This window comes from Caretta caretta, chromosome 1 (assembly GCF_965140235.1).
Source record: "Caretta caretta isolate rCarCar2 chromosome 1, rCarCar1.hap1, whole genome shotgun sequence".
Lineage (NCBI taxonomy): Eukaryota > Metazoa > Chordata > Testudines > Cheloniidae > Caretta > Caretta caretta.
Window position 1 is genome coordinate 185,991,506 of NC_134206.1, and position 254,426 is coordinate 186,245,931.

General features: G+C 45.0%; 1 protein-coding gene across 6 annotated transcripts; it reads left to right on the top strand.

The window, feature by feature from the left end:
- Window positions 1-7,149: 7,149 nt before the first annotated feature.
- Window positions 7,150-233,321, top strand: HTR1F (5-hydroxytryptamine receptor 1F). 6 transcript variants are annotated; one of them, XR_012664343.1, is made up of 6 exons: window positions 7,150-7,482; window positions 107,885-108,018; window positions 207,273-207,435; window positions 219,905-221,179; window positions 228,607-230,938; window positions 231,490-233,321. XR_012664343.1 is itself a non-coding variant. In XM_075117813.1 (4 exons), the coding sequence occupies exon 4, from the start codon at window positions 219,943-219,945 to the stop codon at window positions 221,035-221,037; it is 1,095 nt and encodes a 364-aa protein (XP_074973914.1). In that variant the 5' UTR covers window positions 7,150-7,482; window positions 107,888-108,018; window positions 207,273-207,435; window positions 219,905-219,942; the 3' UTR covers window positions 221,038-222,876. The 6 variants fall into 6 exon arrangements, 1 of the variants encoding a protein (XP_074973914.1); XR_012664342.1 differs by having other exon boundaries at window positions 107,888-108,018; XR_012664348.1 differs by lacking the exon at window positions 228,607-230,938 and having other exon boundaries at window positions 107,888-108,018.
- The last annotated feature ends 21,105 nt before the right edge of the window (window positions 233,322-254,426 follow it).

The following is a 254,426-nucleotide window of genomic DNA, read 5'->3' on the forward strand; positions in this document are numbered from 1 at the left end:
TTTGGTCCCACGTGCAACATAGGTGTTTGCCTGCCTATCTTCCCTCAATTTGTGAATTGCACTAGGATTAGAGAAGAGAAGGGTGTCTAGACACCGACAGTGGGCACATCCAGAGGCAGAAATTTAGGCAGGGGTGGCAAGTTTTATGGGCCCGTGGTGCCTGGGCACCAGGAATATTCCTGGTCCGAGGATGTTTGAGGCTGGGTCTCTTCCTCGGCCACACCTTTCAGCCCCAGGCGATTTAAAATGGTCTGGGGCCCCCACCCACCACCGGCAGCACAGCAGAGCTGAGTGGCTTCCTGCCTGCCTACTCCATGTGGCTGCTGGCCCCTGGGCAGGGTGGGCCTGCGTCTACGTGTGCTGCTCCCATTCCAAGCGCCCCTGCTGCCAATAGGAAGCTGCGGGGGCAGTGCCTGGGGGTAGCAGCGCATGGAGGCCCCCTGGCCTGCCTGGCTTAGGAGCCCCAGGTAAGCGCCGCACCCCTTCCCAGAGTCTGTACCTCCACCCCTTTCCCACACACCCCCTCCCACCTCCAAACTCCCTCCCAGAGCCTGAACCCCCTCCCCCTTCCCACACACACTCTCCTGCCCCAAAACTCCCTCCCAGAGCCTGCACCCCAGCCCTCTGCACTCCCTCCCTGAGCCTGCACCCAAACTCCACCCCAGAGCCTGAAACCCAGACCCTCTCTCCCACCCAAACTCCCTCCCACAGCCTGCACCCCTCCTGCTCTCCAATCCCATACCCCAGGCCAGGGCCTGCACTCCAGACCTCCTCCCCCAACCCAAACTCCCTCCCAGAGCCTTAGGCAGGTTGGGGGCAGAGTTTGAGGGGGTAGGTTCTGGGCACCACCAAAATTTCTACAAATCTGCTGCCCAGAACCTCTTGCCTTGAAAACTTAGTGAGTTTAGCCACCTATAGAGTTTGGCAGGAGCTGTGAGGACCAGAATAGAGACGAAAAGTGGGACTTTAGGCACCTAAAATGAAGATTTAGATGTCAAAGTACCTTTGTGGATCAGCTGTCACTAATTTAGCAGTGAGTATCACAGGAACTATATAAATTTCAGTCTGAAGAACCCAAATTGCTTGATGAATGACATTCTTTGTAAGAGCATTTGATGCTTAATTGCTGCTGAGATGGTCGCTTCTTTCTAAAACATCTCTCATGCAACTACCTATTTGTATAAAGGAGAGTAGCATTGTAGGCAATAACCTTTGAAGAAATTAAGGGAAGTCCCATCTCCTTATTTCAGGAAGGGTGAAGGAGTATGAATTCTATTGGCTTTTGTGGGGATATTTATTAATATATGTGCAATAGGGAGATTTCTAAAAGAATGCTAAGGTTTGAGGTTAGTAAGAAAGCTTAATGGCTTATTGTAGTGTAAAGTACTAAACATGAGGGTGGCAGAATCCGGTCCTCTGCAAGTCAAAATAATTAAAAAACATACACACACCCTGCAAAGCTTTACTCCCCCTCTTATTCAGTTGTAACATTGTCAATCCACTTTCTATTTAATAATTGTAAAGGTAACTTACTCCATCTTATTCTCTTTCTTCCTGGCTTCATACCAAATTTTCTTTGTTAACATAGATAATGGAACTATTTTTCCTGCACGGTTTTCTGTCTGATCCCTCTTTCCTTCTCTGTCTGATGATGTCCTTTCTTTTTTTCCCCCCACTTTTCTCCCCCTTTCCCCTACCACCCACAGATATTCATCTGAGCACAGACTTTTCCCCCTTATTACATAAAGAGTTGCAAATCTATGAACTCTGATCCCTGACTCCCCCTCTCCAAGAAAGTGTCTTGACTAGGCTGGTCACCAGTGAGGAGCAAGTGACTGAAAAGCCCCACCAAGCTCATTCCAAGCGCATTAGCCTTGGGCAAAAGGAGTTTTCCCACCCTTCCTATATCTGCAATGGGCCATGTTAGCTCTTAATCTTTATGCTCCTGGTGAGAAGGGGGTGTGTGTGTGTGGGTGAATATTCATGGAATATAAATAGAAAATAGGTATAAGAAAATTTGCATTGATTTTCCTACTGCAAGACTTCCTTTTTAAACTTAGTACTTCCTCTGTGTAGCCCTACGTACGGAATGCTGACAGTGCAGCTTGCTGAATAATGCTTGAAGCAAATGTTCCATTCATCTCATTAAGCAAAATAATCAGTGGCTTTTCTAAATAGCTGGTTGAATTCTCATGTATTAGTCATAATTAGAGACCTAACAGTGTTTTAATTAAAAAAAATGCAAACAAGTGGTCTGATTTGGAGTAGTGCTGGGCACCTGCTACTCTCCATTACAGCTGGTCTATTACCACCTGTGCTGAATTGCTCTCATGAATTCATTAATTAATTCATTATGAGGAAGGCATGAGAGACTCAGTGAGGCTAAATTCTTCATTAACTTTACAGTTTGTCCAATGCTAGTGAAGTTAATTTGGGGTGTTAGTGGAGAAATTGCTCCCCAATATATAGATATATACAATGATGCAGAAAACACAAAGGCAGGAACTGAAAGGATCACAAAATATATCAGCCCGGGTATTTCCAAACTGTGGACCTGATGCTGAGCATCTGCTAATCCATTAACTGATTCAAGAAAATCTGTTTTCACCCACACAGCCATTCAGTTATGTTTCCTAGCTCTAGGGACCAAAATGTAGTGTTCAACTTTCTTCCTATAGCTGCACCTGCTCCAAATCCCTCTATCATGCTGACTTGGTATTCATTCCCACAGGAGTTGATGGGGAATGAGTTAATGTGCCTAGAACAGGGATATGTTTGCAGGAGGATGGAGATTTCCTATTAAACAAGATGGAGAGGAACTGGTGTTGCTCTCAGCAAGGGCAATCAAAAAGGGAGTGACATCCTTGATCCCTGAGGGCTCATATTGTCACAAGGCTCAGTAGTAAAAAAGCTTCTACTCCCTATGGCACCAGCAGCTGAACAGTAAATATCACACACATTTCATCCTGTCCCTGCTGGGGCCCTCCTGTGGCGGTCTGGCTGACCCAGTTGATATAGTGTCTATTCTCACTCCTTGTTTCAGTAGCCCCACACTGCTGCTGTTTGGCATCTCTGGGTGGAATGAGCAGTGGCTGAGGCGAGAGGAGTAACCACCTGTCAGCTTCTTGCCTAGCCTCAGGTGAGCAGCAGGAATTGGCAGGAGCCTGCTAGCCCACCCAGCGGGAGCAACTAGTCCCTCTTTTATGCCAAAGCACCAGTATTAGCTCTCCCTTCTTAATGCCTAAGTAAGAAGATGGAATGGGATGAAAAAGTAGGAGCCCCACTGGACCAATCCCCATGTCCTGCGTGAAGGGGCATGCTATCAGCCAAGGCACTGGGAGGGGCAGAAGTGACTGAGGAGAACCCTAGACACCAGCTGTCCAAGTGTATGGAGGGGGGATGGCAAACAGCTGAAGCTTGTTAGTCTCCCTGGACCATACAAAAAGAAACGTATCCTAGGAGAAGGCTTTTGTAGCCAGAGTAGTAAAAACCTTCTCCTTCAGGGGGGATATATGCTACTAATGGATTATAACTTGGGTTTTTTTTCTTTCCCAAATAGGTTTTAAATTTGGAAAATAAACCTGCAAAGCCTGCATCCCTGGAGTATGCATATAAGCCTACTGGGCATTATGTTAGAGAAAAGACAGCTTCCAAAGGACTGTAGCTTGCAGACTAGCTGCAACCTCTATTCCACTTTGCTCTCCTTTGCTGTGGGGAGGAAAACAAGTTGCTAGGAGGCAAGTAAGTATGGGATGGGAAAGAGTAAAAGTTGCTACTAACCTTCCTTGGGGTGAGTTGGAATCTCTTTTCAGCCATAATGAGTTCCTCTAAAACATCTACCACACCTGCTGGGAGTAGGGGGCAGAGAGGCTGTGTACTGCTATGCTCAGGAATAACTATTTAAAAGCCTAGTCATAAATTGGTGGCTAATATAGTTAATGAGAGGGGGATCCTCTTATTAATTGTAACCTCTATGGAGCAGAGACCATTACTTCAGTTGTGCTTGGCACTGTACTAAATTCTTATCACGGCTTTTAGCTGCTTCTGTAGTACAATCTACATATAAGATGAGACAATATGTGAGTAAAGCAAAAAGACAGAACGAAAAACAAAGTAACAGTGAGGCAGTTATGACTGGTGTAATAAGCAGTGGTCAATACACACTGCTGTCAAGTAACTTGTAGGCATCGTTCTATGGGTGGAGGTACTCTAGGAAAAGATTTGAAGAAGGAACTGTAGAGATTCCTAGCTTGGACTCTGACTACCATTGCCTATCCTATACCTGTTTTGGGGGGATAACTAGAGAGTTTCTATCACCATCATTGTCAGTCAAGCACTTTTTACCAGCATCAAATTTCTTTGTTTAAAAAAGAACTCAAGGTGTGGCAAAAAAAAAATCATGCTAAATCAACATCTCCAGAGAGGCACTTTCACATTCACAAGTAAAAAGAGTGTAATGGCTTCAATTTGAAGCCAAGAAGAGACCACAAAATTACCACAGTTTAATAATAAATGATTATTTCTGTTTAGCAGCAGGTGTGGACAGGGCAGCAGTGAGCCGCATAAAGTGCGCCATGTAAGGTCATTTGTGTTCATGTCAGAACTAAACCTCCACTCATTCGAGGAAGGGGTGGGGGTTACATTATTAGCATGGATAAAACTGTATTAGCTAATGGCAAAATCTGCAAGACAAAGATTGGATTCAATTTAAATCTGGAATTTAAAATGTGCAATAGTCCTTAGTGACCACCCAAGGAGGTGTCCTTTAACAACGGATTAAAGAACACTTTTCTGGAAACCTGGGAGAACCTACAAAGTGGATGTGGTTGTTAGTGCAGCTTTCAGTGTAGACAGGTGTTTCGTGTAAAACACTTTCTAAGTGAAATTCAACTTTCAGCACCTCTAGCTTTTAAAGCTTGCTTGCTTGCTTGCGATGACAGCTAGTGCTTGGTTTAGTTGGAACAATGGCTTGTTTTGTTTTGTTTTTTTAAATGCAGGCTGTTATAAATACTTATGTGCCTCTGTGAACAACAATTTCAGGCTGAAGTGAAGGGAGAGAAGTATGTGATCTATTTAAATACTTTTAACATGTTCATCATCAGAACACTGGGTGAACCAGATGCTCCTTTATGCAAAGGGAGAGAAGTGAGAGAGGCAGCTGGCAGAGCAGCCTTCACCTTCTAGAGCAAACAGTGCAGAACCCACAGGGTGAATAGCACCATGGGTGAGCGCTATGGGGGTCTACCCAGTCCCACTCACCATACTCAAGATGGGCTCTAATTTGGATGACACCACCCAGGGCCAACCTCCTGTGCACTAGCTGGTTTCCGGAGTCTCCTGCAGGAGGATCAGAGTACCCTCTGCCCAAACATGGGAGAGTACCTGACACTTGAGGCCACTCACCTACAGCTCTCAGTGGGGCATACCTTCTTTGGGGGCATGGAAGCAAGCTCAGCAGGGGCCTCCTCTTGAAAGGAGGGAAGGAGCTGGGCCGTGACTTATGTGTATCACACTTACTTTTTGAGACAAGCACCCAGCCCTCATTGGTGATAACCAAAGGAGGGCTAGCAGGGGAAGGCTTGGCAGGTAAGGATGGCAGGATGGGGGCGAAAGAGAACATGACCAGGGAGAGGGAAGGCCTTCCTCTAAGGGGGAGGAGGGGCTCTCCCTTGCCCATCATCACACATGCACCCCTCAAGGACCCTGCTAGATGGCTATCGAAGGCTGGGTCTGCCTGCTCAGCCAGGCAGGACAAGGATTCCTCCTGATGCCCAAGGGGAGTTGGCAGATGTCAGCTTTAGATGGAGGAGGGGAGCTGGATGGGAAAGGTTGCCAACAGTGGTGGTGCTGCTGCTGTCCTGAGGCCCAGGAAGGCCCAGTGCCCCCTCTTTGCTGGCCCAAGGGGGACTACCTTTGGACATGCCTCGGTGCTTGCTAGGGGAAGCAAAGAGCCTTCCCCGGCAAATAATGTAGAAGACCCCTGATGGGCACCATGAACGACCCCTCCAAGCCGCATCGCTACCATGTGCCATTGCTGGTAGCTGGAGGTATCCTCTCAGCATGAAGATCAGCTGAAGGAGGGCAGGGTCCTCACAGCCCTGTGGCAGTAAGGTGCTATGAGAGACCAGCTTTCCCATGGCAGAGAGAAGAAGCAGAAGAGCAGTGTTAGGAAGGAAGGGTGGGACAGAGAGGAAAACCACCCGTAGGCCCAGATCCTCCAGAGTCTTAAGGGGGGGACAAAGACACCTTCCACTGAGGTGCCTTTCTCCACATCCACCTGGGCAGCAACCTCCACTGCCAGGGGGAAGATGGCCTCCAAGATGTCTGGGCAGGCCATCTCCACAGCTGCGAGCCCCGGTACTTGTGCCAATGCCCCACGTAGGTCTCAGTGTGGGTTAGGGCAGTCATGAAGGAAGAAGCAGTGGTGGGGGGAGGGGCTGTGGCAGATGGTATGGCAGGCCCAGCCATAGGCAGGTAGGTGAATACCCCCGCAGCTGGAGGAGCTGTAACCCCGCAGCTGGTGGAAGGAATGGAAAAGGAGGGGCGTAGCCAGGGCAGCTGTTGTGGAAGGGGGCTTCCAGGCAGGGCCCTATCCAGTCCCTTTTTGCCAGCTGAGGTGGCCGCACAAGTGGTGGCAGCTGTGAAGTTCCCACTTGTACCTGCTATTGGTGTTATGAAGGCACTTGGGACCATGCGGGGGCCAAAACCTGAGGGGTACAGCAATGGTGATTGCCCCCCCTTAATTTGATCCTTCTTACCTCCCCCCCCCCGCCAATAAAAGCAGCAGCCTCAGCCCTGGCTGTGTCAGGGTGTGCTATGGGGGGGGGGTGGGGGGAGCTAAGGCTCTTCCCCCCTGCAGTGGGGGCAAACACAAGCAGACACAGTCAAAAAAATGGGGGAAGGAGAACCCAGGAGAGGAGGGGACCAACTCCTCTGGCTGGACAGGGAGTGGGGAACTCCACAAAGAAAAGGGGGCAGGGAAGATTAGCAGCGGAAGGAAGCAACGCATGGCAAAAGGAGAGGAACAAACTAAAGGGGGAAGAGCTGGGGACCGGCTCGGTGGAAGGGAACTGTGTGTGTGTGAGAGTGAATAATAAAGGGCGGGAAGGGGGAACGGCTCGGAAAGGGCGGGGTGGCCAGGTGGGGGAAAGGGCCCCCCTTCACCGGGGTGGGAGAGCCCGGGTGCTCGGCAGGCAGGGGGCTGCTGTCCCCGCTCCCGCTGGCTGTAAGGAGCGGTGGGCGGATGAAGAGCTCCAGGCCTCCCCCCGACAGCAGCCGATCAGAGCAGCAGCCTCCGCCTCCTTCCTGAGCAGCCGCCGCCGCTTGCAGACTCAGCCCCCGTCCAGACTCAGAGCCGCGGCGGCCGCACTTTGCTCCCCTTGCCATCCAAAGGGGCTCCGCAGCCTAGACGAGCGCCCCGCCCCGCTCCGCTCCCGGGAGCTGGCGGGAAGCAGAGGAGGACGCGGGTGTCCCGCAGCACAGGTGAGAGCCGGTTTGCTTTGAAGTGCAGCCAGCCCTGGCGTGAGAGGGGCTCCTGGTCTGGCTGGGGGGCGGTGGAGCGCGGGCGCTGGGCTCCTGGCTCCTTCTGCGCCCACATGGGCTGGCTTGCATGCCCCTCGGTTATACCGGCAGACGTGCAAGCCACTCGCCTCTGCAAACGGTCGGGTTCTTGTTTCTGCCTGCCTTCCGTTACTCATTGCGTGCCGGGAGATCAGTGCACGAGCAGCGTGGAGGGCGAAGTGCATTTGTGCACCGTTACCTTCGTGTGCCATTTACAACAAGAAATCCATAATGTTTCTAACACCGTTTGAACCCCTCCCCCGTTTATCTAGTAGGAGAGCGAGGGTGAGTGAAGGAGAAGACTCTAATTGAAGAGATTTTCCTTCCCACTTCTTGGTATCGGAGTCTTGCTGGCGAGCCTTTAATCTCCACCAAACCCCCTTGCTCTGAATCTAAACGAAAAGTTGCTGCTGCTTGGGAACGTGGTGGTCTCGAGCCTTCTCCGTCTATGCCGCTTATCTTGCGCTCTGTGTACTCGGAAGCAGGGCAGCCCGCTGTGCCTCCTGCAGGGACAATCCGCATTTCAGCTGTTGCATACAATAGCGGAGCCTGAGTGTGCTGCTGCCTCTCAGGGGCTATAAGAACTAGTTTAATACTGAGTTAATTCATCTCGCCCTTTCTCCCGTCTGTGTTCGGATTTCTGGCTAACTCCTCATGAAATGCAAAGGAAAATAAACTGCATGGGGGAAATTAAAATTTAGTCGTCTGTGTCTCTAATTTCTCTATAGATTGATGCCTGTATATTCGGGGGGAAAATACTTACAAATATAGTATTTGAAACATAGGAACTATCTTAAATTATTAAAACTGTAGCTCTAGTTGGCTTTTCACTGTTTGCTTTGTTGTATACTTGTTCAAACTAAGTGAAGTGTAAAATTTAGCTTAATTTCATTTTGGTCACAGCTTGGTTTTAGTTAGTTTCACGTTTTAATGTGCTCCTGCTCTAGCACAATAAACTAATGTTTAGATCCCAATCACAGCAGGAAAATGTGTGTTTAAAAATATTCTAATAAAAGCTTGTTTTTTAAAAACATGTTTTGGAAACATTATATATAGTTCTTAAGTTTTTGTATAGCTTGTTTTAATGAGTTTAAATTTGGGTCAGATTTGATCTGGTAAGGAAGTTTTGTTTCCCCCCTACATTGTTTTTGTGTTTGCGTGATATACACATACCATAGATATTTGTGTATACAGTGCAGATGGATTTTTGTAGGTCTCAGTGTGTGTGATTTCATATAAAAAATTTCATCTGAAGTGCAAGTAAATTTTGAGTCTTCACAATGGTAAATCATAATCTTTCATCTTAATTCTGTTTGTGAATCCTCCACTGATTTACAAAATCATCCCAAACAAATCAAATTGTTTGCATTATCATAGTGTTAAGAAGCTTCAGTCATGGATCAGACTCCATTGTGTTAGGTACTGTACAAACACAGAATAATGAGAGTCCCTGCCCAAAACAGCTTACAATGTAAATGGTATTCCTCCACACTATAAGTAGCTGGATTCCATTTAAGGTTCAGAATCATAATGAAATCTGCCTCCAACTTCATGTTCCTGTGGAGTTTCCTCTGAGAAAAGGAATTCAGGAATGCAGAAGTTAGGAACTATATGCAATGGCTGTTAGGTGCAAGTTTATAGTGGTCGAGGGCCTTACTGGATTGGGCATAACATGCCTTTCTATAGAGTATGAGTATCCTGTTTTGGGAGATGTTAAATATTCCTTGTATTCTTTCTCGGGTATATCCTTGTCTTGTTACACACTCTGATTTCTTAGAACTTTGAACTCTTCATAGTCTTATCCCGGTCATGCACTGGGAGTGGTAACCTGTTACAAAAAATTACTTTAAAGAACAAGACTATTAGTTTAAAAGCGCTGTATCTCTTCACTTGGGAGGAAAAGAACTACAAGAAAATCTATTTTTGATCTTTGTAACCTGAATGGAGCCCAGGATCATTGGCAGCCTTGTTAAGAGTATGTACTTGGGAGGTTTCCAACCCAATATCCAGACCATGGAGGACTGGAAACATGGACAGCCATCCTTATGCTTATATTGGAACCTATAGCTATTTAAACCAAGTAGGTTCAAATACAAGCATATCTTAAGAAGCTTTTGTTGTTCACCCATCACTTGCCCCCTTATTGTTAAAAATAGAGAATAAGCAATGATGCAGCATGGAATAAGTAGTAGATGTTGAGCTGAATATCCAGATCTATTGACCCAGGTGGTAAAGTCGTTTTGTTCTCCAAAACAAGAATCACCACATATGTCACTGTTACATGTATATTGAGGGCTGAATTATGCGTCCCTCTGCATGGGTGTGTTAGAGAGGGAAGTGTAGGAAGTTGATTCTCCCTCCGTGGAGGTGTGGGGGAAATTGATGTTAACCTTGCTGTTGAAACTGACCCCATCCCATTCTGCGTCAAAATCTATGCACTGTATGCAACATATGCAAGAGCTGTAACGCAAGAGGCCTACAGGCCTGTATCCTGTAAGACCTGGCTTAAGATAAAGCATTTACGTGTGCTAGGCTGTGGCACTTGACCCAGATAATGGACTAGGCCAATCTCTAACTAGAAAAGAACCAAAAGTCCCTAGCTGTCCATTATAGGCACCGTCCACCCCGCAAAAGTCCGTAGTCAAAACACTGCCACAGTAAACCGCAGATCTTGATAAGATCTTAATAATAACACGGTGCGTCAGCACTGTGCTACTTATGAAACTGCCCTTCCATTCATTCCTTTATAAAGCTTTATTAATAATGCTTGAATTTGGACCTATAGAAGTCTGGTATTATAGGGGTAGGGCAGAGAGAGACCAAGGTGGCACCCGCATGTGACCATCTCTGTCTCCTTCTACCTGCATGCTTGTATTCAATAAAGGACCTCAGACTGTTTGGACCAAACCAATGGTGTGACTCATTTTCCACAACATAGGGACTGGGTGTAATCTAGCTCTCCCTTCTGAGGGCTGAAGGACTGAGGTGGGTAGCACTAGTGACTTGAGGTGGGTATTGCTGGATGGGCGAGGTTAGGGCTGTGACTCCTTCACTCGTGGGCAGTGGGTATCCTAGTACAGGAGAGGCTGTGCCTCCTCGAACAGCCTGGTGCGGCCCTGCCCACGCTCCACCCCCAGATCCCCTGCTGCCTGCTTCCAGTTCCCTTCCTGCTCTTCTGTGGCAGAGAGGCTAGGGCAGGCAGGCTGGGGCCAGTGCTCGTAAGGCCCAGGGCAGGAGGTGCTGGGACTGGAGCCAAGTCATGCTGCCCACCCGGTGCTCCAGGGTTGGGGGTGCTGGGACCACTCTGCCTGCCTGGTGCTCCGGGGCTGGGGGCGCATGGGGATCCGGCGGCCATGGGGTGTGTGTGTGTATGTGTGCACGCTTGGCTCCGGTGAGGGATGGGGGCTAGCCTCCCCCAATGGCTCATTCACCTGCTTTCACTGTTTTCCAGGAATAGAAAGGTGCACTTTTCCCAGTAATGCCCTCATGCCCCTTCCAGGCCTCTGGAGTTAAGTCTCCTCATGGGCGAGTGTGCCGCTTTGCGATTCCTCAGCACAGAAAGCTCAGAGCTGCTCAAGATGCTGCTCCTGGCAGCTGAGAAGGCTGTGGGAGAACTCGAGGGGAATCACAGAACCATAGGCAGGCAGGCAGAGCGGGTTGTTTCAGGAGAGACTGCTGTGCTGAGCAGAGCCGGGGGCTGACCCTCCTGCTGCCTCAGGATAGGGTGGTCAGCCTGCTTTCTCCCCCAGACACCACTCTCCTCTCCTTCTCCCCTCCCCAGCCCCTTCAGCTGAAAAAGTGGAATGATGGGATTGAGAAACCTGCATAATGTGATGCTGTACCTGCTCCATGAGGCATTGCAAACCGTTCCCAAAGCACCCTGTGGCCAGTGTTGATGCACTCTGCCAACACAAGGAGTTAGTGTGGATGTGCAACAGCGGTTTTAATTAAAATGCTTTAGTTAAAGCGGCATAACTTTTGTTGACAAAACTTTGTAATGTAGACAAGGCCAAGGTGGGTGAGGTAATATCTTTTATAGGACCAAGTTCTGTTGGTGAGAGAGACAAGCTTTTGAGCTATACTGAGCTCTTCCTCAGGTCTCGGAAACTTAATCAGAGTGACACGGCTCAATACAAGCTGGAACAGATTGTTTAGCATAAGTAGTTAACACATGTTTCAAGGGCCATTTCACCTTGAACAGTCCCATTAACACCCCTCCAGTCATAAGGAGGAAAGGAAGAGGGCTGGGGAAGGAGCTCTGGGGTTTGTTAGTCAGTTACAGATTGTTGTAATAAACCATAAGTCCAGTGTCTCTATTCATAGAAGATTAGGGTTGGATGAGACCTCAGAGGGTCATCTAGTCCAACCCCCTGCTCAAAGCGGGACCAACCCCCAACTAAATCATCCCAGCCAGGGCTTTGTCAAGCTGGGCCTTCAAAACCTCTCAGGATGGAGATTCCACCGCCTCCCTAGGTAACCCACTCCAGTGCTTCACCACCCTCCTAGTGAAAAAGTTTTTCCTAATATCCAACCTAGACCTCCTTCACCCCAACTTGAGACCACTGCTTATTTAGTCCCTGATTTTTAGTATCTAGCAAAGTTATGAATTTAAGCTCCCATGCTCCTCTTTTGGAATGACTGGAGGGGTGTTAATAGGCCACTTCAGCTTATGCTAAACAGTCTGCTCCACTGTGTATTTAGCTGTGACACTCTGATTAAGGGCTTGTCTTCCTGTACAGTGCTACAGCAAAGCAGCTGCAGCGCTTTAGTGAAGATACTAGTATGCAGACTGGAGACCTTCTCCTGTCAGTGGAGTTAGCTACCACCTCTCGGGGAGGTGGATTATGTCGACAGGAGAAGCTCTGCTGTTGACATAGCACTGTCTATGTGGCGGGGGAGGGGCATGCCATATGACACTTTTTCAGCCAGTTATAATCAGCAGTTGTGTCCGCACCAATGTGTGTCATACTACTGTTTGTTTTGTGAAATTTAAAGTTAATTAAATAGAAAACTTCTTTGTAAATTTATTAACATCAGGGCTTAAATTCAGCCGGATCCATCTGGAGCAGAGCTCTGGTAAATATTTTCAAACCTTGGGAAGCTCCGGCAGCCCCATGCGGGGCTGAAACCCCAAGCCCCAGCAGTGCTGGGAAATACTTTGAGAATTCAAGCCCTGATTAACATGCCATTTTTAAAAATGGCAACATCTAAGATTACTATAACTGAAAGAGTAGAAGCCTTTTTTTCAGTTTTGTTGTGTCCATTTTACAACACTTCTCTACAGCTGGTTTCACTATAGTCTATTTAACTGGTTCTTTATGAACCTTTCACCTAGCAACAGGGGAGAGATGAAAACAACATGGTGGCAAAACCAAAAAGAAACCTACTTTTATGGATGGGTGTTGTACCTGAAACTACTTTCAACACTCTTTTTTTTTTTTCTTTTTAAAGGACTAGATCGCCAGTTGTTAGTTATCCCACAGGGCACCATCTAAACTGCCTGAAGTAACTTGTATTATTATCCACCCAAATGACTGACATTAGGTACCAGACTTAACCTTATAAAAATGCAATTTTATTATTTGGTGGGTGGCATCTCATGGCTTCTTGTGCATTAGACTTATTTATTTTAAAATCTTTATTCTTGCCTGCAGGTTGTATGGGTAATTTACTCGGGCAAACAAAGGTTATGGAATCTCTAATTGAAGCTTCAGCAGTTATGGTAATTCTAGAAGAATGCTCATTTATGTCACAGTGGTGCTTAGCAGGAAGGATTCCTCAGCATTATCCTGCAACTACTCTATTAAAGAGAAATTGGTTATGAGCTATTCTACCTAAATATTACATTTCTCTGCCTCCTGGTTCTATTATTTTCAAGCTAATTATATGTATCAGACATAATATTGCTATTTATAATCTGCAAACACAATGTAGAAATAAAACAGTAGAAATCATTATGCAACAATAAAGCAGGGCTGCCCTTCAACTGGCATTTGGTAGGCTTAGTAAGATGGTTGAATAAGGCTGCTGCTCCTGATGTGCCGAGCACTCTTCATTTGTATTATAGTTATAATCCAAAATGAAGACATTCTACAAGTGTTTGCCCTTCAAAATATAAATTTAAGTGTTGCATACGTGAGAGCTGCAAACCTCTATTGGAGGGAATGGATGGCTATTTCTCTTTAATTCCCCTGTTCTTCGTCTCCTTGAAGAAATGCGCACGTGAGCCATGGACCTTCCAAGCTTCATAAGTCTGGCCCCAAAAGGTTGGAAGATAGAGTATCCTGCTCTGACACCTCTGAGTTTTCCATTGCCTATTGTATAGTTATGTCAGATCACCATTTGGGAGTATGGTGCAGTACCCAAGAGGTGATACAAAGCTTAGTTAGAAGTTGACAATGGATGATATTGTTGTCTTTTACAGTTGTGCATCTGTGTGTCTGCACATATGTAGTCTTTCCACCAGCAGATGAAGTATGTGAGCCCACAGGAGGCTAAACAGCTTTTAATATCAAACGTGGCTTTTTCCTATTGCGAAATACCAGAAACTTGGCACTCAAAGGGGAGCTCCCCAAGGACTTCAAGGGCTTGTCCACATGGCAAGTTAATGTGTTGTAACCAGGGGGTGTAAATCTACAGTGCACTAGGTAGCCAGGCACCAACAGGGCATGTGGATCCTGCTATCATGCACCAAAGGTTCCCTAGTGCTCTTTGATGTACTGCTGCTTCAGGTTAGTATGTTGTAGATTTACACCCTAGCTTGCCAAGCACTAAGTCTTCCTGTGGACAAACCCAAAGACACTGGCTTCACTTATGAATGAGAGAATTTTGGCACAACTCTCATTGCAATGCTGCCTTTTTGTAAAATACATCTGCACCACACCTTGCTGAATGTGTTTAAGCACTGTTTTTAATCATCAAAATGCAAGATGAATTTCAAAACTTGTGTTTGAAAGGCAAGCAGCCCAAGTTGCAGATATGACTTATCACAGTGAGAAATGGCTGCCTTGGCAAGCTCCTGGATAATTCCTCCAAAGATGATCTTTGAGTAGTCTGATGCAAATTCACCCCATGTGTAAGAACATGCAGTTCCATTATAATTAGTGGAGTTATGGCTGCTTACACTTAAGGATGGTCTAGATAATACTTAGTCTTGCCACGAGTGCAGGGGACTGGACTAGATGACCTCTTTAGGTCCCTTCCAGTTCTATGATAAATTTGTCCTTCTTTGATAATGGAAACTTGGCAATGATTCATAGATATTTAGGTCAGAAGGGACCATTATGATCATCTAGTCTGACTTCCTGCACAACGCAGGCCACAGAATTTCACCCACCACTCCTGCAAAAAACCTCACACCTATATCTGGGCTATTTGAAGTCCTCAAATCGTAGTTTAAAGACTTCAAGGAGCAGAGAATCCTCCAGCAAGTGACCCGTGCCCCATGCTACAGAGGAAGGCGAAAAACCTCCAGGGCCTCTTCCAATCTGCCCTGGAGGAAAATTCCTTCCCGACCCCAAATATGGTGATCAGCTAAACCCTGAGCATATGGGTAAGATTCATCAGCCAGATACTACAGAAAATTCTTTCCTGGGTAACTCAGATCCCACCCCATCTAATATCCCATCACAGGCCATTGGGCCTATTTACCATGAATATCAATATATAAGAAGCAGGAAACCTACAGGAGACTCAGTGGTTCTGCTGGCTCACCAGAGAGCAAGAAGGATATGGCAAAGGAGCTAAATGGTTAAGAAATTAGTCTTCGCCACAGAGAATGTTGAGAAGATAGCTGTTCTCTTCAGGGAGCAAAGATGAGGCATTATCAGGGTTCAGGGGTCCAAAGAAGTAGTGCTGGAACAAACTGATAAATGAATGAGCAAAAAGTCACCAAAACTTCAGAATTCTTAAGTTTCTTCAGAACAACTAGGGATTAGGAGAGAGCAGGAAGGAAATCAAAGAAGGAAGGAGAGGAAAAAGACAAAGTCCACCCTGCTGGTAATATTCTTCCTGTTAGCCACAGAATAGCCAGATTTGCCACAAGGATTTTTTTCATTAGTTTTCCTAATATAGGGAAACTGCTGCTGGTACTGCAATAACAAAACTGGACACAGGGGAGAAGAGAGAAAAGACTGTGTTTTTAGTGGTTAAATATTTCCAGTCTGCAAAGCACTTCTGAGAGAGCAAACCAACCCCCCCCCGCCACCATCACCACCTTCCCCCAAACTTGATTTGGGATGAAATAAAAATGTAATCAAATCTAGCCTCTTCTTCCCCCTCCTCTGCCAATCCCATTTAACTGTGAATCCACTCCAACAGCAGTGCCTCTGCGTCCTTAAAATTACCCCCAGAGGGAACTAACTATTGGAATCTGTGGGATGCTGTGAAGCCTCTAAAGTCTATTCTCTCTCTTTTTCCTGCATTAACCTCAATTAAGAAAGATCAGCATTTGCCAACAGTTGTGGCACAACATTTAAAATGTTTGGCTTGGCCCTTTATTGCTCCTTTTCTTGAGGGGGGAGAAATATTACGTCTTTACTTCCCTGTTCTTCAGAAGAACTGTGGTGGGTTAGTGACCTCACAATAAGCTGAAACCTGACTGTAGGTGACCTTGCCCCTAACTGAGCAGGGAAATAAGTCAGAACTTTTTTCTCCACTGAAGAAACAACAAGGAGTCCTTGTGGCACCTTAGAGATTAACAAATTTATTTGGGCTTAAGTTTTTGTGGGCTATAACTCACTTCATCAGATGCATGGAGTGGAAAATATAGTAAGCAGGTATAAATATACAGCACATGAAAAGATGGGAGTTGCCCATTCCCACATCCACCGTAACTGAATTGCCCTTGTTAGCACTGACCCCCCAATTGGTAAGGCAACTCCCATCTTTTCATGTGCTGTGTATTTATCCTGCTTACTGTATTTTCCACTCCGTGCATCTGATAAGGTAGGTTATAGCCCGTGAAAGCTTATGCCCAAATAAATTTGTTAGTCTCTAAGGTGCCACAAGGACTCCTCGATGTTTTTACTGATACAGACTAACATGGCTACCTCTCTGAAACCTTTCTCCTCCAAAATGTTTTAAGTTTTTGATGGAAAAATCAAAAACTGAAATATTTCAATTATGAATTGCTGCTACACTGCCTCATGGGAGCTGTAGCTCAGGTGAGATAGAGAGGCCCATTCTCCATAGCGTGGGGTTCCTGCTCAGACTGCATCTCCCATGTTGCACCACTGTCTCCCCATTGGTGAAAAGAAAAGGTATATCGTGGCTACATTGCATCATGGGAGGTGAAGTCACAAAAGCTAGTTGAAAATCTAATTTTCTGTTGAAGAATAGTTTTACATTGAATTTTCAACCAGCCCTACAGGAGGTGTTTCTAAGTGATAGATCCTGCTCCTGTTGGATTGGACCCTTAGACTACATAGGAGTCAAATTCCCCTTCTTGCTCAGTTGGGGGCTGTGAGAACTACAGCTCAAGTTTGTCTGCTTTACAACTACATAATGATTTAGGGAATATACCTAAACCTAGCTGTGGTTGGAATTAAATGTGTGCCTAAGGGATTTATGTTGATAAGAGAATTTGGATGGGTAAGGCAGGTGAATTGAAGCTGCTGTGGATGTATGTGTTTATCTGATTTCCTGGAGTCTTAATGATTGCATTGATAGAGAATGCACTTGAGCTACCTTGACTCTAAAGCAGGGGTTGGCAACCTGTGGCACGCGAGCCGATTTTTACTGGAACGCTGCTGCCAACCAGGGTCCTGGGCGCCGCCGCTGGTCTGGGGTTCTGTCCGCTGGTGTAGTGTATTACATTTCTCCCCGTAGGAATGTGCCACTTGCGGAGCACCAGGACTGGCAGCCGTAAGTGGAAAAGGAGTACTTGTGGCACCTTAGAGACTAACCAGTTTATTTGAGCATGAGCTTTCGTGAGCTACAGCTCACATAAAATGCATCCGATGAAGTGAGCTGTAGCTTAAGTTCAAATAAATTGGTTAGTCTCTAAGGTGCCACAAGTCCTCCTTTTCTTTTTGCAAATACAGACTAACACGGCTGCTACTCTGAAACCAGCCATAAGTAGTACACCATAAGTAGCACATTCCTACAGTGAGAAATGTAATACGCTACACCAGGGTAGGGAAGGCTGTGCATCCCCAAACAGCCGGCCCACTTCCACCCCCTCCCACCTGACTGCCCCCCTCAGAACCCTCCACCCATCCAAACCCCCCCCCCCCGCTCCTTGTCTCCTGACGACCCCCTCCCGGGACCCCACTCCTGTATCCAAGCCCCCCTGACAGGCCCCCTGGGACTCCCATGCCTATCCAACCACCCCTGTTCCCCGTCCCCTTACCATGCCTCTAGGAGCATCAGGACTGGCAGCCATAAGTAGTAAACTGTAAGTAGCACATTCCTATGGGGAGCAATTTAATACACTACACCCAGCCCCACTTAGCTCACTGATGGTCTGGAGTTCTCAAAATATGTTCTCTCACCCCTTATTAAAAATTACACTGCAATTAGCTTGAAAACTTTGTTTATATATTACAGTAATCGTTAAATGTATAATGTTAATAAATACATAGGCTTGATGAAATAAAGTAGTTGTACTTATGTGCCTGTCCTTAATTTGTGTTTTTGATGATTTACCTTCTAAAAAAAATCTCGCATGTCTCGCACCACCGAAAGGGCATCTTGCACCCCCAGAGGATGCGTTCACCCCGGGTTAAGAACCACTGCACTAAACTGATAAGATCTGCATTTTAATTTAATTTTAAATGAAGCTTCTTAAACATTTTTAAAACCTTGTTTACTTTACATACAACAATAGTTTAGTTACATAATATAGACTTAGAGAGAGAGAGACCTTCTAAAACAGTTAAAATGTATTACTGGCACGCAACCTTTAAATTAGAGTGAATAAATGAAGACTCGGCACACCACTTCTGAAAGGTTGCCGACCCCTGCTCTAAAGCCTTCTGTGTGGGCTTAAGTGAGGATTGTATCACTTATATTTAAGCAGTGTTGAAGGCCAGTATACACCATCCCTATAGTAAGTATGCTGTATTATATAACAAATGGAAAATTTTCTTGCTAAAGGAATAGAGGCTGTGTTATAACTGTATACTTTAAACTCCAGAGGCACAGGTTCTGGTTCATGTTGTACTTGTCTTTTCTGTTGAAAAGATGTGGGGAATCCTGTTCATGTAAAGGAAAAATTGCCAAGTTTTGGTCTGTACACTAAATGAATTATTACCGTATGCAAGCCCTATGATAGCACTGAATATAGGGATGTACTCCCTTGAAACTTTTTGAGTTTGTTTATACTAAATTAAATATTCTCTATGTAAGTTTGGCTGGTTGCTAGCTTTTAATATGAAACAAATGATGTGGCATTTACTAAGCAATCTTGTAACTCGTTTGTAGTCCATTATTTTGACAAGCATCTGACATTGTGTTTGACCCTAAAACTTCAGAGTGGCTGGGTTCTTTTGTTGACCAACTGTTAGCTGGTGTTGGAAAGGTGCCAGGAGATGCTGACTGTTGCTAACTTACCCTGGTAGGTGTGGCTCAATAAGACTCTGAAAAGAAGAGAAGTGATGTTGAATCTGAGGATATAGAATCTAGAACTGAGAACTGTCCCTAGAGAAACCTTAGCAACAGTTTAGGGAGACTTTAGGCTGAAATTTATTGGTAACTCAAATGTCATAAAGCCAAACCCCAGGAAGTGGATACGTTTGGATTAAATGCAGGATGGGAACCTGCACTCTAATTGATGACCACGTTATTTCTCTTCAGCTGATGTGACAAATCATAAAATCATAGGACTGGAAGGGACCTCGAGAGGTAATCTAGTCCAGTGGTTCTCAACCAGGGATCTGGGGCCTTCAGTAGGGCTGCGAGCAGGTTTCAGGCGGGCCAGCAAGCAGGGCCAACATTAGACTCTCTGGGTAGTAAGCTGAAGCCCCACTGCATGGGGCTCAAGTCCAGGGCCCTGAGCCCTACCACCTGGGGCTGAAGTTGAAGCCTGAGCAGCTTAGCTTCACAGGGCCCCGTGGCATGGGGTTTGCCTGGCTTGCTACCCCTAATGCCAGCTCTGGCTTCTATTTGCAGAAAACCAGTTCTATTTTGGCACAGGCGGGCCATGGAGTTTTTATGGCATGTTGTGGGGTGGAAGGGAGCCCTCAGAAGGAAAAAAGGTTGAGAACCCTGGATCTTCTTAACCCTTTAGAGGTGAAAGGGTTTTTCCTCTGGCCAGGAAGGATTTAAAGGTGGTTAGCCTTCCCTTTATATTTATGACACCTCCACCCCCAAATCACATATAGGGTGAAACGCTGGCTGTGATTTCTTCCTGGAGCTCTAGGAGAAAACAGAGTTAATAAGACACATGCACCTCTAAATATACTACCAAGTATATAAAGACTAACAATATTTTCCACATCTCAAGGACCAGTTGATTCTGGGAAACTTTCACGGGAGAGTGCATCAGCCACTTTGTTAGAAGCTCCTGAGATGTGTTGTATGTCGAAATCAAAATCTTGGAGAGCTAAACTCCACCAAATTAGTTTTTCATTATTTCTGGTGGCGGTATGAAGCCACTGTAGCACAGCATGATTGGTTTGCAGGTGGAAACGCCGTCCCCAAACGTATGGGCGTAGCTTTTCCAGAGTGTAGACAATGGCGTAATGTTCTTTTTCACTGACTGACCAGTTGTTTTCCCTCTCAGACAGCTTCTTGCTGAGAAACACTACAGGGTGGAGTTTAGAGGGAGGGGGGGAATGCTATGAGATAATTAACAGCTCCCAGGCGCTCCTGGACCGTGAATGGCCCTTCCCACGACGCTTCCATTTTATGGGCCTGGAGCGCCTTTATGACCATGACCTGGTCCCCTACTTTGAAGGAATGCTCTCTGGCATGTTTATCATACCAGGCTTTTTGCTCTTTTTGAGCATTCTATACGTTTTCTTTAGCAAGGGCTAAAGAGGTTCGGAGGGTGTTTTGTAGGTTGGTTACAAAGTCCAGAATGTTAGTTCCTGGGGAAGGAACTAACCCCTCCCATTGCTGCTTCACCAACTGTAATTGCCCCTTAACCTCACGGCCATATACAAGTTCAAATGGTGAAAACCCTAAACTGGGATGTGGTACAGCTCTGTAGGCAAAGAGCAACTGCTGCAACACTAGGTCCCAATCACTGGAGTACTCATTTACGAATTTACGTATCATGGCCCCCAAAGTTCCATTAAACTTCTCCACCATGCCATTTGTTTGATGGTGGTAAGAAGTGGCAACCAAGTGATTTACCCCATGAGCTTCCCAAAGGTTTTCCATAGTTCCTGCCAGAAAATTAGTCCCTGCATCTGTGAGGATGTCGGAGGGCCAACCTACCCTGGCAAAAATGTCTGCTAGTGCCTGGCACACACTTTAAGCAACACCAGGGCTAAGAGCTACTGCTTCCGGCCATTGGGTGGCAAAATCCATGAAAGTCAGTATGTACTGCTTTCCTCTGGGTGTTTTTTTTTTTTTTGGTAAAGGACCCAGAATATCCACAGCTACTCGCTAAAATGGAACTTCATGATGGGGAGTGGCTGGAGAGGGGCTTTGACCTGGTCTTGGGGGTGTTCCCACTCTTTAACATACCTCACAAGACCGGACATAGGTAGAAACATCCTTGCCTATTCCCTCCCAGTGGAACGACCTCCCCAAATGGTCTTTGGTCCTGTTCACACCAGCATGGCCACTAGGATGATCATGGGCTAAGATCAAGAACTTTACCCGGTACTTAGTTGGAACTACCAACTGTCTCTGAGGATGCCAGTCTTCCTGGTGTCCACCAGAGTTTCCTTGTATAAAAGTCCTCTTTCTACAACAAACCTGGATCGATTAGAAGAGCTGAGAGGCAGTGGGTTGCTCTGTGCTGCCATCCAAGCTCTCTGGAGGAGTTCATCTGCTTTCTGTTTGGTCTGGAACTGTTCCCTTGATGCTGGAGACATCAGTTCCTCATTGGATTGTGTACCTAGGCTTGGTCCCTCTGGAAGTGATGTAGGGGATGGGGCTGTTTCTGTGGACTGTGAACCGCTCTCTGCTGGTGCACTATGTTGGGTTTCAGACTCTGGCTGAGCCTGTTGTGTAGGGTTATCGGCTGCTGCTGGTTCAGGTTCACTGAATCTGGTTGTTCTGCCAGTTCTGGTTCTGGGACTGGCTCTGTCTGGGTTTCTGGGACTTGATCCACCACTGCTGTTGCAGACATTGGCCTGGGGTCCGGGTCCATCATCTCTGATCGGGTCCTGGTAGAAGTTTCCGGAACAGAGCTAGGCGTGACGGCTTGCTTAGCCTGGCTGCGGGTGACCATTCCCACCCTCTTGGCTAGCTTCACATGATTGGCCAAGTCTTCCCCCAACAGTACGTGGATGGGATAATCCTCATATACTGCAAAAGTCCACGCTCCTGACCAGCCCTTGTACTGGACAGGCAACTTGGCTGTAGGCAAATTGAAAGAGTTGGACTTGAAGGGTTGAATTGTCACTCGGATCTCTGGGTCTATTAAATTGGGGTCCACTAAGGAAGCATGGATAGCCGACACTTGTGCTCTGGTGTCCCTCCACGCGGTGACCTTCTTCCTGCCCACACTCGCAGTTTCCCTCTGCTCCGAGGGTATCTGGGAGGTATCTGGGTCTGAGGACCTCTGGTGTGATTCCGGTACAATGAACTGTAATCTGTTGGGATTCTTGGGGCAGTTGGCCTTTACATGCCCTGGCTCATTACATTTAAAACATCGTCCAGCTGACGGGTCACTGGAGCGAGGTGGGTTGCTGGAGAATGGTGTGGCAGGATAAGGTGTCTGGAGTATTCCTTGCTGTGTAGTTGGGGCCTTGGGCTGCCCCCGGTAGTAGGGTGTGGTCTGAGGGTGTCCTTTCTGGTATCCACTCCAACTGCGACCAGGGTTGTTCCTCTCTCCTCCCTCCACCCGTTTTGTTCCGGCTTGCCCCGCCTCTCTGGCGGTCTGGGACTGCTCATATCGATCAGCATAAGAAGCAAGACTTTCTGCTGAGTCCATTTCCTTATCCCATAAACACTGTTTTTTTTCCTCCTTGGACATATTCAGGAATTGCTCCTGAGCTATCAAATCACACATTCCATCAAAGCTAGTGGCACCCCTTCCTTGGACCCATTTATCTAACAGATCCTTCATCTGGTTTAGATAAGCCACATTACTTAGCCCAGGCCCTCTTTTAAGGGTTCGAAATTTTACTCTGTACGTTTCAGATGTAATTTGAAATTGTTTTAAAACCAAATCCTTGAACTTATTATAGTCAGAAGCCTCATCAATAGGCATCTTATTGAATATGTCCAGAGCTCTTCCAGTCAATTTTGCGACCAATGTGGTCATCTTGTGAGCTTCAGGAATTTTATGGAGAGTGCATAGTCCCTCAAAGGTGAGAAAATATTCAGAAATATCACTAGATTCATCATACTGTGGACATAGTCACTCCCATTTGTGGATTGTTGGGGAAGGATGGTTAGGGTTATCCAGTAGATTCCGTTAAGCCCTTACCTTCTCCAACTCTAGTTCATGTTTCCTCTCTTTTTCCCTCTCCTCCATTTCTTTTTTCCTTGCCTCCATAGCTCTCCTGTGAGCAGCCTCTTGGTGTTCTTCTGCCGCTATAGCTCTCTTGTGGGCAGCCTCTTGGTTTTTTTCTGCCTCTTTCGCGGTCTCCATAGCTCTCCTGTGGGCAGCTTCTTTGGCTGTTTCTGCCTTGGGCTACGTCATGTTTGCCCCTCTGTTTTTAACTAACTTTACACCCGAGAGTTAGAAATCAAACAAACAAACAAAAACTTGGCTTGTCAAAAAAAAAAAGGTTGTGCTGTAACCGGATACCTATGTTCTCTGATAGTGATTGTCAGGTTTTTTTTTTTTTAAGGATTTTTCTGTAGGCGAACACCTTTGTCTCCGGGCAAATAGACAGAAAACCCCTCGAGTTGTTCTTAGGTTAAAAAAACAAAGAAACAAACTTCTTCAGGTCTGTGAATTTCCCTGCAGGAGGTTAACTACCTTGCCTTTAGGTAGAGAAAACTCCAGCTCACAAAAGACAATTCCCTTTTGTCTCTGCTCTGGCTCCCAAGCAGAGGAAAAAAACCCCTGTAATTGCTTTCAGCTTAAAACCTGCTTTCCAGCAGCCCAAAGGAAAAAAAATTCCCTTTTTAAAATCTGTGCTTCTGGTTGAAAAAATCTCGAATTGATCTCAAAATGATTTCAAGTTAATCCCACCACTCTGCCACCATGTCAAGGTTCCTTCCTCACTCTGAACTCTAGGGTACAGATGTGGGGACCTGCATGAAAAACCCCCTAAGCTTATTTTTACCACCTTAGGTTAAAACTTCCCCAAGGTACAAACTATTTTACCTTTTGTCCCTGGACTTTATTGCTGCCACCACCAATCGTCTAACAAATATAAGCGGAAAAGAGCCCACTTGGAAACGTCTTTCTCCCCAAAATCCTCCCAAGCCCTACACCTCCTTTCCTGGGGAAAGCTTGATAAAAATCCTCACCAATTTGCACAGGTGAACATAGACCCAAACCCTTGGATCTTAAGAACAATGAAAAATCAATCAGGATCTTAAAAGAAGAATTTTAATTGAAGTAAAAGAATCACCTCTGTAAAATCAGGATGGTAAATACCTTACAGGGTAATCAGATTCAAAACATAGAGAATCCCTCTAGGCTAAACCTTAAGTTACAAAAAGACACAAAAACAGGAATATACATTCCATTCAGCACAACTCATTTTATCAGCCATTTAAACAAAACAGAATCTAATGCATATGTAACCAGATTGCTTACTAACTCTTTACAGGAGTTCTGACCTGCATTCCTGCTCTGGTCCCGGCAAAAGCAACACACAGAGAACCCTTTGTTCCCCCTTCCCCCCCCCCACCTCCATCTTTGAAAGTATCTTGTCTCCTCATTGGTCATTTTGGTCAGGTGCGAGCGAGGTTATCTTTAGCTTCTTAACCCTTTACAGGTGAAAGGGTTTTTCCTCTGGCCAGGAGGGATTTAAAGGTGGTTAGCCTTCCCTTCATATTTATGACAGGGGTGCAGGAGCAGGGGGACACCCTGACATTAGCCCTCCTCTTCCTCCCCCCACCTCACACAACAAGCAGGAGGCTCTGGAGACCAGCTCCAAGGCAGAGGGCAAGAGCAGCACAGGGCAGTGGGGCGGGAGGGACAGCTCAACATCACATGATACAGGCTTTTCAATCCCATCATTCCGTGGTCATCCTGCTAGATTGCAAGATGCTTTTCAACTGAAGTGGGGGGAAGGTGGGGAAGTGTCTGTCCCTCTGCTCTCTTCCTCCCCTCCCCCATGCTCTCTGTCACACAGTGTGTGTTGTGGGAGAGTGGGTGTGTTGGCCTGCTGTCTCATAAGTTCAGTCCTGAGGCGGGATAGGGGGCAACAACCCCTCAACATCAGCCCCCGCCTCCCTCCCTGGCTCTGCACAGCAGTCTTTCACACATACCTCCACGCCTGCCTGCCTGCCTTGTGTTGGTAGAGTGGGAGAGAGCGGAATTATTCCAGGTTAATGATTTGCTCTTTGTTTCCTGGAGCAGAGCAGCACGCTCAGTTGTCAGAAGCGTTTTGAAAGGGGAAGGGTGCATGCCTGCAGGGCTACTGAGTTCAAAACAATGAGTAGAGCGGTCAGGGCAGGCATTGTGGGACACCTTCCGGAAGCCAATTACAGTGATAAAATCAATCACTGTGTTTACACTGGCACTATGGCGATAAAACTTCTGTGTAAAAAAGCCTTATGACTCTCTCGTCAAGGGGGTTTCATTACAACACTGCAACTGAAAAATTTTTGTTGCAAAAAGTGGCTTTGCAGTGTGTACACCTCCAATGTTTTGTCACCAAAAAATACCTTTTGGCGAAAAAAGTTGGCAGTGTAGACAAGCCCTTACTTAAAAATACACCACATCTACTGCTTCTCCCCCTAGTCACAAGGCTTGTTACCCTGTCAAAGAAAGCTATTAAGTTGGTTTGACAAGATTTGTTCTTGACAAATCCATGCTGATTGTTACTTATCACCGTATTATCTTCTTGGTGTTTGCAAATTGATTGCTTTATTATTTGCGCCATTATCTTTCCATGTATTGAAGTTAAACTGCCTGGTGTGTAATTCCCCAGATTGTCTTTATTTCTTTATTTAGAGATTGGCACTAGATTTGCCCTTTTCCTGTCCTCTGGAATCTCTCCCATTTTCCATGAGTTTTCTAAGATAATTGCTAATGGCTCAGATATCTCCTCAGTCAGCTCCTTGAGTATTCTAGGATATATTTCAGCAGGTCCTGGTGACTTGAAGACATCTAGCTTGTCTGAGTAATTTTTATCTCGTTCTTTCCCTATTTTAGCCTCTGATCTTACCTCATTTTCACTGGTATTCACTGTGTGAGACGTCTAATCGCTACTAACCTTTTTGCTTAAAACTGAAACAAAGAATTATTTAGCACTTCTGCCATTTCCACATTTTTTGTTTTTCCTCCCCTCATTGAGTAACAGGCCTATCCCGTCCTTGATCTTCCTCTCGCTTCTAATGTATCTGTAGAATGTTTTCTTGTTACTCTTTATGTCTCTAGCTAGTTTAATCTCGTTTTGTGCTTTGGCCTTTCTAATTTTGTCCCTACATACTTGTGTTATGCTGTGTTTATATTCATCCTTTGTCACATTCCATTTTTTGTAGGACTCTTTTTTGAGTTTCAGATCATTAAAGATCTTCTGGTTAAGCCAGGATGGTCTCTTGTAATACTTCCGATCTTTCCTACACAGTGGGATAGTTTGTTCTTGTGCCCTTAATAATGTCTCTCTGAAAAACTGCCAGTTGTCTTCAGTTGTTTTTCCCCTTATACTTGCTTCCCATGGGATCTTACCTACCAACTCCCTGAGTTTGCTAAAGTCTGCCTTCTTGAAATCCATTGTCTTTATTTTGCTGTTCTCCCTCCTACCATTCCTTAGAATCATGAACTCTACCATTTCATGATCACTTTCACTCCCGCTGCCTTCCACTTTCAAATTCTCACCAATTCCTCCCTATTTGTAAAAATCAAATCTAGAACAACCTTTCCCCTAGTAGCTGTTTCCAACTTCTGAAATAAAAAATTGTCTCCAATACATTCCAAGAACGTGTTTGGATAATCTGTGCCCTGCTGTGTTGTTGAAATCTCCCAGCACCACCAAGTCCTGTGCTGTCAAGTTTCCTTCCCCACTCTGAACTCTAGGGTACAGATGTGGGGACCTGCATGAAAGACCCCCTAAGCTTATCTTACCAGCTTAGGTTAAAAACTTCCCCAAAGTACAAACTTTGACTTGTCCTTGAACGGTATGCTGCCACCACCAAGCGTTTTAAACAAAGAACAGGGAAAGAGACCACTTTTAGACGTCTTCCTCCAAAATATCCCCCCAAGCCCTACACCCCCTTTCCTGGGGAAGGCTTGATAATAATCCTCACCAACTGGTACAGGTGAACCCAGACCCAAACCCTTGGATCTTGAGAACAATGAAAAATCAATCAGGTTCTTAAAAGAAGAATTTTATTCAAAGAAAAAGTAAAAGAATCACCTCTGTAAAATCAGGATTGTAAATACCTTACAGAGTAATCAGATTCAAAACACAGAGAATCCCTCTAGGCAAAACCTTAAGTTACAAAAAGACACAAAAACAGGAATACACATTCCCTCCAGCACAGCTTATTTTACCAGCCATTAAAAGAAAATCTAATGCATTTTCTAGCTATATTACTTACTAACTTTACAGGAGTTGGAAGGCTTGCACCCCACTCTCCTGCTGGTAATTACCATTTTTTCATGGTCTGTGTGTATAAAAACATCCTCACTGTATTTTCCACTTTATGCATCCGATGAAGTGAACTGTAGCTCACAAAAGCTTATGCTCAAATAAATTGGTTAGTCTCTAAGGTGCCACAAGTACTCCTTTTCTTTTTTTTTTTTGTCTTGTCCCCTTATTGGTCATTTTGGGTCAGGTGCCAGCGGGGTTACCTTAGCTTCTTAACCCTTTAAAGGTGCAAGGGTTTTGCCTCTGGCCAGGAGGGATTTTATAGCACTGACTACAGAAAGGTGGTTGCCCTTCCCTTTATATTTATGACGTGATCTTTGGATGATTTTGTTAGTTTATAAAAAGCCTCATCCTCTTCTTCCTGGTTTGGTGGTCTGTAGTAGACTCAACCATGACATCACCCTTGTTTTTTCCCCTTTTTATCCTTACCCAGAGACTTTCAACAAGTCTGTCTCCTATTTCCATCTCGACCTCAGTCCAAGTGTATACATTTTTAATATATAAGGCAACACCTCCTTCCTTTTTTCCCCTGCGTATCCTTCCTGAGCAAGCTGTACCCTTCTATACCAGTATTCCAGTGGTGTATCCCAAGCCTCTGTGATGCCAACTATGTCATAGCTGTGTTTATTAATTAGCATTTCAAGTTCTTCCTGCTTATTCCCCATACTTCTTGCATTAGTATACAGACATCTAAGATACTGATTTGATTTTCCCCTTATGTTCTCTCCTGTCTCTCCCTGATCCCTGCGATAGTGGCTCATGCTTCTCCCTCCTTTCCCCCCACTTTCCTCCGATTCCAACCCTTCTCCCAGGTCTCCACGTTTTTGACTTATCTGTGGGCTTTTGTCACTTGCCAGCATAACACACATCCATTGTAGAGAATGGATGAAGATGATTATGTGTTCTTTCATCAATGGAGACCTCTCTGCAGCTGGCAGGATGTGGAAACTTGAAATAGAACTGTGTAAAAAATAATAAGATTCTTGATACACCTTGGTATGTCCTGGCTCCTGACACACAGCAGCAAGAAGACTCCCCTGCACTCCTCTGCAACTAGGCAAAACACGATTAACAGCAACAACTGTCAATCCCTAAACTGGGGGGGGCTTGGTACAGAAAAGAAAGTAACCCCTGCTACAGTCATCCTTCTTTTTTGGGGAACTGACCACAGGAGGAGATGCACGTAGGTCCCTATCCCTCCTGTACATGGACTGCATATGGGAGGATACTAAGAAAAAAATCTTACAGAACCATTTTGTTCCAGGTTTTCTGGCTATGATTCCGATAGCTGTAAGTTTTCAGAAACAGACAGTTGCAATACTTCTTTCAGTGTCACAATATGTGAAGCTGTAACTTTAAAATCACCCTTCACGGCATTGCCTGCTTACATAAAGGGAAAAATAAAAACAATTCAGCAGTGCACGAGTCAGCCAGTGGAAAGAACGCTGGCTTTTAACACAGGCTGCAATGGACAGAGAACCTTTTCCTTCACCACACCAACAAAATAAAACAACAAATGAAACACAAGTCCTTAATTAAAGAAAAAACGGAGTGTGTGTGTGTGTGTGTGTGTAACTGTATGGTTCAGGAAACTAGTGGATGTGGTGCAGGGCCTTTCACCATGACATGTTCAGACCCAGCCTGTAATGACTAAATTGGGGGATGCAGTTCATTTCCCAGTGGACAGCTTTCCACATCAGCAATACCTGGCTCTTCATCACTGTTGAGAAGACAAAGACTGGGTGAGCATGCTCGCAGGCAAGCCTACAGACCTTCAGTGTTGGGTCTCCATCCTACTTTGCAGCTTGGAGGCAGAAATCAGGCCTGTGATGTACTGGCATAGGACATAGATCTGTCCCTTGAAAAGACATCAAGTTCTTGCTGCCTCCCATTGCTGCAATGGGTAGTCTCATCCTCTTCCACTGTTAAGCAACCTGCTCATACTGCACATCCACAGACGCTTAATATGCCAGATACTCTTTACTCACCAATCCTTGCTGTGATGATGATAATGCAAAAGCTAATGATGCTTGCTTTGACCATCAAAAAAACCTCCCACAAACCCTTACCTCAGGAGAATGGAGGAGTTGAACTTTGCAAGGCTAACAAAACATTGAAGCTTTTCTTCTTAATGATCACTTTGAGAGTTTTGTGTTTTAAGTCTGTGAATCATTTTACCTCATTCCAAGGGAAATGTCTGCCACTGTCCTCCCTGAGGTGTGCTTCTAAATAAATTATCCTTGAATTCATCTTAATGACATCATTGTATAATAACCCTTCTTGAACAAGGCCCCTTTTTTTTTAAACAGAGTTAATCAAGCTCATTTGAGTTTATATTCCATTTAAGGCTTGTTTGTTTTTCTGTTAGTCAATCCAGATCGTCTCCTCAGATGATCTTGCTGTGAATCCAGGGGACTTTCTATGAAGTCACATGAAAACTGGCAAGTGCTGGTGGCAAAGATGGCATCTCCATCATCACCACTGTCTACTTCCTCTTGCATTGTCTAAAACCTTGAGGTTTTTAAGAAACAATTTTAATTCTAAAATTAAGAATCTAAGGTTGTGTTGGTAACATTTTCTTGGGCCTCAAATTTTTGTTCCCATTTCCCACGTCAAAGTAAGGCTTCTCCTTGGATAAAGCCCGGTGAAGTAGATAAGGCTCTGTTCAGTTCAATGTACTGTGAGCCAGCTATTTCCTGGCAGCTGGCAAAATAGTGATGCAAAATTTTCTGTCTCAGTTACCTCCTTAAGCTGCATGAGCTTTTGGCACAGAACTCAGTGATGGTTTGAACTGTTTGTAGAGGAAATTTGCCTTAGCGAACCCACTATCTTTGCATGCAAATACTAATTGAAAGACAAAAAGAAAAGGAGTACTTGTGACACCTTAGAGACTAACCAATTTATTTGAGCATAAGCTTTCGTGAGCTCTATAGCTACAGAGCTCATGAAAGCTTATGCTCAAATAAATTGGTTAGTCTCTAAGGTGTCACAAGTACTCCTTTTCTTTTTGCGAATACAGACTAACACGGCTGCTACTCTGAAACCTAATTGGAAGACAAAGATTGGTGGTTTAAATGAAGAGTCTAGTAAAGACAAACTAGGTTTGTGGGCGTTTTCCAGAGGCTGTCTCCAAAGTGTGTTTTGATATTTAGTGGTGCTGTTACAAAGAGGGAAAGTGTCTGATGTGCAAAATGAGGATTATTGAACACTCAGTTTATAGTTTAACAAGGGGACAAAATTAATTTTTTGCACCACATCCTGTTAGCAGAGGTTGGAACCCTGCATGAAGATGCTGATGGATTTCTGTTGACTTATTGTGGCAGTTGTAGCTCATTAATGAACTGAAGACTATAGTGAGGGCTCTTTAAGTCAGAGAAGCTGGGGTCTGTATAGTGAGGTCTCTGCAGGTTGACATATTTGCTGCTGTGTGAGTTACTAGTATGTGGATAAGTTTCTGGACTAAACTGAGCATATGTAGATTCTGTTCAGAGCAAGGTGTGAACTCCATTTGCTTAAGCTACTAACAAACCAAAAACTATTTACAAGAAGAAAAAGGAGGAAAAATTACAAGTTTAAAAAATACTTCCACAATAAACTGGTTTCAAATTGTTAGTTTATCATTGTCAATACAATTAGTATATAACTAGGGTAACACACTGATTCACAAATAGACTTTTATTTCTGAATCTCTATTTTTTAAAATAATAAAGAAGGTGATAGTGTAATTACTGAGTAGAGGGAGTCTTAACTTTTTTTTTTTAAGCCATGTTTAGGCTGCTTGTCTTGGCTGTGAAATGGCAGCTGTGAATTCCAGACCAATCAATGCCTCCAATATGAGAAACAAAAGTTAAAAGGGAGACTAATTTTCCTTACTTTCTGTAACATTCATAAGACTTTAAGAGTCTATATTTAGTCCAAGTCAAAGAAAATGTGACTTCACAATGATGTTGTACCTTAATTATCCCTTCTCAGTGAGCTTATGTTTCATTTTTATATTCTTGGGTAACAAATCAAGTTTGCCCTTCATTAGCTTTGTCCTTGATCTTGTATTTGAAAACTATTTACTCATCCCTGTGTTGTATATAGCCATGTGTGTGAAATGAACATAATGCATATACTCATTCCAAGCTGCTGAATCTCTCTAATTGAACAAAAAGGGTGCACAGCTGGGCTGTAACTTCACCTGTGCTTTCAGCCTACAGAAATTGTATCAAAAAGAGAAGTTTAAACAAGAAGGTAGGAAAAAGGAAAACCAGATGATGAATTTACAGTGAAGTTCTTACTGCTTTTTGGTTTTTTTGATGCCGTCCTTAGTTTACAGTTGCTGCTTCTTAGTACTGCACCTTTACTGACTAAATGAAACATGAAAGCATGACATATTTAATTTCAGGAAAGAAACAGACATTAACTTTCAAGCTGAAAATTCTGTAAATCATGTCAGTCATTAATAGTCAGCTAGCAGAACTGCTGAATGCAGCAATAATTAAATCTTTCTTTTTCTTTTTTTTTTAAGTGGAAACTGCATCTTATTAACTTCCAGGGTTATACTATACATTCTGAAGCAAAAAATAATTCTGAAAATTATAACAACTTCTTTTGTGGGGGTTAGAGAGAACGGGGTCTATGGGTAGATCAGTGGTTCCCAAACTTGTTGCGCCGCTTGTTCAGGGAAAGCCCCTGCCGGGCTGGGCTGGTTTGTTTACCTACCACGTCCGCAGGTTCGGCCAATCGCGTCTCCCACTGGCCACGGTTCGCTGCTCCAGGCCAATGAGGGCCTTTGGTAGCGGTGGCCAGTACGTCCCTCGGCCCACGCCACTTCCAGCAGCTCCCATTGGCCTGGAGCAGCGAACCGCGGCCACTGGGAGCCGTGATCAGCCGAACCTGCGGATGCGGCAGGTAAACAGCCCAGCCCGGCAGGGGCTTTCCCCTCATAAGTGGTGGCACAAGTTTGGGAACCACTAGGGTAGATTATGAAATCAAATGGAACAGGAAAGAAAATATTTATGGAGAAGGGAAGAGGTTGAAATTCATGAAAGCAAAGTCAGCAGTATGAGACATACACACTTCATTGACTAATCATAGTTTTAGTTAGGTGGGTGTGTGAGACCTAATTGATTCCCAAGCACTGGAAAATAAAATGTTAATTAAGGAAAATGAAAGCAAAGCTTAGACTCAGTCCTGTTTTGCTGTGAAAATGTATTCTGCCATCCATTAGAATCAAGGTATTGCATGCAAGGGGACTGATTATTTTCTTGATCTTTGTTTGATTGGTCACCTGTCTGGCAGCAGCATCACTGTACAAAATGTAGGCAGAATTGCAGGTGTACCTGATATAGTAGAATGAGTGGGGAGAGACCCTTGTAAGCAGTGTAGAACCAATGTACCAAGAGATCTTGACTGCAGCCCACTGTCAAACCAAACCAAACACATCCCTGCATGTGAGAAATGGGCATAAGAAAAGTAAGAAAGTCTGGGTGCGCTGAATGGGGAGCTCTACTTCCTACTGCCTTGCTACTACATAAATTACAACGATTTGGACATATCTGTGCATATTTATTTGTTTTTCCTAAATTTAATTAAGTATTTTAGGAAAAATATACTCTGAGGCTACCAGAAAGTTTGTTGTGTGAACCCCTGCTTAGAGCTGTGTGGAAGGTCAATACAAACTGTGTAGCCTGTGGGTTTCTTTAACTGAAGGGTGGAACAACAATTGCCCCTTCCCAAGTACAAAAATACAAGCCTTGCAATTAAGACTCTACGGGTTTATCATGGTGATTTTAAGAAAAGACACAAGAAGGTCATATTAAGGGCAAAAGGCTCAGAAAAATCAAGGAGTGGAAATTGTTCTCCCCAATTAACTTTTTTATTCCCCTCCAGTTTTTGTCGCAAACAACAAGAGGTGCGCATGTGTTGTGATAATAGTGATTAGTTTGGCAGTGGCACTGTCATATCACAGCAGCCCCTGGATCTACCTACGCCGAAGCTCTAGGAGAAGGCGAAGCTTGTTCTCCCCTCTTCAGTAATATAACTGGGCAGCTTTGTGCAGCAGTGGGACCTAGTGTAAGGGTAAGTCATAAGTCACATACTTTGTATCCGCATGGACTGCTGTTCATTGCCAGTGGCCTCTCCTAAGGGATAGGAACTGCAGTTGCTCCTGAGCCTCCCATGAGAAGTACTACTCTCATCCCAGGTAGTCTTTCTGATTTCAGGTGTCTACTGTTGGTAGTCAAAGGTACACTATATTATAGGGTCAAGTAAGTGGAACCTTACAACTTGTACAAATATTTGTCACACATGGTGAAAATGTCAATCCCAGATGTGTTTTTTAGAAACCAAATTACTTCTAGTAAACACCATATGGCTCTGTAAATTTTAATAGAATTTTAATAGAATTATTAACCCACCTACTCTGCCCATAAAATGCCCAGATCTGAAAGTCATTGAATCCATGACAAAAATCATGCATTACTGTTAGTGGTGTGATTTATTTCTTAGAGTGGAAAGAGATGAGGAGAAGGAATCATAGAATCATAGAATATAAGGGTTGGAAGGGACCCCAGAAGGTCATCTAGTCCAACCCCCTGCTCGAAGCAGGACCAATTCCCAGTTAAATCATCCCAGCCAGGGCTTTGTCAAGCCTGACCTTAAAAACCTCTAAGGAAGGAGATTCTACCACCTCCCTAGGTAACGCATTCCAGTGTTTCACCACCCTCTTAGTGAAAAAGTTTTTCCTAATATCCAATCTAAACCTCCCCCACTGCAGCTTGAGACCATTACTCCTCGTTCTGTCATCTGCTACCATTGAGAACAGTCTAGAGCCATCCTCTTTGGAACCCCCTTTCAGGTAGTTGAAAGCAGCTATCAAATCCCCCCTCATTCTTCTCTTCTGCAGGCTAAACAATCCCAGCTCCCTCAGCCTCTCCTCATAACTCATGTGTTCCAGACCCCTAATCATTTTTGTTGCCCTTCGCTGGACTCTCTCCAATTTATCCACATCCTTCTTGAAGTGTGGGGCCCAAAACTGGACACAGTACTCCAGATGAGGCCTCACCAATGTCGAATAGAGGGGAACGATCACGTCCCTCGATCTGCTCGCTATGCCCCTACTTATACATCCCAAAATGCCATTGGCCTTCTTGGCAACAAGGGCACACTGCTGACTCATATCCAGCTTCTCGTCCACTGTCACCCCTAGATCCTTTTCCGCAGAACTGCTGCCTAGCTATTCGGTCCCTAGTCTGTAGCTGTGCATTGGGTTCTTCCGTCCTAAGTGCAGGACCCTGCACTTATCCTTATTGAACCTCATCAGATTTCTTTTGGCCCAATCCTCCAATTTGTCTAGGTCCTTCTGTATCCTATCCCTCCCCTCCAGCGTATCTACCACTCCTCCCAGTTTAGTATCATCCGCAAATTTGCTGAGAGTGCAATCCACACCATCCTCCAGATCATTTATGAAGATATTGAACAAAACCGGCCCCAGGACCGACCCTTGGGGCACTCCACTTGATACCGGCTGCCAACTAGACATGGAGCCATTGATAACTACCCGTTGAGCCCGACAATCTAGCCAGCTTTCTACCCACCTTATAGTGCATTCTTCCAGCCCATACTTCCTTAACTTGCTGACAAGAATACTGTGGGAGACCGTGTCAAAAGCTTTGCTAAAGTCAAGAAACAATACATCCACTGCTTTCCCTTCATCCACAGAACCAGTAATCTCATCATAAAAGGCGATGAGATTTGAGAATTATAGTAGTTAGAGTTCTGTGTGTCTTTTTTTAGTAAAAGATCTACTTGGAAAAGAAGTGGGGGAGAGATCAATCAGCTTAATCAAATGGGGTAGCATTTATTTATTTACTTTATTTTAGAAAACTCTGACTTTGTTTTAGAAACTTTAGAATATTGATGTCACTTCTGCTGCTGGAATTTTTAGAGGAAAAGTTACACTGACTATAAAGAAATGTTTTTCTGGGGCAAGGGTATTGTGGCCTTATTTTGTTGCATACTTTTCCAGAGAATGGATGCGCGTCAACAATATAGTAAAGATTTCTGCAGGAAATATAAACCCAGTTACAAAGAAATATATTTTATTTTTCTCCACACTACTTTTGAATGTTATTTCTGATATTAAAGCTATCTTGGGCAGGACTTGGATTTTTTTTTAAATCTCTGGCTTTCTATCATGGGATTTACCACAAGCTTCTCTTTTATTTCCTGGAAACAAAATCTATGCTGCAGTAGGGAAATATTTAAAGCACTGTAGTTTCCCATTCCCCCCCCCTTTTTTTTAAACTAATCATATGAGCCTCAGATGGGGAGTACAGCTTCTGTGAGTGTAGAAGGGTCCACATAAGGAAATAATCACCTCTATTCATTTTCTGAAGATCTGGCATACAGCGGATTGCTTGTAACTATCCCAATTGCCTGTGGTGTGAAATCCCTTTTGCGCTAAGTAGAGAGGCAAGCCAGCAAGTACCATCAGAAACCTCTGGCATGCATAAAGACGGTAAGACTATAGAAGAAAGCATGCACAATGTTTTACGCACAAGTCCTGTTACTGGCAAATGATGATCAAATGGGTAAAATGGATTACAAATAAGTATATGGGGAAAGTGAGACTAACCACTGTCAATCATATTTGCAGACCTATTCAAAATGTGGGAAGGCTCCACCAGTAGAAATTAACTGTTGTCACCATCCAGTGAATCATCATTGTCCCTTTGTTACAGGTCAAGGACTGAAAATAGGAGCATCTTGAATTTGGAATGTGAAAACTATGTCTCATGCAACAAGGAAAAGATAAGTATTAAACAATCACCACAGAGCAGGGATGAGGAAGAGAAATTATATGCATAAGAGACATCACTTATTCCGAGAAGAATGAACACATTGCCCCAACGCTTACGTGACACCGAATGGCAGACTTCCAATTTCATACAAATTCAAATATAAACCAGTCCATTCTCAAAATACACATTCCTATGCCTTCATTTCAGGTGTTCTCTCTTCCTCTGCTCTGCTCCACAAGAGCATCAAGAAAAAGAGCACTTCTGGTTGCCTTGACTTAATTTGCTTCTTCTTTTTAGGCTCCCTCGTCCCTTGTTTTTACAAGACTTCTTTTGGCAGATGCTACTCTCCAGCATGACCATGTCCGATCGTTATAGTGAATATTTCCAGTTCTCCAGCATTGTGCATTAGAAGGAAATGGGTTTCAGGTAGAAAGTACAAGGGAGAAACAGGAAGAAATGTGTACTGTGATCATACATACGCAACTCCCACCAGGTTGGAGTTTCCAGTAGAATTTTTTTCACACCCATGAAAAACAAAACTAAAAGAAACAACCCTTCAGAAGCTGACCTCTGCTGGAATAAATGTGTACTGTATATATAAAGCAAATATCTTGACACTGTTCTATGCTCTAAAATTCAAAACTTCCAGACCTTAGTTGGATTTAAGTGTAAAAACATATTTTTGACAGTCTTCCCCTTTTTTCTAAATATATACATTCAGAAAAGCCCATTAAATGAATCTCTTTGGAAACCTATTTGTTAAAATTATCCAATGCAATGTCTGAAAAATAAAGCAAGGACCATGTGAAGAATTATCCCTGTCGGTAGCATCCAAATAAACAAAAATTCTAGAAATAGTTTGTATTCACGTCTACCAGTATATGCGGATTTAGCATGAAAGTCAGGCACCGTCAATTGTGTCTTTGTTACTGTACTCGTAGGGCCTTGGGCGAGTCAGTTCTCTATCATAGGTACTTATGTGGCCCTCGTTACCATAATATTTGAGTGCTTCAAAATCCTTTAATATATTAATCCTCCCCACACTCCTGGGAGGTAGGGAAGGTTACTCTTCTCCCCATTTTACACAAAGAGAAACGAAGTCATTTTCTCAAGGTCACACGGAGAGACTGTGGCAAAGCAGGAAATGTGTCTGCCCCAGTTTATCAATCTGTAGAATCATAGAATATCAGGGTTGGAAGGGACCTCAGGAGGTCATCTAGTCCAACCCCCTGCTCAAAGCAGGACCAATCCCCAACTAAATCATCCCAGCCAGGACTATTTCAAGCCTGACCTTAAAAACCTCAAAGGAAGGAGATTCCACCACCTCCCTAGGGAACACATTCCAGTGCTTCACCACCCTCCTAGTGAAAAAGTTTTTCCTAATATCCAACCTAAACCTCCCCCACTGCAACTTGAGACCATTACTCCTCATTCTGTCATCTGCTACCACTGAGAACAGTCTAGATCTATCCTCTTCGGAACCCCCTTTCAGGTAGTTGAAAGCAGCTATCATATCCCCCCTCATTCTTCTTTTCTGCAGACTAAACAATCCCAGTTCCCTCAGCTTCTCCTCATAAGTCATGTGTTCCAGTCCCCTAATAATTTTTGTTGCCCTCCGCTGGACCCTTTCCAATTTTTCCACATCCTTCTTGTAGTGTGGGGCCCAAAACTGGACACAGCACTCCAGATGAGGCCTCACCAATGTTGAATAGAGGGGAACGATCACATCCCTCGATCTGCTGGCAATGTCCCTACTTACACATCCCAAAATGCCATTGGCCTTCTTGGCAACAAGGGCACACTGACTCTCATCCAGCTTCTAGTCCACTGTAACCCCTAGGTCCTTTTCTGCAGAACTGCTGCCTAACCATTCGGTCCCTAGTCTAGAGCAGTGCATGGGATTCTTCTGTCCTAAGTGCAGGACTCTGCACTTGTCCTTGTTGAACCTCATCAGATTTCTTTTGATTAGATTCCTCTAATTTGTCTAGGGCCCTCTGTATCCTATCCCTACCCTCCAGCGTATCTACCTCTCCTTCCAGTTTAGTGTCATCTGCAAATTTGCTGAGGGTGCAATCCACGCCATCCTCCAGATCGTTAATGAAGATATTGAACAAAACTGGCCCCAGGAGCGACCCCTGGGGCACTCCGCTTGATACCGGATGCCAACTAGACATGGAGCCATTGATCACTATACGTTGAGCCCGACAATCTAACCAGCTTTCTGTCCACCGTATAGTCCATTCATCCAGCCCATACTTCTTTAACTTGCTGGCAAGAATACTGTGGGAGACCATGTCAAAAGCTTTGTAAAGTCAAGGAACAACACATCCACTGCTTTCCCCTCATCCACAGAGCCAGTTATCTAGTCATAGAAGGCATTAGATTAGTCAGGCATGACTTGCCCTTGGTGAATCCATGTTGACGGTTCCTGATCACTTTCCTCTCCTCGAAGTGCTTCAGAATTGATTCCTTGAGGACCTGCTACATGATTTTTCTAGGGACTGAGGTGAGGCTGACTGGCCTGTAGTACCCCGGATCCTCCTCCTTTCCTTTTTTAAAGATGGGCACTACATTAGCCTTTCCAGTCATCCAGGATCTCCCCACATCGCCATGAGTTTTCAAAGATAATGTCCAATGGCTCTGCAATCACATCTGCCAACTCCTTTAGTACTCTCGGATGCAGCGCATCCAGCGCCGTGGACTTGTGCTCATCCAGCTTTTCTAAATAGTCCCAAACCACTTCTTTCTCCACAGAGGGCTGGTCACCTCCTCCCCATGCTGTGCTGCCCAGTGCAGTAGTCTGGGAGCTGACCTTGTTCGTGAAGACAGAGGCAAAAAAGCGTTGAGTACATTAGCTTTTTCCACATTCTCTGTCACTAGGTTGCCTCCCTCATTCAGTAAGGGGCCCACACTTTCCTTGACTTTCTTCTTGTTGCTAACATACCTGAAGAAACCTTTCTTGTTACTCTTAGCATCTCTTGCTAGCTGCAACTTCAGGTGTGATTTGACCTTCCTGATTTCACTCCTGCATGCCTAAGCAATATTTTTATACTCCTCCCTGGTCATTTGTCCAATCTTCCACTTCTTGTAAGCTTCTTTTTTGTGGTTAAGATCAGCAAGGATTTTACTGTGGAGCCAAGCTGGTCACCTGCCATATTTACATATTCTTTCTACACATCAGGATGGTTTGTCCCTATAACCTCTATAAGGATTCTTTAAAATACAGCCAGCTCTCCTGGACTCCTTTCCCCCTCATGCCGTTCTCCCAGGGGATTCTGCCTATCAGTTCCCTGAGGGAATTAAAGTCTGCTTTTCTGAAGTCCAGGGTCTGTATTCTGCTGTATTCTGCTGCTCTCCTTTCTTCCTTGTGTCAGGATCCTGAACTCGACCATCTCATGGTCACTGCCTCCCAAGTTCCCATCCACTTCCCCTACTAATTCTTCCCGGATTGTGACCAGCAAGTCAAGAAGAGCTCTGCCCTTAGTTGGTTCCTCCAGCACTTGCATCAGGAAATTATCCCCTACACTTTCCAAAAACTTCCTGGATTGTCTGTGCACCACTGTATTGTATACAGGGATAATACTGCTCTATCTTGCAGGTATGTTGTGAGAATTAATTGGTTCATGTTTGTAAAGCACTACAGAAATGGTCAATATTTTCACTGAAGTTTTTATAGAAATTTTCAAATACCAGAAACCAGTAAGAGGAAGTAGAGTTGGTGCTATAGAAACTATACCAGCTGTGGCATTGCCTAATAATGGCCCTGAAGCTTTAGTGGTTTGGCTCAGAGGATTGGGCCCAAAATAGCCTCTTTGTTGCTGTTTTGGGGTGTGGGTTGGGGATCAAGTAAGCAGGACTAATGGAGCATAAACAATCAGTTTGGATAAAAACCTGAACATTCACCCGTGACTCAAAACTGATCTTTTCTTGGTGATTCAAATATTAGCCAACTCTGACATCTTTCCTGGAAAACTCATAAGAACAGGCTCTTTTGGGTGCTATTGGAAAAATTGGTTCTGCCACAGTTTTGGTTCTGCCACAGTTTCGTTTCTGCTTTCCTGATTCTTGAATGGGACCAGAAGCAAAGAAAAATGAAGATAGCTTTGTCTTCCTGCAGTAACCTCACCAAAAACTCACATGTCTAGTACTTAACAACAAAAGCTTGTGTACAGCAAGGGGGAAGGAGAGGAAGAAATACATAGGTTTTCTCTTTAATAACTTATGAGGCATAGATGTGTGTGTGATGTAAGAATCTAGATAGAGGGGCGCACTAATATTGCATAGAATTGTAAAGGTATTGAGGACTTGAATAACTGAGGTATGTCTATACTCCAACGGTGAGGTGTGATTGCAGCTCAGGTAGATGTACCCTAGCTCAGCTTGAGGCCTGGTGCAGTGAAGCTTTGATATTATGTGCTTCAGCACTGACTAGTCCATTGAGTAGCTATCCAAGGTTTAGGGCCGGCATGTAGAGCCCATGCTGAAACGTGTGCTGCTGCAGCTTCCAGGACCCAAGATAGCTCGATTAAAGAAAGTTTGGGTATGTCTACTCGAGCTGTAATCGAACCATGGGATTACATTATAGACATAGCCTAAGATTCTTGAAGATGAGACCTGCTTGACATTTTCTACAACATAGTATGCTGTCCTCTTTGTTTTTAAATCATATTTCTATAATTTGGGAATCTCTACATGGAAAACAACTGGAAAAAAATGGCTGAGAGACACAAAAATTGGAAGTGAGTGACAACCTGGTAATAATGGCTTTTCTCTATATTTCTGAAACAAAGTGTACTGACCATATGGATTGAACATCAGCTAAGCAGAAGACACCAATGCTAATATACAGAAGACCACTTCAGACACGAGAGCTTTCTTCTTTTGCTGCCTCTGAATTCTGAATTGTGTGGATTTTTTTTTATTTTATTTTTTTTAAGCCGTGACACACTGGGAACACTTATAAATGTTTACTTTATCCCAGGCCTGACCATTTGTAAGAGTGTACTTGAATTCTTAATGAGAACTACTCATTTTTGAATTGCATCATTCTGTAATGTGTTCACTGATTATTTAATGTGCAATACAGATGTGTCCTCTCACTGACTTTATAAATCTCTCATTATAATTGTATACGATTATTGGATGATGACCCAAATGAGAACTCTTTGTGTACTGAGTGGAGGCTCATCTGTCTTACTCACAGAAGCATCTTTCATTAAAAGAAATAAAGACTAAGATCAGCCTGAAAATAAAGCCATTTATCTACAGAGATTTTTCTGTTGTGCAGCATGAGCTATAGGAATCGCCATTCTGAGACCCCCCTGAGCAATTCCAAGGATATGAACAATGAAAAAATAGGATATTTTAATAAATTGGCAAAGAAATTAAGAGACAGAAAATCGGCTAAACAAATGTTCAGTTTTGATTAAAACAGCCTTGTTTTGTGGTAGTCGGAAGAGATCATGTTCCTCTTCCCTCTGTCACAAATTGTCTGGACTAATGACTGTCCTGTGAATGCTGGTACTGATTAGATGACCTTTGAAGGACTGAAGCAATCAGTGACTTTCTCATAAGGGTCAGGGTGGGTAAGTGGTTAATCTTGATTTTCAATTATTTTAAGATTTTGGTGGCCCTTTCCCTGAGAAGCCCCCGTTTCCCGCCATGTGGTGGCTGCCATATCGTCAATAGCTGCGGTACCCAACAGAAGCACCCAAGGGCAGCACAGGTTGCCTGGAGATGAAACATGCTAATCTCCAAGGGAGGGAGGAATGAATAATATTGTTTGGGGACAGGAGAATGCCTCTCCTTCCAAACCCATTCCAAAACAAGGTGATACTTGTTGGGCAATTACTCTTTCTCCTCTCCTGTAAGGGATACAACAAAGATTTGTGCTGCTACTTTTCTCATTTGAGGCATATACTCCTAAATGTTTTGCATTTAGTAAAGAGAGATGGGAGGAGAGCTCTTCAGCATGCTGCAGAAACTCAGCAATCCATATGTTTTTCATCCAGCCCAGAGAATGTAATCCGGTATCTTTTCCACAGTGTCTAGGGAAGACTGGGGCATGTGTATGAACAAACTGGCTGAAATTCAATCCAGATTAGATTGAAGGGATCCATGATGGTTTGAAGGAAGCAATTGCAGGAGTTGGCTGAGATATATATCTACCCTCTGGAGGTTATTCTATTATCATTATTTGTTTGTAATTTATGAGTCTGGTTAGATTCCCAGCTCTTCCTAAGAGGATCAAATAGAGTCATTGACTCAGACTTTGTTTTCTGCCCTATCAGAGTCCAGCAAGGAAGTTGCATGCCTTTCTCTTAAGGGCAGACCTTCCTACTGCAGTCCATGTTTTTTCAGTCTCTATACCTTCTGATCTCCTCATTCATGATCATAAACTGAATGAGGAGATCAGAAGGCATACAGAGGTGACCAGTGTAGTGCAGGCAATGTATGATGCAAAGCTAAGGTGGGTGGGTTATGTAGTCTGCAGGTAAGACAATAGGTGGAAAACCCACATCAGTGATTGGATCCCCAGAGACCATAAGCAATCGCTGGGCAGATGGAAATATGCTGGGCCAATCCCATGACAAAACTCTTTGGCCAGAAATGGAAAGAACATGCTTGCAACAAAACAGAATGGTGTGGCATCAACTTACATTCATGGAGGGATGGACGAGGACAAGCCAGACCAAGGTGACACTCTACTACACTTGGAAGCCATTTTAAAAGCTGAAGTTACTGCATGACATGTCAGCTTGTTTGAATGAACTATCACACTGTGAGCACATGATGCCCCTCTGCAATGACTGCACACTTGCTTCCTGGTGCAGTGTAAGGTGATTTTAACTTAAAAAATGCTAAATACGTGAGAGTTACTGGAGGCAGGGTGCCCTTGATAAGAGGCTACTGGCCAGGTGTCTTCTGTGAGGGAACTCATGATTCTGGAATGCACTCGCCTCCGTCTTGGTCCAAGAACTGCGTGCATTCTTTAATCTTCAGAACCCTTTGCAGTTTCCTGCTTTTTTGAGCGATGTTTGGGAAAGGCTGAGGGGGCTGTGAATGGGGCTTTCTTTGGGAAGTTGTGGGAGGGAAGATCTTGATTTAGTTCCATCTTGCAGCCTGGTGGTTGTAGGTATGAAACAGGGAAATGTGGTACTGATTTGATTCTTAACGACTGTATTTATGGAAATTTTACCTGATAACAAGGGCTCCCAAGACTGGGATAGGAGTTCTATTAGGTGTGTGGTTTTTAACCTTTAAATAAATGTCAGCCATGAATTTTCTAACCCATTATTTAATTTTGCCATTTAGTATGTATGTAATTGATAGCAAGGTGACCAAATCTTTACAAGTAAAACTGAAACTGAGTTACCATTGTACATTTCATCTTCCTAGTTTCCTCGCATTTTGCTTTTTGATAACATTGACATTCTTGCCGGGCTTTAACACTCAAGTAACTGATTGAGTTTCATCTGGGAATACTGTATGTTGTTAAGAAGCTCACTGGGATTGGTGATGAACAAGAGTCAGGATAAATTTGATGAAGTAGACACACTGTTAGTCCTGATAGCTATATATGGCTTCTTTTTAAGTGTTCAGAATGACCGTAATCTAGCCTCTCAGCAAGTGCTATGGGGCACTTCTGACCTTGTTTCATGACATTGAGGAGCCTGGTAACTTCTTTTATGACCTCAACCCTTTTGCACAATGTGCTGACCAGTTCTGGGGGTGGCTGTGCTGGAAAAGAACAAGAGCAGGCACAGCAAGGAGCAAGCACAGAACTGTTTGGGGGAGAAAGAAATTATGTAAATGAACTTCCAGTCCTGTGCAGAACACAATGCTGTCTCTTCCCCTAGCAGGGATTGTGTAATGCAGGCAGGAAGAATGGATCAGGGGTTAGTATGCTGATATGGGACTTGGGAAACCTAGGTTCAGTTTCCTTCACCACCACACATCTCTTGTGTCATCTTAGACAGAGAGAGACTAAGTGATTTGCCCCAGTTCTCCATCTGTAAAATGGGGATAATAGCACTTCCCCACTCCACAGGAGTGTTGAGAATAAATAGATTAAAGATTATTAGGTGCTCCGGTATCCTGGTAGTGGGGGCCAGATAAGTACCTAAGGCCATGTCTACACTGGCAGAGGTTTTTCACCAAAAGTTTGGTCAACGACCAAAAAGCACTAAAAGAAAATTGTTATTACCTGTTCACACTGTCTTCCACATGAGGCAGAAGCATCGACAACAGAGCAATGCACTGTGGGTAGCTATCCCACAGGTCAGCTCTCCACCTTCTGCCTCTAGGTCTTGTGGGAAGGTGGAGCAGATCACAGCGCATCATGGGTCCAGGTTCAATGTCCCATGATCCATTGCTTTCTGTCCCAACATTCCATGTGCTTCCATCTTTGTTTCGTGGCATTTTTCAACATCCCTTGTTTTATGCTTGCCCTGCCATCTCTGTCTGAAAGAATGGATCCTGTACTGCTCTTCAGTGCTCTGCTAGCTGTCAGTAGCAAATAGTGAAGTTCCTAACTCAACGGGATTCATAGTTGCCTGATGTGCTGTCTGACATTGATAGGGGCAACGTTAGATTACTTTTGGCATTCACAGAACAGTTGCCCATGGTGGACCGTAGCTTTTGGGCTTGGGAAACTAGCACTGAGTGGTGGGATCACATCATATGCAGGTCTGGGATGATGAGCAGTGACTGCAGAACTTTCAGATGAGGAAAGTCACCTTCCTGGAACTTGGTGCAGCGCTCGCCCCAGCACTGTGGTGCAAGGATACCAGAATGAGAGCTACCCTCTCAATGGAAAAGCAAGTGGAGATCTCAGTGTGGAAGCTGGTGACTCCAGACTGCTACCGGTCAGTCACGAATCAGTTTGGAGTCGGGAAGTCAACAGTTGGGGCTGCGTTAATGCAAGTATGCAGGGCCATTAATCGCATCCTGCTGTGAAGGACCGGGACTCTTGGCAATGTGCATGAAATAGTGGATGGCTTTGCAGAAATGCATTCCCCTAACTGTGGAGGGGTGATAGGTGGCCTGTTTATTCCAATTCTGACACCGGACCACTTTGCAACTCAGTACATCAATAGGAAGGGGTACTTCTCTATGGTGTTGCAGGCGCCTGTGGATCACCACAGGTGTTTCATTGACATCACCGCAGGGTGGTCCGGAAAGGTGCATAATGCACGTATCTTCAGGAGCACTGGCCTGTACAGAAAGCTGCAAGTGGAGGCTTTCTTTCCAGACCAGAAGATTAGAGGGATGTTGAGTAGGGGATGTTGAAATGCCCACAGTGATCCTGGGAGATCCGGAGTACACCTTAATGCCATGGCTCATGAAGCCTTACATGGGAAACCTGGACAGCCATAATGAGCAGTTCGACAATAGGCTGAGTAGGTGCAGGATGACCATGGAATGTGCATTTGGCATATTAAAGGTGCACTGGGTGCTGCCTTTATGGCAGGTTAGATCTCAGTGAGGATAATATTCCCATGGTCATAGCCGCGTGTTGTATGTTGCACAATATTTATGAAGATAAGGGTGATAAAGGTGTTTCAGCAGGGGACTGCTGAGGTGTAGACCTCTTGTCCGCTGCTTTTGAGCAGCCAGATACCAGGGCTATTGGGGGGTGGGAGGGGAAATTCGAATCAGGGAGGCTTTGAGGCAACACTCTGAAGATGAGAACCAGTAATATATGTTACTATGCCTGGGACTGCAATGCTTAATGAAACTGAGTTTTGCAAGGAAGCACTTGTGATTTGTGTGGCCTAAGATTCAATGTAAGCAGATGATTAAACAGCTTGTTTACGTGCTGCTGCCATCTGCCATCACAGTTTGCAGGAGACAAATAAAGATTGCTTATCATTCAAAAATCTTTGCTTTTACTGCACAAAAAATTATACCCTCCCCCCCATATACACACATGCTTGGGGAGAAAAGGGGGTGTCAGGGTAGGGCTGACTTTCAGAGCTATGCATAAGACCAACTATCATTTGATAAGGTGTCTGTGGGGGTGGAGTGAATGGGAAAGTGAGAAATCCAAGAAAGCAGAAAGGAATGTGCAGGTGGAGTTTGGGGAGGGCATGGGAAACAGTTCTGAATGTGCTGAAGGGGAAGGTGGGTAAACATCTGCTCAGTCTGGAGCGTTATGAGGGACTTCAGCATCTTGCTTTGCTGCTCCACAATTTTAATCATCTTCTCAGTTGTGTCCCTAAAAAATGCCTCATTTTCTTTTCTGTCCTGCCTTTCGATTTCCCTCCACTGCCTGCATTCCATCTTTTTCTGCATCTGAGTATTGCAGCACCTCCTGGAACGTGTCTTCCTTGCTCTCTCTCAGGCACTTTCTTATCTGGCAGAGGAGTTCTGCCAGTGGTGTAAGGGGTGCCTCTGAAGGCCATATCTGCAGAAGCACAAGGAACAATGTACAGAAGCCTGAGTAAGTACACGTACAGCACTGAAACAGTACCGTAAAATATCCACCTCTGGTAGCATACCAGTCACTTTCTCACTGACCCTTAACAAGCACACATGCTAGCGAACACCCCAAGCATGGTGAATTTTCCCTGGGGCAAGGGGCATTGTACATAGGGAGAAAAGCAATATGAAAGGGTCGTGTTGCAGTCAACTAGGGACAGTATTCTAAAGTTTCCCACCCTTTTCCACAGGCGGGGGTCATTGTAGCAAATATCTCACTCCTGAGGGTAAGCAGGGAAGCAAGGCTGCATCTGCTACATGCTTGCAGCTTCTGCCCCGGTCCCTATGCTGCTCGCCTGTGTGCTGCTTTGGTCCCTATGCAAGTGATTCCATGGGGGAAGGGACAAAACAGTTCTTCCAAGGAGAAGAGTTCTTCCAAGGAGAACCTTTGGCAGAGGATTGCCAAGTACCTCCAGGAAAGTTTTCCATTGGCCACTATCAAAAGACCGGATACTGGGCTAGATGGACCTTTGGTCTGACCCAGTATGGCCGTTCTTATGCAGAGCTCTCTCTGGAGGATTCCTGTGAAATCACGATGTGCATCAACACCCTGTTCCGCCACACTGCTTAGCTGTACGGGGAAATGTCCAGCACACAGAAACACAGCAAGCCTTATACATCTCTATGCCCTCAACCCACCTCCGCACTTTACAAAGCAAAACCACTTACCAGGGGTCTCCTCTCCCACTTCTCGCTTGCCGGAGAGCAACTACCGAGACTGGCTAGACACCTCTGGAGTGGAAAACAGCTCCTGACTGCATGCAGCATCAGGCGACCCCGCCATGGGCTCCACATTGTTGTCTACCTCCACCTCTTCATTGATGACTTCGTCCTCCAAGTTAGGTCCACTTTCTGCCAGCTCCAGCCCTACCGAAGTATTCATGGGACTCTTGGCAGTGGAGGTGGGGTCGCCGCCGAAGATAGCGTCCAACACCTTATAAAAATGGCAGATCTGTGGCACAGCACAGTTTGCCCCCCTTGCCTTCTGGTACGCATGCCTCAGCTCCTTGATCTTTGCACGGCACAGCAGCATGTCTTGATCATAGCCCTTTTCACACAAGCTTCAAGAAATCTGCCCAGAGGTATCAAAATTCCTATGGCTGGAGCACAGCTGGAACTGCACAGGCTTCTCTCCCCAAATACTGAGCAGATCCAGAATCTCTGCATTGGTCCAAACGGGAGAGCGTTTCCCACATGGAGCCACCATTGTCAGCTGGGAATATGCGATGTGAGCTCTCCATACCAAGCAAACAGGAAGTAGAATTTCAAAAATTCACAGGGCTTTAAAGGGGGGGAGCAGAAGGCTGCTTACCTAGCTGCAGGACAGCAGAATTGGAACTGCTGACCAGAGTGATCAGGATGAACATTGAGAGACACCTTCTAGAAGCCAATTAAAGCAATAAAATTAAATACGTTGTCTACACTGGCACTTTGGCAACAAAACTTTTGCATAAAAAGCCATGTGGCTCTCATCAAGGTGGTTTTTATTTTGTCACCAACACTGAAGAGTTTTATCACCGAAAGTGGAATTGGAGTGTGTACACCTGCACCGTTTCATTGCCAAAAGCTGCCTTTTGGTGAAAAAACTCTGAAGTGTAACCAAGGCCTTAGACAGACAGACAGACAGATATCCCCGGAACCATCTTCTTGCATCTCTGTGGACTCTAGTCTACTTAGACTCTACTTAGCTCTTGGGAGCTTGTCTTGCTATTTATTTGTACTGATGGGGAATATGAAAGCTCTTGCAGAACAAAAAATAATAATCTTATGCGGACAAGGCGAGAATGAGAGAGACTGGAAACAGGGTCTCTGCTTTTGTTGTATGGGACCATTCCTGGCGTGAATCTTCTCCTCCTTTGTTGACAATGTTGGGGAATGGGTCCTCATGGACCCTCCTCTGTTCTACTTGGCTTGCTGCTCTGTTTTGGAACTGTTAGCCAGGAGATCTCTCTTCTGACCAAGCAGCCATTCAGTCTCTCCATTACTAACTGACCACCTGTTGTAGTAGCCAGGCAATGTACTAACAAACTTCAACAGGACTTTATTTTTTAAAGTGGAAACCTCTTTTCCAAGCTGCTGCTGCACCCTCAGTAGCTCTCCCTCAGCCTCTTCAACTCCTCTCCCCTCCTTCCTGTTTCCTGTCCTTTCAGACTCCCAACAGCCAGTGCTCCCAATTCTAATAATGACAAGCAACATCTAAACACCAAACCACCAAGGGAGGAAATTGTTTATACATGCTGCCTGCCCTGATCTTCGATCCAGAGGCCTAATTGCCATAGGTGGGAATTAGGTTTGATATGATACAGGAGGTGGAAGAGGGAAAAGTTAAGTATCTCCATAAGCAATGTGTAGCTGCCTTGTGGAGATGAACCCTTTAAGAGCTGTGCAGGTGTCCTATGGACCCCAAGCAGGTTATGCAGGTCTTCAGGGCTTTATGAAGCAGATGTGCCTGGGATTTCACCCATAGCTGGAGATAAGATGGCATGGGGAGATGACTAGGATTTCAGCCATAGCCACGAGTAAAACTGGGTGGGGAGGGGCAGGGAATAATGGTACAATCTCAGCCCTCTCCCTAACCCCTATGTGGAACACCAGGATTACTTGCCACTCACAATAGGTTCTGCACATCTTCATAAAATTACCTTCATTCTTTTTCCATGCTTCGCATGCAGAAATATCAGCTGGTTGTTGTCCTTCCTTGCATGCTTTGAGTGGTGAAATATTGACATTTTAAATTATCACTAGGCTCAGGCGTTAGCACTGCATTGAAATGAATAGAGGCAATTCACACTCCTCTCAGAGCACTTTCAATTTCTGTGTAGACTCAAATGAAGATCACTGCATTGATTTACTCTTGTTTCTCAGTTTGAAATCCAATTTTGCAAACACAAGAATGGAAACTTAAAAATAAACTTAAATAAATATACAGATTTCTGGAGTTCAGTATGTGAACATTCAACTGGCTCACTGACCCTCCACGACCCAACCTAATTAAGCCCTTGTTTTTAGTATAATAGAAAAGGCTATTAAAAATAATTTCTAGAAAGTAGTTGTTTAGCAGAATTTCAGTCTGAAAGGAATCTGATACAGGACAGATGACCCCATTAATTAGGTCTAGAAGAATGAAAATCCTTAGGCTTGTGTAACTAGAAAAATTGGTTTTACTTTTATAAAGGAGGACTTTCTTTGGTCTGAAATTTCATTTATGTAGTATCACCTTCCAATCACAAAGAATGCAGGTGTCCTTTCAGATCCCAGGTTTAGGTTGCAGGAGTGTACCGCAGAGAGGGAAAAATGAGTGTGTAAAAGTGGCATTATGGGGTTTCAAAGTTATTTTGCAAAGGAAAAACTGCATCTTCTGAACAGGGAGATACATACCTACCTGTTTTAGCCAGTGTGGACACTTTGGAGTGTTGGAACTTGAGATCTCTGTTTCCCCTGTGCTTCTATATTATGCTTTTGAAAAATCTGATGATCAGATCTCTTACTGGATGCAACCTTATGAAGAGAGAACACTAAGATAACTATGTGATTAGTCATAATAGGCTGACCTCTTACCATTTTGGAAATGTCTGCACCTAGGATTTTGCTCATGATTTTTTTCCTCTTTATGTACTTTGTGTGTGTTTATATAGGGAGAACATAGTTGTGGACTTGTGAGTAACTCCTAGGGTAAAATTGCATTTGTAAGTCAGTGAGAATTAGACTCCTAAGTTATTTCATGCTTTTGAAAATTTTTGCCAAAAAACGTATGTCCATGGGGTATATTGTCTGAATTCAGTCTTTGGTTTCATCCATGGGTCCTGACTCAGATCAGTGGGGTTTTGCACAGATGTAACTGAGGGCAGGATTTTCCCTGTTCTCTTTTGCTATCTAGCAGCATGATGAGTAGTACAAAGCTAGTAACTAATGGCTTAATTTTGGATTTGGTGGCAAATGGTACTAGTCAGGGACCATATAACAGCAAGTTCAGTGTGGGCTCTTTGGATGAGACTTAGCCACTTATCACAGCAGTATCAAAAACTTTCTCTTCTCATGGGAAATTGGTTTAGAAAGCATTGTTACAGCAGATTTTTTAAAACAAAGTTAAGTGTTGTGTACAATATGGAGATCAAGAGTGTAACTTTCAGTTTTCCAAGCTACCCCATTTAGTGTGCCTTAGCAGTATCCTAGTGGGACATACCATGTCAAGCCCTTGGCTTCCGCTGAGATTACCAACCAAGGTGCCAGTTGTGATAATGGTTTTGGTGATGTAAATACCTGCCTGCTGGGAATTGGACTAATACTATTAACTTGTGTCACATACGGATAGGCCATTGAACAATTGTTGATAGTAATGAACGTTTAGTGCAACATGCTGCTGCTGTACACTTTGCAAAATGAATCACATCTTAAAACTGTTGGTATCTTGTGGTGGCGAATAGGGTATAAAATAATACCAGGGTTTGGTCATTGTAATATTAAAAAACTACTATGCAAAGTCTTCCAGGGAGCACTATTTTTTGATTGCAATAACTGTTTTCTTCTCCGCTTGCCTTAAAAATCTTTGATCATTCAGCCTACTCTTGAGCTGAAGGAACCTGAGAAGCAGATTGCTAGGCAACAGATGCTGTAAAGTGGACTTTCCACTCAGTCCATTTTAATGATGAGATGGCAATACAGACCCGACAATGCTGGAAGTCCTCTCCTTCAAAATATTCAAGACAAAGAGAGCTTAGTGTTACAAAAGAGAGACAAGTGAAGCAAGAAATACGTTAGAAAGCAGGAGTTAAAAATAAACTGAGAGGTAGGTCAGAGAGAATACCAGAAAGATGAAAGAAAAAGATGGAATGGGAAGAAACAAAAGGCAATATAAAATAAAGAGGAGTCAGAATAAAAAGAGTGTGAGAGGAGGTTGAGAATCTAACTAAAGAAATGATAAAAACAAAGGGCAAGAGAGAGGAAAACGGAAACATAAGTATTCAGTCTACTGGTGCTTAAAATGTACAGTTGCCATCAAAAAGGGAATATAAGCTTAAATCTATTGTTGACTTATACAAATGAACCTATTGTTAAAATTCTGGGTATATTTACAATATAAACACTATATAAAAAACATTGCCTACCTGAAGAAGCTGTCCTCACCCCATCATAGTCTTTATTCTCCCACTCAATCACCCTCTTCTCACACACAACCCAGGATGCCCCCTCTGCCTTCCCACAACTCTTAGCGGCAGAAGAGGAAGAGATGCTCTGTGGGATAGCTGCCCAGAGTGCACTGCTCCAAATACCACTTCAAGTGCCGCAAGTGTGAACATGCTATTGCGCAGGCAGCTGACAGTGTGAACACACAACAGCAGTTTCCTTTCAGCACTCTCTGAGCGGTGCTGTAATTGCTGGTGCCAGTATAGACCTATAGAACTCTGCCAGTATAGACCTACCCATAGAAAAAAACAGATTAACTTCGCACTCAGCAAGCTCATGGTTTGTCAAATCAACAGGGACAGTGAATTCCAGAGCTGAGAGTGCCCCACCCACTGAGTTCAAAACTTGGGAACGTTAGCAAGAGCACTGCATCTGTTTACAACTGAGGAGATGGTGCATGAGGGAAAGTTGACACGCAAGGTATCCAAGCTCTGTAGGTCTTTATAGAGCAAAATCAGCATCTTGATTTGCACCCAGAAAAAAAAAATTGATAACCAGAGTACAAATCCACCGTGCTTCAAGCAGCTAGCTTTGCTAAGTGAGCAAGAGGCTGCGTTCTCTGCTAACTAAAGCTTCCGAGTAGTTGTCAGGAGCATCCTGCAATCATCTTATCTGGAAGTTGTGAACTATAGCATAGTATTGCTCACCTGAAAATGAGCTTTTATTTGTGTGTGTGTGTGTGTGTATTTTGTTCTTAATTCGTGATACTGCTCTATACATAAAGAATTCTATTTAAGCCATGTATTCTCCTCACTTATGAGTTTGCTATTTAAAGTCTACTGTTATACTAGTTTTTCCTCTGATATGGCCACTATCACCAGCTCCGTGCTGCTTAAATGTTTCTAAACTGCTGTTGTATAATACTCCAACATGTAAGAATCCGAGTGGCACAGCTAAATGCAGGGTGGAACATGTTGTTTAGCATAAGCATTTAGCATACATTCTAAGTGATCATTCAAGGTACAGTGGCCCGTTAGTGCCTCTGCATTCATGGTACTAAAAGAGTGGGCCAGTGGGTTACAGATTGTTGTATTAAGACACAAATCCAGTGTGTCTGTTCAGTCCATCATGGACTGAACAGCCCCTCTACCTTGAATGGTCCCTATGTGCTAACTACTTATACTAACAATCTGTTCCGCCTTTCACTTAGCTGTGATGCTCGGAGTACCTTTCCCAGACCTGAAGAAGAGTTCTGTGTGGCTCAAAAGCTTGTTTCTTTAATCAGTAGAAATTAGTTCAATAGAAATTACCTCACCCACCTTATTTCTCTAATATCCTGAGACTGACATGGCTACAACTTCATTGCATACAAGTATTTCCCTGACTAAGAAGGGACATGAGGAAGTCTAATCTCACCTCTAACTGCTGTTTCAATTCCCATGCACTTCACTACTGTTGTTATTAACTACAGCTGTAAACCCCAACATAGAAAACACAGAAGGGCTGCTGAATGCTCTCCCACTTTATTTAAGTAATTTAGCAGACAGCTAATGCAAGGTCACTCTGTGCAGAGCTCAGGTCTCCAGCATGACAAAATTTAGTCTTATCCACTGTGTCTCAATGCTTTTCAGAGTCATAAATCAGTTTGGATTATCCTGTCTTTAACCACTGTAAACGCTAGTCTTCTCCAGAGACAGAATCCAGGATTTCTCATCACCCATATTCTACTGCTGACTAGTAAATAGTTGTGTAATCCACTGGGAAGGTCTATGTCAAGTCATCCTCTAGTGGCTGGGTTAAAAGGGGGCTGATAATTACTCCTGTAACTTAAGTCTTTACTATTTCATCAAGGGGTTCAAACCCTGCTGCTGATCTATTGGGGGTGGTGTGTGTTTGGTGGGGGGAAATGACATGGCTGCAAGTAAGGAGACCTCTTTAGAACAGTCTTGTACTCAGAATCCTACATACCTGCATCAACAGGTGGAAATCTTGATGGGACCAGTGGTGATTGGGACAGCCCTAGTAGTAAGCGGGAGGAGATAAGGTTGCTGGGAAACTCAGAGATGACTTGCTGGAAGAGGTAGGGAGCTGGTTGGTCCCTTGCTTTAGCCTTTCATTAATTTAAACCTTCGCTTGGACCATGACAATCGTCTCTGTTTCATTTCCTCCATGTAACTGTAGTTTCAGAGCTGTGTTTTGCAGATGCTGTGGGTGTAACTGTTTGTTTGCCTGTTTTGAGGTCAGGAAGGAATTTTTTTCTTTCCCGTTAAAGCCAAGTTGGCAGAGGCCCAGTGTGGGGTTTGTTTGGTTTTTTTTCTCTTCACCTTCCTTGCAGCATCCTGGAGGCACAGTTAAGTTAAATACCAATAGGATTTAGTAATTAGTGATAGTACTTGGTAGAGGTGTTAGCTCGTTGCAACTTATCGCCAGTTCCCAGGGTGGTTAAAATACCAGTTCCCAGCTGTAAAAGACATGGTATTTTGCTGACGGGGCTTATGCTCCTGGGATGGGGGCAACCTTGTGGCCTTCATGGGCTGAGATCTTCTCTCCCCTTTTAGTACCTTCTGTCCCCTTTGTGGGAGTGGAGGGTGATAGGACTCAGCCGAGCAAGTTGACTCCTTGGGATAGGCTAAGCAGAGGCTACCCCGAGTTATGGGTTACATGGAAGGAGCTCTACAACCACCACACTGGAGTCACTTAAAATGCCTTGTACGTGAGAGTCTGGGTGAAAGGGTGGGTAGCATCCCTCCCCTGTGCTAAATTCAGTAAAGTTGTGGCCTGTCACTTAAAACTCATCCGCATGTCTGTCTTCATTCACTACCAGGATCAGAACAATACAAAACCTTAACAATGACCTAGGCAGCATTAACTCAGAATAACTTCTCAAATGCATGGAATGTGTGATAGCCAAATGGCAGATCTGTTGATCTAATGGATATAAACATAGGTGGTCATTGAAGGGTTTTCATTGGACTGCAAGTTTGATGAAGTTGGAGTATGTACTGTATTGCTTTGGGGTATGTGTTTGGGAATGGAAGTGTAAACTCTGTAGAATGGTGGAGTTACTGACGGCATTGTAGGCAATGTGAAGGTGGAAAGGAATTCACAAGTCTTCCTCTTCACTTCTTTCTTCCATGCTTTTAGGGTTTTGAGTGGATGAGAGATGTCCTGTTGCAACCTTAGCTAAGGCTATGTCTAAACTAGCAGTTTTGTTGATGTAACTTGGGTTGCTCAAGGGTGTGGAAAAAAAACCACACCCCTGCGCGACATAAATTACACCGACAGACATGCCGGTGTGGACAGCGCTATGTTGGTGGGAGAACATCTCCCGCTGATGTAGCTACCATCGCTCGTTGGGGATAGTTGAATTCTGCCGGTTGGAGAGCTCTCTTCCATCGGCATGAAGCGGCTACATGGGAGATCTTACAGTTGTGCAGCTGCATCGATACAGCTATGCCCACAGCTGTAAACTCTGTAGTATAGATATGGCCTATTTCTAAATGTTACTGAGCAAACACTACTGCTATTTTTGTCTAGAGTACTTCACAGTTAAAGCAGGGAACTGGGAATCAAGAATCCTTTGCTACTGATGCCTGTCGTTTAGGTAATTCAAATAACATCTCTGCCTCATTTTACTCAGACTTGGCTTACTGCTCAAATTTGTTGTGAGATTTAATATTGGTAAAGTTTTGTGAGATTATGATGAAAGGGACTATGTGAATGAAAAGTACAGTTAATCTGTTTTATTTCCAGAATTGCTTTTTAGAAGTTGGTCACCCTTCAGTTTTGTTTTTTGTTGTTGTTTTGGGGGGGGGGGGGTGTCCGGCTAAGGTCAGTTGGGTATTGGTATTTACAAGGTTTGGGCCCTTGCACTCTTATCTATGTATCTTGCATGCCAACAATTCTCTGTTTCTGTTAGCATTTTTAATCCAGGTAAACTGTACTTCTCTGTTTAACCAAGCCATTTTCCTTCATGTCTATTATTTTGTAGTGCATATGGTATCTTCATTAATTCTAAATGTACTATCTTCTGTAGCAATTGCAAATATATGTAATAAATTTCAATTTTGTGATTTCTGCTTTCAGCCTGATTCTAACTTCCTCATTAACTTTCTTCTTGAAAATTAGTGTCAAAACCATCTTGTATAAGCAATACATATTTCTATTGTGTTTGTTCAGTGAAAAAGGATAGAGGATCTCAGGATTGAATAAATAATTTGATTTAGAAATAAAGAAATATAGGTACAATAAAATGTATAAGAAACCAGTATAGTTATCTGTTCTCTTGAGTTATCTCCATGTAGTTTGCCTTTATAACAACTCATCATTAGTTCTACCATTCGGTTTGATTGACAGACTATTTTAGCTGGGAATAAAGTTTTCTAGCATGTTTTTCTCTGTTCTCTGTTGTATTTAATTTAATTTAATATATTCAGCTAAGGCTTGAAAAACTTACTAGATATAAACAAGCTAGAGAAAAATATGACAAACGTGAGAAATCTCCCCAGTGGCGCAGGCCGAGGGATGTGCTGGCCGCCCTTCCCAAAGCCCCCATTGGCCTGGAGCAGCGAACCGCAGCCCGTGGGAGCTGCAATCGACAGAACCTGTGGACGTGGCAGGTAAACAAACTGGCCCTGGTTGCCAGGGGCTTTTGCTGAACAAGCAGCAGACCGGCTTTGAGAACCACTGCTGTAGAGAATTCTCTGTGAGCAAGGGAGTCCTCTGCTGGTGTACTTGGTTCCTGCATGAGCAGGTCCCCCACCCATTTAAGGGGAGGAAGGGAGCTGCTCAGGATGGGGCACAATAAAGTATAGCTGCACTACACACAATCCTCCATGGGTGTAAGATCACAGAAAAACCTTTGTTAGTAGTGTAAGACAGAGCTGTGCCTCAGCAATGAGTTTTGCTGGGGCAGGGTGGAGAATCGGTCCCAAAGCTATTCTAAAATCCAGATTGCCATGCATTTTTTCCCATTATGAAAATTTTTTTTTAAATCTTTGTTCTCCAAACTCCATTTTCCACAAAGTGAGTGTACAGAATGAGACATTTCAAATGTGTTTTGTGCTTTCAGGTATTTAGGATGATTTCTTGTAAGCTAATTGATTTCAAAATTGTTACTGATTTTTTCATTCTCAAAATTTCATTTTTAAAAATAACTTGACAAAATGGTACGTTTGCAGCAACCTTTGTGTGACCTGGGTTATTACTGGATATCCATAGCCTATCTTTATCAGCCTGTCATACTTCAGAAGAAAACAATTTCATATTGTAACAATCAAACCCTCATAGTAATTTTGAGAACAAAAAATATTTTCACTCAATTTGAAACAGGCTGCTTCACAGAAGTGAAACCTCCTGTTAAAATCTGTGTTTCTTCTCCCAAAGGCACCTACTGTATAATGTGAGAGTTTATTTTCTGTTTTTACAGAGACGGTCTAGCAAGCTGAACTGAACTACCCATCATAAACAAATTTAGCTAGCTGAAAATATAACCTTTGAGAGACAATTGTTGCTTTCCCTCCCTTCCTCTAACGTGCAGTTCTACTTGAAAAGTGACTGTAAAAGTAGCTTCTGGAAGCTCTATAGTTATATCCATTTTAAATATTCAGAATTTTCAAGTTAAAAATGTTTTTTCTTTCAAACTGCCAGTTATGCAAACTCAATCTGACAATCACGCTGGGTCCTTTTCATGCATAATTACCAGTAACAAAAGTTCTATGGCCAAATTATGCCCTCAGTGGCACTTGTGAAATCTGATATTCATCAGTGGTTTCATACAGCTGTTACTGTCCAGAACTTGGTAAACAATTCTGATGTACTAGAAGTATTTGAATCTAGTCTGCTGTATCAGATGTCCGTCGCCATACAGCTAACATAAGAAAATGCTATGAAAATGTTAGTGCTAAAAATAAGTTAGGTATGACTCCAAATACACATAAATAACATACCTGAGTGAGAGGCCATTTATGTCAATCATTTTTCAGACTATAGACTTTGAGAAAGAATTTATCCTCTCGATTATAAATTTTGGAATGATTGGGATTTAATGCTGCTGCTGTTCACATTTATTTCTACTGTATAAATAAAATATATTCCTTTTATTGTCTTTAGTTTCTATGATACCATACCAAGACTTACCAGGGGAAAAGTTGTTTTTGTTCTTCAATTGAATAACACATTAAATAGTGTTAAAAAGATCACTTTCTAAAATTTCTATTTCTTTTAATTGCTTTAAATTTCAGAAGACTTAATGTTTAGATCCACTGTGTTGCTCTAAAGAAATAGCATGGATGGTAAGCAGCCAGGGATATTCAGTATTAAGTTCAAAGTAATTTCTCATTTTGTTAAAATGGACAAGCTGTTAATTTCTCATAGACCAGATAATAAATATGAAGACTGTCCACCACACAATGAATATGTTAAGGAGAAAAAATCAGATGGTTAGATACCAAACTTGATTACATCAGTTTAAATTTAAATCTTAAATTAATGGACTTACTTGGAATTGCAGATACAGCTGAGATCAGAAACCTTCCCAATATCTTTTCAGTATTTAAGAAGAACTCTTCAGTACAATGAATTGAGGGTCTCATTTTCTTCATTCTTGTAAAGCAGTAACTAATAATTGTCATACTGTATAATAATTCTGATCCCTTTTTTATATTTCTTTTTAAAATCAAAGTACATATTGGTCTAGCGATAAAGCCCCCAAAAGGCTGCTTTGATTGAACGCACATGCCTAATATATTTCACAGTGGGCAACAAATAAACAGTGTCACTGACCAGGGTCTGAGCACATGTTTAGTTCTAACTCATTCAGAAAATCATCCAGTTATCACGGTGTCTTTTACCCACAGGTGGTGTTTACACTTTTAGGTGGAAATGTCTTCCCTATATTTCAGTATGTGTACATTTTCAACAGACTGTTTTTATATAAATGAGAATCAAAGTAAATATTATGATAAACATTCTTAAACCTATCAGAGTGTATATCTTCAGACATAAAGATGAGTGCTTTAAATATGTTTCTACAAAGTTCTTTCCAGTATTATTTTAATAATTTTGAAATTATCTGGGTGTTAGTGTCAACACTGTGGCGTTTACAAACCTACTGTAATTGATAGTTAATTAATGGATAAATCTTAGTCTTCTATTAGATACTTTAGCAAACATTGTTTTCAACATACGGATTGTTGTTTACTGCTATGCCAGATGGGACAGTTTGGAAAATATTTTTTTTAAATGTTAGCTAAAATCTATAGAATCATAGAATATCAGGGTTGGAAGGGACCTCAGGAGGTCATCTAGTCCAACCCCCTGCTCAAAGTAGGACCAACCCCAACTAAGTCATCCCAGCCAGGGCTTTGTCAAGCCTGACCTTAAAAACCTCAAAGGAAAGAGATTCCACTACTTCCCTAGGGAACACATTCTAGTGCTTCACCACCCTCCTAGTGAAAAAGTTTTTCCTAATATCCAACCTAAACCTCCCCCACTGCAACTTGAGACCATTACTCCTCATTCTGTCATCTGCTACCACTGAGAACAGTCTAGATCTATCCTCTTTGGAACCCCCTTTCAGGTAGTTGAAAGCAGCTATCATATCCCCCCTCATTCTTCTTTTCCGCAGACTAAACAATCCCAGTTCCCTCAGCCTCTCCTCATAAGTCATGTGTTCCAGTCCCCTAATAATTTTTGTTGCCCTCCGCTGGACCCTTTCCAATTTTTCCACATCCTTCTTGTAGTGTGGGGCCCAAAGCTGGATACAGTACTCCGGATGAGGCCTCACCAATGCTGAATAGAGGGGAATGATCACGTCCCACGATCTGCTGGCAATGCCCCTTGTGACAGAGTCAGGCCAGATGGCTAGAGGAGAGGCAGATATATTAGCCCCAGGTTAAGTAGGTCCCTTTTCCCAGGGTAAGGTAACAGGGAAGGTTTTTTTTTTTTTTTTTTTTTTTTTTTTTATTGAAACAGAAAAGAAATTTATTTGTAACAGTTACAGAGAGTACAAAAGGATAAGGAAAAACTTAGCAACAAAACAACGCAATCAGAAGGTATAACACAACAGCTGTCAGGAGGGAGAGGTGTTCAGGTTAGCCCAGGCCCAGAGCGGGGGGGCTTCCTCGACACTCGTGGTCTTCCACCCTCCTGAGTTACCTGGTGGCCTAGAGCGGGGGGGCTTCCTCGACACTCGTGGTCTTCCACCCTCTCGAGTTACCTAGTGCCACGCCCAGGGTCACCGACCCTCCCTCTCCTGAGAGTGCCCAACAAGATGGGCACGGCTGCGGGGTGGGTGGTTGGGAGGGAGGGGGGTACACCCATGTATTATAGGACCCCTCCTAGAAGACAGTAATGATGGTATTCACAGCAACTAACGGCTGTGGCTGGCGGCTCTCGCTCTTTCCCTCAATCAGAGGGTCAGACGGAGGGAACCGGACGGGGTCACCGAGCAGAGAACCCCGGACAGCGCCCACCGCTCCTCAAAGGTGTCAAGGGAGTCGGTGGACGCTGCCCAGAGGAACTCCGCCCGGATACGTGAATGTACTGAGAGTCGGAAAACGGCCTCACAATCGCAGGACGCCTCATGAGCCAACCTCCGCTCTCTGGTCTTATAAATGGCTGTTTTAGCCAAGGCTAGGAGGAGGTTAACCAGGAGATCCCGCGACTTGGTGGGGCCACGGATGGGGAGTGTATAGATAAAGAGGTGGGGGGAGAAATGAAGCCAAAAGCGCAAAAGAATATTTGTGAGGAGCCGAAAAAGAGGCTGCAATCTGGCACACTCTAAATAGACGTGCGCCAGGGTTTCCCTCACGTTGCAAAAAGGGCAAGTCTCCGGAAGGGAGGTAAAACGTGTCAAAAACACACCCGTGCTCACAGCCCCGTGAAGGAGCCGCCAACTGATGTCCCCGACGGGCCTCGGGACCAAGGTGGAGTACAGGCTGGCCCACCGAGGTTGCTCACCCTCCAAAGGTGGTAAGAGATCTCGCCACTTTGTATCGGGGCGGGACACCAGGGTGCGGGCATGAAGGGTATGAAGCGTGAGTGTATATAAATATTGCCGTGATGCAACTTGAAAACCGACCGGTTGCAGTTCATGCAGCCGGCTTGCAGTGAAAGGATGAGGGGTGTGTTGGGATCGGCAGGGTAGGGGCCCGATGGAAAGGTCCGGCGGGCCTGGGGTAAGGGATGGGCGGGGTGCGCCCTCGCGCAAGGCTCGGCTAACATAAGCCCGAGCGGCGGGGGTCAGAGCGGCCTCCACCTCCTGAAGCACGCGCCGGGGGGTGCGAAGGCTGGAGAGCCCCATGCGTCGAGCGAGCGTCAGGGGATCCAGCCAGTCTCCCCGGTCGTAGTCCAGGAGGTCCCCGACCCTCGTAACTCCCGCCAGGACCAACCTCTGGCGCACCGTGCGGGACTCCGCCGCCTGCACACAAAGTTGGGGGTTGTGTAGCAGGGGCTCCGTGAGGAGATCTGCCCCCACGATGGCCGCCACGGACCTAGTCGTTGAAAACAGTTTCCAGGCCCGGAGGAGGTCCTGGTAAAAATCCGGCAGCCCGGAGAGGTCTCGCGGAAAACCTCTCGAACGAAGATAAAAGAGCTGCCGGTCATATCGGAGCCCATGGAAGCGGCGTAAGAAGGCATGCGCCAATATGCTCCACGTCGAACTACCTGCACTATAAAGGAGCCTCTGCAGGGCCTGGAGGCGGAAAACGCGGACCTGAGTGTACAGACACTTCAGGCCCTGCCCTCCTTCCTTCAGGGGCAAGTGGAGAACTCCAACAGGGGCCCAGTGCAATCCTGACCAAAAGAACTCCAGAATCAATCTCCGGAGGTGGGACAGGAAACCCGGGGCCGGGGCTAGGGTGTTGAGCCGGTACCAGAGCGTGGACAGGACTAGTTGGTTAAGCACCAGTGCTCTCCCCCGAAGGGAGAGACATCGGAGTAGCCTCGTCCATTTCCTGATCCGCTCAATCACGCCGCCTTCCAAATTTTGCCAGTTCTCCGGCGGAGAAGGGTGCGTGGCAGAAAGGTAAACGCCGAGATAGAGCAGAGGGCCGGCACTCCACCGGATGGTCTGAAGCGCGGGTGGGAGGGAGCTTACCTGCCGCCAGCCCCCCACCGCCAAGCCAGAGCTCTTGACCCAGTTGACTCGGGCGGAGGAGGCTGCCGAAAAGATGGTTTGGCATGCCTCCACTCGCGCCAAGTCGCCCGGGTCCTGGACCACGAGGAGGACGTCATCGGCGTACGCCGACAGGACCAGCCGCAGCTCCGGCTCCCGCAGCACCAACCCCGTCAACCTCCTGCGGAGGAGACAGAGGAAAGGCTCGATCGCCAGAGCGTACAGCTGGCCTGAGAGGGGGCACCCCTGCCGCACCCCTCGCCCGAAGCTGACCGGTTCGGTCAGGGTCCAGTTGAGCCTAACCAGACACTCCGCGGAGGCGTACAGCACCCGGAGAAAACTCACAAACTGAGGTCCGAATCCAAACGCTCGCAGGGTGCTCAGGAGGTACCCATGATCTACCCTATCGAACGCCTTCTCCTGATCAAGAGACAGGAGGGCGAACGACAGACCGTCTCTCCGCCCGAGTTCCAAAAGGTCTCGGACTAAAAAGAGGTTGTCAAAAATGCTGCGACCCGGGACAGTATAGGTCTGGTCTGGGTGAATCACGTCCGCCATCACGGACCCTAGCCGCAGCGAGATTGCTTTCGCTACGATTTTGTAATCCGTGCTGAGGAGTGAGAGGGGACGCCAGTTTCGTAAGTCGCGGAGGTCCCCCTTCTTCGGCAGCAAGGCGAGCACCGCTCGTCTGCACGAGAGAGGGAGGACCCCGCCCCGCAAGGACTCAGCCCAGACAGTGACTAGGTCTGGGCCAAGGATGTCCCAGAACGCGCGGTAAAACTCCACGGTCAGCCCGTCCATGCCCGGAGATTTATTGGTGGGCATGCGACGGAGGGCTTCCGAGAACTCGGCCAGGGTGAGAGGCAGCTCTAGCCGGTCTCGGTCGCCCACGCTGACCGTGGGGAGTTCCTCCCAGAGCACCCCGCAAGCGCCAGGATCGGTCGGATCCGGGGAGAAAAGGTTTGCGTAGAAGTCACGGGCCCTCCCACACATCTCCTCCGGATCCGTGAGGGGGGTGCCGTCTTCCGCTAGAAGGCAGGTGACGTGTTTTTTGGCCCCCCTCGTTTTCTCCAGGGCGTAGAAGAAGCGGGAGCCGCGATCCATCTCCTGAAGGAGGCGGATGCGGGACCGGACAAAGGCACCTCGGGCCCGGTGGTCCTCGAGGGCTCGAAGTTCCTCCCGCTTCTCCCGGCACGCTCCGCAGAGGGACGGGTCCCCGGGGCTGGCGGCCAGGCGCCTCTCCAGCTCTAAGACCTCCCGTTCCAACTGCTCTATCGCCGCATTTCTCCGTCGGCTGGTGCCCCGAGTGTAGTTGCGGCAGAAGAGCTTGGCGCGTACCTTCCCTAAATCCCACCAGCGCCGCACCGAGGGAAAGGCACGCCACTGCTCCCGCCAGGCCAGCCAAAACTCCCGGAAGGACATCACAAAGCTCTCGTCCTCCAACAGGCTGTTGTTAAAATGCCAGTAAGCCGGCCCCGGTCCCTCTGCACGGAGGGAGACCGTGACGGCAACCAAATGATGGTCGGAAAAAGGGGCCGGCCGAATGGTGGAGGAGTGGGCCTGTGAAAGATGGAGACGGGATAGATAAATACGGTCTAACCGAGAGCGGTGTGACCGACGGGCCTCCACCCGAACGAAGGTAAACGTGGAAGTATCATCTGGGTGATGGTCACGCCAGACGTCCACTAGGGAGTGATAGTCGACTATGTCTCGGAGAATGGTCGCGGCGGCCGGGCTCGGCTCGGCCCCCGAGCGGTCCCGTTCCTCGAGGGTGGTGTTAAAGTCCCCTCCCAGGATCAGGCACTCGTGTGAATCTAGGGTGTCGAGAAATTCGGACACCTGCTGGTAAAATTGTGGCCGCTGTGAACTCACTTGCGGGGCATAGATATTAACAAAATTGACCATGAGCCCCTCCAGACGAACTCGGAGGTGCAACAAGTGGCCCGGCACGGCCTCAGTGACTCCTAGCACCTCGGGCCGCAGGGTGGGGGAGAACAGGGTCGCCACTCCAGCTTGCCAAGCCGTGCAGTGGCTGAAGTATACCCCGTCCCCCCACTCCAGCCGCCACCTATCTTCGGCGGTCGGGTCCGTGTGGGTCTCCTTCAGGAAAACCACAGAGTACCCCCCCTCCCGAAGGTAGGAGAGCACCTGGGACCTGCGGAGAGCCATCCTACAGCCCCTGGTGTTCAGGGTTACAATAATGAGAGGTGTCATGCGGAGGGCTGGGGGGGTGGGGAGTTCTCATTGGTGGGGGTATTCAAGGCCCCCGGCGGGTCGCGTAGCAACCCGTGTCCCATCCCGTGAGTAAGTAAATCTTTCCGGAAGCTGCGGGCCCGCTCGTAGGCCGCGGCACCGCCCTTCCCCTGCCCTCTACCCTCCCTCATAAGGGCTCTCGCGGCCCGAAGGAGTCGATCAAAGTCCCCCCACTGCTGGAGAGCCAGCTGTGCCCTATCGCGGGCACCACGGCATTGTTTTAAGAACTCCCGTAGTGCATGCTGCAGCTCATGGGGGGGTAGGGTTACAATTCCCAGAGCAGTCCCTGGTGGGGCTTTTGATACAGCCTCGTGGTCCGCTAAGGCGGGTAGGCAGGGTGCGGACCTCCGACGGGGTGTCTGACAGGCTGGGGTTATTAACTCCATCTCGTGCCTTGGGGCGGACGGGGATGGCAGGGGGAAAGGTGCAACTCCTGGGGAGTCGCAACTAGAAAACGTAAAGACTGCTCCCTGGGGGGAATCTGCAAAAGGCGGAAAAGAAATAACCCCAGGGGCGGCGGTAGCCTTGCAGGAGGAAGGAAACTGAACCGGAATAGGGGTGGGGGCAGGGGCAGAGGTAAGGCCCTGGGCTTCAGGAGGCGAGCAACGAAAAGAAGGTGCCTCCCGAGCAGGGTCGGGGGTTAAGGGGCAAGGGAAGGGGCTCCGAGGAATGCTAGGTACTGGCTCCGGGGTGGTCGTGGCAGCCATGGCCTCAGGTGGTAAACCACTTTCCGTGGGGTGCTCACCCGGAAAGGCAGTCAGGGGGAAAGAACATGGGGAGAGGGGGCCTGGGGTGAGATTGCCCAAATCGAGGCCGGCCGGCAGTAAATCATCCCCTCCCTGGGTGACCGGGGTCAAATCTAGGGCTTCAATCTCTGCGTACACAGAGGAGAGGCCAACTCCCACCACCCCAGGGGCCTCTCCGCTAGGGCCCGCCTCGACGGTCACGTCGGGGTTCGTTGGGAGTTCAGGTGGTATCCGGTTAGAAGGGGCTTCCCCCGGGGCTTCGGAGGGGAGGGTCCCCCGCGGAGGGGGGATTCCACCCTCCAATGCTGGTCTATCTTCACCTCCCGACACCAGCGAATGGATCTCACTCGTGGCCGAGGCGGGAGGCTCAAGGTCGGTACCTCCCTTCCTGGTCTTCCGGGGGGCTTCCGCGTCAGATGAATGCAGCGGAGCTCGAGCCCTCCGCTTGCCTCGCTTCCCCTGGACTACAGTCCAGCTCTCCATGGCGTCGTCCGGGGGTTGAGTAGCAGGGGACGGAGCGGGGCGCGGAGGCAGAGGTTCAGGGGTTTGGGGGGTAGCGGTAAGGCAGCATTAGGGGCGGGGGGTTCTCCGTGGGGCGAGCCCTCTCCTGCACCCGGTAAAAGCTTTGCCACACCCCCCTCCATAGGCTCTGCCGAGGTGGTTACGGCAAGAGTGGGACTCCCGTGGTCGCCCAGGCGTTGTTGGAGGGGTGCCTCTTGGGCCCGGACGGGGGCAGCGGTGGATCGGGTGGGAGGGGGGGTGGTGTCGGGTGCCGGGTGGCCAGGGGTGTCGGCAACAACAGGGCCGATATCCCGCCGGGTCTCGGGGGTCTCAGGTGCCCCTCTCCCCCGGGCCAAAGGGCAGTCCCTGCGGACATGCCCTGCCGAGCGGCAGAGGTAGCACCGGGCCTCTCCGGTGGAATAAAAGACCCTATAGCGGGCTCCCTGGTAGGGAACTAGGAAGGACCCCTCGAGCGCCTCTCCGTCACGCACCCCCGCCGGCAGTAAAATCTGCACTTGCCGGCGGAACGAAAGGACGTGACGGGGGGCGGGGTCCTTGCAGCCTAACGGGAGAGGGCTAATAACAGAGACAAGCTTCCCCAGGGCAGAGAGAGCAGGTAACAGGGCAACATTAGGTAAAAAGGGAGGAACGGAGGTGAGAACGAAGCGAACGCCCAGATCTTCTAGCGGTTCTAGGGGGAGAAACACCCCCCCCACCACTAGGCCCTTCTCCACCGCCTCCTGGGCGGCAGTCTCCGAGGCCAGAAAGAGAACGACCTTCCCATACATCTTGGAGGCCGCCACAATGGCCATGGGTCCTACCACTTTCGCCAACGCCTGCACGTACGCCTCCACGTGGGGCGAGGCGGGCACTAGGAGGCAACGGACACCGTGCTTCCTGGTCAGGGCGGGAAGAGGGCCCCGATTGCTAGTGATGGCAGCGGAGGCAGTGGGTGGGCGAGATGAGGAGGCGGCAGGTGAGGGGGGGCCTGTCGCCACCCGGGCATACGTCCTGGGGGCCGGGGGAGGGATGGTCGCAGAGCTGGTGGAGGGAACAGCTGGGAGGGGTGCCGCGATCGATGACGAGGCCACTGTGGTGGGGGCGGCCTCTGCCACGGAGGGTCCAGCGGCATTAGCGGGGCCCTTCCCTTTTAGCCCGCTTCGATTTTTCCGTCTAACTGGGGGGGGGTTCCTAGAATCTAATGGGGCAAGAACCAGAGCAGCAGTAGTAATCGCCCCGGTGCCTCCCACTGCCGATGCCCCAGCGGGGGCGGTGGCAGGGGTTCTAACAATGGAGGCGGTGGGGAAATCTTGAGGGGTGGGCAGGAGGGTAGATGGGGAAGGGGCAACCAATTTCGGTGGAGGGGCCTTGCGTCCCTCCTTCTCTGCCATTGTAAGCAGGGAGAGACAGGGAGACACTGGGGGGGGGGGCAAAAATCGGGGTCCGGTAGTAGGGGTAGGCTATGGGGTAAACAATCCGGGGGGGGGGGGGTGGAGGGAGGACAACCCACCACAAGTGTCCAAAGAGTCTCGCTTGGTTGGTTGTTATGCCCGGTCCAAAAGGCAAAGTCCAAAGCAAACAGCTGGATCCGAAGGCAGATGGCAGGTTGCCAGCAGGGACGAAGCAGCGGGGGCCGTGATAGTCGTAGTAGTGGTGGGGGGGTTGGGGGCACCGATGGATCTGGGGGTAGCTCCCTGCTACACCCCTGTGCCGCCGCAGACGCAGCTGAAATGCAGTCAACTCCCCCCCCCGAGGGTAGAAATTCAAAAGAAATCCCTCAGTCTTACGGCCTCTCTCCACGATGATTCATAGCTGCCCGGGCGAATTCTCCGGCCTCTGGCGTCTGCTACAGCTGTTGGCTCTGTCCCAAGGCTCTCGGCAGCTAGGAATGTTGTAATGATAGGAAAAAAGTCCAGGCAAAAAACAAAACAGCTGGGTCTGGGGGGGTCCACTCCCCTCTCCGGACAGCAGGTCGGCAGTCCTCCCCCCCTCCTCCGGGGGTTTCAAATAAGCAAAGAGCAAAGTCCAAAAGCAGGCATCGGGGGGGGGGGGGGGTGCTGGCAACCGGCCAGCACACTAACGCAGCTCAGAAAAACGGGAAAAAACGAAACCAAAAAAACAAAGCGTCCGGCCCAAACGCGGGGGGGGGAACTAAGCAAAAGGAAAAGTGTGAAAAATCCGGGCCGGGGGGCTTTAGGAAAGAAAGGAAAGCAGATAGCTCAGGAGCGAATGAAGAACGATTCCGGCTCCTTAACAGGGAAGGTTTTTTTTTTTTTTTTTTTTTTTTTTTTTTTTTTTATTGAAACAGAAAAGAAATTTATTTGTAACAGTTACAGAGAATACAAAAGGATAAAGAAAAACTTAGCAACAAAACAACGCAATCAGAAGGTATAACACAACAGCTTTCAGGAGGGAGAGGTGTTCAGGTTAGCCCAGGCCCAGAGCGGGGGGGCTTCCTCGACACTCGTGGTCTTCCACCCTCCTGAATTACCTGGTGGCCTAGAGCGGGGGGGCTTCCTCGACACTCGTGGTCTTCCACCCTCTCGAGTTACCTAGTGCCACGCCCAGGGTCACCGACCCTCCCTCTCCTGAGAGTGCCCAACAAGATGGGCACGGCTGCGGGGTGGGTGGTTGGGAGGGAGGGGGGTACACCCATGTATTATAGGACCTCTCCTAGAAGACAGTAATAATGGTATTCACAGCAACTAACGGCTGTGACTGGCGGCTCTCACTCTTTCCCTCAATCAGAGGGTCAGACGGAGGGAACCGGACGGGGTCACCGAGCAGAGAACCCCGGACAGCGCCCACCGCTCCTCAAAGGTGTCAAGGGAGTCGGTGGACGCTGCCCAGAGGAACTCCGCCCGGATACGTGAATGTACTGAGAGTCGGAAAACGGCCTCACAATCGCAGGACGCCTCATGAGCCAACCTCCGCTCTCTGGTCTTATAAATGGCTGTTTTAGCCAAGGCTAGGAGGAGGTTAACCAGGAGATCCCGCGACTTGGTGGGGCCACGGATGGGGAGTGTATAGATAAAGAGGTGGGGGGAGAAATGAAGCCAAAAGCGCAAAAGAATATTTGTGAGGAGCCGAAAAAGAGGCTGCAATCTGGCACACTCTAAATAGACGTGCGCCAGGGTTTCCCTCACGTTGCAAAAAGGGCAAGTCTCCGGAAGGGAGGTAAAACGTGTCAAAAACACGCCCGTGCTCACAGCCCCGTGAAGGAGCCGCCAACTGATGTCCCCGACGGGCCTCGGGACCAAGGTGGAGTACAGGCTGGCCCACCGAGGTTGCTCACCCTCCAAAGGTGGTAAGAGATCTCGCCACTTTGTATCGGGGCGGGACACCAGGGTGCGGGCATGAAGGGTATGAAGCGTGAGTGTATATAAATATTGCCGTGATGCAACTTGAAAACCGACCGGTTGCAGTTCATGCAGCCGGCTTGCAGTAAAAAGATGAGGGGTGTGTTGGGATCGGCAGGGTAGGGGCCCGATGGAAAGGTCCGGCGGGCCTGGGGTAAGGGATGGGCGGGGCGCGCCCTCGCGCAAGGCTCGGCCAACATAAGCCCGAGCGGCGGGGGTCAGAGCGGCCTCCACCTCCTGAAGCACGCGCCGGGGGGTGCGAAGGCTGGAGAGCCCCATGCGTCGAGCGAGCGTCAGGGGATCCAGCCAGTCCCCCCGGTCGTAGTCCAGGAGGTCCCCGACCCTCGTAACTCCCGCCAGGACCAACCTCTGGCGCACCGTGCGGGACTCCGCCGCCTGCACACAAAGTTGGGGGTTGTGTAGCAGGGGCTCCGTGAGGAGATCTGCCCCCACGATGGCCGCCACGGACCTGGTCGTTGAAAACAGTTTCCAGGCCCGGAGGAGGTCCTGGTAGAAATCCGGCAGCCCGGAGAGGTCTCGCGGAAAACCTCTCGGACAAAGATAAAAGAGCTGTCGGTCATATCGGAGCCCATGGAAGCGGCGTAAAAAGGCATGCGCCAATATGCTCCACGTCGAACTACCTGCACTATAAAGGAGCCTCTGCAGGGCCCGGAGGCGGAAAACGCGGACCTGAGTGTACAGACACTTCAGGCCCTGCCCTCCTTCCTTCAGGGGCAAGTGGAGAACTCCAACAGGGGCCCAGTGCAATCCTGACCAAAAGAACTCCAGAATCAATCTCCGGAGGTGGGACAGGAAACCCGGGGCCGGGGCTAGGGTGTTGAGCCGGTACCAGAGCGTGGACAGGACTAGTTGGTTAAGCACCAGTGCTCTCCCCCGAAGGGAGAGACATCGGAGTAGCCTCGTCCATTTCCTGATCCGCTCAATCACGCCGCCTTCCAAATTTTGCCAGTTCTCCGGCGGAGAAGGGTGCGTGGCAGAAAGGTAAACGCCGAGATAGAGCAGAGGGCCGGCACTCCACCGGATGGTCTGAAGCGCGGGTGGGAGGGAGCTTACCTGCCGCCAGCCCCCCACCGCCAAGCCAGAGCTCTTGACCCAGTTGACTCGGGCGGAGGAGGCTGCCGAAAAGATGGTTTGGCATGCCTCCACTCGCGCCAAGTCGCCCGGGTCCTGGACCACGAGGAGGACGTCATCGGCGTACGCCGACAGGACCAGCCGCAGCTCCGGCTCCCGCAGCACCAACCCCGTCAACCTCCTGCGGAGGAGACAGAGGAAAGGCTCGATCGCCAGAGCGTACAGCTGGCCTGAGAGGGGGCACCCCTGCCGCACCCCTCGCCCGAAGCTGACCGGTTCGGTCAGGGTCCAGTTGAGCCTAACCAGACACTCCGCGGAGGCGTACAGCACCCGGAGAAAACTCACAAACTGAGGTCCGAATCCAAACGCTCGCAGGGTGCTCAGGAGGTACCCATGATCTACCCTATCGAACGCCTTCTCCTGATCAAGAGACAGGAGGGCGAACGACAGACCGTCTCTCTGCCCGAGTTCCAAAAGGTCTCGGACTAAAAAGAGGTTGTCAAAAATGCTGCGACCCGGGACAGTATAGGTCTGGTCTGGGTGAATCACGTCCGCCATCACGGACCCTAGCCGCAGCGAGATTGCTTTCGCTACGATTTTGTAATCCGTGCTGAGGAGTGAGAGGGGACGCCAGTTTCGTAAGTCGCGGAGGTCCCCCTTCTTCGGCAGCAAGGCGAGCACCGCTCGTCTGCACGAGAGAGGGAGGACCCCGCCCCGCAAGGACTCAGCCCAGACAGTGACTAGGTCTGGGCCAAGGATGTCCCAGAACGCGCGGTAAAACTCCACGGTCAGCCCGTCCATGCCCGGAGATTTATTGGTGGGCATGCGACGGAGGGCTTCCGAGAACTCGGCCAGGGTGAGAGGCAGCTCTAGCCGGTCTCGGTCGCCCACGCTGACCGTGGGGAGTTCCTCCCAGAGCACCCCGCAAGCGCCAGGATCGGTCGGATCCGGGGAGAAAAGGTTTGCGTAGAAGTCACGGGCCCTCCCACACATCTCCTCCGGATCCGTGAGGGGGGTGCCGTCTTCCGCTAGAAGGCAGGTGACGTGTTTTTTGGCCCCCCTCGTTTTCTCCAGGGCGTAGAAGAAGCGGGAGCCGCGATCCATCTCCTGAAGGAGGCGGATGCGGGACCGGACAAAGGCACCTCGGGCCCGGTGGTCCTCGAGGGCTCGAAGTTCCTCCCGCTTCTCCCGGCACGCTCCGCAGAGGGACGGGTCCCCGGGGCTGGCGGCCAGGCGCCTCTCCAGCTCTAAGACCTCCCGTTCCAACTGCTCTATCGCCGCATTTCTCCGTCGGCTGGTGCCCCGAGTGTAGTTGCGGCAGAAGAGCTTGGCGCGTACCTTCCCTAAATCCCACCAGCGCCGCACCGAGGGAAAGGCACGCCACTGCTCCCGCCAGGCCAGCCAAAACTCCCGGAAGGACATCACAAAGCTCTCGTCCTCCAACAGGCTGTTGTTAAAATGCCAGTAAGCCGGCCCCGGTCCCTCTGCACGGAGGGAGACCGTGACGGCAACCAAATGATGGTCGGAAAAAGGGGCCGGCCGAATGGTGGAGGAGTGGGCCTGTGAAAGATGGAGACGGGATAGATAAATACGGTCTAACCGAGAGCGGTGTGACCGACGGGCCTCCACCCGAACGAAGGTAAACGTGGAAGTATCATCTGGGTGATGGTCACGCCAGACGTCCACTAGGGAGTGATAGTCGACTATGTCTCGGAGAATGGTCGCGGCGGCCGGGCTCGGCTCGGCCCCCGAGCGGTCCCGTTCCTCGAGGGTGGTGTTAAAGTCCCCTCCCAGGATCAGGCACTCGTGTGAATCTAGGGTGTCGAGAAATTCGGACACCTGCTGGTAAAATTGTGGCCGCTGTGAACTCACTTGCGGGGCATAGATATTAACAAAATTGACCACGAGCCCCTCCAGACGAACTCGGAGGTGCAACAAGTGGCCCGGCACGGCCTCAGTGACTCCTAGCACCTCGGGCCGCAGGGTGGGGGAGAACAGGGTCGCCACTCCAGCTTGCCAAGCCGTGCAGTGGCTGAAGTATACCCCGTCCCCCCACTCCAGCCGCCACCTATCTTCGGCGGTCGGGTCCGTGTGGGTCTCCTTCAGGAAAACCACAGAGTACCCCCCCTCCCGAAGGTAGGAGAGCACCTGGGACCTGCGGAGAGCCATCCTACAGCCCCTGGTGTTCAGGGTTACAATAATGAGAGGTGTCATGCGGAGGGCTGGGGGGGTGGGGAGTTCTCATTGGTGGGGGTATTCAAGGCCCCCGGCGGGTCGCGTAGCAACCCGTGTCCCATCCCGTGAGTAAGTAAATCTTTCCGGAAGCTGCGGGCCCGCTCGTAGGCCGCGGCACCGCCCTTCCCCTGCCCTCTACCCTCCCTCATAAGGGCTCTCGCGGCCCGAAGGAGTCGATCAAAGTCCCCCCACTGCTGGAGAGCCAGCTGTGCCCTATCGCGGGCACCACGGCATTGTTTTAAGAACTCCCGTAGTGCATGCTGCAGCTCATGGGGGGGTAGGGTTACAATTCCCAGAGCAGTCCCTGGTGGGGCTTTTGATACAGCCTCGTGGTCCGCTAAGGCGGGTAGGCAGGGTGCGGACCTCCGACGGGGTGTCTGACAGGCTGGGGTTATTAACTCCATCTCGTGCCTTGGGGCGGACGGGGATGGCAGGGGGAAAGGTGCAACTCCTGGGGAGTCGCAACTAGAAAACGTAAAGACTGCTCCCTGGGGGGAATCTGCAAAAGGCGGAAAAGAAATAACCCCAGGGGCGGCGGTAGCCTTGCAGGAGGAAGGAAACTGAACCGGAATAGGGGTGGGGGCAGGGGCAGAGGTAAGGCCCTGGGCTTCAGGAGGCGAGCAACGAAAAGAAGGTGCCTCCCGAGCAGGGTCGGGGGTTAAGGGGCAAGGGAAGGGGCTCCGAGGAATGCTAGGTACTGGCTCCGGGGTGGTCGTGGCAGCCATGGCCTCAGGTGGTAAACCACTTTCCGTGGGGTGCTCACCCGGAAAGGCAGTCAGGGGGAAAGAACATGGGGAGAGGGGGCCTGGGGTGAGATTGCCCAAATCGAGGCCGGCCGGCAGTAAATCATCCCCTCCCTGGGTGACCGGGGTCAAATCTAGGGCTTCAATCTCTGCGTACACAGAGGAGAGGCCAACTCCCACCACCCCAGGGGCCTCTCCGCTAGGGCCCGCCTCGACGGTCACGTCGGGGTTCGTTGGGAGTTCAGGTGGTATCCGGTTAGAAGGGGCTTCCCCCGGGGCTTCGGAGGGGAGGGTCCCCCGCGGAGGGGGGATTCCACCCTCCAATGCTGGTCTATCTTCACCTCCCGACACCAGCGAATGGATCTCACTCGTGGCCGAGGCGGGAGGCTCAAGGTCGGTACCTCCCTTCCTGGTCTTCCGGGGGGCTTCCGCGTCAGATGAATGCAGCGGAGCTCGAGCCCTCCGCTTGCCTCGCTTCCCCTGGACTACAGTCCAGCTCTCCATGGCGTCGTCCGGGGGTTGAGTAGCAGGGGACGGAGCGGGGCGCGGAGGCAGAGGTTCAGGGGTTTGGGGGGTAGCGGTAAGGCAGCATTAGGGGCGGGGGGTTCTCCGTGGGGCGAGCCCTCTCCTGCACCCGGTAAAAGCTTTGCCACACCCCCCTCCATAGGCTCTGCCGAGGTGGTTACGGCAAGAGTGGGACTCCCGTGGTCGCCCAGGCGTTGTTGGAGGGGTGCCTCTTGGGCCCGGACGGGGGCAGCGGTGGATCGGGTGGGAGGGGGGGTGGTGTCGGGTGCCGGGTGGCCAGGGGTGTCGGCAACAACAGGGCCGATATCCCGCCGGGTCTCGGGGGTCTCAGGTGCCCCTCTCCCCCGGGCCAAAGGGCAGTCCCTGCGGACATGCCCTGCCGAGCGGCAGAGGTAGCACCGGGCCTCTCCGGTGGAATAAAAGACCCTATAGCGGGCTCCCTGGTAGGGAACTAGGAAGGACCCCTCGAGCGCCTCTCCGTCACGCACCCCCGCCGGCAGTAAAATCTGCACTTGCCGGCGGAACGAAAGGACGTGACGGGGGGCGGGGTCCTTGCAGCCTAACGGGAGAGGGCTAATAACAGAGACAAGCTTCCCCAGGGCAGAGAGAGCAGGTAACAGGGCAACATTAGGTAAAAAGGGAGGAACGGAGGTGAGAACGAAGCGAACGCCCAGATCTTCTAGCGGTTCTAGGGGGAGAAACACCCCCCCCACCACTAGGCCCTTCTCCACCGCCTCCTGGGCGGCAGTCTCCGAGGCCAGAAAGAGAACGACCTTCCCATACATCTTGGAGGCCGCCACAATGGCCATGGGTCCTACCACTTTCGCCAACGCCTGCACGTACGCCTCCACGTGGGGCGAGGCGGGCACTAGGAGGCAACGGACACCGTGCTTCCTGGTCAGGGCGGGAAGAGGGCCCCGATTGCTAGTGATGGCAGCGGAGGCAGTGGGTGGGCGAGATGAGGAGGCGGCAGGTGAGGGGGGGCCTGTCGCCACCCGGGCATACGTCCTGGGGGCCGGGGGAGGGATGGTCGCAGAGCTGGTGGAGGGAACAGCTGGGAGGGGTGCCGCGATCGATGACGAGGCCACTGTGGTGGGGGCGGCCTCTGCCACAGAGGGTCCAGCGGCATTAGCGGGGCCCTTCCCTTTTGGCCCGCTTCGATTTTTCCGTCTAACTGGGGGGGGGTTCCTAGAATCTAATGGGGCAAGAACCAGAGCAGCAGTAGTAATCGCCCCGGTGCCTCCCACTGCCGATGCCCCAGCGGGGGCGGTGGCAGGGGTTCTAACAATGGAGGCGGTGGGGAAATCTTGAGGGGTGGGCAGGAGGGTAGATGGGGAAGGGGCAACCAATTTCGGTGGAGGGGCCTTGCGTCCCTCCTTCTCTGCCATTGTAAGCAGGGAGAGACAGGGAGACACTGGGGGGGGGGGGCAAAAATCGGGGTCCGGTAGTAGGGGTAGGCTATGGGGTAAACAATCCGGGGGGGGGGGTGGAGGGAGGACAACCCACCACAAGTGTCCAAAGAGTCTCGCTTGGTTGGTTGTTATGCCCGGTCCAAAAGGCAAAGTCCAAAGCAAACAGCTGGATCCGAAGGCAGATGGCAGGTTGCCAGCAGGGACGAAGCAGCGGGGGCCGTGATAGTCGTAGTAGTGGTGGGGGGGTTGGGGGCACCGATGGATCTGGGGGTAGCTCCCTGCTACACCCCTGTGCCGCCGCAGACGCAGCTGAAATGCAGTCAACTCCCCTCCCCGAGGGTAGAAATTCAAAAGAAATCCCTCAGTCTTACGGCCTCTCTCCACGATGATTCATAGCTGCCCGGGCGAATTCTCCGGCCTCTGGCGTCTGCTACAGCTGTTGGCTCTGTCCCAAGGCTCTCGGCAGCTAGGAATGTTGTAATGATAGGAAAAAAGTCCAGGCAAAAAACAAAACAGCTGGGTCTGGGGGGGTCCACTCCCCTCTCCGGACAGCAGGTCGGCAGTCCTCCCCCCCTCCTCCGGGGGTTTCAAATAAGCAAAGAGCAAAGTCCAAAAGCAGGCATCGGGGGGGGGGGGGGTGCTGGCAACCGGCCAGCACACTAACGCAGCTCAGAAAAACGGGAAAAAACGAAACCAAAAAAACAAAGCGTCCGGCCCAAACGCGGGGGGGGGGAACTAAGCAAAAGGAAAAGTGTGAAAAATCCGGGCCGGGGGGCTTTAGGAAAGAAAGGAAAGCAGATAGCTCAGGAGCGAATGAAGAACGATTCCGGCTCCTTAACAGGGAAGGTTTTTTTTTTTTTTTTTTTTTTTTTTTTTTGTACTGAGCACATGTAAATGTTTATTTTAGTCTCCTTCCATTAAATAATACATGCTACATACAAAGAGTTTAACAAATAATAGAAGAGTCAGTTATAAATACATGTGGTGAAGTATACCTAAATAAGCCATATGCTACTGGTACACTGTCTTCCATTTCCTTTTGTAAGATGAAGTGAAAACAAAAGCAGCACAGAACAAAGAATGAAAAAGTCATTTTATCTAACTCTCTGCACTTGAGACGTGGATTAGTGTGCCCAAAACTAAGAGCAAAAACAAAGTCTCATTGAAGTCTGATGGATTAATTTCTTCTGTACCACCTTTATCCAAGGATCAAGGCAATTTACAAATTAAAGCTTCAGTCCTAAATCAAGCATTTGCTAACATGCAGGTGTGATGTTACTGACACAAACTGGGACCGTACAGAACATTGTTGCAACCAAGGTCCTGTAGTGGCACCAAATCTTGTATAAAGGAGGTCAAATAAGGTGTCTAAGACAAGGTTATCATTTGCTGGTTATGATTATGCTATCTGTATGCATGTATAATTTTTGTACATAAAGTTATAAGTATTGGTTGTATACTGTCTGTATTTCAAAAACTTGTGCGATGCTTCTGGGTGACACCCCAGACAATTTGGGAAGTGACAGGGTCGGGCCAGATGGCTACAGGAGAGTAACAGAAGGCAGATATATTAGCCCCAGGTTAAGTAGGTTCCTTTTCCCTGGGTAAGGTAACAGGGAAGGTTTTTTTTTTTTTTATTGAAACAGAAAAGAAATTTATTTGTAACAATTACAGAGAGTACAAAAGGATAAAGAAAAACTTAGCAACAACACAACGCAATCAGAAGGTATAACACAACAGCTTTTCAGGAGGGAGAGGTGTTCAGGTAGCCCAGGCCCAGAGCGGGGGGGCTTCCTCGACACTCGTGGTCTTCCACCCTCCTGAGTTACCTGGTGGCCTAGAGCGGGGGGGCTTCCTCGACACTCGTGGTCTTCCACCCTCTCGAGTTACCTAGTGCCACGCCCAGGGTCACCGACCCTCCCTCTCCCGAGAGTGCCCGACAAGATGGGCACGGCTGCGGGGTGGGTGGTTGGGAGGGAAGGGGGTACACCCATGTATTATAGGACCCCTCCTAGAAGACAGTAATGATGGTATTCACAGCAACTAACGGCTGTGACTGGCGGCTCTCGCTCTTTCCCTCAATCAGAGGGTCAGACGGAGGGAACCGGACGGGGTCACCGAGCAGAGAACCCCGGACAGCGCCCACCGCTCCTCAAAGGTGTCAAGGGAGTCGGTGGACGCTGCCCAGAGGAACTCCGCCCGGATACGTGAATGTACTGAGAGTCGGAAAACGGCCTCACAATCGCAGGACGCCTCATGAGCCAACCTCCGCTCTCTGGTCTTATAAATGGCTGTTTTAGCCAAGGCTAGGAGGAGGTTAACCAGGAGATCCCGCGACTTGGTGGGGCCACGGATGGGGAGTGTATAGATAAAGAGGTGGGGGGAGAAATGAAGCCAAAAGCGCAAAAGAATATTTGTGAGGAGCCGAAAAAGAGGCTGCAATCTGGCACACTCTAAATAGACGTGCGCCAGGGTTTCCCTCACGTTGCAAAAAGGGCAAGTCTCCGGAAGGGAGGTAAAACGTGTCAAAAACACGCCCGTGCTCACAGCCCCGTGAAGGAGCCGCCAACTGATGTCCCCGACGGGCCTCGGGACCAAGGTGGAGTACAGGCTGGCCCACCGAGGTTGCTCACCCTCCAAAGGTGGTAAGAGATCTCGCCACTTTGTATCGGGGCGGGACACCAGGGTGCGGGCATGAAGGGTATGAAGCGTGAGTGTATATAAATATTGCCGTGATGCAACTTGAAAACCAACCGGTTGCAGTTCATGCAGCCGGCTTGCAGTGAAAGGATGAGGGGTGTGTTGGGATCGGCAGGGTAGGGGCCCAATGAAAAGGTCCGGCGGGCCTGGGGTAAGGGATGGGCGGGGTGCGCCCTCGCGCAAGGCTCGGCTAACATAAGCCCGAGCGGCGGGGGTCAGAGCGGCCTCCACCTCCTGAAGCACGCGCCGGGGGGTGCGAAGGCTGGAGAGCCCCATGCGTCGAGCGAGCGTCAGGGGATCCAGCCAGTCCCCCCGGTCGTAGTCCAGGAGGTCCCCGACCCTCGTAACTCCCGCCAGGACCAACCTCTGGCGCACCGTGCGGGACTCCGCCGCCTGCACACAAAGTTGGGGGTTGTGTAGCAGGGGCTCCGCGAGGAGATCTGCCCCCACGATGGCCGCCACGGACCTGGTCGTTGAAAACAGTTTCCAGGCCCGGAGGAGGTCCTGGTAGAAATCCGGCAGCCCGGAGAGGTCTCGCGGAAAACCTCTCGGACAAGGATAAAAGAGCTGTCGGTCATATCGGAGCCCATGGAAGCGGCGTAGAAAGGCATGCGCCAATATGCTCCACGTCGAACTACCTGCACTATAAAGGAGCCTCTGCAGGGCCTGGAGGCGGAAAACGCGGACCTGAGTGTACAGACACTTCAGGCCCTGCCCTCCTTCCTTCAGGGGCAAGTGGAGAACTCCAACAGGGGCCCAGTGCAATCCTGACCAAAAGAACTCCAGAATCAATCTCCGGAGGTGGGACAGGAAACCCGGGGCCGGGGCTAGGGTGTTGAGCCGGTACCAGAGCGTGGACAGGACTAGTTGGTTAAGCACCAGTGCTCTCCCCCGAAGGGAGAGACATCGGAGTAGCCTCGTCCATTTCCTGATCCGCTCAATCACGCCGCCTTCCAAATTTTGCCAGTTCTCCGGCGGAGAAGGGTGCGTGGCAGAAAGGTAAACGCCGAGATAGAGCAGAGGGCCGGCACTCCACCGGATGGTCTGAAGCGCGGGTGGGAGGGAGCTTACCTGCCGCCAGCCCCCTACCGCCAAGCCAGAGCTCTTGACCCAGTTGACTCGGGCGGAGGAGGCTGCCGAAAAGATGGTTTGGCATGCCTCCACTCGCGCCAAGTCGCCCGGGTCCTGGACCACGAGGAGGACGTCATCGGCGTACGCCGACAGGACCAGCCGCAGCTCCGGCTCCCGCAGCACCAACCCCGTCAACCTCCTGCGGAGGAGACAGAGGAAAGGCTCGATCGCCAGAGCATACAGCTGGCCTGAGAGGGGGCACCCCTGCCGCACCCCTCGCCCGAAGCTGACCGGTTCGGTCAGGGTCCAGTTGAGCCTAACCAGACACTCCGCGGAGGCGTACAGCACCCGGAGAAAACTCACAAACTGAGGTCCGAATCCAAACGCTCGCAGGGTGCTCAGGAGGTACCCATGATCTACCCTATCGAACGCCTTCTCCTGATCGAGAGACAGGAGGGCGAACGACAGACCGTCTCTCCGCCCGAGTTCCAAAAGGTCTCGGACTAAAAAGAGGTTGTCAAAAATGCTGCGACCCGGGACAGTATAGGTCTGGTCTGGGTGAATCACGTCCGCCATCACGGACCCCAGCCGCAGCGAGATTGCTTTCGCTACGATTTTGTAATCCGTGCAGAGGAGTGAGAGGGGACGCCAGTTTCGTAAGTCGCGGAGGTCCCCCTTCTTCGGCAGCAAGGCGAGCACCGCTCGTCTGCACGAGAGAGGGAGGACCCCGCCCTGCAAGGACTCAGCCCAGACAGCGACTAGGTCTGGGCCAAGGATGTCCCAGAACGCGCGGTAAAACTCCACGGTCAGCCCGTCCATGCCCGGAGATTTATTGGTGGGCATGCGACGGAGGGCTTCCGAGAACTCGGCCAGGGTGAGAGGCAGCTCTAGCCGGTCTCGGTCGCCCACGCTGACCGTGGGGAGTTCCTCCCAGAGCACCCCGCAAGCGCCAGGATCGGTCGGATCCGGGGAGAAAAGGTTTGCGTAGAAGTCACGGGCCCTCCCACACATCTCCTCCGGATCCGTGAGGGGGGTGCCGTCTTCCGCTAGAAGGCAGGTGACGTGTTTTTTGGCCCCCCTCATTTTCTCCAGGGCGTAGAAGAAGCGGGAGCCGCGATCCATCTCCCGAAGGAGGCGGATGCGGGACCGGACAAAGGCACCTCGGGCCCGGTGGTCCTCGAGGGCTCGAAGTTCCTCCCGCTTCTCCCGGCACGCTCCGCAGAGGGACGGGTCCCCGGGGCTGGCGGCCAGGCGCCTCTCCAGCTCTAAGACCTCCCGTTCCAACTGCTCTATCGCCGCATTTCTCCGTCGGCTGGTGCCCCGAGTGTAGTTGCGGCAGAAGAGCTTGGCACGTACCTTCCCTAAATCCCACCAGCGCCGCACCGAGGGAAAGGCACGCCACTGCTCCCGCCAGGCCAGCCAAAACTCCCGGAAGGACATCACAAAGCTCTCGTCCTCCAACAGGCTGTTATTAAAATGCCAGTAAGCCGGCCCCGGTCCCTCTGCACGGAGGGAGACCGTGACGGCAACCAAATGATGGTCGGAAAAAGGGGCCGGCCGAATGGTGGAGGAGTGGGCCTGTGAAAGATGGAGACGGGATAAATAAATACGGTCTAACCGAGAGCGGTGTGACCGACGGGCCTCCACCCGAACGAAGGTAAACGTGGAAGTATCATCTGGGTGATGGTCACGCCAGACGTCCACTAGGGAGTGATAGTCGACTATGTCTCGGAGAATGGTCGCGGCGGCCGGGCTCGGCTCGGCCCCCGAGCGGTCCCGTTCCTCGAGGGTGGTGTTAAAGTCCCCTCCCAGGATCAGGCACTCGTGTGAATCTAGGGTGTCGAGAAATTCGGACACCTGCTGGTAAAATTGTGGCCGCTGTGAACTCACTTGCGGGGCATAGATATTAACAAAATTGACCACGAGCCCCTCCAGACGAACTCGGAGGTGCAACAAGTGGCCCGGCACGGCCTCAGTGACTCCTAGCACCTCGGGCCGCAGGGTGGGGGAGAACAGGGTCGCCACTCCAGCTTGCCAAGCCGTGCAGTGGCTGAAGTATACCCCGTCCCCCCACTCCAGCCGCCACCTATCTTCGGCGGTCGGGTCCGTGTGGGTCTCCTTCAGGAAAACCACAGAGTACCCCCCCTCCCGAAGGTAGGAGAGCACCTGGGACCTGCGGAGAGCCATCCTACAGCCCCTGGTGTTCAGGGTTACAATAATGAGAGGTGTCATGCGGAGGGCTGGGGGGGTGGGGAGTTCTCATTGGTGGGGGTATTCAAGGCCCCCGGCGGGTCGCGTAGCAACCCGTGTCCCATCCCGTGAGTAAGTAAATCTTTCCGGAAGCTGCGGGCCCGCTCGTAGGCCGCGGCACCGCCCTTCCCCTGCCCTCTACCCTCCCTCATAAGGGCTCTCGCGGCCCGAAGGAGTCGATCAAAGTCCCCCCACTGCTGGAGAGCCAGCTGTGCCCTATCGCGGGCACCACGGCATTGTTTTAAGAACTCCCGTAGTGCATGCTGCAGCTCATGGGGGGGTAGGGTTACAATTCCCAGAGCAGTCCCTGGTGGGGCTTTTGATACAGCCTCGTGGTCCGCTAAGGCGGGTAGGCAGGGTGCGGACCTCCGACGGGGTGTCTGACAGGCTGGGGTTATTAACTCCATCTCGTGCCTTGGGGCGGACGGGGATGGCAGGGGGAAAGGTGCAACTCCTGGGGAGTCGCAACTAGAAAACGTAAAGACTGCTCCCTGGGGGGAATCTGCAAAAGGCGGAAAAGAAATAACCCCAGGGGCGGCGGTAGCCTTGCAGGAGGAAGGAAACTGAACCGGAATAGGGGTGGGGGCAGGGGCAGAGGTAAGGCCCTGGGCTTCAGGAGGCGAGCAACGAAAAGAAGGTGCCTCCCGAGCAGGGTCGGGGGTTAAGGGGCAAGGGAAGGGGCTCCGAGGAATGCTAGGTACTGGCTCCGGGGTGGTCGTGGCAGCCATGGCCTCAGGTGGTAAACCACTTTCCGTGGGGTGCTCACCCGGAAAGGCAGTCAGGGGGAAAGAACATGGGGAGAGGGGGCCTGGGGTGAGATTGCCCAAATCGAGGCCGGCCGGCAGTAAATCATCCCCTCCCTGGGTGACCGGGGTCAAATCTAGGGCTTCAATCTCTGCGTACACAGAGGAGAGGCCAACTCCCACCACCCCAGGGGCCTCTCCGCTAGGGCCCGCCTCGACGGTCACGTCGGGGTTCGTTGGGAGTTCAGGTGGTATCCGGTTAGAAGGGGCTTCCCCCGGGGCTTCGGAGGGGAGGGTCCCCCGCGGAGGGGGGATTCCACCCTCCAATGCTGGTCTATCTTCACCTCCCGACACCAGCGAATGGATCTCACTCGTGGCCGAGGCGGGAGGCTCAAGGTCGGTACCTCCCTTCCTGGTCTTCCGGGGGGCTTCCGCGTCAGATGAATGCAGCGGAGCTCGAGCCCTCCGCTTGCCTCGCTTCCCCTGGACTACAGTCCAGCTCTCCATGGCGTCGTCCGGGGGTTGAGTAGCAGGGGACGGAGCGGGGCGCGGAGGCAGAGGTTCAGGGGTTTGGGGGGTAGCGGTAAGGCAGCATTAGGGGCGGGGGGTTCTCCGTGGGGCGAGCCCTCTCCTGCACCCGGTAAAAGCTTTGCCACACCCCCCTCCATAGGCTCTGCCGAGGTGGTTACGGCAAGAGTGGGACTCCCGTGGTCGCCCAGGCGTTGTTGGAGGGGTGCCTCTTGGGCCCGGACGGGGGCAGCGGTGGATCGGGTGGGAGGGGGGGTGGTGTCGGGTGCCGGGTGGCCAGGGGTGTCGGCAACAACAGGGCCGATATCCCGCCGGGTCTCGGGGGTCTCAGGTGCCCCTCTCCCCCGGGCCAAAGGGCAGTCCCTGCGGACATGCCCTGCCGAGCGGCAGAGGTAGCACCGGGCCTCTCCGGTGGAATAAAAGACCCTATAGCGGGCTCCCTGGTAGGGAACTAGGAAGGACCCCTCGAGCGCCTCTCCGTCACGCACCCCCGCCGGCAGTAAAATCTGCACTTGCCGGCGGAACGAAAGGACGTGACGGGGGGCGGGGTCCTTGCAGCCTAACGGGAGAGGGCTAATAACAGAGACAAGCTTCCCCAGGGCAGAGAGAGCAGGTAACAGGGCAACATTAGGTAAAAAGGGAGGAACGGAGGTGAGAACGAAGCGAACGCCCAGATCTTCTAGCGGTTCTAGGGGGAGAAACACCCCCCCCACCACTAGGCCCTTCTCCACCGCCTCCTGGGCGGCAGTCTCCGAGGCCAGAAAGAGAACGACCTTCCCATACATCTTGGAGGCCGCCACAATGGCCATGGGTCCTACCACTTTCGCCAACGCCTGCACGTACGCCTCCACGTGGGGCGAGGCGGGCACTAGGAGGCAACGGACACCGTGCTTCCTGGTCAGGGCGGGAAGAGGGCCCCGATTGCTAGTGATGGCAGCGGAGGCAGTGGGTGGGCGAGATGAGGAGGCGGCAGGTGAGGGGGGGCCTGTCGCCACCCGGGCATACGTCCTGGGGGCCGGGGGAGGGATGGTCGCAGAGCTGGTGGAGGGAACAGCTGGGAGGGGTGCCGCGATCGATGACGAGGCCACTGTGGTGGGGGCGGCCTCTGCCACGGAGGGTCCAGCGGCATTAGCGGGGCCCTTCCCTTTTGGCCCGCTTCGATTTTTCCGTCTAACTGGGGGGGGGTTCCTAGAATCTAATGGGGCAAGAACCAGAGCAGCAGTAGTAATCGCCCCGGTGCCTCCCACTGCCGATGCCCCAGCGGGGGCGGTGGCAGGGGTTCTAACAATGGAGGCGGTGGGGAAATCTTGAGGGGTGGGCAGGAGGGTAGATGGGGAAGGGGCAACCAATTTCGGTGGAGGGGCCTTGCGTCCCTCCTTCTCTGCCATTGTAAGCAGGGAGAGACAGGGAGACACTGGGGGGGGGGGGCAAAAATCGGGGTCCGGTAGTAGGGGTAGGCTATGGGGTAAACAATCCGGGGGGGGGGGGTGGAGGGAGGACAACCCACCACAAGTGTCCAAAGAGTCTCGCTTGGTTGGTTGTTATGCCCGGTCCAAAAGGCAAAGTCCAAAGCAAACAGCTGGATCCGAAGGCAGATGGCAGGTTGCCAGCAGGGACGAAGCAGCGGGGGCCGTGATAGTCGTAGTAGTGGTGGGGGGGTTGGGGGCACCGATGGATCTGGGGGTAGCTCCCTGCTACACCCCTGTGCCGCCGCAGACGCAGCTGAAATGCAGTCAACTCCCCCCCCCGAGGGTAGAAATTCAAAAGAAATCCCTCAGTCTTACGGCCTCTCTCCACGATGATTCATAGCTGCCCGGGCGAATTCTCCGGCCTCTGGCGTCTGCTACAGCTGTTGGCTCTGTCCCAAGGCTCTCGGCAGCTAGGAATGTTGTAATGATAGGAAAAAAGTCCAGGCAAAAAACAAAACAGCTGGGTCTGGGGGGGTCCACTCCCCTCTCCGGACAGCAGGTCGGCAGTCCTCCCCCCCTCCTCCGGGGGTTTCAAATAAGCAAAGAGCAAAGTCCAAAAGCAGGCATCGGGGGGGGGGGGGTGCTGGCAACCGGCCAGCACACTAACGCAGCTCAGAAAAACGGGAAAAAACGAAACCAAAAAAACAAAGCGTCCGGCCCAAACGCGGGGGGGGGAACTAAGCAAAAGGAAAAGTGTGAAAAATCCGGGCCGGGGGGCTTTAGGAAAGAAAGGAAAGCAGATAGCTCAGGAGCGAATGAAGAACGATTCCGGCTCCTTAACAGGGAAGGTTCCAGAACAATCAGGAACCTTCTGGAGACGATTAAGACAGGCTGATTAGAACACCTGCAGCCAATCAAGAAGCTGCTAGAATCAATTAAGGCAGGCTAATCAGGGCACCTGGGTTTTAAAAAGGAGCTCACTTCAGTTTGTGGTGTGCGTGAGAGCAGCTGGGAGCAAGAGGCACTAAGAGCTGAGAGTGAGAACGCAGACTGTTGGAGGACTGAGGTGTACAAGCATTATCAGACACCAGGAGGAAGGTCCTATGGTGAGGATAAAGAAGGTGTTGGGAGGAGGCCATGGGGAAGTAGCCCAGGGAGTTGTAGCTGTCGCACAGCTGTTCCAGGAGGCACTCTAGATTCCACAGGGCCCTGGGCTGGAACCCGGAGCAGAGGGCGGGCCCGGGTTCCACCCAAATTCTCCCAACTACTTGTCAGACACAGGAGGAGTCGACTGTGGGTTCAGAAAAACGGCAAACTGAGGGATGCTGTGAAGCTCCAAGGTGAGCAAATCCGCCAATAAGCACAAGACCCGCCAAGGTAGAGCAGGAACTTTGTCACATCCTACTTATACATCCCAAAATGCCATTGGCCTTCTTGGCAACAAGGGCACACTGACTCATATCCAGCTTCTCATCCACTGTAACCCCTAGGTCCTTTTCTGCAGAACTGCTGCCTAGCCATTCAGTTCCTAGTCTGGAGCAGTGCATGGGATTCTTCCGTCCTAAGTGCAGGACTCTGCACTTGTCCTTGTTGAACCTCATCAGATTTTTTTTGGCCCAATCCTCTAATTTGTTTAGGTCCCTCTGCATCCTATCCCTACCCTCCAGCCTATCTACCTCTCCTCCCAGTTTAGTGTCATCTTCAAACTTGCTGGGGGTGTAATCCACACCATCCTCCAAATCATTAATGAAGATATTGAACAAAACCGGCTCGAGGACCGACCCTTGGGGCACTCCAGTTGATACCAGCTGCCAACTAGACATTGAGTCATTGATCACTACTCGTTGAGCCCGACAATCTAATCCACTTTCTATCCACCTTATAGTCTGTTCATCCAGCCCATACTACTTTAACTTGCTGACAAGAATACTGTGGGAGACCGTGTCAAAAGCTTTGCTAAAGTCAAGGAACAACACATCCACTGCTTTCCCCTCATCCACAGAGCCAGTTATCTCGTCACAGAAGGCAATTAGATTAGTCAGGCATGACTTGCCCTTGGTGAATCCATGCTGACTGTTCCTGATCACTTTCCTCTCCTCGAAGTGCTTCAGAATTGATTCCTTGAGGACCTGCTCCATGATTTTTCCAGGGACTGAGGTGAGGCTGACTGGCCTGTAGTTCCCAGGATCCTCCTCCTTCCCTTTTTTAAAGATGGGCACTACATTAGCCTTTTTCCAGTCGTCCGGGACCTCCCCCGATCGCCATGCGTTTTCAAAGATAATGACCAATGGCTCTCCAATCACATCCGCCAACTCCTTTAGCACTCTCGGATGCAGCGCATCCGACCCCATGGACTTGTGCTTCCCTTTGTGGCTGGTGGATGATGGCCACTGCTTGCTCCTTCCACTTTCTGGGCAGAAGTCATAACTCACAGAATTCACTGTTGGGGAGAGGCCTAATTTAACTGTTTACATATAATTTTGGTTTCTCTTAATATAGCTACACTGCTTTGGATAGATCTTATGATTCCCTTGAGTTTCATATATATGGTTTAGCATAGAATTCTCTTTAATCTTAAATAAGGATAAGAGGGAATGTTAAGTGGGGCTAACCGGTCACAAGTACAGCAACAAATGGTTGTGCTTTTCTTCATGTTATATTGTAATACTATAAATCTCTACAGCTCTGGAAGTACTTGTCTGAGGAGGGTATGGTCAGTTAAGTAAATATGCCAACAGGAAGAACTTTGTTCCAGTTTTTGTTGTTTTTTTTTAAAGCCTCTCTTCTATTAAATTGGTCAGATATACTCCATTAATTTATGCTTTTCGTCCTGAACAGTGGCTTCATCCCAGCAGAAAGCAAAACTAGAGATGTTAGTTCTAACTTTCCCCTTCAGTTGGGTGACTGGAATTTTTCATGTTCAGTCTTTAGAACTTTGGCCCTGTTAGATTGGTGAGTGGAGGAGAAACTGAGTTCCCCAAGGGATCTTCACCATGGTTGATTTCTGAAATCTTGGTTGTGCATTGTGATACCCAGCCTCTCTGAAAAATGCATAATATACACTGACATCTCTCTCATTTAAAGAGATGGGGAGCAGCTCCTCATCTGATGTAAATTGTCATACTTGGATTGACTTCAATGGAGCTATTACAGTGGGGAATCTACCTCATGGTATTCCAGTATATCCTCACGGACCAAGGTCTCTGCAGTAGCTGGAGACAAATTTAGTGGTTCGGAAGAGATTAAACCGTAACAGAAATATATAACTTCTTTAGAAATCCAAGAGAAAATAGTGAGCTAACTTTGGAACTGGAGTGATTCATTAAAGGAGTTCACTGTAAACTGACTAAAGGAAAATAAGACTTGGGGCATAAAGTTGCTGAATTCCCTCCATTCCCATTGCAGTCAGCTTCTGTTGGCTTCTCTCAACACCTTTGTGAGACTATAGAACACCCTGTGGGCAAGAGCCATTGGATCTCCAGAATAATGTTTGCAATTGCTGCTGTTCGCCTTGTGCAAAGTATTGTGCATAATGTAGCAACACCAAGTATATATTTAGTTTTATTATCAGGCAAAATGCATTCTGAAATGGCTGGTAGTTTCCTTACAGACGAAAGAGAGTCTGACCACTCTTCTGGGAAAGATTTAGGTAAGAATTTGTATACATCTAATTTCCAAACAGTAAGTTGTATGCAGAAATAGATATACCCTAGGGAACTCTAAACATGACTGTTTCTAATGTTTTCAGGCAGAAGGAAGATAATTCTCTTGCTTCTTCTCTAACTAGATTAGCTCTAACATTATGAACTTGGCATGCAAGATCTGATTCTGATATCACATTTTTCTCTCTTGTAATAATTGGGTTAGTTTGTAAACAGTATGAATGTTAATAACTTTTCTCTATATTGCTGTATTCCGATTAGTTTTCAGGTGCTTTTTAAAAGTTTGAATAAATGAACAGGGCAAATTCCGTAATTAAAATATACGTTGAGGGGAGTGTTTAAAACAGCCCAGTAAAAAAAAAAGTGAAGAATGAGGTACTGAAATGTAATCCTTATGTTTCCTCTTGGTCTCATTTAAAAATTAAATCGGAAAAATAATTAGCCCTTAATGTAGTGGATTTGGTTTTAGTGCAGCACATTGTTTTTAAAAAATACATTAAAAAATAAAAAAAAATTGAAGTTTGAAAAGTGGCTGGCAACCGTGCATGTGAAATCACACTTGGGCTGTTTCTATGTTACGTGCCTGAGACACCATAGTAAGCATTTGAAATGCATTATGGAAATATCACTGAGACACTGTATTTTACTATGTAATTATATGTTTTCAACAGACACATGTCATTTAAATAATGCATATTTTCCCCAGACCCTGTGAACCTCAGCTTTCCACCCCTGCTTTTGAGGCATGAATCAAGGTAACTTTTTTGTCTGCATAAGGTGAAGTAAACGAGACTCCCAAAAGAGCTAGTCAGTGGTGCTCCTTGATTAGCCGAAGAAGACAGTGTTAAATGTGATTTGAGCTCTGCAAGACAGAAGCAAATCTGTTGGGATATGTCTGCACTATGGGCACTACTTACAGTAGCGCAGCTGCAGCAATGTCACTATAACCTCCATAGCGTAGATGCTAGAACGCTCAAGGAGCTGACTGAGGAGCTATCTGAGCCATTAGCAATTATCTTTGAAAAGTCATGGAAGACGGGAGAGATTCCAGAAGACTGGGAAAGGGCAAATATAGCGCCCATCTATAAAAAGGGAAGTAAGGACAACCTGGGGAATTACAGACCAGTCAGCTTAACTTCTGTACCTGGAAATATAATGGAGCAAATAATTAAGCAATCAATTTGCAAACATCTAGAAGATAATAAGGTGATAAGTAACAGTCAGTATGGATTTGTCAAAAACAAATCATGTCAAACCAACCTGATAGCTTTCTTTGACAGGGTAACAAGCCTTGTAGATAGGGGAGAAGCGGTAGACATTGTTGCCGGCACTCAGTGCCAGAGGCAAGCAACAGCGGGGGTTCGTTGCCCTGTGTGCGTTACCCAATAATCACAACGGGGTGGAGAAGCGGAAAAGTTTATTTGAAGCTTCAAAGAAGGTACAGGGAGAATAGAATCTCAAATCCTGCACACAGAGCAGGAAGTTACACAGGCTTTTATACATCCTTTTTTTAGCATACTTATCCAATAGCAAGCTGCCCTAAGTATCCATATAGCCAGCCAATCCAGTTACCAGCGAGTTCCCTTGTTTTTTTGTACCATCTATTAAACTATAGATATAAAGCTGCTTTGTTCAGCATTGTTCTGCCATATTTGCCCTGTTTGGCCTTGTTTAGTTTCAGGCAGTTTGACTTTGCAACATATTGTTGTAAAATCCCCAGCATGACTGCTGCGAGTGCCTCCGGGCAGGGGGGCCAAGGACACTTGGGCCTAGTGCCAGGGGGCTTCATCGACACTCGTGGTCTTCCATCCCCTCGAGTTACCTAGTGGCCATGCCCAGTGTCCCCAACAACATGGTATATCTTGACTTTAGTAAAGCTTTTGATACTTTCTCGCATGACCTTCTCATAAACAAACTAGGGAAATGCAACCTGGATGGAGCTGCTATAAGGTGGGTGCATAACTGGTAGGAAAACTGTTCCCAGAGAGTAGTTATCAGTGGTTCACAGTCATGCTGGAAGGGCATTCCCACAGGGATCAGTTTTGGGTCTGGTTCTGTTCAATATCTTCAGTGTTTTAGATAATGGCATAGAAAGTACACTTATAAAGTTTGCAGACGATACCAAGCTGGGAAGGGTTGCAAGTGCTTTGGAGGATAGGATTAAAATTCAAAATGGTCTGGACAAACTGGAGAAATGGTCTGAAATAAATAGGATGAAATTCACTAAGCATAAATGCAAAATACTCCATTTAGGAAGGAACTATCAGTTGCACACATACAAAATGGGAAATGACTGCCTAGGAAGGAGTACTGTGGAAAGGGATGTGAGGGTCATAGTGGACCACAAGCTAAATATGAGTCAATGGTGTAATGCTGTTGCAAAAAAAGCAAACGTCCTTCTGGGAAGTATTAGGAGGAGTGTTGTAAGCAAGACACGAGAAGTAATTCTTCTTCTCAACTCCACACTGATTAGGCCTCAACTGGAGTATTGTGTCTAGTTCTGGGCACCACATTTCAGGAAGGATATGCACAAATTGGAGAAAGTCCAGAGAAGAGCGACAAAAATGATTAAAGGTCTAGAAAACATGACCAATGAGGGGCTGTTAGGCTCTTAAAAGGGCGGGGGCTGTTAGGTTCCAAGTGCCATTGCCATTAGTCCAGTTGGTGAGTGACGCGTAGCCCATGGAAACTGCAGCTCTTATTTGGAAAGAGCAGGGATTTAAGTAATGCTGCTCCCAATATTAGTCTTAACTTGAAAAATTATGATTGAAGCACCAAACAGGAAGGAAAAGCTTTTACAACCATTACCTCAGTTGGCCCTTATCACCAAAAGCTGGATGGGAATGTTTAGATCATTGTGGTTGATTCACAGAAACTTAATTTACAGGTAAGCTTGCTTAAATTGTGCACTTTGAAAAAGACAGCAAGTGTTTCAGGTGAATATAGATTGTTTGTTATTGAAGTCTGTTGCATCTAACTTCCTCTACAGAGAATCAATGGCTGGCTTTCTTTTTGCATCTTTGAATTAGCAAAACCTTTTCTTACTCTTATTAACTTTTGCTTAGTTTCTTTTCAGATTTCTCACCCATGCTGCTGTCTGAGCTTTCTAGCTTTCATCCTACAAGGTTAATTAGCTGTGTCAATTCACCAACTGAGAGACATATTTGACACATTCCATGAAATATTATACGGTTGCTATGGTGGCTTTTTGCTGAGAGGTTTCTGACACTTGGTATTTGTTAGATCCCATTGTTTCATTGCTTAGCTTCCAATGCTGAAGAAAAAATGGGCTTTACTCACACTTTACTGTGTGTTAAGAAATTCGGGAGATGATCCACATATTGCTGTACAGTCCTTTGACTGTTGAAGAGACTTGGATTGGTATTTTAGAGAATAACCCTGGAAACTGCTCTTAAGCTTCCAACTGATTGAGCCCTGCAAATCTGCAGATATCTGCTTATCCAGGTTTGCGGATTGGGATCAGATGCTGGGTTCTACTGATTGAACTCCCCTTCTGTGATGCTTTGTTTGATTTGGAAGCCCTTGTTTTTATCTGCTTTTATGCTTGGCAGCCTTGATGGTGATGAAAATACACTATTTTTTAATCATAAAAGCACTTTACAAACATTTAACTAATTAGTAAAGTCTTCAGTTTTTCTGAGAGCAAGATATGTGGGTATTGTCATCACATTTTACAGATGGGGAAACTGAGGCAGAATTTAAGTGACTTGCTTAAGGCTATGGAGGGAGTGTTGTGATTAGAACAGGGGACTCTGTGCATTTGAGCTATGATCATCTCTAGGCTTTGATCCTGGGAAGCGCATCTAAGACAGAGGTAATCAATTTTTTGTCAAGGTACAAATTTCTTGGTCAAGGTATAGTCAGGGTCCAGACTGCAGAGTAAAAGAATAACAATAATGATTATGATAAGTAAATAAAAAGATTTTGCAGTCCATTCAAAAGTGTCTGGCGGTCCAGATTTGGCCCGCGATGCACTTACTGAGTACCCCGATCTAAGTTGTTGTAATAGACCACTTTCTTGAGATGACACTTTAAAAGCTGTTTTGACTCATGGAGCCTTTGGTGCTTAAAAAAACCCAAAAAAGTCTTGCTTTGAAATGGGGAAATATTTGTCCTGTGATGCTGTCAGCCTGTGTCGCAGTGCGATAATCCATGAGAAGACAGTGATTTAACTTTGATTGCTAAAAACTCCTCAGACCCAGTCTGGCAATGACTCTGTGTTGTAATTTGTCAGTGTCGGAGGCCTGGAGTAATAAGTGCATCACAATCTGCATCGTTTCCAAAGAGGAATTTACTGTAGGTTGTCAAAAACTTGTAGAACAGCGCTTTCAGGCGTAAGGACAGTGTTCTGTCTCCAGGGATAACCGCTTTCCCTACGGCTCTAAATGTTTTTTTTAAACGTTAGGCTCTTTCCGACATACATGCACACTCTTTTTGTGCCAGTCCGAGCAAAGCACTTAGATTTATGATCATGCAGGTGGATAGATAGCATTAGTTGAACATAATGACTTGAGTGGCAGGAGTGGGATTGTTTTCATGGGATTGACTTGCTTTAAGCAACTGCTGAGCGTTTTTTGTAGTGCGATTCTGAAGGGGATCGTGGCTCGATTCGAGGAGAGGCTCACTGAGGCAATCTTGTAGTAAGATGTGGTCTGTACTGTGGAAAAACTTGAGAACCCCTGCCCTAAGGAAATGGGGTGCTTTCAGGGAGACCTACTTACAATAACTTCTTCTCCATAGACTCCCAATTATGAGAAGAAATTCAGATAGGAGCTTTAAGACATGATGATGTTAAAACAGAATCTCTTTTAAAAAAAATTTTTTTTCTATCATCTTTGGCTTCTTTTATAGAGTTATAACCAAGGAACAGTGTCAAATGCCTTTGGGGGGAGAGCCCTTTGAGAGGAAAAAAATTAAACAGGGAATTTCTTTCATGATTGATAGTCATTTAAACGATGCATTGTCCCATTTCTCATGAGGAGACCACTAGGCAATGATTTATTCTTTAAAGCAAAGATCCCACAAGGCAACATGAAGTACCTGAAATATTGAACAGCATTTATTTATTAGGTGCAATGATCATAAAAAGTCGGCCCGACTTGTTAACTGTTGGGTGACAGATTTAGTTTGTTTGCATGGAGATATAAAAATCTGCCTCCCGTTGGTGTTCTAGTAAAGAACAGAACAAGGTACCAATACCAGGCCTTATTCTGATCTCATGCTGAGTTTACACTAGTGCAATTTAATAGACTTCTAATGAGGAAGTGATGCACTGTAGTAGAGATCAAAAGAACATAGAGCCTGAGGCCTAGACATCATAAGATACAAATGCGCCTGTTAACATTTTTTAAAAACACTTTGACAGAAATAAAAACTAGAATAAATCCCCTGGGGTATCAGTGTACCAAAATTACAGCCACAAAGAGCCACCTCCTGGGGGAACTGCAAAGAGGGCTGCAGTTTACAATTAGTGAAGAGGTAAAAGTTAAAACTAGATCTTGTTAAGCACCTGCTCATTATGTTTCTGTCCTGTTTCTTGTGAATGTCCCCTACATTCTGTTCTTTGCCCATTTCCCTCTCCCTTGCACATTTTCCATTTAATTCTGGAGTTTAAATCTCTCACCTGTGTAAGTTTCATTGTGTTGCTTCTCCTTTGTTCAACTTAGAAGCAACTTTTATGTAACTCTTTTTGTCTTTTGCATAGCTTTTCTTCTTCTCTCTCTCTCTCTCTCTCTCTCTCTCTCTCTCAAATCTCCAAGCCTTTACAGTTTCTCTGTGATCTGCTCTTGCTGGATGAGCTGCTGGATAAATCTTTGCTATGTTGCTGCTGTTCTGTTGCACTGTTGATTTTATAGCAGTTGGAATTTAGATAACTTTTAAGGCTCACATAAAAATGTGAAAAATTAAAGCAACCCTCCCCTCCAAATAAGTACAACATTTCTTATCTTCTGTGCTTTTCCTTCAGTTAAAAAGCATAAGAGAGTCTGAGGCTGTAGTGCTTTCAAGCGTCTATAGGCAGCTTTGGTACCTTTTCTGAACAAGACCAATCAGATGCAAAGGTATCCTGTGCAAAGATAACAGGGCATTGTATCTAGTGCTCTGCTCAGTTTCTGAGGGTGTGTGCCTTAACCATTTAAAGGGAATAATGGTGATTTATGTTTTTCTTCCATTCTTGGCACAGTCTTGTCCACTTGTCTTCCTACTGGGTTCCCTCTCCTTTTAGCTTGAATTGGAGGAAGGGACAATATGGGACCTTTGGGAGTAGCTTGGAGGATATCCTCCTACAGACTTCTCTGCTCCCAAAGCAGCAAAAAGCTGGACTGAGACTCCTCCCTAGTTTTCAGAGCTGTCTCTTAGGAATTTATCTTTTTGTTTCTAAATTCAGCAATGCTGACCATCTAGAGTCTTCAATCTATACAGGTACTTCTTGCCTCAAAATCATCAGTTCCCTTGGCTCTTTGTTCTCCATGTGGTACCTCTGTATTCTTCTCCTTACTACTTCTCAGCACAGTAGACGCGCCTGACCAGAACAAGCCTAAGAGGGAGAGAGGGTTCTGTCTAGCTCAGGGGTGGGCAAACTTTTGGGCCCGAGGGCCACATCAGGGTTGCAAAACTGTAGGGAAGGCTGTGCCTCCCCAAACAACCTGGCCCCCATCCCCTATCCGCCCCCTCCCACTTCCCGTCCCCTGACTGCCCCCCCTCAGAACTTCCAACCCATCCAATCCCCCTGCTCCTTGTCCCCTGACCATTCCCTCCTGGAACCCCCACCCCTAATTGCCCCTCTGAGACCTCACTCCCTATCCAACCCCCCCGCTCCCTCTCCCCTGACTGCCCCCCATAATCCCCTGCCCCTTATCCAACCCCCCTGCTCCCCACTCCCTTACCATGCTGCTCAGAGCAGCAGGAGCTTGCAGCCCCACTGGTGCCAGCCACGCTGCCCGTGCTGCCCAGGAGGAGCAGCGGGCCAGAGCGCTGGTGATGCGGCGCAGCAGCGTCACTATGTGGGGGGGAGGACGGCTGCTAGCCTCCCCGGCCGGAAGCTCAGGGGCTGGGCAGGATGGTCCCGCAAGCCAGATGTGGCCCACAGGCTGTAGTTTGCCCACCTCTGGTCTAGCTTCACTACTTACTGGCTGCTGGTCCGCTCTATGTTAGAATAGCCATGGGCAGATCAAGTCCTATGACAGAGTATCAGCAGAGGAAGAAAACAGTACTGCCAGGAGCCGATCCAGCACTGCCACCAGGAGCAGATCCAGTGCTGCTACTGACTTCAAAGGAAATGCATTGTGGATAGCGTTAATGCTCCTTTGCCTCTCAGGAGGAGATCTGCAGGGCAGACACTGATTATCAGTTCATACTTTCTCAAAAAAATAACCTGGATGTCCAAGCCATGACACATGCCATCTACAGCAGAAAGATGCTTTGAGCGATAGGGATCACCTTTTCATAGATACCAGTATTCTGATTCTCACAGGTTAAAGTTCCATTCATGGGGACTTTGCTTTTGTAGAAACAGCAAGCTTAGATGTAATATATAAAGGAAACCTTTGTTACCTGATCATCTTCTTTTTTTCAGTAGCAGGCTTCCTATTCCTACTCACCCTTGTAGGAAAAGTGGAAGTTCAGTAATGGTGAGTTCCGTGGAAGGATATTTCAGGAAAATGTAATTCTTAAGTAAAACTTCATATTGTTTGTCCTGAGTACTATGTACAATGTTACAGCTTTGGAAACTCTTTTTTGGGGGTGGGAGAGGAGAAGAGGTTTTCCAGAGAGGGGAGGAATTAGTCATATGGTGATGGACAAATAAGAACTTGCCTTCTGTTCAGCCCAAGGACAAGGAAATCATGAGCCTGGAGCCATAAAGGAAAAAAATGTTACCTCATGATTTTCCTTCTTTATTATGTATTAAGAGATCTTGGGGAATTTTTCTCCCAATTTTAGGATTTTCACTGAAGAGGTGGGTATCTGAGAGTGGAACCAAAATATTGTCTTCATATTGCCCATAACATCACTGCTTTCATCAGAGCTCGTGTAGCATTAAATCTTGGATTCAAATGCTTGTGCTATTCATAGACCTCAATGGAAAAGTTTTATGATGTGTCATAAATATAAAGGGAAGGGTAAACACCTTTAAAATCTCTCCTAGCCAGAGGAAAAACCCTTTCACCTGTAAAGGGTTAAGAAGCTAGGATAACCTCGCTGGCACAATGACCAATGAGGAGGCAAGATACTTTCAAAGCTAGAGGAGGGGAGAAACAAAGGGGCTGTGTCTGTCTGTGTGATGCTTTGGCCGGGGACAGAACAGGAATGGAGTCTTAGAACTTAGTAAGTAATCTAGCGAGATATGTGTTAGATTCTGTTTTCTTTAAATGGCTGAGAAAATAAGCTGTGCTGGAGGGAATGGATATTCCTGTTTTTGTGTCTTTTGTTAACTTAAGGTTTTGCCTAGAGGGATTCTCCATGTTTTGAATCTAATTGCCCTGTAAGGTATTTACCATCCTGATTTTACAGAGGTGATTCTTTTTACTTTTTCTTCTATTAAAATTCTTCTTTTAAGAAACTGAATGCTTTTTCATTGTTATTAAGATCCAAGGATTTGGGCCTCTGGTCACCTATGCAAATTGGTGAGGATTTTTATCAAACCTTCCCCAGAAAAAAAGGGGGTAAGATTTGGGAGGATTCTGGGGGAAAAGACGTTTCCAAATGAACTCTTTCTCAGTAACCAGTGTTAAGTGTTTGGTGGTGGCAGTGAAAGTCCAAGGGCAAAAGGTAAAATAGTTTTTACCTTGGGGAAGTTTTAACCTAAGCTGGTAAAAGTAAGCTTAGGAGGTTTTCATGCAGGTCCCCACATCTGTACCCTAGCGTTCAGAGTGGGGAAGGAACCTTGACATGATGGAATAAATTCTACCTTAGAATTCTGGCAGAAGAACACCATGTATTTTCTGTGTGCTGAGAAACCGTAAACAGGAAACGTGAGAAAGAAATGATAAATTTTCAGTCTTACATCAGTTTGATTAATCCTTTGCCCGAAAATGTCAATGGTTTTTGGAATATGCATATAGTATATTTTAAAATGTTGGATTATAAAGACATTTCTTCTACTACCTGTAGCTATCTGGCTGTGTTGTGCAGATTTTTAATTTAAAATTATACTGGGCAATAGTAAGAGGTTTTGCACATGATGTGCAGGGCCAGAGGTTCATTGTTTCAATTTATGGTGAACAGAATTGCTCAACTCAGTCGCTTCCACAGAAAATACATGCCACATGATCTGACTATTCAATTAAACTTGGAGGCTTTCCAGACTCTATCTTTCTGCTGTATTTTTTTGCTTCCATCATGTTTTACTTATTAATATGTATGCTAAGAGCCTCAGTGTGGTTACTAGTAATGTGTTTATTTCCTTTTGAGATGTAGTTTCCAACATGTGACTGATTGTAGTTTTTCCTCAATCAAACAGATTTACTCCTTTCTTTAAAAAAGTTGAACTCATTCCCAAAATCTCATGGTGTATTGTTTCTCTTGGTGATGTGTAAATATTTCTAGAGTTCTAGATCCTAAAAGTCTCTAACTAGGTGACAGCATTTTAGCAAGTTTTGCTGTCTTATCTGTTAGGCCTTGTCTACACTACACGGAAAAGTCGATCTAAGTTACGCAAATTGTGTTGCATGAATAGTGTAACTCAAGTTGACGTAGCTCTCCTGTCGACTCCCCTTACTCTTCTTGATCTGGTGGAGTACAGGAGTCAACGGGAGAGCGATCTGCGGTCGATTTAGCTAAATCGACCGCCGATTCATCAATCGCTGCACATCAATCCCCCGGTAAGTGTAGAAAATCCCTTAATCTCTTCCTCCTGACACCCTCTCTCACCTCTGCTTACTTATTGTTAGACGGTCAGTTTTAAAAAATATATCGTTTATGGGAAGTTGACCAGATATTTCTTGAAATTACTGACACTTCCGGAATTTTCATATGTGTGAGTGGTTCTCTGGGAGGGAATTGGGGTGTTTTCCCCTCAAAGATTTGTGAGTTAATTTATCTATCTGAACATAGGTATTATAGACTTAAGGTAGTTATTCATGCATTCACATTGGATTGGAGTTGCCTTCATCCATCAAGATAACGTACAGCTTCCGGTGATATCCTTCTTCCCTCTTAATAAAGAATTTTTCCTTCCCAGGCTTTCTATCAAAGCTTGATGGTAAAGATCCTAATGCATGTGCCAATCCTTAGATGAATGAAGGATAACTAAATGCTCACTGGCCAGTCTTGTCATTCTGTGAGAACATTGGGTCACTTTTTTTTGTGGTGTTGCAACAGGGCCATCCTTACCCATGCACAAAGTTCGCAGCTGCGCAGGGCACCAAGAAATTTGGGGCACCAAATTTCCTGGCGCCCTGCGCAGCTGCGTGCTGCTACAGCCTCTGCTCCGGCTCTTCCCCAGGGCCCCTGCTCCACCCCAGCCAAGCCCCCACTCCCCTGAGGACTGAAGCAGGGGCGGGCCTGCACGTACTGGCGGCAGGAAGTGCAGCGACCCAGCCCCAGCCGCACTGCCGGTTTCCCCCCGTCCTCCAAGCCAGCCCACCCCCTGCGGCGGCCTGGGGCCAGCCTCCCCCCCATGGAGGCCTGGGGCCCCACACCCCGCCCCCACGGGGGAGGGGGCGCTGCGTAGGGCCCCAGAATAGCTAGGGATGGCCCTGTGTTGCCAGACCCAAAGAAAGGCTTTCTTGTTTCAAAATCTACTTCTCTAAATGGATGAGTGTTCTAAATGGATGAAAACCTGTTTCCTAGCTGGATTTCCTCTTCTGAAGAGCTTAATCTGTTTCAATAGAGACATTGCTATGAAGGTCTCTTCTCTAGAGATTGCAAAACAACAATCTGTCTTGGTCTTGTCTAATTTTCTTACGCTGTTAGATTGGATATTTTTGCTTCCTATAGTGCAGCCTTTGAGAGAAGTGTTCTGGGGCAGACTGTGGTGTCCTCTCAATAGCCCAATGCAAGGGATGAGAAGTTAATGTTCTTATTTATATACAGTATAGTAAAACTAGAGAGATCCCAAACATGGTAAATTACTGCCTGGGAGCCTGAACTATACATTTATACCAGTTTCTTCTATTTCTTGGTTTCATAATTGGCCCATCTGGAGGCAAGAGAAGAGGAAATGTATGTTGTCATAAATATAAAGGGAAGGGTAAACCCCTTTGAAATCCCTCCTGGCCAGGGGAAAGGTCCTCTCACCTGTAAAGGGTTAAGAAGCTAAAGGTAACCTCGCTGGCACCTGACCAAAATGACCAATGAGGAGACAAGATACTTCAAAAGCTGGGAGGAGGGAGAGAAACAAAGGGTCTGTCTGTCTATCTATATTCTGTCTTTGCCGGGGATAGACCAGGAATGGAGTCTTAGAACTTTTAGTAAGTAATCTAGCTAGGTACTTGTTAGATTATGATTTCTTTAAATGGCTGAGAAAAGAATTGTGCTGAATAGAATAACTATTTCTGTCTGTGTATCTTTTTTGTAACTTAAGGTTTTGCCTAGAAGGGTTCTCTATGTTTTGAATCTAATTACTCTGTAAGGTATCTACCATCCTGATTTTACAGGGGGGATTTCTTTATTACTATTTACTTCTATTGTTATTAAAAGTCTTCTTGTAAGAAAACTGAATGCTTTTTCATTGTTCTCAGATCCAAGGGTTTGGGTCTGTGGTCACCTATGCAGATTGGTGAGGCTTTTTATCCAACATTTCCCAGGAAAGGGGGGGTGCAAGTGTTGGGAGGATTGTTCATTGTTCTTAAGATCCAAGGGTCTGGGTCTGTAGTCACCTAGGCAAATTGGTGAGGTTTTTTACCAAACCTTGTCCAGGAAGTGGGGTGCAAGGTTTTGGGAAGTATTTTGGGGGGAAAGACGCGTCGAAACAGCTCTTCCCCAGTAACCAGTATTAGTTTGGTGGTGGTAGCGGCCAGTCCAAGGACAAAAGGTGGAATATTTTGTACCTTGGGGAAGTTTTGACCTAAGCTGGTAAAGATAAGCTTAGGAGGTTTTTCATGCAGGTGCCCACATCTGTACCCTAGAGTTCAGCGTGGGGGAGGAACCTTGACATGGTGGCACAGTGGTGGGATTAACCTGAAATCATTTTGAGATCAATTTTGAGATTTTTTTAACTAGAAATACAGATTTTAAAAAGGAATTTTTTTTCCTTTGGAGCTGCTGGAAAAGCAGCTCGTTTTCTCTCTGCTTTGGAGCCAGAGCTGAGACAAAAGGGGTTTATCTTTGTGAATTGCAGGTTTTCTTTGCCTGTAGGCAGGGTACTTAACTCCTGCAGGGAAATTCACAGTCTTCCAACCCAGAGGTTTTTTTTTTTTTCCCTAAAAGTAAATAGGGAGGGGGGTGTTCTACCCATTTGCCTGGAGACAAAAGTGGCAAGGGTTTTTTTTTTTTTAGGATTTTGATTTTTTTGTTTTGCAAGGAGCACAAGTTTAAAAAGGAATTTTTTTTCCTTTGGGCTGCTGGTAAGCAGGTTTCCAAGTAGTTGGAGGTTTTTTGCTTTGATTTGGGCCCAGAGCAGAGACAAGGGAATTGTCTTTTTCTGTAGGCTGACAATCACTATCAGAGAATAGGTATTCTATTCCAGCACAGCAAAATTTTACAGCCAAGTTTTGTTTATTTCTAAACCTTGGGTGTAAAGTTAGTTAAAACAGAGAGGTTAGAATGACAAAATCCACGGCTCGACACAAGCTGGAATTAGCCAGATTTCAGGCTGCGGAAAGACAAAGGGAACATGAAAGACAGATAGAACTCATGCGGCTGAAGAAGGAACAAGAAAGGGAGGCAGCGAGAGAAGCAGAACAACACCAAGCGGCTGCTCACAGGAGAGCTATGGAAGCAAGGGACAAAGAACTGGAGGAGAAGGAAAAAGAGAGGAAGTATGTGGAGGAGATGGAGAAGATAAAGGCTCAGCAGAATATCCCAACCAACCCTAGCAATCCTTCTCCAAGTACCACTTCCCATCCCAGAAAGTTCCCCACCTACAAGGCAGGCGATGATACTGAGGCCTTCCTAGAAAACTTCGAAAGGGCCTGCCTTGGGTACAACATCTCTACTGACCAATACATGGTAGAGCTGAGGCCGCAGCTCAGTGGACCCTTAGCTGAGGTGGCAGCTGAAATGCCTAAAGAACACATGAACAAGTATGAACTGTTTAAATACAAGGCGAGAGTCAGAATGGGGATAACACCCGAGCAGTCTCGTCGGAGGTTCAGAGCCCTAAGGTGGAAACCAGACATGTCATTTACCCAACATGCCTACCACATTGTGAAACATTGGGATGCCTGGATATCAGGAGCAAGTGTTGAATCTCCAGTAAATTTGCCCTTCCTAATGCAAATGGAACAATTCTTAGAGAGTGTTCCTGAGGAAATAGAAAGATACATCCTAGATGGGAAACCCAAAACTGTAATCGAGGCAGGAGAGATTGGAGCCAGATGGGTGGAGGTGGCAGAGAAGAAGAAAACTGGTCGCAGTTGGAGCAGAGACCAGAAGGAACCACCCCAGACCACACCCTATTACCGGGGGCTGCCCAAGGCCCCACCTACCTCCCAAAGAACCCTCCAGACCCCTTATCGTCCCACCACCCCATTCTCCAGCAACCCACCTCGCCCCAGTGACCCGTCAGCTGGACGATGTTTTAAATGTAACGAGCTGGGGCATGTAAAGGCCAACTGCCCCAAGAACCCCAACAGATTACAGTGCATTGCACCGGAATCACACCAGAGGTCCGCAGGCCCAGATACCTCCCAGATACCCTTGGAGCGGAGGGAAACTGTGAGTGTGGGCGGGAAGAAGGTCACCGCGTGGAGGGACACTGGAGCACAAGTGTCAGCTATCCATGCTTCCTTAGTGGACCCCAATTTAATCAACCCAGAGATCCAAGTGACAATTCAACCCTTCAAGTCCAACTCGTTCAGTTTGCCTACAGCCAAGTTGCCTGTCCAGTACAAGGGCTGGTCAGGAATGTGGACTTTTGCAGTCTATGATGATGATCCCATCTCCATGCTGTTGGGGGAAGACTTGGCCAATCATGTGAAGCAGGCCAAGAGGGTGGGAACGGTCACCCGCAGCCAGGCTAAACAAGCCGTGAGGCCTAGCTCTGTTCTGGAAACTTCTATCAGGACCCGGTCAGAGGTGATGGACCCGGACCCCAGGCCAATGTATGCAACAGCAGTAGTGGATCCAGTCCCAGAGACCCAGACGGAACCAGTCCCAGAACCAGAACCAGCCGAACAACCAACACCAGACCAAGTGTCAGCACTGAATCCAATACTTGCAACCTCAACACCAGAGGGCCCCACCGACCCTGAACTGGCAGCAGCCGATAACCCTACACAAGAGGCTCAGCCGGAGCCTGAATCCCAACATAGTGCACCAGCGGAGAGCAGTTCACAGTCAACAGAAACAGCTCCATCCCCTATATCGCTTCCAGAGGGAGCAAGCCTAGGTCCACAATCCCATGAGGAACTGATGTCTCCAACATCAAGGGAACAGTTCCAGACCGAACAGGAAGCAGATGAAAGCCTCCAGAGAGCTTGGGCGGCGGCACGGAGCAACCCACCGCCTCTCACCTCTTCTAATCGATCCAGGTTTGTTGTAGAAAGAGGACTTTTATACAAGGAAACTCTTTCTGGGGGACACCAGGAAGACTGGCATCCTCAGAGACAGTTGGTAGTTCCAACTAAATACCGGGCCAAGCTCTTGAGCTTAGCCCATGATCACCCTAGTGGCCATGCTGGGGTGAACAGGACCAAAGACCGTTTGGGGGGATCATTCCACTGGGAGGGAATGGGCAAGGATGTTTCTACCTATGTCCAGTCTTGTGAGGTGTGCCAAAGAGTGGGAAAACCCCAAGACCAGGTCAAAGCCCCTCTCCAGCCACTCCCAATCATTGAAGTTCCATTTCAGCGAGTAGCTGTGGATATTCTGGGTCCTTTTCCGAAAAAGACAGCCAGAGGAAAGCAGTACATACTGACTTTCATGGATTTTGCCACCCGATGGCCGGAAGCAGTAGCTCTAAGCAACACCAGGGCTAAAAGTGTGTGCCAGGCACTAGCAGACATTTTTGCCAGGGTAAGTTGGCCCTCCGACATCCTCACAGATGCAGGGACTAATTTCCTGGCAGGAACTATGGAAAACCTTTGGGAAGCTCATGGGGTAAATCACTTGGTTGCCACTCCTTACCACCATCAAACAAATGGCATGGTGGAGAAGTTTAATGGAACTTTGGGGGCCATGATACGTAAATTCGTAAATGAGCACTCCAATGATTGGGACCTAGTGTTGCAGCAGTTGCTCTTTGCCTACAGAGCTGTACCACATCCCAGTTTAGGGTTTTCCCCATTTGAACTTGTATATGGCTGTGAGGTTAAGGGGCCATTGCAATTGGTGAAGCAGCAATGGGAGGGATTTACACCTTCTCCAGGAACTAACATTCTGGACTTTGTAACCAACCTACAAAACACCCTCCGAACCTCTTTAGCCCTTGCTAGAGAAAACTTACAGGATGCTCAAAAAGAGCAAAAAGCCTGGTATGATAAACATGCCAGAGAGCGTTCCTTCAAAGCAGGAGACCAGGTCATGGTCTTAAAGGCGCTCCAGGCCCATAAAATGGAAGCATCGTGGGAAGGGCCATTCACGGTCCAGGAGCGCCTGGGAGCTAGCTGTTAATTATCTCATAGCATTCCCCACCTCCGGCCGAAAGCCTAAGGTGTACCATATTAATTCTCTAAAGCCCTTTTATTCCAGAGAATTAAAGGTTTGTCAGTTTACAGCCCAGGGAGGAGACGACGCTGAGTGGCCTGAAGGTGTCTACTACGAAGGGAAATGTACTGGTGGTGTGGAAGAGGTGAACCTCTCCATGACCCTTGGGCGTATGCAGCGACAGCAGATCAAGGAGCTGTGCACTAGCTACGCGCCAACGTTCTCAGCCACCCCAGGACTGACTGAACGGGCATACCACTCCATTGACACAGGTAATGCTCACCCAATTAGAGTCCAACCTTACCGGGTGTCTCCTCAAGCTAAAACTGCTATAGAACGGGAGATCCAGGATATGTTACAGATGGGTGTAATCCGCCCCTCTGAAAGTGCATGGGCATCTCCAGTGGTTCTAGTTCCCAAACCAGATGGGGAAATACGTTTTTGCGTGGAGTACCGTAAGCTAAATGCTGTAACTCGCCCAGACAACTATCCAATGCCACGCACAGATGAACTATTAGAGAAACTGGGACGGGCCCAGTTCATCTCTACCTTGGACTTAACCAAGGGGTACTGGCAGGTACCGCTAGATGAATCTGCCAAGGAAAGGTCAGCCTTCACCACACATCTCTGGCTGTATGAATTTAATGTACTCCCTTTCGGGCTGCGAAATGCACCCGCCACTTTCCAAAGACTTGTAGATGGTCTCCTAGCGGGATTAGGAGAATATGCAGTCGCCTACCTTGACGATGTGACCATATTTTCGGATTCCTGGGCAGACCACCTGGAACATTTACAAAAAGTCCTTGAGCGCATAAGGGAGGCAGGACTAACTGTTAAGGCTAAGAAGTGTCAAATAGGCCTAAACAGAGTGACTTACCTTGGACACCAGGTGGGTCAAGGAACTATCAGCCCCCTACAGGCCAAAGTGGATGCTATCCAAAAGTGGCCTGTCCCAAAGTCAAAGAAACAGGTTCAATCCTTCTTAGGCTTGGCCGGTTATTACAGACGATTTGTACCGCACTACAGCCAAATCGCCGCCCCACTGACAGACCTAACCAAAAAGAAACAGTCAAATGCTGTTCAGTGGACCGAAAAGTGTCAGAAGGCCTTTAACAAGCTTAAAGTGACACTCATGTCTGACCCTGTACTAAGGGCCCCAGACTTTGACAAACCGTTCCTAGTAACCACAGATGCGTCCGAGCGTGGTGTGGGAGCAGTTTTAATGCAGAAAGGACCTGATCAAGAATTCCACCCTGTAGTGTTTCTCAGCAAAAAACTGTCTGAGAGGGAAAGCAACTGGTCAGTCACTGAAAAAGAATGTTACGCCATTGTCTACACTCTGGAAAAGCTACGCCCATATGTTTGGGGACGGCGTTTCCACCTGCAAACCGACCATGCTGCACTGAAGTGGCTTCACACCGTCAAAGAAACTAACAAAAAACTTCTTCGGTGGAGTTTATCTCTCCAAGATTTTGATTTCGACATCCAACACATCTCAGGAGCTTCTAACAAAGTGGCTGATGCACTCTCCCGTGAAAGTTTCCCAGAATCAACTGGTTAAAATCGTCCTTGAGATGTAGAAAATATTGTTAGTCTTTATGTACTTGGTAGTATATTTAGAGATGCATGTGTCTTATTAACTCTGTTTTTCCTCGAGCTCCAGGAAGAAATCCCAGCCAGTGTTTCACCCTAGCTGAGATTTGGGGGGCGTGTCATAAATATAAAGGGAAGGGTAAACCCCTTTGAAATCCCTCCTGGCCAGGGGAAAGGTCCTCTCACTGTAAAGGGTTAAGAAGCTAAAGGTAGCCTTGCTGGCACCTGACCAAAATGACCAATGAGGAGACAAGATACTTCAAAAGCTGGGAGGAGGGAGAGAAACAAAGGGTCTGTGTGTCTGTCTTATGCTGGTTTTCTGCCGGGGATAGACCAGGAATGGAGTCTTAGAACTTTTAGTAAGTAATCTAGCTAGGTATGTGTTAGATTATGATTTCTTTAAATGGCTGAGAAAAGAATTGTGCTGAATAGAATAACTATTTCTGTCTGTGTATCTTTTTTGTAACTTAAGGTTTTGCCTAGAGGGGTTCTCTATGTTTTTTAATCTAATTACCCTGTAAGATATCTACCATCCTGATTTTACAGGGGGGAATTCTTTATTTCTATTTACTTCTATTTTTATTAAAAGTTTTCTTGTAAGAAAACTGAATGCTTTTTCATTGTTCTCAGATCCAAGGGTTTGGGTCTGTGGTCACCTATGCAGATTGGTGAGGCTTTTTATCCAACATTTCCCAGGAAAGGGGGGGTGCAAGTGTTGGGAGGATTGTTCATTGTTCTTAAGATCCAAGGGTCTGGGTCTGTAGTCACCTAGGCAAATTGATGAGGCTTTTTACCAAACCTTGTCCAGGAAGTGGGGTGCAAGGTTTTGGGAAGTATTTTGGGGGGAAAGACGCATCGAAACAGCTCTTCCCCAGTAACCAGTATTAATTTGGTGGTGGTAGCGGCCAATCCAAGGACAAAGGGTGGAATATTTTGTACCTTGGGGAAGTTTTGACCTAAGCTGGTAAAGATAAGCTTAGGAGGTTTTTCATGCAGGTCCCCACATCTGTACCCTAGAGTTCAGCATGGGGGAGGAACCTTGACATATGTTTACATAAGAATGGCCATACTAGGTCAGACCAATGCTCCATCTGGCCCAGTATCCTATCTTCTGACAGTAGCCGATGCCAGATGTTTTTTAGAGAGAACAAACAGAACAAGGGAATTATCAAGTGATCCATCCCGGGCATACAGTCCCAGCTTGTTGTTGCTGTAAAATGTTAAAAGAATTACATAATATTAGTTAAATTATTACCCACTGTTACCTTTTCAAAAAGCATTGTTTGCGGCTGGCTAGGATTTATTTGTACATAACTACTGCTGTTTGTAGCATGGTAGTGCACACAATGTGCTATAAACTCTGAACATATATGTAAGGCATATGCTCAGAAGAGTTTACAATCGAAGAATACCAGAAAGATTCAAATGGTAGAGGAGAAGAATAAAACTCTAAAAATCAGAATATAACACTGTAAAACCTGTGTAAATATTGGCTATCCCAAACTGCTCCACTCTCATGCTGTTGTGAATTGACTTAGTTTGTGTAGCCATTATGGCAGAAGTGGGCCTCGAGGAGGGATTTGAAGGACAGGATAGTGGTCTTTCAGCACAGAGCGTATTTCCTATGGAAGCTGAGGCAAAGAAAAAGGCAAAGAATGGTTGAGAGAGACGCAGACAAATGAGAGATCAAGTTTACCATCATGGACTAAATAGAGTTAAAACTACAGGCCGTTTGAGCTGAGGCTTTTGAGATCTTTGTTTCTATAGGAGTCTTTCTGATCCTGCATATTCCCACTTGAAGTTCTCCTCGTCAGTCAGTGATGACCTACTGTGCTCCTCTTCACACAACCAACCAAGACATCACAAACAGACTATTATGATTTCAGGTGGGAAATCAGCAGCAGGAGCAGCAAAGCTCAGATGGAACAAAAATCCCTTTATCTTACAAATGCAGTTAGTAATAAAGCTGAGGGGAAATGAAAGATCCCTGCGTAGTTTGTTTTCTGATTTTTATGTCTAAATAGAATTTCTTCCAGAAAAATGAGTGTATTTTTAATTAACTTTTTTCAGTCTGTTAGTGGATGCAATTTACGCCTGCAAAATTAATTGCTTGTGCCTCCAGCTTATTTGCACTCCCCATCAGGTAATGAGAGGAGCAACAGTCATAGTCAGATTTGTTTCTGCGATTCACTTAGAGTTTCAAATATGTAAGTACAAATTGCACCCATAAAGGAAACCCTCCTATATATTTAATCTTTCACTTATATTCTTTTTTTAAATTTTAGATATCTATTTTTTCCACAGTTTACCACCAAGTATTAAAGGGTTAATTAAATTTCATTGAAGTAGTTTTCTGAAATGATCCACTGTTTGATTGCAGATGAGATCTGCTAACAGTTCATCCTACATTTATAAGTAAAAAATTATGTTTATGCTCAGTACTGTTCTCCTTTTCTTTCCTCTTTTGCTTCCTCTGCCTGTGCAAAGTGCACGTATCGAAAGCTGACTGTTTTTGTCTGATTTGAGGCAGGGAGTATTTTGGCATTTGAGCGTAGGCTCTTGCTTCCCATCCTCTGTACTTGCCCTCTGGACATTGTCAACCTTGGAGTTCAGGATATTGAATCCCTCTTTATTCTGCTCAGTCTGCTGCCCTTGTGGATTTTGATTTCTCCTGGTAGACTTTTGTGAATTGTTATTAAAAAGATGTGCCACATGCCTCCTTTTGAGGATTTATATAATCATGTTGACCAGTCACTTTCTGAGACTTCCTTCATGGTTAGTATAAATTAAGAAAAACAGAACACCCATCCCAAACTCATGCCAGTCTAGTAAGGACAACCTGTCATTTGAAGATGCAGTTGTTTCCACTTTTAATCCCCTGCCTCTGTTCACTGTCCTTGTTCATGCCACAGGATGGGCAATCTCAGAGAAGGATCACAGAATGAGTTCTGTTTGCCTTCTGCAGAAGTTGTCATTCCCTTTGTGTCACCTCTGGCTTTGTGGGAAGACAGAAATCCTGTATTTGATACTGAATCCATGTCTTCTGCTCTGTAGCAAATTGTGCTGCCAGCTGAAGTCTTAATATAGCTGTAGCTTTCATGTATAGTTGAATGTTTTTTTTCCCCCCATAATTATCTTAATGGAGGATACCATTTTAGAAGTCTCATTTAGCATCCTCTGCAGAGTAAGAAAATCCCTTCCAGACTGTCATGGAATTGTTGCAGTTGCTATGGTTAAATAGCGAAAGACCTGCGTTTCATATTGCATGCGTTTCACAGACCTTTTTCTTTTGCTTCCCATTAGGTCCAGTGTCCTCACAACATCGCCGTTTTTGCTGGCGGTGGGGAAAGGAGGAACTGATGATTTTATTTATTTGTTTCTTAGCAGATTTGAGATAATACATTTTCAGTATGGGAAGGAGGAGAATCTTGAAGGCTTGTTGAGCCATGGAAATGATGTGTTCAATCTGGAGTTGGAGGCAGATGCAGATGTGCTTATGCTGGGCTTTCTATCTAAAGGTAAGGTGACATAATTCATTAATTGGGAACACCAGGATATTAGGCAGATCTTGAATGAGCTTTCTTTGTATAAAAAGAGTTCCGGTTAGTTTGTATAGAATTATATGTTGTGGTTTAGACTAGTATGATCAACCATTAAAATGTTGGTTTCTCCTTCTGAAACAAGAAAACAAAGAATATGTAGGATTTTGAAATGGAGATTTTCTAAGGAGCCTTTTCTTATACCCTGGGGGATCCTGCCTTAAGAAAAATTACCTGGGTTGTAAATCACTTAACTGTGATTCCGAAAGTCCCCATTCAAACAATTTATGGTAAGTCTCCCTTTTTGTAATCTGTTATCGGGATAACTGTTCCAGAAATGATCTGATACGTGGATTGTTAGTAACTCTAAATCATAAGGTTACTGACTGAATGTATGTTTTACTGATTGTTCTAGCAAGGGTCATAATCTGACATGGAGTTGAAATGTGGACCTGGATTTGATACATGGACCAGGACTTGTTTTATTATAGCATAGCTGTAAGGCTCTATTAGTGTTCTAGTTACAAATCATTGATGAAGTTTGTTGTACACACAGCAGACTGGAACATCTGGTCCATGTTCCAAGAGACTGACTTGCCTTGTAATTTAGTAAAGAAAATCCGCTCAGAGTCATAATGTGACGTACACTGGATGATGAACTGATGGTTTGATTTCCAAAGAGCAACTATGGTATCTAGAAGATTCTTCTACTGATTCTTCTAATAACCAAAGCCTTCTTTCCTTAGGGAGATTATCATTGCAGAAAAAAGTGTGTGTATGTGATTTTAGGCAAGATTTGAGTAAAGAAAGTTGGCTGCTTGCAATGCAAATTGGGACACGGAAGGTCAGGCATAAATAGCAGTGTGAAAGAAGGTGTGAAGATGAGTACAAGGAATCAGAATGGGTTGTTTAAGAGGGACACCTGGGAGAAGCAGAGGCATCAGGTGACGGGCCTGTTAGAGGACAGTCTAGAGTTTGGTTGGGATAGAGCTTTGACTTTGGCTAGAAATGTGAGGTGAAGTCTGTGGAATATCTGGCCAGAGCCTAGAAGTTATTTTAGCCATAAAATCTTACTTTGGGCTGAAATTCGGTATAGAGGAGCTTAGACGAGATCAGAGTTCACTTCCGCACTCTTAAGCCAGCTTTTTGAAGTTGGAAATCCTTTCAGCTATTTTAAGGGGTCCCCCAAAATATCCTGGCTCTGGTTGTTTCTTGTATTTTAATTTAGGCCCCAGTTCTCCCTTGTCCTTTGAGATTACACTAGTGGGAAGGGGATAAAGAAAGGTTTTACCCAAGGTTAAAAGGAAGGTTTTACCTTCCATGCTGAAGCCTGGGTAAATGTTGTCATAAAACTCTCCTGATCACGTCTGGCTTGTGGCTGTTGCAAGCCACCCTCTATGGGTATGTCTTCACTACCTGCTGGATCAGCGGGCAGCAATCCGTCTCCGAGCGCTCTCCCATTGGCTCCTGTACTCCAGTGCTGCGAGAGGCGCAGGCAGAGTCAACGGAGGAGCGGCAGCAGTCGACTCACTGTGGTGGAGACACCACGGTAAGTCGATCTAAGTGCGTCGACTTCAGCTACGTTATTCACGTAGCTGAAGTTGCGTAACTTAGATTCTCTTCTCTCCTCGCCCCAAAACCCGCCTTTCCCCCCCCCATGTAGACCAGGGCTCAGTGCTGCATATAAGTAGTAGGTGCTGAGGGAGCACGTTCTGCACATTTCTGCAGCAGTGCTAAACTGTGCTGCCCTCAGTCTTCTCTGATCCATTCTACCTTGCTCAGGTCTTTGTGGAGTTGCAGAAATGCTGAACACTGAACTCAAGCCTTGAGAGAGGGAGCTCTAGGGTTACATTTTAAAATATACTATATTGCTGACAATTACATTTTGTTGGCTACTTATCCATTACTAGGCAGGAGACTGTTTTCAAAATATTTCACAAACATTAAGACAAATACACTAGCAGGGTTCAAATGGCTTTTACTTTTTCATAATGTTTTTTGCAAAATGAACTTACCTTAAATACACTGATGCACATGACTGAGTCTGTAATTCTAAATTCAGTGGGTACCTTCACTGTGTTTCATTAGCACTTTTAGCAGTAGTTAAGAATTATGGACCAAATTTTTAAAGGTATCTAGGTGTCTAACAGTTAGTTCAGCAAATCTGGCCCAGCGTGTCCAAACCTGCCTTGCCTAACTGAAGGAACTGTGTCACAGCAGAATCAGGATCTGGTCCTTAATGTCGTGTAAAGTTGTACAACAATATGTTACTATCCTGAAAATCTTTACCAGAGAAGGTCCTGTAGCTTTTGTGCTGTGAAAACTCATCCCTAGCGAAATCGTATTCAACTGCACTTGCTGTTAGTTTTCATTTTAATTCTATTCTGAATTAATTACCATATTGTTCTTTGATAACATGTGAGAAATGGCTTATTTTACCTTTCTAGAGGGCCTTGATCTATTTTTGGTATGGTAACAGGGTTTTTTTTTCTTTTGTTTAATTTGTTTTAGTTATTGCGCTTATGCTTTGAAATGAAAGCATCTTTGGTATCTGATACTTTTTGTTTTTAGATGCATTAGCTATTAGTTTTTTTAAAAAAAAATTGGAATCATCTTTTCTTTGTAGAAAAGATGTATTTCTCATTTTGCTTTGCACATTTTCTTGCACGTTGCTTCATTGGATGGTTGCATAACTGAGCCACCTCTCTCTGGAAAAACAAACCTTTCCATGTTTTGATTACACAGGATACAATATCATGTAATTCAAAGAACTCATGTGCTGACACATTAATGGCATGTGTTCTTGATTCTGCAAAGTACAGAGCACTCAACTCCCACTGAAGTCAATGGAAGTTTTGGGTCCTCAGCACCTCACAGAAAGCACTTTAGTATCAAGCCCACCTTGATAACGAAGGATAAATTCAGCTGGCTTGGCTACAATAAAAAGTAATCCAGACCTGTGTTCCTTTGTCTGAATGTTGAAGTACAGAAAAATCTGGTTCACCTTTCTTCTTTTCATTTCTATTTGGGGCCAACAGCCAAAGTACAGGCGACTGCCAGAGAGCTTGTTTTCATGAGAGTTCTAACTGAACTTTACACGCCAAAGAATTTCAGATAGCTGAGCTTAGGGTCCCGTGAATACTGCGCTGCTTCATTGAAATAAACTGCGACACCTTTAGAGACTGACCCGTTGTATCCATTCTTGGGAGTTTGGTACATGAAGAAATCCTGGAAATTACAGATTTGAGGCTTACGATTTTTACTTCCTCTTTGTCACAGTAGCTTCCTAGAGGTCATATATACTTGTAACCCTGTGCTTTATAGTAGGCACTTGGTAACATCCAGTCTAGTCAAGGGTGAATTAATTCCGGCTTCCAGTCTAACTCCCAGACTTTCTTGAATAGGGGTAGAATTTCCATGCTAGTCTAAACATGGAAAATGATGGATTGCTTGCCCTCGCCATCTGCTGGGAGCCAGTGTGGGATTTAGTCTGTGTGCAGAGCTAGGGATTACCTAAACTATTTAATGGGGTGCCCACTAACTGAACTATAGAGGATCTAGCACAGAGCTTAGAGTTGTGCTGAGCCTCCTCTGTGAGATCAGCTAGGCTAGAAAGTGGTGCCTGGTAGAGATCAAAATATGTAGATACACAGAAAGTTGTAGGCCTGCTTGGGAGGAGAGGTCATGGAGGACAACGGATCTTTGAAGAGAAGGTTGGAGGGATTTGAGGCCTGGCACAGAACTGGGAGTCAAAGCCCAGAGTTGTACTCCTAGATCTGACAAGACTCGCTCCATGGCTTTGAGCACCTTACTTAAACTCTCAGTGTCAGCTTCCTCATCTGGGAGGGAAGAAAAGAGTGGGGGAGGATAATAATGCTTAATTATTTCACAGGGATGTTGTGAAGAATCAGTTAACTTTTGTAAAGCACTGTGAAGATGAAAAGTACTGTGATACTGTGTACTCTAACCAACCAAACCGCAGAATGCCTAAATGGACCTCCTAAACCTTTTGATGTTAACAGATCACAGAGCTTCCTTGGGCAAAGATTAATCACTTTTATGTTGTCCTGTACTCATTTTGCATTTGTAGGTCTATGTAATTTTTTGTTTTGTTTTTATATCCCTGCACAGTGTGTTCATTTTGCAAGGAATTTTTTAAAACAAACAAATAAACAAACCCCTCCAGAAAATAAGATTCAAGCGCAATAGTTTAATGATAAATGCTTGTTTCTTAAAGTATTTCATTGGTATAAATGCACGAATATTTAAAAACAGAACTGTAAAACTGCAGGTCACTCTGTTGAAAGAAAACTATCTTGTCATATAGAGACATGGAGGATAATATACCATGGAACAAATGTAAATGTTCAAGTCAGTTGTCTGCAACAATCACACATAAAGAGATGATTGCTCATAAAATTCCTGAAATTGCACGTACCCACAGGGAGTAGGGAACTGCACTATATTTTAATATTCTAGATAACCCATCCTCTTCTAGAGTGTCATATCCAGTCTCATTACTTGTCCTGCTGTAGCATGAAAAAGAACCCTATGCTGCCAGGTGTTGACTGCTCCCAGTCTCCAGTGGGAGTTTAGGGTACTTGGCCCCTTGCATGATCATGCCCATAATGGTGTTTTTTGAAAGAGTTGGCAGAGTGCCCTTTTGAAATTCTTATTAAAAAAAAAAGGGGGGGGGGGTTTGGTATTTTTCTTTAATAAATTGTTACGTAACAAAAACGATTACTGTAAAATGCCTGAAAGAGGGAGTTATTTAACTGGTTTAATTAACAAATTATACATATAGATTTTAATGAATGAACAGTATATATCTGGGGGGGCACAAGTTAACCATCCCCTCCCGTCTCCAGTCCTCAACTCCACCTTGTCCAGCCATGCAGGAAGAAAGACAGGCAGTAATGGATGTGGTTTAATTAGGTTGCAGTTTAGTCAAGTGAAGTATCTGGAAGTACCTGGCAATAAATTGTCAGGTCATCATCCTTTCCTTAACCATTTCCACATAATCCCCAAGCTGGTCCCAAACATCCTGCTGCTGAGACCCCAGTGCCCTCCCTCACATGAGGTGAAAGGGGGATGTAAAATGAAGGCAAGTCAGCTCCCTGTACTAGATGTAGGAGACCCAATCTCTCATTATTCAGCTCCCTTCAGGGATGCTTTCCTTCAAATCCTTATCCAGACCATTTTATCCACTAATGGTATCCATTCCACAACAAGTACATCTGTAGCCTGATCCAGGTTAGAGGGCTTTTCTGGGACTGCACAGGCCTTAGAATCTATAAAGCTATAAATACTACTCCTGGAGGAATTCTGCACCAAAAATTTCAAAATTCTGCATATTTTATTTGTCAAAATAATGCAATATAATCACACTAGTTTCAATTGTTTTGGTAATTTATTTAAACTACAGCACAAAAAAAGTCACAATAACTATTCAGCATTTCCTAAACACATGAAAATTAAGTTATAAACACTTGGTAACTAATACCCTGAATTCAGTTATAATTCTGGATTTTTATTTAAATTACATTACAGAACATCAAACAGCAAAAACAAAATTGAAAGTCTGATCAATTTAAAATGACATTCTCACATGAAAGTCATACAGTTTTGCAAATCATTGTCCTGTATTTCAGTGCAATCCAGTATTTTCATTTAAATTATAGTACAGAAAACAAAGAACCTTCAACTTTTTCTCACTTCGTGATTTCCTTCTGCTAGAAAAGATCAAATTGTACAGTGAAAAACTTCTCTCTGCATCTGCAGAATTTGAGACCGTATTTATGCAATTCAAGGCCAGCTTGGCAATATTTGGAATTCTCTCGGTCACTGAAAGCCAAAACACTTGCAGATCTACAAAAATAGGTTGACTTTGAATAGCTTCAGGCACAATCTTTTCCCTGTACAATTTTAGCTGCTGTTCCGGTACCTCAGAGAAACCAGGTGTTACTTGAAAGTATTCACAGTGTTCGTGCAGGATATAAACACAATGAGGATCAAATAACCTACAAGCTATCAGAAAATTTAGACCTGGTTGTCCAAATTACAAATATTTGTCAAAAAGAAAAGGAGTACTTGTGGCACCTTAGAGACTAACCAATTTATTTGAGCATGAGCTTTCGTGAGCTACAGCTCACTTCATCAGATGTATACCGTGGAAACTGCAGCAGACTTTATATACACACAGAGAATATGAAACAATACCTCCTCCCACCCCACTGTCCTGCTGGTAATAGCTTATCTAAAGTGATCAACAGGTGGGCCATTTCCAGCACAAAGCCAGGTTTTCTCACCCTCCACCCCCCCACCCAAATTCACTCTCCTGCTGGTGCTAGCCCATCCAAAGTGACAACTCTTTACATAATCAAGTCGGGCTATTTCCTGCATAGATCCAGGTTTTCTCACATCCCTGGATCTATGCAGGAAATAGCCCGACTTGATTATGTAAAGAGTTGTCACTTTGGATGGGCTAGCACCAGCAGGAGAGTGAATTTGGGTGGGGGGGTGGAGGGTGAGAAAACCTGGCTTTGTGCTGGAAATGGCCCACCTGTTGATCACTTTAGATAAGCTATTACCAGCAGGACAGTGGGGTGGGAGGAGGTATTGTTTCATATTCTCTGTGTGTATATAAAGTCTGCTGCAGTTTCCACGGTATACATCTGATGAAGTGAGCTGTAGCTCACGAAAGCTCATGCTCAAATAAATTGGTTAGTCTCTAAGGTGCCACAAGTACTCCTTTTCTTTTTGCGAATACAGACTAACACGGCTGTTCCTCTGAAACCTAAATATTTGTCAGGCTTTTCAGATGCTGCATGGAATGCCTCTTTAAGGAGATCTAGACAGGCAAATCTTTTAATATGAGATAAGTTTTCTGCCTCCATAAATTTCAAGAACTCTGAGGTGCTTTCTGAAGGGAGCTCTAGGTGTGAGCTGAAATATATGTGGTGTTCTTCCAGAAGGTGCTTTAACTGTGCAAGGCTTCCTGCTCTCAAATGCCAGATGTAAACTGAGAATTTGTTCATATTTCTGTGCTAGAAAAGTGATCTGTACTTTCAACAATGCATAATTAGTTGGCTCATTCAGCATTTTCTGAATAGTTTGCACAGAAACTGGGGAGCTGCTGTTACACTCTTCATTAAGAATTATTTGTAGAGCTGAAAGTTCTTAGAGTGATACTGGACAGCATGGAACCAGCTGTTCCAGCGTGTTCTACCTGAACTAGGAGGCATGGATGCTTTGGCATCTGGAGACTCCTCTTGTAGTTTCTGGTTCATGAAATAGAGGTACCTTGCTTTCTGACTACCCGAGTTATAGAGCATGTTTTTGAAGCACCTTACAAATGTATCAACCAACTGAAAAGACTTTCTAAATGATTCAGCAATTAAATTAACAATATGTGCCAAACAGGTTATATGCACAGAATTTGGAAACAGTGTAGAAAACACAGAATCAAATGCCTTTTTCATGTAACTAGCATTGTCTGTTTCAATTACTACAACATTTTCATAATCAATCTGGTACTCATTTACTCCTTTGACTACAGCCTGTGAAACAGTTGAGTGATTAACAGCGTCTAAAAACAGTGTTAACCATGCCCACTGCAATCAGGTTGTAATGGTGCAAACAATACATTCAGAACTGATCTTGCCTCATCATCACAACATTTATCAAAGAGAACAGCGATTTTCTTGTCTTTAAGCTTCAGTTTTAAGTTTTCCTTTCCTTTGAGGGTATGTCTCAGTCAGTTGTGTCCTACCAAGAATCGCACCACCATTGTGGACCCTGCTGTCAAGAAGTTCCCTCACAAGTGGGTGGTCAGTCTTTGACAAGGGGATGTTGGCACCTGCTAGTGTCTTCACCCATGCTGTACAAATCTGAACGTAGAAGAAATTAGATAAGTCTTGAGTGAGCACAGATATTTACCATCCATGTAACATCTTTAATCTTAGATTAATAATTTATTCATATATTTTTGAATTTCTAGATTTTAATTTAGATTTATAGTATAGTAAATGATCACACAGTTAGCTCTGTTTTTAAACTACTTTTTTGTAAGTGATATCTATTCAAGATCTCGGAGCAAGTGAAGAGACCCCATCACTATAACTGTTCTATGCTACTTATCTTATTTTTCTGTATTATAACATTTTCTTATATTTCCACTCACCTCCACATGTTCTTTCTCTGCCAGTGTTTTGTTTTCAAGTGTACTTATAATGGTCTTCTAACGTTTCTTTCTGCCTTCCTCTTAAGCCGCATCTTCCTTCAGTTTGTGGGGTTTTTTTATGGAAAACTATCCACAATTACAGAGCATCGGTCATGATTGAGAACAACATTGTATAATGTGCAAAATAATTTGTCCCCATCCGCATGCAGTTTTGTAGGAAATTTGTGAGCACGAGAAGCTAGAGTAGCTGTTTTTGATGCGTGATGTGAAGGACATTCACGTTGTGCAAAAGAATGAATATCTCTTTGCCCTTTGGTAACTTCATCTGGACCTGGCTGGGTACTTTGGGAAATGCGTGGTTCTGATTGTCCTGACATTTTATTGACTGCTTAGTAAATGTTTTGTTTGCCCTCAGTCTCTTTTTTTTTTTTAAAGTGGGTAAGTAAATTAAATCCTTAGCTATAATCTAACCCCATTGTGCCACTTGGTCACAGGAAAAAAGTAAGAAAGCACATAGATCTTCCTAGCTGAGGATTCCCTTACATCATTTATAATAAGACTCCTTTACATCACTCTAGCAATGTAGGGGCCTTAAAACTTTCACAGGTTTTATGCTTCTGGGGGAATTGACTAAGAATGGGAACAGTTAACTAACAATAGCAACATTAACATTAACAGTCAGGCTGCTTCATTTCTGCTTCAGAGAGTGAGCTCAATTAACCATCAACAGCAACTTTAACAATGTTATTAACTACAGAGTCAGCTGCTACATTTGTGCCTCAGAGAATGAATCAATTAACTCAGGCAGGGCTGCTACATAACTCAGGCAGGGCTGCTACATTTGTGCCTCTAGCCTGCCTCATGCATAATAAAAAGCCCTACCCTTCCATGCCAGTGAGCTGCAGTAGCAAGGTAGAGGGACACAGGTACATCTAGCCCCGCCCCCCTCCGACAGTGATCATGCAGGCACACATGCCCCGCTCCCCTCCCCCATCTCTGAGGTTGATAGATTTTTTTAAAAAATAAATATTGGATTATTTGATTAGAAATCTATTTAATTATGCTCATTAGACCCATGACTAACTCATAATTGGCTAGTTATGCTTGCTTTTTGTCTTCTCTGAGAGAGCGTATGGACTATAACAGTACAGGACAATTTAGTACGTGGTGATTGTTCTGTTCAAGTTTTATTTTTTAAAAATTGTAGAAAAAGCTGCTTTGCTTGATCATAGGAGGATGGGGATTTAGAATTTAAATCTTTTTTCATGAGCAAATCCATGAAAATGAATCAATCCTGTTAAAAAAAACTTCTTGCCTCTTCCCAGTCTTTCAATGAGCTGACCACGTCAGCCCCTCAGGGACAATTATCATCAATATGGACTAGAGCAACCAACCATTCTTAAACCTCTGAATAACAATTACCTAAGTCAAATCCAACAGTAAATTGGTCACGAAAATCTGTCATATTCCTTCTAGTGGATAGTTCTATAGTTTAATGAAGATTTCATGTGGGCATGTTGGAGAATAAGGTCCTTTCAGAGGTTCATTCTTTTTCAAATGAAAGACTTCAGCTTCATTGAATGTTCACATAAAAATCCAGGAAGATGTAAAATATTTCCTGACTTGGTGGACTGAAGTTAAAATAGGTTACTTTAGAGAGATACCACTAGTGGCAGCCAGTGCAACTGTCCTAAAATGCAGCGCCTACCTTAGAGGGTGGGTAGCCTGCTCCGGAGATGCCTCAGTCCAGCAAATCTGGTCAAATGATAGGAGAAGTCACATCAGCTTCATGGAGCTGAGGGATGCAAGATTGACTCTAATAAAATTACTGTTTTTCAGGTTTTTCTCTACAGTAACCACAGTCTGGTATTTGAACTGACAAGGATAAAACAGCATCCAGAGATCATAAGTCTTTTTCATTGTATGGAAGCCCGTCCATTAGAGCATAAAGCCAGTCTCAAATACCAAAGTGGACTCCCTGAACAAAAGCTACTGACAGCCAGAGGAATGGTCCCTGAACCAGAAAGAGGATGTGGGGAGAGATTCTTGGGTGCTCCAAAGATAGATCGATTCACTTCAGCTGAAAACTTCCTAATATCAGTGTTCTTCTCCAGGCCAGTCAACAGAAAGTCATCCAGACTTGGTGTTCTGATGCACCATAACTGATATATACATATCCCCTAGTACCTCTGGTAGCCAAGGTAATGCAGAAGGTGTAGAGGAAAACGGCTATGGTCATACTCGTTGACCCACACTGGCCAAAGAGACCATGATTTAAAGAGAGAATACAGATGTCAGCGTGCTTTCCAATCAATCTCCTGATGAGATCAGATGTCCTGTGTCAGAGACCATTGTGCCAGGTACCTCAATCACTGAACTTAGCCTAGCTGCTAAAAGGGAAGCTATGAAAAATAAGTCAATAAGGCAAAGTAATATATTACTGATTCACATTGAAAAGGCTCTTACAAATCATTGGCAGAAATTCTTGCACTGGTCTTGGATGGGACATGAGCCCTAAAAACCCATGAACTTCAGATGTACTCAGCTTGTTACAAGACAGTCTCTCAGATAAACAAAGACACTCTTCCTTGCACATCATCGAAGGCTTGTAGGGGGAATATGATAAATCCAGCATTGCTGGTACCTCAGAGTTGAAGTTGCATCCTCCCCTAGAAAGGAAGGAAGGATCTGGTGGTTTAATAGACTAGCAAAGTCATGATGTGCAAGTTCTGGGGCTTTTTTCTTTGCTCTGCACCCTGGGGCTCATCTCATACATGGCAGCAAAGGCCTCTTAGATTTCCTGCCATTGAGTACTCGCAACAGGTCCGCCAGAAGTAGCGGAAGAAAGTTAATACTAATTCCTATGCACATTTCCATTCAGACAGTTCTTTTGTCCCCAGAGCAATAAACCCTCGAGACTAATGGTTGCTTCCGAGCACCACGCTGCCTCTTCTTTTTTCCAGGACTCAAGGGGAAGAGATGTGGTAGCTTGAAGGGCTGTGTGAGTACTCTCAAGGAAAGGCAGGTAGGTATCTTTCAAGCTCTGTTTTTCCTTCCTGAACTCTCCACTTTCTCCTCTTTTGCTCCTCTGTACTAGTGGAGAATTGGTCCCCGATAACTTTCAGCAGTTCAATTTTTTGACAATAAGCTGTTTACATTTGTTTTCTCTCTAGCTAAGAGAGCACTATTCTATTTTTATACTTTGTCATGGTAAAACTGCCATTGATTTCATTACCACCCACTAAGTCAGTGCTTCCCAAACTTATTTGATCAGCCCCCCCTCCTTTGTGTCTGAAGTTGTTTATGCCCTCCCCTCCCCCCCCCCCCACACATATATACCGCCACCCAGCTCTGAAGGGTAGCAATGTGATTTGTCACTATCGCATTTCACAGCAGACTTAGAAGTAAAAGGGCAGCAGCGCAGAAGTAAGGGTGGCAATGTGAAAAGTGATACTTCTCAATATCACTTTTCACAGCAGACTTAGCGCCCCATTGCCACCCTTACTCCTGTGCTGATGCTGCCACCCTGGGGCTGACAGCTGGAGCCCTGCCGCCACCTCCCGATGAGGAACTGGAGGTTGGGAGGGGGGAGAAGGAGAGCCTGAGCATAGGCATAGAAGGAAGGTGGAAGGAGAGCCCAAGCCTGGGCTGCCTCCTGGTGAGGGATGGGGTAGGGGTAAGAGACTGAGCTCCGCTGGTGTGGCTCTGACTGTCCCTTTTATCCCTGTGTGTGCATGGCCCTTCGACATGAGGCCCAGCAACCGGGGGCTGACAGCCAGAGCTCTTCAAAAACAAACCAACCATAAGACACACAGCTCGTGCCTCCCTTGGCACATTCCCATGCCTCTTTTGCCCCATAATCTGAGAACTGCCGCACCAGGTCTTGCGGAGCACTCTTTTTGTTATAAGTGTAACTGAAATCATCTCTTAAGCTGGGAAAGGAAGGAGAATATTTTGTTTAATAAAATTGCTCGTGACTGTTTCAAAGGCTACTTTAATGAGAAGAAAAACAGTATTTTTGGGGTATGATGTTTTTCTTTTCTGCCTCTGTACTCCTTTCCTGCAAAATTGAAAGTAAAGGTTATTTTTTTATAACATGGTGTAGTCCTCTGAAAATACCAAAATGATTCTGATGTTGTGTTATCTAATTCTCTCCAGTCACATTTTGGAAAAAGTGTCAGGAGCTACTTTCGGATGTATTTAAGCCAGTAATGCAATAGCCATTAGCTTACTTTAAGAGGCTCAACGTTTTTCCTCGTTATCCTCAAAGTGTTGAGGACTTCTAAACTAAATGTTGAGATTATAGTGCATGATTATTTTTTCAGTTATCTTGTCTCCGTATTCTTATTCCGATGCATGTATTCTCTTAAAATATTATTTTTTTAAATGAACCCTTACTAAAAAGTAATGCAGGAAAGGCTCTTGTGAAAATGCGTTGCTTCATTGCCAAGTGCAATTCAAAATAAAACGATGTAGACACCTAATTGCATGTTTTAACAGAAAATTGTCAGTGAAGTTTTGGCACGAGGGGAAAAATTACTTTTTAGCATTTCAACTCTTAACAGCTTTGTAGACCAAACTTAAAGATCCTGTTCATAAATATCTTATATTTCAGTAAGGTCAAAATTGACACAAGTTCTATGCCTAGCAGATAGCTTTTGAAGTCCCAGTCCTTGGAACACATTACAAGGATAATATTTCAAAGGGATGTGCTGTTCTTGAATCCTTTCTCCAATGTAGTAAACACTAACATCTTTCAACATCAGGCAGGCATATCTTGTCCCTCTTCAACTTGTTTTGAATATTTACATGAATTATAGCCAAAGTGAACAAAATCCAAGTCACTGTTTTTGTTAGAATATGGCCAGGACTTTTTAATGTTCTCTCAGGGTACTATTGTTGTTTTTATTAACACAGCATGTTAAACCATCTTCTGATTGGGTTATAAGTCACTGGTACTGATCTCGTATGTGATTCAGTTTTTTGTTTTTTTTTTTAATTTTGGGTCCTGTTTCTCCCACACACACCCCCTTCAACTGAGTTCAGTGCAACTCTGACTTTCTGAACTCTGGTTAATTGAAATTCCCAGTTTTCAAAAGCTTAGGAATATCCCTCAGGAGTCACGTTGACTGACACTCAGTGCCCATATCTTTGATGCTCCTCTACATCTCAATTGGGGATCTGCTAGGGAGTTTCAGTCCTGCAGAGCTCCACAGGGGCTTAACTTCAGCCTTCCAGAGCTTAGGAGATCTGGAGTGCTCTAGCTCCCTCATTGCCATGATTATGTGACTCCTGGATTTTTACAAAAGTTCCAGAGGTCTCTAAGATTGGGATTCTGTGGTATTAATGTGTACAAATCACTTAGTGCCTCTGAATCCTCTGAAATATGCAAGAATACTCTACAAAGCATTCTGTTACTTAAGTACTGTATTATATTGCCAATTTATCAAGCGCATATGCAGTGTCCCGCATGGAGAGCAGATCAGTGGTGAATCCTCAGTGGAATTTCCTAAATAATTGCCACAATGCTGATAGTGGAATTAGAGAATTGTGAAATACTTTGCTGCATTATCAATAAACTTGACCACCTCCGGCAGCATTTGGACACTGGCTTGCAATTTTTTGTATAGCTGATTCTTTTCCAAAACACAGCTGTTTTCTTTATGTAGTTGTCCACATGAGCGGTTGTCTGCATGAACTCTGTAGTTTGTCTAATGACCACCTTCTCTGTTTTGCACATGCATTTTGGCAGACTGAAACTCTGATCTATAGATGTTCATGTATTACGTCACTGAGTCAGTGTTAGCACTTCTCTTGGCTGCTTTGAACAAGGTACATCTGACACAAATTAAAATATTGATTGATTGAGAGCAAGTCTGTGGCCGTAAATTCTTCTCAAATTGTATGGCATCTGGTTTATTCTTTGTTGCCAGACCTTGTCTCAATAGCTGTACCTCTGTGGCAGACATACTGATATTTCACTCGGATGCCTTTTAGGTTACCATTATGGTAAAAAGAAAAGGAGTACTTGTGGCACCTTAGAGACTAACCAATTTATTTGAGCATGAGCTTTCGTGAGCTACAGCAGTGAGCTGTAGCTCACGAAAGCTCATGCTCAAATAAATTGGTTAGTCTCTAAGGTGCCACAAGTACTCCTTTTCTTTTTGCGAATACAGACTAACACGGCTGTTCCTCTGAAACCTGTCATTATGGTAAATGAAGTTAGCATTAAGAAAATAAGATTTACAAATTTTATACTAAAATATGGATAGGCCTTTTGTTCACTGATGGGCTTGATTCTGGTGTGACCTATACCAATTTATGTAAATGAATAATTTAAATCAGCAATATTTTGTTTTAGATATTTGGGATAACTTTAGTAAACACAAATTAGCAGTGTTAATTATGTGTATACTCCCAAGAACAGGCAATTTTGAATATTTTTCCCTTTTACTTGCACATATTTTAAGAAGTTGTTTGGGGGTTGGGGGGGGTTATTAATTGACTTTTTTTAAAGTAGCTGCTAGCTTCTCAAATTTGACCTTGAAGTTATTTTAAACAAATCAGATTATTCTAACTAGAAGTTATCTATTTATATCAAAAGTTACAGATTTTTGGTTTAGAAACTGACACGGTCATATCAGAAGATTATACTTAGTGACATTTCAAAAAGATGTCTGAAAAGCTTACCCTGTTAATTGCTTCTTTTATCAGGTATTGCAAGAAATGCATTGTTACTGCTATAGGTTATAGTCAATGTAGACTCTAAGGGCCAAATTCATCCATGTCAGATATTCACTGAAGTCATTAGAATTCCAGTGGGGATGATTTTGGCCCTATGTGAACAGGGATGTTTATATTTGAGTCAAAAGAAAGTAAGTTGAGGATATTTTTATAAATCAACAATGGGCTGGATGGACCTTTGGTCTGACTCAGTGTGGCCATTCTTATGTTCTCAACCAGCATGTGGGAGGCCCAGATTCAAATCCCTCTCTGCATGTTGTGGAAGACTTTAATCCAGGCCTCCCACCTCGCAGGTGAGTGCCCTAACCACTGGCCTATAGGATATTCTGGGGTGGAACTCACAGTGTCTCTTGTTGAAATTGTTCCACTTTGTATGAATAATTAAATAACCATTGAGGCAGACAGTGAGTGAGAGTGCCTCTGTAGCCCAGTGGTAGGACATCTTCCTGAGATATCGGAGAGTCCAGGTCCAGTTCCCATCATGCAATGAACACGTCATATAAAATACTGTAATAGAACAGCTTCAACAGAAAAGGCTGAGATATACACGTACATAAGACATTCACCAGGGAGTAAAAGACCTGTGTTTAAGTCCCTTTTCCATGTGAGGCAGAATGGGGATTTAAACCTGGATCTTCCACATCCTGGGCAAGTACGCTAAACACTGGCCTGTTTGTGAGAAAGTGCTGACATGGTTTATGCACCTAACTCCAGGAGAAAGCTCACAACTGTGAATTCCAACTGAAGATAGGGGCCTCCGTCTGGCCTGGACTTTGGCACCTAAATCCCTTTGAGGGGCAGGCCTGATGCTACACCCCTCTCCTTGGCATTTCCCATTGGCTAGCTTAGACAGCTCCTCACTCAGCAATCTCGTTTTTGTGCTCCCTTTCTTTGGTATCGAACTCTCCCCATACATTGTATAGGGATTATGGGTGCCTAATTCAGAGTTGTCAATTCCGCTTGGCAGCAGGGCGCTGAGCCTAAGAGCCTAAGTCACTTGAAAATGGAACTTGGGCTCCTAAGTCGCTTTAGAAATTTGTACCCACCTTGTATATTCATTTTGCTCAGACCAGCGCTTGAAAAATTCCAAAGATAGGAAGCACTTTCCACTTGGAAAGTAGGGAAGTAATGTGATCCATGGCCTCCGGAGACCCTTCATCTCTCTTCCTCCTGTCACCATTTGTCTGTTTTGTCTTTTAGATTGCAAGCTCTGCAAGGAATGGGCAGGGTCTTTCTATGTATTTTTGCAGTATCTGATCTCAAGTTCGGGCCTCTAGCCTCTACAGCCATACAAATACCAATAATACATACAAAGATAATTAAAAGAATATTAAGGGTCAAGCAATCAAAAGTTAGGAAATGCCAGATTTAAGGTTGCGTGTGCAAATATGCTTTTGCCCCCTTGTGCATTATGATACACTCCATCACATGATCACATACTATTTTTCCCTACAGGATGCTGCCTTGTTTGGTGCACAGAATGAACACTGCTCACTAGTAGCTAGTCAGTAATCCTTTTTATCATCATCATTTAACGTGTAGTCCCAGGCATTATTTATTGCACACTGTCCAAACCCAGCTCTAAATACAAAATTATTAATTTCCTCCATGTCCTGTCTCCATTCCCTACCATCTCCATGCCCCAGTTTTCCCACCCTCCAGGCCCAGCTTTTCAACCCTTTGCATTCCAGTGAGGCTGCTCCTTTCTCTCCACGTTGCCTACGTACCAGCCTGTGAAGCATTGAGAGAGAGTCTCCCTGATCTCAGTTTCTGTGCTAGGCTCCTCAGCCACCTTTGACTACTGGGAGCAGCAATGGCATAAGGCCTGCTCAGTCCCTGCAACCCCAGGATGAAGCATGCTCAGTCACTCTCTGGTGATGGCTCACATGCAGCCCATAGGGGCTCAATACAAATGGAATTTTCAGAGAATTACTGAGCATTTATGAACTGCAATTTTCAGAGGCTTACAGCTTGGCCAAATTTGGGTGAAAGTTCACAAGGGCAGTAAATGACACACCCTTGATACCAGGAACATCTGCTGCCAAATTTCAAGTTCCTGTTGTGGAGCACGGAGTTGCTAGAGCTTATCAAAGAAACAATTGTAAGAACTTCTTAACATGGCCAAAACAATGTATTTTCCCCAATCCCATTCTGAAAAATGGCTGAGCAATGTTTGCTAAAATATGTATTTATATGTAAAACAATATGAGCCTGAGGCAGACACATAACATGGAAAATTTCAGCCTAGATAATTAATTGGGCAAATTAATAAGCAATTTTAAAACAGGAGCTTAGAATGGAAATTGTCAGGCAATTTTAACTATAGCATTTACCTACGCTGCCCATGAAAAGAAAAATGGGCTTAGCTCTTCCCTGGCTGAAATCACTGGGAGTTTTGCTATTGACTTGACTAGGAGCAAAAACAGGCCAAATATCTGATGTCTGTTATCAGAGATTTTAATTTTTTATTCACGTTGAGAAAAGTTTCTTAACTTTTGAACATTCACATTGCTGGGCTAGGGGGAAAAAAGTGAACAGTCTCCTTTCAACTGTTTCCAAACCCCATGAGGAGTACAGGAGAACCTAACACTAGAAATGGCTTATGTAAAATGTAATATATATTGATCAAGTAAATTGTACTGCTAGGGTGTCTGTATTTTGTTGTTGTAAATCAGAAAAGAGATGAGAACTAGGGGAAAATACTCTGTATTCTGTCCATACGTATTTTGCCAAAGCTGTTTGAACCCTTTGGTTTCAGCCATGTTGTTTATTCGTCTCCTAATACAATGAGCAGTTGTGGGCTGGTCTGTTACATCTGGCAAAGAAAAGAATGGGAAACCTGTTGTGGATTAGTCAACCAGACTGCGGCAGATGTTTAAGTTGAAACCCTGACTATAAAAAGACAAAATAAACTGACCATGGTATGTGACAGCATTGCTGATATGCCAGTAGCCTGCAGAGGAAAATGGAAAGTGACCACATCCACGAGAAAGAAAGGGCAAGATTTGTCAGAGAGAGACGCTGCGATTTCTGATGTGCTTGTTTGTCATCTTTTCCCCCTTTTATTTCAAAAAGCAGAAATGGAGCCTAAAACTTAATTGGTAATTTCCATTCTAAAGGAACAAAAACGGCTGTGCGGTTTTGAGTCTGCAGATAAATATGATCAATAAAGCCCTTCTGCATGCTCCTCCAAGTGAGTATTTTAATGATTAGCTTAATTAATTGTTGCATTACACCTAGAAATATTTTGACAGAGTACTATACTGTAAACAATGACTAGATACAAGTGAGTGTGTACAAGGAGAATGCGTGTATACTACATTATATAGAAATACCTTTTGGAGGTTACTTATTAATCACATTCATTACAGTAGTGCATCAGGACCAACCTAGCCGGGAATCCCAGTGTGTTAGGCACTGTACAGATGCAGAGTAACATGCAGTCTCTTCTCCAAAGAGCTAAGTAGGAAAGAAAAGGGGAAAGGAGCATAAATCAAATTCTAGGGGACTAAGGCCTTGTCTACACACACAGTTTGCACCAGTTTAACTAAAATTGGTTTTGAAATATATGTAGTTACAACCGTGTGCACCCAAGTGTATTCAGACTTAAATTCCTTAACTTCTGGCTTGTATCAATTTAGACTTTTTTGGGAAATATGATTCCTGCAAGATGAGCGGAGACTAAGTGGGGTAGGCAATATTTTAAAGTGTGTTGCAAGGAAATTGGCCAAGAACTTGCCGTTGTAATTAATATGGGAGATCTGTAACTCTGGCCATCTAGACAGTTCAGTTCTTATGTAACTGAAATAAGTGCCATCTTTCACCTGGTCCCTGCATGCTCCCTCCTTTCTCAATCACTCTGGACAACACCACCATCCTCCCTTTCACTCAGGCCTTTAACCTGGGTGTTCTCTTTCACTTGGACCTTGCTCTAGATCTTCACATCCAGGCTGTGTACATTTTGCCAATTCTACCTGCATAATATCTCTAAGATATGGCCTTGCCTAACAACCCACACAGCCAAAACTCTCATCCAGGCCCTCATCGTTTTGTGAATTATTGCAATGCCCCCCTTTTCTGGCCTTGACAAAGGCACTCTTGCCCACTCAGACTGATTGATTCAAAATGGTGTGGCAAACATCATTTTCCTATCTCATTGCTTTGACCATGTCACTCCTCTATCTATATCCCTTCAGTGGATCCACCATATCCATCATGCCATACATAAACTAATTTCACTCTCCTGGCCTAATCCTCCTACCCCTGATCTGTTATCTCTCATATGCTATTGAGATGTGGATTATGAGAGGAAGGATGGTCCAGTTAATTAGGCAATAGCCTGGGACTCAGTTCAGTGTTGTGACCTGGGCAAGTCATTTAGTCTCTCTGTGCCTCTGTTCCCCATATGTAATAGCACTTCCTACCTCACAGGGGGTGTTGTGAGGATAAATACATTAAAGAATGAGGCACTCAGATACTACAGTAATGGGGGACTATATACATATCTGTGATGGATAAGACTTCTGCCTCCCATCTGCTAAGAATGCCAGCTTTTTTCAAACACATGTTCAATTTTCAGTTAAGTACCTTTTGTGCTTTCTCCCAAGCTGTCCCTCACACTTGGAAGGAGCTCTCCATAAACATGAACAAATCCACCTTGTTGGCCTTCACATCCTTCCTTAACACTCACTTGTGCCGCGATGCCTACAAAAATACTTGGCAATGTTTAGGCTGCTGATGTGCTGTGACCACAGACTGACCAGTACTGTCTCATTGTTTCTCTGTGCCACCCTATCTCTCTGTATACAGCTGTTGTTGCTTGTCTTATACTTAGATTGTAAACTCTTTGGGGGCAGGGACTGTTTTTTTGTTGTTGTTTGTACAGCACCTAGCACAGTGGGGACCTGGTTCATAACAGGGGCTCCTAGCTGCTACTGCAATAAAGATAATAAATATTAATCGTGATCTCTAGATTTCAAAAAGTACAATCTTACCTAAAGCTTACCATTAGGTCTGCAGTCCCTCCCTGGAATTTCAAACTGAGAGCTAAAGCACAGTGTTCAGATCCCTTTGAACCCCTCAGGTCCCTCCCTTTCTCTGCCCCCTTCAAGAAGTTTTTTAATAGAGATCACTTCTGTCCATGGAGTAAGTGAACTGCTGGTCCTCACTTGTGACCTATCTGTCCTATCCTGCCTGGATTTTTACAAGGAAAGGTGGCTCTTTGTACTTATCTCAGTTTTCCCCCAAGGGGATGTCAGTCTCAGTCAGGAAATCTCCTCCTTAACTGCTTTTGCTATCCCAAATTACAGAATGGCATTTCCTAGTTATCCACTGTGCCACTCAGACTTATCTTGATCACAACAGGGAGTCTGAGCCATTCTGTTCCCTCTTCATCTTATTTGAATGTCTCTCAGAAGGAGGGCAAGACCAGATGAGTGTGTGTTTAGGCCTCTTCCATTGCTGGCATCCCATGGCCAAGGCTAGTGCTACTATAGCAGCTTGCTTTGTATCTCTGCATTTAGTATATTAAGAGTAAAATAAAAAATCTGTATTTATATATTTTTCCAAATGTGCTGAATTTTAAACATATCACGTGGCAGAAACACATAGCTTGGTATTCTAACTATGGTGGTAAATAGTGGTGTTATGCTAGGTAAGCAGCTTGTTCTTACATTCTAGAGAAAGTACAAGTAATAAATTAGGGAAAGATGGGGAAAAAAAATCCCTATTACTTAGCATCTTCTTTTGTAAGTCAAACTATAAACATCTAAAGCATATAGAAGAAAGTCTTAGGAAACTAAAATTCATCAGAGACTTTTTGTGCCGTGGGTTGGGTTGAAATGCTAGCCTTATGCACTGACCCTTTTATCTCTTTCCTATTACTTATTTGTTACAGACCACAGTAAGTGACTCATCTTAATCTGACAGCTTGCTGTTGTATGGGTTCAGGTACTTCCTTTGCATATTTCAAATGTTACAGTATATAATATTATGATGCCAGCATGTATCATTTATTCTCAATTGGGGAAGGTGAAGGTTTAGATTGGAGGCAAGTGATGAAAGGGTCAAATTGGCATTGAGACAAGAGATGAATGGAAATGCCAGAGGATTCTGTTTAACGGCAGTCGAGAAAACTACAACTGAATCCAAAGCTGCTGATTTTACCATGTTTTTGTGATTGTAACCTATATGTGGTCATTTTGTACACCATACATAGTTGCAGGAAACTGAGATTATGCTTGCCAATATTATAATTAATACTGCTGTTTGCTTCAGTCTCTATCATCCCAACCCACACCATTTATTTCTTCAAATGAAGTTTGAGAAACAATAAAATGTTCCAGTCCAATCCAAGACTGATATGTCCCATGCTCTACCTCAGATGAGTCTATTAACCATCTGGAAAAATAACTCTAGCTTAAATATGAGAATTCCATTGCACTTCCTATTCTATTCTTGTTATAGGTCTTTTACATCACTGCAATGTACTACATGTTTTACAATAACCCATTTTATAATTAACTTGGGTTTAAACTTGCAGCAGTATTTCTTGTCAGTAAGTTTTGTTACATAACTTTACAAATAAGTATTTTATTAAAAACTGTTTTCCGATATTCTGTCTATTTTCCAACTTCTTAAATTACTTCCTATGAAAACATGCAAGAAAGATATAAAGAGACTGGAAAGAGCCCTACAGAAATATATTGTGGGAAACAATCTAGCCAATGGATACGTTAGATGACCTAAACATGTTTTTCCATGTCTAGTTGTCAAGACTAAAAGACGTGTTGTAGCAGCCCACCAAACTCAAAACAAATTAAAAATAAGTTTTTATGCTCTAACACAAAGGCAAGGTGGATATTTTGTTAAAGCAACAGGATAGGTGCATCTTACATATATCAAGGTGGAATTTTTACCTTTCCATGGAATAAGATCAGAGTAGAGAATCTTCCCCTGTCAAACAAAATAAAAATAGCAATACTCTCTACGCATATCAGTAGTAAGAAACTTGAAAGAGTGGGTGGGTCTACTAGATCAGTGGTTCTCAAAGCCGGTCTGCCGCTTGTTCAGGGAAAGCCCCTGGCGGGCCGGGCTGGTTTATTTACCTGCCGTGTCCTGCAGGTTCAGCTGATCGCGGCTCCCATTGGCCGTGGTTCGCCACTCCAGACCAATGGAGGCTGTGGGAAGCAGCGCAGGCTGAGGGATGTGCTGGCCACCCTTCCCACAGCCAGGGGTGAAAGTAAGTATAGGGACTTACCGGTACGGGGCTGGGCTGGGGTCGGCTCTGTCCCCTGGAAGGGGCGGGGCCTCAGGCAGAAGGGGCGGGGTTGGGGGAGGTCAGAGCCAGCCCTGGCCCACCCTGTACCAGCAAGTGCCTCTTTCCTACTCCCTGGGCTAACAGCGGCAGCCGGGGGCTCTGGCAACAGTTTAAAGGACCCTGGGCGGTAGCGGTGGCCAAGCCCTGGGCCCTTTAAATCGTCCCCGGAGCCCCCGCTTCCCCGGGGCTCCGGCAGCAGGGCTCTGGGGATGGGGCTCCAGCCACCACTGCCAGGCCCTTTAAATCGTCCCCAGCCCTTTAAATCACCACCCCAGCCCCGCCACCGCTACCCCAGGGCTCTGGCAGCGGGGCTCTGGCAGCAATTTAAAGGGCTGGGGGCTCCAGCTGCTGCTGGGAGCCGCAGGCCCTTTAAATTACACGTGGGGAAGCCAATCCACCCCGGACGGTGCACTGGCTCTTGCCTGTATGCCGTACCGGGGCGTACCAGCTTACTTTCACCTCTGCCCGCAGCCCCTATTGGCCTGGAGCGGCAAACCACGGCCAATGGGAGCCACGATCGGCTGAACCTGCGGACACAGCAGGTATACAAACTGGCCCGGCCCGCCGGGGCTTTCCTTGAACAAGCGGCAGACCGGCTTTGAGAACCACTGTGCTAGACGACCAGTGAGTTAGGAGAGAAGTCCAAGTTGAGGATAACATTGCACCATGGAAGATGATGAGCAGATACCTTTCCTGTAACTATCCTTTGCTGGTAGTAAAGAAAGAAAGTGTTGTCAGAGACTTACAGATTCTAAATTAACTAACCACTCAGGAAGAAGACTTCAGTATCAATTTGAATGCTGCGGTAGAAATATCTGCTCAGTTCAGAGTAGTGGTCAAAAAAGCATAAATGATGATGGACTGTATATTAAGAAAGCGAGTTGCTTGACTCTTCAAATTAATGAAGCCAAGTATGAATGTTTGGGAAAATTCACCTGTTAATCTAGTACATAATGAAATACCAGAACTTTAGTTTCAAGTGGTTTTGCATTTCACTATGAATGTAGTGTAGCGTAGTGTAGAGTAGCTCTTTCCTCTACTCTGAACACCAATTAGAATTTTAGCAACAATAATTCTCTGTTCACATAGCTAACCTTAACCAATCAAGTAAGTCAGATTAGTTCTATAGGCTTGGGTTGAGCCCCCTCTCCATAGATCAGCAACTGTGCTGTGCTGTTTTGTTCAATATCTTCATAAATGATCTGGAGGATGGTGTGGATTGCACTCTCAGCAAATTTGCGGATGATACTAAACTGGGAGGAGTGGTAGATACGCTGGAGGGGAGGGATAGGATACAGAAGGACCTAGACAAATTGGAGGATTGGGCCAAAAGAAATCTGATGAGGTTCAATAAGGATAAGTGCAGGGTCCTGCACTTAGGACGGAAGAACCCAATGCACAGCTACAGACTAGGGACCGAATGGCTAGGCAGCAGTTCTGCGGAAAAGGACCTAGGGGTGACAGTGGACGAGAAGCTGGATATGAGTCAGCAGTGTGCCCTTGTTGCCAAGAAGGCCAATGGCATTTTGGGATGTATAAGTAGGGGCATAGCGAGCAGATCGAGGGACGTGATCGTTCCCCTCTATTCGACATTGGTGAGGCCTCATCTGGAGTACTGTGTCCAGTTTTGGGCCCCACACTTCAAGAAGGATGTGGATAAATTGGAGAGAGTCCAGCGAAGGGCAACAAAAATGATTAGGGGTCTGGAACATATGAGTTATGAGGAGAGGCTGAGGGAGCTGGGATTGTTTAGCCTGCAGAAGAGAAGAATGAGGGGGGATTTGATAGCTGTTTTCAACTACCTGAAAGGGGGTTCCAAAGAGGATGGCTCTAGACTGTTCTCAATGGTTTCAGATGACAGAACGAGGAGTAATGGTCTCAAGTTACAGTGGGGGAGGTTTAGATTGGATATTAGGAAAAACTTTTTCACTATGAGGGTGGTGAAACACTGGAATGCGTTACCTAGGGAGGTGGTAGAATCTCCTTCCTTAGAGGTTTTTAAGGTCAGGCTTGACAAAGCCCTGGCTGGGATGATTTAACTGGGAATTGGTCCTGCTTTGAGCAGGGGGTTGGACTAGATGACCTTCCGGGGTCCCTTCCAACCCTTATATTCTATGATTCTATGATTCTAAGGCTGGTTTGTCCCCTGGAACCCTGATTGGCTAAGGAATGGGTAGACCGGAAAAAATTGGCCTCTTCAACACCCTAAGTGCCTGGCTGGCAGGAAATCCCACTCCTACTCTGTGCTGTAAACTGTCCTCTGATTGGAGGAGGAACTGTGTAGGTTACAGAAGAGGGCACGTGCTGCAATGCAAGGGTGCAGCAGGCTAAGAGTCCGAGCTCAGGGTTGGGGGACAGGCCAGGTTGCAGCTTGAGTGTGTGGTCCCTCTGAGCCTGCACCTCATGTAAGAATTGGTCAATGCCCAAAAGGAAGGAGGTAGCTTAAGGACAAATGAATGGAGGCAAGACGATCTATCAAGACTCCTTGTGACTGATGGAGGTAGAGTTTCATTTAGGCATCTGGAATTTATGTCCTTCTCCCATTGACTGTTCTTTTCAATGAGACTGGGGTTCTATCCATTCTAATAAAGGTGTTGGGATAGATTTACCCAGAGTGGTTCCTAGGTGAATTTCTGCCTCCCCAAAGATAGTAGGAAACTGGAACAACCTCGGAGATAGGGGAGCCCCTACCACTAAGCAGGGCTAAGAATAGGCAGCACAGAAGTGTTCGACATACCTTAGCACCACTGAAAATTGTAACTTCATAACCATAACCATAACCGTAACCATAGCTTCATAACCATTACCACAAGGACCATTAGTGACAAACTAAGTATCTTAATATTTTTGTTTGGGACAAATCTTGAATGTTTTCTAGGAATTCACACCACAAGGAAGGTAGCTGCTCTTGGATACAGATAAAGGGACCACAAGCTGGTCTCAGTTATGCTAGTGTACATCTGTAGTGCAGTTGAATTTCTCTGAATTTATACTTGCGTAACTAAGATCAGAATTGGCCTCTTTAGGCTTAGTAAGCTAAGCATATGCTATATTGTAGTAATAATGGTCTGGTCTGGCAGACTACTTTGTTATTTATAGCTTTCCTCTTTAATATTAAACAGCTCAATACAACATGACTAATCTTCAAATAATCACATCTAGAATAGAAGTTGCAATTGTTAAACTTTATCCAAGTTTATGATCACACTCTCAGTGATAACCACCTGGGATGAGACAATACTGTTAAAATCCTATAAGATTTGTATAAAAAGTATTAATATTTAATACACAATTTGGTTACAACAATAAAAACTTTGTATTTACGGTAACTTGTGTTTTGAAATCCCTTGCTGGGGCTTCATTCACACTGGCATTTAGCACTAAGCAGTGAATTAATTTTGTTTACTTTAAAAATATTTTTATGTATTAAAATTTTTAAGCTTTAAAGGATCATGTATCTTCTCTGAACACAACCACTTTAAGACCTTTACTAAGTATGAGAGAGAACCTTGGGTCCATTTTCCAAATTCCGCTTTACAAAATCTTAGGAAAGTGTTTATAATTTAAAAGGCCATGTAGAGAGTCTGGAGCCTGTTTGTAATCATTATTTGTTTCAAAATGGTTTCTTTGGAAGCACGGTTAATAGAGCAGAAACAAATTAAATGTCCCTTCTAATTTCACTGAGGAAATGGATCTTTATTTTATAGGTCTTTGACTACAACCTTTGACAGCTAAAATTAGCTTAGCCTTATTGAAACAGATAATGAACTTTTCCCATTATATGTTCATGGATAATACAGCAAATAGCAATTAGCCTTAATATATTGAGTTTATAGTAGAACTGTTTTTTAATTTGTGTTACTGTGAGTCAGTGAACAATGTCTAACCACTCTTTAGGCTTCTTTGTTGTAATTTTATCATCATTTGTGTCTGTTTTAGTGGTTCTTTTTTTCTTTAAATTGTGTGTGAATATATATATAATTTGTCAAGCAAGCTTTCATTCACAAAAAAGAGAAAAAAATCTGCTACATAGATCTCAGATGAGCATAGTGTAATCTGTACTAGCTCTCCCTCCTTTTCCATCTCAGTAATGGGATTGTGACATCAGAAGCTAGTGCCTCCTTTCAAAGCTAAATCAAAAACTGAAGCGCACCAACTTGGGAGGATTAGTATCCCTTTTAAGGGAGTGTTTTGTGTATCAACTTGTATTTACATTTGTACAATGCCCTGAGCGCTCCTGCATGGTGACAGTTAATACAAATTGTTTTTCAATTTAATCTAAGGGTCACTGACTTTCCACAGTCAACGCCTCCCATTAAAGCAGGAGCAGAAACATGGTTGACTTTTTAACAGCTATTTATTAAGTCAGACTGACAGTCTTGGGATAAATGTTAGAGTGAGTAACTCGTGCTTATTTAGCCCTTTTCATACTTGAGGATCTCAAAGCAAATTTTGTTTCAACACCCCTCTGAATTAGGTTAGAATTAGTTCCATTACAGATGGGGAAACTGAAGTGCAGAGTGGTGAAATGCCATATATAATGATTGTATTCTGCCTGAAACACTCCTGCTGTTTCACAGGGGACCCTCCATATGGATCCTCTCCCATCTCCAAGGAGAGGGGGAGGTCACCTGCTTCTGTGGGACAGCCTCTTTCTGCCACAGAACTTTCAGGAAACACCCCCTCCACTCCTCGACAGGATCAGGATGGAAAGGAGTGGGAGCAGGAGGACTGGGGGAGGGGCATCCATCATTAACTCTGCATTATTCTCAAGCCCTGTGGCAAACCAATTAAAGAGTTAATGCAGCCTGCTAACGCATTAAATCTTCTGCAGGTCTCCTGGCTTCTGCACTGGGGATACCTCCTTTGTATAGGGTCCCTTGAGCAGCAGCTGAATGGGATCCATTCATAGAGCAGCATTGGCATAAGTCTTGTCGTCTCTTTTCTCATGAGCCAAAAGTACCATGGTGGTATATGTACCTACCTTGTTATTACCCGTTCTTGGAACCAGCCAAGAAATAACTACGAAGAAAGAGTGAACTAGAGCAGCACTGAGGGTTTATTTATTGCTTCCCTTATTTGCGCAATTTTATACTCACACACACAACTCATTCATGCTGGCTGCAGGCGCGGGTGTTGGTTTCGATTTCGCAGGTGGCTGAGGCTGGTCAGGCGACAGCTGCCCAGAGATTGGCCGCAAGGCGACGAGGGTCCCCGAAGTCCCTTCGGATCTGTGGGAGGGCTCTACTGCTTCCAGTCTGGTCCTGAGTTTAGCGTGCTGTTACATTTCCTTGTTGATAACCTTCCTGGTTGCCTGTCTCGAGATTTATACCTTCACCAAGATAATACCATGGTTCCATAAAAGGTGATATTTGCTTCTTTGTTTTGCCATTGGCTGTTGTTCACATTATCTCACTCATTCCTTACATTAATTGATTACATATTCATAAGCATGAATACAATTGGTGATATAGAGCAATATAGCTTTAAGCAAGCATCTAACATCATGGGGAACTTACGCTACTGCTTGTGGTTTTGTAACAATGTAACAGGAAACTATACAAACTACACTTGAAAGAGCAAATGGGGGCCCACGTCTGGCTAAACTTATGATGTATTAAAAAGTGTCCATTAGATAGATATGGTACGTTGTCACCTATGGGAAAACAGTGATCCCAAGTGAAAGGGATGGGAGGAAACTAGAGGTGGACATAGCAGCTGCACCAGAGTATTTATTTGCACAGACTGAGTTTCTCTCACATGTCTCTTCATAGAACCATAGTATTTGGTGAGACGAGGGTGGTCAGAGGGTCAAACTCAGACTTACCTGTTTTTGCCTTTTATTGTGTCAACCTCTCTGCTCAGCCTCAACACTTTAACTCTGCCATACTTTTTCTTCTTTCCTTCTGTAGAGTGTCACTCCCTTGCCACGCAATGGAGTGCTGGAGCCAAAACCCCATGTTTGTTGCCAGGGAGAATGCATTCTTCTCTGGTATTACATTGATACATATCACTCTTGGAACTGCATAAAATGTAGAATTCTGAGCTGTACCTATTGCAGTCTGAGTGCTGCTTTGTCAGTCCAGTGCACTATGAAAAGTGAGCGAAGAAACAGTATGTATGTTAGGACCTAGCTGTCTTTGGAGAAACACACTTTTAGTTTCATAGACTTTCTAGGAATAACTTTTTTCCATGTTTTATCTACAATATTTATGGAAGATACCAAAGTTTGAATGTTTGTGTAAAGTACAAATTATTCATCTGAAGATGCATACATGTAGCCAGGCACAAAAACTTAATCTAGTACAGACGTACTGTACTGCTAATGGGAACAATGTGAGCATTAGTAAGCGCCAAACTGTCTCCCATATTTATCCCTAGTATAGCAGCAGTCGGTCTACAGGATGGGGTCTGGAGAAGGAAAACAATGAACTGAAAAGTAAAATTAAGCTGCTTCTTGGGCTTGTCTACACTGGAAAATTACACCATGTTAACTAACACATTCAGTGGGTGATTCAAGGATCTTAGACTTAACTTCATCCAGCTGACATGATGTTAATAATGGCAGTTCTTGTGTATACTTAGTGTTAAACCATGTCAATTACCATGTGTTGTAACATTTTTCCCAATTCAGACTAGCCCTTTGTGAGAGCTTTTCTAATTCTTGGACATGAAATTATAGAAATGTAGGAGGTCATATAGTCTGGCTCTCTGTGCTGAGCTAGGACCAAGTGAACCTAGACAATCCCTGATGGATGTTTTGTCTAACCTGTTTAAAAACCTCCAGTTACGGGAATTCCACAGCGTCCCTTGGAAGCCTATTCCAGAGTTCAACTATCCTTATAGTTAATAAGTTTTTCCTAACAACATTCAACCTAAATCTCCCTTGCTTCAGAGTTAGCCCATTACTTCTTGTCCCACCTTCAGTGGACATGGAGAACAGTTGATTGCTGTCCTCTTTATAGCAGCCTCTAACAGATTTGAAGACTTATCAGGTCCCCCTTTAGTCTTCTTTTCTCAAGACTAAACATATCCTTTGTTTTTAGCCTTTCTTCAGAGGTCACAATCTCAACTCTTATCATTTTTGTTGCTCTCCCCTGGACTCCCTTGTATTTGTCCATATCTTTCTGAAAGTGGTGTGGCTCCTAGAACTGGACAAAGTACTCCAGCTGAGGCCTCACCAGTGCAGAGTAGAGTGGGACAATTACCTCCTGTGTCTTACATATAACACTCCTGTTAATACACCCCTGAATACTATCTTTTTTTTTTGCAACTTTCTGACATTGTTGGCTCATATGCAATTTGTGATCCACTATAACCCCCAAATCCTTTCCAGCAGTACTACTGCCTAGCCAGTTATTCCCCATTTTATATTTGTGCATTGGATTTTTCCTTCCTAAATATAATCTTTGCACTTGTCTTTATTGAGTTGCAGCTAGTTGATTTCAGATCAATTCTCCAATTTATCAAGATCCATTTGAATTCTAATTCTGTCCTCCAAAGTGTTTGTAATCCCTTCCAGCTTGGTATCATGTGCAGATTTGATAAACATACTCTCCATTCCATTATCCAAGTCATTAATGAAAATACCAGACCCAGGACTGACCCCGTGAGACTCCACTAGATACGTACGCCCACTCTGGCAACGAACCTTTGATAACTACTCTTTGAGTACAGTTTTTCAACCAGTTGTGCATCCACCTTATAGCAATTTCATCTAGACCACATTTTCCTACTTTACTTATAAGAATGTCATGTGAGACTGTGTCACAATCTTTTTTAAAATCAAGATGTATCCCATCTACTGCTCTCCTTCCATCCACTAGGCCAGTAGTGCTGTCAAAGAAGAAAATTAGGTTAGTTTGGCATTATTTTTTTCTTGACCAATCCACACTGGCTATTATTTATCACCTTATTATTCTCTAGGTGTTTACCAACCGATTGTTTGTTAACTTCTTCCAGTATCTTTCCAGTTATTGAAGTTAGGCTGACTGACCTATAATTCACAGGGTACTCTTTGTTCCCCTATTTAAAAATAGGTACTATGTTTTCCCTTCTCTAGTCCTCATGGACCTCACCCATTCTCTATGAGTTTGCAAAGATAATCGCTAATGGTTCTGAGGTTGTTTCAGCTAGTTCCGAAAGTATCCTAGAGTGAAGTTCAGCAGGCCCTGGTGACTTACTAAATTATTTAAAGATTCTTTAACCTTTTCTTTCCTGTTCTGGCTTGTGTTCCTTCACCCTTGTTGTTAATAATGTCTTTAAGCATCTTTTCACAATTAGCCTTTTTAATAAAGACTGAAGCAAAATAGACATTAAAGATCTCGGCCTTCTTCGTATCATCCATTATTAGCTCTCCTTCCCTGATAAGTAATGGACCTATAGTTTTCTTCATCTTTCTCTTGCCCCTCATGCATTTATAGTATCTTGTCTTATTGCCTTTTATGTCTCTTGCTAGGTGTAACTCATTCTGTATCTTAGCCTTTCTCATTTTGTACCTACATGCTTGCACTATTCTTTTGTACTCCTCTTTAGCAACTGGTCTGTGATTCTTCTTTTTGTAGGATTCCTTTTTGATTTTCAGGTCATTAAAGAGCTCCTGGTGCAGCCGTGCTGGTCTCTTGCTCCAGCCTTTCCTTTTTGCCAGGATAGTTTGTGGTTGTGCCTTTAACATTGTCTTTTTGAGAAACTGCCAACGCTCCCTAACCCATTTTTCCCTTAGAGGCCCATGGGAAGAAAGCTTCATTGCCCTGATTCTGCTGCTTTCACACCTTCATTTCCTTAGAAGGGTGAAAGTGATTATGAAATAATAGATTTCATCAAAGTTCCCTTCCACTTTCAGATTCACAAACAATTCCTCCACTAGATTCTTCAAGTCTAAAATGGCTGCCCCCTAGTTACTTCCTTCACTTTCTGAAACAATAAGTTGTCCCACACACATTCCAAGAAATTGTTGGATATTTTGTCCTTTCCCATAGAACTTTAACTATCCAGACATCTGTTGGAAAAAGTCCCCCATTACTTCCATGTCTTGTGTTTTGGATATTTCTATTATTTGTTCTAGAAATGCCAATCCACCTCCTCTTCCTGATTTGGTGATCTGTAGTAGACCACTACCTTGACATTGTACCTGTTTTTTCCCCTTTTATCTTTACCAGAGACTTTCAACTGGTCTGCCTCTCTCCTACTTCAGGACCTCAGAAAAAGGACCTGACCTCAGAACATTCTTGATGTACAATGCAATACCACCTCCCTTTTTTCCCTGCCTGTCTTTCCTGAATAAGCTGTCCCCCTCTGTACCAACGTTCCAGTCATGAGATTTATCCCATCAAGTCTCTGTGGTTCGAATTAAGTCATACTTTAGTTTGTAAAAAGAAAAGGAGTACTTGTGGCACCTTAGAGACTAACCAATTTATTTGAGCATGAGCTTTCGTGAGCTACAGCTCACTTCATCAGATGTATACCGTGGAAACTGCAGCAGACTTTATATACACACAGAGAATATGAAACAATACCTCCTCCCACCCCACTGTCCTGCTGGTAATAGCTTATCTAAAGTGATCAACAGGTGGGCCATTTCCAGCACAAATCCAGGTTTTCTCACCCTCCACCCCCCCACACAAATTCACTCTCCTGCTGGTGCTAGCCCATCCAAAGTGACAACTCTTTACATAATCAAGTCGGGCTATTTCCTGCATAGATCCAGGTTTTCTCACATCCCCCCCACCCCCATACACACACAAACTCACTCTCCTGCTGGTAATAGCTCATCTAAACTGACCACTCTCCAAGTTTAAATCCAAGTTAAACCAGAACATCTGGGGGGGGGGGGTAGGAAAAAACAAGAGGAAACAGGCTACCTTGCATAATGACTTAGCCACTCCCAGTCTCGATTTAAGCCTAAATTAACAGTATCCAATTTGCAAATGAATTTCAATTCAGCAGTTTCTCGCTGGAGTCTGGATTTGAAGTTTTTTTGTTTAAAGATAGCGACCTTCATGTCTGTGATTGCGTGACCAGAGAGATTGAAGTGTTCTCCGACTGGTTTATGAATGTTATAATTCTTGACATCTGATTTGTGTCCATTTATTCTTTTACGTAGAGACTGTCCAGTTTGACCAATGTACATGGCAGAGGGGCATTGCTGGCACATGATGGCATATATCACATTGGTGGATGTGCAGGTGAACGAGCCTCTGATAGTGTGGCTGATGTTATTAGGCCCTGTGATGGTGTCCCCTGAATAGATATGTGGGCACAATTGGCAACGGGCTTTGTTGCAAGGATAAGTTCCTGGGTTAGTGGTTCTGTTGTGTGGTATGTGGTTGTTGGTGAGTATTTGCTTCAGGTTGCGGGGCTGTCTGTAGGCAAGGACTGGCCTGTCTCCCAAGACTTGTGAGAGTGTTGGGTCATCCTTTAGGATAGGTTGTAGATCCTTAATAATGCGTTGGAGGGGTTTTAGTTGGGGGCTGAAGGTGACCGCTAGTGGCGTTCTGTTATTTTCTTTGTTAGGCCTGTCCTGTAGTAGGTAACTTCTGGGAACTCTTCTGGCTCTATCAATCTGTTTCTTTACTTCTGCAGGTGGGTATTGTAGTTGTAAGAAAGCTTGACAGAGATCTTGTAGGTGTTTGTCTCTGTCTGAGGGGTTGGAGCAAATGCGGTTGTATCGCAGAGCTTGGCTGTAGACGATGGATCGTGTGGTGTGGTCTAAGTTTGTGTACTAAGGCTTCCAGATTTTCTTGTTTATTCCCCATATTCCTTGCATTTATGTATAGATGTCTAAGATGTTGACCACATTCCCCCTCTGTATTCCCTCTTGTTGATCGTATGACCCTGTTGTAATTTTCCATTTCCTTCCCACCTCCAACTTACAGGCCTCTGGCAAGGTCAATTTCTTTATATACTTACCTGTGGGCTTTCATCACCTGGCCCCTTTGAATCTAGTTTAAAGCCCTCCTCACTAGGTTAGTGAGTTGGTGGCTGAGGATGTTCTTCCTCTTCTTTGTCGGGTGGACTCCATCTCTTTCTAGCTGTCCTCCTTCACAGAACTGCATCCCACGGTTAGGAAGCCAAAGCCCCCCCATGGCAGCATGTGCACAGCCATACATTCGTTTCCAGAATGTGTGTTCATGCCCAGGTCCTTGTTCTCAGCCTGCAGAATGGATGAGAATATCACCTGTGCCCCTGACCCTTTCAGCCTTGCTTCCAGAGCCCTGTAGTCACTGCTGATCTGCTCAGGGCGATACCTAGCAGTATAGTTAGTGTCCATATGGATGAGCAGCATGGGGTAGCGGTCCAAGGACTAGATGAGACTTGGCAACCTTTCCATAACATCTTGGATGCAGGCTCCAGGCAGACAGCACACCTCTTAGGATGCCAGGTGAGCAAATGGCTGCCTCCATTTTCCTCTGATGGGAGTCCCCTAGCACTACCACCCTTTGCCGCCTCCTCCTCAGAGGTGGTGGCCATGAGCATCCCAGCCTTAGGGCTAGGTCACTCCTCTTCCCCATCTGTGGAGATCTGCTCCTCTGCTCCTGTTGACCATTTGAGGAAAAACTGTCTTCCTCCACTGGCAAACTCAGCTGGTTAACTCCCTGGTCTCCCAGTGCCCTTGTCTCACCCGCTACATGTCTTACCAGCCACTGGAAGACTGTGCTTTTTAAAGCCTGGGCCCCGTGCATGCTCTAGGGGTCACATCGGGAACACTAGCATGAAGGTTCTCTTTCTCCACAAGAACAGTGAACATCTGAAGACTAACTATCCATATTAGGACTGTGCAAGGGTTTGAAATAGAGCCCTGAACTCATCCAAAATCATTGTGAGTTGGGTGTCGTCTTGCCTTGGTGAAAATCCAGTGAGATCTGAGAGAGGTCCCTGAACCTGAGAATGCTGTTCATCTATTGCTGTATTTCCCAATCCTCCATGCAAATGTCATTTGAACCTCCGATCATCTCAATGCCTTTTGATCTCTCCTAAGGGTTTGGCAAGGTGACGGACCTCCCCCCATCCTTGAGCTGGGTGTTTGGGGATACTCAGTAGCTACTCCTCATCTACCAAGAAGATTCATTGCAGGTACTGCCTTATTTGAGCCACTGTCCCCAATTGCATCAGGATCTTCTGTTGGGGCAGGAAGCCTCCTTAAGGCAGCAGAGTTGGGAAATACTCCCCATGGCAGTCAGTTTACACAGTGAGGCTGAAGAGAGAGAACCCATACATCTAGCTTGGTACTTAATGTGTTCCTTAGCAACGGAGTGCTAGGCAAAAGAAAACTCATCCCTACCATGTTAGGGATTATGAACTGTCTCTGCCCTGGTCTTGTTCTGTGAGATGGCCATAATTTGGAGCAAGAGCATTTCGTAGCACCTGCTACCACAAGAAAAGGGGGGTAGACTGTTTCCATCTTCCCTCCCCTCCCCTACTCCAAAGATCCTTATAGACTTAGGGGTAGAGGAACAGTGGTCCAGATGGCAGTATACCTGGGATAAGGGGTACCAAAGTCCTCCAAAGACTTTTAACGAGAGAGGGAGAATGGCTGTGGGAGGGATTTTGACATGGTGAGCATTTATTTGATGGTTAAGTAGAGGGAGGCTTATTCAGGTATAGATTAGTGAAGATGATGTCTTTATGTTAGGGATGGAGGAAAGTCATGTGGTTAAAGCACAGCACTGGGAGTTGGGAGTCTGTGTATCAGCTTTTTGAAATTGTAAAATGGGCATACTAATGGGGTTTGATTAACTAACCCTTTGAGGCCCTTTGAGAGGGACAGTGAGGTGGAGTAGTAATGTATGATTCATTAATTGGAAGGTGGATGGTTTGTTCATTAATACTTATCCATATACACTTTTGAAGGGCATCTGTACCCGAAGAGGGATATTTCTAATCCCTATGCCCCTCCAAACAGTCTGTTTGGTAATTAAATCTTGACAGTTAAATTGTAGTTTATGGAAACAAGCTATGGCGTTTTGTGAGGTTGTGCCTCTGCATATTAAAAACAGCACTTGACCAGATGGGTTTTTATAGTTCAGTCAAGTATGCATTGAAAGCGTTATTATCAAGGATAAGTGGTAGCTATTTTCATAATAAGAACACTGTGTGTTATAGTATATGGATGAGGCGTAGTACAAAGCTACTCCAAAGAGCCCACAAAGCTGCAAAACAATAATGATTTCTATGTTTTTGTTTTGCTATGAGAAACTATAGATTATTTAGACCACCAGATGACTTTCTGGTACTCTTCCTCATCTACCTTGATAGTTCGTTTGACATGCACAACAATTTGCTCTCATTACCATTTTCTTTCACCTCACTGACCTGTATTGGTTCCTTGTTTGCCTGTAAGACTTTCAAATTTAAACAGGCTCTAAACTGTACTGTTTGATTTTATACTTATGTTAATAGATAACTCCACCCATTCCTTCTAGAATAAAAGAAGTTACTGATGATTTTTCATCTTCTTACCCAAGAGCTGAAAACCAATTTGAAACACCACTCCGATAGCTTGATTGAAATCCATTCACATTTTAAACTGATCCCACAAACGTCTTTGTTTTGTTAATATTTTTTTATTCTGTGATGATGGAGTGAGAAAGCAATGATTACAGACTTACCATCACCCCTCCACCCCTCCGCCAAAGGATGTATGGCAAAGTCTTCCGAATCAATTTTTACTTGAGCTCTGAATTTATTTGCAATACTGAAGATTTTAACTTGCCTTACTCTATAGTTAATCCCTGAAAAACTCAAAGCAGGTAAACAACCTGAACTGAGGCAGTAACCTGTTTGCTGACCACCAAGAAGGTTATACCTGTCCTCATCAGTATGTAGGCATCAAAAAGGAAACACATTAATTAAATTTCTGTGGATCTAGAAAATAGAAACCTTATTGCATCACCTATACCAAGGCAGGTGGTGTTGAGATCACCACAGAGACCTCTTAAGAAAAGCAGGCATCCCCATATTACTCCCACGTACTCTGCAGAACAGTCATCAGTTAATGTCTTGACCTTAATGCCAGCCTTAATGTATTGGGATTCTTCTAGTCAGGATATGGGCATCTGACAGTCCCAGGATAAGCATCTCCTCCTCCCTCCGATGGAGAGAGACAGAGCTGCAACTTTGGTTAGAGCTTTGTGTGACATCACTGTTCATGTCCTCCCAAAGCTTTTGCTGTGGTCATCCAACAAGGGGACAGGGATTTTACTATGTATACACACAGCTTGATAAAGGGCAGTAAATAGGAATGACTTTATATTTTTGTATTGTATTTCTTATTTAAAGTAATAGGGGACAGATTAATTAATTATTGTGTTGCTGGTTTGGGGATAGAGGTTGAGAAAAGGCAGTAGAAATAGAATCTGTAATTATTAAAATAGAGGCATTCAGCTGTACAAAAATAATAAAGCTATAAACAGAAGTGCATTAAGATTTCATGATGGGGTAGAATTAACTTGAAAATTTGTCTTATTCAGATTGTCTTCTGCATAGCTTATGAATGGCACCCAGATAATTAAATGGATATTATGTTTCCTTTTTCAGTCTAATTAGTTTTTTTCCATGCTCCCAATAACAACTTCATAAACTGAGGATTCAGATACTTGTGTGTGTTAAGAAACAGCAAATTAAAATCTTTTAAAAAATATTTTATGCAGAGTGAAGTTCCAGTTTAAACCAGAAGCTCTTTTTCATAGTTCTGCATGACTTAACTTTATGCTTCATATCCAAGAAATATAGAAAACTTGGCAGGCTGACGTTTCTAACAAGCAAAACCGTTAAAAATATCTTTAGAACAATCTCTGGATTTAATATGTGACATAAAATGAAGGAAGATGTATGTCTTACTTTTATTCTTTGATCTTGGGCAGAGATGGTTTCTGCTGGCTATAAACGTAGAAAAAACTATTCTAGACACCCCCAGCACAACTGCAGCGTCTGAATGGAATCTGTTAAAACTGAAGAAGAATAATTCTTGGAGGTCTCTTCTGTTTTTAGTCCTTATCCATTGAGAAGTTTTTCTTTATACTTTATTGCTTTTTGAGATTTGTTTTGTGCACAACATATGCATTTCAGTGTACAGTATAACACCCAAATATAGCACTGTGATTTTTGTTTGTTTTATTTTTGGAAGGGAAGTAGAGTCATCATGTACATGTATACTACATTAATAGTATCATATTAAAAAAAACTGCGTTAAAAGAAAATTAAGGATGCAAAATGAAGCACTGAGAAAGTAGGAAATGCCTAAATTAAGGTTTCCTGTGCAACTTTAATTCAGGCCCCATGAGCATATGCATTATTGTTAGAAGTGGATGACATTTTTTAGGATGAATAACTTAGTCATGAAAAATGCAATTTCGAACAACCTGAAACTATTGACAAATTCTTGTCAAATTCACTGAATAGTTTTGGCCCAAGAACTTTTGTTTTTGGAGGGGAGGTGGGGGGAAGCTAGATTCACAAGAGAGATTAGGGGCCATTCACAAAATGGAGAAGGTGGGGGTGATGGTGCTACACAGACCATCCTCCACTCCTTCATGCCCCATCACCCCCAGGGTTAGAGCACTCATCTGTAGCGAGGGAGACCCAGGTTCAAGTCCCCAGTCTGCCCGACTCTCATAGCAGGGACTTGAAATTGGGTCTCCCACATCCCAGGTGAGTGTTCTAATTACAGGGTTGTAATGTATAAGGAGGCCACCATTACCGCCGCCACCTCAGTTTTGAGAGTGACTGAAATCCAAACATTTGGATTTTTCAGGTCACATGAATGAAGTGTTTCAGTCAACCTGAAACCATTTCTCCCGCCCCGTGGTTTTTCAGGAAAGTCAAAACAATTAGTTTCAGGTAGATCCTAAACAAAAGAAAACCAAAACTTTTTTTTTCATTTTGGCCAATAAACTCTTTTATCTACAGGATCATACCTCATTCAGTGCATGGGATGGACAGCACCCACTGATTGAGCAGCTATTCACTATTTTGTTTTATCCCCATTGTTCAGTGTGAAGCCACGTGACTTATTGACTACACATTATTCAAATACTGCTCCAAAACCAGAATTATTCATTTCCTCATGGGCTGTTCCATGGTGTTCATCACTATAATATTTGAGTGCTTTGCAAACGTTTACTAAATTCAACTTTAGGTGATATTATTCCCCTTTTACAGATGGGGAACTGAGGCCCAGACACATTGTCAAAAATGATCACTAATTTTGGGTGCCTATTTTCGGATACCAGTGGCCTGATTTTTCCAGCTACCTTAGTATTTTATGTCACTTTATTTTTAAAGCATTATATTTATCTTATTGATTTCAGTTTGCAGTTGCAAATCAGACCGCAGGGTCTCATGTTGGGCACCGAGAAAATGGGGAACATACAATTAGTGACCACTTGTGAAAAGATTGGCTTAGGTGAATTTCCAAGTATCACAGAGGAATTCTGTGGAAGAGGCAAGGATAGACTCCATTTCTCCAGTGCATCGTTCAACTGTCTTAGCCATAAAACTATCTTTTCTCTTCCTGCAGTCCTCTACTTCCTACACTACACTACACAACCCAGGAGCACCATCCATCCTGTATACACACAACCTTAATTCTGGTACTTCCTAACCTTGGAGTGCTTGACTTTACAAGCTTAGCAATTTTTTTTGATGTAGGGTGCTTTTTTGTGTAAATGCTTTCTTAAAAAAGCTGAGGCAAACTTTAAAAACACAGAAATTCCCTCAAGTGGCATTATATTGATACCCATATAGGCCATCAGCTGGGCCTAAACCCTTACATCCCTAGCCCAGACCTCTACACTTGAGCTAATAGGGTAACGAGTAGCAATAGAAGGTTTCAGAGTAGCAGCCGTTTTAGTCTGTGTTTGCAAAAAGAAAAGGAGTACTTGTGGCACCTTAGAGACTAACAAATTTATTTGAGCATAAGCTTTCAATACAGTGGGGAGATTTATATACACAGAGAAAATGAAACAATGGGTGAAGATAGCGATACACACTGTAACGAGAGTGATCGCTTAAGGTGAGCTATTACCAGCTATTACCAGCAGGAGAGTTGAAGAATTGCAACTTTTAGGTCTGTAATCAAGTGACCAAAGAGATTGAAGTGTTCTCCAACTGGTTTTTGAATGTTATAATTCTTGACGTCTGATTTGTGTCCATTTATTCTTTTACGTAGAGACTGTCCAGTTTGACCAATGTACATGGCAGAGGGGCATTGCTGGCACATGATGACATATATCACATTGGTAGATGTGCAGGTGAACGAGCCTCTGATAGTGTGGCTGATGTGATTAGGCCCTCTGATGGTGTCCCCTGAATAGATATGTGGACACAGTTGGCAATGGGCTTTTTTGCAAGGATAGGTTCCTTGGTTAGTGGTTCTGTTGTGTGGTGTGTGGTTGCTGGTGAGTATTTGCTTCAGGTTGGGGGGCTGTCTGTAAGCAAGGACTGGCCTGTCTCCCAAGATCTGTGAGAGTGATGGGTCGTCCTTCAGGATAGGTTGTAGATCCTTGATGATGTGTTGGAGAGGTTTTAGTTGGGGGCTGAAGGCGATGGCTAGTGGCGTTCTGTTATTATCTTTGTTGGTCCTGTCCTGTAGTAGGTGACTTCTGGGTACTCTTCTGGCTCTGTCATTCTGTTTCTTCATTTCAGCAGGTGGGTACTGTAGTTGTAAGAATAATTGATAGAGATCTTTTAGGTGTTTGTCTCTGTCTGAGGGGTTGGAGCAAATGCGATTGTATCGTAGAGCTTGGCTATAGACAATGGATCGTGTGGTGTGGTCAGGGTGAAAGCTGGAGGCATGTAGGTAGGAATAACGGTCAGTAGGTTTCCGGTATAGGGTGGTGTTTATGTGACCATTGCTTATTAGCACCGTAGTGTCCAGGAAGTGGATCTCTTGTGTGGACTGGTCCAGGCTGAGGTTGATGGTGGGATGGAAATTGTTGAAATCATGGTGGAATTCCTCAAAGGCTTCTTTTCCACGGGTCCAGATGATGAAGATGTCATCAATGTAGCGCAAGTAGAGTAGGGGCATTAGGGGACGAGAGCTGAGGAAACGTTGTTCTAAGTCAGCCATAAAAATGTTGGCATACTGTGGGGCCATGCGGGTACCCATAGCAGTGCTGCTGATTTGAAGGTATACATTGTCCCCAAATGTGAAATAGTTATGGGTGAGGACAAAGTCACAAAGTTCAGCCACCAGGTTTGCCGTGACATTATCGGGGATACTGTTCCTGATGGCTTGTAATCCATCTTTGTGTGGAATGTTGGTGTAGAGGGCTTCTACATCCATAGTGGCCAGGATGGTGTTTTCAGGAAGATCACCGCTGGATTGTAGTTTCCTCAGGAAGTCAGTGGTGTCTCGAAGATAGCTGGGAGTGCTGGTAGCGTAGGGCCTGAGGAGGGAGTCTACATAGCCAGACAGTCCTGCTGTCAGGGTGCCAATGCCTGAGATGATGGGGCGTCCAGGATTTCCAGGTTTATGGATCTTGGGTAGCCGATAGAATACCCCAGGTCGGTGTTTCAGGGATGTCTCTGTGTGGATTTGTTCTTGTGCTTTTTCAGGGAGTTTCTTGAGCAAATGCTGTAGTTTCTTTTGGTAACCCTCAGTGGGATCAGAGGGTAATGGCTTGTAGAAAGTGGTGTTGGAGAGCTGCCTAGCAGCCTCTTGTTCATATTCCGACCTATTCATGATGATGACAGCACCTCCTTTGTCAGCCTTTTTGATTATGATGTCAGAGTTGTTTCTGAGGCTGTGGATGGCATTGTGTTCTGCACAGCTGAGGTTATGGGGCAAGTGATGCTGCTTTTCCACAATTTCAGTCCGTGCACATCGGCGGAAGCACTCTATGTAGAAGTCCAGTCTGTTGTTTTGACCTTCAGAAGGAGTCCACCCAGAATCCTTCTTTTTGTAGTCTTGGTAGGAAGGTCTTTGTGGATTAGTATGTTGTTCAGAGGTGTGTTGGAAATATTCCTTGAGTCGGAGACGTCGCAAATAGGATTCTAGGTCACCACAGAACTGTATCATGTTCGTGGGGGTGGAGGGGCAGAAGGAGAGGCCCCGAGATAGGACAGATTCTTCTGCTAGGCTAAGAGTATAGTTGGATAGATTAACAATATTGCTGGGTGGGTTAAGGGAACCACTGTTGTGGCCCCTTGTGGCATGTAGTAGTTTAGATAGTTTAGTGTCCTTTTTCTTTTGTAGAGAAGCAAAGTGTGTGTTGTAAATGTCTTGTCTAGTTTTTGTAAAGTCCAGCCACAAGGAAGTTTGTGTGGAAGGTTGGCAATAGAAGGTTGCCATCCTGTGTGTCACAAAACCCACATTTTGCTGGTGAGCTTCACCACTATTTTTGGACAGTAGAGGAATGTCGAAATTAGAGAATCTCGGGTTCTATTCCAGGTTCTGAGGGATTGTACTCTAGTTATTACAGACCCTTCTGTCCTTGTCCCAGTCCCCCACCACCTCGGCTGTTAATCCCAGTCTCCCCACCACCATATATCTCAATCTCCTGACTCACCAGCCCTCCAGGCCGTGCCTCTCACCCCTCTACATTTCAGTCAGGCTGCTTCCTCCCTTTTCGTCCATGCTTTCTGGCTACCAGCAGGGAGAGCACTGAGTGCACCTAAGAGAAAGTCTCCCTGCTGTCAGTTCTGGTGCCATGCACCACCGTAGCTTCTTTCTGAAAGTGCTGAGGAGCAACTGCATGGAAAATCAGGCTCAGCCCCTTCAGCCCTGTGATGGAGCACATTCAGTGCATACAGGGTCTTCAGAGAATGTAGTGGCCAAAGTTTAACGTCTTAACTGAACATGTGCAAACAGATATTTTAAGTCTCATAACTTGGCTAAATTTGGCCACGTTTCACCTGAACATCACAAGGCACATCCTTGATAGCAAGGTGACGTCCCTCCTTGCCCCTTTGCTAGATTTAAAAGTCCTGTTCTGGAGAATAAAAGTGGTAGAGCGTCTCAACAAAATTGTTGTTTTTAAAAAAATAAAATCTTACATGGGCAAAAAAACCATATCATTCCCTAACCTCATTCTGTGAAATGGCTTCCCTCCGTCCCTATTGCACAAAAGCATTAGTTGAATGATTCTTGTATGTTTAACAGCAGTAATTTAATCGATAAAACCGGCATTAAATGCTCACAATCAAGTTTCCAAGTTAACATCTCATTAAAAAGAAAGGGTGAAGCTCACGCCCTGCTTAATGCTATTGTTTTAGTCTATGGATACATTCATACTGATATAAACAGATTGTGAATCCTTTTTTAAGAGCCAATATTCGGGAACATGGTTCAAATGTAATTTTAAATTGTATATCCTTGTCCTCGGTGGCTGGCACAACTGTGCTACTTGTAACCACTTTCCGTAGCCATTCCTGAAAATAGCTTTCAAGCACAGGCATTTTCACAGCATAGGCTGGGCTAAATTGCATGCAGACCACAGCAGCCGTTAGTTAGCATTGTGATTTTTGAAGGCAGTTTTCCCAGCAGCCCTTCTGACTATATTTAACTGAACTTTAAAGAGAGAGTTTTTATTATGGAGGATGTCACCGGTGTCTAGTGTGGGTCACATATGTGAGTGCCACTATTAGGTGAGACTGCCCTTTCCTCAACATCCAGCCACTTCCTGCGTATTCGGTGGGCTTCTTTCTCAGCTTCCAGCTGCTTCATCCATCTTTGATGGGCTTTCTTATTCCTTTCGTGAGCTCTCTTCTCTACTTCCTCAGCTGCTTTTTTCTTTCATCCAGGCTTCCACCATTTGCATTTCCTGATCATGTCCTTTCTCGGCTGCCCTTATCTACACTCTGATCACTTCTGCTGTAGCTGGCAACTGGGGCAGGGGAAGGTGGAGAACGTACTTTCTTGTCAGAGTTCATGAGCAAAGCTCCCAGTTCCTGATCTGGGGGTTTCCTCTTACAGGGTAACCCCCCTTTGTGAGCACAAATCTTCAAGGTTTTTTCTGTCGAGACCCTCATATGTCCATGGCTCACTCATTGTAACTGATCTTTAACCCTTTTATAGACTCATGGTCCCTTCTGACCTTAAAGTCTATTATGATCATCTAGTCTGACCTGCGCATCGCAGGCCACAGAATCTCATCCACCCAATCCTGCAATAAACCTCTCACTTATGTCTGAACTATTGAAGTCCTCAAATCGTGGTTTAAAGACTTCAAGGTGCAGAGAATCCTCCAGCAAGTGACCCGTGCCCCATGCTGCCGGGGAAGGCGAGAAACCTCTAAGGCCTCTGCCAACTGCCCTGGAGGAAAATTCCTTCTGAACCCCAAATATGGCAATCAGCTGAACCCTGCGCATGTGGGCAAGATTCACCAGCCGGATTCCCAGGAAAGAATTCTCTGTAGTAACTCAGATCTCACCCCATCTAACATCCCATCACAGACCATTGGGCCTATTTTACCACTAATAGTCAAAGATCAATTAATTGCCAAAATCATGTTATCCCATTATACAATCTCCTCCATAAACTTATTGAGCTTAATCTTGAAGCCAGATAGGTCTTTTGCCACCACTGCTTCCCTTGGAAGGCTGTTCCAAAACTTCACGCCTCTGATGATTAGAAACCTTCATCTAATTTCAAGTCTAAACTTCCAGATGGCCAGTTTATATCCATTTGTACTTGAGTCCACATTGGTACTGAGCTTAAATAATTCTTCTTCTCCCTCCATGGTATTTATCCCTCTGATATATTTATAGAGAGCAATCATATCTCCCCTCAGCCTTCTTTTGGTTAGGCTAAACAAGCCAAGCTCCTTGAGTCTCCTTTCATAAGACAGGTTTTCCATTCCTCAGATCATCTTAGTAGCCCTTCTCTGTACCTGTTCCAGTTTGAATTCATCCTTCTTAAACATGGGAGACCAGAACTGCACACAGTATTCCAGGTGAGGCCTTGTATAACGGTACTAACACCTCCTTATCTCTACTGGAAATACCTCGCCTGATGCATCCCAAGACCGCATTAGCTTTTTTCACAGCCATATCACATTGGTGGCTCACAGTCATCCTGTGGTTAACCAATACTCCAAGGTCCTTGTCCTCCTCTGTTACTTCCAATTGATGCATCTCCAGCTTATAACTAAAATTCTTGTTATTAATCCCTAAATGCATGACCTTACACTTTTCTCTATCAAATTTCATCCTATTACTATTACTCCAGTTTACAAGGTCATCCAGATCTTCCTGTATGATATCCCGGTCCTTCTCTGAATTGGCAATACCTCTCAGCTTTGTGTAATCTGCAAACTTTTTATTAGCGCACTCCCACTTTGTGTGTTGAGGTCAGTAATAAAAAGATTAAATAAGATTGGTCCCAAAACCGATCGCTGAGGAACTACACTAGTAACCTACCTCCAGCCTGACAGTTTACCTTTCAGTAGGACCTGCTGTAGTCTCCCCTTTAACCAGTTCCTTATCCACCTTTCAGTTTTCATATTGATCCCCATCAAAGACTCCCATGATCACACAGTTCCCACTAGTATTTACTTCATTAAAAACATTAAAGAGGTCTCTATCCATACCCACATTAGATCCAGGCAGTCTATAGCACACCCCAAGCACTATCCCAGTGGAGGCTCTAGAAGCTTTCTTCCCCAATGTGATTTTTTTCCCAGACTTCCCATCGCTTCTTATTTCTTTACAGTCTACCTCATCGTTGATATACAATGCTACTCCACCACCTTTACCTTTATTTCTTTCCTAAACAGCACATACCCTTCAATATCGGCACTCCAGTCATGACTACTGTTCCACCATGTTTCTGTTATCCCTATAATATCTGGTTTCACTTCCTGCACCAGTAGCTCTAGTTCCTCCATTTTGTTACCTAGGCTCCTCGCATTGGTGTACAAACATCTTATTTTTTGCTGTCTGGCCTCACTCACTTTCTTCACCTGATTAGGCACGGACGTTCTACTGCCAGTATGACCTATTAGACTGGTATCCACACTGCCCTTCCTGCTTTATGTCCATTCTCCTACCCACAGCTGTATCCTTTCTTACTTCATTTTCTTCCCTCTCAATGCCAAAATCTGGCATGGAGATTACCTGGACATCTCCCGCAAATTCCTAGTTTAAAGCTCTCTTACTCAGTTGTGCAAGCCTCCATCCTAGAAGTCTATTTCCCTCCCTACTCAGATGGAGTCCATCCCGAGAGAACAGTCCTCTGTCCATGAATGCCTCCCAGTGGCCATACATCCCAAAGCCCTCCTTATAGCACCACTGCCTGAGCCATCTATTGAGCATCATAATCTTGTCATACCTTTGTTGCCCTTCTCTAGGAACAGGCAGAATCCCACTGAAGATCACCTGAGCCTCGATTTCCGTAAGCGTCTTCCCCAGCCTGGCATAGTCTCCCTTGATACATTCCAGCGAGAATCTATCGGTATCATTTGTTCCCACATGAAGGATGATCAGTATATTCTTTCCTGCTCCCTTTAGGATCCTCTTCAACCTAAGGTCCACATCCCGTATCTTAGCACCCGGTAGACAGCACACCCTTCTGTTCTCTGGATCAGCTCTGGTTACAGGCCTGTCTATCCTTCTCAGTAAGAAGTCCCCAGTCACGTAGACCTGCCTTTTCCTGGTGAAGGTGCGATTTGCCGGTCTGTCCCCTGTTCCCTCTGGCTGCAAGTTCTTTCCATTCCTATTCTCCCTTGTAATCCTCTTCAACTCATCCTGTAGCCTCCTGGGGCTCACATTTGATGTTGTCCCCATTGACTCTTCCTCTTTTCCTATAGGACTAGCCGCTCTTCTCTTCTTCCTTACCCTTCCACCTTCAGTGTCCACCTCCTGTACCCCTTCTTCATTTTCCAACTGTGCAAACCTGTTCTTGAGCTCTGTTTCTCCTTCACTTGCCCGTCTTTTCCTCTGCCTCGTTCTCTTAGTCACATGCTTACACTGTCCATTTTCTTCACCCAGCAGTCGCCCCTCAGAATTCTTTGATCCTGCTTCCATCTGCAAGTCTGAGCTTTTCCCTTCAGCCGCCTTGTGTCTTTGCTCCATAATCTGCTCAAACCCCCTTCTAAACTCAACCAGACTTTCCACCTGCATCTCCAATCCTCAGATCTTTTCTTCCATCAGCTCTACCGAGCGGCACTTCATGCAGACGAAACTCTTTCCAGGTACTCCTTCCAGTATCATGTACATAACACAGCTTCCACATCCAGTCATCTTCATTGTGTCCTCCACTGCTTGAGTCATTACCATTGCTGCCTCTGTATCTGTCATAGTATTCCCACCCTTGAAACTCTCCATTATCAAATTTAAACTTTATATTAGTGTTGGGTTCTGATCTTTAAGCCCAATTGAACTGTGGCGTGCGACTCCTGGTCCAACTATGCCAAATTGTCAACAGTGTCTAGTGTGGGTTACAACTGTGAATGCCAGTATTAGGTCAGACTGTCCCAACTGGGCAGACACACTCCAAGCTGGTGGTATATTCTATAATTAGATGTAACAAAACCAGCAATAAACTGTGCTCCTGGAGCACTAAACTAGCTCACCATGGAGCTACAGACAGTCCCCTAAGCGCTCCAGTCTCATTTACCACCCAGACAAGCTGGACTACAGTAGAACCTTACAGTCAGGAACACCAGAGTTATGAACTAACCAGTCAACCACATCTGTCATTTGGAACCAGAAGTACACAGTCAGGAAGCAGCAGAGACCAACCAGAAAAAAAAACAAAAACAAATACAGTACAGTACTATGTTAAATGTAAACTACTAAAAAAAAAAAAGGAAATCAGCATTTTTTTTCTGCATAGTAAAGTTTTGAAGCTGTATTAAGTCAATGTTCAGTTGTAAACTTTTGAAAGAACTCTGTGTTCAGAATTACGAATGTGTCAGAGTTACAAACAACTTCTATTCCCGGGGTGTTTGAGAACTGCTGCTATAGGAAAATCTGATGTCCCCTCCCCCTACAAGGCCTAGCTAATAAGTCAGGGATCCCTGCATCCCCAGCAGATAATATATACCTGGAAGAACATATGTGCTGCAATGCCTAGGAAGAAAGGGGAAGATTTCAAAGTTATAAGCCCACTTTGCATTTGCATTTTGTTGCATATTTGGATTTATTTCACAACTTCAATGTTGATTTATAATAATCTGTGTTATTAAGGGCTTTGAAATATGAAGTCTACAAAACCCAGGAAACTGTGTGTCCCTTTTAACAGAAGAATACTTCATGCATAAGAAACCTGAAATAAAGTGAATATAATTATTTTGAAGTTACCAGTATAACTCCACTGTAGTTTTGCTTCAATACCTGTAATTTCTACTAAATCCTTATAAGTGGAAGGCTAACTTCATGGCAAAGAGTAATTACAGTGCCTCAAATTTTCAAGTGGCTACTTATTTTGGGAGCCCAGCTAGAGTCTCCATTAAAGGTTTACAGACATGCCACATGTCTCCATCCCTCTTCTCCACGGTTTTCAAATAATGCCTATTTAAAGTCTAGCCCCCTTTTGTTTGCAGAGCAGTTAGCAAATCTATGCAGTAAAGTCATTGCCGAGTGCCATTAATGACACAAACAGTTTGGTGTATGGCAAACAAGCTTCCATTATTATGAACAGGAGTGTGTTACACTGCCTCAGATATGGTTTAATATATTAATAGGTATTCTTTTTTCATTCTTATTTCCATTAGTTAAGTTCTGGATATTTAGAACTTAAGCATCTGTAAATAACTCTCCTGTATTATGTTGTCTTCTTTAAACTATATCCTTAAGACTGGTCATGTTTTTTAAATAGAGAAGAAAATGTTAGACTCTGTGTAATTATTTTTAACTAAGCAGATTATCATGATACAGAACAATGGTTTCCTCAGTAGGACCACATAGAAAAGATTTTGGTAGAATTTTGTGAAAGCAGTTTGTTTCAATAATATTTAACATAGAATTAAATATTTAGAAAACAGTAATTAGCCGTCATCTTCACGTACTACCCCTGGTATTTTAAACACAGTATGTACAACACTGGAAATGATACCACTGACCATATTAAAGTTGTCTATCTCCCACATTTGGTTATATGCGATTTAAGCATTGTAGAACAGAGTTGGCAATACCAACATTTAGGCATGTTACACAATTCTGTTTCTCATTAAGAATGTTTAAGTAACAATATAAAGGTGCTTCCTGTTTACATGGTAAAGTCTGCATGTTGGACTAGCTAAACTATGAAGCTCAAGGAAAGGAAGCTTTGATGGTATCGTAGCAGTGCACAATTGGGGACTTTTCACTCCAGCAACAAAAAATATCCCTACACTCAGCATGTTTAATGTATGAGCACAAGAGAATAGAAATGAAATATATATTTCCCCTACCCTTACCACTGAGTGTGTTTTTTGTGGTTTGTTTGTTGTTATTGTTGGGGGGGGGGACCACATAAGTTCCTAGCTGCAGCCAGTCCTCCTCCCCCAATTTGAGTGAAGAATGAAGGGGGAGAGGGAGATCTACCACAGTGAATTGATTTTATTATACTGATTTTACAGCAAGTTTGATGAAATGGCAGTAAGAAATTCAACTCTCTTCGTTTTACATATTGGGATAATCCGAGCATATGATTTTGTGAGAGAGAGGAGAATTTGGGAAACAGGGCTGGGGCTAGAAGCCCAGTGTTTTTACATGGGGATGGAGAAGAAGTTAACCTACTTGGATCTGCTTGTTCACTATGCTAATGCTATCTTTTTGAATAATTTCTGTGTATTTGTGTTAGCCTCTGAAGGGGAATACTTGAGTGCAGTAGAGCTAGCCCCTGGTGAATCCTGATAGCTGTTGGTTTTAATATAATAAAATTTCATATAAATACCAGGCAGGCTAATGATTTATAATAAAATCTTTGTTTTGGACTACCTATAAAGTCTTCTACAATGCAGAAAATTGCATCTGATATTTGCATCTTTTGGAGCCAAAATTCTAGGGAAAACCCTCATTTCCATTTCAATTAATTAGTTTCCTACTTTGAACAAAATTCTCCCTCCTGGCTACCTCTAGATGTTGGCTTTTATGCAACTAGAATGAATTATAGTCATTTCAAGAAGATGTTATACAGTTACATATTTTATATTTGTCTTTCTCCCCTCCGGAGAAGAGAGTAAACTTGTGTGTGGAAAGATTACATCAATCTGTGCTGAAGCCTTTAAAACGTTATTTATAATTAAAATCTTTTTCAAACAAATATCCAAGAAAAGAATAAACCCATTGAAGCATTTATATATTTTATTATCACATCATGGTAATGATGTTGTATTTATGGTTGAGATATTTTAATTTTCAAGGGCTACAAAACATTGCTTTTTGACCTGAAATGTCTCATGCTGAGAGGTGCATTGCATGTTTTTTAAATGACGAACCTTTTTAAAATGTGGTGATAAATTTCCCCAGAAGCATTTAGACTTTCATTTATCCATGTTCTCCAATTGGCACTAAAACAGTTTTGTCCTCCTTTTTTTTTTTTTTCTTTTTTTTTAATTAGTCTTCTCATAGGAGTACATCTGCCTGTCTGGTATGGTCTGACTATAATCAGAATGGTACAGAAGCAACACAGGGCTTTTTGTTTTTCCTGCTGGGCAAGAGGACATTTTGGAGACTGTGACTGAGAGATTTCAAGGGACCTGATTATTCCTGACCTTTAATACATACAGCAAGAGAGAAAAACGGGTGAAGGAGGGAGTGGACTTCAGATTGGCAGATGCACTCAATTATGAGAAGACCAATGTTTAGGTATAGCAAAACTGTCACAGGTTCAGATACTGTGGAAGGAGGGAACAGGCTGTAGGTCTATAGTGGGGTAGGAAGGATAAAGCAGAACGAATAGTAGAGATCCTCCATTTGTGAGATCTTCTGCACCTAAAGGCCGTGCTGACTAAGGACTGGATGTTGTCTTTATGATGCGGTGTGTGAATGATAGCTCAAGTGGAGAGTGCAAGTAAGAGGTTCTGTTCAGAGCTGGGTGCAAAACAAATCCTTGTATCTGATGGAGGTGAGTTTGTTGGCACTGGTGTCTTACATGAATGACCATTTTGACCCATCTGAAAATAGAATCCTCGTATGCTTCGGATCACTTATTCTGACTGCAGTAGAAAGAAAAGGTTATTTGGTTTGTAAAAGGAAAGGGTGATTTTTTATTTATTTATTTTTGGTCAAAGAAGGTTGTGTGGGGAGAGAGGTGGATTGAAATGAGAATGACATGAACAGTGTGTGGCTGTGCTGGATAATTTCTACACCCCATCGATCTGGAGTATTCTTTTCCAGGCTTGGGTGAAAAGATAGTCATGGCTGCCCCAATGTGCAAGGCTGTGGTTTGTAAGTCTTCGCTCCTGTTTGTGGATGCAATTGGCAGAGGAGGAGACCTGATACTGGACGTTGGTGAATGAGAAATATGACTTGGCCCTGGAATAAGGAAAAGAGTCTCTTCTGGAGTTGTGAGGAAACCTGCAAGGATTTAAATCTGTATGCAACCTCTTTAACTTCTCGTAGTGCTTCTTTCTCAGGTCAGAAGAATATTGAATTCCCTTGTCCGGAGTTTCTCTAAAAAAGGTATTGCCCATCAAAAGGACCTTGGTTATGACAGGTTGTCAGGTTAGTGCGGTCTGATCCTGGTCCCTTGAACTGGTTTTATACCTGTGAAATTCCTTCTTATTCATACAATTATAAGTGAGAGCAGAATCAGACCCACTGTCTGCTTTCCTGGCTCTGAACCAAATAATTCAGTCTAGCTACAGTGGAACAAAGGAGACTGAAAGAAAAATGATGGGTGTTTTCACATCACATTCATCACAAACAAAGACTGTGGGGAGGGATATAATTTTCTCTCTGATGCGTTTGGGTTTGACTTTTGCTGTAAGCATCTTTGCAAGGAGCTTAACCCAGGTGAGCAATGCCTGTGCTGTAACCATGCTAGTCAGCGAGCCCTTCAAAGTTGTTACAGACTTCATAGTCTTTGCTTGAGTCGTGTTCAATCTGCTTGTCATCTAGGTTCTTCAGAGAGGCAGCACACTCCATAGGGATATCGGTCTTCTTTGTAAGTCCTTCAGACTCCTCCCTTCTGTCTCCTTTTGTTGTGTGATGCTTTTTGGCACGTCTCTCTGAGAGATTTCTTCTTCTTGAGGTGCTCTGAGACCACAATACCTTGTAATGGCTCAGGTATAGGAAATTATACAGCACTTTTGAAAGGATTCTCTTTTCCTTCTTCATGCGCAGTGTCTTAATGACAGTGGATGTTAATCCAACCATTTTACCTTGAAAGAGTCTGTCGCTGTCAGACTCCTGCAGACTGAAAGGAGTAAGGACAGAAAGTTTACACTCCTCAGAGGAGGGAAATGCATTTGCTTTATTCTTTTAAATGAAAACACACTTTTTGACTTTTTAGAGTATTTACACCTTATAGGGTTCAAAGTGTTTCATTTTGGCCTTCCTCTGATGGCGACATTGGAGGGGAGGGGATGTCAGGCTGCTCTGAGTCTGAAGCTAAGCAAGTATGATTCCAGGAGGAGGTGTAAGTTAGATACCTGCTGAATAAAGTGCCAGGTAATAATGAGGGGAGGCCCCTTAAGCACGACGTCTAATATTCAGGAAGGAGAGGAGAGTCCTTTAGAAGTGCTTTCTCTGAGGACTGAAAAGGGCAGGGGCTGGTTTTAATGTCAGGGAGAGCTGCAGACTCATACTGCTGAGAGACAGGTGCTTCCGCCTTCCTTCTTTTTGGAAGAATTCTTCCAGCTTTTGTTCTTTTCAGTCAAGAAGAGCGACAAAAATGGGGTGCCTAGGGTGTGTCAGGCTAAACATTCTGGCATCACACTGGTGGCCCACTCCCTGGGGCAAGCTTCTCTGCCCTCCTGCACTAAGAACCTTATCCAGTAGTTAGTGGGGTGTGGTTCAGTCCAAAAGACAGAAGAGGAAAGAGAGAAGGGAAAGGCCAAGAAGAAAAAAAGGAAAGAAGAGAAAATGCCTCTGACCCACATGGCTAGGCCTGCCATTGTCCAGTACATCCAGCAGAGATACTGCTGCTGCTGTCTCCATGCCTCTTTGACTGTGGGCCTTGTGGTTGGCACTCAAGGCTGGTGTTCATACTCCACTGGAGAATGTACCCTCTGAGTGGGTTAAAGGACGCCAGGGAGAAAGGAGGAATGTCTTGTGATCAAAGCACAGGAGCAGGAGTCAAGAGATTTCAGTTTAGAGACAATGTATACCTTCAGATCAGCGGCACTGCTATGGGTACCCACATGGCCCCACAGTATGCCAACATTTTTATGGCTGATTTAGAACAACGCTTCCTCAGCTCTCGTCCCCTAAAGCCCCTACTCTACTTGTGCTATATTGATGACATCTTCATCATCTGGACACATGGAAAAGAAGCCCTTGAGGAATTCCTCCATGATTTCAACAACTTCCATCCCACCATCAACCTCAGCCTAGTCCAGTCCACACAAGAGATCCACTTCCTGGACACTACAGTGCTAATAAACAATGGTCACATAAACACCACCCTATACCGGAAACCTACTGACCGCTATTCCTACCTACATGCCTCCAGCTTTCACCCTGACCACACCACACGATCCATCGTCTACAGCCAAGCTCTGCGATACAACCGCATTTGCTCCAACCCCTCAGACAGAGACAAACACCTACAAGATCTCTGTCAAGCTTTCTTACAACTACAATACCCACCTGCGGAAGTGAAGAAACAGATTGATAGAGCCAGAAGAGTTCCCAGAAGTCACCTACTACAGGACAGGCCTAACAAAGAAAATAACAGAACGCCACTAGCCGTCACCTTCAGCCCCCAACTAAAACCCCTCCAACGCGTTATCAAAGATCTACAACCTATCCTGAAGGATGAACCAACACTCTCACAAATCTTGGGAGACAGGCCAGTCCTTGCCTACAGACAGCCCCGCAACCTGAAGCAAATACTCACCAACAACCACATACCACACAACAGAACCGAACCACTAACCCAGGAACTTATCCTTGCAACAAAGCCCATTGCCAACTGTGCCCACATATCTATTCAGGGGACACCATCACAGGGCCTAATAACATCAGCCACACTATCAGAGGCTCGTTCACCTGCACATCCACCAATGTGATATATGCCATCATGTGCCAGCAATGCCCCTCTGCCATTTACATTGGTCAAACTGGACAGTCTCTACGTAAAAGAATAAATGGACACAAATCATTCGTCAAGAATTATAACATTCATAAACCAGTCGGAGAACACTTCAATCTCTCTGGTCACGCAATCACAGACATGAAGGTCGCTATCTTTAAACAAAAAAACTTCAAATCCAGACTCCAGCGAGAAACTGCTGAATTGGAATTCATTTGCAAATTGGATACTATTAATTTAGGCTTAAATCGAGACTGGGAGTGGCTAAGTCATTATGCAAGGTAGCCTATTTCCCCTTGTTTTTTCCTACCCCCCCCCCCCAGACGTTCTGGTTAAACTTGGATTTAAACTTGGAGAGTGGTCAGTTTGGATGAGCTATTGCCAGCAGGAGAGTGAGTTTGTGTGTGTGTGTCCCCGGGGGAAAAAAAGGGGGGGGGGGTGAGAGAGCCTGGATTTGTGCTGGAAATGGCTCACCTGGATTACCATGCACATTGTAGGGAGAGTGGTCACTTTGGATGAGCTATTACCAGCAGGAGAGTGAGTTTGTGTGTGTGGCTTTTGGAGGGGGGTGAGGGGGTGAGAGAACCTGGATTTGTGCAGGAAATGGCCCACCTTGTTTATCATATACATTGTGAAGAGAGTTGTCACTTTGGATGGGCTATTACCAGCAGGAGAGTGAGTTTGTGTGTGGGGGTGTGGAGGGTGAGAAAACCTGGATTTGTGCTGGAAATGGCCCAACTTGATGATCACTTTAGATAAGCTATTACCAGCAGGACAGTGGGGTGGGAGGAGGTATTGTTTCATGATCTCTGTGTGTATATAATGTCTGCTGCAGTTTCCACGGTATGCATCCGATGAAGTGAGCTGTAGCTCACGAAAGCTCATGCTCAAATAAATTGGTTAGTCTCTAAGGTGCCACAAGTACTCCTTTTCTTTCAGCTCTGCTATGTGACTTGACTTTGCTGTGCCTCAAGTTTCCCCTCTGTGAAAACAAGAGGATAATATTTAACAGTGAGGATTAGGGTTCACTAATATTTGTAAAGTGCTTTGAAATGCTGTGATGGAAGGCTTTATAGAAGTGCAAAGTATCCCTATTAGTCGTATATTAGTAATCCATTTTATATCAGTAGTGGCCTGCCAGTACACAGAAAATCTGTGTGCCCGAGATTTTTATAAAGCAAGAGAGGAGCACTGAAAATTTGAACAACATGATGTACAAAAATAGTCATTTCATCCATGTCATAACAGGACAGTGCTGTTTTGAAACATGTTTTGAGCAAGAGGAGGAGATTCTGTTATGCACAGCTGTCCCATGGTGAATAAAACATTTTGTCCTGTCTCTGTTTATAGAAGTATAAAAGAGTGAGAAGTTGCAAGATTATTGACAACAGGTTGTCATATCACAAAATGTACTGCTCATGAACTGGAATTGATAGTTTCAAAATGCTATAAGAGTCAAGTTAATTCACACTAGAGGGAAACAGCCCTCAGTTGTGCGAACCAGATAGAAAGTCATTTCAAGTACCCAGCTGGTCTACTTTGAAATACTTGTCCTATCAAGATTAATTATATTTGGCCAATCTGAGGGTGAAAAGGTCAGATGACAGCAATCATTGCTGCGTAGAAAATAGACTTTCAGCTTCTTTTAAAAATAATGAATAAAACAATACTGTTTAGGTGTACAGCAGCTTGTAATCTTTAATACTGAACACTTACGTCTTACTGTCAGACAGCATACAAGTTTACTTATGGTAACTGCAAAAAATAAGGTAGCCAGATCATTATTAAACTTCATTGTGGCCTCAGACTTCTGGAAATCATTGATAGTTCCATGGTGTGAGGGACTGGAAAGGAGACGTGACGACTGTTTGCGTGTAATAAATCAGAATGGATTTGTGGCGTGCAGATTCATGCGAGGTAGCATCACCACATGCTATCACCCATTGTGGTTGCCACATTGGAGACCATGATGTTTGGATGCAGCTCAGCAGAGGAGAACATGGTGGGTTGAATGACTTCATGAGCTAGATATAGCTATGGGCCCCCTTGTTGTAAAACATCTAGCTGGACTTGGTTTGAATTGACACAAGGTGCCCAGAGCCTCCTCTGTGGTGGCTAGCACAGACCTCAAAGTAGAAGAGGGAGCCAAAGCAGCTGAGGCATGTTTCCTATTCACTATATCCCCTAGGCAGCCTCTGCCAGTAGGGCTCTTGGGTGCACTGTCCGTGGGTTAAAGCTGACCTCTCCACGTGGATCACCTCAGGGAGATGCAGCGTTGCCAACTCTGCCAGTGTAGCAGTTGCTGCTCCCTAAGGGAGGTGTCATTTGCCTCTCCCCTGCCCCAGTGGGAATGAATAAACCCAGCAGAGCAGCTCTGGATCCAAATCTTTCCACTGGACGGAGATCACTACACCCTGCTGATAATTTGGGTGCTTACTTGTTGCAGAGTCAGCTCGTCTTTATCTATATGCTAGGTGCTCTAGAGCTGGCATCTTTTGTGAAAAGGAAAAGAGGACACTGCCTTCCTGCCCCCACCCCCCCAAACTTAAACTTTCCTAATAATTCATGTGCTTGTCTGCAGATATGCAGAGTCTGACAGACCCTTTCAGCAGAGGTGGCAAGACAGTAAAGTCCAGCTGTAGGAGCAGAGGCATTTTAGTTTTCAGAAAGTAAGCGCTGTCTAGCAAAATCAGTTTGTAGGCTTAGCTGATAATGGAGTAATTTTCATAGTCTAAGAGAAACTGGCAGCATCCAAAGAGACCTACGTAACTGGCTAATACTTCATAAATACTGACCTCAGAGATTTTTAGTAAAGCCCCAAGTTTACAGTCAGGGAGAGAAAGTAGTAGAGACCTAGTAGTGATTCAACTTTCTTTTTTTTTTTAAACCCATACTGTTCTTGTGGGAGCATATTATTGTTCAAGAGTTAAGGATAATAGACAGTCTAGTCAAGATCCTCACAGATGGTGTAAATTGGAGCTATGCCCATTTATACCAGCTGAGGTTCTGGCCCTTCTGTTAATAGTTTTGGGGCATTTTTTATTCCCACAAGCAGATTTAATTTTTCCATGTAAGAGGGTGTGCGGGGGGAAGGGTTGCTACAGTACTGACTAATCTTGGAATATAGGAGACAATTCTGTTAAAACATGGGTTTGAGTGTCAAACATCAGTAGACTCAGATACAGGTTTATGAAATATTTTGTGCTGCCATTAGTTGAATGGGGGGTCTGCAAAGTGCCTTTCACTGTGTCATTTGTACAATGAATAGCTCCTGCCATCAGGATTTAGCTTCCAGCTGGTCTCTATAAAACAAAGGTCCTGACCAGAAGAGCAGAGCAGAACTCATTGTGTTCCACAGAATCGGGGTGCTCCATCCAGCTGCTGTTAACACTTACTCTGCCAGTGGTGTGCTATTGTAACAAATGCCAATAATGAAAATAAGTGAAGAGCCTCTTTATGGTCAGTTGAGCCTTTCCTTAAAAAGGTAACCCAGTGCATGCATGGCAGTTTAGCTACCTGACGTCAGCAAGATTATTTACAGTAGCGAAAGAGAGTTTTCCAGAGAGTGTTGTTTTTCCACCCAGCATTGTTTTCTGAACCAGAATAATGTACATGATTTCATAGACTGATCTATTCAAGCAATTATTTTAATTGTTTTTTATTTCAGCTTGAACAAAACTATTTTAAATAAGTGCAAGTGTCATTTATCTGGATATTGTCCCTGTAGAACCAGCACTACCCTTGTTTGGTTAAAATGTTTAAAGCACTGGACTGAGGGAGCCAGGAGATCTAGGTTCTGTTCCCAATTCTGCCACTGACTTGGAGTGAGATGACAGGCAGATCAGTTAGTCTTTCTGTGCCTCAGTTTGTCCATCTGTAAAACTAGAATAGTACCCACCTCATGGGGCTGTAACAAGGCTTACTTAATATTTGTAAAGCTCTTCAAGATTTTAATGCACATAGCACGGTCCTGCACTGTCAGTGCTAAACTGATTTATGGAGAAATTGCTGTGGGAAACTGGAGTTTGAAGACTCTGAAGGGGCTGAGAACCTAAACATATAAGAATGGTCATAGTGAATCAGACCAATGGTCCATCTAGCTCAGTATCCTGTATTCCAACAGTGGCCAGTGCCAGATGATTCAGAGGGAATGAACAGGGTGATTATTGATTGATACATCCCCTGTTGTTCAGTCCCAGCATTTGGCAGTGAGGGGCTTAAGGACACCCAGAGCATGGTGTTGCATCCCTGACCATCTTGGCTAATAGCCATTGATAGGCCTATGTCATAAATATAAAAGGAAGTGTAAACCCCTTTAAAATCCCTCCTGGCCAGAGAAAAAAATCCTCTCACCTGTAAAGGGTTAAGAAGCTAAAGGTAACCTCACTGGCACCTGACCAAAATGACCAATGAGGAGACAAGATACTTTCAAAAGCTGGGAGGAGGGAGAGAAACAAAGGGTCTGTATGTCTGTATATATTCTGTCTTGGCCGGGGACAGACCAGGAATGGAGTCTTAGAACTTTTAGTAAGTAATCTAGCTAGGTACTTGTTAGATTATGATTTCTTTAAATGGCTGAGAAAAGAACTGTGCTGAATAGAATAACTATTTCTGTCTGTGTATCTTTTTTGTAACTTAAGGTTTTGCCTAGAGGGGTTCTCTATGTTTTGAATCTAATTACCCTGTAAGGTATCTACCATCCTGATTTTACAGGGGGGATTTCTTTATTTCTATTTACTTCTATTGTTATTAAAAGTCTCCTTGTAAGAAAACTGAATGCTTTTTCATTGTTCTCAGATCCAAGGGTTTGGGTCTGTGGTCACCTATGCAAATTGGTGAGGCTTTTTATCCAACATTTCCCAGGAAAGGGGGGGTGCAAGTGTTGGGAGGATTGTTCATTGTTCTTAAGATCCAAGGGTCTGGGTCTGTAGTCACCTAGGCAAATTGGTGAGGCTTTTTACCAAACCTTGTCCAGGAAGTGGGGTGCAAGGTTTTGGGAAGTATTTTGGGGGGAAAGACGCGTTCAAACAGCTCTTCCCTAGTAACCAGTATTAGTTTGGTGGTGGTAGCGGCCAATCCAAGGACAAAGGGTGGAATATTTTGTACCCTGGGGAAGTTTTGACCTAAGCTGGTAAAGATAAGCTTAGGAGGTTTTTCATGCAGGTCCCCACATCTGTACCCTAGAGTTCAAAGTAGGGGAGGAAACTTGACAGCCTATTTATCCTCCACGAACCTATCTAATTCTTTTTTGAACCCAGTTATACATTTGGCCTTCACCACATCCCCTGGCAACGAGTTCCACAAGTCGACTGTGCGTTGTGTGAAGAAGCACATCCTTTTGTTTGTTTTAAACTTGCTGCCTATTGATTTCATTGGATGATCCCCTGCTGCTTTTGTTATGTGAAGGGGTAAATAACACTTCCTCATTCATTTTCGCCACACCAGTCGTGACCTTACAGACTTCTATCCTATCCCATCCCCCTTATTAGTGTGTCTTTCAAACTGAACAGTCCCAGTCTTTTAATCTCTCCTCGGGTAGAAGCTGTTCCATACCCCTAATCATTTTTGTTGCCCTTCACTGTACTTTTTCCAGTTTTATTATATATATTTTTGAGAGGGGACAACCAGAACTGCACGCAGTATTCAAAGTGCAGGTGTATGATGGGTTTATATTGTGGTATTCTGATGTTTTCTGTCTTATTATCTATCCGTTTCCTAATATTTCCTGACATTCTGCTAGCTTTTCCAACTGCTGCTGCACATTGAGTGGATGTTTTCAGAGAGCTATCCATGATGATTCCAAGATCTCTTTTATGAGTTGTAACAGCTAATTTAGACCCCATCATTTTCTATGTATCGTTGGAATTATACTTTCCAATGTGCATTACTTTACATTTATCAACATGGAATTTCATCTGCCATTTTGTTGCCCATCACCCAATTTTGTGAGATCCCTTTCTAACTCTGCACAGTCTGCTTTCAACTTAACTATCCTGAGTAATTTTGTATTTTCTTCAAATTTTGCCACTTCACTGTTTACCCCTTTTTCTAGATCATTCATGAATATGTTGAACAGCAATGGTCCCAGAACAGATCCCTGGGAGACCATGTTATTTACTTCTCTCCACTGTGAAAACTGAACCATTTATTCCTACCTTTTTGTTTTCTGCCTTTTAATCAGTTATTGATCCACAAGAGGACTTTCCCTCTTATCTCATGACTGCTTACTTTGTTTAAGAGCCTATGGTGAGGGACCTTGTCAAAGGCTATCTGAAAGGCCAAGTATACTATATCCACTGGATCACCCCTGTCCATACTTGATTGACCCCCTTCAAAGAATTTTAATAGCTTGGTGAGGCTTTACAAAAACCATGTTGACTCTTCCCCAACAAATCATGTTCATCTGTGTCTGATCATTCTGTTCTTTACTATAGTTTCAACCAATCTGTCAGTTACTAAAGTCAGGCTTTCCGGCCTGTAATTGCCTGGATCACCTCTGGAGCCCTTTTTAAAAATTGGCATGCCATTAGCTATCCTTCTGTCATTTGCTACAGAAGCTGATTTAAATGATATAGGTTACAGTCTACAGTTAGTAGTTCCGAAATTTCACATTTGTGCTCCTTTAGAATTCTTGGGTGAATACCATCTGATCCTGGTGACTTATTACTGTTTAGTTTATCAATTTGTTCCAAAACCACCTACATTAGCTTCTCAATCTGGGATAGTTCCTCAGATTTGTCACCTAAAAAGAATGGCTCAGGTGTGGGAATCTCCCTTACATCCTCTGCAGTGAAGTCCACTGCAAATAATTCATTTAGCTTTTCCACAATTTATCAAGTTTTCTTTTAATCTCTTGTGGGAGGAGATAGCTGACTGCATTTCCAGAAGTGTACTCAAGGAGACCACCCTGTAAGCTTCAAACTTATATGTTTTGCATGTGCTCAGTAGGATTACGATTAAACATATAAATATTAGTACATATTGCTGTTATAATGGAGAAGAAACATATTACACTTCTTGGGCTGGTTGAAATAGACCTACAAACTCCTTTTCCTTTGAAAAGGTGACTTTCATACCCACACGTAAAGAAGAAGATTTAAATTTCATTTGGGAATCCTTCATTCATTTTTGAAAAAGGAATCTAAATAAACGGCTACAACTGTACATTCTGTGCCCCAAACTGGATATTATGGAGAAAACAATAAAAAAGGCAGCACAATTCATTCACTTAGGCTTTCAAGTCCTGTTAAAATTTGTACTGTCTACTAGAAATGATTGACCTTTGGCAGTCACAACCCATGAGGTTTTTTTTGTTTGTTTGTTTGTTTGTTTGTTTGTTTTTACTGCATCATTCGGTCACAACATTTAATTAGATACAAGTTTGCTTGCATCTGTGAACCTCTGAGAACCTTTTGATGGACGTTGGCTTGAGCGCAGCTGGTTTTAGGTTTTGTTACAACTGCTAAATTTTGTCTTATTTCATGTTTCTTTTGTAGAAGTTCTGAATAGCAACAAAGGCAGTAGAGCAGTATGTAGATTTAGAAAGGCAGCATTGCATTGGTTTTCCCTCAGTTTGTGTTTGGAAAGTGTGTTCCCCCTCAACCCCCATCCCCGCCATCGACTCCCAGCCATATGAGCTGGAAAAGGACTCATTAAGTTTAGGTTAGGAAGAAATTGATAGCATTCAGTAGGTGGAATTTTTGTGGGAGGTGGAAAGGCCTGTGGCTAACAATTCTGTATTATGAACAATGACCATATTTACATTAGTAGGCTATGTCTACCGTGCAACTGGGGGGTGCAATTTGCAGCTTGTGTAAGCATCCTCCTTCTAGCTTGGTAACAATAACTATGAGAATATGATGACACTGGCATCAGCATGGTTTGCACAAGCCTGCTTAGGCCTCTACTATGTCCCCACTGATATTTCTACCCAGCTAGCTAGATTAAAGCTACTTTGGTACATCTGTATGACCTGCAAATTACACCAATTGCAGTGTAGACATAGCCTCAGTTACACCTGTATAAATCAAGAGCAATTCCATTGAAGCTTTGAAACTCTGGATTTGCAACAATGTATTCTGAGCACAGAAATGGACCCAGGGTGTGGTCAATTCACTGTGTATGCCATAATCTCCACTGTTTACCTTTGTACACTAAGAATCTATTTGTACACTTAGTTTTACTTGGCTTATTACTAAAAATATAATTTAAAAATTTATTTTAAAATCCTTTTAAAAACCTGAGAAATGACCTAAAACAACAGTCAAACAAATCAAGAAAGAATTTATCTAGCCAGTAAAATGTGCTCATTTAGATAATTTTGTCTGCATATAAGTGATTCTTAATGGCAAATAGAGATTTGCTAATAAGCTTTTCCCTATCATTAAGCATTAGCTTCACTCATATGTGTGTTCATTGTACCCATACAATTGTCCACATTTTAATACTTTTTGCAACAAAAAATAATGCAATAAATTATGTAATTGCTGCTTTAAAAACAAAATGTTTTGCATTATAACAGTCAAAATGAATGGTAATGCCAAGTAATTAAATTCTGCAGCTGGAATTTCGTAGTAACTCAGCAGTTCTCTTGTCTGAGGACAAATGAATGTTATAGGATACAACATAAAGTTTCTGGTTCTAGAGTTTACTCTCTGATATGGATATTGCAGATAATTTTGCAAAGTGTACTCTGAAAGGAGGTACAGTCCCCTCCATTGCAGTATTTCCTCTAAAATCTGTGAAAGGCATTCTGCAGAACAAGGAATCTCTGCAGGGAGAAAGACAGACCAGGTGGGGCCCATATAATCTCCCATCACTCTTGCACTCAGTGGAGATTGCCAGAAATGGAACACAGTCAGAGGCTGCCCCTCCTATGTGGTGAATATCCCCCACTTTAAAAGGGATCCTGAGGGCAGCCGTGCCTAGAGAGGTCCCTGGTAGAAGAGCTTCAAAGGAGCTATGCAGTCATGAAGCAAGGCCTGATGTGCAGCAGAGGTGGTCAGAGCTCGTGTAGAGGCATAGGTCCTTCACATGTGGAAAGCCAATACCTTCTGTAGCTAGTAGAGGTCCCTGATGACGGGATGCCACCAATCCCAACTAAGGAATGCAGAGGATCTACACAAGGGGAGCCAAGCAAGGTTCCCTGTCCCTTAATGCAGTTATTATCATGTAGGAGTATAATCTGGCCCACGGCTTTTTAGAAATATAACTAGTATACTGAATATTAAGATGCTCAGGAGAATCTTAGCTACATGAATAGGAGTGTTACATTATTTGAAGATGAAGAAAAGTCTGCCATTTGCCAATAACATTCAGACCGCTCAAATGTAGGAAATATTCATATGTCGTCATCTCTCTAATTATTAGAACAAATCTGCAAGTCTGGGGAAAATGTTAGGTGCTGCAGAAAGCTGTACTATTATATAGTATTTTGAGATAAGAAGAAATTAATATAGAAGACAACACGTATCTGAAGGTGAAGAGATGAACATTGATGCATCTTACCTAAGCAGATGTTTTCCAATATTCTTGATGCTTGTAAAATTTCAGACCAGTCAATCTGATATTACCTGTGGAGAAAGTTGCATAATATTTCTGGATGAATTGGAGGAGATAATTAAATAAACTCTACTTGAATTAGTACAGTTTATACAGCGTCAGGAAGGTTAGGCTAATTGTGACTAAAACTACCAAGAAGCCTGTCTCAGAGGATGTAATATCAAAGTAAGTTAATATGCACAGATTTTTTTTTAAATCCCCAAAAGTAGCAAAGTTATTTTAAACAAATGGATGAAGTAATAAACTCCTTATAAATTTAAAATATTGGAAATTACCATAGTGCATATGGTACATTTTAAAGACAGATGTTGAGGGCTTTCCTGTCGTTAGAACTGAATCTGTACACTCATGTGCGCCATTAGTTTGAGCTGCCATTTTGAAAAAAATAAAGGAGCAAATACTTTATTTTCAGACTTGTTAGCATGTCACTTATTGGGGAAATACATTTTGAAATAGATGGAGTTTGTACTGGTCACTGATGGATATGTAAGTGTTTGAATGGATTGGTTGAACTGAAACCTACATTCTGAACATGCACCTATATCTGGAATACGTGACCTTCACAAAAATGCAAGCCAGGCTGCCCCAGGATAATGCCACAAAACAGTGAAAAATACTAACAATCACACCCTCAGCTGGGGCAGAAAGGCACTAAAGCCAGGTCCAGATTTGGGGGCTTCTCTATCTATCCTGGTCAGTCCCAGCTCTGTTTAATATTAACCTTTCATATTATTTTCAGTTGGAAGCTGTGAGCTTCTAAACAAGGTTTGAAATCTAGAAGCCTCTGTTCATTGGCTGAGCCTTAGTCAGGGGGCGAGACTATCAAGGAAGCCAGGGCTTTATAAAGCAGTGAGCAAACGACCATGGGCCACTAACAGAGAGTTTCGAGAGGGAGTTGGGGAGTGGGAAGGGGGCGAGGTACACTTGCCACTCTTTACAACCTTTTAAACTAAACTATAATCAAAACTTAGTATGCCAACATTTTTATGGCTGACTTAGAACAACGCTTCCTCAGCTCTCGTCCCCTAACGCCCCTACTCTACTTGCGCTATATTGATGACATCTTCATTATCTGGACCCATGGAAAAGAAGCCCTTGAGGAATTCCACCATGATTTCAACAATTTCCATCCCACCATCAACCTCAGCCTGGTCCAGTCCACACAAGAGATCCACTTCCTGGACACTACAGTGCTAATAAACGATGGTCACATAAACACCACCCTATACCGGAAACCTACTGACCGCTATTCCTACCTACATGCCTCCAGCTTTCACCCTGACCACACCACACGATCCATTGTCTACAGCCAAGCTCTGCGATACAACCGCATTTGCTCCAACCCCTCAGACAGAGACAAACACCTACAAGATCTCTGTCAAGCTTTCTTACAACTACAATACCCACCTGCGGAAGTGAAGAAACAGATTGATAGAGCCAGAAGAGTTCCCAGAAGTCACCTACTACAGGACAGGCCTAACAAAGAAAATAACAGAACGCCACTAGCCGTCACCTTCAGCCCCCAACTAAAACCCCTCCAACGTGTTATCAAGGATCTACAACCTATCCTGAAGGATGACCCAGCACTCTCACAAATCTTGGGAGACAGGCCAGTCCTTACCTACAGACAGCCCCCCAACCTGACGCAAATACTCACCAGCAACCACATACCACACAACAGAACCACTAACCCAGGAACCTATCCTTGCAACAAAGCCCATTGCCAACTGTGCCCACATATCTATTCAGGGGACACCATCACAGGGCCTAATCACATCAGCCACACTATCAGAGGCTCATTCACCTGCACATCCACCAATGTGATATATGCCATCATGTGCCAGCAATGCCCCTCTGCCATGTACATTGGTCAGACTGGACAGTCTCTACGTAAAAGAATAAATGCACACAAATCAGATGTCAAGAATTATAACATTCATAAACCAGTCGGAGAACACTTCAATCTCTCTGGTCACGCGATTACAGACATGAAAGTTGCGATATTACAAGAAAAAAACTTCAAAACCAGACTCCAGCGAGAGACTGTTTGAATTGGAATTCATTTGCAAATTGGATACAATTAACTTAGGCTTGAATAGAGACTGGGAGTGGCTAAGTCATTATGCAAGGTAACCTATTTCCCCTTGTTTTTTCCTACCCCGCACCCCCGAGGTTCTTGTTAAGCCCTGGATTTGTGCTGGAAATGGCCCACCTTGATTATCATACACATTGTAAGGAGAGTGATCACTTTAGATAAGCTATTACCAGCAGGAGAGTGGGGTTAGGGGAGAGAAAACCTTTTGTAATGGTAAACACCCTTTTTTTCATGTTTTGTGTGTATAAAAAGATCTTCTATACTTTCCACAGTATGCATCTGATGAAGTGAGCTGTAGCTCACGAAAGCTTATGCTCAAATAAATTGGTTAGTCTCTAAGGTGCCACAAGTACTCCTTTTCTTTTTTCTTAAACAAAAACTCCTGCCATTAACCTAGGTAGCTGTAGGAGAGAATGCGGGCAGAAGCCCAGCAGCAGAGTGGGGGCTATCCTGTTTATTGTGCTCAGTGTAGTATGCATGATTACCTGCCCTGTGGGCGGGTGGTGTATGTGTGTGTTCAGTGCAAGTAGCTCCTGGTCCCCAGAGACTGCATATGGGCTTTGGAGGCCAGGGTGGCGGAACTGGAGGAGCTGAGGGAGGTAGAGAGGTATGTTGATGAGGCTTTCCGGGACACTGTAGATTTGTTCCACCTCCAGTCAGACAGCCCCGGTGCTGTTAAGGAGGATGAAAGGCCCAGGGAAGGAGAGCACTCAATGGGAGCAGAGGGAAACTTTCCCATAGTTGGGACCCTCCTTCCAGATGATGTTGGAGTGTCCTCTCAAACTCAGGTTACCTCTCCAGGGGAGGGAACTCCAGTCATTAAGAAAAGGCAGCTGTTAGTAATGGGAGATTCGATCATTAGAAACATAGATAGCTGGGTTTGTGATGACCAGGAGAACCGTATGGTGACTTGACCGCCTGGTGCAAAGGTTGCAGATCTCTCGAGGCATCTAAATAGACTTATGTATAGTGCTGGGGAGGAGCCGGTGGTCGTGGTACAGATAAGTGCCAATGACATAGGGAAGGGTAGGAGAGACGTCCTGGAGACCAAATTTAGACTGCTAGGAAAGAGACTGAAATCCAGGACATCTATGCTGGCGGAAGTTACGTACTTTCCCCTGATTATTTATTTAAAAAAGCAGCCTTTAATGCAAAGTTTTTGATAGATGTTCATGGGTTCAGCATATTTATTTTCAATTTAAATATTTTAAGAGATTATATTAAGTTTAGGCCTTAACATATTTTGTATTAAAATAGCTTTTCATATTAAACAGGGTTATTTTTAAAAAGAAAACATTATTAAATTAAAAAATCTGTTTTAAATAAAAATAATCCAATTTTTGATTATTTTCCCCCCCAAAATGAATTTTTTTTATCAGTCTTGGGAGAAACACACACAGCCTCAAAAAGGAGAGAGAAAATCTTATGTCAGCTGATTCAAGGAGCATCACTGTAGATCTCCAGAAAGAGTTGCATTGAACTTTGTGGCTAGGAAGGGAGAGTTATGACTGCAATATAGAGATTCAGAGTAGTGGTAAGCAAATAAAGGGGGAAAATATGCGGGTTTGGTCGAAGAGGAAGGTGGTAGAAGAAGTCTTTGAGAGGAATTATGAACCACAGTCATACCAGGCAGGAGAGAATTTTTAATCTGGAAGAGAGTGGTTTCCTATCTACTTCTAGGCACCCAAAATGTAGTCAATTGCCTCCTGCAGGACTTAATCAAATATATTGTACAGAACTGTGTATATAGATGAGTTAAAATTTATGGGTGTACTTTATTAATCTGGTTGATACAAAATAAAGTGTCCTCCACCTGAGATTTGGTTTATTCATATTAGTTAGAAAGTTGGGGACGTATTATTCATCCTGCTTTTCGTTTAACCTGGCACACTGTGAAAACAGGTCATAAATAAACATGAGTGTTCCCGAGGAGAAGTTTCTTCTCTGCAATTTATGTTCTCAATCATCTGGCCATTTTCTGCATTGTGTACCAACGCACTTTTCTTTCCTTCTTCACCAGTCTCACTCATGTGAGTTTTTTGCTGATGTGGCACAGAATATTTTTTTTCCAAGTAACTTCTTTGGTTTTGTAACTTGTGCTTTTGCAATGGATGTAAATGTTGTGGATGTAAAAGTCTTAAAGAAAACCGTTAGGGCTGCTGAAGCCAAAATCTGCATGGGTGTCATTTGGTTGAATTGGTACCACTATGAGTTAATTTAGATTTCTTTTTTTCCTACTGTCCCCTTGGGAACAGTCAACCTAGTTATTCTGTGATAATGACAGATTCTGTGCTGATGAGTCTGCCCAGCATCCAGCGTTCTCTAATAGTCTAATAGAAGCCAGGCTGAGAACTGAATCAGATGCCTGGGATCCATGAACGGACGTCCCACAGAAAAAGTGTTACTCCTATAGCATCATCCACCTATCCCCTTCCTCCCCAAAACCCTACAGAATCCCCTTTGCTGAAGGAGTTCGGTGGAGTCCTTGCGGGTAGCAAAGAGGCTGGGGACAAGACGAAGAAGACTAGCCACATCAGTGGTGCCATCCCCCATCCTGCTGGATTTCTGCTGGGCCATTCTGTGAGGAGTTAATACATTATGGAGGTGTATTAACTGTCCCCGTGTCCCATTTGCAGTTGTCAGCAAGAGATCGGAGCAGCACAAGCAAATGGCAAATTGAGAGGTCAGAAGCAGCATGGCTCCTAGTGGAACTATGTTGTCAGCAAGAGAAGGGCCAATCAAGTAGCATGAAAGGGTAGCTGTCTGTGCAGATGGCTCCTGTGTCCATGGGGCTATGGTTCTGAAGGATTCCTATGATTAGGAGTTCTCGCCTTATGACCTCAGCCAGACTCCAAAATGCCCTTTGCCTTTGAAGGGATGGTTGGTAGGAAACACCATAAGGGGAAGCTGAAAGAGATTTCTTGTCCCATCTGACTCTGTTAATTGGTTTCTCTCCAGCAGCAAGCTGTATCCAGGAAACGCATGGAAATCCCACGAACAATGAGGTAGCAAGGTCTTAGTTCTATGCAGATACCTTTGGGATAGGGAGTAGGAAGAGGGGGGGAGGGATAGCTCAGTGGTTTGAGCATTGGCCTACTAAAACCAGGGTTGTGAGTTCAATCCTTAAGGGGGCCATTTAGGGATCTGGGGCAAAAATTGGGGATTGGTCCTGCTTCAAGCAGAGGGTTGGACTAGATGACCACCTGAGGTTCCTTCCAACCCTAACCTTCTATGATTCTATGAAGACACAGTGGGAAGGGTATATGTTCTCCCTTCTTTGATTTTAAAACAGTGTTCTTGTGTATACGTGGACTTAAAACTATGGACGAGCAACAAGTGCTTTGCAAACAAAACCACAGTGAGACCTCCTGGCCTCAAATGCCCAGCCCCCCGGCAATGATTTCCTCTGTGAGAGAAAAGTTTCTCTGTGTCACAAAAAATTAACAAAATAAATGAAAAAGGTCTCATATGAAGCAACTTCTGCCATGTTAAAGTTACCAGTCTTTTAAAAATCGACATGAGCTTTTCCATCTCCTGAGAATCATTGTTTTTACACAGTCAAGGGCAATTGCAATCTACATTGTACAAATCTTTGGACCCACATGTTGATGAAAAATCATGCAACTCATAGAGCAACTTATAATGCCACACTTTTTTTTTTTTTTAACATTTACAGCATTGACTAAATAGGTATTTGGCAATTTCCTAATATTAGACTGTCACCTCAATCCCTCCATCATCAGTGCATGCCATTGAGTGTGCATGAGCCTAGTAAATTCTTTGAGACTTTAAATTGTAGTTTCATTTTAGACTTGCCTGCAGATTTTGTACACCACTGTCTGACCGTTATCTTTCATTGGAGCACGCATTTAACTGGTATACCTCTCTTTCTTTGAGAGACTACCAAAAGTAGGATGACGACATGTCCCAAGTGGCATTGTATAACATTTTCTGACTAGATGAGAGGAGGAGAAGGAAAGTTTTAATGTTGAAAGGGTTATAGGAGAGCTCAGGTGATCTAAGCAAACAGTCATGAGGATAAACTGAAATTACATGAAACCTTAGCTCATAATTGCTTCCCAAGTTAAACCCATTTTGTAAGGATGCAAAGGTAACTGGGAAACTCTTCTGATATTAAATTTCCAAGAGAAACAATCCCTGATGTTAACCTTACCTCAGATCTGCTTTTAATAGCTATTTGTGCATTGTTCTAGGACTAGCAGAAGAGTGATGAGTTAATTTTGGTTTTAGAATAAAAATCAATGTATGTTCCTTTACTTGTATATCCTTACTATACTTTCATATTGGATTAGCTATCTTTTTCATTAGTGCAGCTAGGCAAGACTAGATTGGAAAATTGTTTACAGAGGCTCTAAATGTTTCTATGGTATATTTCCTTCTCAGATAAACTGCCAGTTGTGATGGCATTGATTTTTGTGATGCTGTTGGTGACATAGTAAAATTCCTCTTGGAAGCCCTTCGTCACCTTTGGTATATATCTTCTGTTTAACACTTGGTATTTTCCCTTCTCGTTTGATCATGTGCTAACTACTTTTATAGTAATTGGATGGCATTTTAATTGGTGCTATGCTAAATAATTCAGCTATGGACATGCTCTCATTTTGACAGTGCAGATTCAACCGGGCAATGAGAACATTAATTTGCTCTTGTTGATGAAGCAGGCCTACAGTGGCTGGATTTGCAGACTGATGTGGCCTTTTAGTCTTTCTGCATTTTCTAGCCTTCTTTTTAATAATATGCCCAACTTTCTTCATGCTCTTTGGTATTTTATTTTAATATGGATCAGTTCGAGTAATGTGCATTAGTAGCTCATCTTAGATTTTAATTCACTTTCAGTTTGCTATCTACTGTTCTATTTTTATAAATTCTGAATGTCAGACTTAATTTGCTATGATAGAAGCCTTTCAAGTACTAGACACTAGGGGGGTTAGGGTGGCTTGCAAGCCACAGCTTACAGTAGGGGAGGCGATGAGGAGTGAATGCAAGGAGTGATAGGACAGTGAACAACGCAGCAGCCACTCCTACACTTTTTAATAACGAACAATATAGATTGCTCCACTGTACTAGTTCAGCCCCACTGATCAGTGCAAAAGAGGAGGCAGGGCCATGATCCGATCCAGTCCTGCTCCTAGACTTAACAGATGCAAGTCTTGGGGTTATGGCAGGAGGCACCAGCAGGCGGAATCCAGATCCAGAGTCTCTCAATTGGACTTCAGTGGGCTTTGGATCAGGTCCTTGAATAGGACATTCCCAGGAAAGAGGATGCAAGTTGAGTTGAGATTGGCTTTAACAAGGATTCTGACATGCTGTGTCCAGAGACCTATCTCCTCCACAGCATTGACCCCCTAATCTGATTGTTTTACAACATCTGAAAATTAGCCAGTTCCAACAGGGCATCATCTTGGGAACTAGCTGAGCTTCAAAAAGACTATACCTTGCGTGATAAGCAATTGATAAAGACAAACCTGGCTATTTTTATTGGATCTGTAGGAATCTGCGCTATGATACTGTTAGTATTAAATATTAATTTGTGGCATTAGGAATCCATTTCCCCACTGCATGGAATTTATGCCTAAAGACCCATTTTGCACTTACCCTGGCAAAAACACTTTTTGAGGGGGTCTGTTTCTAGATTTTGTATGTATTCCTATATATGAGATATTCGCTGACTTATCAAATGGGGTTTGAGTTATGTATTCAGTCACTGATGCAAACAGATGTCAGGGACTGAAATGGCAAAACATATAAACAGTATCAATTATGCTTGCTATTGCTTTAATCCTTCCCCAGGCTCTTGATGAGATAGACTGAGGCCTACTCCGTCTGAAACACTGAGATAAAGCACTGCTTGAGAGAGAGAGTCTGCCAATTTTAAATGTGACTTAAAAGTCAGAGTAATCTGTGCAGCTTTTAAGGCTGCTTCTCCTTTCTAAATTCAGTGTGTATGATTTGTTTGCTAAAGCCAAGAAAAGTGTGCAGATGGGCCACAGAGGAGTCGTAACTGTCTATAACACAATGTGTGGGATGAATAACTGCTAAGAGGATGACAAGGAAGCTGCCTAATCTGGGGCCAGGTTCCACCATCGTTCCTTCAATTGGCTAGTCCTTCCTTCACCAGTAACCCTATTGATTTCAGGGGTGCTGTCTGCCAGAGGCCATTGAAGTCCGTAGGAGTTTCGCCACTGATTTGAATGGGAGCAGGAATGAGCTCATAGGGCACATCTACATTGGATCTGGATGTGTAATTTCCTTCTCGGGTAAACATCGCTCACATTAACTCAAAAACAGAAGCACATCTGCAGCAATGCAAGCACCCAGAGGGGCGAGCCAGACCAAATCCATGCCTGGGGTTTCAGATGGGATCGTACTTAGGGTGGCTTGCCCCTCCTGCCACTCACGCCTCCACAGCTATGCTTCTATTTTTAGTGCTCTCACTCGACCCTGTTTACCCGAGCTGGATGTGACTGAAGAAAGGGTGCCAGAATCTGGCCCTTTGAATTGTCATTTTTCAGCCATAGGTTGCCAATATAAGGGGTACTGATACAAATTTAGTACCAAAAAAGTCATTCATGGGAAAATCTGTTGAAGTTTGATTTTAAGTAAAAGTTTTTCAAACTTTATTGGCTGGAAATTATCCCAGGCTTTGCCGTGAATGGTTGGAGCCCTGGTGTATGCTTTGCCTCAGCTATAACAAGAAGAAAGAAAAAAAAATACAACCATTTTCCCTAGAGTCCCTTTCTACCATCTTTCCTCACCAGGAGTAATATTTACTCATCAGAGTGGTCCCTTTGACATCATTGAGAGTACTTGCACGATAAACATCTACCCACAAGGTGAAATTCAAACCTGTGTACAGAGCTAGTACAAAGCTATGCACCACTTTAGTCTAACCGAGACCCTATCTGGAGTTGCAATTCATTCCCTGCCCTCTCCTGGCTTAGGGGGCAAAGTCACTAACTGCAGCCTTACCTAGAGCATGGTAATTTTTGTCCCCTTCTGGTGGCTGGATCTATAAGCCTGGAAATCTAAAATTCAGAAAGTAAATAATGTTAGCTCTATAGTGAGACACATCCAGAAAACCAAATTCACAGTTAATGATTATATCCCACTCAGTATTATGGCACAGCTGGTGGTGCTCTTTTAGCAAGTGTTTCCTCATGGTTTGAGCAGAAGGCTAGTAAGCAGAATTCTTAGGTTATAGTCCCAGTTGGCCACTAACTTAACTTGCAGCCTTGGGAAACTCACTTATATGTGCCTCAGTTTATCTACTTCACAAGATATTGTAGGGCTTAGAAGATGCTTTGAGATGAAATACATAAATACAGAGAACCATTAATAGTCATCCATAACTGTGAATTTCCTTGTCACAGTGGGTTTGTTGGGCAGCCTTGAAACTTATTGAAGTTCCTATGTGTTCAGTTCTCCAGGTTCCGTAAATGGTCCCTATGTTCTCAGTGTTCCTTACTAATTCTAGAAGCCCATCACTGTACTTTCATCCCCTCTGTAACCCAAGCCAGCGTGTTTTGCTGTACACTGACTCCACATCAAACAGCCTGAAAGAGTTCAGAGGATAGTACTGTAATAGTTGACAAAAGGAGCCTCAACCTTTCTGAGCTCCTGTTGAGGCAGGGAAGCAGGCTACGCTTTTATTTTGAGGTTCAGAAGGAGTTGTACTTAAAGTTTCCCAAACTGGGGAACACTTACAGATGATTTAATGCTGAATTATCTGCTACACAGTCAGTGAATTAACCTGTGCATTGTTCTAACTAAATTCAGGATCTATATATGATCATGCCACAGCCTGGATTTTCATCTCCTCATTAGTGAGGGCTAGGAGGGGGGGGGGGAGAAGGGAGCGTTCTGTCAATTTGTAGTTAAGGGAGCCCAACATCAGAGTATCCCAAAGCCCAGTGATTAGAGTAGTCACCTGAGAGACGCAAATCTCTTCTCCCCTTCAGTTGTGGGGGGGAGGGGAGGCTTGAACTGGGGGTCTCCGACATCACAGCTGAGTACCCTAACTATTGGTTTAAAAGTTATGAGGGAGGTCCTCCTCCTCTCCCCTCCTCTGCCTGGCCTCTTGTAAAAATGTCAGAGGCTGCTAACCCCAGGAGAGTGTTTATAGCTGAGAATCCCAAACAAGTGAAGGTGCCTCCCTGCAGCCCTGATTTAGTCTAGGGATGTAAATATCGGTTAAAGTTAACCCATTAAACAATTAAAATTATATCTTTTAACCGGTTAACAGTTACACAGGTAGCTCCGGCAGGCCTGGCATGGCGTGGGCTGGGGCTTGGGTTGCTCTGGCCGCTGGCCCAGCTGGGGTTAACGGTTAAGGTTGGTTAACTGGTAAGCCTAATGCTAACCTTTTACATCCCTAATATAGACATCAAACCCCTGAGAGGAGCAGGATTAGGACACACCTCTTGCCTTGGCATCTTCTATTGGCTAGCGTAAGCAGGGAGCTGTGCAGCATGTTGGCTTTTGTGAATCCTCCTCTGAGGCACTTGTCTCCCTCCGTTCACTGTATCGGGAGTCTTGGCACCAAACTCAGTCTTTGTGAATCCCGGTGATTTTCAAGGTGCCTAAAAGTTAGGCATGGTGCCGCTCAGCATCACCACGTCTAGCTTTCTTTGTGACACTAGCCCTTACACCCCAGTTAGCCACACACTAAATATCTGTGTGGATAAGCTCTAAGTGTAACAGGAGGGTCAACAGATGTATATAATAAGCAGATGACAAAGGCACTATTACATTACTATGAATTCTATTAAATTAATAGAATTGAAGTTTGGGGATAATTTGTTACCGAATTATCATCACTTAAAATCTTTAAATCAAGACTGAATGTCTTTCTAAAGAGATGCTGTAGCTCAAAGCAGAAGTTATGGGCTTCATGCAGAAATTATTGGGTGAGGTTCTTTGGCCTATGCTGTGCAGGAAGTCAGACATAATGGTTCCTTCTGACCTTAAAATCTATGAATCTGTAAACCGAGGTTCAGGCAAAAACAAGTGGTTCACCTGGTTCCCTTTGGCTAAGGTTAACAAATACAAGTGTGAAAAATGTTGGCTGTCATTTTTTAGAAAATATGGTTCTCTCACATTCCCCTGGATTACCATAATTACAGTGTTCATAGGGCTCTTTAAATACAGCAGAGCATTGATTTATGCCATATAAGACTAAGCCCAGGAGGAGGAAGAAATAGTCTGTTTTTAGTTTTGGTTTGGGGTTTGTTTGTTTTTTTCATTGAACCTACAAATGCCGAAGAATTAATGATAAATACAGGAGGCAAAAAATGCCCTGGATACTGACTGAAGATGTGTCTTTTGTGTTTTGATCACATGTTTTTAAAGGGCAGTTGGACCACCAAGTGAAAAGCTGAAAAATGAACATACTGTGTGAATTTTCTAGACTGACATTTTTACTATACCCAGAAGAAAGCTGACAGTCCCTTTTTTTGCTACATAAACTCCAAATATCACTTCTGGGGGACACAAGCAACATGTGTGAGATTCTTTAGGAAGATAATAGATAAAAAGTAACCCATATAAATACTTAATAGCATTGCTTACAAAACTTTTCAAAGGCAGTTGTATTTCTCATGATGTACCTTTTGCTAGCTGTTCATGACTGATCTTAAGTCACAAGTGCATAAACATCAACTATGACAAATTGAGAGCACTAAAATGAATAAATATTCCCATATGAAAATATCCATCTGCAACTCAATAGGTATTATTTATCATGAGCCTCCAGCACAGCCAACAAAACCAGCTGAAGCAGCCTGCAAAATAATCTCTTGTTTCTGATATTAAAGAAAAAGGCATACAGAAGTCCATTAGTCTACTAACTACAACTTCTTAGTCTTAGACTGAAAAAATCCTTTAGTTTCATCTTGCTACATAATCAAGCAAATAGTACAAGTGCCCAGGGTACTATTGGTTTGATAAGTCTGCATCCCACTATCTCAGCAATTATACTTTAAACATTCATTTGTCATGACTCGTTTTTCATCATGCATCTGAGCCGCATTCTAGGTTTATTACTATTCTTTCCCACTAAAACATTCAGCAGCTCTGCTAATGCTTTCTTTTGAGTAAGGACTGAATCTCAGGTACCATTTTTCTGATTTTTGTATGTTAGCCAGAGCACAAGACTTAGAAACAATCAAACCTCATATGCTACCATTTGTAGGTATTCCATCTTGAGGAGATTTTGCAGCATGCTTTGTGGTCCAAGGGACTGGTTAGTAACAGTAGTATGAGAGAGACTATTTGTGTCTTTAAAAACAATTCTGCTATTCTCTCTCTGACTTGGCAGCCATTCGGCAAGTTAGTAAGGGATTAACTAACACTATTATGGGCATGGGATAGATGTGGAACGCTGAAGGGAACAGACACAGTCTCACTAGCTGGGAAGAGAGCTATCTCAGGGAACGAGCTGTGAAATAATCAGCTTGTGTTTCCAATGCCTGACAGCTCTTTTGGGAAAAACCCATCTTATTGTTTAGTCATGTGACCTATCTATGCTCCCAGGATGGTGGAGGAGAGAGAGGGATGAGGTGTATTTGCTGCTTTACTGGAGAAAATGGTGCTAATGGAATGGCTTCCCATGGTTCTTAAATGGCTCTGGCTGTGGGACCTCAGGTTTGTTTCAGATTTAGACGTGAACCAGGCTTTCAATAATTACTCAGCTCCATAAGGGATTCTCATGCACCATGTGAGCGTTTTACTTTGGCAATATCTGTAAGTATTAAATTTTGTTATTTTAGAGCTAGTCTGTGGTTGGACTATCTAGATTTTTATGACACTTTGCACCAAAGTATCTGAGTACTGTCTGTTGAAATTAAATTGATCTGCTGATTAAATTAAAACTTGACTATGATCAGGTCTGAGAGAGTGATGGATTGTATATAAAGTGACAGACCACTTGAACCAGATCCTGGCTTCTGTGCTTTTCGGGAATTCTATCTTCTTTATGTGACCCCAGTCACTGTAGTATTTGAGTGCAGCATGGTCTTTAATGTATTTACCCTCACAACGCCCCTGTGATGTAGGAAAGCACAGGTATCCCCATTTTACAGATAAGGACTTGAGTCACAAAAAGACTAAGTCACTTGCCCAAGGCCATTTATGGAAGAGGAGGAATTGAACTCCGGTGTCATGGCCTGGGCTAGAGCCCATCCTTTCTCCTGGGGTCCAGAGGATGAGGAGGGTGAGTCATTGTCACTGTGGGGAGGAAATGGCCTCAGGGAGGCAATATGGGGCTACTGTAAAAAGCCCATTCTGCAGTCACCAGTTTCAGGCCCAATGCTGGACTTTCTGGAGGAGTCGGGTGGAACTCTTGAAGGAAGAGGGAAGATGTCCCATGATATTTCCTATCTGGTCTCTTCCAGGAGCCTGGGAAATGTAGTGCACCCTGGTAGCTTTATAGCGCTGCTTGTGGGAATATAGGACAGAAATGCTACTATGATTCGAGACTGGACCATAAAGACAGTTCTCTTCATTATGTGTTTTATATATATGGCACACTTTGTATAGAAGGGCAGCAGAGTTTTTGTGGAAATCATCATTTTACTTTGAGTAAAATGCGTACCTTTTTAGTTTACACCCAAAGTCCCTTCCTCTATATGCTGCGGAGCCTTCCTAGAATCGCAAGCAGCCAGTCTGGGAAAAGATCAGCAGCATGGTTGATTCATATCATCAGACAGTGGCAATTTTCATGGTTTTATTTTAATATGTATATTCTTATTGTGGCCTTTATGTATGTGAAAATATATTGTGGTGTAAACAAGACCAGACCCATCATGAAAGCCTTCCTCTGTCAGGGTGCCATACCAAACTGAAAACCTAATTAAATGTGGGAGCAGTTATCATTGGGAAGATTTGCATTCTGCCCCTCCGAGTGAACTGAATCTCTTTTGAATTTATTACTGCATGTCATTGCACAGTGGATAAATATTTTTCATAATGTTTTTTAAGGCTCTACTGAGGAGAATCCCTAAACTGCCACTGAAAAGGTATTATACAAGGGCACAGTAGTCTGACAACTGCAGTATCTCACTTTTTCTGACTTCGTTCTCAATTTACAGCATAGAAAATTATCACTGTCTCTATCAGCATTCTCTGAATCTGTCAAGAGAACCAAAGCATCATTTGCATATAAACATATTTTTTTTAATCATCCCAACTTTTATACTCCTCACTGGTTGATACCTCTTCCTTGCATTCCACCTCCCCCACCCCCATGAGCACAGCAAAAAATTGAAAAGCCAGCATAAACAGCAGAAATAAGAACAGATAGTCTTGTCTAGTACCCATTTATTTAAAATGAGGTTGACATGCAGTCCCTACATGAGTACATATCATAAGAATGGTATATAATAGTTTAGTGACCCTATTAAATGCAACTGGAGTATTCATCTTATACATACATAACCACGTGTATCATAAACTGAAGTTACTGTGTCATAATTGTATATCCCACATTATTTTTACGATTTGTTGGAATAAAACTCCGATTGTATTTGACTTAAGTGTTTGCTTACATTTATTCCCTATACTATACAGAACTTCTGATTGATCTACGTGATACCACCTCTTAGTGGTTTAAATATTTGTGATCTGCACATTTATCTGTATACAGTGGGCCCCTTTAATTCCTACCATTCTGAAAGAGGTTACCATTTCTTGAAGAATTTCCCAGTATAGAGATAGGAAACAAATGTATAGAAATGACACACTGGTTCTAAAGGGAACAAATGTGTATGCAGTGTGCAATTCTTAAAAGACAAAACAGACTGCCTTCATTAAAACCCAATCATATAGCAATGGCATAATAAAAAGCTGCTTATTCCTTGCTTCTAATGTCACGAGCTTCCCTCAAATACTGCTGATCTTTAGATTATGCACTCAAATCCAGTTTGATGTGTACTATGGTTGTAGGGCTCAGAATGCTTGAAATCTGTGGACCAGATTTGCTGTGCTCCCTCCATTGCTATCTGAAAAATGTATAGGATCAGGATTGAGAATAAGGCTATATCTACACAACTAGGCTAAGTCAACCTAAGTTACGTAACTCCAGCTACGTGAATAACAGTGTCTGCACCACACTGGGTCGACGGGAGAGTGTCTGCCGTCACTTTACCTTACTCTTCTTGTTCGGGGTGGTGTACCGGGGTCAACTGGAGAGCAATCTGCGATCAATTTGGCAGGTCTTCACTAGACCCACTAAATTGACCCCTGGTGCATCGATCGCTGGAGTATTGATCTGGCAGTAGTGTAGACATAGCTTAAGTCTTTTCAATACTTTTAAGACAGCAAGTACAGTGGGGGTTTTCCTCCTTCCCCCTTCTTTGGCTGTCAATTAAAAATTTTGCACATTGCTAATAATGCTGTACTCTCATAACATCCTGTATTATTTGAATTGAATTGCAACTAGTTGCTGTGCAGATGGCTCCCTTAAGAGGTTTTCTTCTGGACAGCACTGGGTACATGCCTGACCTGGATTAAGCGCAGTGAAGGTCAGCACCGTGGCCATCCCCAGCTAAATTAAAGTGATCAGAGAAAAAATTATAAGCATGTGTTCTCATTAAAATTGTATTTCTGACTCAGCAAATTCAAAGGGTTTGAGAATACAATTTAGCTGTGCTAATCTGCTTGGTGATGAAGTTTTTTCATTACCATCAGATATAACAGGAAAAAGTCACTGGAATAAATGATCTCAATAATAGCAATATTCTCCTTCTGCCTAATGCAATCCATTTGAACTGTCTTTAAGGATAATAAATATTGCAGTAGAGGTCAGGCAGTGACAAGCTTCCGAACTGCAGCTAATTGTTGTAGAAAAATTTTGACCTAAAAATATGGGGAAGTAAATGTTTGTAGAAAGGAGAGAGCTTTTGTGCAATACATTTTATCTCTTCGGATGCTGGCTGCTGCATTAATTTTATCTGTTCCAACAGCTTCTTCTAATGAAGAGAGTCATTAACTGGACCTTCAGGACTCAATTATCCTCCTTATGAGGAAAAGTAGTGCTAGGCCTGGGGAGGAGGTGCACCACGCATGTGACAATGCCTGGAGCATTAAGCTTTCCAATAGCTCCCAGAATGGATCATGCTGGGCAATGAGGCTTGCTATACTTGTATTACAGGTGGAGCCAGATTGTCCCCTTCACAAATTTGATGGTGTAATGGATATGATGGGTCTATGGTGCCACCTACCCATCCATAAACTTCTATGACTAATACCAGTTTTGGGCCCCACACTACAAGAAGGATGTGGAAAAACTGGAAAGATTAGGGGGCTGGAGCACATGACTTATGAGGAGAGGCTGAGGGAACTGGGATTGTTTAGTCTACAGAAGAGAAGAATGAGGGGGGATTTGATAGCTGCTTTCAACTACCTGAAAGGGGGTTCCAAAGAGGATGGATCTAGACTGTTCTCAATGGTAGCAGATGACAGAACAAGAAGTAATGGTCTCAAGTTGCAGTTGGGGAGGTCTAGGTTGGATATCAGGAAAAACGTTTTCACTAGGAGGGTGGTGAAGCACTGGAATGGGTTACCTAGGGAGGTGGTGGAATCTCCTTCCTTTGAAGTTTTTAAGGTCAGGCTTGACAAAGCCCTGGCTGGGATGATTTAGTTGGGGATTGGTCCTGCTTTGAGCAGGGGGTTGGACTAGATGACCTCCTGAGGTCCCTTCCAACCCTGATATTCTATGATTCTACCCCTGCAGGCTGTGCCAATTTTACCCCCGGTGCTGCTTAATGGTGACAGCCAAACTATAGCTGCATCTTGCACAAGTACATTCTCTTAAGTTGCACAGTCTAACACTAGACTTTTATGCTGTCTTCATTCTTCATTCTACAAAGTAGTAGTTGAAAGAAAACAAAGTTGCTATAGATGTTGGCAGAATTAAACAATGTCAGATGTATTCAAACTATAAATGGATGAGCAGCAGTATAATTGTACGGCAGTGTCATTCCAGTTTGTCTCTGTCCAGAACAAGAAATTCTTTGACTAAACTCAACAACAAAGCAAATAGCTCACCGAGCAGCTTAGAATATTTGGACAAGGCTGCAAGTACCCTTACCCCATAAGTCCATTTTGGAAATTAAAGATACTAAATGTACAACTACGGTCTATAATAAGTAGTGTTTTATACAAAGAGCACGCCCTGCCTGTGATCTTTTGTTGCTGCCAGTTGATTTCCAAATGAAGTCCTAGATGTTGATTTTGCCCTACCGAGCCCAAAAGACAGGCTTGGCTTGTTTAGAGACCCTCTCTTTCCTTGTGCGATTCCATGGCTTTTGTGATCATCCAAGCTAGTTGTCCCATGGTTTTAATAAGGTAGGGCTACTGGAAGGGCATTCTCAGTGGGGGATCTCCCTTCAGACAAAAGCCCAGATTCAGTGGCCTTCAGGGCATGCTGCAAGGCTCATCTCTTGCCCGCGCATTGCTAGTCCTGAGAAGTGCCTTGATGCAAATAGCTGGAGAGATTGTTAAAAGAAGGAATCATGTGAGATTTTTAAGACTTTCTCCTGAGTACCTCACAATTGTCTCATGTTTTTAGTCTCAACCCCCCAGTCAGGTGAGAAATTGAAGCACAGAGAGATTTACCTATGGCTTAGTGAATTGAACCCCATATCCCAGCCTAGTGCCCTAACCACTCGACCACCCTTCCCCTCTAAGTGCTAATGTAAAACTACTGGAGAACAACAATGCAGATAAAATAAACAAGAGAAAACATTCATAGGAAAATATCATCTATAAATTTTAAAAAATAAGCTTGGAATTAGATAAAAACCAAGTGTTAGACTTTTAAGGGAAAAAACAGAGACAACAAGGATGAAAGGTAGTGTAGCGAATCAGAGGAGTCATTCCTACAATTTTAAATTTGCAGGTGTGTCTGTGTAAAATATATTTATAAAATTTTGTAATTAATTATACAGGTTAATTAATGTAGCTTGTGATATAAGGTGCCATTTTATGTGCAATGAATCATGGTTGTCACATTTTAGCTGGTTGGGATGTTGAGGGGTCCTATATTAAATGGTCATTTAAGAATCTGTATAAGCGATAGACTTGAGGCGAAATAGGACTGTGTGTAACACCCATACAACGTGTTTTCTCCTGTTCATTTATTTAAGTAGGTTACCCTTGTACTTAAAGCATCAAATGATAGTCACATACATTTACTGGAAAGGGAAAGAGGTGCGATCAGCCGCTGAATTATTTGCTTGTCACTTGCAGAGCCAAAAGGGAAAACTCTAAGTGAGCCATACTGGGATTTTGATAAGATCATTGTAGTTCAAGAAAATATCACTTTGTATTTATCACAGACTTGTGTTTTGTTCTTTTTAGAGTTACATAAACTTTCTGGTAAAGTATATGTATTTTAATTGTTCAGTATTTGTGTTTTGATATGCAAGTTTGATGATTTTGAGTAAATGTCTTCTCCTAGTGAGAATTTTTTTTTTTGTGATCATGTGTGCTGCTTCCCTGTGGTTCACACAGAATATTCTTATGAGATGCCTTAGTTTAGTGGTTTTATATTCCTTATGAACATTCAGTTAAATTGACTGCCAATGTGCAAATCAGGTAAAATCCTGCGTATTCTGACCATCAATGGAACCACTTGACCACAGAGAAGTGAAAGATTTCTTGAGCTTGCATGGGGAAGGGGAGGGCACACCCATGTAGATCAGGTAGCATGGTTACATAGGGATTCCGGTCACATTTCTGCATAGCAGGGTTTAATTTGGAGAGCAGGATAGGAGTTTAGGCTGCTTGTTGTGAATTTGCTGACCATTACCCTCGCCAGATCAGGGCCACACAATAGGGGTGAGTGCAACCTCACGGCAACTGTGCAGATGTTCTTCCAGAGGATTTTTTTCTCTCTGTTCCCCCATCCTATGAAATTTCACTTTACCAAGCCCTTGTAGACCTGAGTGTTACTTACTAGGTCTCAATCATGTCTGACCTAGCCAAAGCAGTAGGATGAATTACTCAGGGCAAGCTCCACGTAGCGATTTAGGTTCTTGACTGCCACTTTATGTACCCAAGTCCCAAATTTATATCCTTCAAACCCCTGCTCAGCTGCCACCTAACCCTGTAGGTACCTAAATTCTGCAGGTGCCTACGTTTCCAGTGGTAAAGTCCCCATGACACCTAAATTTCTGCTGATAGGCATGCCCAAAGTCCTGACACACCCAACACTGAGCTCATGCCTAAGCCCCAGACTAATTCACAAACTAGGCTTTCTCCACCTGTCTCACCTGCGATACCTGATCTGCTAGACTTATTCAGAAGCTGCCTTAAAGATGGCCTACTAGCTTGGGCCCTGCACAAAACAGAGGAGGTTTTGGTGGTGGCAGCCCAAATCCCTTATGTCTCACAGCTCATTGGTTAGAGCACTCTTCCATGGCAAAGGAGACCTGTGTTCAGATCCCCAGTTGGCCCCATTCAGATCAGGAACTTGAACTCAGCTTTCCTAGGGGTATGTCTACACTACGGAATAAGGTCGAATTTATAGAAGTCGGTTTTTTAGAAATCGGTTTTATAAATTCGAGTGTGTGTGTCCCCACAGTAAATGCTCTAAGTGCATTAAGTGCATTAACTCGGCGGAGCGCTTCCACAGTACCGAGGCAAGCGTTGACTTCCGGAGCGTTGCACTGTGGGTAGCTATCCCACAGTTCCCGCAGTCTCCGCTGCCCATTGGAATTCTGGGTTGAGATCCCAATGCCTGATGGGGCTAAAACATTGTCGCGGGTGGTTCTGGGTACATATCGTCAGCCTCCCGTTCCCTCCCTCCCCCCGTGAAAGCAAGGGCAGACAATCATTTCGCGCCTTTTTTCCTGAGTTACCTGTGCAGACGCCATACCATGGCAAGCATGGAGCCCGCTCAGGTAACCGTCACCCTATGTCTCCTGGGTGCTGGCAGACGCGGTACGGCATTGCTACACAGTAGCAGCAACCCCTTGCCTTGTGGCAGCAGACGGTACAGTACGACTGGTAGCCGTCATCGTCATGTCTGAGGTGCTCCTGGTCGCCTCTGTGAGGTCGATCAGGAGCGCCTGGGCAGACATGGGCACAGGGACTAAATTTGGAGTGACTTGACCAGGTCATTCTCTTTAGTCCTGCAGTCAGTCCTATTGAACCGTCTTATGGTGAGCGGGCAGGCGATACGGACTGCTAGCAGTCGTGCTGTACCATCTTCTGCCGAGCAGTCATGAGATGTGGATGGCATGCAGTCCGTCTGCTGCCAGCCAAAGATGTAAAAGATAGATGGAGTGGGTCAAAACAAGAAATAGACCAGATTTGTTTTGTACTCATTTGCTTCCCCCCCCTCCCCTGTCTAGGGGACTCATTCTTCTAGATCACACTGCAGTCAAGGTGCAGCGAGGTAAATCTAGCCATGTATCAATCAGAGGCCAGGCTAACCTTCTTGCTCCAATAAGGACAATAACTTAGGTGCACCATTTCTTATTGGAACCCTCTGTGAAGTCCTGCCTGAAATACTCCTTGATGTAAAGCCACCCCCTTTGTTGATTTTAGCTCCCTGAAGCCAACCCTGTAAGCGCCCCTCCCAGCGTCAGAGCAATGGCAAACAATCGGGCATCTGAGAGTGCTGTCCAGAGCAGTCACAATGGAGCGCTCTGATGGGGCTAAAACATTGTCGCGGGTGGTTCTGGGTACGTGTCGTCAGGCCCCCGTTCCCTCCCTCCCTCCGTGAAAGCAAGGGCAGACAATCATTTCGCGCCTTTTTTCCTGAGTTACCTGTGCAGACGCCATACCACAGCAAGCATGGAGCCCGCTCAGGTAACCGTCACCCTATGTCTCCTGGGTGCTGGCAGACGCGGTACGGCTTTGCTGCACAGTAGCAGCAACCCCTTGCCTTCTGGCAGCAGACGGTGCAATACGATTGGTAGTCGTCCTCATCGTGTCCGAGGTGCTCCTGGCCGCGTCGGCTGGGAGCGCCTGGGCAGACATGGGCGCAGGGACTAAATTTGGAGTGACTTGACCAGGTCATTCTCTTTAGTCCTGCAGTCAGTCCTATTGAACCGTCTTATGGTGAGCAGGCAGGCGATACGGACTGCTAGCAGTCGTACTGTACCATCTTCTGCCAGGCAGGCAAGAGATGAGGATTGCTAGCAGTCGTATTGCACCATCTTCTGCCAGGCAGGCAAGAGATGGGGATGGCTAGCAGGCGTACTGTACCATCTTCTGCCAAGCAGCCATGAGATGTGGATGGCATGCAGTCCTTCTGCACCGTCTGCTGCCAGCCAAAGATGTAAAAGATAGATGGAGTGGGTCAAAACAAGAAATAGACCAGATTTGTTTTGTACTCATTTGCCTCCTCCCCTGTCTAGGGGACTCATTCCTCTAGGTCACACTGCAGTCACTCACAGAGAAGGTGCAGCGAGGTAAATCTAGCCATGTATCAATCAGAGGCCAGGCTAACCTCCTTGTTCCAATAACAACGATAACTTAGGTGCACCATTTCTTATTGGAACCCTCCGTGCAGTCCTGCCTGAAATACTCCTTGATGTACAGGCACCCCCTTTGTTGATTTTAGCTCCCTGAAGCCAACCCTGTAAGCCGTGTCGTCAGTCGCCCCTCCCTCCGTCAGAGCAACGGCAGACAATCGTTCCGCGCCTTTTTTCTGTGCGGACGCCATACCACGGCAAGCATGGAGCCCGCTCAGCTCACTTTGGCAATTAGGAGCACATTAACCACCACACGCATTATTCAGCAGTATATGCAGCACCAAAACATGGCAACGCGATACCGGGCGAGGAGGCGACGTCAGCGCGGTCCCGTGAGTGATCAGGACATGGACACAGATTTCTCTGAAAGCATGGGCCCTGACAATGCATGCATCATGGTGCTAATGGGGCAGGTTCATGCTGTGGAACGCCGATTCTGGGCTCGGGAAACAAGCACAGACTGGTGGGACCGCATAGTGTTGCAGGTCTGGGACGATTCCCAGTGGCTACGAAACTTTCGCATGCGTAAGGGCACTTTCATGGAACTTTGTGACTTGCTTTCCCCTGTCCTGAAGCGCATGAATACCAAGATGAGAGCAGCCCTCACAGTTGAGAAGCGAGTGGCGATAGCCCTGTGGAAGCTTGCAACGCCAGACAGCTACCGGTCAGTTGGGAATCAATTTGGAGTGGGCAAATCTACTGTGGGGGCTGCTGTGATGCAAGTAGCCCACGCAATCAAAGATCTGCTGATATCAAGGGTAGTGACCCTGGGAAATGTGCAGGTCATAGTGGATGGCTTTGCTGCAATGGGATTCCCTAACTGTGGTGGGGCTATAGATGGAACCCATATCCCTATCTTGGCACCGGAGCACCAAGCCGCCGAGTACATAAACCGCAAGGGGTACTTTTCAATAGTGCTGCAAGCTCTGGTGGATCACAAGGGACGTTTCACCAACATCAACGTGGGATGGCCGGGAAAGGTGCATGATGCTCGCATCTTCAGGAACTCTGGTCTGTTTCAAAAGCTGCAGGAAGGGACTTTATTCCCAGACCAGAAAATAACTGTTGGGGATGTTGAAATGCCTATATGTATCCTTGGGGACCCAGCCTACCCCTTAATGCCATGGCTCATGAAGCCGTACACAGGCAGCCTGGACAGTGGTCAGGAGCTGTTCAACTACAGGCTGAGCAAGTGCAGAATGGTGGTAGAATGTGCATTTGGACGTTTAAAGGCGCGCTGGCGCAGTTTATTGACTCGCTTAGACCTCAGCGAAACCAATATTCCCACTGTTATTACTGCTTGCTGTGTGCTCCACAATATCTGTGAGAGTAAGGGGGAGACGTTTATGGCGGGGTGGGAGGTTGAGGCAAATCGCCTGGCTGCTGGTTACGCGCAGCCAGACACCAGGGCGGTTAGAAGAGCACAGGAGGGCGCGGTACGCATCAGAGAAGCTTTGAAAAACAGTTTCATGACTGGCCAGGCTACGGTGTAAAAGTTCTGTTTGTTTCTCCTTGATGAACCCCCCCGCCCCTTGGTTCACTCTACTTCCCTGTAAGCTAACCACCCTCCCCTCCTCCCTTTAATCATTGCTTGCAGAGCCAATAAAGTCATTGCTGCTTCACAGTCATGCATTCGTTATTCATTCATCACACAAATAGGGGGATGACTACCAAGGTATCCCAGGAGGGGTGGTGGAGGAGGGAAGGAAAATGCCACACAGCACTTTAAGCACAGCACTTTAAAAGTTTACAACTTTAAAATTTATTGAATGACAGCCTTCTTTTTTTTGGGCAATCCTCTGTGGGGGAGTGGCTGGTTGGCCGGAGGCCTCCCCACCGTGTTCTTGGGCGTCTGGGTGTGGAGGCTATGGAACTTGGGGAGGAGGGCGGTTGGTTACACAGGGGCTGCAGTGGCAGTCTGTGCTCCAGCTGCCTTTGCTGCAGCTCAACCATACACTGGAGCATACTGGTTTGGTCCTGCAGCAGCCTCAGCATTGAATCCTGCCTCCTCTCATCACGCTGCCGCCACCTTTGAGCTTCAGCCCTGTCTTCAGCCCGCCACTTACTCTCTTCAGCCCGCCACTTACTCTCTTCAGCCCTCCACCTCTCCTCCCGGTCATTTTGTGCTTTCCTGCACTCTGACATTATTTGCCTCCACGCATTCGTCTGTGCTCTGTCAGTGTGGGAGGACAGCATGAGCTCGGAGAACATTTCATCGCGAGTGCGTTTTTTTTTCTTTCTAAGCTTCACTAGCCTCTGGGAAGGAGAAGATCCTGTGATCATTGAAACACATGCAGCTGGTGGAGAAAAAAAAAGGGACAGCGGTATTTAAAAAGACACATTTTATAAAACAGTGGCTACACTCTTTCAGGGTAAACCTTGAAAGTTAACATTACATACATAGCACATGTGCTTTCGTTACAAGGTCGCATTTTGCCTCCTCCCACCGCGTGAACGGATTTTGGTTGAATGCCAGCAAACATACACTGCAATGCTTTGTTCTACAGTGATTCCCCAGTACGTGTTGCTGGCCTGGAGTGGTAAAGTGTCCTACCATGAAGGACGAAATAAGGCTGCCCTCCCCAGAAACCTTTTGCAAAGGCAGAACCGCAAATGCCAGGGCAAAGTAATCCTTTCACATGCTTGCTTTTAAACCATGTATAGCATTTTAAAAGGTACACTCACCAGAGGTCCCTTCTCCGCCTGCTGAGTCCAGGAGGCAGCCTTGGGTGGGTTCGGGGGGTACTGGCTCCAGGTCTAGGGTGAGAAACAGTTCCTGGCTGTCGGGAAAACCGGTTTCTCCGCTTGCTTGCTGTGAGCTATCTACAACCTCCTCCTCATCATCTTCTTCGTCCCCAAAACCTACTTCTGTATTGCCTCCATCTCCATTGAAGGAGTCAAACAACACGGCTGGGGTAGTGGTGGCTGAACCCCCTAAAATGGCATGCAGCTCATCATAGAAGCGGCATGTTTGGGGCTCTGACCCAGAGCGGCCGTTCGCCTCTCTGGTTTTCTGGTAGGCTTGCCTCAGCTCCTTCAGTTTCACGCGGCACTGCTTCGGGTCCCTGTTATGGCCTCTGTCCTTCATGCCCTGGGAGATTTTCAGAAAGGTTTTGGCATTTCGAAAACTGGAACGGAGTTCTGATAGCACGGATTCCTCTCCCCAAACAGCGATCAGATCCCGTACCTCCCGTTCAGTCCATGCTGGAGCTCTTTTGCGATTCTGGGACTCCATCATGGTCACCTCTGCTGATGAGCTCTGCATGGTCACCTGCAGCTTGCCACGCTGGCCAAACAGGAAATGAGATTCAAAAGTTCGCGGTTCTTTTCCTGTCTACCTGGCCAGTGCATCTGAGTTGAGAGCGCTGTCCAGAGCGGTCAGAATGGAGCACTCTGGGATAGCTCCCGGAGGCCAATACCATCGAATTGTGTCCACAGTACCCCAAATTCGAGCCGGCAACGTCGATTTAAGCGCTAATCCACTTGTCAGGGGTGGAGTAAGGAAATCGATTTTAAGAGCCCTTTAAGTCGAAATAAAGGGCTTCATTGTGTGGACGGGTGCAGGTTTAAATCGATTTAACGCTGCTAAATTCGATCTAAAGTCCTAGTGTAGACCAGGGCTAGGTGAATGCCCTAACCATTGACCTATTGAGTCATTCTCACTATCTCTGGCTCATTGTGTATTTTGTACAAAATAGAACAACTTCCACAGGAGAGATTGAAAGACTCACCGTAGAATACTCCATAACCCAATGGTCAGGGTGCTTACTTGGGTGGGAAGAGATGTGGCTTCAAGTCCCTGCTCTGAACTAGGGAGAAGAAGAATTTCAACCAGGTCTCCCACATCCTGGGCAAATGCTCTAACCACTGAGTGTAAGAGGGGTGCCATCACCACCTCATGTTGTTTTTCTCAAGAAAAGCCCTAATCCAGTGGGGGAGGCAGGCTTCAGAGCCCAGGCTCCAGCCCAGAGGTGGGCAAACTACGGTCGTGGGCCACATCCAGCCCATGGGACCACCCTGCCCAGGCCCCTGAACCCCCAGCCCCTCCCCTGTTGTCCCCCCTCCCCCACAGCCCCACCTTGCTGCGCTGCCCGCGCTCTGGCCCGCCGCTCCTCCCGGGTGGCGTGGCTGGCTCCGGCCGGGCGGCAGGGCTGTGAGCTCATGCTGCTCTGAGCTGCATGATAAGGGGGGTTGGATAAGGGGCAGAGGGTTCCAGGGGACAGGGAGCAGGGGGCGGTTGGATAGGCTTGGGAGTCCCGGGGGGCCTGTCAGGAGTTGGGGGGTATGGGTAGGGGTCAGGGCCGTCAGGGGACAGGGAGCAGGGTGGGTTGGGGGTTCTGAGGGGGAGAGTCAGGGGCCAGGCTGTTCGGGGAGGCACAGCCTTCCCTACCTGGCCCTCCATACAGTTTCAGAACCCCGATGTGGCCCTCAGGCCAAAACATTTGCCCACCCCTCCACCAGTCCAAGCCCACCATGTCTACATTGCTATCTTTAGCTCCTGGCAATCGACCTTGGCTCAGACTTGCTGCCGCAGGTGAGGTGTTTTTTTGTTTTTGAGGTGTAGATGTTCCCTAAGTGGCCTCATTCATTGTACAGGGAGCCTGGACATCTAACTTGGGACTGTGGATTCTGTTAGGTGGCACGGCGCCTACAGCTAGGTGTTGCAATGTTAAGCCTACCTGTCCTTTGTGCATTAACTTAGAGGTGGCCAATCTATGACAGGCAGTGCCTGCCCAGTGTTCAAGTGGTCTGCATAAACCTCACACCTTTTCCATCTGCTTTGATACTGTGTTTCATACCCATCTTCTTGAAATCTTGTCCTCCTTTGCTTTGCATGACTCAGGGCTAGCTACACTATATAACTTTGCTGGTGTAGCAGAATTGCAGTGCATACTGGCAAAAGCAGTTCTTTTGCCGTTATAGTTAAACCACCTCCCCCAGTGACACAGCTCTGGTGGCAAAATTTGGTAGTGAAGACCCGGACTCTTTCATTCCAGGTTCTCTTCTATAATGCTAGTCATTCCAGTAGGTCCTCCCACAAAGCTATGTCCTTTGCTCACTCCTTTTCTTCCTCTACCTACACTCTCTAAAGGGCAGTATCCATTCATAAGGCTTTAACTGCCAGCTCTGTGCTGGTGACATACAGGGTTTCCTCTTCACTCCTGACTTATTTCCATCCAGTCCTGCATCTCACCTTGTCTCTCCAATAGCTCCTGGATCTTGTTTTCTATGCAGGAGATCCATTTCCAATATGGTACAGTAACATTTATAAATTCTAAGTGAGTCTGCAATAAAACTTAATTATGCTTGTATAGTTAAAAATATGAACGTTCAAGAATAACATTACATATTTTAGATTTATGTATGTAATCAGCATAGTTCATAAACACCAAAATGGTTAGTTATACGGATACAAGTTTTCCACTCCACCAACACAGCACACTATAAGAACATCTAGAACTCTGGCATATCCAGGTGTACCCAGGGAATATATTCCGTTAAATCTTTGCTACACATTCAGTAATAATTATATAAAATCAGGAGAATGCATCCAACAAAGTATATCCATTACAGAACAAAACAAGGGCGCGAAGTTAAGGCTGGGTGGGTGGTGTAATTGCAATGTTACCAACTAACAATTTTATCGCATGTTTTACAAAAAATTTTCTTAAAGCCCCAACTCCTGTAGCCAGGTGATCACAGGAGAATCTCTGGGAAGGCGGCGGGGAGAGTTGAGTTGTGGGTAAAAGCTTGAAAATGCAACCCAAGTGCATACTAAAGGCTCAGAAACCAGAGGACAAATGAAAAGAACCCCAACATTTTGTTTTAAAATCTCATGACTGAATGCTTAGGGTTGGCAATGCTTAAATTAGGTGGAGTAAAGAAGGATGATATGGCAGCATAGAACTGGCGGGATCCCTTAATTGCTCATTTCCAGACTTGCTAACATTGTATATTCTTTGAAGCTGCAGAACGTATGTGAAGTTTAATTTTGTGGTACTGTTAGACTAATACCTTTGAAGCACTTTCAACCATAATTTCTTTTAGTAGGCGTACTAGACCTATCAGCGGCTGGGTAACACCATTTAAAGTGTGGCAGGAGGCCTGCAGAGGTTTTGGGCCCTGTCCCCAGGGGCAAGAGGTCCCGGGTGATGTTGGAGTGGAAGCTCACCCCGCAGCAGCTTCTGGCCTGGCTCCCTCTCCAGCACATTGGCTCATACCACAGCTTATAGGCAGGGTCTTCCCCCTGCAACACTTCACCCTCCTTTCTGCAGCTATGCCTATTAAATTGTTTGTGCACTAATTTTGCTGTTCCATAATGAAAGAGCGTTCAACTTTGCCTTGCAGCATTTGTTGACACATCCATATTGTCTATTATACATGGTTCCAGTATACTGAAGTTCAAGCTCTCTCTCATTTAATCAATTATTTTACCAAGGACTGAAGTTACAAGATAAAAAAAAAAACCTGGAGACACATTTGTTCTTTTCCAATGCCTTGGGGGCTTTTTTTGCTTGTTCGGTTGTTTTGTTTTCTTAAAAAGCAGCCATGGTTGAGTGACTGCAGTTGCTAACTCCCCTAGGAACTGACATGCAAATTAGATTGTTAGATCTTAGGAGCAGGGACTAGGTGTTTCTTAGGCCTGGTCTACACTACAAAGGTAGGTTGACTTAAGCCAGTTAGTGTCAACCTAGTTGGGGCACGTGTCTACACTTAAGTGTGTCTCCTGCCAACGTATATGCCCCATTACAGCAACACAGCACCACCACCTCCCCAAGTGGCATTGAGCCATAGTCTATGTGTACTGAGGTCAACACAGTGCAAGAGTAGATGCTACATTACTATGTTAATCCTCATAGTCCTCCAGCAGCTGTACCACAATACCCGATGCTGACTGCTCTGCTCACAATTGTGACCTCCACTGCCCCAGGGTCACGGAGACCGGAAGGGCCACCTCTCCTTTAGAGCCCCATGAATTTTTGAAATGCCTTTTCCTGATTGCCCAGCTTGGTGAGCACATGTAGCAGCTCTCCATTCTGGTGTGCAGCTGCCCAGCTGACCATGCTGGCTACACACTCCAAGCACACTCCCATTTGGACTAGACAAGAGACATTGGGCCTGTGGCGAGAAGAGACAGTGCAAACACCACTATGGATCCACTGTAAGAATGTGGACATCTACAAGCAGATTGCACAGGGGAGACAGGGTAAGGGATGTGGCAAGGATGAGCAGCAGTGCTGCATGAAAACAAAGGAACTGCGGCAGGCATATAACAGAAGGCTACAGAGGCCAACATTCAATCCAGTGCTGAGCCTTTTGGCAGAGACCCCACTCCTATCCCACAGACCACTGTGGAGCCTGAGTCACGGGCCTGTAGCATGAACAGTGTGGAGGTGGAGGATGGTTGACATGCAGATTGGGAGGTGCAGCTGTGTGGTAAACCAGGACCTGTTTCAGAGCAGCAGCCGTGTTAGTCTGTATTCGCAAAAAGAAAAGGAGTACTTGTGGCACCTTAGAGACTAACAAATTTATTTGAGCATAAGCTTTCGTGAGCTACAGCTCACTTGACCTGTTTCAGACTCCACCCCAATGCAGTTAGTCCCAGTGCAGGGGAAGGAACACAGGCATGCACCATATGGGCCTGGGTGGCTTCAGGGCACTAGCAGCAATCATGCTTTCTTTGCTTTTGTTACCCTCTGGAGTGAGCGAGCAGCTGGAATCATCCCGGGCTGTGGGAGATGGTGCCAGTATTCATTGCCAGCACCCTATACTCATAGTTTCATGCAATTGAGCAATTCCCTCATTTTCCTCACTGCTGGCAGGCCATACTCAGCAGGGCTGGTGCTCTGAGTGGCACTGGGCACAAGCACTCCAAAGCAGAAGTGTCAATAAGCATGCCTCGTGTAAAACTTCTGGGGAGCAAGGGAAGGAAGTTCTGAATCTTAACTTTTGACTTCTGTTGTGACAGTACTGACAATGGTACCTGCAGGTGTTTTAGCGGCAGCTGCTGCCATTGCAACGTTGAGGGATTTCCCCTTTCCACAGCTATGGAATGTCTGAGCCAGATAAAGAGGAGAAAGAAAAGGATGAGGGATGACTTGTTCAATGAGATCCTGTAAGACAGTGCGCAAAGGGCTTGGAGGGTGAATATTGCAGACAGTTTGAAGAGGTAGACTGGAGAAAGGTCCCAGAGTCTCAGCAGAAGGAGAGGGAGATGCACCAGGACATAATTTGGAATCACAGATGCTGCAGATTCTTGTGGCCCTATGTGTTCAACAATCACAGGTTCACCTCCTTTCGCAGTCCATGGAGAACTCCATTACAGCGCCTCCCTTCACACCCCTTGCCACTCTTCCACATTGCATTGGATGCAGGGAGAGGGGAAAATAGCGTTCACCACCTCTTACCTGTAAGTGGCTGCTCCGTGCAAGGGGCAGTAAGGGATGGGGACGGGGACAGGCAGCGCAGATGTGCCTACCTTTAAGATGGAATACAGGCATAGTATAGTATTTGGGGCAGGGGGGAAATCTCTGCTGCTGCCTGATTGGTTACTTCCAGTTCCCTATGGTGTCCGGTTGACCGGTCAGTCCATAACTCTGGTATTCGTATCTCTGAGGTTCTTCTATAGCTGAATCTTTCCTTGGTGCTGTCAAGGTGGCTGATATAGGGCTTCACGAGCAAGGGGTATTCTGGGTCCCCAGGATCACTTTGGGCATTTCAACATTGCCAATGATAATCCACCCATGGGGAAAGGAAGTCCCTGATTGTAGCTTTCTGTATTCTTTAGAGATGCAAGCTTCATGCCCCTTCCCTGACCAGCCAGCAATGAAACATCCCTGGTAATCCACCAGTGCTTGAATAAGCATACAAAAGTAGCCCTTTCTTCTGATTGTACGCTTGTGGCAAGGTGGTTTGGTGCCAAAATAGGGATGCATGGGTTGTCTGTTGCTCCACCACAGTTCAGGAACCCCATAGCTGCAAAACCATCCTGTGTCCTGCACATTGCCAAGAATCACTGTCTTGCATAGCAGGAAACTATTTATTGCCTAACAACGGCTCCCACAGTGGAAGTTTCCACAGTACGATCTCCAGTCGCATCTCCATTGTCAGTGCAGCTCTCATTCTCCTGTCCCTGAGCATTCATAAGTTCTGCAGCCACTGCTCATCATTCCAGGCCTGTGTTATGATGTAACCCCACCAGTTACTCCAAGTTTCTGAGGCCTAGAAGCAGCACTCCACCATCTGCAGCAGCTCTGAGAATGCCACCAGTGACTTTGAATTAATTCTTGCTGTGTCCCAGAGCAATCTGTCCTCCAAGAAACTGTTATGCTCTACACTGATGAGGTTCTTCTTACGGCTCTGCAAACTCCAGAGGATCACACACCTTGTGCTTGCAACACTTAAAAACAATCATGCGGAGCTGTGCAGACTCCAGGCTTCTGTCAGAGATGGTGGACGGCAAGGAAGGCCATGCGGGTTAATGAGATATTTAACAAAGGCACCAAACTGACTGAGGACATTATGGGATGGAGACAATTGCATGCTGGGAAGTTGACCCCTTGTTCCCAGTCACCCTTGCGTGACTTGCTTCTGTCCCATCATGCATTGCCAAAACTTCCCAAACCACACTGCACTGGCAGGTTGCACACTGGGATACCTACCCATGGTGCACTGGCACAAGCAGTCCTAGTGAGCACACACACTGCCAACACAAAGAGTCGAGTGTGCAAAAGCAATATACTGACTGCAGCAACTTTATGCAGACTTAACTTGCAGCAACCAAAGTCTGTGGTGTAGACATGACCTTACAGTGCCAAGCACAATGGGGTCCTGATCCTTACAGAGGCCAGTGGGTACTACTGTAATACCCAAAAAACAAGTCTTACTACAAATCATCAGTTTTCCCAAGCATCTCCTCATCTTTTTATTCTGTAATCAGCAGCTTCTGCATGTTGACAAACTCTTTGTTACTTCAAAATGTTCAATCCTCTTTTCCTTATATTCTTAAAGGCTGATCATAAAGGAGCTGGTCAGTTGTTTAGCCAACTTGGACTTACTGATTTTTGGCTCCCTCATTTTGCAGTGGGGTCTACTTTATCTCTGGTATTTCTTTTTTTTCTTCGCTTTCTGATTCACTTAAACATTGTCAACAAACCCAGCTGTGAAATTTGTGTGTGCTGTCTTGCACCAAAGTGAAGCATTTCAAAGAAATATTGTGCAGTATAGAAAATGTCCGTTCTTTTTAGCTTCTAATGTCCAGAAAAAACAAAGCTTGTGAAATGATCATTCCTTTACATTAGAATTTTCTTATGCAACAGGCTTTGAAAGTCTTCATTAGATCTAAAGATAACAGCATCAGACTACCCAAGAATTTTCTACTTCGGCGGCTTAAAAGGGAGTGGGGAAGCAGTCTACAGGCATCCTTGGCAGTCCGAACGTAAAGCAGAATTTAAGCTTTCTTGTCTTGAGGTATTTAAAGGCTTTGCTATTGCAGCATTATTGGCACTCTTCTGAATATCTTCTAAAAGATCACACTAGTAAGGTTTCTGAAGTAAAAGAAAAAAGTATAAAAACTTGCAATACACTTCTAGAGGTAGTTTTATCCTATGGCTACAATATGATTTGAGATTTTAGCAGTTGTAATGAAGCACAGGTTTCCTGGTTTGTGTGTATGCCATTTAAAGTTGTGCAAATGGTGTTAGACAATCAGCAACCTGTTTTGAATCCCCGAGACAATAATAAAGTTGTTTCTCATTATTAATTCTGAATCATCAGCTTAAATTTTAAGTCTTTCACTGTCATCTATGCCATGTGTCACAAGTATGTTAGAAAATTATGCAAAGGAAAAGGCTTTGTGTGACAGTCTGTTATTTTCCTATCAGAAATGAAAATGAGTTCACCAAGCACTAGAAGCTTAAAAGGCCTGATTTAATAATCAAAGTGTCTCCAACAGAAGGCCTGACATACCCAGAAGTGAGATTAATACAGAAAAGTTCCTGTAGAAAATAATTCTTACCTGTTTCTTTGGTCTACATTCAGATACCATTTCCTGCTGGTATTACTCCTCTTAAAAGCAAACTTTTGTACAAAATATATTTCCATGAATTAGAGTGTGTTACCCATTCTAACTGTGGCATTTCCCACCTGTTTCCAGAGACAAATAAGCTATGTCAGCAAAAGCACCTTTATGTCAGTGTAACGGTCTCTGCGCTCGGGCTTTTGCCAGTATAGAAATGTCGTAAATTCAGTCAATCACACCCCTAACAGACACCATTATACTTGCAAGTTTCTAGCGTAGGCTAGACCTTAATCTACCAAAAAAGCACATGGGAGCAGCAAATAATTGCTTTCCAGGAAGAAAACCCTAATATGGGGGTCTAGACAGAGTCTAGTCACTGTTTTTAGGACTGTCCCTCTAAGGCACATTCCCAGGCTCAGATCACTTGTTTAACTCCCTTCCCGGGGACATGGGATGCACCATAAAGGTAGGTTAGACTGTCAGTGGAAGACCTCCTGAGCTTTCCCCCAATCCCGCTCTTGGTTGCTTACGCACAACTTCTCCAAAGTTGCACCTAGGCTGTGGCCCCCTGGTTACTAGTTTAACTCCTTCGGGGTAACGTGGCAGAAAGACAAGGAACACAGGTGTAGCAGAAGAATTTCTTAACAGACACTCCCTCTTGGTTAGAAAATGCCAATTTGCTGAAATCTAAATGCTCTACAGGTTTGTGGTGATTTTTGACAAAACTTTTGACAGAAACCTGCCTGTTTTTTGGCCAACTCACCCAGCTGCTTCCCTGGCAGCACAGGCTTTCGGGAGCCCAGGGAGTGTGGGAAGCATATTTCATTTGGGAAACATTCCCAGTGTCAGAACATGCCATCCTTTCTGAAACAAAATTTTGGAATTTGACTTCCACACAAAAAGGTGAATGTTTTGGCTTTTCATCTCAGGTAGGGTGGGACTTTTCCAAAACCTCAACGTTTTTCACAGCCAATTCTATCGGTGAGTCTCATTCAAAGGCTATAGCTCCAGATTGCTCTCACTGATGGGACTTCTGCGAGGCATCAAACAGCTTTCCCAGGCAGAGCAACTGTCTAGAATGCAATACAACAAGCTGCCCTTGGGCAAGTTCACATTTTGAAATCACCATATCCCTGTTTGTCTCACATGAATGTTTACAGAACCTGTAAAATGGACACCATCGCGAGAGAGGAAAGCTTACCACCATATAAAAAGTCCAAGTCAATGATATTAGCGATATTAGACAATGATGAAGTTAGAGTAAATAAAAAGGGACAAAACTACGAGATGACACACTTGTATGATACGATTTGAGAAGCGTTATGTAATCTTATCAGTGGTGAGCTGGAGCTGGTTCGCTAGAACCAGTTGTTAAATTTGGAAGCCCTTTTAGAACCGGTTGTTCCGTGAGGGACAACCAGTTCTAAAAGGGCTTCTAAATTTAACCAGCCAAAAGTGGCGCCTTAGGCGCCGACTCCATGGGTGCTCCAACCCTGGAGCACCCACTGGGAAAATTTGGTGGGTGAAGAGCACCCACCGGCAGCTCCCCGCCCCACCCCCGGCTCCATTTCACTTCTGCTCCACCTCTGCTTCCTCCCCTGAACACGCCGCCCCGCTCTGCTTCTCTGCCCCCACCAGGCTTCCCATGAATCAGCTGGGGCAGGCTGAGAAGCAGGCTGCGGCTTCCTGCTCAGGCCCAGGAGGCGGAGGGGAGCGCGAGGAGGGCCACCCGTGCCGCAGCAGTTAACCCGTTGGGGGGGGGGGCGGGAAGCGCAGGGGAACCGCTCCCCGCCCCAGCTCACCTCCGCCACCCTCGGCCTGAGTGTGAAGCCGCCGCCTGCTTCTCAGCCCTCCCAGGCTTCCCGCCGGAACAGCTGATTCACGGGAAGCCGCGGTTGGGGGGGGGGGAAGCAGAGTGGGGCAGCGCATTCAGCAGAGGTGAGTTGATATGGGCCTGGGCGCAGGCTGAGGAGCTGCCAGTGGGTGCTCCAGTCTTGGAGCACCCAGGGAGTCAGCGCCTAAGGTGCCACTTTTGATGTGATCAGTGTGGGAGCGACTGCTCCCAGGAGCCAGAGGGACCTGCCAGATGCTTCCTGGGAGCTGCCCCAGGTAAGCACCTCCGGGACTCCCCACCTCACCCCCTGGCGGGTGCCTCTGGCTCTTAGGGATGGGGTGGGCATCCACTACGGTGGCCCACAATACCCTCCTGCCCGGTTCAGGGGACAGGGCTCCGGGTGGGGGGGGGGGGTGGGCAACGACCCCCTCGTGGGGTGAGGAGGGAACCCGTTAAGATTTTGGCAGCTCATCACTGATGCTTATGGATTATGATTGTCTATAAAGGGAGCAAAGTGGGGATTGTACATACAAATTTTAACTTTGGCGTTTTCCAGGGTTAACCATACACTGCTTAATGTTCTCCTGTTTTGCACAGAACAGTTGAATACTGGCATGCTCGTTTTTGCTTGTGACCCCAATGGAATACTTATGAGAGCAGCTTTATCTCAAAGGTATCTTGGTGAGCAAATAGAATCTTTCTGGAGGGCCAGTCAATATTCTGAAAGTGCAGGTTTCTAATTCTGTAGACTGAAATATATGGATCTTTGCCAGTTACGGGGTTGTCTGTGCCATGTGTTGTGTTAATAGAGCTCATTTGTTGCCACTAGAATGATTTAAACTGCCCAAGTTTTTATAGATCAAACCGAGAAACACATGTTTTAAGGAGCCAAGACTCCACTGTGTTCAGTTAAGTGTTAGCCGGTCACATTTGACATGCTGCCGTGAAGTATTAATGTACGTTTGCTAGAGGCTTAGGCAGTGAGTGCACATGTTTTATAAAAGTCAAAGTAGATGTTCCACCAACATATTTAACTGAAAAGGACTATCTTTCCTTACCACCACCTTCGCAGGTTAGGGACCCCTTATTCAAAGTCAAGTGTTCCCAACCCCCTTACATATTTTTTTTACTCTTGTACAGTAGCACTAATCTTAAACCTATTGAAATTGTGTGTGTGTGTGTGTGTGTGTGTGTTCAAAAGGTTGACAGAGGATACTTGGACATGAAGGATAAGGTTGGGAGTGGGAAGAAAAAGTGTCTTTGCTTTAGCTGATAGTAAATTTTCAGTGCCTTTCATGACCCCCTAGGGTTCACAACATAAATCAAGATGTTTTATGGTATGTTCACTCTTCAACCATCCCTGTTCCAGTTCAGTTGAGAATTGTGAGGGGCAGCCTCCTACACAGGGTAAAGTAAATCAGGTGGTTTACATAGATCCAAGTTTCACAAACAGTGATCCATGGACCATGGAATACTTGTTGAATTTCCATGGAGGGCTGGTTGGTTAACAGGACCTGGCTCTCCTCCTTGTTTTTTCTCCGCCGGCTTAGAACAGATGGCACAGGGAGATGAAACGAAGAGCAAACACAGCGTGACTAATTTTTTTCCCCCAAAAAAGAAGCAGTCAGGCATGCATAAATAACTTTCCCAGTATTATTATTCCCTGTAAGCAATTGCTGTCGTTGCCACCGCGGTGGGAGGGGAGATGAGTCAGACTATCACAAATGTGAGGGGCAGTGTCCCTGAGGCACTAGCTCTCATAAGAGCCCATCCAGGCTAAAACACCAAACAGTTTGAGAATGCTTATTGTACACAGTTATTACATTCTTGCTTGAAGATGCTCTTTTGTTACAGATGGGGAAACAAGGAGCAGTCACTAATCCCTGAAAATTACCCCAGCAGGCACTCTGCCACTCCGGAGAGGTACATATCTGAGGAGACTAAGAAAAGACTGTCATGAAAAGACAGCCAGGGTTACGTCACTCCATAGTGCCCACAGTTTCAGTAAAACATGGAGGTGAGTTCACTAGCCATCTGTGACTGCCTCGGTTCTTTTTCTGTTGGCTGAAAGGGAGCATTTAAAGAGCTGTCTGAAAAGGAACACTTTTTACAGTGTGTCTGCCCCAACACACATTGATGAGAAATTTGTTAGCTAGATTTACAGACCTATTATATAGATACAAAAAATACCTGAAGGAGGTTTGTTATACATCTAGTATATTACCCCGGACATCAGAGTGTGGCGGACTTCAAGTCAATAGCCCATGGATTTGTACATCTTGCATGGGAGGCATTCTCAGGGGACTCTAGACTTTACCTTCACCTCTTGGTACACTGGCTTTCAGAGGCCATGCAATGTGCTGTTGTTACTCAGGCTTATCACAAGAGGGTGGTTTGATGATGAAGTTCTTTATTATCTTTAGTTGACACTAGTTCTGCTGATACGTGTGTGGTTTTACAGTTATTTTTGGTGTATGGGCCTAGAAGGCCACCATAGACCCATTTCTGCAAGCTGAAAGGATGAATAATTCCAGTTAAGTGAGGCTCAGCTGTGAGAGCTAAATTGGTTTTGCAGTATTGTTCTTCTAGCTGGCCAGTAAATTTTAGGTCCAAAATCTACTACCTAGAAATGCAGACAACAGCCGATGTGCCCTTGAACATTCCTCCAAATACCAGCAGGAGAAAAGCTAATAGCAGAGGGGTTTTCCCCATCTGGTTAAAGCCAGATTCAGCTTCACTACCTGCCTCAAGAATATTTGTTTTAAAGCTATTTGTGGAGTGTTTCACTTTGGGCTGCTTCAAAGGTTATCATCTTTGTTTTTTAAATCAGATGACGTAGAAGGTGTTTCTCTAGAAATACTGGCAGCAAGAGAGGTGTCCTTGAACATTCCTCAGACTACAATACTCTGCTTAAAAAAAAGGCAAATGTTACTGGATAGCTTACTTTTGAGCAGGGTAGTTCACACTGAAGAGAAGACTGGCTCTGGTCGGGATGCCATGGATGGCAGCTTCCTGACCCCCCAGTGCACAGATACCTCATATGTTCTCTATCACTCCTTGTCCAGGGGTAGAATTGCATGATGCCTGAGGACCATGGGAATGGCAGAGTCTCCCAATCTGTCACTATTTGGCTAAGCGTAACATTGGGAGCTGGGTCTTAGGCAGGTGTGGGAACACAGTGATGAGTAGGTTTGTGCCTCCTCAATAGAAATATTGTGGGGGCTGCTCTATGTTTCTGCGCCCCCCCCCAATCAATCACACACCGCCCCCTGAGGCCCAAGCCCTGCCTCATTCTCAGGAACTGGGAGCAGCTATCCCCAGACAACCTAACCTCCCCTCCTCTGTTTGACACTCTGACCCCACATTCAAAGCGAGCTTCCACTGCTTCTGGGATTGATTACTCCAGGATGGAAGTGTTCTTGCTCAGGAGTTGCCAGGCTCTTCCCCCTTTGCTATTACAGTGGTACACACCAGAAACTAGTGAGCACCAGACTGAAGGTCAGGAAGGAGTTTACCTACTTGGCTTAGTCCAAAAGGATTCTTTGCCTTCCAGTAAATTCCCATCATTCCTTCTGTTGTGTGTGGTCCTCACTGGGCAACTGCCATTTGGATAACAAAGATTTTTGTTTTGTAGATGTCTGGGCATGGGGATGGTCAAAATGCATCAGCCCATTTTCAAAAGTGAGTTAGGCTTTTAAGTGCCATGATAATTTTATCTTTTATTTACAAAAACTCATTTTAGGGCTGCTCTAAAATATTGCTGTAAGCTATGTCAACTTTAGTTACGTAACTGGCATAACTTATCGCAGTGTAGACACCACTGTAAGTCTATGTCGACAGGAGACACTCTCCCATCGACTTAGCATGTCTTCTCCAGACCCATTAGATCGACACCGCTGCATCGATTTCAGGTAGCGTAGACATGGCCTTAGTTTAGGTACCAGTGGGTGATTAGGTATTGAACTTACCTGATATCCAGAAACCAGGCTTAGTTCATTTACATCCTGGACCAAAGAAGCTAGCAATAGGACCAACAGGAGGGCAGAATAGACCTTCATACGGGTATGGAGTCTTTCCTGGAGGGAGAGTAGTATGCAGGATTGACTCCTACGGTATTGGGGAGACATGGCTGTGCCTTAGGATGGGTCCTGTAGGGTTAAGAAGGAAGAAAACAAGCCAGTTGGAACCAAGAGATCCCTAGGTCACACTTCCTTAAGACATAGGGACAAGGTGTCCAATTAGTAGTTTGAGTTTATCATTCTCAGGCCAAATTAAGCTGGTCTAAATAAAGTTATGGACAAGAGCTTTCTACATTATATTAGTAAGTTTTTAATATATGGAGCAGAAAAGGGGGTATTTAAACTGCAGAGATTAATAGCCTCATTTTAGAGAGAAATTCTCTCCTACAGCCTTTTCAGCCCTAAAAATGTCCAATAAAAAAAATACCTGAATCAGCTTCTTAATACATTAATAATATCGGTTGCAGCCAGAAAATAGGGAATATTACTTTTAGGGAAAAAGACAGACTTAAACCTTTGAAGTATATTTAACCAGGCAATTTAGTACCATGCGGTAAAATATTTTCTGATTCCTGCTTCATCCCTTAAACAAAAACTCAACTCCCCCTCACCCACACCAACAACTGCATTTAAGCTGATAGGGTGGGGTGACATATCATGCAATATAGTTCTCTGAGCCCTGCCACCAGGAATTGCATATACCTTGTGATATCAATAAATGTGAGTGTATATCAATAAATGTGAGGAGATCCCTTTGTCTTAGAAATATATTGCAGATAGTTTCTACTCATTTGAAATGTGTTCCACTTGCAAATATTTTATTGTACGGTATGTTGACTCTAAACATATTACGTTGTCAACAAAATACGTTGTCTACAAAGATCCTGTCTAGTTCTTTGGGTTTTTTTAAGTTGCTGTTGCTATGCCAGAAGTACAGCTGGTGCTTTACAGGAAATACAAAGAGAAGGAGCTTGATCCTCTTCTGTGCTGACCTCAGTCTGTGCAGCTGGTTGGGAGGCCGCTTTCAACCTTCCCTGATCCAATGGTCAGCCAGTTTCTGTAACTTCTACCAGCTGTTCCACCAGTCCAGGACACTGAAGCACAGTGCCTTCCAGTCCTAGCTCACCCCAGCATTCCCTCTGCACCGCATGGGGAAGCTGGTGGTGCAAGTTTCGGGCCCTGTGCGTCTGTGCTTTTCAACACTGGGGGATTCCTCTACATCAGAAGCTGAAAACTCCCTTCTAGGCTGTTAAAGTCTAAACAAAGAGTTTAGTGCTCTATAATATCAGTCATCTAGATTATAAACAGAAGAGACAGCAGGGATGGTCACTGTTGGGAAACATGAAGATACAAACTCACATGGAATAGTGAGATTAATTCTATCTGTTGCTGTACATCCAAAGTTACTAGCAATGATAGGTACTCCCCCTGTAAGGGTAAAACATTTAGATTAAACTTCTTAATGCATCAGTAAATTGCGTGTCTGATGTACATAAATAGACGCGGAGTAAGATGCTCTGTGGGTTTTCTGTAGGTGCAGGTATGGTAACCAGACAGCAAGTGTCAAAAATCAGGACAGGGGCTTGGGGTAAATGGTGCCTATATAAGAAAGACCCAAAAATCAAAACTGTCCCTATAAAATCAGGACATCTGGTCACCCTAGGTGCAAGCAACCTACTGAATGATATGCCATGACTCAAAACAAAAGTCATTTGCCACATCAAAGGACATTCATAAAGGCACTCAACCAGAAGTTGCCTTAGCTAGGACTGCATATGTGGTTTGGTTCACCTTGAGGCATACCATGTCTGTTATAGAAAAGAACAAGCTGAAACCTGTATTAGGAGCCCAATCCTACAACCCTGACTCACATGAGTCAAGTCTGCAAGCTCAGGCCCTTTATTTGCCAAGAAATGACACAGTAAACTTCTCTTGCAGATGTTGTGCCAAGTAACAGGGCTTACACATTTGTAAGCCATTAAAGACTATGCACTATAAATTGTATGTAGCAAGTTAAAAAAAGGAGTATTTATGGCACCTTAGAGACTAACAAATTTATTTGAGCATAAGCTTTCGTGAGCTACAGCTCACTTCTTCAGATGCATGTAGAAAATACTATGGGGAGACTTTATATACACAGAGAACATGAAACAATGGGTGTTACCATACACACTGTAACAAGAGTGATCAGGTAAGGTGAGCTATTACGGGGGGGAAAAGGGGGAGGAGAGAACCTTTTGTAGTGATGATCAAGGTGGGCCATTGGGATCTTGGAAGACAGGCCAGTCCTTGCTTACAGACTGGCCCCCAACCTGAAGCAAATATTCATCAGCAACCACACAACAGAACCACTAACTCAGGAACCTATCCTTGCAACAAAGCCCATTGCCAACTGTGTCCACATATCTATTCAGGGGACATCATCCTAGGGCCTAATCACATCAGCCACACTATCAGAGGCTCGTTCACCTGCACATCTACCAATGTGATATATGCCATCATGTGCCAGCAATGCCCCTCTGCCATGTACATTGGCCAAACTGGACAGTTTTTACGTGAAAGAATAAATGGGCACAAATCAGACATCAAGAATTATAATGTTCCAAAACCAGTCGGAGAACACTTCCATCTCTGAAACCTGTCAATCTCTTTGGTCACTCGATTACAGACCTAAAAGTAGCAATTATTCAACAAAAAAAACTTCAAAAACAGACTCCAATGAGAGACTGCTGACTTGGAATTAATTTGCAAACTGGACACAATTAACTTAGGCTTGAATAAAGACTGGGAGTGGCTGTGTCTTTACACAAAGTAAAACTATTTCCCCATGTTTATTCCCCCCCCCACGCCCCCCGTTCCTCACACGTTCTTGTCAACTGCTGGAAATATGCCTGACTATCCTTGCAACAAAGTATATGCCTGACTAATCTAATCGCCTTTTATGATGAGATTACTGGTTCTGTGGATGAAGGGAAAGCAGTGGATGTAGTGTTTCTTGACTTTAGCAAAGCTTTTGACACGGTCTCCCACAGTATTCTTGTCAGCAAGTTAAGGAAGTATGGGCTGGATGAATGCACTATAAGGTGGGTAGAAAGCTGGCTAGATTGTCAGGCTCAACGGGTAGTGATCAATGGCTCCATGTCTAGTTGGCAGCCGGTATCAAGTGGAGTGCCCCAAGGGTCGGTCCTGGGGCCGGTTTTGTTCAATATCTTCATAAATGATCTGGAGGATGGTGTGGATTGCACTCTCAGCAAATTTGCGGATGATACTAAACTGGGAGGAGTGGTAGATACGCTGGAGGGGAGGGATAGGATACAGAAGGACCTAGACAAATTGGAGGATTGGGCCAAAAGAAATCTGATGAGGTTCAATAAGGATAAGTGCAGGGTCCTGCACTTAGGATGGAAGAATCCAATGCACCGCTACAGACTAGGGACCGAATGGCTAGGCAGCAGTTCTGCGGAAAAGGACCTAGGGGTGACAGTGGACGAGAAGCTGGATATGAGTCAGCAGTGTGCCCTTGTTGCCAAGAAGGCCAATGGCATTTTGGGATGTATAAGTAGGGGCATAGCGAGCAGATTGAGGGACGTGATCGTTCCCCTCTATTCGACATTGGTGAGGCCTCATCTGGAGTACTGTGTCCAGTTTTGGGCCCCACACTACAAGAAGGATGTGGATAAATTGGAGAGAGTCCAGCGAAGGGCAACAAAAATGATTAGGGGTCTAGAACACATGACTTATGAGGAGAGGCTGAGGGAGCTGGGATTGTTTAGCCTGCAGAAGAGAAGAATGAGGGGGGATTTGATAGCTGCTTTCAACTACCTGAAAGGGGGTTCCAAAGAGGATGGCTCTAGACTGTTCTCAATGGTAGCAGATGACAGAACGAGGAGTAATGGTCTCAAGTTGCAGTGGGGGAGGTTTAGATTGGATATTAGGAAAAACTTTTTCACTAAGAGGGTGGTGAAACACTGGAATGCGTTACCTAGGGAGGTGGTAGAATCTCCTTCCTTAGAGGTTTTTAAGGTCAGGCTTGACAAAGCCCTGGCTGGGATGATTTAACTGGGAATTGGTCCTGCTTCGAGCAGGGGGTTGGACTAGATGACCTTCAGGGGTCCCTTCCAACCCTGATATTCTATGAAATAGCCCACCTTGATTATCACTACAAAAGGTTTTATCATCTCCCTCCACCCCACTTGCTGGTAATAGCTCACCTTACCTGATCACTCTCCTTACAGCGTTTATGGTAACACCCATTGTTTCATGTTCTCTGTGTATATAAATCTCCCCACTGTATTTTCTACTGCATGCATCCAATGAAGTGAGCTATAGCTCACGAAAGCTTATGCTCAAATAAATGTGTTAGTCTCTAAGATGCCACAAGTCCTCCTTTTCTTTTTGCAGATTCAGAGTAGCAGCCGTGTTAGTCTGTAATATGTAGCAAGTTGTTTAGTATAAAGGATGCAGTAGAGGATAAATATTTCCTGGAGTAAAATACATTAATACTTGCAAGGCATAACAGAGTTAAACGTAGAGGTATGGCTCTCCCAGCAACATATCCCTGTGGTGTATGTGTTTGTTTGGTATTGCTGGACATGCTGTTTACTGCAATACTTTAATATACCTGCAGACAGGAAGCCAAGATGAAATCATGGGGAAAAACTTGCAATCAACAAGGTTTCTCCCAGGATTGTTAGTGTTTATAGCAGGAAAGTAAAATAATTCCATAACTCTGGATAAACCTTCACCTTGGAAGTTAACCTTAATCTATAACACTGGGGGTGGAGCTCAACCTTCTCAAAGGCATCCTGAACCCGTGTCCCACTAACACCATGTTAAGTTTTCTGCATCAAATGTAAACATGGGTGGGGTGTGTTTTTTGAGGGGGCTAGAGGGGGGAAGAGGAACTCCTGTACAAAATTGAGAAATCTTGCCCAGTTCTTGTTTTTTCTGGCTCCCCAATAGACAGATTTGGTATGTCACATCTGTTAATACACCCCATTATATGCATCTTTTCTTGATTACATTGTACTGTATATGCATTTTCCATATGCATCCTACATATTGCCAGTATGGTAAAATGCATGTACTCGCATAGTAAAACACCGTACCTACTGTCATAGTACACAGCAAGTCATTGCAGTGCAAAATAATAATAACGGCCTTTCCTAGAACTGGATGCTTCCTCAGGGCAGCAGTATTAGTATCCACAGTAACAACGGATTCAAATGTGAATGTTCTTAGTGAATTGCAGCTTCTCCACCCCCCTCCCCACACACATAGGGTTGAGAGAGGCTCTGGTCTAAGTGCCAGAAACTGAATATCAATTGAATTAGCAAATTCATGTTTTAATAGCGGTTTTGTAAAATACTCTTAATTGCATTAACGTTTATTGTGGCAGGGAAAATACAAAGCTAAATGGCAGGGATTCTTGAGCTGATTCTGAGGAAGAACATAATGCAATACCCTGTAGCAGATGCTGTAAGTCTTTCAAATATCTGCTATTGTCTTATACCCTTGCCCTTTAAAAATGGAACACAGTTCCTTATATGTGAAAAATCTCTCCATGCAGCTAGTATACCATTGACTAATGGATACTGTAACCTTAGTCCCCCTCTCAAAGCATGGAGTTCAAGGCCACTTTTGTCAAGCTTGCAAGAAGCTTGGATTTTGAAAATAGTTTTGTATAAGTACATAGAGTGTGTTGCTTTACTGTCTCCGTAATCACTTTTACCATGTGAACCCTCTTCAATACAGCATGAACACAGATGGTTTGTTTTGACTCATCCACAGATGAAGAGGCTCCTATAAAATGCTCTGTATATTGTGTAAGGGCCTATGTCATAAATAGGGCCTTGCATGCAGCCTCTGCACTCTGATAAATTTTCATGCAGAGACCTGGAAGTTGAAGTTGACTACTCACACAAGTGTGATCCCATTGCAGTAACAACAAAGTCTGCACTTAGCCCTATGTTCAGTAAAATTAAAGCATCTAGAAACACCAACTGAGATTAGCTTCATTGTGGTAGGTAGCGTACACTTTTCAGGGCAAGGACTATATAGATAGGAAAGGGTGGGAGAATGAAAATAGTGTCAGAGGAGGTCAGGAATTTTTCCTTCCTGGAGAATGCAGATTCATCATAGAATATCAGGGTTGGAAGGGACCTCAGGAGGTCATCTAGTCCAATCCCATGCTCAAAGCAGGACCAATCCCCAACTCACTCATCCCAAATAGGGCTTTGTCAAGCCGGGCCTTAAAAACCTCTAACATCAAAACTATGTTTCATGAAAGCCTCTCTATTTCAATGAAATTATCAGGAAGGTGTCTCAGTTCCAGGATGGAATTCCTGCTGCAAGTGAGAGGAGACATCCAACCCAGAATCACCAATAGCCTAGGGCACTCACCTGGGATCTGGCTCTTCCACATCCCAAGTCCCTGCACTGCCTGATTAAGAGCAGGGACTTTGAACCTGGCTCTCCCAGCTCAGTGCCCTAACCACTAGACTATTGACTATTCTGAGGCAGGTATCTTGAAACTGACCCCATCCCATTCTGCGGCAAAATCTATGCACTGTATGCAACATATGCAAAAGCTGTAACGCAAGAGGCCTACAGGCCTGTATCCTCTAAGACTTGGCTTAAGCTAAAGCATTTACGTGTGCCAGGCTGTGGCACTTGACCCAGATAATGAACGAGGCCAATCTCTAACTAGAAAAGAACCAAAAGGGCCTCCAGAAGAGTCCCTAGCAGTCCATTATATGCACCCTCAACCCTGAAAAAGTCTCTAGTCAAAACACTGCCACAGGAAGCCGCAGATCTTGATAATCATAGATCGTAGAATATCAGGGTTGGAAGGGACCTCAGGAGGTCATCTAGTCCAACCCCCTGCTCAAAGCAGGACAATCCCCAACTAAATCATCCCAGCCAGGGCTTTGTCAAGCCTCACCTTAAAAATATCTAAAGAAGGAGATTCCACCAACTCCCTAGGTAACGCATTCCAGTGTTTCACCACCCTCCTAGTGAAAAAGTTTTTCCTAATATCCAACCTAAACCTCCCCCACTTGAGACCATTACTCCTTGTTCTGTCATCAGCTACCACTGAGAACAGTCTAGATCCATCCACTTCGGAACCCCCTTTCAGGTAGTTGAAAGCAGCTATCAAATCCCCCCTCATTCTTCTCTTCCGCAGACTAAGCAATCCCAGTTCCCTCAGCCTCTCCTCATAACTCATGTGTTCCAGTTCCCTAATCATTTTTGTTGCCCTCCGCTGGACTCTTTCCAATTTTTCCACATCCTTCTTGTAGTGTGGGGCCCAAAACTGGACACAGTACTCCAGATGAGGCCTCACCAATGTCGAATAGAGGGGAATGATCACGTCCCTCGATCTGCTGGCAATGCCCCTACCTATACATCCCAAAATGCCATTGGCCTTCTTGGCAACAAGGGCACACTGTTGACTCATATCCAGCTTCTCGTCCACTGTAACCCCTAGGTCCTTTTCTGCAGAACTGCTGCCGAGCCATTTGGTCCCTAGTCTGTAGCAGTGCGTGGGATTCTTCCGTCCTAAGTGCAGGACTCTGCACTTGTCCTTGTTGAACCTCATCAGATTTCTTTTGGCCCAATCCTCTAATTTGTCTAGGACCCTCTATATCCTATCCCTACCCTCCAGCGTATCTACCTCTCCTCCCAGTTTAGTGTCATCTGCAAACTTGCTGAGGGTGCAATCCACACCATCCTCCAGATCATTTATGAAGATATTGAACAAAACTGGCCCGAGGACCGACCCTTTGGGCACTCCACTTGATATCGGCTGCCAACTAGACATGGAGCCATTGATCACTACCCATTGAGCCCGACAATCTAGCCAGCTTTCTGTCCATCTTATAGTCCATTCATCCAGCCCATACTTCTTTAACTTGCTGGCAAGAATACTGTGGGAGACCGTGTCAAAAGCTTTGCTAAAGTCAAGGAACAACACTCCACCGCTTTCCCCTCATCCACAGAGCCAGTTATCCCGTCATAGAAGGCAATTAGATTAGTCAGGCATGACTTGCCCTTGGTGAATCCATGCTGACTGTTCTTGATCACTTTCCTCTAAGTGCTTCAGAATTGATTCCTTCGAGGACCTGCTCCATTATTTTTCCAGGGACTGAGGTGAGGCTGACTGGCCTGTAGTTCCCAGGATCCTTCTTCTTCCCTTTTTTAAAGATGGGCAGTACATTAGCCTTTTTCCAGTCATCCGGGACTTCCCCGGATCGCCATGAGTTTTCAAAGATAATGGCCAATGGCTCTGCAATCACATCCGCCAACTCCTTTAGCACTCTTGGATCCAGCGCATCTGGCCCCATAGACTTGTGCTCGTCCAGCTTTTCTAAATAGTCCTGAACCACTTCTTTCTCCACAGAGGGCTGGTCACCTCCTCCCCATGCTGTGCTGCTCAGTGCAGCAGTCTGGGAGCTGACCTTGTTCATGATACAGTGCATCAGTTATGAAACTGCCCTTCTGTTAATTCCTTATAAGGCTTTATTTATAATGCTTGAGTGGTAAGGAAATGTATCATTTGGCTTGAATTTGGACCTATATAAGTCTGGTATTATAGGGGCAGGGCAGAGAGACACCAGGGTGGCACCTGCATGTGACCATCTGTCTCCTCCTCCCTGCATGCTTTTATTCAATAAAGGGCTTCAGACTGTTTGAACCAAATAGATGGTGTGACTCGTTTTCAGTTTCCACAACAACAGGTTCACCAGCCTAGTACGCTAGGAAATCCAAGAAGCCTTGCCTGCAGAGCTTGGTATTTTCAAAAGATCCAACCCCACATGGCATGAGCAGGTGGATGGATCTCTAACCTATAGCTGGAAGTCACCAGCTGGAAGGCAAATCTAGTTCTTACTGCCAGGACGCATTGTCTCAGATGCTGCTAGATTAGCTGGCACACCCTAGTTGTGCAACAGCAACATCTGGACTGGTATTCATAGTGCTCTAATGGAAGTGCAGTTCAACCATAACAGAGCTTATAAATCACCAAGTACAAACAATGGGTAAATTGCCAGAAGGACAACAGGAAAAGGACAGACCTTCGCTTAGCTGAGAAGATGCCTCTCTAAACAGAAGAGAAGACTCCCAAGAAGGTGTATATATGCACCACGAGTGTAGTAGGAGGGCTGTTGTAGTGTTGTAGAAACTAGCAGGTATTAAACTATCCACATACGCCTGTGCAAGACGGGACCAGTAGAAAAGCATATACAGTGCTGTTTTGGTAAGGAGACATATGGTCGTTATTCTCCCATAAAGCTCCTGCAGTATGTTCTCAGTGCAAATCTAGCTGGAGGAATGCACAGCCTGTCATCTAAAAAAACCCAGACTCCATTTCTGTGAATCTACCTATGCCACTTTTCTTAATGATAGAGCTCGCTCATGGTCCACTGGCTCCTACATAAAGCCTGCCCTACCTTTCCAAACCAGTTACTCAAGTTTCATTACTTACAAATTGCTTTTTGCGAGCTGGTAATTTAGTAATAATATCAGGCAGTCTGAAATGCATAAGATAATTGACTATGTTGGATAGTTAAAGCTTTCTAAGGTAAGACTAGCTGCTGGACATCATCAAGCCAGATTCTCTCAAATCTTTTCACCAAGAAATATATTGAGAAAACTGTTCTTAAAAGCAATTAAATGAGTTTTGTTCAACTAAAATAACTACATTTTATTTCACTAGTAAGTCCCTAAAAGATTACTATCCCCATAATATTTCTCCTGCTAATTACCATTGCTTCAGAAGGTATTAACATAATACTGGTGTGATGGTGAAGGAAAAATGTTTCTGTTCATTTAAAATAAATTGGGAGTTTATATATTTTTAAAGGGAGAGATGAATCATTGTGTTTAAAGTATGAACTATACATACATATGCCAATTTTCTGTTCATAATTTAGGTACTTTTGAAAACTGTACCTAGCCTAAAGTAGGTTTTAAAATGTATTTTCTTAGTATTTAAGTGCAATATATTTTCCTTCCTAAATTTTCTCCTGCACAACTTCTAATAGTGTGTAAACCAATCCTTGTTTACTTTTATGTGAGGGTATGGTTTATGTCTGAGCTCAGAAAACCTATGGGGCTTTCCATGGGACATTGGGCATATCTGCACCTGAGCTGGAAGGTGTCATTTCCAGTTTGCAAAGACATTCCCTCTCTCTCTGATCAAGCTAAAAATAGAAGCGTATCTGCAGCGGTAGAAGAGGTAGCCGCTCAAGTAAGGACCACTGGTCTTGGTTGGGATTGTGCTCAGGGCAGTTAGCTGCTCCTGCCACCACAGCTACACTCAATCAGACCTTCTAGCTCCAGTGTAGACAGACAGATTCCTATGTCGCTTTTGTAACTGGGACTTAGGCACCTTCTAAAATGTTGCCTGTTGCCTTTCCTGAAGACCCTTATGGGCACACTTTCTGAATTGTGTTTCCTTTTCCACAGGTGTCTTCCTTGGTTAAACGTCACCTTTAAAAGGAAACATGGATCCCATAAACTCAACTGAACAAAATTACACATCAGAAGAACTGTTTAAAACAGTGACATCAAAGATTCTTGTTTCATTTACTCTTTCTGTGCTAGCACTAATGACAACGGCCATCAACTCTCTGGTGATGACCGCAATAATTGTGACAAAGAAGCTCCATCACCCTGCCAACTATTTAATCTGCTCCCTTGCAGTCACTGATTTTCTAGTTGCAGTCCTAGTGATGCCCTTCAGCATTGTGTATATTGTGAAGGAGACCTGGATCATGGGACAAATAATGTGTGACGTTTGGCTGAGCGTTGACATTATGTGCTGTACCTGTTCTATCTTGCATCTCTCTGCTATTGCTTTGGATCGGTACCGAGCAATCACAGATGCTGTGGAGTATGCCAGGAAAAGAACACCAAAACATGCAGGCATCATGATTGCAGTGGTGTGGATCATATCCATTTTTATCTCTATGCCTCCTTTGTTCTGGAGGCACCAGACAACCAGCAAAGATGACGAATGCATCATCAAACACGACCACATAGCTTTCACTATTTACTGCACATTTGGAGCCTTTTACATCCCACTGGCATTGATTCTGATCCTTTATTATAAAATCTACAAAGCAGCAAAGACATTTCACAGAAGGAGCGTAAGCCGCATTGTAAGAGAGGAGGTAAATGGACAAGTCCTCTTGGAACCGAGTGAGAGAAGCACCAAATTGGCTTTGACGCACTACACAACAGATAAAACATCTGATCCCTCGACAGACTTGGATAAAATCCATACCACATTGCGAAGCCCTAAGTCAGAGGCCAAACAAGAGAAAACCTGGAAAAAACAAAGAATCTCCAGCACGAGAGAAAGAAAGGCAGCAACTACCCTGGGCTTGATTTTGGGCGCATTTGTGATCTGCTGGCTCCCCTTTTTTGTAAAGGAAGTTGTTGTTAACACCTGTGAAAGATGTCACATTTCAGAAGAAATGTCCAATTTCCTGACATGGCTGGGATACATCAATTCTCTTATTAACCCGCTAATCTATACAATCTTTAATGAAGACTTCAAGAAAGCATTTCAGAAGCTTGTGCAATGCAAGCAATGACAGAGTATTTGGTCTTCTAACACTGAACCTGAAAAGAGATTTTTTTTAAAATATATATAAATTGATAAGACTTCTAAAGAGAGACATTTGTTGTGTTTAGGAAAGACATACACATACATGGCAAGGTGCGACTGATACAAAGGTAAGCTGTAAAGAGACAGATTCTCTGGGGTCAATGTTGTGCTAGAAAAGGAGAGATTCCGTATGGCCCCAATCCTGTATAGAGACTTATGCAGCTGCTTAGCTTTAAGACACAAGTAGTCTTAGTCAACCACTTATATGCTTAAAATTAAGCTCATTCATAAGTCTTTGCGGGATCGGAGCCTAAAACATCACTCACTGATCATACTACAAGGCTAAATGCTGCGTTGCTTTGCTTAGGCAAAACTTACCGCCATCAATGGGTGTTTCGATCGAGTAAAACACAGCCAGGATTTGGTCCATAAAGCATTTGTGAAAAGGGAGAATACCTGTTTTCATTAAGGGCTCGATCATACCGTTTAGGCACAGGCCTGCAGTGGGGGCAGTGTGGAGCCACCCTATCCCACGGTAGGTAGGGGGCACTCTTAGGATATGCAGCATCCTACCAGAGCCTGCTGGGGTGCAGCTATTGCCCTGACTCCTCACACCTCCCTTTGAGATGAAGTGTACCTCTGGGCATGCACTGAGGGACCACTACCCCCTTGCAGCACAGAAGGCTCTCCAGCTGTTCGCGAGCCTCGGCAAAGTAGTCCAGTGAGAACAAGCATTATGTGTTCTCCATGGTCTCTCACGCCCACACAGAGGATGGTCGCAATCTTGACCTAGGTAAGATGAACCAACAGCCGGAGCACCCAGGATGAGGGGGGTACAGTTCATTGTTTAAATGGTGACAAGTAGCAGCAACTGAAGAGTCTCTGAAGTGTCAGATTGCAGCTGGCCAAGGTTTGGGAGTGCAAGTGGTGAGGAAGGTGTAAAATGCCTCCCTGCTTGTGCCTCCTTCCCCAGTGACCTCAGATGACAGGCACAAGCACAGTCCTTGTACTCCCGATGCCCAGGGCTGCTCCCTGCTAATACCCCTTAGTGCCCCAGCCATCTCAAAGGTGGGGTTGGTGTACAGCCCTAGCCCAGGGGGGCTGGAACAATTTTTATAGCGAGGATGCAAGAGCCACTGAACCAAAATATACATACATGACGTGGATTCCATCATATACATATCTTCCCTGTATATGATGGAGTCCACATCAAGCTCAGGGGTGCAGCAGCACCCCCAGCACCCCTCGCTCCAGCACCTGTGGGTATGCAGGGAAACTACCACCCCTGAAAGACTGTTGGTTGCACCCCCAATGCAGGTCTGTGGCTCAAAGCCACAACAGAGCCCCTTGTTAGACTGCTATAAAAACTTCAGACCAGTGGTTCACACCCTTTCAGGACTAAATATACCAGTTTGCCAGGCTAAGCCATTGGCTTTATTAGCCTGTGTACACTGCCTACAACATCCAGCTGTGTCTTCTAACAGCCACTGGAACTTGGGCTACTCCTAATGTCAAAGCCAAGAGTGCAAGCAGCAGCAGTGAGGTTCCTAGCGAACACAGGGCACGGTAGTTTAGGGCATCTGTTACAAAAGCCTGAAGTACAGTACTTGGTACCTATACCCTTGGTTTGAAGAACTGTTGCTTCTATAAAGCGTTGCTCATCTTTAATTTTAAGAGACATATTGCACTCAAAGTATTAGACAAAAAAATCCTGTGTGTAGCCAAAGGAAAGCAGTGTTGTTTTTCGTGTGTGCTGAACTCTAGAATTAACAGCCTCTTGTATTTTGTCAGCTAGTTACCAGCTGAGAGAGCAACAACATAAAAAGAGGCATTTCTTGCAAAACAACTATTGGATTCAAAGCTTGTTGTGTTTAGCTTATGTTTCTGCCACTTTGAATTTATTGCCGGGGTTCCTGCCTCCACACCAAGATTTGATTGAGGTTACTCAGGTGTGTCAGATTAGCAACTGCATATTTGCCTCACTGTTGATTCCAGACATATATCCACCAGCTTGTCTAGGAATCCAATTCAAAGCTTAGCTATACCATCTACGTAGCCGAGTTAGATTTTAAAAACACTAGGATATGACAGAATGGATCGTGGCTGCATATAAATACTTTTCATGCTCCAGGTAACCCAAAGCGTCGCAGTGAGTGTACACTGACTCAGCAGCCACTCTGTCCTTAGCAACAGTCTGTAATGTCCAAATCCATTGTGCTGCAAGTGAACATAACTTAGAATCATAGAATATCAGGGTTGGAAGGGACCTCAGGAGCTCATCTAGTCCAACCCCCTGCTCAAAGCAGGACCAATCCCCGATTTTTGCCCCAGATCCCAAATGGCCCCCTCAAGAATTGAACTTACAACCCTGGGTTTAGCAGGCCAATGCTCAAACCACTGAGCTATCCCTCCCCCCGATAGCTTGTCCCCTACTCTCTGCAAACAGTGCCATGGAATCCAACTTTCAAAAAGATACACCACCAAAGGCATCTCCCTGTAACATTTCAATGGAAGGATTTCACCTCCAACAGTGCAGTGCTTCCCGACTACCACCATCTCCAGCTTGGATAGCCTGGGGTGGGTCTTGAACCCAGGAGCTGCTAACCCAGAAGTCAGAGTGCTACTACCTGAGCAGTGCATGGTGGATCCCATCTGTTTTCAGAGCTGGTGCTGAGGGCCAGAGTATACTGCTTTCACTTATAAGCAACTTGGTGACACATTGTGAAAGCGGATGAGAGAGAAAAATAGGCATTGCTGTTGGGGAGAAAGGTCCTGAAGCTATCAGATCTAGATACAATGGCTCAGGCTCAAAGAATGGCATAATATACAGATAAAGAGAGAGTTGTCATTTTTGTATCTTGCTAGTAGTATACACTAACTCCAATTAAGTTGCTAAACAAGATGCAGAGGTGGTTTCCTTGTATTGTTTTCCCAGCGCTGCATCTGCTTATCATTGAACACACCAGTAGTGTAAGATATGACGCCAACAAATCTATGGTAATTAGTGGGTAATTTTCCTATTTAAAAACAAAAAAAAACACCCCACTTGCAGATCATGGCGTACCATTTCTTTAGTGGCTAGCTGCTTCCCATCACCTCCAGTTCTCTAACAGCATCCAGGATCTCCCTCCTCATACACACACACGATTTGTTTCACCTCTGGTGTTTCTCCAGCATGCTGTACGTGTGTGTAAGAGTTTAATTTCTTCTTGGACTGAAGTAGTTCTGGATCACGTGATTCAGTACCTCTGCTGTATACAGCCTTGTGCTTTCACTCACACGCAAAAGTACATCAACAGCAGTAGGCATACCCTGGCCTGACGTTTTGCTAGCAGAATGGGCTACCTTGGTTTTACATTTCATTTGTTTTTAAATGCATGATTTTAGGCATCCAACTAAAATTTGACTGCACTTAAGTCTCACTGAAATTTTACCCTGTAACCTGCCCCTATGAAAAGGTTCTTAGTAAATGGGAAAAAGTGTGCGTATATGGATATATATAAAATCAAAATAGGAAGCTTTTTATAGCCCCCTCCCCTCGTTCTCTGTCTGGAGTAATTGATAGCAGTAGTAGGTTATCATCCTCTTTGTGGACCAGCACTTGAGGGGGATAGACATAGGGGATTTCACAGCTCTTTGTTGGCAGTAGAGAAAGGGTGAGACTCAGGAACTTTGGGTTCCATTCCAGGTCCTGGTGGTGAGTGGTCTCTCATAGGTACAGACTTCTCCCCATTCCATCAAGTGTGACCCCTTCTGCTAGGAGGAGGTCACAGTTGGATCAGCTCCACCCCCTCCAAACTGTCCCTGTCTTGTCTCTTCCACACCTCTGGTTCCTTGTCCTAGTCTCCTTGCCCAGCCAGTCCCAGTTCCTCCCTTCCTTCTCCCCTTCCCTGGCTTCCAGTCCGTGTCTCCCTTCAGCATCTAATCTGTCTCCCACCACCTCCCGGCTTTTTGTCCTGGCAGTCCCAGTTCTCCCCCCACAGTCCAGTGCCTTGTCACATCTTTCTTCCCTCCCACACGACTTCCTAGGCCCAGTCTCCTTGTCCAAACAGTCCCAGTCTTTCCCCCACCTCCTCCTCAGATCTCAGTGTTTCTACCCATGACCCAGCCAACTGCCTCACAGTTCCTTTCTCTCCTCCTGTCCACCCCATTTCCCTCACCAGGTCTTAGTGTCCTTGCCCAATTAGTCCCAACGCTCCCCCTCCCCAAACTCTCAGTCAGTTTGTCTCCCCTTCTGCAGTCCCAATCTCCTTTTCCTCTCCCTAGTCTGCTGTTTGTCCCCTCTGCTTTCAAATCGGGCATCTTTCTCGTCCCCCACCACTGCCTGGGCACAGACTGGGGGAGGGGAGTGTCACAGGCTCCCTGCTCTTGAAAGCAGCTGCCCAGCCTGACCCCAACCTGGAGGATTAATTAGAGGGAAAATTCAGCTTTGATGCTGGAGACCCGAGCATGCTCAGTTCTGTGGGGATGGCACAGATGCCATCTGATCAGCAATGGGAGCCATGAGAGGCTGGAGCATGCTCAATGTGCATGGAATCTTTAATGTTAATAGACAAAAATCTCTGAAGTCTGAACATGTGAACTGTGATTTTTCAAAGGCTTAGAACTAGGCTGGGATGGATTGGATTTAATTGGTAAACATCCATTTCACTGTGTATACACCAAACAAACAATATTTTCATTGATGATCATTGAAATTTACAGATAAAATACCACTCTCTCTTTCTTTGCCTGAGAACACAGTTTTACTTTTTATATGTTGACATATGATGTTGGCAATTTGTGTTTTAACAGTTAACGCTTCAGCTTTTTGATTCTCAACATCTACTGTCAATTGTGGAAAATGGGAGGGGGTCAGATCACAATGGTGAACATTTACATCTATAAAAATCTTTTTAAAAAAAAAGATTGCTTAGAAATCAACTGATATAACCTATCCACACCATGAAAAAAATAAAAATTGAATTCGGCCAAGCCTTATGCCTTCGCTACATTTGGGTAGATTTTCACAGGGATAGCAAAAGGGACATCCTTGACACCAGCCACCTCCTTGCTATATTTCAAGTCCCTGCCCTAAAGCATGGCCACTAGAACTTTTCAAAGAAAAAAATCTCAACAATTTAACATGTGCAAAACCAACATTTTTCCTAGCCTCATTCTCAGAAATACCCGAGCCCTTTTGGGTGAAGTTTTCCAGAAATGTTCAGCCTGAGACACCTACCTCACATGGAACATTTTAGCCCAAATGGTTAAGGTTTGATAAAGGTAAAAGCAATTAAAAACAGTGTCTTATATTAGGAACTGCCAGGCAACCTTAAGAGATCGTGCTACTAGTTCCTGCTATTCTGAAACAATTTGGAATACTGAACAGTTAGTCCCCAGTTTAAATTCATTTTTACTGTAAAAAATGAAGTAGTTGAAGAGGCCACACCTAGTATGTGAGAGCAGGTAGTCTCAGTTGGGTCACTTTTTCCTCTCCCCAGGTTGCTTTATTGTTCTTTTTCTCCCTGAATGTCTCCCTGACCCCCCTTAGAAGGGCATGAAGATTTGTGAGCACGTTTATTTTAGTGAGGAGGTCTCACTTGTATACCATTGTGAGCTGGGGCACAACTGCATCAAGAGACACCCCCATCCAATCGATCAGAGTGTGCTTTTGGACAATCAGGATCTGCAGCCATCCTCTAAACTCTTAATGCCATTAGTTGCAGTATTAATAGTGCCATCTTTGTAACAATGAGAGGAAAATCACTCAAAACAGGCAACTCCAAACTCAACATATTATACCTGTCAGAATACACTTGGTCTTTGCTGTCCATGTGACTATGACAGTATAAAACCCTGGTTGTGGCAGTGTGAGGGAAGATTCCTTTTTTCCCCTATACAGGGTATGTGAAAAGGACCGTTAGAAACCTTGTAAAGATTAAAGGCAAACATTTAATGCTACATTGCTACGGGTCAGATCCTGAAACAGCCAAGAGGTTTTGCCCAAAGCAGCAAACCCATTGAATTCTAGGGACCAGGATTGTGTAGGGCGTCCCACTCTTTTGGCCCTGTGCCACTTCCTCTAGCTCCGAGAGAGTGCAGAGGCAGTTTTTTCTGGGTAGCCATAAGTAAAGACAATGAATCACACCTCCCCCATCCCCCGCACGCAAAATTATACATGAATACACGCATACCTAATCCTGGATCCCTGCTGACACAGATATGTTACAAAGATGCCTGCCCACCGGTATCCCCAGATTCAGTCCACATCAGACCCCCTTCTTGCCATTATGGCCACACATTTGAGAAGCAGAGGGGTAAGTTAGGAGTTAGCACATGGCGCAGAGGGTAGATGTACAGGTTTGGTCTTGGAGTGTTTCTTCATGCACCGGCTGTGGGTATGCAAAACCCCACAATGCACCACATGGGACAGGGTGGGATTGGTCTCTGAATAAAGGGGCATAGTTAGATCCAAGTTCTAAGCCTTCCACTGTTGCCAACCACAAGGTTGTGGTTACATTTTCATGCTTTTTTGTGCAATCATGAGGGTTATAAACATTTTTGGAAGTGAAATTTGATTCTCTTGTGTAGCTACCTGGCTCAGGGGCTTTATGACATATTAGGAGATTTTCAAGACTTGGGAAACTTGATGCAGCACAGGTTTGCCAAGAGGCACCAGGTTACAGATTTTGATCATATAAAATGGTGCAGAAGGAAGTCAGTAACGTCGGTGTGAATAATGCGGCACTAAACAGAAACTCATCTGTGTCAAAATGATCTGGTGCCAAACCTTGTAGCTGAGCAAGTCAATAATGTTAGCGGAGCAAAGTAACAACACTAGTACAATCTTATTGAATCTGGAGTGTAAAAAACCAGAGGCTTCTCCTCTCTCTTACGTTCCAATCAATTTTTGTTTCAACTATAAACCTTCGAGCCCCTGAAGACATTTCTAACAGAAACATTTTTGGATAAAAGAACAGTTGGCTTGGTTAGTTAAATAGCTGACATACTAACTGCATATTAAAATTCTCGAGACAGAGTAATGCCAAAAAAAGTATTTAAGTGGTGAATCACATCAGTTATTTGAGTGATGATATTTTTAATACAATAATAGTTCAAATCACTTGAATCCATGTTTTAGGGAAGGTATAATTTTAGCTCCAGTTCTGAAGATATAAGAAGTTGCTACATAAAAAATGAACAGTATTAGCAAATATGTTCTCATCTCCACTTATAGCCCAAGATGGCTTCTAGGTCCATAGTAACGTGTCACCATCCCAAAATTAAACATTGCTTTCTTCTTTCTAAATATCCATTGCATTGAAACTCAAGTTAATCTTTATCCTTTAGCTTTTTAAAAACAGCAGTTACTCCTTTTTATAGCACTAGTGAAACAATTAAGGTGTAATCAGAAGAACTAATAATCTTCATGCTTTAGGATATAACCAGTGGTAGACAATTTTTGCAATATCTAGAGCTTCATTGGCAACACCCCAGCATTTGAAGGCTGCACCTAATTAGTGGTGCCTGCTAGCGGTCACTCTACTTACAATTAGTTTCCATTATATTACAGAACTCCAAGGAACAGTCCTCAACTATTTGAGCTAAAAGATCAGCCATAGGAGGTCTCGAGTTCTTTCTGTGCTGCAAACAGCTGATGGAAGAGGACATGTTCTCCCACTCGCATACACAAGCACACAGATCCTGAATCAGTGGGAACAAAGGGGGGGTCTCTAGCCACCCACAACAAAAACTGCCACAAATTACAACCTATTTTCTTCAAATGAAAACAGTATGCAATTTAAGGGGGCACAATACTGAAGAATCTGAAGTGGTAGTAAAGCAGCCAGCCAGTTCTAAACATGGGGAAAGACAAATAAGCATGAAGTACAAAATTCAAATTAGGCTATTTATTTATTTTTTTAAATAACCTGTATCTCAAGAATAGTTTGATGGATTTTTCTTCCACATTTGCCTTCAGGTTAAATCTGATCATTTCCAATGTCCCCAATCAATTCTCCAGGCGGGCAACCTATTGCAGCTAAAGCTGAACTTTACATTAGAAGATTGTTGCAACCTCAACTATTGAGTCTTATCTCCCCATAATTTCACTTTATGATGTCAATGCACTGAAGAAATATTAAGTAACTAACCCTCACTGCCTCCCTTTGAGGTAGGTAGGTATTATCTCCATTTTACAGATGAGTGAAAAAGCACAGACAAAAGAAAAGTTTAATGCCCAACTTTTTCAAAAGCTTGGGCAGCAGCAAATAGTCACTTGGGTGCCATCCAGGAGGCTGAAAGATGGTGACTGGTCCACACCCAAGCTAACTGAGCAGCCAATGGCTTGAGCACAGGCACCCAGTTAGGTGTCCCCGTGAACTCCTGAAAATGCTAAAGGTCTGCACCAGGTGCTCAAAAATTAATTGTACTAAGAGAATGGACTATGCCAGGAGGTGCAACAAAAGCTATTTAAATAGCAGCCCTGATGGGTTGCTTGCAATCTGTGCACCCTTAAACCATGATGGTGCACAGAGCAATGACCCACATACACACTGAAGAGAGAGAGAAAACGAACACAGGATTTAGTGAGGGTTTATAGAATTAATACAGGGAAGGAGGGAAAGTCAGGATTAGGGCAGGGGCTACATAAGGCCGGGAAGAGATAGAAAGGGCTGTGGCTGACATACCCAACTTTTGAGAGAGAGCAGAACAGCAATGTGGAGAGGCCGCAGTATCGCACCTAACCAAGTTCCATGTATACATCATGAGACACGGTGTATTTTTAAAAAAATAATAGATCTATTATACATTTAAAAAAAAAATAAACCTCTTTCAAATGAAACCTGATTTCAATACAAAATGGGTTAAGGCCTATTCTACTTGTAATCTCTGAAGACATTTAAATTAAAAAAAAATATGCTGAACCCATGAGCCTGTATCAAAAACGTTGCCTGAAAAGTCTGCTTGTCGAAAGAAAGAAAGAAAGAATCAGGGGAAAGCATCTAAACTTTTGAAACAAAGCTCTATAAATAGGGCACAATAGGTCTTTCATGAAGGGCTTGATCTGGTAGGGGACCCAGAGGCAGTGCTGCTGGTGCAAGAAATTGGCGAAGTCATCACAGGCATTGGGGGACAGCTTCTTACTCTAGGAGACACCAACAGGATCATCCACTTAGCCCAGTTGGGTGGTCTCAGTCTCCTATTTTATAGCGGCTCCCTACCTGAGCTCTGATTGGCTCAGTTCATAAATTACAATTTTTTTTACTTCAACCACCATGGGCACTTACTCTCCAGCTCATGGAAAAACACTGATTGCTCAGTAACTACCAGACATTGTGTCTGGGTGACTGGTCACTTCAAGTAAATGGCCTTGGTCTGTGTCCTTGCATGCTTGCAGAGAGACACAAATCCATTAATTTCTCAACTGCCCCCCCCCATCTCTAAACAATCAAATACTGCAGTGCAAAAGGCATGTAGGTATTACGGGCAGAAGCCTTGAATTGCTGGTAGTTGGTGTGCTTTTCTGGGGGCAGAGGAGTTCTTAACAAGGGAGCAGGAGCAGAGGGCGCAACCAGCAAGGAGCAAAACTGGTGCCAAAGCAGGACACCAGGGGAAGAAGAGACAACATTCTTCAGAGTGCAGCCTCTAGTGTTGATTTCAACACCTGGGAACTTGAAGGAAAAAACCTGCCATGGGGGCAGGTTGTAAAAAAGACCCCTATCGGGGAATATTTTCAAGAAATTCCTGTACCTCTGGGTAAAAAGGAACATGTGTCAAATGTAAGCAGTGCAAGAAAGAGCTGCAAGGCCTGGCTGTCAGAATAAAACAACATGAAAAATGCTCTTCAAGAGGCAATGACTTTGAAGATGATGTGGACAGGTCTGAACTATCTGGATCAACTGGTTAGTAAACTTATTTTTGCACCATTCTTATGGACGACCCACCATGTCTTACTATGCTGCTAAAAGATACATTTGTGTTTTGGGTGATTACTTACTTCTGAACTTCAAAATGTTTGTGTTCAAAATATAATTAGTAAGTTAATTAGTTGTGGGAGTATTTATCAATTACATTTTTACTGATACTGCTGGACTTCTGAAGTGATTTTTTATTGCTCAATAGTGCAATCATCCTAGGTGAAGATTTCCTGTTTAATAGTAAAGTTTTATTAGGCACTTATGAATTTTAACATATAAAAAGTGTTTTTTCCCCCAATATGTTTGGTATGGTGCTAGAGATAAGGGTTCAAACAGATTTAAATAATCCTTGCACTAGATTAATTATTTTCAGTATGAACTGGGTTTAGAATTAATTGTATTGCTTCAACAGCGGTATAAATAGCTGCAGTAAGAGGAATCTTTCATTTACAATCTCATGTTTTTAAAGCAGTGCACTGAGTAATACTAAGGGAGTGACCGTGACTTTTTTTTTTTTTACCATATTTTTTTCCCAGAGTCCAGGTTACACATAAGGGGCTACGAATGTCCATCGTCTGCAACTTCAGAGTCATCTGCCAACACCACAAGCAGCATGGCAACTACACATTTGTCAGACAGTAAATTACCTGTAATAAAAAACACCACACAGCCTTTCTTCATCATCCGGTAACACCCTAGATGACTTAATAATCAGGACCAGCAAATTCCAGCAAGACTCCAAAGATGAAAAGATTGCTTGGTTCACTTTTGCAACACATCCTCCTTTTTGTCTTGTTTAGAACAAACGTTTCATTGACAAGTTTCGCTCATTACGACCAGTCAACACTCCACCCAACAGAGCAGACATCCCTGGAAGGTTCCTGGATACAATCTATAAGAAGTAAACTGAATAGTGTGTAATAAATATTGACAGGAAATTCATTAAATTGATGGGTGGAGCAATGTACACAATGATCCAGTAGTCTGTGCTTGTGTGATAACAAAGACGGAGTTGTCTATCTTACAGAAACAATTGATCCATCAGGAAACATGCATTTAGCAGAATATTTAAGCAGCAGTAAAATCGATAAACTGTGAACAAAAAATTCAAGTGTATACCTTTGTCATAGGCAATGCTGCAAATGTAGCAAAGATTAAACAAAATCTAGAAGATAATGAAGGAAACCTGAAACGTACAACATTATGGGTACAGTGCTCATTTGCTGCATCTTTTAGCCAAAGACTTACGTACAACTCCAAGAATAAGAGAAAACGTTGCTGAAATTGCAAAATATTCTCATCACCACCAGTTCGCTTCAGCAAAGAGAACAGGAGGGTCTAAACTAATTTTCCTCTATGAAGTACAATGGAATTCAGTGGTTGACTGTTTTGAGCTATTTATTAAGAATTGTCCTATTCTGATGACAATTTGTGAAGAAAATTGCAACAAAACAGATGGAACTACTATAGCCAAAGTAGTCAACATCAGACTAAAGAGAATATACATGATGTACTGAAATACAGATACCTATTTCCATAGCCTTAAACAAACAGTAGAACGACTACTGCTGTATTGCTGAAGTTGTTGAAATTTGGAAAGAACTTTGAGACATTAAAAAAAGAAATACTCAACTACAAAGTTAAATTGCAGGCAGTAAAGAAACAAATGGATCAAGCACTTACTGCACTTAATTTTCTTGCCAATTACCAGGTATATATGTAACTGCTGAAGAAGCAGCAGCTGCTATGACATGGGGTATCACTAATCATACCAATAATAAATTTCAGGGCTGGACGTGAACCATTCAAGCAGTACATGTTTGCTGATGATGGTTTAAAGAAAGTCACACCACTGAACTGGTGGAAATCACTAGCTAAGCACCTGGAACCAGACTTTGATGAAGTGCTAAACCAGTTTTAGACAGCGGTAGCCTCTTCTGCAGGTACAGAAAAAATATTCTCTTTATTTGGACTCATTCATTCCAAACTGAGAAATCAATTGGGAGTTGGAGAAAAAACAACAACACAAAAACTTGTCTGTGTCTTCTAGTCTATGAATAAGAGTAAGGAGGGAGAGGATGAGATCTACTAGTTGAAAAGTTTGAAAGACAGTTTAGAGTAATTTAGGAAACAATCTCATTTTCAAGAGACTTGGGCAAGTAGGACCTTAAGTTCCAGTCACTTTCACGTAGGCATATTTGAAAATTTGCCCAGGCTGACCCCAAATAACCAATTTAATTCACTAACTACAGTTAATCCTTCTGTTTAATAAATCATTTAGCTGTAAATGTGAAATGTGTTTTGATGAGAAATTTATGTATCCAAAACATTTAAGGTTGTTTTGTTTAATAAAATATATTTTATATGCTGTTTTGTGTTCAATTACATTTTAGTTTCCATCCTAATGTAGCCTGACACAAATCATGAGCAAAAAGTTAATTCTCTAGTAAATAAAAAAATATCATTCACTATTTTCTAGTATACTAAAAAACGTACAATTAATAAGAATCTGAAAATATTAAGCTATACAATTCCTTGAATAAATGTGTGTAGTTATAGTGTTCCCTTCTAGGAAGCAAAACGAGGTACCAAGGCTAGTGTAAAGGCTCTATTGAGTTGAAAAATCAACATATTTTAATAATTCTGTCAACCAATGAGAATGCACCTTTCTTTAGAAAATTACTGAAGTCAAATGGAAATGTGGTTTAAATCATCGATTTTAAGTCAAGACTTTCCATTTGGTGAAATTATGATTAGATCAACCCACCCTGTTATGAGGCGACTCAAGGAAAAGGGGAAGGTGGCAAGAGGGAGAGAGAGGCTCAGCAGGAGTCTCCTAATGAGATCCACTAGCCACAAAGGCACTTCCTTGACTTTGCTACACTTCTGTACGAGCTATGCAGGCCCACTCCAAAGTCAGCCGACATCTCCAGAGAACTGAACAGGGAGCTCGACCAGCCGCCACAGACACCATCCCCTTCAGAGTCACCACTGCACTTAGCACCTTTACTTACTGCATCCTTTCAGATAACATTACTGGCCCCAGCTAGTCCATTGTTTGTGTGTGCCTAGGAGCTTTCTAAGTGCTGTGATCTGCAGGCCTCCCACAGGCCTGGGTACAGACCACGGGATAATTTCAAAGGCATAAATGGCCTTTAGGCACCTAACTGCCATTAAAAACCAGTGAAAACTAATGCTTGAATGCCATCTGTGCCTTTGAAAGGTCTTCCCCCATATTAACACCCCTAGAGATAGGCAGATCCAACATCAGATTATGCTGGAATTCTAAGCCAGGGCAAAATTCTCATCTACATTGGACGTGATAGGCGGCATGCACACAACCTTCGGAGGAGGTCCAGGAGAGACAGTGCAGCCAATAACGTGTGTTATGGGACACAAAGACAGAATCACACAACAACTATTTTCCTCTCTTGCCCAACCTACACAGGTCTCCAGTTCACTGCATGTGAAACTAAAACACAGTAGAACCAAACTCACTTTGCTTTCTGCATTCCTCCTCCCCCCCTCAACTGAAGTAATGAGAAATCATTGAAAACACTCTTTCACTTGCAGGCTGAAGCTTGGAGAGACAAAAACTTGAGCTCTCCCTACATACAATGAAATATAAAATTGAGTAACATTTCTGTGATCCATCCCTTCCATTTACCCTGCTCCAAGTCCTGGCTGTTCCCACCCACAGCAAATGTGCACAATGGAGCAAGCAAGAGAGTCGGTTTAAATAGAGACATGAATTTCATTTATTTTAAATAATTAGACAAAAGAGCTCATTTGAAAGAATCTCTAGTGGGATGAAGTAGGGTAGGAAATCAAAGAAAAGATATGGCAAAGGATGAGAGGGTAGAACTTGTACAGGGGCAAAGAGTATACTGGAGTTGTGGGGGAATTAAGTATTTGTGTACATGCTGTGAAAGAGGATATAAATAATCTGGGAAGATGAGACAATCCAACAGGACAAGAGCAGATTATTCATTTAGGGCTTGATTCCCACCCCCCCCACCCCCATCCCGACTCACTCAGGCTGAGCAGTACCTTTCTCTTTGAGTAGTCTCCCTGACATCTAAAACTGCACCTGAAGCAACAGCATGTTTGCACTGGCCATGCTATTTCTACAGGCGCCATCTCACTGCTTCAGTAACAGCCAAAGGGTGCAGTGAAAGGAGGAATCACTGCACAGTTGTACATGGATGACAATCTAGTAAAATAGATGGAGGGCTCTGACAGGGTTTTGAAGGTGTGGACCTTACAAAGGGCAACCTCTGCATGCTTGGCAATGGGTTTGGGGAAGAGCCCCACTCTGCTACACCTAGGGAGCTTTGCACCTTCCAACCTTCCCAGGAGAGTGGGAGAGAGACTCAGTTGTAGTCATCACCTCCTTTGAGACGAGGACCACCAAACATGGTCCAAAAACTACAAAACCTTGCACAGGGAGTTAAAACTACTCCACAGAGAAATCCAACAAGATCCTTCAGAGCATAAAAATGGCCTCACAAAGTTTTTTTTAAAAAATGGTTCAGAAGGCATCTAAAGCCAATACGCAACAGTAACTAAGGAGGATGTTAAACAACAGCTACTAAAGTCAGACGTGTTTAAATCATCAGGTCCCCAGATACTTGCCTCCAAGAGTTTTAAAAGGAGCTCTCCGTCCTATTAATGTTAATTGTCAGTAAGTTTTAGGACCCTGGGGAAGTACAAGGACTGGAAAAAAAGCTCATTTTGTTTCAAATTTAAAAGGGGTAAAGAAGATGACCTGAGTAATTATAAGCCTGTCAGCATGACATCAGTCCTAGGCAAAATAATGAAATAGCTGATGGGGACTTGATTAATAAAGAATTAAAGGATGGTAATATAATTGATGCCAATCAACACAGATTAATGGAAAATAGATCTTGTCAAACTAACTGGATTTTTTCTTTTAAAGAGAGATGGCTAGTTTGGTTGAAGTTAATTGATGTAATGTACTTAGACCTCAAAGGCATTTAAGTTGGTACCACATGGCATATTTTAAATTTTAAATCAAGCTTGGATGTTTTTCTAAAATAATATGCTCTAGTTCAAACAGGAATTAATTCAGGGAAGTTCTATATAGCATACGTGAAATAGGTAGGACTAGAGGATCCCAGTGGTCCTGTTTGACCTGTGAATCTATCAAAAAAATAAAAATAAAAAGCATCAACAGACCCAGAAAGATCACTGTAACATCTCTGCTATCTTACCATAACAATCTGGCAGTGAATAGCTTTGCAGATCAGACCCCACAATCTATACTATTTGCCTTGCCATTCAAGCTCTACTGCTCTCTTCACATCAGTGCAGATTTTCATTTTTATGTATTTGGGTGTACATATTAGAACGGAGCTCCTCTTAAGGCTTTGAGGGCCTGATTTTTCTTAAAAAAAGATATTATAGATAATGATGCAGATGGGTGCTTTTGAAAACCCCACTTGGTGCCTCTCATTGATTTCAGTGGGAGTTAGGCACCTAAATAACTTGAGGATCTGAGCCTTACTGCTTTTGACCTTTGATAAACCCAATCACACCAACAAGGATAAAACCAGCAGTCTTTCCTCACCCCAAACCGGAAAGTAACCAACCAAAGTATGAAAGACAAGCCCAGGCACTGCTCCCCTCTACCCACGATTACCAGCTCTCTCCATACCCCTCATTCTCCCAAATCCGAGGAAAACAGAGGACTTTTTCCACATCTCCTGAAAACCAGGAGGTCTGAACTATGTCAGAGCAAGACAGGGAAAGGACCTCCCAAGTTAAGAACCTGCTCTTAGAGAACACCTCCTTGCTAGCATCTCCCTTGTCTAGATCAAGGAAGCTCCATTTTGAGCACCTCTGCTGAGCACAACTGCAGGGTCTGGCATGGGAAGAAGCAGTGTCTCAAGTAACCAGCTCCAAAACCAATTAGGGTTTTGCACCTTGAACTCCACGCTGATACCTACAGGCAGCGCCTGTAACATGCAGCCCCGTGTAGCGCACAAGCATGACCACCAGTGGTAGGGCCCATTTTCGAAAGAAGGGCCCTATCCTTCCACACAAGCTCAGAGAGAAAAAAGCAGCTTCCCCTACTGCTGCTACTTAACAAGACCTCCACTTTGTCTGAGTAACAAACAACAAACTTCCTCCTTCCATCCAGGGAGCTCATTTCACCTCCATCATTTCTTCTCATCGCTTCCCCCAACCTGCAAGCTAGCCCTCCTCTCTGAACAATTATTACACCGAGAGATGCTAGGTAAGATGCTCACCCAACCCAACCCGGGCAGAAGAGTTGAAGATGTCAATCTGGGTATTCTAAGCAAGCTCAAGGCACTGCAGCCTGTACCTCTGCTCGAATTCTCCGATGAGCATCATGTGCACATTAAAGTCAAGGAATGACGAGATTGAAGCTTGTAGAACACAGCACAAGACGCCTTTTGGGGCGGGTGTACCTTGTGCTGTCCTCTGAGATCTGTCAGAGAAACTAAAGGAGCCACCCCCATTTTAGCTGCCGGTACCAGCTCCAAAACATTTCTGTTAGTGTTAGTTAGTTCGGTTCTCAAGACAGAAAACAGCAACTCTTTGGTAACACTGTGGTTTATCAGGACCAATCATTCTGCAGAGAGGACTCATATGTCAGGTAAGGTAGGAGAAAGTTTTTCTAATGTCTCTCTACACACAGTGGGAGAGTTATCGGCCAGAGTCCCTTCTGCCTTTCTCTGCCCACTTCCCATGCACTCCCATCATGACTCCTGCTCCCAGCATCTCCTAGCCCCATCAGAGCTATCCTGGGTCTAGAGTTGGTGTCATCAGCAGATGGTAGAGCCAGTCTGAACAAATCAGCAGATTCTCCTTCTGATGAATATACTCTCCACATATTCATCGTGCAACCAACACACCCTATACTCCATTAACAGAGCCAAGACTCAGACCAGGACTGTTGCAGTCCATAGACAGAAGCCGTACCTGGTGAAGTAAAGGGGAAATCATCTTCTGACTGAGCAAGCAGATGCCAAGCTAAGCATATCTCAGAAGCTGAACTTTGCATTTCTCTGCCTTCTAAACTCTGGTGTCATTAGGGTGACCAGACAGCAAGTGTGAAAAATCAGGATGGGGGGGGCGGGGGAATATGCTTCTATATGAGAAAACGCCTCAAATATTGGGACTGTCCCTATAAAATCAGGACATCTGGTCACCCTAGGTGTCATTCAAACACCTTGTCATACAGTCAACAGTTATTGTTTCCTGGTTTGGTAGTCCCCTCTAGTGGTTTATAAGATGTACTACACAAATACTAAATTGAAGCAAAATAATTGAGAATTTTTGGTTTAACTGCACACTAAAATTACTGCAAAGATGTCACTTGGGTGGGTGCAGGGAGGTGGGTAGACTCTTGAAGGCTCTTCTTTCTCTCTGGGAGCTCAGTCAGAAAGAATGGACCTTTTGAGCTCATTTATATCAACCTAGAAAAGCATTTTTAAAGCCATTCAGGAAAACTAAATTCTTACTCCTCTAAAAAAATAATTCCCTAAAAATAAACTAAAGTCAGATTAAATAAACCCTAAACCCACATGGCCTAACTTAAATTTAACTGTGAACCAGAGGCCAAAGTAACCTTCCAAAGGGGTAGAGGGGGATTTGGGGGGACTTTGTACACATTTATAGTTAACAAAATAACAGGGAGGGCACACAAAGGAGGGACCTCATGCCCTTACAAGACGCAATGAGGTGAGATAAGAAACTTCCCCACCCTACCCACAGGAGACAGATTATCTGAGGAAAACTCCCTGTTGGAACAAAAAGAGCCAAACACCCAGGAAACTCTCTCCAGATAAAGGGCCTCAGTCCCTCTGAGCTACTTTTACAACAAACCAAATCACTAACACAATACATACGATTTGAAGCCAGGACAAAGAGTTGTTTCTCTCTAGAGGAGTTGGTTCCTTTCTGCTTGGTTTTCCTACAGGCAAACTAATTGGGTCCAGCTGCCCCTGCTTCCTCCCCCTTGAGCACCTGAGTTCCTCTGGGTTCTAGGATCTCACTCTCACACAGATATTGCATAATTTCACAAAGGGAACTAGGATTAGGGGAGCTATCACCCTAAAGACCCCCTTTTGAGTCCCCAAAGGGTCTGTGCTGCCTGCCACAAACACCTATATCCTATCAGGTCTTATTCAAATGGATGACATGGCTACTAATTAGAACTCTGTCCATTTATTTAGATTCTTACCATCACCAGTTACACAATGCAGAGATTTCAGTCTTTATATCAGCATTTATGAAAGCAAAGGAAGAAGCAGCAATACACAGAATCATCAGCAATCAAATAAACTCCCATTCCGAACCAATCCGGTCTCCAGAGGCACAAGGTGAAGATCATTAATCAAGCACTCAGTTCAGTTTCAGTGTTACAAGTGAGCAGTGCTGGGATACAGTTTCCTTTTGAGAGAATAACAGTCCCACTTCTCCTGCGGGAGATTACTGGCACTGCTGACTCCCAGGGGTAGTCTGTTTTTTGTCAGGGTTTAAATTTCTTGGTCAAGGTCTAGTCAAAGTCCAGACATCCACCCAGCTCCCATCCCCTGACCCTCCAATGCCTCTTCCCCCCCCCCCCCCCGCCAGCTCCCTGTCTGCCCTGCCTGGAGAGTTAGGTGACCTTATTTCCCTAAACTGAAAATGGGACACATGGGAGTGACCGTAGCCACCTGGCATTGCCGCTTGCCCACCCAAACATTTCTCCGTGCCCCCAGTTGAGCCAAGTAGCTGAGATGGGGCTGAGGGGGAGAGGAATGGTGTGGGCAGCAAAGCAGGGTGTGAGTTTGGAGCCAGGAGGTGAAGCTATTGGACTATGATCCAGCCTGCGGTGTGATGTATCTTTGGGGGCTGGGATAGCAAAGGGGCAGGAAGGAGGCTCTGGGTAGCAGGAGGGACCAACGAGACACCAAATAACAGCCCTAGGAAGATGGGGGGAGGCCGAGATGTGGCAGAAGCGGGTGACTGGAGGCAGACTGGGAAGGGAAAGAGGTCAATGGGGTTGGGGGGCTGGCCCTGAAGGACAGGGATGGGGAGGGCATAAGGCTAGGGTCAGGGGCTACTGGGATCGCTTGGGGGGAGGGGGCATGAGACCTGGGTGAGTGGGGGGCTCCAGGGACTGCTCGGGTGTGGGGGTCACAAGGCTGGGGGGGGGAGTCTGGGGACCACTCAGGGGCAGAGGGCTCCGGGGCTGCTCGGAGCACAAGCATGACTCTGCATGGCTCGAGCCCCAACTCAGCTTAAGCCCGTACACGGAGGTGACACATAGCTGGGGCTAGTGGGAGAGAGGCATAGATGAAAAGTTCTGGGGGGGGGGGTCACGTGCCCCCCCACCACCCGATTTCTCGGGACACCCAGAAGCAAGGAAGCAGCTCTGCCCCTAGCAGCAGCGCTCTCCATGTGTCCCTGCAGCACGGGGAGGGAGGAAGGAGCAGGCAGCTGGCTGAGCTCCTCCTTCTTCTCCCACTACATGGGGCTGCTTCCAGGTGCGCTGGAGCCATTTGTATAGTAGGGGTGCTGAGAGCCATTGACCCAAACTGTAACCCCTGTATATGATGCAAACCACTTCACACCAGGGGGTGCGGCAGCATCCCCAACACCCTAGTTCCAGGACAATCCTATGGCTGCTTTGCCTTCCCTGCTCCTGGGGTCCCATGTCTTGTCTCTGCTTCCACCCCGACTCACCTCCATGGATGGTCTGCAAAGTAGGCAGCAGTGCTGGGACTCCAGGAGCAGAGAAGATGAAGCAGCCCCATGTGGGGTGGGGCGGGAGCTCAGCCAGTTGCCCTGCTCCCTGCCCCCGCTGCAGCTGCAACGGGGACTGCCACCTCCTCGCTTCTGGGCATGCCCTTCAGAGGCATCCAGAGCAACCAGGGGGGAAGGGGGCACATGACCCTGCGTACCCCGCCCAAATCACCTCTGCCCCTGGGATCCACCGAAAAGCATCTGGCGGTCCGTATTTGGACTCCAGTCCGTCTATTGACTACCCTTGGTTGGAGATATGTGATCTCTAAAGCCAGCTCAGTCAGAACACAGATAAGAAGTGAACAGTAATGACGCACAGGGAGAGTTTGAGAACCTCTTTCACACATTCCAGAGAAAACTCACCCTGCCAGGCAGAGAGAAGCAAGGTAGCAATACAGAAGAGTGACCAATCTACCATGAGACAATGCGGCCGGGGGAAAGAAATATGCTAACAACCTCTCATGTGAAGGAAGGATGGTACTTGCAAAGTTCTACACTTGTTCCCCAAATGTATATGAGGGCTGCTTCCATGTGAAGCTGTGATTCAGGAATGAGCAGTCTGGTAATTGCAGCAGACTTCCTCCTACTCTGCCTGTCATCTCTCTGTACATTTTACTTCTATCCTTCAAGGATTGCGCTATAAAATAACCCCTCATATTTAAGGTGCGTTCTGATTACACCCTCTCTCTGAATTAATGATTCTCCTTTACCCTGCAACTACAGCCATGCTCTGCAATGTGTCACCGTTAAATTATTAAATATTAAAATATTGCAGAAATATGGGTGCAGATTGAGACTAGCATACTGTAGAGATTATGGGACCTCATGGCACTACTGTAATATAAATAATAGTACAAAAAATAAATCAACCAACCAACCTACTAGATGCCATTCGAAGGAGCAATGGCTTGAGAAGTTGGTTGTAGGAGTAGTCAGGTTAGACTTAACTCCTTCTGATTTTATAGAAGAAGAAAGGAGGGGGCCTAGTTTCATCCCTACTAAATTTTGTGGCCTAAATTTTCAAAAGTGACTGGTAACTTTAAGCGAGACAACACAAGGTGGGTGAGGTAGTATCTTTTACTGACCCACTTCTGTTGGTGAGAGAGACAAGCTTTTGAGCTCCACAGAGCTGTTTCCCAGACCTATAGAAGAGCTCTGTGGAACTCAATAGCTTGTCTCTTTCACCAACAGAAGCGGGTCCAGTAAAAGATGTTACTTCACACACCTTGGCTTGCTCATATCCTGGGACAACAACATTAGTAACGTCTAGTGCTTCCAACTTGAAACACTTTAACAGGGCCTGATTTTTAGAAAGACCTGAAGTACTCACCCTCTGAAAATCAGACCTCTTGAAGGAGGTTCAGGTTGAGCACCAAAAATTACTAATCACTTTGGAAAACGTAGGCCTGTCGGACTTTCCAATAAGCTCTGCAAATGTCAAATCCTTTCACCACCCTTATAAAAATGTCTCCTACAATTTAGATCCCAATCCTCCAAACACCCATGTGCTTATCTTTACTATTATAAGTAAGCTGATTGATTTTGGTGGGACTACGCATGGTAGTCAAGTTAAACACTTATGTAAGTGTCTGCAGGATCTGAGCCTTAATAGGGACAAAATCAACAGGATCAGACAGAAATTTCTCTTAAAACCTAAAAAATTCAAGAAAGAATTATATCATTTCCATAGTTGTTTTAGCCATTCCATAGACTTCTAAGCAGGGATATACAGTAATTTTCTATTGCATTTCACGAGATGGTTAAAAATTTCAATATAAAAGTTATCCCTGTCTATTAAAGTCTATAGGGTTTTTCCATTAGGATTAACACACAAAAAATGGTCACTGCATACACATAGACTCATAGACTTTAAGGCCAGAAGGGACCATCAGGATCATCTAGTCTGAATCCTGCACATTGCAGGACACAGACCCTCACCCACCCACTCCTGTAATAGACCCCTAGTCTCTGGCTGAGTTACTGAAGTCCTCAAATCACAGTTTAAAGACATCAAGTTACAGAGAATCCACCATTAACACTAGTTTAAACCTGCATGTGACCCATGCCCCATGCTGCAGAGGAAGGCGAAAACCTCCCAAGGTCTCTGACAATCTGACCCAGGTGGGAAATTGCTTTCTAACACCAAATACGGCAATCTTTACATGCAGAAATGCCCACTGGTGGACACATTTACCAATTTTGTCAACGCAAATACAGACTTTGGCTACACAATGGGTGCAGGTACTAATTTACGTGGCCAGTTTTGAAACCTGGGCTCACACATGCACAGCAAATATCAGAGACGTGAGTCAACAGACTCCAACCCTCACATTTGGAAACAAGAAAAAAAGATGAAAACGAATACACTTTGCATGAAACAGGGACACACTACACCCTCCCCCAGCAGTACAACAGCAACAGCGTTCTGCCCAGAGAACTAGAGGACCCAGAACAAAACCCCCACAGCTAAGACGGGGTTGACAGGAAGAAGTTGGCTTCACTGATACAATTAGTATCTCACCTGCCCACAATTACTGCCAGCTGGAAGACTAAGCTTAACACTCTTGAACCCAGTAGTTTAATTTATGTTTTTGTTTTCAGTCTTTTAATGTCTCTTTCCACAGATTTTATCATTGTATTATTTCCTGTTTCTACAAAATGTTTAATTACTCTAATGTTGATTGAAACCCATTTAAAAAGTCCCAGTCTTCTCTTTTCCCAGCCCAGAGATACTCACAATGTCATTTGAGAAACATGACCAATGAGAGCAAAAAGCCAAGGTTTGTGAATGAAAACAGCAGCAGGAGATGTAAAGGAAACTGTTAAGATTAGGCTTTAAATGTCATGTAACTTTGCCGTTCTTCCATTTGGTAATACCTACCTACCTTAAAGTCTGGCTGTACTCCAGTTTTCACCTTTATTGTACCACCTTACAATAGGAAACAGAACTGATCCCCAGCCTGGGGTATCCCACAGGTAATAATACATCTTTGGATTCACCTAACCAGCCATTGTGCCACCTTTCGAGAAGAAAGAGGACCTGAATTATGAAAATCAGTAAAAGTGCCTGAGGCCTGCTCAGGAAGAGGATATCATCCTACTCAGAAAGCATTGGACCAGCAGGAGTTTTGCATAAAGCCCCAGAGCTATAGTCACAAAAGAACGTAGGTACCTAACTACTACCTTAGACATCTAAATCCCAGAGTCAGGCCCCACTGGGATTCACTAAGCTCCCATTCAGCTGCCACAAAACCCTGAAGGCGCCTAAACTAGGGTGACCAGATGTCCCGATTCTATAGAGACAGTCCCAATTTTTGGGTCTTTTTCTTATATAGGCTCCTATTACCCACCCACCCCCAGTCCCGATTTTTCACACTTGCTGTCTGGTCACCCTAGCCTAAACTTGCTCAGCACCTAAATATTTGCAGTAAAGTTCCCTAGGGTGCCTGGTTTTCTCGTCCTGTGCATGCACACTGCTGCTTCCCTCCAGGCATCAGGACCCCACCTCATCCCCAAAGCCATTCACACACCAGAAGACAGGTGTTCCTATGTCTAACTTGCCTGGGGGACCCAATCAGGTAAGCATTCTCAGAGCTCGCCTCCTGAATCTGGTGCCTATAGATGAGCTTACAGAGAGACGCTAGGTGGGAGGAGGCTGACTTCCTTTGTAACTTTTAGCTAAGTGGTTAGGGTACTCACCTGCGAGTACTCACGTGGGAGACCTCTGGTTCAACTCCTCCCTCTCCCTGAGTGGGAGAAGAGCTTTGAACAGGGTTTTGCCACCTCTCAGGCCAGTGGCCTAGCCCCTGAGCTATGCTATGGGGCTCCCTCAGGCTCTCCTGCTGAAGCTGTTCCACTGTGGATAAATAATGAAAGGATCATTGGGCCAGAGAGAGAGCGCACACACAAGCATGAAAATGACTCTGTAGCCTGCACCAGGGAGGTAGGAGGCCCAGCATCCTGTTCCCCTGCTCCAGTTACTTTTTAAATTATTTATCCACAGTGGAACAGCTTCAGCAGGAGAGACTGAGGGAACCCCACGTGTGGGTATCCCATCGCCCAGTAGTTAAGGCACTCAGAGAGAGAGCAGATCTTTGTTCAAATCCCTTTTCTCCCTCAGCTGGCGGGGGGGATTTGAACTAGGGGTCTCCCACATCCCAAGGGAGGCCCCTAACCCCTAGGCTAAATATTATGAGGGAGGTGGGCTTCTCTCCCTACCCTCACACTTCCGCTTCTTGCAAAAATGGCATAGATAGTGTCAAGCCAGGGTTGCTGCTGAGAATCCCAAGCGAAAAGAGTCACCTCCCTGCAGGCTGGACTTAGGCACCTATTCTCCAAATGGTGGGAGGGGCTTAGCACACGTCCCTCACAGCTCCCATTAGTTAATTAGGCAAAGAACAACCTAGTGTGCTGGCTTTTGTGAATCCCATTCTGAGGTGCCTATCTCCCTCCATTCACTGTATCAGGAGCTTAGGCACACGGCTCAGGCTTTGTGTATCCCAGTGATTTTCTAGGTGCCTAAACGTTAATTGAGAGTCTGTTAAGTTTTGTTGTGAATCTAGCCTCCAGTGCCAGAGGGACGTACTCCAGGAGTCCAGGAAACATAGAAGAGGGGGTAGTAACAGAATCCAAGCTATAAGCACAAAGCAGATATATCATTCTTGCTCTTCTCCAGGAAGGGAACTGGAGAGAGAAACTTCAGATTCCCTCTTCTTCAGCCCCAAAGTACAAATGATACTCAAATAGCACATACTGGTCACTTTTACCTTTAATACCTCTATGATGTCAGGCTTTCACATCTGCTGGAGGCTAAAAGGGCACGTCAGAGACTGTACATCAGGGTACAACCACCATATGAAGGCCCAGACAGTGTAATAAAGCCCAAGCATGCACCCCAGCACAAATGGCAAGAGGGAAACAGGACGTTTCCTTCCCACTGTACATTGTCAGGGAAGAGGCACGAGGGCATTTCTGTGGGTTGAGACCTGGTTGGTATCAGGGCACTGAGGCATTTCTCTAGGTCCAAGAGCGGTCAGTGTCTAGGTTCCGAGTGACTTACCTTGGCATCATAACTTGTAGCCTCAAATGGGTACTACGATGAAAATACAGAACGAAAGTCTTGTGAGGAGATAATGGAGTATGGAGGAAACGAGCTCATCCTCTGAAAACTCTGGAAGAATTTCTGGAAGAAATAAAATGAAGAGAAAAGTGACAAGCATAAGCCCTGGTGGGCAATTGACACCGAGTGGTGCCGGGGTGTTTGATGCACAGCAGAGTGAGAGGAGGAGTGCTGGATCTCTATGAGTTGTGAGTATGAGAGGTAGTTGCTTAGCAAAGAGCGAGTGTTAGGGAAGGAAGAGAGAGGTGGGCAATGTGTGGGTAATTGTCAGGATGTTATATATGTGAGTGACTTACAACAGCCAGAAAAGGAATTAATATAGCATTTTTTTAAATGTTACAGTCAGGAACATATTGTGCTACCAGCAAATGCTGAACCAGGAGGTCCAGTCATTGGCAGATGATAGAATATAATGATAATAATATTCTCAGTGACTTTTGATAGTTGGTCCCTCGCCAGCTGCTTCCAAACAATGCTGTGCACCAGCATGCAGCTATTTCCACTATCCTTTCCTGAAACTTCTGCAGCCATTCTGATGCCAATACATGCATCCTGTCACATTGCAACAATGCTGGGTCAGCCTTAGTTCTGAATTCACTGACCTTCGTGCTGTTAAAATGTCAATCTTAACATTGCATTAGGGTAGTTCTTGGCATAGTATAATAGGGGTAAAGTATAGAATTCAGTGACTCCCACTTATATCCATAATGATAAATTAACAACAGAATTTGGTGTGAGCAAATAAAATGCATCCCATTGTATTAACATCTGTAAGGCTGACTTCCACCCCACCCCAGAGTGCTCTGAGCTCAAACTCTCCTCTTCCCAGTTAAGAATTTTAAACATTTTGGAAAGCAGGGGTGAAATCTTGGGCAGAATGTCATCAGTGGCAGAACTCCCATCGACTTCAACTGGACCAGGACTTCACTCCAGATTTCCAACCAGACCATGCAATTAGTGACCCAGGCAGAAGGTCTGCTGTGGACTTTTGAGAGCTGGTTAAGGGAGCAACAGGCAGATTACTTCTGCTGATGAAGACTCAAAAACAAAGGGGAGATTCTGGCATCACTGCAGATTATTTTGCAAAGAACACTTCATGGAAAAGCTAGGCCGTTCTACAGGAAGACAAATTAAAACATCTCCACTTCTCTTTAAAACCATTTAAGAATAGCTCTGTGGCTCGATTCCCTCTATGAACGTATTATGGAGCATATTGGAACAGCAATTATCTGAATTCCCTAGCAACCTCGTGCATGGCCTCACCGTTCCAGCTGGCACTTTTTATTGTATCGTCGTTGTTCCCCTTTGTTGCCATCTCTGGACGCATGCATCAATTCAAACAACTAAATCTAACAATGTTAGCTAAATAAAACCACATAGTAGATCAAAGCATAAATAAATGCCTCCACCTGACACAGACAAATGTCTTGGAAAATAGGTGGGTTTTGCTCTGGGCCTTAGTGGAGAACAGTCTTGGTATCTGGTAGATAAAGTGGGAAGTGAGTCCCAGAGCTGACTGTTCTCCACTGAGTAAATCTTGCCAGCAGCCTCCAGACATAAATTCACATGAAAGGACTCAATATGAATCATCTGATCTCAGCTGCCATAAAAATGCATATGGAGAGAGATGGTCTCACAGGGTAGCCAGGTCTCAAAACATACAGGGGTTCACAGCTCATTGTCAATCTACATTGCCACTTAAATAGAAAGCCACTTGCCTGAGTTGATGAGCAAGGAGTTACCAACTAAAAGTTAAAACCAGTTACTGCGAAAATACTCACCTGGCAGGAGTTATATGGTCTTGTTCCATGTCCCTGCTGGAGGCTAGATAAAGCAAGTCACACTGTTAATGTGGGTGCTGTTGACCCTGTATATATTTAGAACAGTCAACCTCCCATTGGCATGGGTCTCCAGTTGGGACCCAGGAGATCTGTACAGCTTTTATCCCTGCAGGAACTTTGTACACAGAAATCCCACAGCTGCCTAGAGTCAGTGTCACCTCAGGATGGACCGTACGGGAGGGCAAGAGGGAAAATGTTCATGTCAGTTTTCTATCCTGGAAGAAGCCCCATACCTATGTCCTGTGTAAGGAGATCAGTGCAGGAAGGAGTGGGGATAACGATGTGAGAGGAGTCAGACAGATGGGATAAAGGAATTATTCCATCAAGTGTTACATTCATATCATAGATGCCTAAGAATCACCGGTGTGTGAAAAGCTTAGGTGCTTGTATGCAGGATGAGTGAAAACCTCAGGAGTCCCCCATCTGGATCAGATAATATCTTAGGGCATGAAGCCTTGCGGAGTCCATAATCAGATTCTGGCTCCTCTTCTTCGGTGACATAAGAAGCAAAGAACCAAGAGAATAAATATTTACATCAGTCCTAGAACATATTTTGGACTCAAGTGTGATCTGGCTACAGCATCAAAGGAGGAAGCTGGGAACCGTAATAGTCAAGAGAATTTTTCTGTAAATGAGGAAAATTCCTACTCCGGGAACAAAATGGACCTAACTGAAAGCTCATCTACTCATCAGACAGGCTCCACTGTGGTGTAATTACGTGGAAAGGGGGCTGATGAAGCTTTGATCATTTGTGCTCATCCTGAATTTTAGAGGTAACATGGGTCAAACTATTAGGAACTGAATCGAAGACACCAAACGCACATAATACTTAACCAATATTTTATCCCAGGTTTCCAGTGGTGAAATGCTAACTGCAATATTCTCTGCAACAGAGGAGGAGCGGGATTCTGTTGGTCAGAGGCCAATCAGGTAATTTGTACTAGTGGTTCTCAAGTTGCTTCCACCAGGGATCCTAAATATATCAGCATCTTTTTGCTGCCACCCACACAATCCCACAATCCTGTGATTATGTAATTTGAGCCTTTACCAAAAACGATGCCTGCTTCTGGGAGCTGGGGTGTGCACGCTTGTTTCCTGGAGCTGGTGCTGCTTGGGGGACCTGTGTGTCAGTGTTTTGAGTTTCATGCTCGGCAGGTGAGGTATTGGTTCTGGGTGGGGCAATGCCAGCATGGGGGCTGCTGCTGGCTATTAGGTGGAAGATTGCTTCTGGGGAAGGTTTCTTCTCTTTTCATCCCTCCTACCACTCCACCTCCACCTCAACCAGCGCAGTGCTCTGCTATTGGACAACGCCACTGCAAGATTTACAAAATCAATTTTATGGCCTCTTGAAGTTCCACTTTCTCAAGAGCTGAGTGCCAATCAGATGGGACAGAGGGAAAGAGGGAGGGTTAAACAGCTGGGATGGGAGGCGGAGGGCAGCAGTGGCAGAGGCAGCAGGAAGTGAGCAGCTCTTTCTTTCCCCTGACCATTGTGATTGATAGTAACCAAAGAATACAGACAATTTCTCCCCTTCACTCATGGGGTGTGACTCAGCAGCATGATTCTCATGACCAGTTTGGGGTTTTGCCCCACTGTTGAGAATGTGAGACACGGTCATAGGTACTGAGTTATATGGACCTGTGGGGTCCAATATTCTGGGAAGTGGGCTCAATCGCACCAATGTTTGAACGAGGGGTACAACCAGAATTTTGCTAAGGAGGGGGCCCACATTACTTGCCCATCCGCCCCAAATTTGAGTGGCACTGTGACCTAGCACACAGGATGGCAATGCCACTCACATTTGGCAGAGCCACACCTCTGTCATGCTACACCTACTGGAGGGGCTTCATTCCCCCAGGCCTCCAAGTGTAGGGGCTTTGCCCCTTACATCCCAGCTAGGACCTTCAGCTCCTGACCCCCTTGGGCCTCACAAAATTGTTTTTATAAACCCGGGGCCTATGCTCAAGGTGTTCCTTATTTAACAATCTGATAGAAGCTTCAGTGTAGGTTTCCATCACTCCTTGCAATCTCACAGCTGTAAATTCCCCCCCATCAGTGAGTCTCACAGGCTCAACCTTAAGTGCAAGTTCATGATCAGTTCCAGATTTCCAGGACATCCTCTCACTGCAGATTGTTCTGCCTGTCAGGTTCTTATCAGACACATGTGCCAATAAGCAATGAGTGTCATCCTCTATGGTGCTGAAAGGAGGGTCTCCACTGAGATGTGAGGGCATCACAGCACCCCCATAATACTGACCACTGCAGATACTATGTTGTTATATGGAGAGGACACAGGAAGGGAAGGAGAAATGAAAACATCACTCAAGCTGTGATTATATATGACTAGGCAGCATTTTCCTAACTGGCCAATGTGTTGTCCCTCATCAGGGATATGAAACTAGTCCCACCCCTTGCAGCAATCTCCTCCCCTGTGAATTAAAAGAAATGAAATTTTAAAAGCATGTCCTTAAATGTTTATTTTAAGGAATGACATAGAATATTCAGTGTTGGATGTTAAGAAATGTTGTAATAGGAGTGATTTTATTATTTAAAACTGAAATCAGTCATTGTCTTGCAAGTTTGTAACAGTCTTACCTAACAGTGGCTTTCTCTATAGTTGTCATTGCCAAGTGGCAACATTAATTTTTTTCTCTAACAAAGCATCTCACTCCCAAAGGTTCCACTGGGATCATTGGGTTTGGTTTTCCCTGGGTTGGGCTCCAGTGTGCTGGCTTCCTCTTGACTGGAGGAGATGAATTGTGGTATCTCCCAAACCCTCCCACCATGGCACCAAAATGGGATGTTACTCAAAGTAAATACCTTTCCTTTCTGACAAGCTTTTGATGAGCAGGAAAATAGTTAAGAGTGTCACCATTTAAAGTATCATCACTGGCATCTGAGTTAGCACCCACTGAAGGGGGAAAAAATCAGAAAGGCTAAGGCCCAAATGAGTTACACTTAGCAAGGGACATAAAAGGCAATAAGAAGAGGCTCTTTAAATACATCAGGAGCAAGAGAAAGACTCAAGTGTAGGTCCTCTACTTAACAGGGAAGAAGAGTTAATAACTGATTACATCAAGAAAGTTTCAGTCTTCACTAAAAAGGTCAATGGTGACTAGATACTCAAACACAATTAATATTAACAAGGGGGAAGGAATGAAAGCCAAAATAGGGAAAGAACTGGTTTAAAAATATTTAGATAAGGTAAATGTATTCAAGCCTGCAGGGCCTGATGAAATTCATTCTAGGTTACTTAAGGAACTAGCTGACGCAGTCCTGGAACCATCACCAATTATCTTTGAGAAATCCTGGAGGACAGGTCAGGTCCCAGAAGACTAGAGAAGGGCAAACATAGTTGGGAATTATAGACCAATCAGCCTAACTTTGAAACCTAGAAAAATACTGAAACAATTACACAATCAATTTATAAGCATGTGGAGGATAATAGGGTTATAAGAAATAGCCAGCGTGGATTTGCCAAGAACAAATCATGCCAAACCACCCTAATTTCCTTCCTTGACAGGGCTACTGTTCTAGAGGATAGTGGGAAAGCAGGAGATGTGATATACCTTGATTTCAGTAAGGCTTTTGACACAGCCCTCATAAGCAAACTAGGGAAATGCAGTCTAGATGAAATTACTACAAGGTTGGTGCACGACTAGTTGAAAGATTGTACTCAAAGTGAAGTTATCAATGGTTTGCTGTCAAACTGGGAGGGTCTATCTAGTGGGGTCGCACAGGGGGTTGGTCCTGGGTCCGATACTATTCCATATTTTCCTTAATGACTTGGATAATAGAATGGATAGTATGCTTATAAAATTTGCAGATGACACCAAGCAGGGAGGGGTTGCAAACACTTTGGAGGACAGGATTAGAATTCAAAACTACCTTGGAAAATTGGTCTGAATTCAACAGGATACAATTCAATAAAGACACGTGCAAAGTACTTCACTGAGGTAGGAAAAATCAAACGCACAACTACAAAATAGGGAATAGCAGGCTAGGTGATAGTATTGCTGAAAAGGATCTGGGGGTTATAGTGGATCATTAATTGAATATGAGTCAATGTGCTGCAGCTGCGAAAAAGGTTAATATTCTGGGGGTGTATTAACAGGAGTGTCATATGTAAGACCCTGGAGTAATTGTCCTGCTTTACTAAGCACTGGTGAGGCCTCAGCTGGAGAACATTGTCTAATTCTGGGCATGACACTTTAGGAAAGAAGTGGAAAAACTGGAGAGAGTCCAGAGGAGAGCAACAAAAAGGATAAAAAACCTGGCCCAAGCAGAAAGGTTAAAAAACCCTGGGCATGTTTAGGCTTGAGAAATGAAGACTGAGCGGTGACTTGATAACAGTCTTCAAATATGTTAAGAGTTGTTATAAAGAGGACTGTGATCAGTTGTTCTTCTTGTTCTACCTTTAGTGGACATGGAGAAGTGGGTTTAATCTGCAGCAAGAGAGATTTAGGTTAGATATTAAAGGAAAAAATTTGTAAGTATAAGGCTTGTTAAGCTCTGGAATAGACTTCCAGGGGAGGTTGTGGAGTCCCCGTTATTGGAGGTTTTCAAAACCAGGATGAACAAACACCTGTCAGGGATGGTCTAGGTTTACTTGGTTCTGCCATAGTGCAAGGGGCTGAACTTGATGACTTCTTGAGGTCCCTTCCAGCCCTACATTTCTATATTTCTATTAAGTGAATGGGGCCAGTCACACTTCAGCACTATTGTTTCAGACTCCCTGCAGATTCAGGCAGACATTGTTGCATCAGGTACAATCTGGTCATGTTTTCAAAGATTTTCATCCATAAATCTCTAGCAGTTAGTTTTCATTTTAAATGGATGTGGAGACTCTGGAGAGCAATTCAGATGCCTGTCTGCATCCTCACAGGCTAGGCCTTTGTGACCCCTCAACACCAACCTGACCTTCACCACACTTGGGGAAACATTGGACTAGGGAGTTCTGCATGCCCCGTTCTAGCTCACTACAGAAACTTTTCCCTAAAGCAGATCCCGGACCAATTTCTATGTGTGTATGGTACAGGGCCATAGCTGATGGCCAATACTAAGATTTGGAACAAATCCACCAAGCCCCAGGCTTAACCTCTGCAGATCCTGGGCCTTTCCATGTGCCAAGCTGCAGTCACCATTTAATACACTTACTGAGTGGATGCTTTTTCTCATTCCTCTTACCTCCTTGCTGTGCAAGAATATTTCCACTGGGCCGGCCTGGTCTGCTGCACCTGTGGTTAGTGGTCTGGGCTGAAATGCAAGATACTGGGTTTAATTTTGACTACCGGTCCCCTACTCACCTTGGCTTGGTCTACGCACTACCAACTTACGCTGGGATAACGACATCACTCAGGTGTGTTGAAAATTGCAGTTATACCGACTTAACCTCCAGTGTACAGCGCTATGCCAACCCTCGAGATAGCTACCGCCTCTCGGGGAGGTGGCATACCTGTGCCAATAGGAGAAGCTCTCCAGTCGGTATAGCTAGCGTCTTCACTAAGGGCTATTATGGCGGAGCTGCATCAGGACAGCTGCAGCGCTGCAAGTGTAGACAAACCCTAAACTAATAGAGTCCAGGGAAGCTTTAGAGGCAGCACCATTATCCCTGGGAGAGCGAATCCCAAGCTAGACATAACAGTCATGGGCTCTGAAGGGAGCATCATCCAGCCCTCTTCAGTCCAAGAGAGATTATCGTGATGTGGTGGGTTCCAGAGGGAAAGCTTTCACTGAGGAAGAAGTTATTCACTGAGAAGTTAGAGTCATACAATAAATGTTACTGTTCCTGAGAATATTAACTACAGAGAGGGCTGGGTATGCAATTGTGTGCTGCTTAATGCATCCCAGGAGAAACACGCTGGTAGAGGACATTCTAAGTATTACTACCACACTCGTAACCCTAGGATCGGAGTACCTTTCAAGTGTCTATAAATCCAGACAGGTGATATAGGCCTTGTCATAAATATAAAGGAAAGGGTAACCACCTTTCCATATACAGTGCTATAAAATTCCTCCTGGCCAGAGGCAAAACCCTTTCACCTGTTAAGAAGCTACGGTAACCCCGCTGGCACCTGACCCAAAATGGCCAATGAGGGGACAAGATTCTTTCAAATCTGGAGGTGGGGGGGGGGGGAACAAAACGTTTGGTCTCTCTGTGCGATGCTTTTGCAGGGAACAGATCAGGAATGCAAGCCTTCCAACTCCTGTAAAGTTAGTAAGTAATCTAGCTAGAAAATGTGTTAAGTTTTCTTTGTTTAATGGCTTGTAAAATAAGCTGCGCTGGAGGGAATGTGTATTCCTGTTTTTGTGTCTTTTTGTAACTTAAGGTTTTGCCTAGAGGGATTCTCTGTGTTTTTAATCTGATTACCCAGTAAAGTATTTACAATCCTGATTTTACAGAGGTGATTCTTTTACCTTTTCTTTAAATAAAATTCTTCTTTTAAGAACCTGATTGATTTTTCATTGTTCTTAAGACCCAAGAGTTTGGGTCTGGGTTCACCTGTACCAATTGGTGATGATATTATAATCAAGCCTTCCCCAGGAAAGGGGGTGTAAGGCTTGGGGGGATATTTTGGGGAAAGACGTCTCCAAGTGGTCTCTTTCCCTGTTCTTTGTTTAAAACGCTTGGTGGTGGCAGCATACTGTTCAAGGACAAGGCAAAGTTTGTACCTTGGGGAAGTTTTTAGCCTAAGCTGGTAAGAATAAGCTTAGGGGGTCTTTCATGCAGGTC

What these genes read in the sequence shown, in the direction of transcription:
- HTR1F (XM_075117813.1), top strand. Translation starts at nt 219,943, where the DNA reads ATGGATCCCATAAACTCAACTGAACAAAATTACACATCAGAAGAACTG.